The 222,893-nt window shown below is 37.2% G+C and overlaps 6 protein-coding genes across 15 annotated transcripts; 2 read left to right on the top strand and 4 right to left on the bottom strand.

The window, feature by feature from the left end:
* Window positions 1–10,416: 10,416 nt before the first annotated feature.
* On the bottom strand, window positions 10,417–32,308 carry colq (collagen like tail subunit of asymmetric acetylcholinesterase). The gene is made up of 17 exons (XM_088928428.1): window positions 32,159–32,308; window positions 29,889–29,998; window positions 28,943–29,041; window positions 27,210–27,254; window positions 26,343–26,369; window positions 25,386–25,457; window positions 24,415–24,477; window positions 23,218–23,244; window positions 22,776–22,820; window positions 21,674–21,709; window positions 21,358–21,438; window positions 17,591–17,687; window positions 16,397–16,536; window positions 15,433–15,552; window positions 15,129–15,255; window positions 13,508–13,610; window positions 10,417–12,621 (listed from the first exon to the last, which is right to left on the bottom strand). The coding sequence occupies exons 1-17, from the start codon at window positions 32,253–32,255 to the stop codon at window positions 12,552–12,554; spliced, it is 1,359 nt and encodes a 452-aa protein (XP_088784554.1). The 5' UTR covers window positions 32,256–32,308; the 3' UTR covers window positions 10,417–12,551.
* Window positions 32,309–46,990: 14,682 nt separating this feature from the next.
* hacl1 (2-hydroxyacyl-CoA lyase 1) lies at window positions 46,991–62,823 on the bottom strand. 3 transcript variants are annotated; one of them, XR_016093850.1, is made up of 18 exons: window positions 62,743–62,823; window positions 61,349–61,453; window positions 61,076–61,116; window positions 60,735–60,815; window positions 58,452–58,524; window positions 58,030–58,107; window positions 57,517–57,611; window positions 57,239–57,351; window positions 56,077–56,212; window positions 55,384–55,489; window positions 54,769–54,852; window positions 54,137–54,238; window positions 53,196–53,350; window positions 52,796–52,954; window positions 52,217–52,324; window positions 49,207–49,393; window positions 47,750–47,874; window positions 46,991–47,168 (listed from the first exon to the last, which is right to left on the bottom strand). XR_016093850.1 is itself a non-coding variant. In XM_088929305.1 (17 exons), exons 1-17 carry the CDS (start codon window positions 62,791–62,793, stop codon window positions 47,842–47,844), a joined length of 1,707 nt encoding a protein of 568 aa, XP_088785431.1. In that variant the 5' UTR covers window positions 62,794–62,823; the 3' UTR covers window positions 46,991–47,841. The 3 variants fall into 3 exon arrangements, 2 of the variants coding, with proteins under 2 accessions (XP_088785431.1, XP_088785433.1); XM_088929305.1 differs by having other exon boundaries at window positions 46,991–47,874; XM_088929307.1 differs by lacking the exon at window positions 61,076–61,116 and having other exon boundaries at window positions 46,991–47,874; window positions 62,743–62,785.
* A 154-nt stretch (window positions 62,824–62,977) lies between these two features.
* Window positions 62,978–72,977, top strand: btd (biotinidase). Of its 2 annotated transcripts, none has more exons than XM_088928884.1 (4): window positions 62,978–63,049; window positions 67,728–67,960; window positions 68,978–69,127; window positions 70,310–72,977. In XM_088928884.1, the coding sequence occupies exons 2-4, from the start codon at window positions 67,745–67,747 to the stop codon at window positions 71,480–71,482; spliced, it is 1,539 nt and encodes a 512-aa protein (XP_088785010.1). In that variant the 5' UTR covers window positions 62,978–63,049; window positions 67,728–67,744; the 3' UTR covers window positions 71,483–72,977. The 2 variants fall into 2 exon arrangements, with proteins under 2 accessions (XP_088785010.1, XP_088785011.1); XM_088928885.1 differs by lacking the exon at window positions 62,978–63,049 and adding an exon at window positions 63,955–64,016.
* A 3,558-nt stretch (window positions 72,978–76,535) lies between these two features.
* ankrd28b (ankyrin repeat domain 28b) lies at window positions 76,536–149,744 on the bottom strand. 7 transcript variants are annotated; one of them, XM_088928880.1, is made up of 28 exons: window positions 149,400–149,744; window positions 111,465–111,548; window positions 104,493–104,571; window positions 103,179–103,249; window positions 100,227–100,427; window positions 99,764–99,851; window positions 97,587–97,729; window positions 96,905–97,117; window positions 95,739–95,817; window positions 95,109–95,223; window positions 93,619–93,701; window positions 93,107–93,170; window positions 92,323–92,391; window positions 91,441–91,581; window positions 89,480–89,591; window positions 89,189–89,215; window positions 88,341–88,415; window positions 87,686–87,887; window positions 87,302–87,389; window positions 86,313–86,430; window positions 85,751–85,970; window positions 83,697–83,784; window positions 83,527–83,610; window positions 82,851–82,996; window positions 82,086–82,168; window positions 81,547–81,629; window positions 78,607–78,698; window positions 76,536–78,354 (listed from the first exon to the last, which is right to left on the bottom strand). In XM_088928880.1, the coding sequence occupies exons 1-28, from the start codon at window positions 149,424–149,426 to the stop codon at window positions 78,068–78,070; spliced, it is 3,162 nt and encodes a 1,053-aa protein (XP_088785006.1). In that variant the 5' UTR covers window positions 149,427–149,744; the 3' UTR covers window positions 76,536–78,067. The 7 variants fall into 7 exon arrangements, with proteins under 7 accessions (XP_088785006.1, XP_088785007.1, XP_088785004.1 ...); XM_088928881.1 differs by having other exon boundaries at window positions 111,471–111,548; window positions 149,400–149,569; XM_088928878.1 differs by lacking the exon at window positions 149,400–149,744 and adding an exon at window positions 112,404–112,616 and having other exon boundaries at window positions 111,471–111,548.
* A 41,393-nt stretch (window positions 149,745–191,137) lies between these two features.
* LOC148822725 (polypeptide N-acetylgalactosaminyltransferase 15-like) lies at window positions 191,138–213,028 on the top strand. Its single transcript, XM_088929534.1, has 10 exons — window positions 191,138–191,565; window positions 192,939–193,105; window positions 193,676–193,880; window positions 200,427–200,594; window positions 202,728–202,845; window positions 209,026–209,220; window positions 209,309–209,440; window positions 211,587–211,688; window positions 212,291–212,434; window positions 212,882–213,028. Exons 1-10 carry the CDS (start codon window positions 191,138–191,140, stop codon window positions 213,026–213,028), a joined length of 1,806 nt encoding a protein of 601 aa, XP_088785660.1.
* A 4,978-nt stretch (window positions 213,029–218,006) lies between these two features.
* LOC148822726 (vitelline membrane outer layer protein 1 homolog) lies at window positions 218,007–219,655 on the bottom strand. The gene is made up of 4 exons (XM_088929571.1): window positions 219,416–219,655; window positions 218,974–219,086; window positions 218,405–218,747; window positions 218,007–218,131 (listed from the first exon to the last, which is right to left on the bottom strand). The coding sequence occupies exons 1-3, from the start codon at window positions 219,653–219,655 to the stop codon at window positions 218,450–218,452; spliced, it is 651 nt and encodes a 216-aa protein (XP_088785697.1). The 3' UTR covers window positions 218,007–218,131; window positions 218,405–218,449.
* Between the last annotated feature and the right edge of the window lie 3,238 nt (window positions 219,656–222,893).

The following is a 222,893-nucleotide window of genomic DNA, read 5'->3' on the forward strand; positions in this document are numbered from 1 at the left end:
CATTTAAGACTCACCCCATCCTGAGCAAGGAGCCCCTGAATAGCCTCTGGTCCCTTTGCCTACTCCTAGATCTTTCTTTTCTACATTGTCTCCCTGTTACTGTTCATTCTACCCCTGTTCCTTCTTTTCAGCCCTATCTGTTTCTCCATTCATTGGAATCTCTCTTCTTATTGGTTAACTCTGGCTTTTTAAGGTGCTCCCAATTTACACTTTTCTACATCTTTTAAATCTACATTAAATGCTTATGGGATATCAATCTTCTATCTTGTGACACACTGACTTTTTGTCTTAAGAGAACTAAAACAAACCAGTACAACTCAAACACCTACTGTATATTTATTATTTTAAAATACAGTCATACTGTACCTTTGTCCTTATGAAACTCTCCTCGACTAATTCCAACTTTGCTTTTCCCATGGTCCCTTCTCTACCAGTCCTCTCTTTGTTAATGAGACAATAGTTGATTTCTTTTTCACCTACTGTATGTATAATTTTAACTTAAAATTTAACCTGGATTCCCCTCAGAACTATTTTCCCGCCTACGTACAGTACATGCTGGTCTTTCAAAACATATCATACATACATCTGAACAAACTCCAGTGTGCTGAAGCAAACTTTTCTACAGCTATTGTCGTAATTGTCCACTCACCACATTTATATCTTCCATCTTTATTTTTGCAATGGTGGTTTTGGGGTCAACATACTTTGCCTTTTGGGGTTCAAGCCTCTTCATCATATGGCCAGGAGGTGGTTACCCATTAACAAAGGGTTAAATGAAACCTTTCTCACCAAGCATTCCAAGCATTCACAAGCATTCAATCCTTGGATGTTGTTGTCTCTAGTGAAATATAGAAATAAAATAATTTGACATAATTTGAATGCTTCCATCTTTAATACTAACAGATCAGACATTTGTCTGATTTGTTTACTGTACCAACAGTAACTTTGCATTGTATGCTTACTGTACATCACCATCAGCATTGAGCTTTATGGACTGTAAAAAAATGTATCATTCTACTGTATTCTAGGGTGTCTTATTGACCACATGTAGTTTAAGGTTGTCTCACACATTTTTGTCACTCTTGCAGCGTTAAATCCATATTTCTCTGTCAATAATAGATGAATGGATACAAATGTTATGTTTCATCACATCTCACAGTTAAATACTAATACATGATGTGTTATTAAAGTGTTTACATAGAAAAGCAGAAGTGTTTCACGTACTAGAAGGACTCATCAAATATCCAGGGCCAAATGACATCTCACAATTTTCAGCAGTCACTCAAGGCAGGGATTGTTCCCATAGATAGGGGAGCAATTAATTATAGATAAATAAGTTTAACATCTAGTAAATGTAAGGTTATGGAAACAATTATTAGAACCAGGAAATCACCTATATAGAAATAACATCCTAGATTATAGTCAGCATGGATTTAGGAAAGGTAGGTCTTGCCAAACCAATTTATTTGAGTTGAACCGTAATGGACACACATATAGCGAATGATATGGTGATAAACTTCTCTATAAAATATTAATTCTAAAATTAGTCACTTGGCATTCAGGGACATTTGTATTGAGAACAGATTAATATATAGGAAATAAAGAGTAAATGTTACAATTTTGGTGATGTAAAATGATGTAGTGGAGTACCACAGGGATCTGTTCTATGATAACCAGTTTTCCTACTTTATGATCTTGATTCTGGTAGAGTTAGTAAACAAGTCAGGTTTGTAGATGATAACAAATTAGGAAAATTAGCTTACGCTGTAGATGCTGCAAATGACATTCATAAACATTTAGATACAATTCAAGATGGGGCAAACCCCTAGCTGATAACATTCAATGCAGATAAGTGCAGGATTTTCCATGAAGGTAGTAAAAACATAAACTATAATTATAAAAAGGGTAAACTCTGAGCTTGAAAAAGATACAAATGAAAAAGACTTGTTTTTAACTCTTTAAAAACAAAGATGGCACATCACGTACATTTTTAGTAAGCAATAATAAAGCCAAACAGAATGCTACACTGTATAGTCACGTTTAAATTGTACAATGCACTAACTTTTTAAAATATTTTGCATTATTTTGGTTACCATGCTATAACAATAATATGGCTGCTGTATAATCTGTCTTAAAGGACTTTTTCACATTTTAATGTGTTACAGCATGGAACCATAATTTATTTAACTGAGAATTTTTGCCACTCATCAACACAAATAATGTTAAAGTAAAAAAAAACTATACATTTTACTAAATTAATTAAAAATAAAAAACAGAAAATAATTGAATGCATAAGCATTCACCCCCTTGCTTTGACACGCCTAAATTACCTCTGAAATAACCAACTCTCTTCTCCAAGTCACATTATTACTTGACTGGAGTCCACATATAGTCCACATGTAGTTGAGGTGTTTCACATGATTTCAGAATAAATACACCTGTGTCTTGGAGCTTACCCATGTAGTAAGTGCATTTCTAAGGAAACACTACACCATGAAGACCACCGAACATTCCAAGCATTCCAATCCGAGACAAGGTTCTTGAAAAATACGTCAGGGAAAGGATATAAGAAAATTTCCAAGGCATTGAATATACCTCGATGCACAGTGAAGTCCATCATTACAAAGGTGAGAAAATATGGAACAAATGTGAATCTGCCCAGAATCGTCCATCCTCCAAAACTGAGTGTCGGGGCAGGAAGAGCCATAGTAAGGGATGCCACCAAGAGGCCTACGGCATGACAGTCCTCCATGACAGAGATGGGAGAAACTGTGCATGGAGACAACAATAGCACACACGCTTCATAAATCTGGCTTGTACAGAAGGGTGGCAAGAAGAAAGCCTTTGTTGAAAAAAACTTGGCTGGAGTTTGCCCAAAGGCATGTGAGAGACTCAACAATTTGGAGGAAGTTTCTATGGTCTGGTGAGACCAAAATTGAACTTTATGTTTGGTGCAAACCTAACACAGCACATCACACTGAGAACGCCATCCCTACAGTGAAGCATGATGGTGGCTCATAAAGATAGAAGGAAAAATGGATGGAGCTACGTAATCCTGGAGAAAAACGTGCTGCAATCCGCAAGAGCCGAAACATACAGCAAAAGCTACACTGGAGTGGCTTAAAACCAAAAAGGTCAATGTCCTGGAGTGGCCAAGTTAAAGCCCAGACCTGAATCCAATTGAGCACCTGTGGAATTACTTAAAAATTGCTGTTCACAAATGGTCCCCATCCAACTTGATGGAGCTTGAAAAATGTTGCCAAGCAGAAGGGACAAAAATTTTAGTCCTAAGATGTGCAACGTTGATAGAGACTTACCCAAAGAGACTCAGAGCTGTAATTGCTGACAAGGTGGTCTTACCAAGTATCAACTCTGGGGGTGGGGGTTAAAATCTTATATATTCAATTATTTTCTGTTTTTTATTTTTAAATGGATTTTTTTTTTACTTTGACATTATAGGGTACTTTTTGTTGATGAGTGGCAAAAATTCTCAAATATACAATGGTTCCATGTTGTAACACAATAAAATGTGAAAAAGTCAAGGGGTGTAGACTCTATAAGCACTGTACAAGGAGACTTGATACAAGTATTCAAAATCTTCAAAAAAAATGATGAAGTCAATGCAGTGGACTTCTTTAAAATGAACAGTGAAATGCAAATCAGAGGACACAAGTGCAAACTACAAGGAAGTGCATTTAAAATGGAGAATACAAGGCACTTCTTTTCAAATAGTGTTGTGGGAGTATAGAACACACTACTCAGCCACACAGCTGAAGCTGATGTTTTAGCTCCCTTCAAAAAATGGCTGAATGAGATCCTTGTATCAATAAGCTGCTAACTATCAAACAGGCCAGTTTGGCAGAACAGCCTGCCTCTTGTTTGTAACCTTAAGATTTTTTAAGAAATCAGGTGATTTTATAAATTTGCTTAACCCGAAATGTGGGGATGCAGTCAGCCATTGGTGCAATTCTTATTACAGGTACTTTTTAAATACATTTAAGTAAATTTAGGCTACTCAAACACAAATATGGAGCTGCAAAACAGAAATTACAGTGATGGAATAAAAGGCATATGTAAGCCTTTTACTTCTGCAATTTTGCCAGCAAATACCCTTAATGTAATTTCTGAGAAGAGTGATGCTGGCTAATGTACTTAGGAATGCGTGACCAGCTTTAAACACATAATTTCCATCTGCTACACTGGCAGGGCTCCATTCCTGACTGGTTCAGTAATTATATTTAAAAAATATACTACTCTGCAGTCTGGGTTGGAAAAAACAGAGCTGGACCAATACCCTATACAGTTACAAGTAACAAATAGTAAATGAAATAAAATATGTATTAAAATCTTTTTAAAAAAGGAGTTTGATTTCAGCATTCTATAATTATACTTACTTTGGATGGTTAAAGACTGCTGTAGGATTTGAGATTTATAATTTTCAGTTTTTAAAATATATTCCCTAAAGAAACATTCTGCTACTTCAATTTGCTGTTAGAGCTGGCGGTGTTTTGTTTTTATAGCTCACCTCAATTGGTTTATTCTCTATAATCTTTGTGGGCTGTCTGCTGAAGTTAAGTCAATATTCGTGTTAGCCTCTTCCATTAGACTAATGACATTGCCTCTGGAGACTACAGTGCACTCACCATCATAGTGCTGGGGCATTTGGAAGCTACAGTTATATGTGTATTTCCAGCTTTAAACCATAATTTTTAATATATACTAGGTAGGACAAAGTATCCTATACTGTAGATCAGACACCAAATCAGACACTTCAGGTTTTAAGGAAATTTGTTCTTGTTTTAATCTCTGCTCTCTCCCCACTTAGGCATCGTATGATCTTACTGAATAACAGATTTCTTTTACAGTTTATATCTTAACATCTTGGTTAACAATCTGACAGCTACATACAACCAGTACTTGTTATGCCATGGCTGGATGGCCTGCATTGATGCGGTCTCACTGACGGGTGGAGATTAAATGCAGTACTCAGGTTGATGCAGGCGGACTGACTGATAAGCCAGGCACATTGAGTCTGACTGAAGCCTGGAAAATAAAGGAGGACAGGTACACAGCTATGGTGAAGCTGACAGGACAGGGACTTTTCTAAATTCAGTGCAGATAGTCAAGAGTATCTGTAAGGATACTCTGAAGAGGAGATATGGATCCTGTGCAGACGCTGGAGTAGGTGGGAGGCACGGCAACAAACAATCCGAAACGAGGAACAAGTTCGTGGTCAGAGGGAGAAAGGAAGGTCGAAAACCAGATCAAACCCAGGTGGCAAACAATCCAAGTCGTGAGGCGATATCATGGTCGAAGGGAGGAATGTAGGTAGAAATCACTCAAGGACACAGGTGGCAAACGATCCGAGTAGCAAGGCAAAATCCGATGTCCGAAGGCAAAAAGGGTAGTCGATAATCCAGGAAGTCACAGGGTATAGAAATCGCTAGGTAGAGCTCTCAAGGAGTTTACTCAATACAGAGCAGCAATACATGGGTTGGAGAGGCTTAAATAGTGCAGCCTGCCACACTGTAGGGCGTCTGATGTAGAGTTAACAGGTGCGGGGGCATTTGTAATTATCGCCCTGCTGCTGGTACTGATTTGTTCTCTTGGGGGCTGGTCTGGGCAGGTTGGTGGTCGTGACGGTATAGGTGAGTCAGAAGGAAAGCAGTGGAATCGAGGAATTTGAGGAATTGGTGGATTTTGTAGTGTTGTATATAGTAGATATTCTGATCTACTCCTGCAACATTCAGGAACACATCAGACATGTCTTGTGACTCAGGGAGCACCATCTCTACACCAAACTAGAAAATTGAGAGTTCAACAAGCCTGAGTTGGCCTTCCTGGGCCAGATGGAGTGGTGTTCTCACTCATTGGGACAGGACCACACCCACTCTCACATCTGAAGGATCTAGGATCACACATTCTCCCTTCTCTTAACGACAGACTACTGTTCTTTTAAATTTTCTCCATTCATTGGAAGTTTCATTTCACACCTCTCTGCACCCATTCTGACTTCACACCTCTTGATTGGCCTCTCTTTCTGACCCCTGCTCCCGCCTCTCACTCCTCCTCCCTCCCAACCTTTGTTCTCCCGCTACTTTACCTTTGCCTACTGCCCTGTCTCTCTCACACCTGAAGAAGGCTCCACGGTCGAAACGTTGTGTTCTCTTTCTTCTTTTTTTCAGCATGGAATAAACCTATTACTTGTTTCTTTGCAGCCTACGCATGCTGACGCAGCTACCCACCTGAACTACTATCCTGAATGATGGATTGGGCTTTATTTTGACAGCGGATGGTGTGGATCTCATCGATTGATGGTAAATCACATCCTATAATCCTCTGTGCAGTTGCCACAGCACTTTGTAGAACATCTCTGTCATGCATGGTAGTATTGCTGTGCCACACAGCGATGCCACTAGTGACACTTTCTATGGTGCTGTGGTAAAAGTTCATGAGGAACTGCTTCCTCATGCTGCATTTCTTTAAGCACCGCAGAAAGTGCAAATGAGTTGTGCATTTTTCAGACTGGCTACAGTGTTGTGAGACCAAGCCAAGTCTGTGGAGATCTGCACGAACCTAAAGCAGTTGACAGTTTCCACTGTTGTGCCATTGATGCTGATTGGGGCGTGCCTCCCCCTGGGTCTCCTGAAATCCGCAATGAGTTCTTTTGTCTTGTTGACATTCAGGGCCAGATTGTTGTCAAGACACCATTTTGTAAGATGCTCCACCTCACTCCTGTATGCGGACTCATCGTTATTGTTGATCAGCCCTTTAATAGTGGTGTCATCTGCAATCTTAATGATGTAGTTGCTGCTGTAAGTGGCTGTACAGTCATAGGTGAACAAGGAGTATAGCCTAGGACTGAGACAGCAGCCTTGTGGAGCTCCAGTGTTTAGGATCACTGTAGAGGAGATATTGCTGCCAATTTTCACCACCTGAGGTCTGTCCATCAGGAAATCCAGTATCCAGTTGCAGATGGAGTTGCATAAGCCCAGATTCCTGAGTTTTGGGACCAGGACCATATCCAGAAGAGAGGTACTTTAGCAGAGGACATACTCCAGATTGTTGTGGTCTGTGAAGATGCAGACAAGATCTGTGTCTCACCTAAGAAGGTCCACCCATTCTTCCAGGGCCATCTTCACTGCTAGACGTTCATGGTGTACCACGTCATAATTGTGCTCAGTCAGGCACAACTTCCAGGAAAAGAAATAACAGGGGTGAAGTGCGAGTGGTGTTCTCACTCATTGGGACAGGACCACACCCATCCCACATCTGAAGCATCCCCCTTTGACTTCAAAGGGAGAAGTGGGACCTGGATGGAGGACTGGAACCAAAGTGACTTATGGCTTTAAATCCTTGAAGGCTCTCTGCGCTTTGGGGGTTGGGGATTTACTTCCATTGGCTAGGCTCCTTTTTAGTGAGACTAGTGATGGGAGCCACAACTGTACTGAAGTTTCTGATGAAGCAGTGGTTGAAATTGCAAACCCCAAGAAGCGCTGGATGTGCTTGAGGGTGGTGAAAGCAGGCCAGTGTCTACCTCCCGCAACTTTGCTGGGTTCTATCTATAGAACTCGAGGAGAGGATATGACCAGGAAGGCCAACTCAGGCTTGTTGAACTCTCAATTTTCTAGTTTGGTGTAGAGATGGTGCTCCCTGAGTCACAAGACATGTGTGATGTGTTCCTGAATGTTGCAGGAGTAGATCAGAATATTTACTATATACAGCACTACAAAATCCACCAGGAAGTCCTGAAAAAATGTCATTCACAAAGTTCTGGAAGACAGCCGCAGCATTGTAGAGCCAGAGCCAGAGATGAGGAGGGTCCAGAGGTTCTCCTCAATATATTCCTTCAGAGCTCTGGTCTCCAGCAATGAGAGGACGAACAGGAGGCCTCTGGATGGTGTGGTGCTAGGTAGAAGATATATAGGGCTGTCATATTTCCAGTACCGTGGGAGCATTTATAACTCTTTCTTGCTCAATATGTCCACTATGTTGTGATGGGCCTGAGGAAGGTTGTCAAGACTGAGATCCATGGCATCAGGCAGAAATTGCAATGGGAGACAGACACTCCAACAGGTAGAACCCCAGGCCAATCCAGGTGATGGTTAAGGGCCTGGAGCCACGGGAACCCAAGAATCAATGGGCAGCACATTGAAAGAACACACAGGAATTTGATAGTTTCACTGTGCAGTGTCCCTACAGTCAGGGTCAGGGTTGTGGTCTTTTTCAGACTCTGGCCTGAGCCTAGTGGGCTCTCGTTCAGATGCCGTGCTATCAGAACCTGTTCACAGGAAACCAGGGAAATGTTCAAATCCTGAATGGTCTTTAGGTTGATGAAATTCCTGCACTGGAGTTGACGAAGCTGTGGCTGGTCAACCCACAGGACAGTGTGGTGAAGAGAGTAAGTCTTTGCAGGAAGAGAGAAGTTGCTGCTCCACTCGATATGCTCTTCTTATTGCTTAACAAGCAGGGATGTCTTCTGGGGTGCTCCAGGCAGGTTATCTGTGTGTGCCAGTGTACGCTGCAGTAGCACAAAGACAATCTCTCAGTCTTGCCTTACGTTCTTTTCGGGTGATTTGTATGATGCCCACGTTTATGCTCTTCCTCTGTTTTCCCTGGTAAAATGATATCTGCAAGTCAGGAGGTCGCATGTGTGAGAGGCAGGAACCAAGGGGAATGTTGTGTGGTGCATACACAGGTCCTCTGATTTCTTTCTTGGTGGTGTTCCCTTGTGTTGATCTGGATAGCTTGCATGGTGAGGTCATTCATTGTTATCAGGAGGTCCCTGCCAGTTGTCTTATCCTTGAGCTCTTCAGAGCAGAGACCTTCTTCACCTCATCCACTCTTGATTGCCAGTATTCTGATTCTGATGGCTTAGGTGTGAACTGGGGTTGATCTCTCTTCCATCTTGTATCAAGAATTCCTTGCAGCCGTCAGGATCCTTGGAATACAGGAGTGGAGGGTGGATCTGGGATTCCTTGCAGGCACCAGTTATGAAGAGGAGGGGAGAACCTGAGGAGGGATGGTACCTGGGATATCAGGAGCCTGGAGAGATGTTGGATGAACAGTGGCAGCCTGCAGGGATGCTCTTATCTTGGTTGCAATGTCCTGTTGAAGCTGCAAAACCACCTCTGCAAGACCTGGTGCAGGTCTCCGAGCCCCACTAAATTCCAATCTATTGGCTCTGACATTCTCTGACAACGCCACAGTTGGACTGACAGGTGGAGCTTTGATGGTGGCTGGAAGCTTGGAGAATAAAGGCAGACAGTAGAGCCTGTTGGAGTGTGGATGTCAGAACAGGGATAATACTGAAAAATACAAGTATCTGGATGCCTACAGAAAAGTGGCATTTTGGAGAAATGATATTTCATGAGCACAGATTCCTTAAGCATCCAGGGATTTGCACTGTTCCTAGGTTCTCAATGGCAGAGCACAGAATTAGAGTTGTTTCAGGCTTAATTATGGTGATTAATTGGGGGGACGATTGGGTCTCTGATTGAAAGAGAGACATACAGACAGGTGACCCTTCATGGCCCTTCCTACCTGGCCTTCATGGGCTTACCTGTGGCAACCACAGACTGGGAGCCTCTAACAGTACTCTATTCCTTGTATCACAAAGTAAACTGATGCTATTTCTACTTTTACTATTACCAATAAAGAAATTATTTAAAGGATTCTTGAGGAGTATAACTATACATATTTGTACTGAGAGGCACTAAAAACACAGAATATACTATTGGTTTCACTTCTCTTTTGTTTCTAATGTCACTCATCATATGTTTATTTATTTCACATGGTTCTACATTATAAGTACATAAGATATAAAACACCTTATGCCCCCAGTTTAGTGTGAACTTAAAAGCATTTGTATCCTTCATTATGTAAGGGATTTGAAACTAAATATGCTATGTAAGTGGGTGTCACAGTGGCACAGAGCAGTGCCGGGGAATGGGTTAAATTCCCAGGCTCCTATTTGCATCGAGTATGTCTGTTCTCACCATGTTTTGCTTAGGTTTCTTCTGGGTGCTTCTTCCACAAAGTCCAAAGACATACTGGTAGGTTAATTGCCTTCTGTAAAACTTGAATATGGTGTGACTGTGTGCATGTCTGTGTGCGCTCTGCAATGGATTGGCATCATTTCCAGTGTGTAATCTGCCTTGTTACTGTTGCTTGCTAAAATAAACTCCAGCCCCCCCATGACCCTGTATTGGATAAAGCAGCTAGAAAACAGATGGATAGAAGGATGGATGAATTGATATAGGGTAATTTGCTCTTGCTCTGAATACAAAACAATAAAAGTTATTTATGATGTGGACTGGCAACTGAAAGACAGAAACAAAACACAACAAAGAGACACAGTATTTTGTTACAAAAGCAAAGTTTACACTACAAATGTAATTTATGTTAATGGTTTTTATTTGTCCACAACAAATGTCTGTAACAAACTCATTTGAGTTAGCCTGAAAGTATACTGTAGTTTATACAGTAGCTTTCATAAGTTTTCCATTCCAAAGTGCCTTAACAAACATTTGTTTTCACAAACGTGTTGTAAAATTGAAATATACATGCTCCCAGTGTTTATACTAACTAGTTTAGCCATTAATTCTACAGAGAAATTTTAAGAAAAATTCTCAAAAGCATATAGTTTATATATACCATACAGTATATAGAAAATCACAGTGATTCCTTGGCAATCTATTTTGTGAGACTGTATTATGAACGTGCAGTTATGCCTTAACACCACAGTTTAAAAAATATTAAAACAATGATTTGTACATCATATTTTACATTATCTTCAGTCATTTCTCAGTTTGACAGTACTAAATTATAAATAAAATCAAAAGAATCATTTGAAATACCATCCCTGATGCCTGTGTATGTCTGCACGTGCACTTAGTAAGCATTCCATTCTGGCTCTGGCATTCTAGGTGATCGGCAAGATAAGCATATACTCTTCTAAAAAAATATTTTATTGAGTGCAGATATTAAACGTATTGTAGACTATGTACTGCAAGTGTGCACATTTCTTTCTGGACTTCAAGGTCTTTCTAATAAAAAGTGCCAATGCAGTCAAAAATTCTGCTTAGTGTGCAAAGCTCCACTTCTAGAATGTGTGAGATTAAACACTTTATACTTACAAGTTGGCTTCTCACCAGATATGATATTTGACTAATAAGAGGTGCAATGATTGTAGCCAACAAAGGCAGTAAATTGAGAATGAGGTATATGTCAAGGCTGAGTTCTGTAAAGAAGGAAAAACAATTGCAAAATTAAGAAGTGATTAGGTGGTGTAATAAAGATTATATTAGTAATTAGTGTATCTGTACACTAATATTTGATACTAATAAATAATGTGTCTGGATTCCATTTTGTGAGCATGTACTATATATCATTTCTTCAAATATGTTGAGCATTTTAAGTTCAATAACAACAAAAGTTATCTACTAACAATTATCAGTTAAATAGTATGTTACAAACACATTTTAAAGAGGAAATGCCTAGACTTTTAATGTTATTACACAAGTAAACTCACAGGATATAACCGTTTAAAATACGGTAACACTTCATTAATAATACTTCAAACATATATTGATACTTTTAGGGCAGGCTTGGGGCAGGTAAAAGGGCTGTCATTGAGTCGACATTGTTTGGTCTATTCCTGAGTTACTATAGGAAATACAGCTCACAAATAAGAAGGCTTAATGCCAGGAAGAAACCTGAATGAAGACAGGTTCTGAAGAATGTCTTCAATCAAACACTATTGTCACCATCCCCCTAAGACTTCTGCTGTTTTTTTTATTTTAAAAATGTGTTTTAAAAACTTGCTCTTTTATGCAGAAGTTCACTGAGGTGGGCTGAAACAGCATTTCTGCCTTTTATGAATTACCAACATGGTATCCAAGAACTCCCTGATTGCAACAATAGAACGTCATGACACATAATACTGCACAGAAACAGAAAAATCTACCCTACTTTATATACATAGCTTATAGTGATGGGTACTTCTGATGCCTCTGTCAAATCGTCTTCATGCAAATGCAACATACATTAGTTCACATTAAATATTAAATTGTTTCTAACACAGCACCCAGAATACAGATGTTCTGAAGTCCCCCAAAAACCTGAATATTCTAAATAACAGCGCTAAGTTGAGGTAATGTTGTTCCATCTACACCAGGCTCCTGCAGTGATCTGGACAATCCGCACCTGCCACACCATTGCTTTCACGCAGGGCAGATTCCTCAGGCATTCCCAGCTAAGCTTTGGAAGTCTACCTAGTGAATCCTATTTAATCCTTTGCTGAATTATTAAGACAGATTGCAATGGTCCTATGTGTTTTTGGACATATATTTGGGTTACAGAAATCCCCTTTGGCTATATGGCTTTTCAGCAGCAACAGAACAGAAGGCTTTTATTTCTTTTTTCTTGGTTTTACTACTTTTCTTTTTCATCTCTTTGCGTTTTTATGTTGCTTTAGTCACGTTTTTTGGGTTATATAGCACCAGGCGTCCAAGACAGTGCGGGATATGGCCCGATGTCCCTTTTTTACTTCATGTGAAATACTTGCAGTTTGTAGAGTCAATGTAACAGTATGAGGTGCACCTTAGTTGTCCATAAGACCTGGAAAACAATAGAATAATTCTGATCAGTATGAACAAAGCTATGTCTTAAATATCATGCAGAAATAATTTATCATTCAAGACAATCTAAACATCATCTGAGATGTCTGGAACTACTGTTAATGAACAGTAATATTATTATTATTGTTATTATTATTGTTGTTATTATTATTCAGAATAATACAATTTAAAAAGAAATTCAAAGCACAGATGCATAATACAAATAACAGAAATAAAAAGGAAATCAAAGTACAATAAATTAAATTAAAGAGTAAAATTTAATTACACTTAAAAAAGTCCCCAATAATATATTTTGGGTTATTACTACTAATGCATGTCTTGGCTTCATTTACTTTTTCAAACTTCTCTCTGTCAGAGGTACTGTACACAGCACTAGAAGCGACATATTTCACCAGGGTACTCTGCAGGAACAACTAGACTGTGCACAGGTATTTCTGTAAAGCACTCAATACAACAAAGAAAAATTATCATCCATACTATGTCTCAATTTTTTGTTAATTTATTCACCACTATAAAAGACAGAATTACATCTAAAATCTTAAAATTGAATTAAACAAAATCTAAATCTCTTGCTTTATATCTTCAAAACTTTATCATAATAACAACAACCACAACAATAATAATGCATTTTTATGCATTAAAAAATGTAATGATAGTACAGAGCCTGGTCTGTGGAAGAATTAGGTCTTAATCAACAGTTCTCAAATTGATTGTTGTACTGTAATCATGCAGTAATTCCTTAACTAACCATAGCCAGACTCCTTCAGTGCCTTATACTGTATGTAAGTAGGTGACCCTTAAAGTCCACTGAATTTCTCAGGGATATACAGGATGTACATAAAATAATTGAAATAAGAATACCATACCCTGGAAGATAGGATTTGCATGTCTGATAACCAAAGTCCTTTCCATCACATTCTTCCACTCCTTCATATCGGTAACCATCTCCACAGTATGCATGTTTGCATTCTTCAATACAATAAATAAAAATGTTGACAAAGTATATGAAAATGATTAGCAATGTTTAGAATAAGAACCTCTGACGTTGCATAGTTCTAAATACTGAAGCTGTCATTTTGAAAATATGCACTAGAAGTCAGGTTATTACAAGAAATAGTATGTCTTATATTAATTAAATACAGTGCCATCATAAAGTAATTAGCCCCCATTGATTATTTCTTATTCTGCTGTGTTGCAAATTCAAATTAAAGCATATTTAAATGAGATTTTCCCCTCCTGTAGAAGTAATTCTCTATAATGTTAAAATGAAATAAAGTACTTTGATGTCTTCAGAATTATATTAAAAATACAAATCTGAAAATTACTTAATCAATAAGTATTCACCCCCTTTGTTTTAACAACCTAATTTGGGTGAGATATTCAATTATCTTGAGAGATCACACTAAATACGTTAACAAGGTACACCCTGTGTTCATTTCGAATCCACCTGTGTTCATTTGCTTGATTGCACAATAAATATCACTGACTTTGTGAGGTCTCACATCTAAAACAGTAGATCAGATTAGCTGCCTGTGGAATTTTGATAAGAAGTTGTTAGGAGGAAAAAGCTGGAGAAGGCTATAAAAAGATTGGTGAAGCTTTGAACCTTCCTAGGAACACCATGAAGTCCATTGTAACAAAATGGGAAAAACATGGCACAACCCAGACACTACTAAGATCAGGCCGTCCTACCAAATTGAGCAACCGGACAAGAAGAGCAATTCTTAAAGAAGTGACCAAGAGGCCAGGCACTGTACAGTGGGAAATGGAAAAACTGTCCAGACATCAACAATCTCTTCAGCACTTCACAGAGTTGGCCTCCTTGGGAGAGTGGCTAGAAGGAAGCCAGTTCTGAGAAAGGCCAACATTAAGTCGCTCCTGGAGTTTGCTAGAAGCCATGTGACAAAACCAGAAACCTTTTGGAAGAACGTTTTGTGGTCTGATGAGACTAAAGTTGAGCTCTTTGACCTGAAAGCAAAGCGCTATGTTTTTCGCGCAAACTAAATACAGCCCAACACCCAGACTTGAATCCAATTGAAAATTAAAAATTTGTGGTACGACCTGAAAATTGCTGTTCACTGACGCTCTCCATCTAATTTGGCAGAGTTGGAGCAAATTTGCATTGAAAAATGAGCAAATATTCCACAATCTAAATGTGCAAAGCTCATACAGACATACCCAAGAAGACTCATGGCTATAATTGCTGCTAAAGGACTAGGTACAAAGTATTGACTCAGCGGGGTGAATACTTTTGTAAATGAGAAATGTAAGTCTTTCATTCTGGAGAAACGAACGTTCTTGAATAAAAAATATTTTTTTGATTTTTTCGATTTAATTTCAGCCTTGGATGTGGAGTTGCCTTTGTCACTGTTGTCAAAGTGAAGACTTCACGGTGTTCTGAATTATGTTTATTACAAATTTTTAACTTTGTATTGATGTCTTTCACATACATAAAGGTACATATGATTCAATTTCATTGTAACTCACTAATGCAGCCATCTGTGACAATCTTGTTGCCATCATCACAGTCCTCTCCGTTATAAGCCTGAACTATCCCATCTCCACAGAAGCCATCAGGGTCTGGATGATATTCAATGGATTGGAAGGGTGTTAGCTGAAAATAGAGATAGTCTTTTAATTAAATAATTATTATATAGAAATTAAATTCTATATTTATATACAGTAAATGTTACAGCTTCTTTACTGCCAGTTTTTATCATTCACACCACTAAATAAAGACTATACAAAGTATGGTTATTGCAGAAAACAGTAATTAATGCACATACTGTACCTGAATTGGTAGCCATCCTTCAATGTCTTTGAAGTAAAGCGACTTTTGATCTTTTCGGAATGCCAGTGCATTGTCAGTATTAAGCCTCCCAAGTTCCTCTTCATTATTGACCACAAATATCTAAATACAGACAGCTCATTATTTGAATAAAGACGTGTTAATTAAAATATATTATATCTGTTCAATAACTGCCATTAGGAAAAATGCAAATGTGACTCAAGCCTGAGCTACCTGAGCTATAGGAGCAAACTAGTGTTTGTGTGTTGGTAAATTTACTTACTGTCTCATTGTTTCCACATTTGAATGGATTAGAGGTTAATATAACCCTCCATAAGATGAAAACTGTAATTGCCAGCTACCACTAACATGCCTTTTACTTACTCTGTGCCAGTTATTGAACGGGAGAGCATTCTATCAAAATTTTTAAGTTTCACTTATACAAATGGATCTATATATACAGTACACTTAATATACATAGTTAATATATAGTATACAGAAAAGCAAATACTATATACAGTTCACGAGAAATAAAGCCATCCAAGAATCAGATGCTTTGTGAATGTTTGAGTATTTAAGTATTGTAAATTTTTGGCTTAACCAGCTTGGTTAAGAGGTAAAGGAACAAGTAAAGGTTTATTCTATGCTGAAAAGAGAAGAAAAGAAACAACGTTTCAACTGTGAAGCTTTCTTCAGGTTTGAAACTTTGTGTTTCTTTTCTTCTCTTCTCAGCATAGGATAAATCTTTACTTGTTCCTTTGGTTAAGAAGTAGCCTGCTAGCCATAGGAAGAGGAGGCTCAACCTCCCCTTGAGAGAGACGACTTGACCAAGGGCTAGCTCCGAAGGTGGAGGTGGGGTGGATGAGAAGAGAAGAGTTGTGTGCAAGAGTTATATACAGTATGTAGCGAACATTGGTAGTAATTGAAATACAAAACAACTGGATGAGACTGGCGGTACAAGACACACCACTGGCACTCTGGGGTAGTTGACACCAAGTGAGGGCTCCTCATAGGGGGGATTATTCACAGTCACAGGTTGGTTGCAGTAGCACCGCCCTGGGAGACCAGGCACTCCTTTCTCTCCCTTTGGTCCCACCATGAAATGCCCTTTGATAGTAGCAATAAAATAAAAAAATCTTAATCATTAAAAAAAAAAGATCTGACAATGTTTGTTAATAATTGAAATCCTAAGAATGTTTCAGCTGTTCATGATGAAGTGTTCTTGAATTCATAAATTGGATTTCAAATAAGATTTCTATTTCAATCTATGTTATATTTCTACTAAGAGTTATCTTTCCATTCCCAAAGGCATTGTTTCATTAAAAGAAAACTTTCCACATGTTGCTATCCTGTTCCTTGATTTTCACTTAAATTGAAACTTCCAAAGCCCAACATTGCTTTCAATTAACTACAGACAATAATATTATCTATTGTAAATTCTGTCACAAATACTTCTAATTAAATTAGAATAAATCTTATTTAATTCTGGCCTAGACTAAGGGTCTGGAATGATATGTAAAAATTAATTTTAAGCTTTTGTTGAGGAATAAAATATACATGATGAGGTAATCCAAAAAGCAAATACTATCTATTCAGACAAATATGTCAGCCAAACATTATTGGCCAAAAAAATTATGTATATTTCTAATATTTTCTGTTAAAACAATCATTCATGATGAAGCTTGTAGTCCAATGAATTACACCATGGAATGTGAAGAGGACACAAGCTGTCATTTTAATTGTTTGATGACATACGGTAATATTTGCAAGCCTGTGAAGACTTTCTCCTTTCTATTAATCAGTTTAAAGGAGTTATGTCATTACATCAGCATCTCACAGGATCTATCATTTACCTGCTATTGAGTTTTCCAAGACCTAAAAAGACTCAGATACCAGTGCCACTTCCTGCAAAAGGCAACTTGTGCTAAATCTTTTACTCCAGCATATGCACTATATTTAGAAAGCATTGTAAAAATAATGTACTCTATTATGATAATATTGTTTAGATCTGTTTTAGTTGCAGGATCATAATCTGTTTTGCTGAAAGAGTTTTATAGAATTCTACAACTATTACTAACCTCCATAGAATATCTTCATAATACAGCTGCAATAACAACCACTGCCAATGTTCCTGATGGAATGTCAGTTAACGTATCCTTACCTGACCCAGGAAGACCAGGTGGGCCTGGATAGCCTGTAGGACCAGGAGGCCCTGCAGGCCCCATGGGTCCCAGAGCCCCAGTGTCTCCCTTTGCCCCCTGCAAGGAAGCATAATGCCATGTTATTAACAACACATTAAGGCATAAGAAAAGGTTGTGCTTATGAAAATAGTTTCCAGTCCAGTTCCAGTGTATAATTTTTCTAGGGGGTACATTTTTATAGATTTTCTACAAGCGTCCAAGGTTTGAGTCCAAGGTTTAAGTTCTGGAAACAAGCCACTTCCTCTTTGCTCATCACTCTTAATATGGGTGTTCCCTGTTCACATTTATACTCTTGGTAGTCAATGACTCTTATCTGAACCTATTGCAGCATCACAGACAGGTCTTAGCTGAATTGGCTACAGCTAAAATGCTGCTGGTGCTCTGTTGGTCCCCACATTTTCTCTCATCATTTTGTTAACATGGAACGTTCGACTGCTAGAATCCATAGTGCCATCAGGGGATGGGATAGCCTGGAGAGATGCTGCTGATACAGTCAAAGCCTTGATGCTTGAGACATCTATTGCAGATATTGGTCTACATGTTAGGTAAAAGCTTCAGAAGTAGAATTTTATTTTAGGTGTAAAAGTTTGAAGGGGAGTACCACTGACAGTGAAGGGGAGAAGTGTTAATGTGGTATGGAGAACAGTTATTTTTATGTTTTTATTGTGTTTAGAAATTAAACATTAAAATGAGTTGTTAAACAAGGGAGGTTCTGCAAAATATTTTAAATAACTTCAAGCCTTTTTAAGCTATACTTTCCATACATGCCACATAAGATATACTATCTGTATTTATTAAATTATTTTATTAATGAAACATTTAGTCAGAACTGCTTTCATAAACCTCAATTATTGTAGCTCTAGTGCTGGGCTCACTTACCAAATGTAATGGTAGTCCAAGGTTTGGGCTCTGTGAAACTATTGCTTAAAATATAGCAAGGGATGTTGTTTAAAACTAGAGTCCCCCAAGATTCATTCTTTATATTTTAAGTTGTGTGACTCAGAGTCAGTGAGATAACTAGTATAATGAGATTGACAATGAGGTAAGAAACTCCTTCACATTTTTGGAGCTTGTTAAAGATACGCTTTCTAGCTTTTTAATAATAGATCAGATTTAGAAAAAAACAAAGAAATCCTCAGTTCAAGGTCCACTTATTTTCATCACCATAACATATTTTATACTAATTATGCAGTTTGCCATATGTGACTCTTTGAATGTTGTTTCAATATTTAACATGACAGTATTCAGAAGCCCACAGAAGAGTGGAGCTAGTCCAGTAAACAAGAGTTTCCTCAATATCACTCTTCCCTCAATGGTCTGTGCCAACCTGTGAAACATGAACTGGCATTAAGCAGAGAGTCAGCCTCTGGAAAAGTCATTTTCGCATGTAACCATTTTAGTTTGTGAAAGATTCCATCATATCATCATGCAAATCACATATTATTTTATTTTGATTGTCACAAATTCTACATTGTACAGGGTCCTCCCACACACCCCATAAAAGATGGCTGGTTTAACTTAAAAGAAGAAAGTTAAATACAGAAGGCAATGGGTTAAAAAGGAGAGCTATAGAGGGATTAACAATTATCAGGCTTAGTCTTAAAATGGAAGAGGAACTGGAAGTGAAGTGTCCTTACTAAATTAGCTAAAGGTCTTGGTGCCATGCTTTACATGGCAGAACAGTATTACATGAGAGTATAAAACAGATGTGGGTACAGGAAATAGACTACTGTGAGAAGAGCTACTGTATGTACTCTCACAAAACTATTTCCTAGGCAGACACAAAAAATAAATAGGGTGGGAACTGCATGATACTCTTGCAAATGTCATAATTATTTTCATAAAGTATATATTTAAATAACTTTCTAATACACCATCATTAATACAAACTAGTTATATAAAACAGTGTAATTAATTCTGTATTTACAGACATAATTGTATTATCAGAAGCCCAACAACACAGTGGTATGCTTTCAATTCCAATAGATTAATGTAACTCCAAGTGTTGTACATCTACAAAATAAGGCTGTTAAGGTTTACTTAGTATGTACTAATGGTACATAATGGTTGTGTGTTATAATCCATCCTTCCATACATTTTCTGACTGCTATCTTAGCAAGCAACAGGTATAAGGCTGGATACACAGCTGACTGGATGCCAGTCCTTTGCAGGGCACACACAGACATGAATGCATTTACACTAGGGTCAATTTTTACAGAAGCCAATTAATTTATGAGTATGTCTTTGGACTGTGGGAGAAAACCAGAGCTCACAGTGGAAACCCACGCAAACACTGGGAAAGCATACAACCTCCATGCATATAGCAGCCTGGGAATTGAACATAGGGCCCAAGCACTGCAAGGCAGCAATGCTAGACACTGTGCCACTATACTGCCCAGCTGTGTTTTATAACCTGTTTCAGTATTTGTATAATATGTTATAATACTATACAGTAACTATTCGTTAAGAACTTGATAAAAATTAATTGGGATAAATTGGGATACATTTCAAGATTGTAAAATACATAGATTCTTTGCCATAAATGTTGACACTTACAATTTTGGAAGGGCAGTTTAAGATGATCAGTTTGCAAAGAATGGAATGTCTTTCCCCTTATTGGACATTTGCCCACCAAGGAACCTGGGCAGAAAACTCATCATTTACAAGTATCCAACGGATAGCTCAGAAGCCCTTGTGCAACTGTAAACAGGTATCATTTTCATGCTAAATATGTGGCAGTGCTGCAGCTGCTGAGCATGTGGTCATAGACTAAAAAAACACCACAGAAAATTAGAAGAATCAATTATAGTATCAACAGAAATCTATAAGCAAACTGTTTTAATAACAGCAGAGCTAAACCACTTTTCATTATTCATTCTAATACCATATTTCTGCAGGTTATAAAGAGTTAAAACATAGGAAAGCTCCACTGATGTCCTGTTGGTAACTGCAGCGCTACATAATTAACTTGAGTACTTTATGCAGCATTCAGTTATGCTGGCCAACACTCCATGACTATATATAAATACATCAACTATGAGATAGTGTTTCCATATTTTTAGTAGATAGAGATGTCATTTCTTTGATGAGGTAACTGTCTTGTTTAACTGGGAAACCACAGTCTATGCAAAGAAAACTCCCAGGAGCATTTGTTTCCATTCTGGCCCAAGAGCAAGATGGATTTTACATTAAGAAACAGGGTCGTCTGACGTTTTCTTTTCCAAAAAATAAGATATTAATTATCTGTTATTTTCAAGAATAAAAAAAAATATTTTGAAATAAACCTTGATAAACATTTTGTAAAAATGTGCTCTCTAGATCTTAAATGTATTGTAATGTTTAAATGTAATTACTGTTTCATTTCTGTTATAATTAGGATTTTTTATTAAACTACTTTTATTAAATTAAAAGATGGAAGGAAAACATACAGTATGCAAAAAAAAACATATGGAAAGCATGTGTATGCTTTCTGCCTGTTGGTTCCTTCCATATAATGTTTTTATTCTGAAGTTTCTTGTGTTGAAGAGATTAATACAATTACACCTGTTCCAATTACCACACTCTTCTGAATGAGTGAAAAGCTTTGTCTGCACAATTCCAAAACCCAGTTTTAAAATATCCTATCAAATTAAAATACCTCTAACAGAAGTGAATACTTTCTTTTTCACTGCTGACTATTTGAAACCCCAGGTCTTTTTTCTTGGTTTCAGGCTGTTTTCACTCTCACCTGCTTGCCCCTCTTGCCCGGCCGCCCGGTGGGTCCACGGTGCCCTGATACTCCAGGCTCCCCTTTTGGACCCATTTCTCCCTGAAACCCAAAGTAAACGTCAGTTGCACACTTCATCACACAGACAGGCAGGGTGCATACAAGAATGAGAACCACTAATGAGCCAAACTAAGACTGTAATGAATGGAAACATGTTTTCTTGTGGAATGCATTACGCATTCACCTCATGCCAACTACAGCCATGATGTAGAAATTCAGAACTTACTATTATGAATACTAATACATATTATCATTAGTAGTGCTACTATTTACTGACCTTTTGTCCCAACATTCCAGGGAGACCCATATTCCCCTAGAAAAACAGAAACGAATGAGGAGCCATCCATCTTTTTGTAATGTTTAAGCAGAATCTTTCACTTCAAGCAAAAATGCAACATCTTTTTTTTAACGTATATTCCATTGCTGACATTTTTTATTTCCACCTGGTCTGAAAGCTGTTAAAAATATTTTCATATAGAGTGATGAAATTTGATCAAATAAGTACACCGTACTCCAAGAGTTTTGTGATTTGCTCTGTTCTTAGCTCTAAGTGAGGTACAGTAAGTGACCCTAGGTCCGTTTTAAAGGTCTCCTCACAATGTAAGTGGAAGAAGCATTGGATGTGAGGCAGAAGAAACTCTCCTGAGAAGGTGAGCAATGTTTATATTAATTGACAAGAAATATTTCCTAAATCTATGTTTTTTGTGCCAGATTAAAATCTAAAACGTAAGAGCATCTTGTACGTTTCTGAAGGGGATGCCAGAATATAATTCAGTATTGTACATTAAACACTGCTTCATTGCAGTAATGAAGCAGTAATTTAGTAATACAGGGCGGACTACTAGAACAATGACCAGTGTTTGGGATAAATAATTGTTCACTGTAATTATCCATGTGGGTTTTCTAACAATTTAATTGTTTTCTTGTCGTAATCTGTAGGCGTTCAATTCTAATCCTTATCCATTACCATTAGCCTTTTAGTCCTGTGATTAATGTAAATGCACCTCTTGCAAGTCAAAGCTTTGTGTCCTTCAGAGAGCGTTTTCTTCTGAGCAACAAAAGGCAGTCATAGACTTCATCTACTTGATAATTCAACAAGGAGAAGTATAAGTAGTCTAAAAAAGTACCTTCCATTATACACATTTCTGAGAAAGATGAAGTGATGAGCAATAATCTGGTTAGCAAAACAGAAATAATTGGGGATACAAATAATACATTATTAAAACATACAGTGCAGGATAAAACCAAACCATTAGGACTGAAGTATTTCATACTGTATGCACAGTAAGTCTGAAGTATTTACTATACTGAGAAAACAAAAGAATTCCAAAGTGGAAGGGTTTCTGTAAAACAGACCTCCATTGTGAATTTTACACTACCTTTTCTCCTTTCAGTCCTTGTTCTCCCTTATCACCTCTGGAACCCTAAGAAGAACAGCAGATAATTTCAATATCAAATCAATATCAAAGAGATATTGATTTCTAGAATTTCTTATATTAATTTTTGGAATAAATAGCAAATAAATATGCATATCTGAGACCATATTATATGATGCAGGGTTACTGTATATGATCTGTTCACATTAGGAATCATGTTATTGAAGTTTGTATATATATGTTTGTATATATATGTATATATATCATAGAGATAACTGTAAATCTCTATAAAGAAGAAACGTGACATATAAAACCTTTCTGCAGGATGGATATATAAAGTCCATAAAGTCTATTTACAGAGGGAGATTTAAGCAAACAGTATAGTATAACATTTTAAGTGCCAAATATTATGTATGGAGGATTAAAAGTAAAAACAATTAATTACCTTTTCTCCTTTGTATCCAGGCATGCCCTTCAAAGCAACAGAAAGATGCAGTATTTATTGATAAAATCTCTTTTGTGGAGTCTACTGTAACTGTAACAATCTTTAATGCTGGTATTACCTGCTCACACACATGGGACCTTAAATCTAGAGATGCAAGGCAAATGCCATCATAAATTGTGATACTAAAGACTAAATTGTGTTTTGGCACACGTAAAATATATAAACAGAATACATATCTTTACTCCGGGTCATTTCACTACAGATTCTAAACACAAAGCAGCAAAAGGGGCGGTGTGGTGGATCTGTGCCTGTGGCTGGAAGGTTGCCAGTTCAAATCCTGCAGCTGGCAGAGGAATCCTACTCTGTTGGGCCCCTGAACAAGGCCCTTAACCCCAACTGCTCCAGGGATGCTGTATAAATAGCCAATCCTGCGCTCTGACCCCAAGCTTCTCTCCCTGTCTGTGTCTCATAGAGAGCAACTTGGGGTATGTAAAAAGATAAATTCCTAAGACAAGGTCACTTTATTATCAGTATACAATTTCTTGCATTAGGAATTTGTCTTTTTTTACATACCCCAACTTGCTCTCCATGTGACACACAGACAGAGAGAAGCTTGGGGTCAGAGCACAAGGTCAGCCATTGTACAGCACCCCGGAGCAGCTGGGGTTAAGGGCCTTGCTCAGGGGCCCAATGGAGGAGGATTTCTCTGCCAGCTGCAGGATTTGAACCAGCAACCTTCCAGCCACAGGCACAGATCCTTAGCCACAGAGCCACCACTCCGCCCTCTTTTTTTTTACATATGCAATAATAAATTGTATATGGCCAATAACGCGATCTCTTATCTTATAATAAATGTTGATTCCTGGTAGTGGTTGCACAAACCAGAGCCTGTCCTAGAAGAGAAGGGTGCAGACAGGACTACACCATGAATAAGATGTTACTCTTTTGCAGGACACAATATTGAGCTACTGTATGAATTATTCTAAAGAAGCTATTGGGCTATGTAGTACAACAGCAACCTACAATTAATACTTAATTAAATCTCTTTGACACTGCTGCAGAGCACAGAATCTACTGCTTGTGGTCAGCTCTGTGCAGGTATTATTTCAATGATGGAGAGGAAGATGGCAGACAGCTGCCCTTGCTTTGCTCTAATATGGAGGTGTGTGTTTAAAGCCAACAGCTGCACTGACAGACCTTGGGGCCCATTGGTCCTCTTGCACCTGGCAGTCCCATTAAACCAGGGTCTCCCTTCTCACCCTGTGATGTTGAAAATAAAGTCCTGACTTAGCATAGAGAAAACCCTGCAGATGTATACAGTACATAGATTTAATTGAGAAATTACTTTTGTCCTAAATAAGGGAAAAACAACAACAGTTTAACAAAATTTCATATTTAGCACATGATTTTATAAAACAATATTAGTCAAAGAGTAATACCACAGCCTGTATAATAAGAGGAAGTTTATAAAACTTAATCCACTAATTCCAATAGGATTTTGATATAAAGTAGTGGCATTGACAAAGTCAACCTAGTAGAATTCTTTAGAATCAACAGAGGACTCGGGTGAAAACTGGTGGATGTGCATTTAAATATGAGAAAACAACAGGAAATTGGATAGCTGCACATATTATTTTGTGATACAGAACTACGTCATTATCTTGTTCTTAAGACTACAGTCAAACTTCCTTTGGGTTCTAAATAGAAAAACAAAGGCAGTATACTATGGCCATTATATGTTTTGTAAATAAAAATGTGTAGGTATCTGTGAATCACTGAACAAAGAGCTTGTTCAATTATGGCAGGTGAAAAAAGAAGAATTTAAAATAAAATAACTTCTAAAAAGTCCAAATAAAATAACTTTTAAAAAGTTATATTTTCAACATGATTAATCTTTCTTAAGACTTTGATGAACCCAAAATATAAATGGATCTTAATTGGTACAATTTATCTGGCATAAAAGAGATTCGTATTGTTAATATTGCTATTGTCACATTGTTTTAAGATACAAAGGAACAAGTAATAGGTTTATTCCATGCTGAAAAAAAGAAGAAAGAGAACACAACGTTTCGGCCATGAAGCCTTCTTCAGGTGTCAAGATCTTCTTCAGGTTTTAAGATAGCCTTTCAGTTTAAAATTATCTGTATTAGAAAGAAGAACTTACTCACTTTGGGCCCATTTGGTCCTGGCCAACCAGCTGGCCCTTGTCGGCCTGGGAGACCAGGGGGACCTGGCCGACCCTGGAATGACAAAACAAAAAGGACCATGACAGAAGTGGTGTTTTTATATGTAATATTAGCTGTTGTAAACAGAAAGGAAATTAACCTTTCAATACCTAATAAAATGTTTTATTTAGCAATTTTAAAAACAAATTTACTGAGCTATCTTTCATGCCAAGATATTAAGGACAACAATCAAAGAGGATCACAAGTGAACAATTTTTCTAGAGATGTAAAAACATAAACATTTTTCTTTGTAGATGGCTTTAAATAATGGTAAATAGTTACATAAACACAACAAATGACCTTTAACAATTTCTACATGCAACTGTGAAGACTATAATGCAACAAAAGATACATTGATACAGTACCTTTGCTAAATATGTCTCAACAACATATCTAAAGAGCAGAACTATAGAGAAAAAAGATAAATGGGTCTTAATACGGTCAGTCTGCAATTTAAAAGGAGTGATGGTGTGTAAAAGCCACATGACCCAGTATTAGCTGTAGAAATACAATGATTTATGATATTTCATGTGCATTTGGCAAAATTAAACCGCATTGCTCTGAGTACAGTATTGAAGAAAAGACAAAATAGAATACATCTTTAGAATATAACTCAATTCTTTTCCAGATTTAATATGTAGTCCTGGCATTCTGGTATGGTACCCTCACTTTAGATGATAAAAGCTGATAGCACAGAAAGGGAGCTCTTTACGACTCAGTGTTCATCAGTGTTCAGTGCTCTGGATACAAACTCTAGTGCTATCTTCACAGTGAAGGCTGTACTTGCTTAAAATTTCACAATGCTGAGCAGTCTCAGATAGAACCCAAGAAGTGTTCTTGTGTTCAAAGCAATTTTTACTTACAGAAAAAGAAAATTGAATGAATTATGGTGGCTCTTACCTTTGCTCCAGGTCTACCAATTTCTCCCTTGCCACAGAAGGCAAAAAACAAAGCATTTATTTTCTTAGACAGTTTTAGTTTGTTTACTTAGATGCAAGAAACTGTTTTCTTAAACATTCTATAATTGAATAGAGAACATTGTTGGTTTATTATACTGTTACTTTTCTCCTCACTACAGCAATTTTTGTAGCATGAAAAATAGTCTACATCTACAGTATAAAATACAGAGAAAGTCCCATTAATAAATTCAAGGGATACTTGATGAACACATTGACAATACTGCTGTTTCAAGGATAAAACAATCACTGTTCCCCTTTTTTCTTTATCATGCAATATAGAGATATGTACCATTTTCCTTAACTTCCATCCCTGACATTTAATACACCCATAGGCATATTTAAGTTGTTTTTCCTTATCCTGTCAAAAATACAAGTAGCAGGATGCAATAATTTACTATAGATGAAAAGGGGATTTAATTACAGATTATATACCGTAATAGAACTACAAAGCATGAAAAATATATTAAGTCTTTTTAGGCTTTTTAAAACTTAACATACGATGGGATTCCTTAACCTGTATGAGGTGGGTCAAGGTATTGTGAATTTGTTGTTCACTGTTTGAAATGAAAGACATTACAGAAAATATCCTTCTCAACTGACATGTTAATACTGAACAAAGACATACAAGGAAACATTTAGATTCTATGATGTCTAAAAGGTAGGTTAATGTTCCTGGATTCTATTTAAATATTTTTACAAAACATTCAGATTTCATTAGATTAAAACTTCATAGATTTAAACAATGAAACTGTTAATGTGCCACTCAATAATTTGTACATGAAATATTTTAAAAAGAAAAGAAACTGACCTTTTCTCCCTTTGGTCCCATTAAACCTGGAATTCCATTTGGACCCTTAGAGAAAACCACATCTCATTTACATGTTCTTCAATCATGATCTACTTTCAATCATGTTCAATCATGATCTACAGATTACTGTTCAATAGATCAAGTTCCCCATTAAAGCAATTAAAATGGATTATTTTTCAAAATGTTCACACATTTTATTTATGTACAATACATACGAAGAAATACAGTATATGCATTTCTGTTTGTACATCAGTTTTGACCTTGTTTTCAGTTTAGCTTTCAGTATAATCAGAAGTACCAGTACCTTTTCCCATTTTACTAATCAGTTTAAATCCAGTCTAGACTCAAACCAAAATTCACATATTAGCATAGTAACAAATATCACCTACGAAATATTTGAACCCCATTCAACATTTTTCAATAATAAAATTATTGACATCTTGTATTTACCAGCCTGGGACCCTGAATTGGATATAGTATTTAGAAAATAGATTGATGTATTTACTGTATCAGAAAAAAATCCAAGGATGATTATACATTTTGGCTTTTGATTTCCTGAAACATTGCACTCCTAACTTAGAAATACATTTTATTAAAAGACACTTGAAGTATTTAAAATTTAGTAGAAGAGCTGTTCAGTTTATAAATTTGCCAGATTAAAAATAACTATACTGCACATGTTATATATATCCTATACAGTATATGCTTACTACATAACAAATTTAAAGATGGTTTGATTGGCTTTTTTCAAATAACATAAAAAACAAGCAATAAAAGACCTACAGGATTTTTTTTCAATTCAGATCATGTTCATCAGATCTTGATCTCTACATGTAACCAGCTATCATGTGTCAAGTAAGATGGATTCATTGATGATGAGTTCAAAACAAACTAAACAAAAAGACTTCCAGCAAACAGGTAAAAGTGACAGTATTTCTGAGAATAAGTTTCTAGTGCTGCACTAGACAGTGGAAAGAGGCTATTTATGTCTCTTCTAAATGTAGTATGTTAACAGGACTCCTACTGTATGATCCATAGTTCAAGAGACTAGCTAAACTAGTTCAGAGCTAATCAGACTGTCCATTTATAGCAAAAAGCAAGATAAAAGCTAACATATTATCCAGGAATAAATATAAATCTTCATAAAGCCATATACACGATTATTTTCTTGGACTTAGATGGTTGTAAAAAAATCACTTGCTAATTTATTAATTTATTAATCACTTGCTAATTTCCAGCATGACTGTTTTCTTTCTAATACTACTTAAACACTACTTGTATTTGTAGTAATGCTTTTGTATATTTGTAGTAATGTATTTGTATAATGCTTGTCAACCTAAAGGATTCCATAGCACTTCATGTTTAGGAGGGGACCTATTCCATACACTACTGAACTGCAGCACGCACCTGGGATGCAAGTGAGAGCACTTCAGAAGCTTCATTACATAGCAAATGAGGTGGAGAAATGAAAAATTACTTCAAACAGGGACTTTAGTTTGGCTACAAGGAGCAAGCATGAAGTGGAATTTATCCAAAACACCTGGGTGCTAACACCCCCACTTCAACAAACTGTGCAATGGGATCTTTAAACATCAAGTAGTCAGGACCTTGGTTTATTGTTACAGGGCTGGATTTAATCCATAGTGGGCCATATGAACTCCAGCTCCCTGACAGCTGTTCACTGACAGAAAGTTCCTAGTGGAACAAGGCCTGGGGAAAGACTCCTACTGTACCTGTGGTCCAGGAGGGCCAGAAGGGCCAGGAGGACCTGGCACACATGTGGGCAGAGTGGGCTTTTCCCCTCCATCTTCATTGTTATTTACTTTCTCGTTCTAAAAAAATATTGAGGTTTACAGTAAGAAAAGAGATACAAAAAGGGAACTGCTAATCCATGGCACAGAGTAATCCAGAAATAACTGATGAATATGTGATTAATATTTATGTTATATTTATTGGATATGTAAATTTATCAAATGGAAAAGTCTTAAAATATTGTTTTATTTTTTGTTTTCTGTATGGAACGACTCTTTCATCTATGCCTATAATCCAAATCACATGCATAGTATTTATGTTGGTACCATGTCCAAGATTACTATGATGACTGATATCCAAGTTATGGATGTTTGATCATATGGTCATATATGATTTTACATATATTTATATATTTACATATACATTTTACAACTCTGTATAATCTAATTGTGACTATTAAAAGTGTAATCCCTGAAGACACATTACTGTACATTGTATGATTTTCATATTTTGTAAAATTCTATAAAAGTTAGTACATTTCATTTTCTAAGTATATACTAACCAGGATAAAATAATTAAACACTTACAGTTTAATGCTATATGGGTCCTTAAAATATTTTAAGGACCTGGATTTTAAAGTCTGGCTCAGGAAAAGTCAATGCACATTACTTTAAAAAGTTCAGAAATGCTTAACTATCAATGTAGAATCTACAGTTCCCTCTGATAACTAGAAATTTGTATTAATCTTTACAATTAAAATGATACATCTCTTTAATTAGGATATCTGGCTGTAATAAGAACAATATTCTTGCCAGGGAATATCAAGAAACAATTATTCAGTGCAGATGAAATGATGTTCTTACAATATATGAAACAGAGTTAACTAGGGATCACATTGTTTTTGGAGAAATATCAAGTATTACTCACATGACTCTTGTGTTCTCTGAGCAGAGGGGGAGGGGGGAACAGCGGTGGAGGTGGTGGAGTTAAGAGACAGCATATATTGAGTTTCTTTTTGTGATCCAGAGATTTCAGGGCTAGATCAAGTGAACAAGTACACACAGACACACAGAGAGGGATATTCTAAGCCATTTCCTAGCACAAAAATTGGTTACCAGAAATAACTTGCCTGGAACTTGAAAAATGCTTAGGTTGATACAGTACAAGAGTATACTTGATCCTAAGTGTTCAAAGAAGCTATTTACTCTTCAGAAAATATTTTTAGATTATTTAATGCATTAATACTTAGAAGTAAGGTTGAGAACTACAAACTTTGTTGTTCATACAGTATGTGGCGCAGTATATCACAAACAAATTGTTTGTAACCTAAATGAAATCTGAGAGGATTGGTGACGGTGACAAAGATAAAATTGTTAAAAATAACAATAGTAAAGTGGTTCTTGTTTGTACCACTTGCATCTGGCAACAAGACTATCCATTATGTATTTTGTATATTTTATTGCGAAACGGTTACCAAGGCATATTGTACACAGGAACAAGTAATAGGTTTATTCCATGCTGAAAAAAAGAAGAAAGAGAACACAACGTTTCGGCCGTGGAGCCTTCTTCAGGTGTCACACCTGAAGAAGGCTCCACGGCCGAAACGTTGTGTTCTCTTTCTTCTTTTTTTCAGCATGGAATAAACCTATTACTTGTTCCTTTGCAGCCTACGCATGCTGACGCAGCTACCCACCATATTGTACACAGTACACAGAAGATAGATACATTAAAATGATCCCACTTCCAAATGAAAACAAATAAACACCAGTCAAGAAGAGTATAGCTATATACAGTATGTTTACAAACTTTTTAATATGTGTCTGTTCCTTAAATAAGACTTTATATTTGATATATACATTCAAATCTACATTTCCACACAGGTTACAACATCAGTTTTTCTGTGTCTACATTAAAAAAATGTATTCCAAACTATTGGAACAAAACCTTGTGAAGATGATGGTCCTTATTATATTTTGAGGTATTAAAAAAGATCAAATAATATTGGTTCCAACACTCCAATACAATACTTCCAATGTTATATTTTGAATGCTTCTTAGTGTGTATATAGGTACATAACCTGGACTCATCATTAATTTACAAAATGAGAAATTGCTGTTATTGTTTTAATGATGGTGTCAATGAAGCTAAACTAAGTTGGTCTTTTACTAGAAATATATTATTCAATGCCTCATGGTTTTGAACAAATTGTTAACATTTGCTTCCTACTGTAATATCTGTAACATTGTGAAGCCTTCATAAATAGCAGAATGGTAGAAATAAATAACGCACTCCAGTTTTTCATAAACAATAACAATCAATTGCTATTAAGCAATGTACTGTTTCAGCTACCTGGCAAATTAATGTTGATATGCTTTATTTTGCTTATTTAAATTTGTACCATTTATTTGAAAATTAATGAGGCCAACATGACATATATTGCAGGATCAATCTCAAATAAAAAAGATTTCACCATGCAATAGTTATTTTATTTTTAATGCATACTATGTGCAAGAGAAGGAAACTAGTTTATGAAACACGCACAAGTTTTAAGCAAATTGATACACATGATACATGATGGTGGCATCTAAAGAAGGGAAATATTTTTATGAATAAATTCAGGCAAAATTCTCAACTGTTCATATGGGTGTAAAGGTCGTGGAAAGACTACTAAGCCTGTGCAACTGTTAGCTCTGCAGTCAGCATTAGATATTAGAGGTTTTTCCATGCACAGGACCAATGAATGCTATAAAAGTCATCTGAGTATCTGCTAGTGACATATCTAAAGCCAGCTGATGTTTACTCTCCTAACATCCGAGTGGAGTCCTATAGCACTTTGGGGGTTGTGTTGTGGGTGACAGTGGAGGGGGTGGAAAGAGAGGTTATATATAGAAACATTTACATTTGGATCACTCTCTCTGCCCATCTTTATACTAGAACAGAAAGGAACATACAGAATGGCAAACAATTCACTTGTTGTGACAAGCTCAGTCTTTAAGAAGTTAATGAAAGCATGCAACACCTTCTGCTGCAAGTCTCAAAGGCAGGCTAATCTTAACTCTTGGAGTACAGTGCATGATAAGCCCTGTAAACATTATTGTGAATACCGGATATTGCTGTGCTGTTTAACATTAGCCTAGGCATTTTTTACATAGCTCAATAGCATGTAGAACAGAATGGAGGGAAAATGCAGTATTTACCTGCCGGAAAGGAAAGAATGTTGTCCATGAAGGAAGACTGAGATAGCACATAGCAGAAAAAAAGCTGGAACTGAAATCCAACTGCGATCAGGACCATGCTGCTTGGAGATACTCAGCAAATGAAACTCGTGGCTCTGGTGCTGGCTTTGGGATTTCTCTCTCCCTCCCTCTCTTCTCTCCCTTGCTTTTCGTTCTCTCTCACTCTCTCACTCTCAATATCCCCCTGCCTTTAGGAAAAAGGAATGCCAACCATTTCCCATTAAATCTTTGCCTTGCACCAGACAGAGCTATATTTAAACCAGGCAACAGATCAGATCCCCCAACGTGAATATCAGATACTGTCACTATAAAATAGAGGCTCTTTTGTAATATACAGTACATATAATCATACAAAGACTTTATAACAATGACCAGTGAAATTTACACTAAGCTTTATTTGGGCTTATTAAAAATACAAATTTTCTATATTAAAAATGTAATTTAGTTAAAAATCTCAATGTGAAAACCACAGTTTTGAATGTATATATATTCAGTAAACTGTTTTTTGTATTCCCAACCATTATTAAACCATTTTCCATTCTAAAAACACTTCAGATACAAAAGAACTTTAAAATTCATTTGGACACTGTTGATAAGATATGTTTAGAAATGAACCTGTTTCATTGCTTCTTTTTTCTTTTACTAAAATACATTTTAAAAGATAAATTATAAAACTACATACAGTAAAGTTTAACTGATAACAAATGTAAAATTTTAACAGCCTATACAGAATAAAATATTTCAAAAGCATTTTTAATATCACATTACATGACTTTAAAAAACACATTCAAAGGTCATTTGAAAAATTAGAAAGAACTCTTTTTTTCATACCTGTTAAAAAATAATGTCAGGTCCAAGAAACGATGTGCTTTGAATCCTAGTTAATGAAGACACTGAAGCAAAGGTATTACTGAAATCTGGTCTCACTAGATTCACAGCTACATCACAGCTCCACTGAGAAGAGCTATTGATCAGTTCTGGAATTTATTAACCTCTCCCTTTCACCCCATAATTAATCACAATGCAATTAAAGAGAGGGCCCACATGACTTTTGCTTATTGAGCCTGCATTGCTGGACACACTGAAGAACTGAGCAGTAAAATTAATCTCATAATTAATAATAATAATAAGCATGATCAGCACCAGCAATAATTATAAGGGAGGCGTAGAAACAGTGCATATTTTGTTTTGTTCTGGTAGTTTCTTTTTTAACAGTTAAATCTGAAGCCAGTAATGCAGCTGATATGAGATTGTATTGTGTTTTAAAAGAAAGAATTGTAATGAAAACAGATTGTCACAGGTACTGTATCTATATAGTGCACAGAATGGATTTTTTATGGTGAGGTAGCTCCCTTAAAAAATGCTAAACATGCTAAGCATTAATCTCCAAGAAGTAAATCCCCACTACAGCAAATACCACTTTATCAGCTGAATTGACGCATAATACATTTCATGAACAACCAAGGCTGCATCTGATTGGCTGCTGCAATCATTTTCCTTCCTGCAATAGATCATCAATTGCTTGGTAAAACACAGCCTCTTACCGGCTTAAACTACTCCTGTTCAATTAATGTAGCCCATTTAGCCAATTAATTCTAGTGACAATATAGACAATACAGATAAATGGCAAATTGGGGTCACAGCAAAAACTACAACTACTACTGATTGCTATTTTATTGGCAAAACTCAAACTGCCATTACCTTGAGAATCTTCTAAAATTGTTTGTCCAATGAACTCGAAAATTGGTAGGTAATATTCTAGGTGTCAGTTAGTTTATTTGTATTTCAAGTATGTTACTGTAAATGGGAAGTGCAATACTATTTTTATTCCAGCATTAGAAAGAATCACCATTGATGAGTGCATTTCAAACCACAAGAGAAGTAACCACAGGTACACACTAACTCGCAATACCTCCAATTTACATCACAAAATAGATTGAATTTCCAGGTACTGTACTGTATGTGCAGCGCCATAATGTGCAATTTAGAAAAAATCAACAAAACATCTGGTGACGTGAAATGATCCTATTACATTGTAAACAAGCAGGCTTGTGAATACAATATATGTTGGAGCATTTCTGTGGTAAAATGTCTGCTGCACAACCTGTCCTTATGCGCTCAGACTGTACATCACATTACATTTGTCATTGCAGTAACTATGGCACGTCAACAACACATCGCAATTCATGCAAACTCATGTGGCAAGACCAGTTAACTATTTTGTGCTTAATTCAAAATAAGTACATTTTTTTATATGCCATCCATTTACAGATGTGAGAAAACGTTTGTGAACCCTAAGGAATTATCTGGATTTCTGCATGAATGGCTCTTAAAATGTGATGTGATCTTCATCTCATAATAATAATAGTCTATAATATAATAATATAATATAATAATAAAGTCATAATAATAAATAAAGTCTTATTTAACAAACAACACACACAACATTTTACGTTGCCATATCTTTATTGAACAAATGGTTTAAACAATCAAGGTCATTGATGGAAAAAGTATGTGAACCCTTATATTTAGTAACTAGTGGAACCTCCTTTATTGGCAGTAGCCTCAACCAAACGCTTTCTGTAGCTGCTGATCAGACCTATGCACCGGTTAGGTGGTACTTTGGCCCATTCCTCTAAACAAAACTGATCAAGTTCATGTATATTTTTGGGATGTCTTGCTTGAACGGCCTGCTTCAGATGACGCCACAGCATTTCAATGGGATTGAGGTCAGGACTCTGACTTTCTAAAGTCAGGCCATTCTAAAATATGGAATTTCTTCTGTTTGAGCCACTCTGTTGTTGATTTACTCCTGTGTTTTGGATCACTGTCATGTTGCATGACCCAACTTCTTTTGAGTTTGAGATCACAGACAGACGCCCTGGCATTCTGCTGTAGAATTTCCTGTTACAACTTGGAATTCATTGGTCCCTCAATGATTGCAAGCCATCCAGGCCCTGAGGCAGCAAAGCAGCACCACACCATTATACTCACTCCACCAAGTATCACAGTTGGGATGAAGTTTTGGTGTTGGTATGCAGTGTTTTTTCTCCAAACATAATGCTGTGTACATTTAGCAAAAGGTTCAGCTTTGTCTCATCTGTCCACAGAACATTGTTCCAGTAGTGCTGTGGAACATCCGGGTGGTCTTTAGCAAACTAGAGACAGGCAGCAATGTCTTTTTTAGAGAGCAGTGGTTTCCTCCATGGTAACCTCCCATGATCACCACTGATCTTTGTAGGGCGCCCACTCCTAGGGAGAGTAGCAATGGTGCTGAATTTCTTCCATTTGTAAACTACTTTATCTCCCTGACTATGGACTGATGGAGGGCCGAATCTTTAGAAATCTTTTTGTAACCCTTTTGTCACTATTGTCATCCCTTCTCTAGGGGGCGCTTCATCCCTTTGTATTTTAGTTTCATTATTACGTTCACCTGCCCCTTGTTCCCCATGTATTATTTAAATCCTGTGCCTCTGAAGCTCTGCGCTCAGCATTGGAAGATAAACGCCTGGAAGCCCGGGTGTGTTTTCCCTGTTGTCCTTCTCCAGTCATTTCCGGATTATACCGTCCGCATAGGGTCCGAAACAATGCACTTTACTGGAGTCAGGACCAGCTCCCGTGACACCTTTCCAGTCTTTTGAGCTTCAAGAACTCTTCTTCTGAGGTCCTCTGAAATCTCTTTTGATCAGACAATATCGCACTTCAACAGAATTCTGTTGTGAAGAACAGGTAACCAAAATTGTGTGATTTTTTTATACTGCAGGCCAGGTCAAACCCACACCTGAATTGATTGGAACACCTGACTCATTGATTGGAATACTTGACTCTAATTACCCTCTTTTCAAGATGTCATTATCTTAAAGGTTCACATACTTTTCCAATCAATGATCTTGATTGTTTAAACCATTTGTTCAATAAAGATATGACAATGTAAAATGCTGTGTGTGTTGTTTGTTAAATAAGACTGTCTATTTATTATTATGATTTAGATGAAGATCAGATCACATTTTAGGAGTCATTCATGCAGAAATCCTGATAATTCCAAAGGGTTCCCAAACTTTTTCTCACAACTGTATTTTGTTATCAAGATTCAATAACCGGTCTTAGAAACTGGGATTACAGTTCCTCTTTAAGTAAATGTGCTTGGAAATCTTCAAAACTGCAAATTATTAGGCTGCAATTTGAATTGGCTTTATCCAAAGCAATTTACTTTGTACACTTTTATGTAGCTGCACATTGTATTCAAGCAAGTTGGATGAAGTACTGTACCTTACAACAGCAGAACTCCATCTGGGAATTGAAACTTCTACCACCATTACTTCAAATTTAATACAGCTTATTTTAGAAAATGTTATTTAGAATTTGTTTCCATTTACTAACCACTTAAAACAATGATTCATAAGAGATATAAAATTGTTTTATGACATGTATGCAGACACTGTGAGATGCTATTGTCAGCAAGAATGTAGTGTGTCATTTGCAGGATGAAGCAAAAGTGAGTCTGGAGTGCATAATGTACTAAACACATCTTCAAATGCTCTTATATATGTTGCAAAACCTAAAGAATATCCACCCATGTTCTAACTGCTTTATCCAATACAGGCTCACAGGGGAGTCAGAATCTATCCTGGCCAATAATGGGTGCAAGGCAGGATACACCATGGGTGGGATGCCAGTCCATGGCAGGGCGTACACTCACACCAGGACAAATTTTTTCCAGAATCCAATTAACCTACCAGAATGTCTTTGGACTGTGCCTTTGGAAACTGGAGCACCCAGAGGAAACCCACACGAACACGGGGAGAGAACATAAAGACTCAATGCAGATAGCACCTTGGGAATTGAACTCATAAATCAGGGGAAAGTTCTCTAAAAAGTATGATGTCATATAACGCAAGAATAATGTGGTATTGAAGTGTAATATTGTGTTTTGACTGAAGACCTGTCTGTTGGCACAGTGGAGTTGGTGGTCTGTACGGAGAGAGGTACTGTGCATAGTATGCTCTGAACCTGTGGGAGACCATGATCAAATCCAGGCAGATCTACAACTCTCACATTGGTCCTGTGACTCAGTACAACAACAATGAGATTCTTATTCCATTTTTCCCACATTGTTAAAGTGAAGAGAGATTAGCCAACATGCAAGAAGCTGCTCTATTGTTCTTCCAGATTCCCTGAGAAAGAGATTTTTTAATCATATTTACTTTCACCAACTCAACAGGGATTCTTGTGGACTGGTATGGAGTGTGACATAACATCAAATGAGAAGAACTGCCATCACTGTGTGTTTGATATTTGGTATTTGAACATCTGAACCAACAGAATTAGTCTGTATTGACTAGTAGTAGGACTAGTTCCCGTAGGACTATTATGTCATTATTATGCCAAGAAAACAGTTCACCTGCCACTGGAGAATCCTACATTCGAGCCTTCCTTTGGTGGATGGGGGATGACACTTCATAACATGCTCTGTGCCATTGAAATTTATTTAAAAACTCAGTATGCATCTTAAATAATATGGAATTTAATATAGTTCACCTTGACCAAACATAGCACACCGTATCACTGACTAGGGCTACTATTCCCATCACAAATCAAACTGAAACTTCATACCACTACTGCATTAACATATCTACTAATGGAATTCCAGCATACAGTAACAGACAACCACTTATTCTGTTTATTGAGCACCTCGGATTCTGTGCAGCATTGCTTGCTTGAATGAAAGTTTACTAAGTTCTTATTCAGCAGGAGAGGAAGCCTTTAATTACATTTCCTCTGCTAATAAGTACCATAGGATTCTAAAGTAAGCAGGAGAAGATTCCTAACATAGGCAGAAACCTACAGCTTCATTACCTTGGAAAAGTGCAAGCTTATCAACAGAGTTTCCAACCTGTGTACTTTTTGACATACACAACAGAAAACTGTTCAGTATCCTGCATGCAAAACTATTTTATCATGATGTTGAGAACCACAGCATGTCTCCCTCAATCAATATTTACTGAGATTACAAAGGAACAAGTAAAGGTTAATTTCATGCCAAGAAGAAAAGAGACACAACATTTCAGCTGTGGAGACTTCTTCAGCTGACACACATGGAATAAACCTTTACTTGTTTCTTTGCAGCCTATGCATTCTGACACAGCTACCTATTTGAACTTCTTTTACGAGGTTAGTATGGTGGTGCAGTGGTTAGCACTACTGCATAACAGTCCTAGGATCCTGGGTTCAACTTTAGGCCTAGGGTGTGATCTGTAAGTTTTCCACGTATTTGTGAGGGCTTTGTCTGGGTGTTTTGGTTTCCTCACACAGTCCAAAGACACACTAGTAGGTTAATTGGCTTCTGCGAAATTTGTCCCTGGTGTGTGTGCATGTTTGTATCAGTGTGTGCCCTGGTGTCCTGTCCATGGTGTTTCTTGCCTGGTGACCACTGCTTGTTGGGGTAGGCTTTGGCTCTCCCATGACCCTGAATTGGATAAATTGGTTAGAAAAAGGATGGATGGGCAATTATATAACTATATATAGCTTTAAAGAGAGATCTTCTTGGTTTTATCTAAGAAAAGCTTTGGAAAGGTAACCTTTTTCAAGAACAAGAAGGGAAATCAGTCTGTGCAAGAAAATAAATTGCTACAACAACTCTATTAATTGTGGGTATCAGATATTACACACTCAACTTCATATTTCTAGGACTAGATGAAAGAGTGGTTAACATTATCATTCTTACCATTCACATTAGCTCTTTTTCATTCTGTACTCCAGTATAGATGTGTAAAACACTCACTTTTTTATATTTCCTATCTTCCAGTGCTGCCTTTTATCTACTACATAGTTTCATTTTTCAAAACAATAACTAAAAGCACATAATGCCATATAAAAACAATAAAAGAAATCCATTACTTAACCTTTCATTTTTTAATTTCTCTTTTTGATTTTTTTCTGATATTTCTTCAAGTTTGTCTAAGGTATGGCTGTGCATGGATAGAGCTGTGGATACAAAGCCCTTTTAATCATTCTATTTAATTATTAAAAATATATTTAATTTTTAACTACAACTTTGAGCTCAATAACATCAGAAATAAGATTAATGTATTCATAATGACAATAAAGTCTGATTATTTTCAATATACAGTAGATGTAATTATCTAACAACTTTGTGGAACATCTGAAACAGCTTCCTAAATAATATCTTCATATTTCTTTGTAACATAAAAAGTTGCCTTGTCATAATTGCATTAACTAAATCTAGATTGTTCTCAGACATATAAATGCTTTATTAATGCATTAATGAGTGTTAATAGCTTACTTACACTGTATATTAATGAACTGTATAAAGTGTCAATTGGAACAACTAAAGAAACTAACTGATACCTGCTGCTAACACCTTCTCCTGCACTCTCCCTCTTATCATTTCATATTTGACAGTAATAGGAAGTGATAAAAAAGATAATAGATTTTAACAGATTTTAATAAATTTTGAAGCAGACATGAAAAACAAGTAGATACCCAACGTAAATGTACAGTGTTGTTCAGAACACTACAAAACTAAATAGGGCTGTTTTTTTTATCAAGAACAAAAGTCCTCTTTAAATTCAACCAGTGAACGTAAAAAACATAAAACATAGTAACATTACATGGGGGAGAGGCTGGTTACCACGGTGACAAAATGCAATGCAGTATTACATCTATGGAGGTTGCCTGCACTGAAGCAAAATCTGCTAGAACAGATGCAACTCATAGAGAAAAGGTCTAATGTCAAAACTTCTTAAGATATTTATTACGGACTAAGGATTAAAAATAAACTCATTATGACAATAAGAATAAAAAGCATCAAGGTGAAACTGATTCCAAATTTGAAGGTTTCCATTTTGTGGCATACATTTACTATATATTTATTTCCTTACAAATTCCTCCTGTTTCATAATGCCTTCACGATCATACTGTAGGTTTTTTGCATAAGGTATCCAAAAAAACAAAAACAAATTAACATAAAACTTCAGCATTACTAAATTTCTCCAACATTCTTCAGAGTCAGCCTTGGTCATGTAATACAGTACATTGACAATAATAATCATCTAACTAATTGAAGCCATCAGAGCAACTGTATTTACGTTCTTTGCCCTTAGTTCTAAATACGAAAAGACCTTTTATGTACTGGAAATCTTTTTGATCCTTTGTTATTTGAAACAAATGAGATTTACAAATTGTGCAGATAAATTCCATGGAACAAGAGATCCTTGCCCTTATGAAGCACTTTAAAAGACCACTACCAAAACATTATGATCAAAGGAAATAGGCAGGATAAGTAGGTTCAGATCAAAGACAGTTGCTAACTTTACATGAAGCTCCCATTTGTTTTCAAATCCCATTTCATTCCCCATGTCACTGTTTATGCAGTAAGTGCTCTACTCAAGGTTGTCGATTTCTTAGACACTGTCAATAAGAAGCACATACTGTATAGCAGTCAATTTTATTGCCAAACCAACCCTTGGTTGTTACAAATGTTTTATGCACACATTAAAATATTAGAGATACAAAACAACAAGATATGAAAGAGAGCATAAATAACATATACATATCTTATGCAAAAATACAATTCAATACTACATTATAGTAGTATTATAATATAATAATCCATTAATTTTAGTGCAATACTAACCACAAATATCTAGAATATCATAATATCCTTATACAAAGTTGCCCAATACATACTTTTATATCAGTGTTGAGCTGAAAAAGTCTGAACAGCCTCAAGATAGGTGCTCTTCCACAACCGCTCTGTTCTAGATTTGGACCAAGAGAAGAAGCTCAAACAAGGGAAAAGCTGGGAGTGGGAGTGGCCACTAAAAAGCTTTAAAAAATTCTGATTTAAACATTACTTTTAATACATCAAGTGTTTCATACATCATGGTAAGGTGACTCCTAAAAACAAGAATTATTCTTGCTTTGTGCATGACTATTTCACCTACTGTAGCCATTTTAATTGCTCATGAGTAATTGTCCTGTGCCCGTGTTAAGATTTTTCTGGCCTTTGATCAGGGCAGAAAAAGCACAGGATAGGGCATGAAACTGCATCAACACTGGGGTGTTACTGGCCCTTTAATGCCATTAGCATCCATACAACCCCTGTTGCCTTCTTCACCCATCTCCCACTCTGCGACACATACAGTATATGGAAGCAACAGTTGGTAAGTCACAATCAGTTATTTTAGAAGCTGTGGAACCACATTGTCCAGCTGTTTTCTATCTTCAGAGACTAGGATCCCAAACTTAGTCTTGCTCCCAACTGTTGCTCTGTAAAAAATATCTGTGACTTCCTAAGACACATTAAACTTTAAAAGCTGGCTGAGAAAATGGAGTCTCTGATGGGCTTTTTTCACTATATGGTGTAATTCGGCCTCCCATTTCCTCCCATTGCAAGGTAGAGGTGATTATTATACCAAAAACTTAAAGGTATCCTCTCCTCGGTCTGACACCAGAGGTTGTAATTTGTTTCTGTCCTTCTGAAATACGAAATTGCCTCTTTGGTTTTACTTATATTAAGCTGAAGATTATTTTGACTACCCCACTTCACCGAAGCAGTGACCTCCTTCTTGTACAGAGACTGACCATTTTTTGTCATTAACCCTACCAGGGTAGTATCATCTGCAAATTTAATTAATTTCACAGATTCAGCAGTAGATACACAGTCACAAGTATTCTAGGAGAACAGAATGGTGATAGACAGCAGCTTTGGGGGGCACCTATATTTGTAAACACTGGGTAGGAGTGCTTCTAGTATACTTTGATCATCAGCTTTGTGACCAATAAGGAATCTAAAATCCAGAAACACTACCCTTGACCCATCCCCTTACCCACACTCCTGTGGAAGACAATTGTATTAGAGACTGAACTGTAATCTACAAACAAAACCCATCTTGAGACCATGGACATGTACACATTCTCACAAACAAAAAATTAAAATATTTCTTCAAATTTACTCTAAAAATTATAACAAACAATAAGCATTCAAATTATTATACTGATATCACTCTTTATATTAATACAGTACCATATATTTGTCTTACTATCCTCCTTTTTTTCCCAACATCTCTCCTGGAGATAGCGCTTTTTCTGGATACTCCACTCAAAGCGCCTTACAGGTAATGAGGACTCCCCTCCACCACTAGCCATAGAGTGCACTGTATGGTCACCTCACATCAGCTATCAGTGGATTATAACAAAGTTGTAGTGTGCTCTCACGAGGCACCAGTTCTGTAGGGGTTTGGGCATTTACTGGGACAATTATTAATTGTAGCAGTAAATAACAAAATTGATTCTTTTAATGGCCTTAGAATCCAACCATGCGATATAACTCAAACAACGCACACACACAGGTACTAATACACGAGGATAAATTTATTAATACATAGAATATGCATGTAAACCTAACAGATCTTATCGTGAGGGATATCAGAATACAAAAGATATATATTCAGTCAGTTACGAAGAGTTACACATATCAAGAGGACATACGTTCGGTATATCATTCATTTAGACCATTTCGTAATTGAACTTGGTTACAACTTCTACATTAGATACTCAAAACAAGTACATAACTCTTAGGAATTAAATTGATATCAACTGGTTGGGATAACAATTGAATTCTCGAGCAGTAATGCAGTGAAGTTGAATACTCATCCAATCTCTGGGGATTCAGATCTCCTGCAGGCACAAAGAAGCAGTTGCAGGCTTGTTGCTGTCCAATCCGCATTCTCTGGCTCCGTGCCAGGCTGTGCTGTGCTGCTTGGTGGAGACTCCTGCGAAGTTTGTGCACAGGAGAAAAGATGACTGTGGGTCCCAGCAGGTCAGGAAGAGGACCGGTTCGTTCCTGATGAAGCGCTAGTTCTGAATAGTAATTCAGCTGTCCACAGTTCCGACCTGTTCACGAGGCTTGCTGCTGATGCTAACCTTGGGTGGATCCTCTGGTTACTCTCTGGCAACCTCCGCTCTAGACTCTTAGAACAGAGGAAAGTTCTGGCACTCGGACACACTGGCCGTTCCGTGGTTGTCCAGGCTGAGTCTCAGGATGGTCAGGAGGTGCGCTGCAAGAATGTCCTGCCCTTGGGAGCCTTTCTGCTCCTGGGCCGTCCTGCCCTGGAATTTTCTCGCACCCCTGGAATTCTCCTTTTGGAATTCTCTTTAGAATAGTCCTTTAGAATTTCTCCTCAGGCTCTCTGTGTTGCCTGTTTTTACCTGGGGGAACTTCAGCTCGTTCATTGGCTGAAAGTTTCATGGGCATCAGAGACCCATGTGGGTTACTCAGCCCTACCAGTCCCTGATTGGTTGATCAAGGTGAGATTTGAGTCACTTACTCCTGACACTTAGGAATGCAGTCCAGATGTCCATCTGGCACTCCCTAGACAGATAGGCGCCAATGGATGACTATTGATCATGATAGCCAGGCTTAGCTAAGTGCACCCCCATTTGGGAGCTGTCCCTTATCAAAAGAAAACATCTTTAAATCAGCCTGCATGAATAGTTTCTCTGTGGCTGCACCACAGAAATGAAGAGAGAGATGGGGCCTCATTTGGGAAAGCACAGCAACACTTAATTCTGTCTTATTAACAAGCATTGCCGCTACAAAGTGATGAAGCCAATTCATAGATGGGGATTATTAGGAGGCTATGATTGGTAAAGGTCAATAGGTAATTTGACTAGGACACCAGGGTAACACTCCTACTCTGTCATGATTGTAATTCCTCCCCCTTAAGGGCGCTCCGGCTCTTTCACATTTTATTTGATTTTGTGCACCTGCCTACTATCCAGCCCACCTTAAAAGCCAGACGCTTTTAGGGCTCTACATTGGAAGACAGAGGCCCGGGGGCCCACCTACCACCAAGTCACCCTACTCCCGTGGCTTGAGGGCATAGGCCTCCTATCGGTGTCCTGACCTAGCTGAGTCCGGGGTTCAGAGCGCCTGGCCTGTTCGTCTCCTCCCTCTGTTTGTTGCACTCCATTCCGGATTCTACTGTCTGCATAGGTATCTGAAAGATGAATCTTAACAACTCTTTTCAAGAAGCACCCTGGGATTTTTAATGACCATAGAGAGTTAGGACCTCGGTTTTACATCTCATCTGAAGGACAGCGCATTCTTACAGTGTAGTGTCCCCATCACTATACAGGGGCATTAGGACCTACACAGACCACAGGGTGAGTGCCCTCTACTGGCCCCACTAGACTCCAAGGCAGCCGTAATGTGATTGCTTGCACACAGTCTGGTCAGATTTCTGCTAGCAGAATTTTGAATATATTGGAGTTTGTTCAGTGTGGATTTGGATTACCCTGTGAGTAGGGAATTGCAGTAAACCATTCTAGAAAAGAAAATGGCATTGACCATTTCTGCTCAAAGCTTGGAAATAGTCTGGTGATATTTCTGAAATGGAAGAATGATGTTTTTACATTATTCTGGACAAAGGGGTTAAAAGGGGTTAAAAGTCAAGCTAGGATCAAATATCATCCCTAAACTCTTCAATTTTGTTTGAAATTCAAGCACAGTACCCTTCATAGATAGGGTATGTGATAGTGAAGCAGTAGGTCTTGTTTTGTATAAAAAACAAGTCTGGGTTAATCAACAGGCTCTTCACAGTCACTTGTAAGTCCAAAATACTTCCACCATCCAGTGGGATACACATATTACCCTGACTTGGTATAGCCTGAAGTAGCAGGGCTTTTGCAGATGAAAATTCGTTATTTAGCAGAGTGTCCCTGAGGAAATACATACAATGCATGGACAATACAAGGAGGCATTTAACGTTTTGTCACTTGGTACATCATCACATCCTTATATTGCAGGTATAATTCAGTCAATGTAACTCAACCCACTAATTTTTTAATGTTTTATGATTAACCCACTCCACTCAAATATTTTTCATGGATAATAAATCAAGTCTACTTTGTATTCATGCTTCTCTCCAGACTTCGAATCTTAAAGAAACTGACTACTTTGCAATATCTAATGAAAGCTACTGTTATGTCTTAATTATCTAGCTACATGTAAATAAAATAATTTGGCAAAGGTTACCAAATGAACACTGAATGAATGAACACTGAAATTACTGTTTTGAATAAATTGTATTTATTGGATATAAGCTAGTACAAACCTCAGACTCTTTCACTACGTAATTTGCTTTATAACAACTATATGAGAAATGTGGCCAATCTTATTTGATAAAATCCAAAATCAATGAATGTAAATGGTAAGGCAGGTTTATCATGACACTTGCATGGCATTTACTGTTTTGCTACACCTATTTGGTATGCTTACTATTTGCTTCACAATAGCTGTTTTTGTTCATTGGGAAAAGTAAAACAACACCAAAAAAATAACATATGATAAAGTAAGGCCGCTACGCAGAGAGCAGCCTGGCTCAGAACTCTACTGTTTGCTATGTGGTCTGAACCTGGCAGCCAAGCAGCAGGTGGGAGTGAGCCTGGCACAGCAGTCATGGCTGACACGTCCTCTGGGGGTGACTGCTCTGTCTGGCCAAAGATACTATATTAAGAACGATATATTTCATTTCCCCTTGAAGTGTAAATTAAGACTGATCGTACTCTCCACATCCCTTGCTGTGGGGACTGGTGACAAAATACTCTAAATCTTTATTACAGCTTTTACAGCGAAAGAAGACTAATTTACACCTCAGCACCACCCCACAATCAAAGGTAACTTACAGTATATACACTTTGTAAAATGCTAAAGTATGGGGTTTTTAATTATTTCACTAAATTCTGCAGTCATGGGTTGTATTCTAAACTCCATCTATTGTTAACTGTCATTTTTATGCTATTTGTCTGCACTTTTTACCTACATATTCTTACTGGAATGAAAAATATTAGTAATTTTAAAAAGGTATGTGATCAGAATGCAGGTTGAGCCCTTTAGTTCAGAAAACCCTACGTCAAACCTCTGTATATTATTAACAGAGATTCCACAACTGGAGGCACACCAACGATGAGCACCTTGGGGGTATAGAGTGCCTGGGGTTGCTTGAATATACTGTTGCTTGGCACTATGTAATTGCTAAGATGTGCTACAGTAGGTACCTCTGAATATTCAGTGACATCACTGAGAGACATGCAAATCATCCAGTAAGAATCAGCTCTCCTGTAGTGCACTGTTGAGCTCACAGCATGTTAAATGGTGAGCTCATCAACAGTGGGCCTGTCAGGAGAGTACAGTATGTTTACAGTCCTCATTCTTCTCATGCTGGTTCAACGGTTGTAACTGCGAGCTGAGTTGCTTAGAATATGGCAGTTCCTATTAGGAGGTACAAAATAAAATAATCACTGCTGATTAATAATTAAAACACAATGGAAGAGGAAAATCATCCTAGGAATCTGTGTGTGTTTTTCAAGACAGATGGGTTTCAAAATAAAATACTGCTGGAAGTGTCAGTTAGATTATTGACAGCTTCACTGGCAGTGATGGAATTCATATATTCAAGATTTCTAGTTAGTTAAGACAGAAAATAGATTTGCCTGAGGGCTGTAACCTTTATGGCCTTTCAGGACTTTGAAGTTCGAGAAGAAAATGAACTCTGAATTAGGACTTCTGGCCTGGCAGGAATGAAAAGTAATGTCAAAAGACATTAGACTGCAGAATCAAGGTGGACGCATGCCAGAGTTCATCTGCCAAATAGACAGATTCAATTGCGTGCCACTAAAAAACTAACTCTCAGCTATATTCAAGGTGCTCACCCTGCAAAAGAAGTGCTTTGTTTAATGGAAAAAGAACAGCTTGAGTCTCACCATACATTAAATGTTTTATTTATTTTTATTGGACATTGAATTAGTGTCATTATTTTTATCTGAATCATTATTCAACAAATGGATCTCACTCATCATCCTAGAAAAGTTGATAACATTTTATGTTATTTTATCCATCCATTTTCAGACTGCTTTATTCCGTACAGGGTTGCAGGGGGCCCAGAACCTATCACAGAAAGCAAGGGACACAAGGCAGGATACACCCTGAATGGGACACCAGTCCATAGCATTGGAAACCAGAGCAACCGGAGGAAACCCGCACAAACATAGGAAGATCATTCAGCGCAGATAGCACCTCTGGAATTGAGCCCAGAGCCCCAATGCTATGAGGCGGTATTGAACCACTGTGGTCAATACTGCCATCCCTTTATGCAATACATGTACATCTTGTATCAAAATCATACAGAGAACCTAAAACATCAGAACATTCAACATACTGTAGGTGCAGAGAGTCTCACCACCTGTAAATGTTGGATAAACTTTTTTTCTAATTCTGTTTAGTTTTCTACCAACTAAAGCTTTATAAAGTATAAAAGTATATAAACACTTGTTACTTTCTTTACACAAATAATTCAGGTAAAAAAAAGTATTTATAAAATATTATTTTAAACTATGTAACTTATGTGACCTTGAAATTACAGTTACTGTATGTGACCAGTGAAATTACAGAATAACCCTAACCCTTATGTGACCTTGAAATTACAGTTTAAAATAAGTTCTTATTTACAAATATATATATTTACTAACTTTAAAGGATTCTCCAGAATAGTGATCATCTCTTAGGATTTCACAAACAGGTCTGCCACATGATCACTTCTTACCCTCATTTCAATAAATGGTTAAAGATTAGAGCGAGTCAGCCAGGGAAAATCCTGAGGAAAGAACACAAAAACAATCATTTTACACAATAAATGTTTTTCAACAGAATGAGGTATTCTAATATTGGTTCAGGTCATCCATGTAAAGCATTAAAATTCACAAATTTTAAATATATTTAAAATGTATACCTAATCTTCCTTTGAATGCAAGCTTTCATTTTGGTAAGGACACCTTTAGAAGGAATAAAATGTCACTCTATTTTCTTGTTTTTCATTTTCTCCTAGGATACACAAGTCCTTAACCTTGATATAAGCAGTGGTGTACTGCAGATAATTGTTTTTGGCCCACTTCTCTATATCAATTATTTAGATTCTAGCATAGTTACGGTAGTAAATTAAATTTGCAGATTATATACTGTACAATTAAGGGCAAACATGGAAACAAGAAAAAGGGAATTACAAATAGGCTTCAACAAGATCATGGAAAGGGCAGACATTGGACAAATTAATTTTAATATTGACAAATGCAAAGTGTTTCATGCCGGAAGCTGGAATATAAGCAATATGAAAAGAAGTGTGTAATTTAAATAAATGAAAGTTCTGCTCAAGTTTTACAATGCTTGATTACTCAAGAATTAGAATATTGTGTTCTATTTAGGTCACCATACAACAAAAAGAATATTAAACCTTTAGAAAGTGCCCAAAGGAGAGCAACTAGAAAAATTCTTGATTTTAGGATGTCAAGACTGAATGTCCAGTTGGAGAAAGAAAACTTTCATTTTATTGAAAGGAATAAACAAAATGAAGGCCGCAAGCATCTGTTACTATAGTAACTGTTGGGTACCCTTGGTTACTATTTGTAACCATTGGTTGTAAACCAACAGTGTAACTGCAGGCGCCATCCTTCGGATGAGACATAAAACTGAGGTCCTGACTCTCTGTGGTCATTAAAAACCCCAGGGAGTTTCTCGAAAAGAGTAGGAGTGTTATCCTGGTGTACTGGCCAAATTTCCCATTGGCCTTTACCAATCATGGCCTCCTAATAATCCCCATCTATGAATTGGCTTCATCACTCTGTTCTCCTCTCCTCTGAGAGCTGATGTGTGGTGAGTGTACTGTGCACACTATGGCTGGTGGTGGAGGGGAGTCCCCATTACCTGTAAAGCGCTTTGAGTGGAGTGTCCAGAAGAGTGCTACTGTATATAAGCGTAAGAAATCAATTAACTAAAATTTCCTATATTAAAATTCATACTAAGGAATGCATGATTAAAGCATTTCATGAAAGGTAATTATGATTTGATGAATTATCTGATGTTTTAAGGACATATTAAATCATACAGTATGTCATTACTTCTACAAGTACTGCTGTTCAGGTACTGTACATACTTGTTGCTTCCTGTCTGAAGATGACTCGATCATGATGTTTATAAGACAGGGCTTCTCACAGTCTGCAAGACAGTCCTTTAGAGCTTGCTGTAACTCTCCTGGAGTCTGTACAAAGAAGCCTTTCCCACCAAAGGCTGTCATAACCTGTTCATAGCGAGCTTCTGGCAGAAGGGAAACAGGAGGTGCACTGCAACCCAGAGATACTGTACATTGGTGCTCACATTTAAATATTTGCTCCATCATTTTACCATAGAATTGATGTCTACAACAAAACATAGACTGGAAAAACACAAAGGAATGCTTCCAGTCAGGTGTGCTCACACAGAACATAATATATAGGATCATTACAAATTATATTCACTGCATCAATACTGACACTTATGTTCATTTTGTACCATCATGCAGGGGAGGGAGGATTTTTTTCATAACTTTTAACTAAATGTCAAGTTTATTTTTTAGTATGTTATTTGATGAAGCACCAGATGAGGCTTTACTTGTGTGCTCTCACATATGACATATGATGTACAGTGATGAGGAAAAGCTTGAGATCCCCGAACATAAATATGAAACTTTCAGTTTCTTACCATAATATGTTTGTTTAGTTGAAACCATTCTTTTTTTAAATAACCAAAAGGGTTTTTGACAGGGAAAGGGGTATGTTTTGTTTTTGACTAGTAAAGGTGTATGAAGTAGAAAAAAAAAAAGACTTAAGAGTCACTGTATGTGAAATAATAAGTGAACCCTTAGTTTACTTAGCACAATTAAGAGTGTAATTAGAACCAGGTGGTTAAATAATTGGGTAACAGTAAACAAGAAATAAGTTTGAGTAGACCTGTCATATACTGTAGTATATAAAGGTCAGAACCATTGTGAATTTGGTCTTGACCAAATTGGTGGTTGGTGAAAACATGTCATGCCAAAAAGATCAGAAAGGGATTTCACATTTCAGTAAAAACATAGTTGATGTTCATTAGTGTGGTTATAAAACCATTTATATAATTTATGTCTTCTTCCATTTACAGTCAGACATAGACAGACAGAGTCTATAAATAAAAAATATTAAAACCATAGAGACTCTTGGCACGACAAAAGGTCCAAAAGAAAAGCAATCTGGAAAGTCATCAAACTAAGTCACATAGAATACCAGAAAAACATTTAAGGAACAGCTGGCCTCTGCAGCTGGGGCTAATGTCAATGTTCAAGCCTCAACCATCAGGAAAAGACTGAACAGGATCATTCATCATTATCCTCCTTCTCATGAAAAGATAGCCAGGAAGAAAACAGTTCTCTCTAAAAAAAATACTGTTGCTCATCTCAAGTTTGCCTAGAACTGGACAATCTCTGGACAAGCAAATCAAAAGATGAAGTTTTTAGCCACAATAATAAACATTTTGAGTGACTAATAGAAGAACCATCGGACATGGTGGTGTCACACCCGACATTCCTCCCATAGAGGGCGCTCCACTACTCCTGTCATTAGTTTCGTGATTGTTGCTATTTTCCCCAGGTGTACCCTATTATGTCTACCATTATTTAAAGTCTAGCTCCTCCAGTCCTCGGGGCTCAACATCAGGGTATGGATGTCACGAGTCCCGCCTAGCACCAGGATACCCTACGTCTGTCTCCTGAGGGCATAGGCCTCATCCCCGGCACCTCCCGTTTCCTGAGCCTGGGGTCGTGAGGAACTCGCCCTGTCATCCTAGGACCTCCATGTTTTGCGTGTGTTCGTGTTTTCCCCCTTCTCGGGGATTTTAACCTCGTTGCGTCAGAGGATGGATTAATTGTTGATGGACTCATGGATTGTACCCTGACCTGCCTTTGGACCTGCTTGGATTTGGATGCCATTCTTTGTCTCCCCTGCTCACTGTCTCATGGACTGTCACTATTATTTTGTGCACTATTAAACCCCTGTGTGTTTTCCCATACCACACCTCTGTTTTCTGCAGCTCTTTCCACATCACATAGGGTCTACAACAAAACCCGACATGGACTACAGACCCTGTCCGTAACAGGTGGTGAGAGTACCATAGTTTGGGGATGCTTTGTGTCAGTAAATTCTGGAGGAGAATGTCAGGCCATCTGTTTGTAAACTGAATCTGAGCTGAATGTGGGTCAAGCAGCAAGACAATGACCCTAAACATACAGGCAGCTCTCCAACATAATGGCTGAAGAAGAAATGTAACATTCCGGATGGACAAAGTCAAAAACCCCATTTAAATGTTGTGGCAGAAGCTGAAGTGAGTTGTTCCTTCAAGGAACTGTACTTATCAAATAACACCAACATAAAGTACTTCTAGAAACAGAAAAATGTACTAAAATTCATAAAAGGCAGTGTAAGAGACTGATAAACAATTACAGGACTAGTTGAAGTTGTTGCTGCTCAAAGAGTTACCGAAACTAAGAGATCAATATTTATTCAAATTAAGAAATTTAATGTTGGAATATTTTGTTACTGTAATTAAATAATCCAAGTTTATGTTAAGTCTGTGTTATAGTTTTTTATGTATGTTATGTATGATGTAAGATCCAGCTATGTGTTTGGTCTAAAATACACAAGAATACAAACGAACCACAGGGGTTCACCAACTTTTTCTCAGCACTGTATCTACCTTTCTTTAATTTTATTCAACACTGGCAAAAACATTAATAAAAAATATATGTTAATGATGAGGAACATCTGAAAATGAGTCAGATTTTACTGCTAAACGGATTAGCAACTACGGCATATTAGTTGCATAGTTTACCTTGAGTTATGGTCAGTATTTTGAAGACTATAACCAGTATGAATAAACATCAGTATGAGACAGCAAATTACAGTTTTTTTTCCTGTCAAAGCTGTTACAATAGCAGAAGTACCAGTGAAGGCTTTAAGTAAACTGTTAATGCTCAAAATATACATACATAGCAAAGCCTGATTGGGTCTAAGATGTTTAAAATTTTGCACCACAGTGTACACATAGCTGCACATAATCAGCAATTTAATGCAAAATTTGGAGTCTGCAGTACTCACATCTTGGTTAGGTCTCCCATGTTTTTCATTGTGTTCCAAGTGTCTTTGTCTACTCCGCTGTATATTCCATTGTTATTGACAACAATGATTATTATTGGTAAATTGTACCTGTTATTCAAAAAAGATTAGTGAAATGATGCAAAAAAGTGCTAAGGATTCTGTGGATTTCAGAACCGTTTCTGATCTTTAAACCAATGTCAGGCAAAAATGAGCAACAAAACAAGTACTAATAATTAAACTATATGGCTTCACATAGAAAGCAAGTAAGATACTAACAAAACATTTCTCACAAGTGTGACATAAACAGTAGGAAAAAAACAGAAGCTTGTGACTTTATTATTATACTCAGACTTCTATAAAAAACAGTCTACCCATGTGTTTAAAATGTTATTTTCTTGAAATACAGTTCATATTTTAGCAAAGCTTAGAAATGCATGAACAGAAAAAATAATCCTAAAGTTTGCCAAATTGTTAAATACTACAGTCTTTACCCACTAGAGGTTACTGCTGTTTTTTGGATTTGATGAGCAAAGGAAAAGCTGTTCTGAAATCTGGATCCATTCTCTAAAGAAGAATTACCTGCATATTGTCTCTACCTCCATGCCTGAGAACCCAAAAGCACTATCCCCCTCAACACAGATGACTCGCTTATTGGGATTTTGCTCTCTGGTGACAACTGCAGCAGCAATGGCAAATCCCAGACCCACCCCCATTGTACCAAAGGTGCCAGCATCCAACCTGAGAAAACAAACAATACTAGTTTAATCAGCTATGGAAGCAAGTTACATTACATCTAGTGTATGCTTCTTTTGCTAAATAAAAATGATTTTTTGTTCTAGTATCTTAAAAGACTAATTTTAATATAGGGATGAAAATGTAGCTTTTAAAATTTTGGGGTATATTTTCATACATTTTGTTGATTGGTGCATTTTGTTTGGCTCTTAATTTATCCTACGCTTTAAGATTTAAATTAACTTGCCTGTGACGAGGTAAGTAGTTCTTAAGCATGGTCCGTCCAATGTCCATGGTGTTTGCTCCCTCACTGACTATGATGCAGTCGTTTGGTAACAGGTTTCGTATATGATGAAATACTGTATAGTAGTTCATAAGACCTGATGACTGCAAAGACAGCTCCTACAAAAATAAATTATATGTATGAACTATCAAACATATGATATATTTGAACATTTATTTTGGTGCAGAAGGCTCCACGGCCGAACACGGTTGTGTTTTCTTTCTTCTTTTTTTCAGCATGGAATAAACCTATTACTTGTTCCTTTGCAGCCTACACATGCTGACGCAGCTACCCACCTGAACTACTACATATTTAAATATTGTCTGACTACACAAGGCCTAATGAGTAAATGTCACCTTGCCTAGAAAGTCCTTTTCATAAAATGTTATTAAGGCAGTGGTTTAAAAAGCATATGAAGGAAACCAGTGTGGTAAAATTAACCATTAGCCCACATTTTCTCATATTATCAAAATACTGATTATATAGTTACTGTAAATAGCCTTTTCTTTAGAAAAACATAAAAACTTGTTAAAATAGAAAATCTCAGTCAAGATCTGGGCCAGGATTAAATCAAAACCACTGTCCAACTTACAACACAACACACATTACAAAGTCAGTGTCTGGCTTTTTACTAAGTAGAAGATTTAAGCCTTTATCAAATAAAATGCTACCATCAAGTGCTGATTTTGAAGTGTGCGTGTGGCAGAAGTCAAAGCTGTACATTTTTAACATCTAGAAATAAGGATTGTGCAGAAATGATAAATATGCAACATGATAACTAAAAATTGAATCCATTATAAAATTTCTCAGATGTGAAAGCATTGTTTTCATACGAAATATTCGCAATTGTATTGATAGTAGTTATTTTATACTCTATCATTAAGCAATTAAAGCCAGTTAAATACTTTGGTTGCCTGTTCATTGCTTCTGATCTTCTCTGTAAGCATCCCCCACCACTCCGTATTTTTGGGGTATTTCCAGATTTCTCTCCTGAAGGATGCTAAAAGCTAAAAGATGGATACATTTCTTTAACAGTTTTGCACACATCAGCTTATTACACATTTTATATACTCCATAACTAGCAGAAGTTCCAAGTAAAAAGTAAACATAAAGTGAAATACACAACGTACAATGTGTGGAGCTTTCTTTGGATGTGTAAAGAAGACCATTTTAGGGAAAAAATCAGGATTTCTTTCTCCCCTCTATAGGTCTATAGTCCACCATTTTACCTTCCCCAATCATGACTACACTGACTTATTTGCTTGTGTAATCTTTTACATTCACAAAAAAACTTTCACCAACTCTCAAAGATAATGCTTACTCTATAATAATATAGAGTAATATAATTGAAAGAAAGTATAATTTTAATAAATTGTACTTATCATAAGCACTGTAAAATGAAGCTTGTTTGATAAATTATGAATGAGTATGGAAATTATTTAGATATTCTTGTAACTCCAGATGGGCTCTTTGATCCAATTTTTTTGTTTTTTGGTTAACAAAATTTGAAGCAAATTAATACATTTTACTCCTCCACCTGTTCCACAACGTAATTGATGTCTCCAAGTATAGCCACGGTCTGCCTGACATTGTTACCCAGCTCTTCAGCATGCAGGTCAACCTGGACACAAAAAGCACAAATCAATAACGCTACTTAGGAGACACTTCACAAGCACAGTATAAGAAGTGCTAATGGGTACTGCTTAAAAGTATAACAAACACTGAGTCAGACCAATTTTCATTCCAGAAATGTATTATTACAACTTCGGTGGCTAATATACTAATCACCAAAATGGATTTCAAAATTAGAACTGAAAATAATTGTAGGACACTATTTGAAAAAAAATCTGCAATCAAAGCTTTCCCTGACAACTAGAATTATCTACTTACATAGGGTAAATAAAATGAAGATATACAGTATAGAAATATGTATACAATGATAAAGATTTTACAGTGCTTGTGCTCAAAATAAATAAGATACTGTATACTTTAATCAACTACTTTTTTATCTATACATAATACACTTAGATAAAAATAAAAATGAATATTTGAGTAATCAATGATGAAGGTGTGCAATTATTTTCCAGTAATTGCAATGTTATTCAATGATAGTTAGCCAATAATTGAAAGGTGGATATGGTAAATATCTAACCTGAATGAACTTCACATTGGGTTGAAACCGTGGAGGAAGTCCGAAGTGCAGTATCCAATTCAGTCTAGCACCAAGAAGCAAAATCACATCAGCCTGCTGCAAGGCCCTGTGTAGAAAGGAGTTTCAGGAATTTCATGCATCTGTCTTGCATAGCACAGCTGAGTTCCTAGCTCAGTATCTGAATCTGTCTGTATTTATCAATACAGATATTTGAAAACACCATTGTTTTGAAGAATAATACTTGTATAAAATAAACATAATCATAATCTGCATGACAAAAGCATTTCCATTATGTTAAACATAATATGGTTAATAAACATTGTTAGCAGTCAATTGTTTCATAGTAACGTTTTCATTTTCAGGACTGCAAACTACACTATGTAAATCATTATTGGACAAGCTATTCAAAAAAATCACCTATACATTTTTAAAACATTTATAAAGAAGAATAATTAATGCTTGTTAATAAAAACACTATTTTATTATATTAAAGGTAATAAAAACTTACAAATTGAATTTATGGACCCTGATCTAAAGTGGTATCTATTTCTATATTTCAGTAATTAGTGGTTCATATAACAATTCAGGACAAACAAAAAAATGACCAGATTTAGGCTTTCACTAATCCTGGAGTACAAACAGCTAAATCTGAATTAACAGAAGTCACTATGAATCAGCGTGTCTGGATCTGACCTAGATCGAGCAGCAGCCACACAGTTTGGGTGATTATCTGGTACCACTCCTTTTCCCATTGGGGTAGGCAAAAATGGAACTCCGCAAAGATTCACCAGATCCAGGATCTTAGTTTCAGCTCTGGCATAAGCTGCACCTAAAAGATATTTATGTTTAAATTCTTTTGTCAGGATTCTTGCAAACTCAACTTCATTTTACCCTTTCCATCCACTTCAACAAACTGTGAGGAGATGAATTACTTTAAATATCTTCAAGTTTTGTAGAGAAGACTTTGAACAACAATACATTTCATTTTCCACTGGGTAATTAAAAGCCCTTGAAGTACTGTGTTATGATTCATGTGGGGATGATTCATTCCAAACCTTTCCCCATTATAATTTTCAGTCTCAAGCAAAAACACATTTTTCTTCAATGTTCAACATTGGCTGTTTTTTTTTCAAATACATTTATTATTTTGGGAATATGGGAATAAAATGGGAATATGCAATCTGATAAATAACATTATTGTCTGATTTATTATCTGATTATCCAACCAACAGATTTTCAGCCTAGAATTTTTCAAGTCAAAGTGGTAAAACACATGAACACTAGCATGCATCTTTGAAGGGCAAATGTAAAAATTAAATGTCTTAGGTACTGTATATCATTCCCATGATGTCAATTAAGATTATATATTTTGTGCCCTTACTGTAAATGCTTTAATAAACTTTAAGTAAACAGGGTACTGTACTGCTGACAAAGAAAATTAGGTTAGGAAGATTTAAGTTACTTTGCTTGCTGCTGGTTGCTTTTCAGATGTCAAATAGTTTTGCTTGCATACCGTGTATGCAATCACAAATAAAACATTTTAGAAACAGCTAGAAACAGAACAGAAACAACAGAAAATCTGTCACCGAGAAACAAAATCACAGGACAGAAAGCAGAACAGGATTTTCATTAGTAAAGAAAGACAACCTGAGCTGACAACCTGCCCTTTTTCTTAAAATCTCATGCTAATATGATTTTTCTTCTGACAGCTGAGCAGCTTTAAACCAGAAGGCAAGTGGCTACAGTTTTTTCCACAAAATTTAATCGACTATAAAAACAGTACTGTTGTGACACAATGTTCATTTTTATGCTGCTGACCTGCCCTTTTGCAAATGCTCTCATTGTTAATGGGCACCTTTTCCAATGATGAGGAGAGGCCTCGTGGCTTTCTTCAGCACAGACACTGCTTGAGCGATGGCCTGAGGCTCTCCCATAGCCACCGGAGGAGGCAAGCAACAGGAGACCACCCTGGAAGCCAAACAATACAACAATACATGGAAATGAAATCCTTTGCATTTTTGAAGGACACTGGTATGATTGCATTTTTGGCATGGACATAAATACAGACATAGAACCACAGCAAAGACAATAAAAATCACAGTACACTGTATTTAAAGACAGTTGATGACTTACTTGACTTTTGCCCTTTCCACTCTGCCATTTACCATGTCCCCTGGAATGTCAACATAACAAGCCCCTGGGCGGCCATATATGCTGCTTCTAACAGCCTAGAAAGAAAGTTAAACAAGGAGTTTTAGCAAAGGGTAATTCAAACTAAAAAATAAGTTCAAAATGCATGCTTAGTATGTCAAATATTTTAGTTCTCCGAACTTTGAAAGGTATCAGTATCAGATGTTTCTAAATACTGCAAACTGGATATTCTTCCAAATCAGATGTTCCAAAGATTTAAAGGTTCCTAGTTTTGTATTCCAGAACATTTTCTATGTCTCTACTTTGTCAACAGCTGACTGCTCTGAAGAAAGGAGAGACAGGTTCAGGTAAACTTAACAGGATCAATTTAACCCATCTACCAGGTATATAACTTAATACAGTATATAACTTAAGAAGACACAGAAAAACGTCTGGATACTGGACTCCAAGGACTGGAGTCAGACAACTGTGTTCTATACATTACAGATTGGATACCTTCTCAATCACTGATGGAATGGCTTCAAGGCTGCTGAGTCTTGCAGAGAACTTGCTGTAAAGCCTACATGCCTCTACCTATGAGGTGATAAAAGACAAAAAAAAACAATAAGAGAAGTTTGCATTTTTAACTCTTAAATATAAAATTTTTGTTTCTCAAATATAATTTGGATTATGGTGGTTATACAGTATAAAGTAAGTTCCAATAGTGAGCAACTAATCTAATACATCTGTGACTCCTAATGTCCTCTGAAGATTTACATCCTGATGGAAGGTATAGCTGACAACACAGGTGCTGAAATTCTTAAGTAGGCAGAATGATTTGAACATCTCAGCCCTTTAATACTATTACTGAATTGTTTGAGCATTCACTTATTTAAGGAGAACTGACTGTAGCTGCTCTTTTCTGTTTACTATCGTACCTGTGGAAACTCTTGAAATGCCCCCATTGTGTCCTGGTTTTGGTCTGAAGAGCCCCCAACAACAATAACAGGCCTGCGAAACAAAAAGAGATTTTTCTTACATGGAATTCTTCAGAAAAGTAGCACATTTTTTGCATTTCTTTTCTTTGCCCACCACTGTATGTCTACATTCTTAATCAAACAACAGGATACAGAAAACTACCATAAAGTGACTTATTTTTCATATTCACATTAAATCATTATTAATCATTAATATTTTAATATGATATATACTAAGTAAATGTTTCAAAAACCTGCTATCCTCATTAATAAACCATTTTTAAATGCCAAATGTGCAGCCCATACTCTCTCAAACTGAGATTTTGTTTTTGTTTTTTCATCAGACTTTTTCCCCCAATATTTAGATAATGGAGTGTAAGATTTTCCAGGCCTGGATTTTAGGAGCTGAATTTATGTACCAGTTGTGAAATACTGGATTCTGTTTAACAACTGAGACAAACATCACCTTCCACCCTGCCAGATAACTCGGACTGAGAGTCATGGCTGATATCATGAAAAATTATGGCAAAGGGATGGGGTCAGAGATAATAGCAATGTTTAACCAGAAGGATAGTCAGCCATTATAGATTCTCTTTCATATGTCAATATTGTATCTAGTGCAAATATTCATTTGTGATGATTTATGATGTACTGTATACATCAGACAGCTTTCAAGCGATCACATACATTGTTGTTTGATGAGTTGAAAAAACATTACAGAGTTTGCTTGTTAAATGTTACTATCTTCTTTGTTAAAAAGTACCTGTTTGGATTCAGTTATTAGGTACTGTAGGTGGTTACATATTCGAGCCCCAGCAGCCCATTGGTCCTGAGCTTATCCTGGGTTCTGTGGCATTACGTTCACAGAGAGCAAATGATCACACCCCCATCAGAGAGCCTGCTCCCAGAAAGAGCTGGATGCCATTCTTACAACTTGGTGGACTGGAGCAATTGGGGTAATATGTCTAACTCAAGGAACAATAGCAATGTCTGCAGTGGGCATTTGAACCCACAACCCACCAATTACGTGCCTAGAGTATAACCAACTATGCTAAGTTGTCTCCAGCTAAAAAAAACATGGACAATATAATTAATTAATCTGAGCATATCCAAATGATTCATTATCTCTTAGAATGCACTTAATTTAAAATTCAAATAATACCATAATTGTTACACATCATTTATTAAATATATAACGCAGATTCTCAAAGATAGCTGGAAAGGTTACTGTTTTGTATTTTATGAATGTAACATTTCAAATTTGTAATGGCTCTTTCAATATAGCTTTCACTGTAAACCAAGAATAAATTATAAATATCAATTATAGAAATGCATGTTTTAAGTACTGTTTCCAGAGAAGAGTTAAAAGGGGATGTTTACTGTACATTAATTTCAAAGTTTTCTATATTGATCAACAATTCCTCTTCTACAGTAAATCATAGAGAAAGAGATGTTTGTTGCTATTGTAAGTATGTTTTCAATATATGCCTCACAACTGAAATGTTTTTTATTCTTTCAACTTTCAGCATGGAATTAACCTCTGCTTGCTCCCAGTTCTCATTAATCTTTTTAATGTGGGTTTGCACATTTAATAACATACAATATCTTGCATAATTCTATAGAAAGTTAAGTATTAAAAGCTGTGTTCTGCACAAGTATTTTAAAACAATGTAATCTAATTTTTTCATCTGTGCTATAGTTGCAAGAATTTTCTTTAATAAAGAATTCCACACAATTTGTTAAAAGATTTGTGACATTCCCTAAAGGATTTGTTTGATAAGCAAAAACCTGCATGACAACTAACCTAATTTCATGTTATTTTCCTAGATGCCAAAGACTGGAAAGGCAGGGTACACTGAACTTGGACCTAGATGAAATCTAAACTTCAGCTCAGATGCCAAAAGAAATTCACAATAGGTCACTTTTTTTTTTTTTACAATACGTCACTTAATGGAAGCTTTCTGTTCACCAGACGCTTCCTGTATCTACCCTGAGACAAACTGCCATCAGATTCTGAGCTTGCAGTTCTTTAACTCTTTACACATTTATCATTTTTAAAAATTTAAATCTGAGTAAAACAGACAGCTTCTTATAGTACTGTATCTATTCTTTATTCTGTTTTACAAAGCTTAACACATTTCTAGTTTAAAAAAAACACTAAAATATTATTTAATAAAAATAAATAAAAGGCATTTAGTAAAAAGCACATTAAACTACTGCCTTGGTAACAAAGCATGACTTTACCAGCAGTTCATGTTAGCATTTGCCATTCCTCCTAAGGCATGGATGAGTCCCGGACCAGACACAACTAGACAAACTCCTGGCCTACAAAAAAGAAAAAAAAGTGATCCACAGGACAAACCTCTTGTGGAAAGATATCCATAATATTATGAACTATTAAGAACATTTATGTATATCGCCTGTTATTAAACTAATTAACACCCCTCCCTCAAATGTAACTTTTTTATTTTCATTTAAAAGTGAACAAGCTACTTTACTTGAAAAAGACAATATCCACAAGTGTGTACATGAAAAATGGAGCACTATCCTGCTTTTCATTTCAGAATAACTGAACTCACTCCTACCTTCCTGTTAAATATCCCACAGCTGATGCAGCATAGCAAGCCTAAATAAAGAAATTAAATTACACAAATATTTAAGATTCATACTTCACAAAAATAAAGAATTCTGCAGGGTAACAGATAAATGAATGACAAGAGCATCATTGTTTCTTTACCACTTCAAATTCATGCACTGAAGGATAATTCTACATTGCTTTTCAAGTAGTGGAAAGTTCAAATAAATATAAAAGAATACTATGCAGTCTAAATCCATAAGGTTTAAAAATGGATGCTTACCGCCTGCTCATTTCTCATGCCTACATACTTTATGCCTGCAGCCTGAGCAGCCATTGCCACCTCTATTACAGGAACACCAACTATTCCAAACATGTACTCCAAGTTCTGAATAACGGGGGAGAAAAAAGATTACTTTCACACGTGGGCAGTGTAAAAAAGAGTGAGTTTATTTTAGTACAGCTAAATATCATTCATATAGCTAATCAAGCTAATATAATGTACTGCATAAATTAAAGGTCCTTTGTTTCTTAATCAGTTCTATCTACTGTATGGTATGAATCTGTTTAAACCCTTAAATGAAATTAAACATAACAAATTGGATATTTCATACATCAAAATATTAAATACACATGATAAAGAGAGTTCATACTACTGCATCCATATTGTAGCGCATTCGCCCTGGGCAGCGGCAGAAGAGCACCCGGCTGGGGTACGCGGTGAGGGGCAGGACAGGAGTGGAAGTGGTCAGGGCAGGGTTTAGGAGGGCCGCTGACCAGTGCAGCTGTCCCACAGTGAAACGAGTGTACAGTCTGGGGAGATTGCCCGTTTTCCATGTAAATAGTTCCCTGGTTCCGCACCCCTGGGTGTTACACTCTCTCTCGGGCTCGCTCGCGCTCTTGGCGGGTTTGTCTCTCTCTGGTGTGGGCGCGGGTGTACGGCTGGCAGGTGGTGACGGAGAAGAAATAAAGCGCAGTTTTTAACTCCACAAGTCTGAGTCTCTGTGTTCGTCCTCACCGAACCTGATTTGTTACATTGGTGTCAGCAGTGGGATGAGGACTGCACTTCACCGAGGACGGCAAATTAAGCGGGGGAGAGTGTAACGCATACGGCCTCCATTGCTTGTGAGAGCTGGCTTACCAGAGCGGTGACGTCACCGTACTTCCCTGTGAATAGCAGGGACCGCAGCCGCCGGGCTAAGGGGATATTTCCCTTTGGCTCAAGAGGCTGGGTCCCTGTTGAGTGACGCCAGAGGCCTGGGTTTGCGTCCCCGACGGTGGAGGGCCGACCTAATGCGGCAGCGGTGAGGGCGCCCATGTGAACCCCGATACTAACCACTGCTGTACAATCATTGCTTTAACAATACAATATTTTTGTTGACAGGATATATTAAGTTACCTTTATGTTGTGTATTATTCGAATTTCTGTTTTGGTCAATTAGTATACCTAGAAAATCAGCCTCTTTTTTCAGAATGTTATCATTCTTTGCTATGTGTGACAGCTGTTACAGTACAGTATATTTGCAAGGTCCTTGAAGTTGGACACCCCAGAATATATGTTTGATTTTATAAATGTATACATTTCTATTTTGTGTTTTTCAGTTTACAGAAGTCTGAATGACAGGAAAATGAAAGCTTCAAAATGTGTTCTCTAAAAATAAGGAGAAGAGATCATACTTGCGCTTTCAGTGCTTCAGCGATTATTTGAGCTCCAGTTATTTCCTCCATTGCTCTCGGTATCTTCGTCCCTGTCACATTGTATTTAGGTTCAAGGTTCAAAGTTAATAACACTAACCCTGAACAGCTCAACCTTTTTCAGCCAATAAGCAGTCACTCTGGTCGTGACAGGCACATAGATGAGCCAGTAGATTGCTGTGCGAGTGTTTGGGGAGGGGACCAGTGGGTAAATTTCATGCGTTTCGTGTACTGTACTTGTGCCTCAATGTTGAAATGCATCTCTGAGAAGAGAGAGGTTCAGTTCACAGTAAGTCATAATATCGTAAAGAAAAAATGTTTACATTGTCCTGGAAAACACCATATATATGTATGGAATTTAATTGTTCAGCGTTACATTCAGATAATTGGTTTAGTTCTCAATTTACTCGTTGAATACGATTGCCATCCTTTCGAATCAGTACACACTATGAATATATTTCTTGCGAAGGGTCTCAAAGCCCATCGGTTATATAGAAACTTTTAACACCAGTAGTGAAAACAAAAATGTTTTAGAAAAGTCGTTTAAGAAATAAAAGACACGGTGAGCAGTCTAGACAGTTTGCAGTACGGTAGTGCAATTCGTTCGTGAGAAGGCAGTACCGACTTTGTTTTGGCAGATTTTTAGCACGATTGCTGTAAAGCCTAAACCTGCTTATGATTTCAAATGTAAATTGCTCAGAACTGTGTTTTACTCCTTAAATATATGAAGACATCGTTTTTTTTCTAATATCACAGTGCTCAAGATATCTTGAGACCAATGTTCCCTCTAATTTCTAATGGCCTGTATGCGCAAAAAATTAAAGTTGTGTAATCGTATTCCCTCAGTGACAAAAACTTGTACGCACTAAATGGAGTGTATATAAAACTTTGTAAACCTGAAATTATTTTTTGTTAATAGTTCTCGCAACCGGACCATGTATCAAATTGTGACTTTTTGGAGTAGCAGTTTCTACCATTGCGTCAAGCCATTCCACTTTAAATGAACTTGCAGTTCTTTTGCGCTTAACGCCCTTCACCTATTTCGACAGTGAATCAATATTTTTATTGATAATTTTATTGATAATACAAATTTGAAAACAATTAGTCTACGTTTCTACGATATCAACGATGCACACTGTGCAACCCGGAAAAGGAAAAGGCTGTTTATTGTGAAGCATAGAGATCCAAAAGACCGAGACAGCGACTCAACGAGTCCAGTCATGGAGACGGAGTGTCCAGTGAGCATGAGCGGTGAGGTACGAGACTACAAGAGCATAGATATTGATGATCAAGTAGCAATAATAATGCACACAGCCAAGTCGCAGCCGGTCGCATGTGGTCAATTTTGCACTTTTCAGTTGACGACTGTATTTGTTTTATTATTATCATATTTTTTGGAATTTAATTTTTGTGCGCAGTTCAATTTCCTATGTGCGCTGTTTTCATAGCCTGTGTGCGCTTGAGACATACTGTACCACCTACAGTAGTTGTTCAATGTAATTTATTATGTAAAATGTGACATATTTATGACTATTTTCACAGAGTTGACAGGAACATGACCATTTCAATGTATAGACACTATTAATATCTTAAATATCAATTATGTCGTTGTTCTCCAGACTGTATTGGTATTTGTCGAAATTAGGACTGGCTCTGCTGTCCAGGTTTTCCAGCAGTTTGCTTTTTCTCCCCAAGGATCCGAGGTTCATACCTCTGCCATCGAAATAAGACTGAAGAATTCTGAAAAACTGCAAACAGGAATAGAAAAACTGTTATAAATATGTTGACATTTATTTAAATTATGCGAGGTATTGGATTTTTTTTCATTTGTCAAGCATATATTTTGTTTAGCTCTTCCTAATCTAAGTAAAGATCAATTTCTGGACAATACATAGTATATATATATATTTTGTACCATCTATTATTATCTGTTACTGAACTATTAAGTTCAGTAACAAAACATAAAATGATAGTTCATACAAATGATACAATAGCTGAAGTCTTGATAAGGTATTATTTAATTAGATAAAATAGTTTATTTTTACAGTTGACCAGTAAACGTTATATCTGTTTAACTTCTATAAATCAACGTAATATATACTGTATATATGTAATATTTAAAGCCACAAAAAGTCAACACAGATAAAGAAGTAGGTGAATTATAACTGATGACAAATTAGTACTAGGCTTCTGAAATCCTTTTAAAAAATTGTAGCATTTTGTTTACATGTAATTACTAAAGAACAATGAAAGTCAAAGCAAGGAAGATAAAATAAGAAAGATGAATACATTGCTTACCAGATTCCTGTTCTGTGGATTTCCAAGGGACTTCCATTCTCCTTCACGTACACCATGATCAGGTGTGACACAAGCAGCAAGCAGAGCTACCACAGCTGCTACAGCAAGCAGAGAATGTCTCATCCTGTTCCAAAATAAAAAAAAAATTAAAGCAAGGAAAAATGCATTTGATACATACATGATGAAGTTTTATACTTAACATAATGAATTTTTATTTGAAATAATATGGAATCCAGGAGTGAACAAACTTCTAATAATATTGTAAATATATAAACCCTTATGATAGTAATACAGGAATATGCTATCTGCAGTAGTTGAGAAATTGATTTAAAATCGGTGTGTTAGTGGGTTCTTTATTTGGCTCACACTCTTGTTTCTTCTGTGGATACAAATTAGAGGGTTATCAACATCAGGTGCTCTTCTTCTGTTTTTTTCCCATTCCCTTCGACTCCTGAATTTATACCTTGAATTATAATAGCCATCCCACTCCCCTAGCATTTTTGAATTGCAATGAGATGAACAAAGTAAATTAACCGACCTTCAGTCCTGCTATTGGCGAAGCAACTATTAAAGTGATTTAACTCTTTTTTTCTGTTACATGTACTGTATGTGCAACCCACATGTACTGTATATAGACTGTCAAAAATAATCTAAAGCAGATATGGTAAATAATCGCACAAATAAAGAATTGTGATGTTCTCGACGTTGTTTCATGTAGAATTTGTTTCTTTTGTATAAAAAGACACTTTTCAAATGTGTCTAACAGGTGCTGTTCACTCTAACAGATATTGATATTCCCTAATTTGTGGAATAAACCTTTTTGAAATATAAAGAAATAAAACATTAACTCTTTAACTGTAATATATAAAGGTTGATGTCAGAGAAACTAAAATGCCCTTAACAAAATTAATACACACTATGGAAAGAGAAAAGAGAACCTGAGAAGGTTCATACAGATATATAAAAATTTCACTTGTGTATAAATAATCTGTATTTTATTTAATTTCTTTTTCACAGAGTTTAATTACAAAGCACTTAGTCTTTGCATATTCAGAGAAGTAAAGCAATAAAAAAGAAACAAAAATTACAACAAACCAAGAACAATTAACCAAGAAATGAATTTTAAAACATAATTTATAGTAAATGTAAAATAACAAATGTACAGCCTTCAAGCTGTACATTCAGGACACAATTACATTCCAAACATTGATACATACTTCATAATTTTTTTGAATTATAGTGTGCAAATAAGAAATGAGTCCAAACAGAAGTCCAGATGTGTAGAGAAGTCCAAGCAGTTCACAATGAAACTGAAGTAAGATATAAGATGTGAAAAAGGGGTTAACTGATTTCTTTCTGCACAAACACTTCTTGTAACACAAGAAATTCCATGTTTAGGCACCTTTGAGTTATGGCGGGATGGGAGTTAATTGATATGAAATTCCAAGTGCAAGATAAAGACCCCCCCCAACTAAGGAAAGATAAAATCGACCATCAAAAGTGTTCAAGGTCTTGGCAATGTCTAAACATAGGGGGCCCCCCATTACTATGGTAACAATTTGCGTCAGAAGTGGGTAAAATTTGCTATATAAACTGGAAGTTTTGTACCTATATTTCGAACAATACTTAGGTCTTATTGTTCCTTGCATGGAATAAACTCAGTTACTCAAACTTCATCTCGGGTTCTAGTACTTATTTGTCTGTTACTACAAAACCTATCGGTAACAAATGTAGTGATTTCAATAAAATGTTACATGTTAAATAAAAATCTTTATTTTAGATTTCAACAAGGAGAGTGTGAGGCTCCTGTGACAGAAATTAGTTTATTGTTTTACACAAGGGCTTTGAAAGTTTTGAGGGATCCCTGTGGTGTTGCTTTCTAAAGCAGACATATGTCTGTTAGACATGATGCTAAGGAGTAACTTAAGATAAGATCAGATCACTTTATTGGCCATATACAATTTCTTGTATTAGGAATTTGTGTTTTCACATACCCCAACTTGCTCTCCATGAGACACACAGACAGGTAGAGAAGCTTGGGGTCAGAGTGCTGGGTCAGCCATTTATACAGCTCCCCTGGAGCAGTTGGGGTTAAGGGCCTTGCTCGGGAGCTCAACAGAGGAGGCTTCCTCTGCCAGCCACAGGATACGAACCTGCAACCTTCCAGCCACAGGCGTGGAACCTTAGCCACAGAGCCACTGCACCACCCCAACGTGGGAGTTAGGAGAAGTAATCTGTAAAGTTCTTGAAATACTATATGCTAATCTACATACAAATGGGGGCAGAGCGGTGGCACTGTGGCTAAGGATCTGCGCCTATGGCTGGAAGGTTGCTGGTTCAAATCCCACAGCCAGCTGAGGAGTCTCTTGTAATACGATATAAATATTACTCTTGATTTTAAGACGGCTTTGCTGACAAATACAGCTTACTTGTTAACTCTGTATGCAGTTCACATTGGAACATTTCTGGGTTGAAATGTCTGCTGTGCAAAAGTTTATTTAACATACTTTTCAGAATCAGTTTGTATTGCAACCCTGCATACTTCTCCAGGGTATTGGACTGTGTATCTCCTGAAAGTGTCTCATTAATGTTAAACTGGTTGCTTATTAGATTAATAAGTTTCCTTTGATTCCTGTTTCCTTCATCTGTTGCTCTATTCCTCTGTCTAGGTACCCATGGAAAAGACATGGATCTTACTATCTTAGTAAAGGTTGTTGTTCTCTGGCAGAGCCACATTGTCTCTTCTCAGACATATGGGACGTATTATACTGCCGCTGTTTATGAGCACAACGTTATACTAAACCCAAACCCCAGTGTTCCCTGCAGTCGCCAGGCTGCGCTGGAACACATGAAAAAGAACTTAGATGTTTATGAAGAGAAGGTGGCTACAGCAGCAAAAAAGGTAAGAATTTGGGCTTAGCCACCTGTAACATGACAACACTACACTCTACTTGCTATAGGTTATTTTGGATTAGACATTTTTATTTCACAATTAGAATTCTTTGTGTACAAGGTTGTAGTATATTTGATTAGGAACAAGTAATAAGTTTATTCCATGCTGAAAAGAGAAGAGAGAAAATACAATGTTTCGGCTGTGAAACCTTCTTCAGGTGTCGGTTAAAACAGTTATTTTTTATTTACATTTTACCGTTTTTGTTTTTTACATTATTGTGGTATATAAAAGGATCATTTTCACAGCATCACTTTTTAATTAAGCCTAATTCAGCAATGAAACACAACACACGAATGAAGAGCAGAATAACTGTAAAATATCCAAAAATGCATTAAACGTCAAGAAACAGTTGTGTACAATAAAACTGTTAACATTGTAAAGTGAGCATAAGCACTATGCCACAGAGTGATATAGATGCAAGCATTTCCCATGTCATTTAACAAACCACTTGATACCATATGGTGTCGTGGGAAGCCAGAGCCTACATAGCAAGCAACGAGCGCAAAGCAGGGTACACCCTGGACGGGGCACCAGTCCATTACAGGGCAAGTGCAAGCCAATGATACATAAGGACAATTTGGAGGCCACGGTAAAGGCAGAGGGGGGGAAATTTGACTCAGACACCAGGATAATTCCCTTCTCTTATCGAGAAATGCTCAGGATTCTTTAATGACCACCAAGAGTCAGAACCTCGATTTAATGTCTCATCCAGATGGCGCTCACTACAGTATAGTCACTATACTGGTGTATTAGCACCCACACAGACTGCAGTGTGACCCTGCTGGTCCCACTAACACCACTTCTAGCAGCAACCACAGCTTCCCAGGAGGTCTCCTATCCAGGTACTGACTGGGCTCAACCCTGCTTAGCTTCTGTGGGTAGTCAATTGAGAGCAGCAGGGTGATATGGCTTCTGGCCATTTCCCAGCTAATACAACTAATTATTTTTTCCTTCTTCCTTTGTTAGGGAGCACAAATAATTGTGTTTCCAGAAGATGGTATCCATGGTTTCAACTTCACCAGACAGTCAATTGTAGGATATCTGGAGTCTATTCCAGATCCACAGGTTGTAAGCTGGAGCCCCTGTTTACAGCCAGGAAGGTTTCCTCACACTGAGGTAGAAGTATTTTTTTCACTGTTCACAGTGTCTCTGGTTGGAAATTCATATCAGTATATTTGTTTTACTTTTGAATCAAGGCTTCCTCTTGTAAGTACTAAGAGCAAATGACATGAACTCCTGCAGATAACAGTCGTCGTTTGTAGCCGTTTTAATTATGAGGAGCAAGATGTGTGACAAATCTGTAGGCAGAATGAGTTAAATATTTTCCCAAAGACTTGAGAGGTTTTACAATAGGGGTACAACATATTTATCATTATTTTCATAAAATATTTATGACCAAAATCAATTTACATATTGTTCCCCATAATAATACTACACAGTGGTGTGGGACATTGAAACAATAATTTTTAGTATATTACTCTAGGAGTACCTGCACATAAATCAAATGTTTCCAGTTGTTTCTTTGCATCTCAGCTCACCGCAACTCCTCCTAAATAAGAATGGGTGGACATGTTTTTCTGACCATTCCACCCTTGAGAATTATTGATCTTTTGCTGAAAAGCACGATGTTGCAAGATCCACAGTGCTTAACAGATGAGAGTCATTTCTTGTTGATGTTATTGCACTGAAGAGTCCTGGGAGTTGCTGTTTTGCCGAGTGATTGCTGGTTGACTAAGTAGAATCAGCTAGTGACATAACCAAGATATGCACTAGCAATATTTAAGCCATATAGAACCAAACCTGTGTTCTTCAGTGAGATCCACCAGTTGAGTAACTTGGATGTCCCATCTTGTTTTAATTCTAGAATTTGAGGATGTTTTCTTTTTTTAAAAAATGTTTGAGATAAATATTATGTGGTGAAAATGTCTTATGTATAAGCTCTATGGTTAAGGATCTGTGCCTGTGGCTTGAAGGTTACCGGTTTGTATCCCATGGCCGACAGAGCAATCCTACTCCGTTGGGCCCCCGAGCAAGGCCCTTAATCCCAACTGCTCTAGGGGCGCCGTATAAGTGGCTGACCCTGTGCTCTGACCCCAAGCTTCTCTCCCTGTCTGTGTGTCTCATGGAGAGCAAGTTGGGGTTTGCAAAAAGACAAATTCCTAATACAAGAAAATGGCCAATAAAGTGATCTTATCTTATAACATTGTGTTTTATACATTATAGGTGACAAAGTATACAATAATTAATTTTTAAATTTAAGAATTAATCTATGTTCTCTTTTAATTTTATTGCTTGTAGGTTTTACACCGTCTAAGCTGTATGGCAAAAAACAATGCAGTGTATTTGGTTGCAAATATGCCTGATAGTCAAGACTGTGGAAGCAGCGATCCTCACTGTCCACCAGATGGCAGATACCAGTTCAACACTGATGTCATCTTCAATGACAACGGAACACTAATTGCCAAGTATCATAAGCAGAACCTGTATTTCGAGTCAGCATTTGATTCTCCACCAGAATGTGAGCATGTAATATTTGATACTACATTTGCTGGGAGGTTTGGTATTTTCACATGTTTTGACATCCTATTTTATGACCCTGGCATTACTCTTTTAGAAAAATACAAGGTAAAACAAGTTGTTTATCCAGCAGCCTGGATGAACCAGCTCCCACTTTTGTCTGCAATTCAGATCCAGCAGGCATTTGCCACAGCTTTTGAACTTAACTTTCTAGGAGTTAACATTCATAATACTCAACTCGGTATGACTGGAAGTGGTATATACACTCCCTCACATTCAGTCTACCATTATGACCTGGACACAAGTGAAGGTAAGCTGTTAGTGAGTAAGGTTCCTTTCCCTGTCTACAATAAAACACACAGTGGACTTTCTGCTAGTCACAAAACTTCACCACCTTCCTCAAAGACGCATCCAATTAATAATTTCTTCCTAAATGAGAACCTGGAGTGTGACAAATCCTTTGTGCCAAAACTAATGACAGGCTCAGTTCTTGCTGAAACATTCCATTCAGTTATGATGTATGATAATTACACATTTATTCCTGTAATGGGAACAGACGGAGATCTCACAGTTTGCGATGGACTTTTGTGCTGTCATTTATTGTACCACCGATCCCACATCCCCGATGAGCTGTATGCTCTGGGTGTCTTTAATGGCCTTCACGTCGTCCATGGCACTTACTATCTGGAGGTTTGTGCTCTGGTCAGGTGTGCTGGCTCCACATTTGACAGCTGTGGAGGAGAGATTGCTGAAGCCAGCACCCTCATGGACTTCTATATAGAAGGCAACTTTAGCACTCAATACATTTTCCCCAGCATACTGGCAAGTGGAATGCAGCTGGCTTTTCCAGACCTTGTGGGCTGGGAGCAGGAAAGCTACTTTATGAATAAGAAGAGCATGTCTTCTGGCCTTGTCACAGCTGTTCTTTATGGAAGGGTATATGAAAAAGATTGAAGTTCTGCTGAAATAAGAAATGTGGGGACCGTTTTGATCTTGGCAAAATGAGCTATAAAGATCATCATTGCCATGGAGGCTTACAGAACTTGAGCAATACCTCCCCATTTTGTGCCTATTAATGCAATACTTGGGTTGTGTTTTTGAAATGGTGACATTCTGCTAAACAAATTTCAACTGTGTTCATATGTATTTATGTGTGTTCCCATTATCCAATAACCTGCTAAGTCAGAGCTAGGCTAATTCTGAGCACAATCAAATGATCACTCTCTAACAAGACTGCAGTTTAACTGGCATGATTCACAGAAGTAAGGCATAAATGGAACGAAAAATTGTCAAATGATCAAGGAAAAAATATATATTTTTGTATTTTTTGAAGAATTAATTTTTTATCATTCAATTTTAAATACTATATCTGGATTATTGGTTGTGGGCACTACTTGGAATCCAGGCTATTCTTGTGTAAATCCAGAGTGTAACATCCTGAAGAAATGGATTTGTGTTCTGATGAAGGCTCATCTTAAAGTGCATATACAGTATTTGTTTACCACACAGTAATAAAAAAACATTTACATATTAAAATTAGTATGCTAAGTTTAACAAAATGATCTCCAAATAAGGTTACATTTGCTATTCAATAGTCAAATCAATCACCATGTTTTTTTATAATGATCTTTCTTGCAGATGAAATAAAATAGTTTTAACAAGTAAAAGGTTGCTAAAAAGAAACATAATCTAGTAATATCTATAAACTTCATCTACACTTCAACGTTCACTTTGTTCTGTAAAGAACAGAATGTGATAGCATCATGTAGTATCACTTTAGAACATTTTAGGTTGTTTTTATCCATTAAACCACTAGAGTACCTGAAATGCATATAGACATCTTCTGATCATCATTTGGATATGAATATTTATGTCCAAAATAATTGTGGAGTTTTATTCTATTGATCCTTTTTTGTTATGACCAAATGTGCCTCTTTTGTACAGAGGCTGTATCTTCTCTTTTATCATCTGAAAGGCTATTCCATGTTATTATGAATTCAATCTCCTTAATTGTATTTAATGGGCAAAGGAAGAGAGATTATGTGGTAGGATTTATTCTTGCAACTTTAAGAAAAAAAAAACCTCTGAGAACCTTAAGAAAAATGCCCCTCGTTTTTTTTCCCCCATAGTATTTTCTTTATGACTTAACTGGGCAATTTTGAAAGCATAGAGAAACTTAAATTGTCTACAGTAAATCTCTTGATCAAACAGGTAATTTATAGTCATTTGGAATAAAGTACTGAATTGTTTGTATATGTGTACAGCAATGTAAATATGCTATGTTTATCAAAATTTAATTTTATCACACCATGATGTTTTTGTCTCTTTGACCATCCCAGACCTTTTTGGTCTTTCCACATTATGCACATCAGTTATCTGTTTAACGAAGCTGTTGATAGCATTTCAACTAGAGTCCACCAAAATGGATAATAAAACTGGCCTTAGTTGAGTAATTTCTAGAACTGCTTTTTTATCTCAAACAAAAGGGCAACTCTGGCTTGTTACAACATATGGTCCTGTCCACAATGTCTCTTGCGTTGTGCCCTTGGCTTACCAGTAGAGGCTCTTATTCCCCCACGACCCTGCGTTGAATAAAGCTGTTGGAAAATGGATGGGTGGATGGGTGAATGAATGGTGGTAGTTGGATGGGTGGATTCCCCAAGCAGCCACAGAAAAGTGGCTGACTTATCTCCAGAAGTAGTCATGCTTCCGTTGGCCTGGGTGTCTTTGGCTTGTCGTATCTTGATTGGCACCCAGTGCACCACTGCAGACACCTTAGGACCTTCAATGTGAAGTGGGGTACATGGCTCAAACGTGACCAGTAGCACAAAACCATGAATGGTTCTTATCCCATCCGGGTTGGTGCAAGAGTAGCAGCACTCATGAACAATTGCAGATTCCAAAATGGATGGCAGTACAAATGAATTGGCAAAAAATACCAGTATTAAGGAACTTTTAATACGAACCTGACCTATTTAATAATTCATATAGTTGTTGTAAGGTCTAGTTTGGTTTACCTTTGAATTCTAAAAGTTTGAACAGTCTTTACTGATTGGAGGTTTTCACTTCTTTCAATTATGCCTTTTCTATTGCTTTAAGAATGAATACTTCTTCAAGTAATTTACCTTGACAGCCTTGACGAATACAAATTTAGAGGGCATTACACACTCAAAAGATACTGTAAATTAAAAATTTAGGGAAATTAGGCCGACGTTATAGAAGTGACAATTTCCTTTCTTTAGGTTAGACTGAATAGGTATGTTGAGACATTTTTACTTAAGAATCAGTACTTGTGTGTGAAGACTGTTAGACACATGTATTATTGACATGGATTATAAATGTACTGTAGGCGTAAAGGCCTGATGCTCAAATATTACGTTGAATGTTCTGCTAATCCTGGAAGGTTAGGCTCTGGCTCAACCACAACCCTCTAAGGATACAGTGATTGCTAAGAATAGATGCATTAGGGCTTTTCCAGTCATCAAAAACTACAGATCCATATAAAATGTTTGTTGATGTACAATGCTTTATTCTTCTTGGAAGTAAATGAGCTCACAAATTGGATTTGGTCCATGTCCACGTGCTTAGAATTTGTAATTTGTGGACATCTATCTGCATATAAGGGAAAAATTATCTATTGCATTTGTTCTTCAGCCAATCACACTTAACATTTGTTGACAGCTGTGAATTTTTCAGAATAAAATAATGCATGTAATCTGAAATGTGCTCTTATAAAAAATACAGGCTAGATTGTGGGAAGATTAAAATTAAAAAGGACAAACTACAAGCCTAAGTACATTATGTTTCACCTTAATCAACAATATCTTTGGGATCTAGCTTTGCTTTGGAAGACTTTCTAGGATTCATTTATAGTGTACAAAGAGCACCCAGACATTTGACAGGTGGAAAGTCACTCATGTCATAGGGAATCACATACGAGTGCCTTTATAGTGGAGACATGAATCTGGATAAAAAGCCAGTTACAGTGGGAATAAATCATTCAAACTACATATTTTCAATGCATTCTCCATTTCTAAATGCTGTTTACTGAACAATCATGCTTGTCTCAAACTTTTGTGGTCTCCATTCATTTTTCACTTTTCTTGTATAATTTTTTTTTAAATTTACAATAGCAATGATATATATTTCAATGTCTTCATACTTCACAAAACATATTCAACAAAAGTATAAAGTAAAAAAAAAGCTTTGAGAAATGTAATTCATTTCTGAACATCTTAAAGAAGATATAGGTTTCAGGACAGAAAATATGAATCCATTTCTGAAAACTGATCTGTTTACTGTTGGTAACTTTTGTATATGAAGTGTAGCGGCGAGGCTTAATAATAAGGCAGAATTAAGTGTTTCTGAGCTTCCCAAATGAGGCCCCATTTCTCTGTTCATCTCTGTGGTGCAGCCACAGAGAAACTATTCATGCAAGATGATTTAAGGTTTCCTAGGACAGCTCCCAAAGGGGGATGCACTTAGCTAAGTCTGGCTATCATGATCAATGGTCATCCACTGGCGCCTATCAGTCTAGGGAGTGCCGGATGGACATCTGGACTGCATTACTAAGTGTCAGGACTAAGTGACTCATATCTCACCTTGATCAACCAATCAGGGACTGGTAGGGCTGAGTAACCCACGTGGGACTCTGATGCCCATGGAACTTTCAGCCAATCAACGAGCTGAAGTTCCTCCAGGTAAAAACAGGCAACACAGAGAGCCTGAGAGATTCAACAAGATTCAGATTCAACAAGATTCAGATTTGGGAGATTCAGTAAGATTCTGGAGAGGATTCTGTGGACTGTTCTAAAGGGAATTCAAAGGAGAATTCCAGGGCAGGACGGCCCAGGAGCAGAAGGCTCCCAAGGGCAGGACATTCTCGCAGCGCGCCTCCTGACCATCCTGAGACTCAGCCCGGACAACCACGGAACGGCCAGTGTGTCCGAGTGCCAGAACTTTCCTTTGTTCTAAGAGTCTAGAGTGGAGGTTGCCAGAGAGTAACCAGCAGCAGGCCTCGTGGACAGGTCAGAACTGTGGACAGCTGAATCACTATTCAGAACTAGCTCTTCATCAGGAACGAACCGGTCCTCTTCCTGACTTGCTGGGATCCACAGTCATCTTTTCTCCTGTGCACAAACTTTGCTAGTTAAAGCCAACACTAACTAGCCGGTCAGTGAGCATCAGCAGCGCACCGTCGCAAGCCGCACAGCACAGCCTGGCACGGAGCCAGAGAGCGCGGATTGGACAGCAACAAGCCTGCAGCTGATTGTTTGTGCCCGCAGGAGATCTGAATTCCCAAGAAATTGGATGAGTATTCAACTTCAATGCATTACAGCTCGAGAATTCAATTGTTATCCCAACCAGTTGATATCAATTTAATTCCTAAGAGTTATGTACTTGTTTTGAGTATCTAATGTAGAAGTTATAACCAAGTTCATTTACGAAACGGTCTTAATGAATGATATACTGAACGTATGTCCTCTTGATGTGTAACACTTCGTAACTGATTGAATATATACCTTTTGTATTCTGATAACCCTCTCGATAAGATCTGTTAGGTTTATATGCATATTCTATGTATTAATAAATGTATCCTCGTGTATTAGTACCTGTGTGTGTGCGTTGTTTGAGTTATGTCGCATGGTTGGATTCTAAAGCCATCAAAAGAATCAACTTTGTGATTTACTGCTACAATTGATAATTGTCTCAGTAAATGCCCAAACCCTACAGAACTGGTGCCTTCAGAGAGCCACTATGATTACATATTTGGCGTCCCTGAACGGCTATGAAACACTACAGAAGGATTTCCAGAAAATGTTGTCAACCATCAATCTTCCTATTACAAATAATACCTGTACATCAAGTAGATTTGCTTAGGTTTATAGTAACCTGAAATCAAACTAAGATTTAATAAACATCCCCTTTACCAAACATTAATTAGGCTCTGACATTAGAGAGCTAATGTGAAACATTAACCTAAAATTACGATGAAACAAATAAACTGTTAAATTACATATAACCCACATCTGGATTTTATTAACCATAAAATATACAGGAATCTCAGAGATGTATTTAAAGAGTGCAGGTAGGTATAATATTCAAGCAGTCACTACTTTCTATTTACATGCTAGAATGTAATTTAAAAAACAAAAAATAATTGTAATAAATCAAATTGTTCTGTTCCACACTTCCTTTTCAGAAAACCAGCTGATATACTTTACAGAATTCCAGTTTATATGCATTTAGATTAAAATTCTTATCAAAAAAATATTCTTTAACAGCAACAAACAAGATTAAGAAGGTCTTGTATGTAAAAACCAAAGCAAGCAAATTCTGTAAAAATGGCATTGATGTTAAGAGAAAAAAATTGGTTAAAGAAAGTCCAATGCAATCCTGTCATTGGTATATACAGTATTCTTCAATACAAAGCAAATAATGCTTGCAGCTTCTGGCTTTAATACAGTATAATCGTTTTACATAAAACTGGGAGTCAAATTTAAAATTGTGTTGGGGTCTTTTAAAAACATTGAGACAGCCATATTGAGAAAATGTCTTTCACAAACCTAATAACCCTAGTTGTAATAACCATGAAGGCATGTGAAAAAACAAAAAGAAATGTACAGATATTCAGACAAATTAAAAATAAACATTTATTATTGAAAGAACAGTGTGACTAGGGCTGCAATACTGGAAAGGTGAGTTTTATTTTGCTGTTGCCATCAACTCACCTTGAATGGATGTTCCTCATACATTTTTCAAAATCTTAAGTCCTAATCATAAAAATACAGTAAATCAATGTTCAAAGTGTTTTTCAAAAATGTTTTTCTGTTTATTTGTAGTGTAAAATGTATAACCCTGACTGTACCACTTCAGCTGGTCTCAAACTTTTATTAGAAATTGCACGACAAGGCCATTTTTAGAAATTTTGTCCCAAAAATAAGTTCCTGTTTTCCCACATATATTTTATATGTTGTAAATATCGGAGGCATGAACTTTCAAAACCCTCTATGCCACTGTATAAGTACTTCCTCTTTTCCCCCTTTATAATAAATTAATCCTGGCTTACAAGTCTTTTAATTAATTTGAATTGACTCTTGTTCTTCCTTTCCATAATTAATATTGAAACTTTTGGTCCCTTTGGCAACTCATTCTTCAAGTGCTAGCGTCTCAGACTGCATTATTGCCTTAGAGAAATTGATAGTTTTATTCATATAGTCCCCAATTTTACTTGAAAATGTTTTCATTTCACTTTATTCTAGCATACACTGTTGAAATGACTTCTGGCACAGCAAATTAAATAGGTAAAGAAAAATAATTTGCTTTTCTTGTTTTCTCTGACAGCCTTCACATATGTCTTGAAGCTCAGCATCCTTCTATGTCAGACTCTTAAGGCCCCAATGAGAAAAGTTTTTCATAAACATCAGCAGCTTGTCAAATCTGCTTTCAGCTTTTCAAGTCAGACAGATGAAGTTTTCTCTTCAGTGGGCTGTTGGTCATTAAGACAGGGATGTGTATTAGAACCTCTCTATATCCTGATCAATAGGTTTCGGAATCAGAGTCATTGAGTTCATCCTCTTCATTAAAAGAGTATCCATCCTCCCTGCCAATGTTGTTGAAGCTGCAGTAAGAGGTGTGTTCACTTCTCAAAATGGGCAATGTGTCAAAAGTCACAGTCTTCGAAGGGTTGGTGTAGTGATTAATGGCATTAAAACTCAGGCTGGGCATAGTAGTGCTTGGAGACACAGGCATCATGGTGGCCAAAATTAGAGCTAGGCAGTCTGCGACATCTTTGTTTGGGGCACACGCCAAGGCAGGTGTATAACCTGCAAAGAACAACAAAACAAAAACTTTACTTTAAATACATGACTGTTGTTATTTAAAATAAAAAAGAATGGACTTCTTTGTTTAGCTACACTGCACTCTGCTGGTAAGAAACATTCAATGTAATTTCATGCAATTGAAAGTCAAGAGTCTTCAATCTGTTACTAATAAGTGAAAGTGAATAATTTTACATTTACACAGTTATTGTTTAATAGACGAACACCTAAACATTATAAAACCTCACAAATACTCACCATTTTCATCTACAGCAAGTACACTGGCCCCCTTTCCTAACAGTTCTTGCACCACTACAGTAAGACCATTGCGGGCAGCAACGTGCAAGGGTCTAGGAAAGGAAATAAAATGTATTAAAAGCAGTTTTAGACAATTGAAGTGTAGCCTTCAAATGGGTCCATTTAACCAAATGAGAATAAACACTCATACCAGTAAATTTGCAAATATTACTCATTGATATTGTAATACAAAGGACAAGTACTAAACAAAATACCTTTAGAAAACAAACTACCAAAAAATCATCATCATTACTCATTGAAGAGCTTGCAATTATTCCTTTTTTTTTCCATACACATTTGTGGAAAACAAATTAAGCATGGTTTGGTACAGAAATTAGGAGTATAGAGCATAGAGCAGTGTTATCTCCACCTGAAATCTGAACCTGCAACTACCATACACTACTTTTGAGTAACATCTTTCATCTTTTACTAATTCCTTGAAATTAAGGTACCCCAAACAAATGATAAAAAACACTAAAAACTAACAAAACATCCATGTTTTCCAATATATTGCAAACTACAAGTTTGAAAACTATTGTAATTTATTGTGTAATGTAACCAACATTAGATTCAATAACATTTAGTCATTTTATTCTGACCAACAGAAGCTTATTACTTATAACTCCAAAAGATTCACAGGCATAACACGAGCAAATTCATTATTCTGATTAACATTTGTCATCAACAAGATTGATCAACCGGAGATCTAAATACCCCCTTTTGATCAACAGTACCAAGTGTAGCCAGTACAGGTAGCAATACAAGATTTACTTCTGTATATGTTTTGCATCAGGTTGCACAAGCTGTCTACAGGACTCTCTCCAATTTCCATTAAAGAACATAGACAAGCACGTCTTTATTCATTGATATCTAAACTCTAGATATCATGCATAATTCCAGTTTATTCCACAAGTGCTCAATGGAGCTCAAGTCTGGTAAAGAGTGTCCATGGCATACGGCAGCTTTAATACAATAAGCATGAATGTAATAGCATTCCATATTTCAGATCTTCAACCAAAACCTAATGTAAGATAGGAGGGACCCTAAGTGAACAAATAAGACAAAGTTTTGATACTTATTTCATTTAATAAAGAAAGTTATGCAACACACAATGCCATATTTAAGAAAAGTAATTGCCCCCCCCTTGAAATCAATAACTGGTTATGCCATCTTTAACAGTAATTGCAACCAGACGTTTCCTGTAGTTATTGAGCAGTCTCTTACAGTGCTGTGAAGGGATTTTGGCCCATTCTTCCCTGCAGAACTGCTTTAACTCAGTGAGATTTGTGGGTTTTCGAGCAAGAACATTTCAGGTCCTACCAAAACATCTCAATGGGGTTTAGGTCTGGACTTTGAGTAGGCCATTCCAAAATTCTAAATTTCTTGTTCTTCAATCATTCTGTTGTAGACTTGCTTGAGTGTTTAGGACCACTGTCTTGCTGCATGACTCAGCTGCGCTTCAGATCCAGCTCATGAATGGACTAACATTATCCCGTAGAATTATCTTGATATACTGCAGAATTCATGGTTCCTTCAATGATGGAAAGTTGTCCAGGCCCTGCTACATGAAGCATCTCCAAACTGTGACACTACCACCACCATGCTTGACCTATGGTATGAGGTGCATACTGTGGAATGGTGTGTGGTTTTCACCAGACATAATAGGACCCATGTTGGCCAAAAAGTTCAACTTTTGACTCATCTCTCCATAGAACATTGTTCCAGAACACTTGAGGAGAAAGATGCATTTTGGCAAAGTTGAGACATGCACTCATGGTGAGCAGTGGTTTTCGCCTTGCCTCCTCATGAATCCCATTTTTGCCCAAGTGTGTTTCTGATGGTGGAGTCATGAACACCGACCTTAGCCGAGGCAGATCCCTGCAGTTGTTCTGGGGTTCTTTGTGACTTCCTGGACAATTTTACACATTGCTCTTGGAGAGATTTCCCAGGAGTGGCTGTCCTGTCAAAGATTAACTACCATCCCAAACGTTCTTTATTTAGGGCCCTGACTGTGATTCGGCGGATCCCCAGAGCCTTAGAAATGGCTTTGCAACGTTTCCAGACTGACAAACGTGAAAAACGTTTTCAGGAATTTAATTTGATCGTGGCACAATGCGTCTGTAGATCTTGTGTGCTGACAATTTCTCTCTGACCGTAAGGACCAAAGTCAGGTTTATATTGGGCAGGGCTGACCTAAATCAGGCTTAAGTAGTTTAAGTAGGTAGCTGCGTCAGCATGTGTAGGCTACAAAGAAACAAGTAAAGGTTTATTCCATGCTAAAAAGAGAAGAAAATAAACAAATTCAGCTGTGAAGCCTTCTTCCTTTACTTGTTCCTCTAAATCCATCTTGATTGTTAACCAAAGTATCCAATCAGCTGACCTTAATCATCCCTTTACTTGGGTTAAGTGAAAGATGTATAAATATGCAAATCACACAGGTATCAAAAACATTTTCACAGCACTGTATGCCTAAATAATAATACATTTACTCTTGATTGTCAAAATAATAAAATCAGGTTAATTTCAAAAACACAAAACATTTTTGATGCAACATATCAAAGAGGACAGTTACAGAACCTATAGGTTTGCAGAGAGGCTTTTTGTACAAATACTATGTTTTGTATTATTGAACTCACATTCAATAAAAATAATATCAAAGGTCTTTGAGATGTACTAGCAGTTTGGTTTAAAAAGGCATGTAAAAAAGTTAAATGATAAATTCTACTATTATACTACCGTTTGCATGTTGTTAGTTGCTTTGGATTAAAGTGTCTGCCAAACAAATAAATGTGATGTAAATGTAATTCACTATTTAAACCTGAGTAGTACTCACAGGTGTTCTCCTGTCAAAAACAGCATTAGTATATAAGAATTTCACAAAACAGTCTCTGTAGCACATACGTTTGTAAAGCTGCATTTGTTGAGTTGATGAGGTTCCGATCGGTTATCTTCTCCAATATTAACAAGGCACTAGTTTCATGGCCCTGAAAAAAAAAAAACAACAACCTGAACCTAAAAGCAATTAATATTAATACTAAATGCCAAATTTTTAACTAAATGTCTAAAGCTTGACTAAAATGTGGTTTATTTTTGTATATAACTGGAATAAATGCTTATATCCACTCTAATCAGAATCGTTAATAAACTTTTTTGTGAGCAAAATACACAGAATTTCTAAATGAAAATCAATCCTTTTAAGAATGTATTTATTTTTTAGCTACCCTTTTAAGACTATGCCAGCTTTAATTCTCATGATCAATTCTTTCAATCTCAGGATTCTTATAGAAACAAAAAATGTCATGTTTATTTTAACATACAAGGCCAGAAAAAGACTAAGCAATTAAAACAACTTTGTGAATGACTGACAGATGTTTTTGGATATGATATGAATCTCTTAGTGCAATTTCATTTCTATACATAGATGTTGCCAAGTCACGCACCTTGCTGCAAGCCAGGTGAAGAGCTGTATTTTTGTTGGAATCCTGTAAAGTGAGGTCTGCTTTTGCACTGCTTACCAACACTTCTGTGCAAATACAAATTTGAAAGAGAGCTGTTAAGTAAGAGAAAAAATGTCAATCTGAACACCTACAAAGGTTTCTCAGTAATTGTAGGGTTTCACTTGATGTAATCTTAAGAAAAATACAGACACAAATACCTTTTCAAATAAAGTACACACATGAAGATTTGATATGTTGCTGCTAGCAAGAGTATAAACAGACTGGGAAGATGGTTAGTTAGAATTGTGTAGTTATTCCAACATCATGCACATGTGGAATTTTTTATTTATTCACATAGATATGTTAACAAAATGTATGTTAATAAGCATTATTAAATTATTTTTACTTGAAACATATTAGTAACAATGTATAGTGATCACACATGCAATAATACATAACGAGAATTTATAATGTATACTGTTGTTACTAATCTCACAATACTGGAAATATTAAGGTTTAAGGGCTACTGTCTGTTGATTAAGCAAAAAGTCATATTTTTGGGGTCTGGATAAAAATCAGGAATATCAGAGACCGTCCATTAAATGTGAAATCTATTATATTGAGATCCATTAATTCAATGTTAGTTGTACAAAGACTTAGATGAATATTAGTGCATAGTTCCAGATTATTGATCTTAAACTACTGGTAACAGAGAAGCATATTAGAAACCAACATTCCATACACATGCATTTAAAAAGTCATTTATACCAACGGCATTGGTTTGTCCATTTTCAGCTGCCATCATCAATGGTGTTTTTCCCGAGGAATCAACTGTGTTGACTTGCGCATTGTGACTGAGCAGCAACTGCAAACATTCCACATGGTCTGTGAAGGCTGCTGCATGCAGAGGGGTTCTAGTATAGAGGACAGAAGACTGGTGTTTACAAAGAATTACAGATTACAGCCATTCAAGTTGTGCCTTGAAAGCAGTTTTAGCACCACTGCAGAGGAATTCTCAGAACAGTCACCTTCACTTTCCTATTCCCAATGCAATAGGACTTAAATCAGTCATATACCAGTGGAGTTCAGTTGATGCTGCAAGACTTTTTTAAGATTCTCGTGTACTTTAACCAATCATTCTACACTGTCCTCACAACAATTTCAATTTAATCATAGGTCTCTTATAAAAGAAAGTATTCATGTGTGAGGATTTTTTTAACCTAACACTCAGCAAAAATGTATAATTTATTAATGCCGCTGTTCTTTTATCAGACAGGATATAACAGTCTTTTTAAGCATTTTAAGAGTAAGGTCTAAAAAACATCAGGGAAAAATAATGGGAAATTCCTTTAAAGGGTCACTAACAGCAGCAATGCAAATATACGATGAATATTAATCAACTTCTCCTATAATGCAGCTATACTTGCTTGGGAAGCTCTTTTACCTTGCTTTTGAGTCTGTGGCATTTACAATAGCAGCACCCAGTGTGTCTATTAACATTTCAGCAGCTCCTTCATTGTCATTTATCCTGCCAAATCAGATGACAAAAAGTCATTTTTTTCCTTTATTCAACACATTCAGAAAACTGGTGGCTGTATGCTTATAGTAACTTACACTGCACAGTGCAAAGGGCTGAAAGGATTCCCTTCCATCTTCTGGAAAATTTCTTGCTCCAGTAGGAGCTCTACACAGGTGTCATGACCTGGAAAACAAGGAGACAATAGACACCTACCCTGTAAATACAATGGCAAACTAAAAAAAAGCAGAGGACAAATATTTTGTTTACTGCCCTACAGACCAATGTACTCTGTGGCAGAACATTCCAAAAATCAATAATACATGAATGAATGCACAATTAAGATGGGGTGGGAGGAGTACTTAACTTTTTCAGCAACAAAAGGAATCAAATAAGAAATAAGACTGAATACAAATTCAAATGATGGGAAGCCACTCTAAATATCTAAAACATTAGGCCATCTGGGATATATTTACCTTATATTTACTGCTTAGTTCTTTTCAAAATGTTACTAAAATATATTATAGAATTAGGAAGAGTACAGAGAAGGACCACTGGAATAAGTGTGGAGGGTATGTAATGTGCTAATACATTGCAGTAAAATGTCTTTTTAATTTGAAACAAAAAAGGATTTGAGGAGACAATGTTTTAAAATTTACTTTAAGTCAGACCTAAACCGTTTTGTTAAAGAGGGACAAAATGCAAATTAAGTGCTACTTAATCTTGACAACAGGAATGGCTGCACAGGAACCAACAAGCTACAGTATACTGTGAATGAGTGGAAGGAAAAAGATCTGAACAATTAGATGAAAAAGTTGGCTTAACGTGTCCTTTCACCTTTAAAATCCTGTATATTCTGAACTTAAGGTACTTAAATATCTTTCAACAACCACAAACATTATGCACTATCCAATTCAAGGGTAGGTGTTTTGGATTTGAACAAATACACCATATTACTGCAAATATTAATATAATACTGCAAAGACTTGGGTAATAAATGTACATTGATTTTTTTATAATTATATATCCTGCACTTCACAAATGTACATAAAAGCATTGTAATTTATAAATAAAGTTTACATCTACTACATCAAGCAACTATAAGTAGTTTCTGTTAGCAGGAAAATGCACCTTCATCATATGTTTATAATTGGAACATTCGGTCAGTATAGGCAAGCTGGTGCTCTGCTTCTATATGCGGATTTGTGTGCTGTCCACTCACTGTAATGCACTCAAAGACTATTACACTCCACATCTGCTTTTGGAAAAATAAAACAGATGTGGAGGCGTGGAGGTGATTTTTTTCCTTGGGACTTGCATATTTCTCAGGTACAATTTTCATGTAATTCTCAACAGACGTCTCTGATGTTTCCTGTTTTATTCCCACAGCTGATGTGACTCTGGACACTGATACACCTCACTGTTCTCTTCCCCACATATATGTGGAGGTGATTGGGGGTGTGTGTCTGAGTGTGAATGGAGAGTGGAACATCACAAAGTAGTGAGGAGAGGCAAGAAAGGGAGGCATTGTTGTATTCATGAAGCAGAATACTTTTGTATCAGGTTGTTTATTACATTTTTTTTGGAATACAACTTCCTAAAATCATGTGATCTTTAGTTTGTATCAATTTAATCACACCCATTGAAAGACTACAAATGAATTATTCCAGGACATTCTTCTCATTTCCAAGTGTTTTCCAGGCCTAAAATATGCATCTTTGATTTCCAGGTTTTCCAGGACATGTCAAAACCCTGACAAGAGGCTCAAATGTGCATCCGTCGAGGGAGTTGTCCTAACCACTTCCTTATTTTTATCTGTGTGGGGTCGTGACTATTCACACACTTGGTGATTCTAACTGGGTATATTGGATAGGACATTCAGGATAAAGGTCTATAGACCTGAAGCCTATCTTGAATTTACTGCATTTCTTGAAAATGTTTTGGCAAACCACTAGGTGGCACCATAGTCTAATGGTACAACAAGAAATCTGTTTTAGAGCTTTCTACATATACTAAAGAGTGAACATCAAACTAATTTTGAAAACAGTTAATGAAAAAATGCTGCTCAGTCCAAATGAACATTTTGAACATTGATAATGGAGTCTACACATTAACAAAAGATACATTTTAACTAGTAATGACAGGAACGTACCATTGTAGCAAGCCCAGTGCAGCGGTGTGTAGCCCCGATTGTCTGTAATGACTGGAACGGTATCCATGGATTGCACAGCCTGCAGCAGCCCTCCCAGCACACCGATGTGACCACATGCAGCTGCTAAATGCACTGCTGTCCGTCCCTTGCAGTCTCGAATAAGGAAGTTGGCATTGTGCTGGAGCAGTGCCTCCACACATTCTTCATGCCCAGTTACTGCCTACATGACAAATTATATAGTTAAGCATACTTGCATATATTTGATCACAGGGGCCTACACATAAGAACACAGTGTGTCGAGAAAAAAAGAGAGGAGATAAAACAAGTAAATAATAGGACAGCAACATTGTAAAGGACATAGACCAACAAGTGTACACATTTTCTTCCAGCTATCTGTAGAAAAGTGCTATGTTCTTTAGTTTACCTGTGCATGGGAGGACACAGAAAACACAACTGTAGCCATATGATAAGAGGAGATTATAGCTGCCTGCACCATCCCTTAACCACTTTAAAGTGATATAATTAAATTTTCATTTAAAGGCTGACACTAAATATCGCTTACCCCTCTGTGCAAAGCTGTTCTTCCCCACTTGTCTTTGGCATTCACATTTGCTCCCTTGTTCAGCAGTGAGTACACACAGTCCGTGTGTCCACTTAAAACAGACAGCATCAAGGGTGTCCTAGCCAGGGCAAGAAAAATTAACAGTTGTTTCTGTGAAAAAACAAAACTAACAATTTTAATTCTAATACAGTAGGGACTCAACATGTGCAAGGGTTTGGTGCAGAGAATCATTACCTATTTCCCAATTTGCATATATCCAAGTCCACCCCATACCGTTACAAAATGTACTACATTACATAGTATCCAAGGTTAAAATACATAAATAACCCTTACCTATATGATAATTAAAGTACTAGTGCACTGGCTTTCAGTTAATTAAAATAGCACTGATCAACTAAGACAACAGTCATCACAAACTTACAGTAATCAGCCTAAATACACAACATTAATCCTCCCTCTACGTCCAACAGACACTTGTACTTTTTCTCTCTGCCTTCCCAGCTATTTCCCTGCTCCATAACTATCATTCCCCACTGTAAGGAAAAGGGCAATAAAACTGTCAGTGAGCCTATAAACTTATTTCCAGCTTGCCCCTATGCCGCTTACAAGGAACCGTTACATCTTCGTTACAATTCAAAAACAAGACCATGTTGGGATGCGGACACTAGGTAGTGGGTATATAGGTGTGGACAGGGCTCACTCACTAGTTAGACTTAGACTCACAATCCTTGCCTGTTGCAGGACCAGTTTGAAAGTTCCTCTTAACATTCAGCTCAGTTTCATCCCACTTCGCTCTTCTTCCATTCAAGACCCCCCTCAGCCAGACTGAACCGAAAACAAGCGAACTTGTGAATGCAGAATTTGCACATGTCCAGACTCTACTGTACTGCATCAAGTGATAAGGTTTTCATTATAACACAAGAAGTATATGAGGCAACAGAACATTAAGAGTAAAAAAATATGTAAACTAGATTTATTCCTTAACTTACTGTCCGTTTCCATCTTGAATGTCTACAGCAGTCTGAAGGTCTGCATTGCCAATTAGCAGCCGCAAACACTCTGAATGTCCATTAGTGGCTAAAGGAAAGAAAATCTTACATAAGCAAACACTGTTAAGGTAAAATATTTTTATAGATATAATTAGGTTTTAAATATAGATTTAACCTAAAATTGATTAGGTCATTACACAATGAGCTAATTTGCAGGAGTATAACCAAAAATATTTAACTTAAGAATTACACGGAAGATAGTGTCTTTCATCACAACACAGCAAGATACTACTGCTACTTCATGCTCTGTTTACCACTATAATCTAATGGACTTCTTAAAACAGACTGGCATATAACAGGAATTTTGCCAAAAAGACAAAGTACCTGCTGCATGGATGGGCGTCCTCTTCAAGGTATAATCTTTGACAAGTATTGATGCGCCTTGATTAATTAGCACATCCACACACTCTACGTGGCCCTTGAAAGCTGCCAAGTCCAGTGGTGTCCGACCATTACTGTTTCTGACGTCAAGATCAAGCAAGGACTGAACAAGCACCTCCAAGGCCTGGTGATGACCATGGTAAGCCTACAATGAAGATAAAAAAAAATGCTATATCTCTTTTAAATCTCTGAAACATCATAGATACCACATAACTTTGACTCTAAGTTGCACTTCATTAAATTCAATCAAAGCTATGATGTAAACTGGACAGAGTGGTGTCTGCATTTAATTCCTGGAGGGTTCTGTTTGAACTGAGTTTGCATGAGTTTAGACAGCAATGTAGCTGGCTGCCTCAGGAATGAAATCCAAGTTTAACAGTTGATTGCTGTAGGTTAAGATATTTCATGGGTAAGCGCTACACTTCAAAAGTAACTTTCCTAACTTACATTCTAAAACAATTACAAAGGATTTAAGAAACAATATCCAACGAAACATAGAAACATTCACAAACAAGTCATACTTAATACACTGTAAAATGTAAGAGACTGTAAATCTCATCAAAACTACATGTTAAAATGAACAAAGTATTTCACTCACCGCTAAGTGCAATGGACTAATAGGTGCTCTTGCATCAGAGTCATTTAATATGTCCGCCCCAGAAGTCTCCATTAACTGGGCATAAAAACATTAAAAACAGTAGAATTGGCTTTTTTTTTGCCCTTTTCCATCTAACCATTAACTGTTAGACATACCGTATAACGATGTCAAATTAAATATATCTGCCACTAAATTCAGTTAAAAACATTTCATACTGATTAAGAAATATCAAGGCACTTCATTCAGAAATAAAAGATTCTGAAATGGTTTACCAATACCACTGATCTTACAACCGAATACCAGAAGTAACTGATTAGTAACTTAACTGATAAATCTGTTGAAATATTGAGCTTCTCAGAAGGAGATAGCCATTATTGAAATAAGTGATTATTTATAATAAAGTTCATTTCCAGATATAAACATTTCCTTACATGATGTTAAATTACATGATATATTTTGATCTACGTTAAGTGTGTAAGCAGTTATGCTAACATACAACTAATTCTCTGTGCTTTTCCTATTAGTGATAGATCAGTCATTCTGACTGTACAATCTTAACCTACCATCATCTAAATGTAACAGCAATAAGAAACAAGATACAGTAAATCCAAACCAACTATAGTTAATTTCCAAAATAAAACTTGTGAAAATCAGTGTAATCAGGCTGTAAATTTACCAAAATATTTAATTCCATCATCTACCAACAAATCATAGTACATAACTGGATAAAGTTTTCTAAGATCTAAAAATGTCATTGATTTTTATATACATTTTACTCTATACTGTATTTAGAATGCAAATACATTTGCAACAACTAATACCAACATCTATTACCAGTCAATACTTACCACATCTAGAGGTGTTTCGCTTGCAATCTGAAATAGAATAAAAGCTCTTCAGAAACCATGATCTCCAGTGACCTACATAATCACACTTGGAGATTATGAAGGCTCATGTAAAAAACATCCATATAAAAAGTGGTACTTTCTGGAATATTAAGCTTTTCTGATGTATTCTTCAGTCTCAGCTTTACATCAGGAATACTACTACACAAATATTTGACTGAAACTACCAGGTATGACAAACTCTGGGACTAGTCTTCACTGGCAACATTGATTACAATACAGGACATGACTTACCAACTCAAGACATAAGCGATGGCCATAAGCAGCCGCGTAATGCACAGCATTATATCCATGCTTATCTCGAATCCCTGGATTTGCATCATTCCGGAGTAAATACTCCAGGCACCTATGGAAGATTTAATAACATCAGAATCACAGAAGCAGACCTATATAGAATGGCCCTATTGCACCCCATCATTAAAATACAGTCAACAAAAAGATTTAAACTGAGAATTAAAGGTATTTTACATGTAAATCATAAAACTAAGTTTACAGAGAGAAAATTGGTGAAAAATAAATTGTTGGGAAACAAAACTAAACTTGAGTACTTCTTAACTGAAAACCATTTGAGAACATATGACAATATAAGAGAATTAGTAAGTTTCTTCAGTTTTGTAGGGATCTGTAAACTTTACATGTTCTTAACTTACTGTAAGTACAACAGAATTTCAGAACACTGACTCCCCACAAGCCAATATGGCCAAAATCTCCCTGGTTTGAGATAAAAACGCTGATAGAGTAATACGTATTGAGAGAGTACTTGCTTTTGCTTTAATCACATTATTTTGTAATGAAGGAACATACCAATTGTTTATGAATGATTTAGTACCTTTGCTCTTTTAAACACATAATTCCCAAGTGAAAATCTGCTCACTGTGGTAAATATATTTTCTAGCTATAGGCTTGCAAATATCCACCCAGGAAGTCTTTCTTCTTGCCTGATCAATGGTGTTACACCCTGCTGACTGTGCACGGCTTTCTTTGTCATTTATTAGTCCTTTTTTTAGAATATAGTTCTGTTGACAGACAAGACAGATAAGGAGTATCCATCCATTTTCTCAGAGCTTTATCATGAGGGAACTGAAGCCTGTCTCAGCAAGCAATGGCCGCAAGGCTAGAGACACCCTGGACAGGACACCAGTCCATCGCAGGGCACACAGACACACACATCAGGGTCAGTTTTTCCAGAAACCAATTAACCTACTAGTAGGTTTTTGGACTGGGGTAGGAAACCAGAGCGCCCAGCAAAAACCCACATGAACACAGGAAAAATATACAAACTCCACACAGATAGCACCCCAGGAATTTAACCCAGGGCACCAGTGCTGCTAGACAACAATGCTAACCACCGTGCCACCATGCTACCTACATTAATATCTTTCATATAAAAATTAAAATTAATAAGGAACAAGTAATAGGTTTATTACATGCTGAAAAGAGAAGAAAGTAAATAAAGTTTCAGCTGTGGAGCGTTCTTCGGGTGTAAGAAAGACAGGGCAGTCAGCAAAGATAATATAACATTGGGAAACAGAAGCCAGGAGAGAGGAGGAGGCAGGAGCAGGGGAGAGGCACAGTGGCCAATCAAGTGGTTTGAGGTCAGGAGAGGTGAGGAGAGGTGTGAAACCTGAAGGCTTCACGGCCGAAACGTTGTGTTTTCTTTCTTCTCTTTTCAGCATGGAATAAACCTATTACTTGTTCCTTTGCAGCCTACGCATGCTGACACAGCTACCCACCTGAACTAAAATTAATAATGCTAACCAAAGATAATTACAGCAATAAGCCTAAATATTAGTATTACATACAGTAAGCCTTTTACTATTTAAAAAAAAAGACACACTATTAGAAGAATGAAGGACATTGCAAGGGTTTTTAAGAAAAGTGGACAGTTGACATCAATAAATTCTGTTGCTTGTCAGTATTCTGCATTCAAAACTCAATGCATCAACCATTTATTCTTGTAAAACAGTGCTCATGTCAAGCACAAAAAAAATAGATAACCCTCCTTTGTGTGTTAATCCCTTATTTTTCTCATGCTGCATTACTATAATTAACAACAGCATTCTGTTGATCCTTTCTCAAAGGAAATGGCAATGCTTGCTGCCTCAGCAACTCTGGTCTTGGGATAGAATTCAAAGTGACTGGTACATCAGCTCTGTGTCAATCAGCTTGAATTTCCAAGGCTGTGAATCACTCACTTTCCATCTGTGTCTGATGCAGCTGCATAGTGCAGTGGTGTGCAACCTCTTTCATCAAGGTCATTCACACTGGCTCCAGATCCTACAAGGGCAAACAGGCACTGGTAGTTGCAGTTGGCAGCAGCATAATGCAGAGGGGTCCTGCAGGAAGAATAAAACAATGTATTAATAAGTTTTAATGATTCTTTGAGAGGAACATTTTTTAAATTGGCCTTTGCTAATCTGTTTCACATTGCTTTTCCCATAGGCTGCTATTGTGTTTTACTGAAGTTGATTGATTTATACAGAATAGAGAGGTCAATTACCTAACTCCCCAGCAAAGCACAAAGGAACAGTCAAGTGTAATGATTCAACTGTGCTTTCTTATTGTTGATACACTTTGCATACGTAAATCATAACAGGGTCGCCCATCAGTTTTAACAACATTACAACACTTTGTTGGATCATGGACTACTTGTAAAAGACCAAAAATGGAAGAAAATCAACCTGCATTATTTTAAATCTCACCAGTTCAGTGTAAAAGGAAATTTTAAATATGTTATAAAATGCCCAAAAGCAATGGTCTCAAATCAATATTTTGTTTTTCATTTTCTTTTTAAGGTGCAAAAAAAGGAACCGGGCAGAATTCAAGACACAAACTCTTTAATACACATTTGCACCTCAGTCTTATCAAGGCATGATCCTTGGTGTTACAAGTAAAACTGACAATAAATGGGTAGCAAGTTTTTTTATTCTAAGGTGAAGATGCTTCATTACCATTTGGTTATAATGAATAACAAATTACAGATTAAAAACCCTTTTAAATTCAAATTCTCAGTAACAGCAAAAATTAATTTTTAATAGATGTCTAATCTATAAACACTTTGCAAAGAAGCAATTTACCTTCCAAATTTGTCTTTTTTGTTGAAATCTGCTCCAGTGTTAAGCAAAAGGTTTAAACACTCCAAGTTCCTATTTTAAGAAAAAAAATAGAATCAAAACAAATGCAAAGTTATCACTTAAAAATACTAAATTTGTGTTAAATTACAAAATGGTTTATAGGTAATGTAATGTGGTCTGGATGACCACAAGAACATCCTTCATCTTTGAACAGTTATGCTGTGCACTACATATAGAAATTTCCTAACTTCCAAAAAGGAAACTAGGTATTGCAGTTCAGTTATTGCAGATAATATATTGAGCTACAAGAATTTAACCTCCACCAAGCCAATATGCACTCATTATACTTCTGCTTAAATAAAATTAACATATTTTGTGCAACACAATGCCTAACAAATACATGCTGTCACAAACTAATGCTATGAAATTTATTCAGAGATTAATTCTGTAATTACAGTGTAATTCTGCACTGTAAAGTTTTTTTGTTTTGATCATGTTATTCCTAAAAACAAATGTCATAATTTAAAAAAAACACAGTACTAAAATTAAAATCAAAGGGAGTTGTTTACAGTTCATCCTAGCAGATTCTATATTTGAATTAACCCCTAGCTTCAAGTAAAAGTTGTGATGACAGCACAGAATGCACCATTCATAAAGAATGATGTTTTAGGGAAAGCAATCAAGACACTAATTAATGCCTGTTACTTAACTTACAGCTCAGGAAGTGCTGTTTCTCTCTAACTCTACCTCTCAAACTCATCCTTACTCAGCTGAAATAAAACCTTACCCCCCAGCTGCCGCAGCATGTAAACAGGTTCTCCCAAAATTATCTGGAGTATCAATGTCAAAGCCTGCAAAACAAATATAGGATGATACACTGAAATCAGGATTACTGTCAAAATATTCAAAATCAATATTGTATGGGTAGTGCTTTGCAGGGCTGTTAGGCATGCTCACCATCTGTGGAGCAAATGAAGAGAGATCATCTAACAGAGAGCATGAAAGTTTACAAATAACAGGAGGCCATTCAGCCCATCAAGTCTGTTTTGGTTCAGAAGGAAAGCAAAGCAGTTTCCTTCAAAAAAGATATTCAGATAAATCAGAGCAGAGAAACTACACAACCTGTACATATGTGCAATTCCAGTCTAATCAGGAAAAGTGAGAAGCCAACCTGCAATGAAAGAGGTTCAAACATACAAATCCACACTCTCAAAATATATTCTAATTAGATGACAACTACGCTAACACATACAATTAAGTTGTGTGGTTTTTGAAAATCTTCTGGGATAAGACACTTACCCGATGAAAGCAGCTTCCTGCAGCAGTCAGAAAAGCCACTAAGGGCTGCTAGATGCAGTGGAAACATTCCATGGATGCCCCTCCTACAACAAGATGGAGTGAACTAACTGACTCACATTGTCCACATTAATCACTCTGCAATTCTGTGTTCTTTTTAAGATGTTCTGACATAGAGAACAGTTCAGTTATCTTCACACAGGTACTGCTATTGAATGAATAGTTCTGTCAAAACACAGGACACATGCCAGGAGGCTGCTCAAATCACTGGAGAACTACGGTAACCTTTTTGGTAGTTAAGAAACTGAACATCCAGTAAAAGGTTTGCACAGTGGAACAAGACACGCACAATACAGCAACTAAAAATATAAAGAGTTATGTACAAAAAAAACAACAGAACCATCATTAAGCCTATCACTCTGCAATTCACAACTGGCAACCCACTAAAGCTAAGCAGGTGTGAGCCTGGTCAGTACTTGGATGGGAGACCCCCTGGGAAAAACTAAGGTTGCTGCTGGAAGAGGTGTTAGTGGGGCCAGCAGGGGGCGCTCACCCTGCGGTCCATGTGGGTCCTAATGCCCCAGTATAGTGGCGGTGACACTATATTGTAAACATGCGCCATCCTTCGGATAAGACGTAAGACATTAAAAATCCCAGGACGTTTCTCGAAAAGAAGGGGTGTAACCATGGCGTCCTGGCCAAATTTCCCATTGGCCCTTACCAATCATGGCCTCCTAATATAATCCCCATTTAGGAATTGGCTTCATTACTCTGCTCTCCTCCCTACTGATAGCTGATGTGTGGTGAGCGTTCTGGCGCACTATGGCTGCCGTCGCATCATACAGGTGGATGCTGCATATTGGTGGTGGTGGAGAGGGGTCCCCATTACCTGTAAAACGCTTTGAGGGGTGTGTCCAGAAAAAGCGCTATGTAAGTGTAAGCAATTATTATTAACTTCTCTATATGTTTTTGAAATACAATTTTTTTACATATAAAAGGTAAAGAACACAAAGTAACTGTTCATTATTTTTTACACAAGTTTGAAGGTTTACAAACTAATTCTATTGAAAAACATAAGGAGCACTTTTAACCCAAAATATTGAGAAAGTACTCATTTTATCACAAAAGTTTTTAATTTGTAAGAAACCTCAGTTATAAAAAAGTCCCCATGTCCCCAAGTTTTGAAGCTGTCATGAAAATTATTTATGGATTCAAAACGGTTTATTACAGGAAAGAAATGTCTCCATGTGTGCATTGTCAGAAATATTTAAATATAACATAAAGACATCTCTTAATTGGGGTGTGTGTGAAGGAAGGAAGAAAAAATGTCATATACCTAACAAATAAAATACTAATGAAATGCCACGGCATTCTAAGTTACTGATGATTGTTAAAAACAAAGCTGCAGCTTTGCTTTTGCTAAGACATGAATCATTAAGTGAATGCATTCCCTTTTGCCATCACCTCTGTCAGGATCAATACACTCCACTCACTTTGCAGTGTCAGCTCCGTTGGTGATTAAAGTGTTTATAAGCAGCTCATGGCCGTAGCGCGCTGCTATGTGCAAAGGAGTATTGCCATTCTTATCTTCACAGTCTATTTCAGCACCTGAGAGAACAGAGAAGTACTTTGTTGAACTAACAAGCCAATTACAAAAACAAGTCTGAAATATTCTATATACGAACTTGCAAAAGGAAACTACTTTTTTCTATCAAACTCAATGTTATTTAAAATAAAGTCTGACCCAATTTGGTTGTTTTTATTTGCATTTGGGTCAATCCTTTTACCCCACCTAAATAAAAAACAGAAGTCAATAGAAGGTAGAAGAACAGAAATGCAACCCTCTCCGTGTAGCAGCTATGAGGTCATGCAATTACATAGGCTTAATATCAGATTCCAATATGGGAACCTGTACATTGGCAAGACTATAACCCACACTAAAATATCAGAAAGTTAGTTCCTGAAATAAACTGTAAACAGATAACAAGGTTATTTTATAGAAATATTGCTCACTATCAGAATCTTTGTTTTGCTCTGTGATAATATATTAATTCCACCATTAGCTTTATAAAAACTGCATATTATTCTTAATATATTTTACCCAACTGGAATGGTTCTCTCACCGCTTTGAATGACCGCCTGTGACCGAGAGAATCTGCCATGAATGGCTGTCATGTGCAAAGGCGTTTTCCCATCTTTACTCTAGAAAAGAAAGAAAAGAGTGAGATAAAAAATCCTTTTTACAGTTGCAACTGTGTGTAAAACAAACAACATGCATGAAAACAATCTGTCATTTCATTTCAAGACCAGGGCCTCTGGCAAGTACCATACTTATAACAAGATGCAAATGTACTCATTTCCAGTGGGTCAAACAGGTTACTTATGACCTGATACTGTGGAAGTGGAAATGGCAAGTGCATATTAAGTATCTCACAACACAGAATACAACTGTCTCTAGTTAAAACAGTTTACGTAACCATATATCATTGTACATTAGGGAAACCTCAGGTTGCACATTTAGGAAAGTAGGTCAGCCTAAACACTGGAATAAATTAACGTTCTAGCACTCAGAGATACTAGCTGCAGGTAATTATGCCATCACCTTCCCAGTGAGAGAGACAGTAAGATGACAAAGTATGAGCAACACAGGAACCATGGTAGGTTTTTAAGGGTTTGTCCAGCATCTGATCCTAATCCAACTACATTGTGCAGTATATTAGTTACACTTTTGAAGGTTGCTGAATAAAGTTTACAACTTAATGTCAGTCTTTCAATTTAGTTTTTATAGGTATACACAGTTCTACTGTTACATATACTGTGGACTAAATACCTGAGGAGTTTATCGTTTTTTGTTTTGGGGTAAATGTTGTAAAACAACATTGCTTGCATTTATCTGGCAACTGTCAATTGAACTTTAAATAATATATTTCACCAAGAAGGCTTTTAGAAATGTCAACTCCTCAATGAACAAACTGATTTTCATGAATAAATCATGCACTTTTGAATGTTTTAAATTTGTATTAATATTGGTTAAAATGTGCAAAAAAATAACATGCTAATATTTATGTGATCAAAAGTGTTGACGGACTCAAGTTCAATTATTTAAAAATCTACTTCTCCAAATGTTTTCTAGTAATCCACATACCCTATCTAAAGGGCTCTGCACGATCATAGGTGTTAAATAAGAGCATCAGTGTTGGTAATGGAAAGGGTTTCTTAACTAGCTTAGTTGCAGAAGTCATAAAACAATAATTCAGGCTCAGAAGATTACAGCATAAATCTTTCTCACCTTGATATTGACATCTGCACCATTGCCAACGAGAAGCTCTAAACACAGTGCTCCATGTCGAGATGCAGCAGTAAAGTGCAAAGGAGCAAAGCCTTTTTCATTCACTTGATTGACATTAGCACCACAGTCAATGAGTTCATTCACAACAACGTCCTGGCCATTGTAGCAGGCCACATGAAGTGGTGTGTTTCCATATGCATTTGGTTCATTGATCTGTAAAGGGTCACCCAAAATTATAAAAACAATACATTAAGTTAACACAAGGACAAATCATTGTAACCAGACATTCTTCCAGTATCAGAATCAACCTGCACATATGCTTGCTCCACAGATGAAGGCAAAAGTCTAAAAGCAGTTTACATACCATACATAACTGAATACTGGTTTTCATCTAATTGCAATAGTGTCTAAGAATGCTGGGAAAAATTATATTATTTCTTAATTATATTATTTCTTAATTATAATATTAATTATATTATTATATTATTTCCTGAGAAAAGAACGTACTGAATATGTAGCAAGAGCTATAAAATACAACTTTTCTATTTTAGTTCAATGAGTATTCTCACATATTACCAATGACGGGTGATTTCTTATTTTATTTAATGTTATTAAGTAAACAACACCTATTAGGACGTAGAACAAGAGTGGAAAGGAAATGAACTTCAAATTAAGAACTCACATCAACCCCAAGGTCCAGAAGGTATTTCACCACACTGATCATTCCACTAGAGGCTGAAGCATGAAGGGGTGTGTAGGCTTTCTTGTCTTTGCAGGTCACTTCAGCTCCATGGGACACTAGAAGCTTTACAACCTCAATATGGCCTGAAAATACAATTATTGACCATTTACCACCTCTGTATTATTTGTATTTTTTATTAGATGGAAATGAAACAAAATGGGACAGAACAAAAAAACGTTTTAATTAAAATTATAAATCAACAGGTGAGCGCCAAGAAAAGTCAGTTACAGTCAATGTTTTAGTGCCAGTACATTTTGAAGTAGCAAATACTTGTTACATACATAATCTACCCAACACATCTAAAGCAAAAAACAAAGTAAATATATAATATGAAGAAAAATAGAAAAATCATGATTACATAAATATTCAAACCAATTGTTGTGGCAAACCTAAATTTAGGTGCACAACATTGACTTAACAAGCCACTTAATTAGTTGAGTGGCCTCTGTCTACATACAATAACAGTGGTTCCCATTATTTCAGAATAAATCATCATCTCTGAGGTTCTTTGGTAAGGTAGTGAATTTCAAGCAAAGACTGAGGAGATTTCAAATCACATGGGGGATAAAGTAATTGAAAAGCACAGATCAAAGGGTAAATAAATATCTAAATATCTCTGTTAGCACACTCTACTGAATCATCAAGAAACTGAATGTACATTGCTCCACCCTGACACTGTCTAGATAAGGTCATCTTTCTGAACTGAACAACTAGGCAAGTTGGAATATGGTAAGTAATGCCACTGTGAGTTGATCTCAGCTAAGATGAAACACAAAATGCCCCATGAGTTAACAATATCCCAGCCACTCCACAAAGCTGACCTCTATGGCAGAGTTGCAAACCACCTCAGATGCAATATATAGTTGCAGCAAAGCATTTAAGTGATATTGCAAACATGTAGCCAAAATTTGGGACATTCCTGTGTAATCGCAAAGCTTTAATTCTAGTGCAAAACCAACAGTGGACAACCCAGTCAACACTGCCCTTCTGTCAAGCATGGTGATGGCAGCATTATTCTATGGGGATGCTCAGCAGGGACTGGAAAGGACTGAAAACATGGGCAGAGCAAAGTATAGGTAAATAATAGAAAACCTGTTTCAGAGAGATGAAAACTTTAAACTGAGGTGAACATTCACCTCTCAGCAGAACAATAATCCAAATCACCAAGCAGAAGCCACACTGGAGCCCTGAGAGGCCCAGTCAAACTCATGCGGAAAGACTTGAAAACTGTTGTCCATAAACCACCCCCAAGCAACATGTGAATCGAACCAAATCTGCCAAGAAAACAAATTGCACCAAGTTGAAATGTAAAGTTGATATGTAAAGCTGGTAGAGGCTGGTAGAGTTGATACGCTGCAGTCTTATTTGGGTAAATGCTGCCAAAGGTGCTTCTACCAACTACGGGGTTTATGTATCTGAATACTTATACAATCCACATATTTAACTTTTTTTCTCTTTAGTCTTTGCTGACTATGAGTGTCATTTACCTTACCCTTAGAAGTATTCAGTTTCTGCATTCATGTTATGAATAAAACTAAGTTTAAAAAATAGATATGCATCATTTTCAATTTTCAAAACACCATTGGGAAGATCTGAATACCTCTGCAAAGTACTGCAAATACATTTAAATGTTTCTCACAAGATACCACCTCTAAGTTAGCCACATTCCTCATACAAATAAAAAATCCAGAATGTATTCAAAGCATAAAATAAGGGGCACAGGCAGGAAATCAGATATAACAGGTTAATGCACATTTGCACTTACTTTAGCTACTTTCCCACTGAAAGTCCAGTCTAATGTATGCATATCCAGCAAAAAACCAAACCTGAAATTTGGCCAAACTGACTCCTTGAAATGAATGATTAACATACTGTGAACAATAGAAGTAATACCCATATACAGATAACTTACTCTTCGATACATAACTTAAAAATACATTCACAAGTACATCTGTCAATCCAGCTACAACTAAATGCAAATCTAAAAATAGTTTCATAGGCAGCATGAGAATACAAAAAATCTGTGTAGGTTTAGAGTAGAGAAAGATGTTCTGTCACTGCGTGGGACTACAATGAATTAGTATATCAAGCCATATCAGTAATGCTGAAATTTTTACCCATATAGGCCGCCCAATGAATAGCACGTCGGTCTTTCTTGTCAAAGGCATTAATATTGGCACCTCTAGACAACAGCAACTTTACCATCTGCAGATAAAAGAAAAATATAATTTGTATGACACTGCATGCATGAATGATTTTATTAACTGTATGAAGTTTTAATTCACTGATATAATGTTCTTGCTTCCAGATTTTCAAGCCTGGCTACATGTCCAAGGACAACTATTGTATAATGGTCTCAAACATACGTCCTTAAAATGGGATTGAGGTAAACAACTCAAAATAAGGCCTTGCACAAAAAATAAATAAAACTAGAATAAATTCTAAAATGAATGGGAACACAATGCACACAATGGGACGCCTAGAGTGTGTTTTTTTCTTTGGAAGCACACTCATGTAAAACTTAATTTGTTCATTAAGTAAAAAACACTCTGAAGTTTTTAAAGGCAATGCCATGGTTACCTCCACATGACCACTGAAGGCAGCATGGTGTAATGCAGTTCTCCCTGCCCGGTCAGAGACATTGACATTGCTGAGGAGAGGTACCAAGGCCTCTGCACATTTCACAGCTTTGTTTGCAGCAGCTATGTGCAAAGGTGTCTGCCAATTCTTATCACGAGCGTTGACATCAGCAGAGTGCTTCAACAACACCTGAACAGCTTCCTAGAAAGCAAAACAACAAAAAAAAAAAAAAGGCCCCTAACAGACTGCACCCAGACAATACCAAAACAAAGAGACATCCAGTTCTGCATCAGGTCATCTGTTTACTATGGCCCTAAACCAGAACCTACAGAAAGTCTACACACTCTTACATTTAGTGGCTTAACAGCATCAATTCAAGAAACATGAAATCAGAATTTATTTTTGCCTTTATTTCCACATTATAACACACAACCTTCAAGTGAAAAACAAAAGCTCAAACTGAAAAGTAATTACAAATGAAAATCTAGAAAAATAAAATGTTTGTATTTTCATACAAAAAAAACATTTTTATTTTAATGTTTATCAATTTCATGCAAAATGCAAAGATGCCATTAGTGGTCAAAAGTGTGGAAAATGCAGGAGTCATGCCAATAGATTCATCTAAACTGCTGTTATTTTTGGTCCTACTCCAAGTGAGCTTTTTAAATGCTTTGTTATGTCTCATGAATATTGTTTATTTAGGTTTTTAGGTTTAGGTTTAATTGTTCTATTTGTTAAATGTAAAGGTTCGTTATCATTTTTTCCTTTTTAAAAATTACTTTAATGAAGTTTTGCTTACAATTACTTTGCACTGAAGTTTATTTCAATAATTTTTCATGAAGTATCTTATATTTATGTTTTTTTCCCATTAATTTTCTAACCTTGAGAGTTCCTTGTTCCAGATCACCCAGGAAGACCAGATTGAAGCTAAGTAATTGAACCTGGTTAAGAGAGCTTGCTACTCTGTATTTCTTTTTCAACTCTGAATTCCTGTGTAAAGAATCCCTCAGTTCCTGGTTCGTGAGTACATTTTAGAATAGAGAAATAGGTCCCCATTCATTCGGTGGCATCCAGGTTTAGAGAGAGATTTAACTGCAGCTTGTATTCTGGTTAGTGTAGAAGGCAGCTAATCTCTTCATTTTGCCTCTGTAAGCATTATTAAAGAGTTGAATACGTGGTAACAGTCTGGGGTTTTCTGGGTTGTTAGGACGCTGGCCCTCAGGGATGCCTTATTGTAAATTTGTACATAGTGTAACTTGTGTGTTGTATGTTTATGTTGTGTGTAGTGTGTATTGTCATCTTTAATAAATATTTGTTTAACCAAGTGTGCCTGAATTATTACTCTTCTCACTAAAGCTATGTCAGAGAACAAATAATTCATGTACCTCTAACTAAACCAACCTCTTGGGAACATTCTTGCCAAAATCATTTACAATTTAGGAGTTATGAATAGTTAATTTACTTATTAAACATAACCCCCCACTTGTAACAACATTAACATGGTACAACTACGACATAGGAATTTTTTAGATTTATTTATGACGTGTTAAATGAAAGGAGATGAACAGTGGCTGAAACACTGAGACAAATATTGCCCAGCTAGCTGTACATTACCTACATGGTTCTATTTATACATGCAAACCACTGGTACACACAGCATATATTAACTTGAACATCCAATCAATTTTAAGTCAATTAAGTATATATTCTTAATGTATGTTAAATGTAAAATGCACAAATTAAGAGCATGTAAATACAGAACTATGTGTACTTCATTATTAATAATCAACATAACTCTGATCAGATCTTCTAATCATAGAATATTATAGTGGAAGTGACAGCTTGTAACAAGATTCCCCTCAGCTAGAACAATTTGAGAATAGACTGCATTTATGGGTAATAAAACTGAACCTCCTTTATCACAAAGTTTCAGTGGTAAGTAAAATAATGATTTTATTGATCGGTTTGTGGACTGAAGCTATAATAAAACAACAGCTGAAAAGTTGCTTACTAAACTAATCCTCCAGATATTTTATGTTGTTCAGCAACGTTATCCAGCCCATGAAGCTTAAAATCTAATATGTGTAATATTAGATTGATTAACCAGACTGGTTAACCAATTTGTTTAGGAACTTCAACTTTAAGACTCTTGATAATTAAACTGTAAATTCCTTTCTTTTATCATAATTTTTCTGAAGATTAGCTTCTGTTTCTGTAAAAATGATCGGGTACAGATTCTTTATATAAGGATGGGTAGATTTTTTTTTAATTACATTTTCTGACACCATTTAGAAATATTAAATAAAAAAAAAATACTGTTTTCAATGCCTGGTGGAGTAAGTTATTTTTATATACTCATTTGATCTTCAGGCAACATGACTACTTGATACTGACAATATAAAATGTCTACATTGTAAACAATGTGGGAGGCTGCTGCATCATTTAGAGGTTTGATAATATAAGCCGAAATCATTGTACTGCAATACTTTATAAAACTAGAGTTAGCAAATCTATAATTTCACAGGTGTGTCAAAAAACAAGAAAAATATATTAAAATAATGTCCGACAAAAATTTAATACACTGACCTTATATTTATTGTTCTCCTATGTACCATACTAAATCATATTAAATAGCAGTCAAAATCATATAGTATGCTATTTAGTACTGAATGCTATTTAGACTCCTACATTTCTCAGTGACTGCTACTTAACATCTTACAATTCAGAAGTGCATGTACTGCCTTGTCCTTTTAAAACTGTCAGCAGACCAGCAATGCTCATTTAACATAGGTATGTGTGGAAACGGTGGAGAAGTTGTGACATTTGCAATACAGCTGGCTTGAGCCACCCAGAGTTTAAAGGTTTCATATCATATTTCTAAACCCACCCTAAATTACATGTACGCAGTTTCCTCACTTTAATCTCTCTGTTACAGAAATAGCACTCACATACCTCACTGCAAGAAGCAACAGCCCTATGAAGGGGAGTCAACCACTTGTTGTCTTTGGCATTTACTCTAGCCCCTGAAATAAAGACCCAATGTTAAAAATCACAATTGAAATTAAAAATAAATCTGTTTAACATGTGTTTGATATAATAAAAGTGACCATATTCACGGCTTGCTTCATTATATATGATATACTTCCCTGAACAGTAAATAAAAATAAAAACAAATTAAATGTTATTCCATAACATGTGGTGTCACTCTGCTCAATGTCTTTGTGAATAATTAAGAAATTCTCAAACCAGGTTTGAATTTAAGATTCTCTGACATTAAATGAAAATAAAATGTGAATTAGAATATACTGTAGCCCCATGATGGACCCCACTGTTTATGGTCTTGTAAGGAAAGAAGAGGGACATAAATAGCATGGGAGTCTTCTGTAATCACATCTGCTCTTGTTCAAAATAAGCAGCATGCATCTGTTGTTACTGTCCATCGTAAACTGACTGCAAATGATCTTTTGCTTTCCAGTAAAGATGTTGTGAAAACACTGCTATTCCAGGAAAAAAGCCAGTACACCATGGATGTACAGTATCATCTGCATATTAGTGCAGAAAAAGAGCAGTAAGACCTGGCATTACCCAAAAACCCACTGCGTGCACACAACTACCCCATTGAAGATCTGTTCTTTTTGTTGATAGACCTTGAAGACATTCTGTGTTAGTCAATGCAAGGTTGTAGCATATAACAGCACACAAAACTGTGGATACTACAATTTCCAATGTAATAACCTTTCATCAAGTAAACTTGAAATAAAAGCATAATATATTTTGAAGGTATAAAGTATATACAAAAACATACAGTAATATTTTTTCTCCACTTAGAACTGTTTAAAGATTTTACAGTGCCCACTTTATCAAAATTCAAAACCTATTGTTTTGAAACAATTTGTTCTCCAGTGGTAAATGGATACAATCATGGATTCCCAACTACAGCAACTTATTCAGGTAGGCTTTAAAAACAGGCTAGACACCACTCTTCTTATAATACACAAATCACTTGCGCAATAGCCACAAAATCGTGTCTACTATGGTGTACATAGAAAAATCTCTAAAACACACAGTTTGAACAAGGCCTATCATCTTCCAAAATAGAAGAGAAGGCTATGTCAAGGAAGTTAATGAATTCTGTGATGGTTTTGTGACCTGCAAAAGGCAGACAATTACCACATGGACTAAGCTGACGAGCAAATAAGAGGTATGATGAGCAAATACAGTGTGAGCAATTTTGTATTAAAAAAACATTTAGAATATGTATCCTACCTGATAAAATAAGTAGTTCAATAATTTCTGCATCTCCAAGGTAGGCTGCAGCATGCAATGGGGTCCTCTTTTCATTGTCCTGTAGGACAAACCAAAACATATTAATGCACGTCGCACACAAAAATATTTGGAGGATGAAGTCCAGACACACCAATAACTTTCATACTTTATGAGGATCTTTATTTGACAATACCTTCAAATGCTTTATAACAACAATTTTCTGGTTATTTTTTATTAAGTTTTAATGATAAGAAAAAGAGACATGCAACTTACAACATTTACACTGAGATCCTGCTGAATGTAGCATTTTAGCTGAAGGTCGTAAGAAATTAGGAAATCAACAGGATTGCTAAGCCTACAACTCAGTTAAAGCCACGAGACAACAGATCTTAAATTCAACATCTGCTTTGAAAGGATTCAAGCAGAAAGTCAGACTTACATTTAACAGCCTGCTGCAGATAAAGTAGAGGACAGTTTGTTATGTAATGTGCTACAGCAGCTATTCAGTGCCCAGAGGAAATACTCTGAATGAATCATCACCTTTAAAATATTTTTGAGACAAAACGTTTTGGCCATCTCCTTGTGACAAAACAGAAGTGTCTCAAGTGGAATCTTGAGCTAACACATAGATTTCATCACACCTTTTTCAATAATTAAAAAAAAAATATTCCAGTTACATTTGGGAGTTCAGTAAAATCACACAGAAAAGGTCTGTTTCAGATACCAGTTTCCCTCCAAAATTGGCTCCAAACATCTTAGGGTTAAAATCGAGCACTTAAAATGCTTTACTTAGTCATACAGGATATGCTGAGTCATTGGCTTACTTTCTCTCTGAAACATGGGGTAAAGGACTTAAAAAAACAGCTCAATTTGATTATAAAATTGACCAGGTGATTAAATTAAAAGCTAAATGATCAGTCTCCTGCTTACACAATGGGACCCCTTGATCAGTCCTTTGCTTACACAATAGGACCCTTTCTCTTAAATACAAAAGGATCACTTTATTAAAGAGCTACACAATTAGAATGCAAGGATACACTTCAAAATATAGAAGGAAGGCAAATCTTGTGAATTGCAAAAAAATGCTTTTTCCTAATTCCTAAGACAAGTTCCAGATTCTCAGGAATTGGACTCTAGTCAAAGAAGTAGTTATCAAGAAGCTGGAACATTTTACATGTTTGGAGTTGCTTGCTGAAATGTCAACACACTAGCTTTTTGGATCCATATAATCTGGGCTTACAGTCAAATCTAACAATTTTTTTTCCTCAAACATGTCAAAATTCCTCAAACTACCACTAGTTCTCAGTTAATGAGCTGAGAATAACATTACCCTGCAACATACACACAGTTTCCATGCAAACATTAACTTCAAATGTATTAAATTAGTTAAAGTGCTTTAAATCAAAGAAAATAACTTTCTCTTGATTTCTCTGGAAAACAAACTGAAGAAAATAAAACCATTTACTACATTCTCCTCATGTTTTGAAATTATTTCATATTTTTGAATATTAAATCTTTACAAGTTTTTGACTGCCAATATGTATTTCATCAGATAAATTATTTTTAAATAAACATTGTTTATTTAAATATCTTCTTATATTCAAATTGTAGTCTTCAACTGTAAGTTCCTCATAAAATACTGCTCCCTTCTGTGGTAAGTACCAGAACAAACTACTGAAATGGCAACCTGAAATTTAGGTTTTGATGTTTTTAGCAACTCTAGAATGACCCAATCTCATTCACTTTCTTTTATTTTTGTTACTATTTTAATGTCAGTTCATATTTTCTGACTATTTGATGCAGACTATATATACAGTAGATGTATATAATACATTTACATGGTTAGAACTTAAAAGGTTAAAAATTACTTTCCAAATTACTTTCAAAGACCTCCCCTGCCTCTCTCAAAAGGGAATGCGTCAATGTTGAGTCTCTAATTCACCACAAACAGAACATTAGCAAAACTGAAGAGATAAGTGCCAGATTTAAACTAAGGAAAAATACTCCATGATTCGTATTTTAAGAATGTAAATTCATATACTTAGCGGTACACCAAATGCTATCAAAAAAAAATGCAATTCAAGCCATTCATCTGTGTTAGACCAATTGCACTTTAAAAAAACAGGATGAGACTAGCGACGATGCAATGTTAAAAGTGTCTCTATAAGACCAGATATGGCTCCACACTTCAATTACTCAGAGATAAACTGGAAAAAAGTCCATTAGCCAATAGGTATGGAAAGAACAATAGTAGACTTCTACACTAGAAATGACTGGCTAACACATTAATCCTACATTTTTCAAAATATTTTTTTGAGGGGGCAGTAGAGTGGTGCAGTGGTTAACATTGCTACCTTGCAACACTGGGAGCCTGGACTCAATTCCAGACCTGGGGTGCTGTCTGCATGGAGTTTGTATGTTCTTCCCAAGTTTGTGTGAGGTTCTTCCAGGTGCTCAGGTTTTGTCTCAGTCCACTGACATACATGTCAGGTTAATTGACTTCTGGGAGTGAATGTGTGCCTGTTTGTATCTGTGTGTACCCTGCAATGGACTGGCACCTGTCCAGGGTATATCCTGCCTTGCATCTGTTGAATCTATCCCTGTTGCCTGGGATAGAGGCTCTCCCACAACCCTGAACTGGATGAAGTGAATAGAAAATGGAAAGATAGGTAGAATTTCTATATCCAATTCAGAAGTAGTTTGAGGGGCTAAAAAGGTGTTAATGTTTTTGCATTAACAAGCTACAAAGGACAAAAACATCCCTGCAAAAAATGAAACTGTAGCCTTAATCCAATAAAAAATAACATCTATGTACCCAAATAAAAACACAGATCAATAAGATCAGAAATCCACTACGTTTGAGTGTAACATCAGAACAAAACAGGGGTAAGTAGCTTTCAGCAGCCAAGGCATCTAATCAATAACACCTGCCAGATTAATGTATTAATTATTCCAAACAAAATACAAGAAAAAAATGTGGGAAATGACATAATTTCTAATGATATGCACAATGCTTAATACTATAATGGAAGCAGACATTTGTAAGAAAATTGCAGAACTTTTTTAAAAATATTTTCACACTTTAGTGAATATATAACTTATTGCATTGAGTAATGCAGTATAATGATGCCAGTATTCATTAAACAATAAAAAAATATGGTAAATATTAAACCAAATGCTATCATAAAAAATCAAGTATTTGCTACACGGCAAACTCATCACTTCAGTTAAGAAATAGCATGAGGCATCAAATGCTGAAAAGAAGAAAGAAAACAATGTTTTGGCCGTGGAGCCTTCTTCAGGTGTAAGGCTCCACAGCCGAAACCTTGCATTTTCTCTTCTCTTTTCAGCATGGAATAAACCTATTACTTCTTCCTTTGCAGCCTACGCACGCTGACGCAGCTGCCCACCTGAGGCATCAAGTGTCGTGCTAAAATGTAGCAGATTTTAAATCTTTATCTAAATTCCAAGCAGTTAAGAGAAACTTTTTATAAATAAGTGTTCCTTGCAAAACAAAAGCTGGATTAATCGCACTGTAGCTATGGTTTTATTTAACTGATTATTAATTTAAAAATATATCTCTGTAATTGTATAGCTGGCTTCCCTCCTAACTTTTAATATAAATTTGTCTGCTGAAAAGGAGTTTGCAAGTTTAAAAAATACAGAGGATGAAAACTGCAACAAATGGGTACTAATGCCAATTAAGAGCAGTTGTTGAATTTCTAACTTCTCTTTGAACCACCGCCCTTGAAATAATGTCTACAGCAGAAGAGCAATACTTTTGCTGCTACAGTGAAAGGTACGGTCAGTGACAATCTTGACTTCTTTGAATAGGCTTCTGTAGTAACAATACCAGTGAGTTACATCTGAGAACCAAATAAACTTCAAAAGAAAAAATATTTTACAGTTTAAAGCAATCCGATTTACAAAAGCCCTATCCAATTAAATCAAAGAGTACATTTCTGCATTCTGTGGAAACAGGATGAGAGTTTAGAATTAGAGCACTTAGAAGATGCTCCACTAAAAACTATACTGTATGAGGAAAGCCTTAATGTTCCCTTCTTATCGATCAGATAAATATCTCAACACCTCAAGGACAATACTGCTCTGCACACCAAACACAAATCCAGCAGGGACGAGTTTTGGTGACTAACCTAGTCATTTTCCAAATAAGACTTTTTTTCTTCTTTCTACATCATAAGTATTGCATAGTTTTGCAAACCATATCTAATAATATAATTTGTATTTGGTGTGTATACTTTCACTTTTAACAATGGGTATGTTGAAATGACGGTTTCAATAACAAACATTCTAGAATCTGTACTAATTAGCACTTGCTGTGCGGACGTTAGCCAAGGCTAATGTTAATTAAGAAAACAGCCATGAGTTTCAACTTCTATCTGCAGCTGTGTTAGCACTGTACTCTAGCATTTCACACAGGACTAATATGTATTAATATAGAAATAAAAGCTTAACATATAGCTTGTAAAACAGATTTTTTACACTGAACACAAAATCTGAATGATGTAATTTCAAGTCTCACCTACAGTAATGTATTTTAAGAAACATCAAAATCCCCGTCATACAAAGAAAACTACACTTTGGACGGGAATAAATGAGTCTAGCTGCCAGACAAGGAATGAATAAGGCTAGGCTAGTTGCCAGATTAAATATTAAAGTGACTCTTGAGACATTAAAAGGTACATGGGTTTCCTTACTTATTTTTTCTCTTACAAATCTGATACAAAATGCAAAATACTGCTGCTAACTTTGATTGAATGGTTTGACTCTTGACTACACCAGTGGACTGTTATTGCCCTGTTTACATAGACACTAACTCCACTTCAAATTCCCTTTTTGTGAAGTGTCATTAGACTGAGCACTCCTCTTTAATCAGATTCAGTGGCTCTGCTAATCCCTTATCAACTCACTCAGTGCTTTGCTCAGTTTCGTTCTTTTACTCAATTTATCAAAGACTGGATGGCAAGAAAGTTGCTGCGTCTCAGTGTTACTAACCACTTTGAGGTCTACAGTGAACTGCCTACCATTTTAATTTCAGACATGAAATGATAATTAGGATAACTTCCTTCGCAAGGAAAAGAAAAGTACCTTGAAACACATAATGACTGTATATTGGTACTTTCATTGCACACATGACTGATTACCCCTTTGTCAAGATTTGAGGGGTAAAAAACTTCAATGTTGGCTGGAGATGCTGGAGAGTCAGAAAACCAGTGACTGTTGACTTGAACGATTCTGTAAAGCAACTAAAGTGTAACACGTTGGAAAAGACTAAGGTTTTAAATACGGTATTATCTGGCTAAGGGTATTGTCAACAAGACACCCCTATTGCTCATCCCCAATAAAAAAAAAATGCAAAGTTCAAACAAGGAAAACATTTCAATAGATAAAAATATTCACATTTTCACTCAATGTCATATATACCAATAATACATTTTAAATTTACATTTTACAACTTTAAAGTGTCATAACACGCAAGCATTAGTGTGAATTTGTTAAAGAACTGGAAATGTTTAATTATTTGAAAACCAATTTACTAAATATAGTATACTAGAATGCATCTCTCCCCAGGTTAGGCAATACTCAACTTATGAAAACTCGACTACATAAATCCTCCCATGGGCCCCACATTAACATTTTCAAGACAATGAGGTTTTATGTTGGATAAGTAAAGCGCAAACAGTACAGTAAGTTCCTTCCATGGATGAATAGAGCAGAGTAAGCATAATGCAGTCACCACCAGCTTCCACCAGGGCCTCTTTTCACACTTCAGCCTCGCTTTGCTTTCATGCATGTGCGATAACGTTCGCATATCATCTCGCACTTTCACTGAACATTGTCAGTAAGCTGTATTGCAATCTTGTCAGGGAAGCATCCAAATGATTTGATTTACTATGCATTTTACTTTGTGTATAACTGAACACAAACCTGAACCATTCGGTGTGGATTTATGAAATGTACAGTATTTATAATTCATTCAGAGTTATACTGTATATTTTTATGTGTATGCTATATTTGGTGTTTAATTATTCTAATTAAAGGGCTTTTAAATGTTTCTCGTTTGTAATTATTTAAGTTCTCCTCCTCTTGTTTAAAAGGATAATTTTCCTTCCACATGAACTGCTAGCTATGATCTCTCTTGTTCCCTACTTCCCCTCCATTAGAGCACACACCTGTTACTCATTAAAGGATAATAAACCCAGGTGAACCTGCAATTCTGTGCTGCTGTATAGCTGTTTGTTTCTTCTTATAGATTTCTACTGAAGCTCTCCTTATCATAAAACACAGAGTAGCCAAAATGCATTTACACCAGCAGAAGCCTCAGAAATCTCACAATGTGCTATGATTTAAAGCAGCAAAGCGTCTAGATGCAAAACATATTCAAAACACCACCAGTCCAGTGAATGCACTTGGAGTAAAAGGGCGTAAAATGAAAGCACCCATAAAACAAGTCAGATGATTCTGTCTGCAGCCAGAAATCTTAGGAGTGGTATTTACAGATCACTGGAGCAGTTTTACATGTCTGGGGTCTGAAGCAGTTGAAGAACAAATCCTAACTGTCTTCCAACACTCATTTTTTCATCAAATGAAAATTATGGAGTAGGTTTGTAAAAAAAGACAATGTTTAATTAAAAAACTGAATTCTGAATTCATATTTAAGTGCACCGATCAAGTTTGACATTGTTCTGCTTATTCAATAATACCATGTCATATGAAAAACATTTTTAAATGCATATTCACACAAGATTCAAGTCAAAATGATCCTAATACTACTACTTATAATGCCCAAAAATATTCATTAAGATGGCATTTGTGAGCAATGCCAAAGATAAAGCTTAATGTATTATTTGGAAACACTTAACCAAGCAAACTACTTTTTAATTTGAAGTTATTTTGCAGCTGATATTTCACATTACAGAAAATCATCTTCTGTTACACAAGACATGTTACCTGTACATTTACATCTTCCTTCTTAAATATGAGGGAGCGAACTTCATCTGGATCCACATTAAATATAGCTTTCAGCAGTGGTGGCTGAAACAGAGGAGAGAGGAATAAATATATTAATATCCTGTTGACAGGATTACATGTTAGGATTACCATGTGCCATGGGATCGCTTACGCATCAGTTTGTTGTAGCTGGCATCAAATACTCTATTCAGTATAAAAGCAGGAGTTAATCATTTCCAGGAAAATGGACTCCTCCCAGTATAAAATGAGCAGTTTAAAAATTGGACAATGCCAACGCCATTTGTTTCAAATGTCTGTTTTTCAATAGGAATTGTCCAAATTTCCAACAGATCTTCTGTAGAAAATTACCAGAATTATTTTTTTTCATAGTTTGTCTGAAATGCACAAATTATCAACTTCAATTTGGGTTTACAACAGGAAGTGGTGTTTTGTGCGTGAGCTGCAAAGGAAAAAGTAGAAGTTAATTCCACACTAGAAAGTAAAAAAAGACCTAAAAATGTTCCACGTCTGAAACGTTGCATTTTGTCTTAACTCTTTTTGATCTTTTCGAGGGAAAATTATCTCTGCATATCATTGTATTTTTTTGCATGTAATAAAAAACAAGGATTTGCCCTGCACGCATCCCTGAAAAAAGCTGACCAATGTAACCTTTTTTAATCAAAATATTTTTGAGTTCTATAACTAAGACAGTGTTACAGCCACATTACTAGACGCGGCAGAGTAACACATTAAACGCCGTAAATATTTGAATGTAATTGTCTTATTTACAAGACTAAGACAAAAACACAATCTCTCCAGCCTTTGAGAAAGTGCCACAAAGGCACTGTAACTGCTGAACTGTTTCTTTCCAAAAAATCTTTTTTTTTTTTTAAAGAGCTAGTAAGACAGAAGACATTTTATAAAAGTTACATCTCTCACCTTTCTATCTTGAGCATTTGAGTCAGATGCAGGCAGGGGATAATGTTCCTGAGAAACTTTCGAAACAAAAGTGGAGGGATCATCTTCCTCCTCCTCTAAAACAACAATGCACACTCGGCTCATCCGATCTGCTTTCATGCACTTCTATAATATTCCAAAGTTTCCAATGCACTGCTCCCGCAACAAAGTAAGGTACACAGAGCTGCCCAACAAACGCTGTTTTAAGACAGAGAACAGGGAAGCACAGAAGTCCACACTACAAGTTTCATAATGAAAGCACGCTTCAACCAGATGCTCAGTACATTAATCAAGAAGGAGAAACAAATTCCCATTATACATTTGAAACCCAAAGGAGCAGAACCTGCACATAGAAGGTTGTAGTTATGGATCATGTACTTTGATTATTTTAAGCCAATATTCAAAGCCACTGAACTCCCCAATCATTCAGAGGGCTACTGAAAGTAGCAATATGACTCACATCTGCATCCAGCAACTGCGCTGACAATACTCTTCCTGTTTACAAGCTAGTCAGGCACATTAAAACAATGCTAAGCTCATCTGATCCTTTGCATACATGAGAATATTCTTTAACTCTGAGTGCAACCAGTCGTACAAGAGCAGGGATAGTGACGCTGCTGATCAGGCTGCCTTCACCCGACTGGTTGTTCATCTGCACAGAGTGATCATTGTTGTGGGTGACAGGACGGCAGTCTGTAAACAGCTGGGAAAGCAGCAAGCCATGTTACCAAGACAGAAAGAGAGATCTGAAGCAGCAAAAATCGCACAGAAAGCCAAACAAAAAAAGTCAGGCTGTAGACAAGGTCAGTGCCATTTTCCCATTGTAGTCCTCAGGTCAGATTGTTCCAAGCTGCTCACAGAGGCTTACAAGTCTCACTTGATTATCCGTACAGATTACCCCGCACCTTCCTGCTTGTGCATGCTTCCCTCTTTCAGTTAGCTGACACAAAACAAGATGCTTATGTGCTGTTTCGCCGCTGAGCGCGGTAGGTGTACAGCAGCTCTGCTACTGGGTAACTGAAATATATTTCCATAAAGTCCAATGAGTCAGACCATGTGCTCCAGTGGGAATCCATCTACAGTGCGAGGAAGCACATAATTAAACAGCAAACACAGGATATTCTCATAGGCACTGAGATTTCTGTGCTTATGCCCAAGTGTCCCCTTAGTCCTGAAGATGCAGAATTCACTGCAATTTCCTGTCGAAAAAGAGGGGGAGGCGCAGTGCTAGTTTAGTATGCTCCACTTGCAGTAGTGAATGAACTGTTGTGTGTGAAAGCTGGAATAATTACCACTGAGCACTTCCAGCAGAAGCCCTTTATCACTTCAACGCCTGCTTTGATGCGAAGCAATAAAAAGGGGAGGTTATTATCTTCTGCTTCACTTCTTAAGAAATCCAGTAAAATGTTACAGCCTAGTCCAGTTCCTCAAGCATTTGTTTTAATATTCTTTAGCACTGTTCAAAAACACTACTTTTGAAAGAAGCCGTCCTTCTTTAGTATACAATCCTCCACTTTCAGAAGCTCGGAGCCTTTAAAATGTGAATTTAACAGTGGAAAAAAAAAACAGCAGCTCTGCAGAAGAGAAATCACCATCTTCAGCAATACAGCACAACCAAAGAGCACACTCTCTTTTCTCCTTGATGAACCACCTAATAACGCCACAGTGCTATAATTCCATCCAGACCAGGATCAAAAGATCTTTCAGTAGCTTCTCACTGCCTTTCTCTTTAGAGCTATGTTGCCTTGTAGGCGGATTTCCCAGACGCACAGTCTGCTAGAGGAGTGACTAATCAGCTCGTCCAATAGGACTGTGCAAATGAAAAATGGCTAGGCTTCAATACATATTTTTTCCAGTGGAAACTGGAAACAATCAGGCATCGATGGCAAGTGGTTCTCTAGTCTCCCTCTTTATAGGAGAGTGACTCTCTCCAGCAGGCAGTTTTAACTGCTTTCATATGAACCAGCATGTTAAAACATTTCAGCCTTACCGCACAGTCTTAACTCTTTATAATCTGCCAAAGTAGAGTAGAGCTTATTGTTTTAAAATTTCTCACTACAGCCCCTTCTGCGTTTATTTACAATGAAAACTGTTTTAAAGCCTCCATGTCATTACATTGAGCACTAGTAAATCAAATGTAATCAATTCTTAATTGTTTAATCCAATACAACATTGAACATTGCTTTAAAAATGTTTATCACCTTCCTTTCAGTGCATACTCAAACAACTGTAAGGAATCATTTTTTTATTTTAAATGACAGGGTGAAGATACATATTATTAGCTGTAAAATAAGTCCTTCACTTTTACAGTACTACTGTTCTCAGAGCAGCAAAGTTTAAATGCCAGCAAAACAGACTGAAAGCATTTTTGAGCAATCTGTATAATGAAAATACAATACAAACAATATAAATCTGAGATAAATAACAATACCAAATAATGTAATAAAGCACAAACCACAAACCACGTTGTACATGGGGCCGATATTTATAATTTTGAATAATTAAACACCTTAAAATACACTAGAAAACATGGCAATTTCCCTTATCCTATGAAAATATTTTAAATTAACAAAGGAAAATCTTACAATGGTGAATACATTCCAACAAAAGAAAAAAAGTTTAGATTCCCCATTTAATGTTTGAGTCACCTTACCTCCTTTAAGCAACAAAACAGGCAACATGATTCACAAAGTATTTGCAAAATGAAATAATTCTGAAAATAAAATGTATAAAATGCCGAAAGTTAATCTATAAAACATTAAAGTGGAATGCAGAAATCCTAAATAAAAAACTGCAAAGGCAATTAGATCACTTTAAAAATAGCAACAACCCAAAGTAATGCAACCTGTCATGCTTATTACGAAAGACTAGAGCCCATGGCTCTGAGATGAGACCTTTGAAGGACAGTAGGTGCAGTAAACACGCACAGAAGCTAAACTATGGCTTGTTACTTGACACCTCCAAGAATGTCCGATGTTAGGTACTAAAAGTCAAATATGACCTTTCGGCACTATTTATCTTACATCCAAAATGCAATTACATTTAATGAATGTTAAATCATTTCTACCACAGGTTAACAATACACCTTTGATCACAGTGCCTTGCTTTTTTTGTTTTCTTCGCTGACTTATCTTCTCCGTATTGAGGTATTTCATTTCAAGCGTCACATTGTCTGTATTGTTAACATTAAACAGGTTTTTACCGGACAAATAGAAATGTGGTGCTGGTTAAGAACGGAAAAGGGCAGATATATTCAGTGAATTGTTTTGCAAAAACTATATGAAGCCACATACTATTTGTATAATCAAAAAAGCTGCCGAGACTCTCACCAGTAACAATAATCAAGCTCCCATATTTTGTGGAAAAATAAAAAAATAATTATTTCAATGAAAAGTATAATTTTCAGAAAGAAATCCCAAAGGGCTTTCAAATGGGTCATTTTGCACTGTAGTCAAAATACAACAGAACAACTACAAAATAAACTGTACAATCAAGAAATTCAAAAAATAAATTATGTATATGACAATTAATAATGAACAACACAAAGCAGTTCAAGCTTTTACAGGAAGACTTTGGCATGTTCACATAGTCACTAAGAGTCATGAGGAGGCAAAGGAATTTCAGTGTGTCTCATTCAGAGCTGGCAACAATGCAGATTCCATATTATTGAAACAACAAGGCACCACCCTCCGTCTTTCCTTTACTGGTTACAAGTGTCCTGTTTTAGACATGCATGGCAGTTCTGTAGTATGGTATAATTTCTCCAAACAAAGTGATCACTATGTCAGTGGAGCTGGTCTGCAACACTGGTACTATTGCAGTCCATTGAACGCTTTAATATTTGAACTTAAGAAGGCAAAAACAGTTTCTAAAAAAGACACCCCAAGTCATACACAATGCACAAAAGTGCTAAAATATTGCATTTGTGGAATAAAAGAGGCTAAAACGTTACTTTATAGAAATAAGCAATAATTGTTTATAAAATCTTTAATATGTAAATACCATTACATGATAAGGCTTGTAAGATAAAGGTTAAAACTGATTTTTCTTTTTTGAAGTTTGGCAAAGGTCTTGATACAATTCAAAATAGGGCTGCCATCTACCTACAAAATAAGAACTTCACTCCAATCAAACAAGCTAAACACAGACCTCCTCTCAACTGTAAATTGAATGCAAACAAATCAGAAAACACTCAGGTTCAGGGACAGTTGCAAATGCACAGAATTATTAGATTTGTGAGTAAGCGATATAGAAGACATAGAAATGTGCAACTCTCTGATACTAAATGTTGCAGATGGCCACTGTTTCTATTTTTAGATTTAGACCACAATTACAAATTCTTGTGTACTAAAGACCCATTTATATTGGGCAAACTAAAGCAATCCGAATGCAGTACCCTGCTCGACAGTACAATAGCAGTGCGCCATACATGTAAGGAATATGAACTTGCATCTCGTCAGTCCAGATACCAAAGCCCTAACCACTACTTTACTACTGCTGCCTAAAGAATGACAGAAATCAGGAAGAATCCAGATCACTTCAATGTATAAATAAAAAGGCAGAAGAAGACAAAGCCAAAGACTTCATTATGAATACAACTAAAATACTGCCTAATGCTACAATTGAAGTAATGACATATATACTAAATTAAAACTTTCTTTTTAACACAAAGTTCTGGAATACATTTTCTGGAAATCATTCAATTTAGTGTAAACTAAACTACAGCCTTAACATAAAATCATATCAAAGAGCAGATACAGGTTCAAGTTCTATATACTAATAAATAATAATGCTATTTATGGTGACAAATACCAATTTGTAGCACATACACAATGTTAAAAAAAGATACAGTGATCTCAGGTTGGTTACTCCAACTGAACACATGCAAATCAACATCCATAAAAAAATAAGAAAAACAAAATACATAAGTGGCTCACAGGAACAAATATCAGCCACTAACTGTTCATTTTCAAACAGCCAGTAAAAAATTACTTTACTATAATAGCACTCATTGTGCTTAATCACCCTCCTCCTTGCTAGACCCCAGAATTTGTGACCAAGTATTTCCAAAGTAAATTCCTTCAAATTACTTATACACTCTTCAGATGAAATAAGCACTTTTATATAGAATGGGCACATTTCACAGTGGGAAGCACCATTCAACATTAGGGTTGGGTACCGCCTGTGGAAAATGTACCACGGTATACTGCTAACTATTTTGCATGTTTATATATGGAGACTTTCTCATAGTTTGATTTCATGATTAGTTAAGCATATTGAGTTGTATACAAAATAAGGTAATGAAAATGATGTTGTTTTGTTGTTTTATTGGAATGAAAGAACTAGAAATAACACTGACCAGCGTAACAGAACAATTTAGCAAAATGCAGATTTTTGTCAATCATTAAATGATTAAATCTCTATAAAGATTACCTTCCTCAATTCCTGAATCCGATTTACATTTGTTAAGCCCAAGATCTTCCCAAACATCAGATTTGGCCCTTGTGTAATTGACTATCTCATACTCCGCAATTTTGTTTGATTGGGAATGTCCATATCGATGAAAGTCAAGGTCGTTCTGAACCAATCAGCTGCGATTATTTCCGCGTGATTTCCAAAATCACGTCATATTTCTAAACTTCATAGCCAATGATATGCAGGAAATTCCTTTAGTATGACTTTTTTACTCACCTTTTTAAAAAGTTAACGACATTATCTCAGTCATTTTGTTTTTATAATCAAATTTGATTTTATGAATATAAACAGTAGAAAATCTTTGTTAAAATTGAAAAAATAAAACCACTGATGGAAATTGCCGGAAATTACAGAGCGTACTGGTACAGTCTAAAACCGGAATGCAGGTTTTACCGGGCACCTCTATTCACCACTGAATACACATGAAGTTCTACTGGAGAGGCCTACTGTTCAAATTTAAAAAGGCCTCCCACAAAGAACATCTGGCTTAAAGGCAAATGCCACTGGAAAACTGAGTCATATTTGACATAAATATATATTTTTAAATAAAACTTCAGACTTCTAGGGTGGAGTCTTCGAAGGCATTTTTTTTATTTTAAAAAAAGGTTGGTGACTCACATAGCCTTGGGCTTTTCCAACCACAAGAACATATGACTAAGTATGGATTCCAGCTCATTAACTGCTAGAGCATATTTTATTCTTTTCAAACTTTAACTGTTACATGAAACATTTTTCTTCACTTTGGTTTCCTTTAAACACAAATAAAACTTTAAATCTGTAAAACCACTTTTAAAACACTGCTCAATGTTCAGTAAAGAATGAACCTTGGAAAGGTGTGGATGAACACATTACAAAAGCTTTCAGTGAGGGTAAAAAAAGGAAAAATACAGTACAGTATAATGGCAGGGCACTTTACACTATCTTAAACTTTCACTACTGAGGTAACGCTTAGCTCACCACTAAGCACAGGAACTCTGACAACTTAAAGTGGATCTGCAATGCTATTTTTATATTTCAGAGTCAGAAATAATCGGCACTGATGAGGGCATTTCAAACAACAATGAAAGTAAAACGTTCACAGTAACATTTACAACCTCCAATTCACATCACAAAATAGACAAAATTTACAAACATAAACAGCCTTATTCTGCGATTCAGAATGAGGGAGTCCGGTGAGGTGAAGTGGCCCTATTACATTATAAAAAAGAAGGCTTGTGAATACATCTCTTTTAATCCAATAGCAATGTTGGTCTCAACTTCGAGACGGGTTTGCCAACAAATACAACTTACTTTTGTTAACTCTCCATGTAGGTCACGTAGCAACATTTTTGTGGTGAAAAGCCAAGAAGACAACATGAAAGACCCTTATGTTTTTTTTAACTCCTTTCCCAAAAGTTAGAAACATACTTTAGTGACGCAAAGAACTCAAGAACCCAAACTGCTGTATCCATAACAACTGCAAAAGCTGCAATCAATACCATAATTTTAGGAAGCAGCCCAGATTAGCAAGTAAAACGTAGTAGAAACGTTTTAAAGAATTTCCCTTGGAATTTCCCAGTTACATGTAAGCACATATTGCAGTTCACCTATAATACTAAATAATACAATTTCAGAGTCTGACATGCCATCCCTATTATTTGTATACAACTCATATTTACAATTCAGACATTAACAAATCTCAGAAACCCTGTGTCATACAACTACATCACACTTTTCTTATAACCTATCGACTTGTAACAATAATTTGAATAAAAGTATAGACTTAAGTGTATGAAGCCATGGGGAATTTGCATATGTGGAAATATCTATTTGAAAAAGTTATGAAGCCAGCTTCCTGTCCATGGCCATACCTTCTCCCTGCCCCCTCTCTCACGCTTCTCTAAACAAAGAGCAACAGGCTCTGTCCTTTAAAGGGGAAGTTTGTCTTTCATGTATTTTCAATACATTTTTAAATCTGCATGCTGAAAAACTAACAGAAATACGAACCATGTTTTATTTTTAGAAATTACAAAAATGAGGCTGTCTCACTTTAGAAGAAGATTGCTGTTGTTAAAATCCACTTACAGATCCAGTTAGGTAGGAATTCAGGACTAAAGATCAACACAAATTCTACCAATTATTTGAGATGAGACGTGCTGCAAATAATTCACCAAAAAGAAAATACCAGATGTTAAAGGAGTTTTGCTGCAGTTGGTGCAGATATAGAGAATAACATTTTAGAAATATTATTTAAAATAAATATGATCTGGGTAGCACAGTGGTTTGCACTGCTGTCTTGCAGAACTGGGATCCTGGATTTAATTCCTGAGGTGCTATATTCAAGGAGCTTACATGTGTTTTCTTTAGGTGCTCTGGTTTCCTCCCACAATCCAAAGGCATGCTAGTAAGTTCATTGTTTTCTATAAAATTGGCCCTGGTGAGAGTGTGCAACCATGTTTGTTTCTGTGTGTACCCTACAATAGTCTGGCACCCTGTCCAAGGTATGTCCCGCCTTGTGTCCAAAGCTTCCCAGTATAGGCTCCAACTCCCCTGCATCCCTGAATTGGACAAGCAGTAATTGAAAGTGATATGATGGAAATATGGTCTTCAAATCGCCATCAATCTTTCTTGATGGGCTGAATGTTTCTCTTCACAAATTCTTGTGTAAACCTTACAGCTCTTATCCTTACAATTGCTTGGTTTAAATTGGCTCTCAGCAGCTTAGATAGGTTATAAAGAAACAGTGTTCTGAGTGCGTTTAACAGCAGGCAGACATTGCTATGGATTATGGGATACAGGACCATTTCACAATATCAAGAAGAGACTCAATTCTGCTTCACATATAGTACAGCAAGGCAAACAACGAAAGATAGCTACTGCACCTTCCTTAGGGCTCATCAGTGTGGTAGAATCATACCTTGACCATTCAAAAGAGCTTATGTCGTTGTAAGGAACACTGAAATATGTAGAATATATAGAATATGGAGGCAAATATTTCTTGTACTTTGAAGTTGTAACGTGAGTGAGTTTTCTGAAGCAACTCTATATTCACATATAGAGTGTATATACTTTCATACACACTGTTCAAACTATACCATAACATATTTTCAGCACTCAGATAAAAGTACACTCTTAACATTTATTTGTACTTAACAACTGATTGCATTTAAGGCAGCATTGTGGTGCAGTCGTTAGGTCTCCTGACTGGAAGATAAGGAGAGAAGTTGCTGTTGTTGGATGCCGAGTCAATCTCAGTATTCAAATAGAGACTGAAAACCAAGTTCTTCAACCTAGCCTACTCACACTTACATCATAGCCAGCTCAACCATGGCTGCTTGTGCTGCTGTACATGCCATTGTGTGCCTCTGTGTTGGCCCACCAGGTAGATATATACTTAAATAAATGTCTGTCAACATAAATGAGACCCCCAAGTTATCACTGCAAATAATTTATCAATTGACATTAATGCTAAAATAAAATGAATATTAAAAAGTCTATAAACATTTTAAAATGTTTAGAAAACAAGTTCTTATAGGCAAATAAGAAGAGATTCACAATATTTTTTAAAAATCTGCTGAATTTTCTGAAAGACTTACCTGAGAGGCTACTAATTAAGCAGTCATAATATATATAACAGTGGTGTGAAAAAGTGTTTGCCCCCTTCCTGATTTCTTATTTTTTTGCATGTTTGTCACACTGAAATGTTTCAGATCATCAAACAAATTGAAATATTAGACAAAGATAACACAAGTAAACACAAAATGCAGTTTTTAAATGAAGGTTTTTATTATTAAGGGAAAAAAAAATCCAAACCTACAAGGCCCTGTGCGAAAAAGTGATTGCACCCCCTGTTAAAACATAAATCAACTGCGGTTTATCACATCTTTGGAAAGCTGAGTTAAATTTCTCTAGCCATACCCAGGCCTGATTACTGCCACACCTGTTCTCAATCAAAAATTCACTTAAATAGGACCTGCCTAACAAAGTGAAGTGGACCAAAAGATCCTCAAAAGCTAGACATTATGTTGCGATCCAAAGAAATTCAGGAACAAATGAGAAACGGAGTAATTGAGATTTATCAGTCTGGAAAAGGTTATAAAGCCATTTCTAAAGCTTTGGGACTCCAGCGAACCACAGTGAGAGCCATTATCCACAAATGGCAAAAATATGGAACAGTGGTGAACATTCCCAGGAGTGGCCGGCCGACCAAAATTACCCCAAGAGCGCAGCGACGACTCATCCAAGAGGTCACAAAAAACCCCACAACAACATCCAAAGAACTGCAGGCTTCACTTGCCTCAGTTAAGGTCAGTGTTCATGACTCCACCATAAGAAAGAGACTGGGCAAAAATGGCCTGCATGGCAGAGTTCCAAGACGAAAACCACTGCTGAGCAAAAAGAACATAAAGGCTCGTCTCAGTTTTGCCAGAAAACATCTTGATGATCCCCAAGACTTTTGGGAAAATACTCTGTGGACTGACGAGACAAAAGTTGAATTTTTTGGAAGGTGTGTGTCCCATTACATCTGGCGTAAAAGTAACACAGCATTTCAGAAAAGGAACATCATACCAACAGTAAAATATGGTGGTGGTAGTGTGATGGTCTGGGGCTGTTTTGCTGCTTCAGGACCTGGAAGACTTGCTGTGGTAAATGGAACCATGAATTCTGCTATCTACCAAAAAAACCTGAAGGAGAATGTCCGCCTATCTGTTCGTGACCTCAAGCTGAAGCGCACTTGGGTTCTGCAGCAGGACAATGATCCAAAACACACCAGCAAGTCCACCTCTGAATGGCTTAAGGAAAAACAAAATGAAGACTTTGGAGTGGACCTAGTCAAAGTCCTGACCTGAATCCGATTGAGATGTTGTGGCATGACCTTAAAAAAGCAGTTAAGGCTCGAAAACCCTCCAATGTGGCTGAATTACAACAATTCTGCAAAGATGAGTGGGCCAAAATTCCTCCACAGCGCTGTACAAGACTCATTGCCAGTTGTCGCAAACGCTTGATTGCAGTTGTTGCTGCTAAGGGTGGCCCAACCAGTTATTAGGTTTAGGGGGCAATCACTTTTTCACACAGGGCCATGTAGGTTTGGATTTTTTTTTTCCCTTAATAATAAAAACCTTCATTTAAAAACTGCATTTTGTGTTTACTTGTGTTATCTTTGTCTGATATTTCAATTTGTTTGATGATCTGAAACATTTCAGTATGACAAACATGCAAAAAAATAAGAAATCAGGAAGGGGGCAAACACTTTTTCACACCACTGTATATGTTTGAATAGACTGGTTAAGTTTCCAGCACCAGGGGCCTGTATTGGTAGAAATGTTGTTACAAAATGCTTTCTATTAAATTAATTCACTGAGATTGTCAGTGATGTTAAATAAAAATAAAAAACTCATGTTGAAGGAAATTACATTGCGTAATTGCTACATTTAGCCTTAAGATGCCCTCTAGTGGTTGAAAACCAAGGTGTTCAAAGTGTATCACGGCATAGCTAAATTCAATACTAGTCTGCCTTCTGCCTATCATCTGTCTGCCTGTGTTAAGTTTGCATGTTTTCTCTGTGCTCAGATGGTGGCAGGACTGCACAATGTTTAACATTGCTGCCTCGCAGCACTGGGATCAGTTCTAGACCTGTGGTGCAATCTGTGTGAAGTTTGCATGTTCTCCCCGTGTTCAGAAGGATTTCCTCCAGGTGCTCCCGTTTCCACCCACAGTCTAAAAACATACTGGTAGGTTAATTGGCCCTGGTGTGAGTGTGCGCTTTTTGGGTCTGTGCTGTGATGTCCTGTGATGAACTGTCATCCCTTCCAAGGGTGTATCACGCCTTGCACCCATTACATACTGGGACAGGCTCTAGATCCCCCATAGCTCAGTGTTGGATAAAGCAGTTAAAAAATGGATGGATATACACATAAGTATGTGTGTGTGCCCTACAGTGGACCAAATGCCTATCCAGGCTATAGTCCCTATGCACTTTGCTTCCTGTGCCTGTTTAGGCACTGGTTCACTGCTAGGATAAAGCAGTTACTCAAAATGGATAGAGATGAAGCAGTTAGAAAATGAAAGGATGGATATTGATAGGGGAACACAGTGTTGTTCTCTAAACACCGAGTACATCAGTCGTGCATACTGTAGACTAACTTCATGTCTAGGAATTGTTTTTTTTTTTTCATTTCAGCATTAAAATGAGCAGAGCAGTTTTTCCTATGCATTACTGATGTTTTCAAGTCTCATACTACCCTTCAGATTCCCCATGTTCCAGCAGTTCTGCACAGTGCCCAGTTCGTGGGACAGAGTCCAGGTTGTTCTCATTTCCCTCCTCCTACATGGCGAACTAAAGTCTTGATGGCAAATACTATCACCATGGATACTAGAATTCTGCTGCATGCATGATATTTATCACAAAAGACTGCAACTTGGAACACCTACAGCAAGATTTGCACCAGTTAGCACTAAACGTTAATTAAAAGAAGGATGTTTAATTTTCATATACACTTTCCAGTGCTTTTCAAAGTAGAGTCTTTCTATTTTAGTCACAGGAGCTTTGTGTGTCTTTTAATTGTAACCAAACAATGGTTTAGAGACAGCCATGTCATCATAGCCCTTCTTGCTGCCAAAAGGTTTTAAACAGCCTTGAATCCTATTCCCTGTACAGAGTATTAAACTGTGGCTTGTATCTGGACAAAAATCAGTATTGTGTTTTTTTTAAAAAAAGAATGCATACATATCACAACTAAATTTTTCAAACTTGAATTTACATAACAGATATTGCTCATAGTAGTACATTGTAATAGTAAGCTGGAAGAGTTTAATTCCACAAAAGTTATATTATTTTTTCCCTAGGTTCTAATGATGATAGCAGTAAACTCATGTTACTCAGTCATCCTGATAGAACACATCTGATAACACTATCCAACTTCCACTAAAGAATCAAGAAGGGCAAGTATGTTCCTCACATTTAGTACTTAGTATTTAATGATGCTTCCTTCTGCTGAATACTGCAGTTTATATATCAGAAAGAGGGGCATTAATTCACCATTTAAGTGTTGCATCTACCCGAGTGATGCACAGCAGGCAAAATGCTCCAGCAGCCCCACTACATTGCAATTTGGGTAGAATTGTGTAAAGTGTGAACACTAATGTAAAGCGTGAAATTAATTTGCCAATTGACTTAGGGGCAGAAACTCAAGGAGACCTTATCCTGAATTTCCTGAAAAGAAATTTATCCAGACCTTCCAGGGTTAACATACTTACTCATTTGAATTGTTTAATTATCCCATTTAGTGATTTATCCAAAGGACAGCACCATACTCGCTCATTAGTTTCAAAACCAGAAGGAAAAGAAACATTAACTGGTCCACTATAAATTTCACAAGGTCCACTTGAACTTCACACAGGGAAAAAGGAAATACTTTCAACACTAAAGAAAACTGTATCTGCTTTTTAAAAAATTTGTTCGGCAGGGTTATCAAGGTCTTAAAAACATGCTTTTCAAGTGGTAGTAGGAATATACAGTATGTAACCAGATTTTTAAATATGATTAGAATATGAGGCCACAATGACCTAAGACAAAAAGACTTATACTGAAATAAATGTAATGGTCAGTGCTACATTTGTGTTATTGAAGGATGGAAGAAGCACAGGTGTACGGGTATGTTACGTTTACTTTCAATTTTTGCAGATTTCTAGCTGTTATCTTAACACAAATGTCATCTGAGAGAGGAGTTTAATAGCCATACATACATTGGGATTCTTATTTGCAGTGTTCTCTAGAGTCATGCACAGTACAATAGACAACACCACAAAATGTGAACAGTACATTAAAAAACAGTAAATAATAGTTTCTGAGATTAAAAGAAAACTCCATGCATTTGCATACAGGGCAGGATTCTTTTCATCCATCACCGAAGTGCAGTATCCATTTGCATGACATGCAGCACACCTTATGTACAAACATAGGGCTGGGCGATATGGCCAAAGACATTATCACGATAAAAATTTTCATATCAGTCTATATCGATAATTATCATGATAAATGTCAAATCATTATTTCTTTCAAGTTTAAAGGCAGATTTTTTCTCCTGAGTGAAAGTTGAAGAAACCAGACAGTTAATTGGTAAATTAAACAACTCTTTATTTTAAGAACACAACAAACACTTGCCAAACAGCAGAAAAATAAACAAATCTGAGGTAGAGAGTATTCAAGTCTTTTTTATGTCAAAATATGCATGAGTAAAATTTACAAAATAAATATCTTAATAGAAAAATTAAATACGGCAGTGTGATAAAACACACATAAGAAGATGGCTCAGACAGACTGCAAAGTTTAAAGTGCTCTGTTTTACGTCTGATCGTAAAAAGCCAAAATATCTCCAAATTACCGAAGTTGAATGACCTTTTCTGTCGACGATGTCATTGTCCTTCGAGCTGGTCGTTGGCAGCACTACATTTGCTTCAGTGTCGCTCATTTCTCCACTCTAACTACAATCCTGTCAGCCACCACCGTGTGGGTAAACAACACCACGTTAGCTGCCCGGTCTGCAACACGCACGCGCACTCGTGCAGTATTTTGTGCGCATGCGCATATTATGCGCAAAGCATAAACATATACATCGAACATTTATCGAACTTTTGTTAAAATTATATCAAGGAAAATTATATCGCGATAATTATCGTTATCAAATTATCGCCCAGCACTATATAAACATGCTGCTTAGGTTGAGAAGTTTCATTTAAACTGGGTTTAAAGGAAAGGTTTAGGTAGGCCAAACTAGAGATGTCCTACTAATACCCCTACTAATTTTTTTTTAAGATCGTTAATTACAAAGATTAAAGACCTTTCAACACTGGGACATCTAAAGCACAGTGGGATCACCATTCTTTAGGTACTGGGTTTGTACATTCTCAACAACAGGGAACAGCACCACCTACTGATCTCTCAATACCTCTTCAGAAGCAACCTCATTTGTCTTGGAGGTCTCCCATCCTAATACTGACCAAGCCTTGCATACACTATCATTTAATAATTTTTTAAAACTTCTGTGTACTTCCCAGACTATATTTTGGTTCCAAATTATTAAATGCAGTGCTAGAAAAGTATTTTCTCATATATTTTTATCCAAAAATCTGTTTTACTCAACCTTATGCGGGCCACCACAGAATAATAATCACTCCTTACACTTAAATACCACTTTTCTGGACACTCCACTCAAAGCGCTTTACAGGTAATGGGGACTCCCCTCCACCACCACCACCACCAATATGCAGCACCCACCCAGATGACGATAGTGCTGACAGTACGCCAGTACTCTCACCACACACCAGCATTCAGTGGGGAGGAGAACAGAGTGATGAAGCCAATTCATAGATGGGGATTATTAGGAGGCCATTACTGGTAAAGGCCAATGGGAAATTTGGCCAGGATGTTGGGGTAACATCCCTACTCTTTTCGAGAAACTCCCTGGAATTTTTAATGACCACAGAGACTCAGGACCTCGGTTTTACGTCTTATCCGAAGGATGGTGCCTTTTTACAGTATAGTGTCCCCATCACTATTCAGGGGCATTATGACCCACACAGGCTGCAGCGTGAGCGCCCCCTGCTGGAAGCGCCCCCTTCCAGCAGCAACCTTAGCTTTCCCAGGGGTCTCCCATCCAGGTACTGACCAGGCTCACACCTACCTAGCTTCAGTGGGTTGTCAGTTCTAAATTGCAGGGTGATATGGCTGCATGCCACAGAATGCATGTAATTTCAGTGAAAAGGTACCTTTAATTTAATAAGACAAAGCATACTGAGAGCTACAATAAATATGACTGATATACTAATATGCTAAAAAAAATAACTGCACTGAAAGATTTCGCTGCTACATGTAAAAGCAATTCATGTGGCAGAGAACGTTTAGAGGTAAATGCAGTGATCTGAAACACTGTCATTTCAAACCTTTAGTCATAATGAGCTATCTGAAAATAACAAGATCTGAAATTATTAATTTTCTGATGCAAATTAAGTATCACTATAGGTAGCTCAAGTGAACGGAATGCTCTTTGAAGACGTCTTCCCTTAGAACCACAACCAAGATTAATAATGTCAATGTCTACCAATCCTTTGACAAGACAGCTTTCCTCCGCTAAAAGATTAGATTAAACGGATACAGAGAATGTGATCACAGATCTTCATGTGCATTATGGGATCTACCTCTCATTTGCTTTAAAAGCTACACTTACACAAGAGTTCAAACAGAAAGTACACAAGGATTAGAAAAGTTGTTCTAAAAAAGAAGCAAGTCCACCTTCCCAAGCCATGCAGTTACTCATATTGTGTGACAGTGATTATTGCTCCCTGGGCCTTATCCAATTTTTCCACTGCTGAAATAAGAAATAATTTTTCTAGGGATGAAGTTTAATCTCCAGTTGCAAGACTGCTGATATCCATCAACATCCATCTATTTTCTAACCGCTTCATCCAATTCAGGGTCATGGGGGAGGTAGAACCTAACCTAGCAAGCAACAGGCACAAGGCGGGATACACCCTGGATGGGTCACCAGTCCATCGGAGGGCACACAGTGGACACACACACCCACATCAGGCCCAATTTGCCCAGAAGCTAATTACTTTACCAGTATGTCTTTGGACTGTGGGAGGAAACTGGCAAAAACTCATGAGAACATGGGGAGAGCATACAAAAGCCAAACAGATAGCACCCCAGGTTTGAAACTGAACCCAGGGACCCGGTGCTGGAAGGCAGCAATGCTAACCACTATTTTACTGTGCCACCCCACAATCTACAGATATGTAGAAAAAGACAACTTCTCTAGTATATAACTAGAAATATAAATATAACTTCCTGCATTCTTTCAGAAACATGGACTTCAAAACTTGTGCATTTTCATTTATGGTCTTTTTTTTATAACAACTATGTCTGCAGGCTAATTAAGAACATGCTCCCAATCCCCCCAATACATAATGCAGATGGTTCTGCAGGTGTAAAGATTCAGATTTACAAATAACAGCTCTATTTGTATAAACATGCAAATCAGCATAAATCAGTCATGACATAATGGAAAGTAAAGTGAATATGACAGCATTACGAATTTAGGGTGCCAATTTAAGTACAGCTACATGTATTTATGGACAAAACCATTACAGAGTCCAGCAAATTTCGTCAAATATTTTAATTAACTGTCCAACTAATTATTCAATGTTCATAGAAAAATGCAGTGTTTTTAATCTAGTACATGTAGGAAGACGATTTCCTCAACAGAACAGGGTACTATGACACGCCACACTGGCCAGGAAAATCGCTTAGCAGGCGAAAGAGGATAATCCCGTAACCAGAAAATTAAAGTTTCCTTCCTCTTGTGGCTCTCAGTAAAAAGTAAGAAAGTCTAAAACCTACACTAAAGGGATGACCAGTCCTGGTCCTGGAGAGTCACAGTCCAGCATGTCTTCTAAGCCACCAATCATAAACTTGAGAAGACCTGAATCATGTGACTTCTAATTAGTTTAGCAAATCAACTGAAAGTCGGGAATTATCAACTTTTCTTGAGGGCTACAGGGTGCTTGCATTCTCTTATGAAATGAACCCGAAACTACTTGTACAGAAAACCTCCTTAGGTGATCACAACAAATGTACTTCAAGTGTTTAGAAACTGGAGATGTAATGGTGGCCCACAGGAGCTACACATTTCTTCAGGAGGTGGACAAAATAATGGAATCACCAAGCAATATATGAATTTTAACTAATAATGGAGTTGGGTTGCCCTTTGCCTTCAGAACACCTTTAATCCCTCTTGGAATACTGTATATAAAGTTTTGAACTGTATCTAGTGGGATACTTTACTATTCTACAAGAAGGAAAGCCTCCTGTATTTGATAGATGAAGGAGGTAGAAATCTACTCTGTAATCTACATTCCAAAACTTCCCTGTAAAGGTTCAATTATGTTTACATCTAGTGAGTAAAGAGATGTCTGACCACACCAGGTGTCTGGTGGCCTAAAATGGCTTTGTATTGCTTGCCCATAATAACTGGACCCAATGACACCAACAACATGGCTGCCCATACCATAACTGATTCATCATCATATTTAACAGCTGGAATCTGGCAGGGGGGCTGGGAACTGGGTTGAAGGCTTTCTTTTGCTTCTCCATACATAAACCATCCAGTTGTAGGAAATGAAAGTGTGTGTAATGTGATCTGTTGAGTTGTCTTTTACTCTCTCAAATTCCACGTTTTGTGTTCATTATACCAGGTTATGTGTTGCAGCTCACTGGCCCTGGTTACAAGCAGTTTCCAAATGGCAGCCTTAAATATCAGATTTGTGAAGTTCACAATGTATAGCTTTTGTTAAGATTGGGTCACAGAGGTGTAGATTCAGTTCTGTGGTATTTTGTGAGGCTGTTGTTTTGTGATTTTTAGCAACTATCATGTTCCATCTATCGCTGTTGGTGAGCTTCGACTTTCGACCACTGTTCCTGTTTCCTGATGCTGTTTTTCCTTGTTTGGTGCATACTGTCATGATTTAGTTACTTCAAAATACAAAGCCCGTTTTTGTTACGTTTCCATTATTGTGTCCACCCCCTGTTGTTTTGCACTCTAAGATTAGGGTTGGATGCCCCTGATATTGCTGTTTTGAAATTGGATGCATACACTGGATCTGAACAGAAGCATTTTGTGATGCATCATAACAATACCAAAATGCAATGTAAACTGCACCAATCACCCCCAGTAAACAACCAGTTAGAGTTTGAGTATCATATATAGGTCAAGATCAATCCTTAAGACTTAATGTCTTTTTCACCTCCACTGAAAATGTCAAGTCTCAAATAAACATGACATTTAATCAGAACCCGTAATTTGATATCGTAATTAAAGATCCCTACATGAACTGTAAAGACAATTATAATAGAGAGGGGACTAGAAGACGGCTGACTTAAGAACTGCTTAACTGGCTTGACCTGAGCCCTCTAAGGAAATTAAGGAGGGAATGGTCATCTTTACCAACCTGTTTAACAATGGTAGGCCAAGTAAAGATCACCATTAAAAAAGTGTTTTAATGCACTGCATGAAGTAGGATGGATAAAATTAGGCACCTGGCAAAGTACTGCCAGTGGATTTTAGGGTAGTTTTTAATCAACCTGTTCTCGGACTATCGTTTCCCATTTTCTGAAAGACAAAACGCTAAAACCTAATGTGATATTCACGAGACTTTTAAACAGATGAAAAATAAACCATTTATTAGCTGCACTGCAAGTTAAAATTGACAAGCTTCTGTACAAACCAACGGAAAATACAAAGAAGTTCACTCCCTGTGAACTGTGTGATGAAGCTGAACCATAAGAATTCTTTGGTTTTGGTCATTACAATGTCTGACGTAGCAGCAGTACTTCTTATTTTTTCCAGCAGAAGCACACAGACAATGGCTAACAGGCCAGAGGTTGCTAAGAAAAGCAACTTTCCTTATAAACAAAGAACAATAACAAAAAAAAGGTCTGAGTGGTTGTAACACGACTGCCGTCTTAATACTAACTAGCAAGAGCTTAATATGAATTAAATTATATTATTTATCCCTCCCCCAGTAGACGTTTCACAACTCCTGCATATTCAAACTTACAAAGCAGAGAAACTAAATAAGCACACAATACTGTTTACTTGACATTTAAATTTATTGTTTGCCATTACTCCTAGGAAATATCTCAGAAAACATGCATTATGGCTTGATATTTCATCCAGTCTGAAAACTGGGATTCAGAGCTAAGCTTGAGGAACCTGCATACCAAAGGAAAAATTGAAGCCCCACTGCCCTTCTTAGTATCTCTCTCCTCCTTAGTATAAAAATTAAGAGCCCTGCCGGTAGAAGATCCCCAAAAAGTTTCTGGGGTCTTGAAATATTACTACAATAATTATTATACTGCTTTGTAGGGATAACTGCTTAAAAAAGGCAACAAGTTAGCACATAAAAGAATCAATATGAATATCATGTTAATAAGACAAGAAACTCTTTTACTTTCAGATAAAGCCAAGCTTTGATTACAGCAACTGAGTAAAACTAACATGTGCAGTATTATGTTCAACATATAAAAGGTTCCTGTTGGGCACACAGGCAGACTAACCACAAAGCCAACTCCAGCTTTATTTCAAGGAAAATTAGTCTCAACTAAGACCTTCAGATAAGTTAAGGTAAAAAGACCTCCTGTTCAGCCATGCAAATTGCCACTTTGTTCCATTACCTGTACGTGTTGTGCTCAATTTGAATCTCACAGAAAGATGATGAAGACAGACTCGGGAGGGATTCTCAATGAACTGTGCCAATATATGAAGCTTCCTCTTTAAAGAAAATCTCTGTTGATTTTTTACAGTAGTGAAGTGCATCTTTTTACCTTGTGTAATGATTGTGTGGAATTCTGAATCATGCCCAAACCATTTTTTTTTATTTATTGGAACTCCAGCAACTGATTCTAATATATTATTTATTTTTTATCATTCACAAGCTTAAACCACACAAAATATTGGCGTGCACTTGCTGCTCCAAAAATGAATACATGACAAAATGGCTTCACACGTGCTTTACTCCATCAGGAAAGTTTTTCACAAGTCTAAAAAAGGCAGAGATTTTTCAGCGAATTGGGAAGATGTGATTCTGAATTTCTAGCTGGATACAACAAGAGAATAAAAGAATAGCTATAAACATACTATTACCTCTCATTTACTCAGTTATCAATTAAGCCTTTGTATTTTGTGAAAGAAATTACATAGAATATTGCATTATTTTATCTGTCAGTAATATTATCATTTATTTAGAGCACTGAAACTATCAGCTGGTCCTAGGGAGCCAGAGGATATTCTCTCCATTTATTTATCCATCTTAATTATTTATTTCAGTATCAAGAACCAGGACTGACTTTGGTGATTAAAAGTACTTGCCGATCTGCCACAGCTGATAGTCCAAGAACATAAATGTCACAGGTTTAAAACCAGGCAGTGTCTCAGAGCAATTGAGATCCAAAGTCCACATGCAAATTAGTTGCATCTAAAACCACAAGATCCACTCATTTTATTTAATCTCTGATCCAAGTTGCCTGACTGAACTAATTTTGCTAATGCAAAAGCAAAACTGCCAGTGCAGCTATAAGGATTTTTACTGGAGATTAGGTTAAGATAGTGTAGGGATTTTATGAATTGCCAGCACACTTATGAATAGCAACACAATGGCATGCAAAGACAGATCAATGCAACTTTCCAGCTCACACTGGGATGCTACTGTTTGCAGTTCAGAGTGTGTGTGCAGAATTAGTGGACCTGGACACATATTTCAAAGCATCAATCCCCCTGCGCAAGACTGCAGTGTCAAGTCAGGCAGTGGTTTCTTCCTGAGGTTTTCCAACGTGGTAATTCCAAACGTTCATTAATTAATTTACAGATTGAATAAGTAACAATTTAAGCATCACCACCTATTTCCAAAGCAGGATGTGTTATTAACAAGCTTTCTCACACAAGATTTCAAAAACTAAACTGACAAGGGTTAAAAAAAAATAAGATTCATAAGAAAATCATTTAAAACCCCAATTGCTATTTTTGTGTTTGGTGTCTCCGTGTTCAAATAATGTATATTTCAATAAAAATGTAAATATTCATATGATTTAAAATGCTAAAAATCAAAATGAATTAAAACCAACACAAAATGTATGAGAAGTGCTTTTCAGTAAAATGGATTAAGCACTTATATTTATATGCACTGAAGAATTTAACATACATATCAATTGAATTGATATTGGCAATATTTTTGAAAGAGAAAATATTAAGGGCATGTAACAGCACTTATGTTAAGAGAGTAATATTTCCACAGACTTTATAGACATTAACCCAAAAAAAGACTGCACATTTCAGACATTCAGCAGCACTTACAGTGCCGTGAAAAAGTATTTCCTGATTTCCTCTATTATTGCATATTTGCCACTGGATGTTTTCAGATCTTTAGACAAAATCTTAGATAAAGGGAACCTGAGTGAACAAATAACACTTTTTTTATTAGTTCATTTATTTAATAAACAAAGTTATCCAACACCCATATCTCCTGTGTGAAAAAGTAATTGCTCCTTTACACTTAACACTTGCACCACCTTTAGCTGCAATGACTGCAACCAAACACTTCCTATAACTCAAAATCAGTCTTTCACATCGCTGTGGAGGAATTTTAGCCCACTCTTCATCGCAGAAGTGCTTTAATTCAGAAACACTGGTAGGTTTTCAAGCATGAACTGCTCATTACAGGTCCTGCTATAGCATCTCTACTGGGTACAGGGCTGGACTTTGACTAGGCCACTCCAAAACTTTAATTTTGCTTCTTCTCAGCCATTCTGATGTGGACTTGCCTTTGTGTTTTGGATTATTGTCTTCCTGCATGACCCAACTACGCTTCAGCTTCAGCTCACGGATGGACGACCAGACATTATCCTTTTTTCAGAGTTTTCAGATACAGAGCAGAATTGATTGTTCCTTCAATTATGGCAAGTCGTCCAGGTCCTGAGGCAGCAAAGTATCCCCACACCTTGACAGTACCACCACTATGTTTGACTGCTGGTATGATGTTCTTACTGTGGAATGCTGTTTGCTTTACGCCAGACATAATGGGACCCATGTTGTCCAAAAAGTTCCACTTTTGACTCATCTGTCCATAGAACATTCTCCCTAAAGGCTTGGGGATCATCCAGGTGCTTCTTGGCAAATGAGAGACGAGCATTTATGTTCTTCTTATTTAGCAGTGGTTGCTACTTGCTACTCTCCCAAGAAGCCCATTTTTGCCCAGTCTTTTTCTGATTGTGGAGTCATGAACACTGACCTTAGCTGAGGCAAGAGAAGGCTGCAGTTCTTTGGATGTTTTTTTAGGATCCTTTGTGGCTTCCTGGATGATTTTACGCTGCGGCCGGCCACTCCCTTGAAGATTCACTACTGTTCCAAGTGCTCTCCATTTGGGGATTATAGCTCTCACTGTGGTTCGGTGGAGTTCCTGAGCCTTAGAAATGGCTTTATACCCCTTTCCAGACTGATAGACATCGATGTTTTTTCTGATCTCTTCAGGAATTTCCTTTGATCGTGGCATAATGTGCTCGTTGAATCTTTGTGCTGGCAACTTGACTCTGATGGTCAGGGTCAAAATACAGTAAGTGAGGTTTATATTGAGCAGGGCTGGCTGTAATCAAGCCTGGCTGTGTTCAATCAGCTGACTCTAATTATCCCTTTAATTGGGGGCAATTACTTTTTCATAATTTTATTCATTAATGAAATAAGTAAAAAAACTCAGGTTCCCTTTATCTAATATTAGATTTTGGTTGAAGACCTGAAAACATTCAGCGTCAAAAATGTGCAATAACAGAGGAAATCAGGATTACTTTCTCACAGTATAGATATACAGATTTTCTATTTCAGTTGATTCAGTTTCCTGAAGATCAATATTTTCCAAAGACCACCAACAACCTGCAGCAACCTGCTGTATCTTAAACTCAAGTATGGACTCATCTACAGATCCAGCCATTTAAAATGACCAAGGCACGCTGTGTTAAAACGCGGTGGACGTACCGCAACATAGAGCAACATACCGCATGTTTTTGAAATAGGATAATAGTATCCGGATGCACCTTGTAAAACCACCAGATGGAGCTAATAAAGCTTAATGTCTCATGTACAGCATTTGAGCTGTCATCAGAACATGCCCAGTTTCAAAACACGGTCACTACTGAGTGACAGATCTTTTTCCAATTAAGAATTTAAGTTGTATACTGTTTAGACTTTGAATAATTTAGAACTGTGTATTACAGCATGTTAACCATTACAAAGTCGGTATATTTTATAAAAGCAAAATTGCTCAGTTGTACAAAAGCACATAACCTTCCACAATCATAAATAATTTAATTATGCATAAATATTTTATGCATCAAAGTCTTTAACTTGGTAACTTACAGTGAGTTCTGGTTTTAACGTGCCTGTTCTAACATTAAGCTTATATTCCACACTTCATAAAAAGTAATAACGTTTTATCCTTTTCTAAGAATATGTAGTAAGAAAACTACTTGCTGTTATTTTAAAAAGATAAATGTTGTAATGATTTAACGTCACTTGATAGTTATATTCATATGAAATCGTGTAACTAAGCAGCTAAAATATCACAAGTTTTGGAAACATTTTGACATTGGTTTCTATTTTTAAAAAAATATATATTTTGTCCTTGTAGTGGTAATGAGCACAGTAATACAGCGAGCTGCACCCAGGTGGCTCAAAGCACAATCAGAGCATTACTTTCGGTTTGTTTCTCATTGAGCCGAATGCATAAAAATAGTCCACTATTATAGCTTATTGTGAACATGACGTCTTTCAGGTTTACATCCGAATTGAGAAAATCTATATTTTGTCTTAATCCAAATGTCAGCAGCCAGTAATCAGCCAACAATTTAACTTGGAATTTAAAAAAAAGTTTAAACTGTACTATATAGTATGACTGGAACTGAACCCGGTCCATCAGTGTCATTCAACAGGGAACCAGCTGGATGAATTATTATACGTGATGGTTTTGTGTTTAAGGATTTCGTCACGGAAATCTTTAAATTAAGTAAGGGAGGGGGAAAGGGTTATTTTTTACAATTGTCAGTAATCGGGGAACAGCTTATCAATGGGAAAACCTTTTTTTTTATTTTTAAAAACAAAATAAAAAATAAGATACAGTGACCCAATCAGAGGCTGTGAAAATGGCACACCGCCCACTCTGCTCTGTCAGAGAGGGGGGGTGGGGGCACCAAGAGAGGGAAGAGGAGCAGCACAACATGAGCTTTCTTTAGCGCGGAGTGCTAATGGCTACAATTGCGACTGCATCACTTAGTTTTTAAAATTAAACAACTTAAATCGTTATCTTTGTCTTCAAAGTCCTTTAATTAACCTTCAGCATAGCTTCCTCACCATTTAGATTTATTTTTCATACCATCATTAAACAAACCAGGAGTTTATTGTACTTCCTAATGGCATCACAGATGGAAACATTAGATTGCAATCATTTTTATTTTTTAATACATTTTAGCAAAGTGTCATCTATACAAATGCCACAAAACTTTTCTGGATTATATTTCTATATATATATATTATATAATATTTATATAATATATTATATTTGATATATTTATTATATCAATAATATTAAAACATTAATAAATTGTTGCACTTTTTCCGCGTACTAATTTGTTCAAATGTATGTTAAATCAGATAATAAGTAAAATACAAAATTAATAAAGAAAAAATAGGGTAAAATATAATTTTAAATTTTTTGCTAACAATTACTAACAACCTTTATATTTTATAAATATAAACAATTTTTATGTTTATTAAAATTAAATATATTAATTACGGAAGCAGACGGCACAGTGGTTAACATGCCTTTTGTATGTTTTTTTCATAAATACAACAGTAGCACCAGATGTCTCAGAGGCTTTCAAAATTAAATTATGCATGGAAATCTTTAAACTAGAAAGATGATTAAGATATCCATCCATTTTTAATTGTGGCGCAGTGATTAGCTTTGCTATCTTGCCGTGCTAAGGCCCTAGGTTCAATTCCTGAGGTATTGTATGTGTGGAGTTTGCATGTTCTCTCCGAGTTCGTTTGGGTTTTCTCCAGGTAATCTAATTTCCTCCTGCAGTCCAAAACATACTGGTAGGTTAATTGGCTTATGGGAATACTGACCCTGGTTTAAGTGTGGGTTTGTGTCTGTTTGTCTGCCCTGTGATGGACTGACACTATGTCCAGGGTGTATTCTGCCTTGCATCCGTTTCTTGCTGGGACAGACTCCAGCTACTCTGTAAAGGATAAGAGTTTAGAAAATGGATGGAACTAAAGGCACTGTGTAACTACTGTATACACAGTGATAGAAACTCACTATGAGATGCCAGGATCTCATTGAGGATAAATTATTTTATAGTGCTGGTTGAAGGAGTTAGCTTTTCCACTTCTCTGGATATGATCAATCTAACTACCCATTTTCTGTGGTTTCCCTATCCTGCTTGATTTATAATTATTCTGAAAATCTCCTGCTTGAAATGGGAAATTTATAATTACCTGTTTTCACTGTTAACATCTTGCACCAACTCTGTGACAAAATATACACTGTGCTCAACCTAACAGCTGCTGAGTCCTTAGTTCAAACTGCTACCAGGATTGAATAAAAAATCTTTAGATTTCTATATATATTTACAAATGCTTTCCCCTGGCAATCTACCTGAATGCCCAGCTGTTTGAGAAGCCTTCCATGAAACCATGTTTGCTATTACTTCATATAAGGGCTCTCTTACTAAACTGCTCTGTTTTTCGTGTGCTAATTTTCTGACTCTCTATCCTATCAAACCTTCATAATCTCCCTTCCGTAAATGCACATGATTATTCAAGCCCCTAACTCTCTGCCAAATCTGCTTCAGGTTCACGTGTTCTTTTGTAACACACACCTTTCTGTGATTTTTTTGTATATCTAAGCTTTTGCAAGTGTTCCTGCATCCCTCTTCTGCACTTTCTGGTCATGGCTTTTTTCTGTTTGGTTATTTCAAGGTGACACCTGATCCAATTCTAAACCTTTTTGCTTATGTGCATTTTTTTTCCACATTTATTTACATTTCTAACACTTTAATGTCCCACTTTTTCATTTGCCTTACTTTTTTTAAACTGAATTTTAGTTTCAGCCTTAAAAAAGCTTAAGTTTCTCTTTTGTTTCTTGTCCAACAGAGCCCTTTAATTGTGAAGTTCCCAGCATTTTTACAGTGCTCTATTAAATGGTCAGGTTACTTGGACATAAAGTTTTCATTGTATTTGGCATACTGCACTACTTGGACATAATGTATTGGACGTACTGTACACCCTGGACACCATATAGCAGTTCTATTTATATTGAGTTAATTTAATTCATGTTTTATTGTGCTATTGTTATGTAACTTATTTTGTAACTTTTCATTTTGTGATCCCGCCCGCCGATTTCATTATCAGCAATTACTGCTGCTCGCTGTATTGTTGTGCATTTGAAGAATAAATTTTGATTTGATTTTTAAGCTGTTATTACTGATCACTGAATTACTGCACTTGACATTGCTTAATTCACATGACAATGAGAACTAGTGCTCTAGTCTCTGGTGCGATCTTATTACAGCTGAAATTTCACTGTTTAAACGAATAAGAAATTTCTTTGTTCATAAACCTAATCGCTTTTTATAAATAAACACAAAGTAATTGCTCTCTGAAAATGCTCTTTTTCTTGTTCGTTTTGGGTGAAAACGGCAGTTTAATTCAAAGAAGGAAATCCATGAAGCGAAACACACGAGGATTAAAGCAGAGAGAATAAACTGGGTGAAAACTCCAGCTGAATCATCCATTAGGAATATTATGCCTTTCACTGAAAGACTATTTGGAAAACAGCAAAACCGAGCACAAAGCAGGAACACTTTTGCAAGGCACTCTATATATGCAGATTTGATTTGCGTGTGTGGAACAGCGGGAGGCGAGACTCCGCAGGGGGGTGGGGGGAGGGTAATATGAATGAGGCATATTGTTCAGATTTCAGAATTCTAAAAAATAAACTTTTGTTGAGTTTACACGAGACAAAAGGTACCTTTTGAGAGGTCGTGTACAGCTGACAAAGCAGCTGATTTTGACAAACAGCAAATTATTACTTGAAGAATTTAAAATCTGTACTGTAGCTTTATTTAATTGAACAGAAAGTCACTTTATACCTCGCTTACTCTGTTAAGCAGAGTTTGTGAAGCACAGATCACACCCTTTTGTCTGTTGGGGAGCGGGAGCCTATTCCAGAGACATTGTCGATAACTATGCAGGGAGAGCATGTAGATTCCAAAACACTCTACGGCAGCAGAAGTGAGCAATTAGCTGATCGAAAACTAATTCGCAAAGCATATACTGTACAATTATCGTAACATTTGCAAACATTCCCGATACATAACCATGTTACGTACTCTACGTTGTTCTATTTTGTACCATGACAGGAGAATGCACACTGTATTAATTATTGTTGCTGCTGGGCTTCAAGCTTTGAACCGCTTACTTCTTTGACTAGCTTGCAGAGAAAGTCATTACCCTGCTTTTTGTCTATCACTTAAATAAAGTGATAAAAGATCAATGTAGAACACATTATTTATTACTGTGTGTTTATTTTGGGGCTTTATATTTATGTTTATAATGGAGAGTCATTTTCATACTATTTTTATTCATTTTTGATTAAAATCGCAAACGTGTGTTTAATTAAATGCTTTTATTGATTCACAATCTGATAGTGCAAGACAGAACAAAAGCATTCGCAAAACATTGTTCTGTCAGCTCTTCCTCCCAGGAAACATTTGGAAACATGTTGACATGTTCCTTTTAACTACATTGCTGTCGATACTGTTGCAATAGAAAATGAAACATTAAACTTTGATGCTAGACAAATAAATGTATTTCCCACACTAGACTGTAGTGGCTTTAAAACTATACAACATCACGCTATATGCATGTGGCAGGTCTTTGTTCAAGTTTTAAAACTACAGTAGTGAAAAACGAGTGTTAAGAAAAAACAGGACATTGGATTCCTGGTTGTCTTATGTTAAAGAGCAACAATGACAACAGAATATGCTACTGAAAATTCATTCCCATCCCCCAGCAGAACTGTCTATTCTACATAAACGCAGCGGGGTGTAACACCTAACCTAGCCTTTGTGCGAAGTACGGAGCTGTGTTACATAAAGTGGCAGCAATGGAATATACTGTAGTAGGTAAAAGTTAATTCCACGCTGAAAAGAAAAGACTCAATGTGTCTCCTCTAAAAAATGACCATAAATTTATTTAGTTTTTATGGTCCATATTTACTATTTTAGTTTTTCAAAGAAATGTTTTTTTGTTAAAGGAAAACTCATGCAAGGAGCTGGGTTCGAACCCCCGACCTCCCGCATGTAAGTCACACGCTAAAGCCATTACACCAACGCGCCACTTGACTATTTAAGCTAAAGCTGAAAAGGGCAGGCAAAATGTGAACTGAGTGAATGAGTCAAATTAATGTAGATGTGTAAAAAAAAAAGAGTGGACTACGGTAGTACTTTGAGTTATATGAAAATAAATAAATCCTTAAATATCACTAATAATTTTTTTATACGTGATTCCATATTATATTCTCTATTAATCAAATTATAAAAAGAATGCTTTTTTACTATGATAACGAGCACAAGTATTCATAGAAAAGGTTAAAACATTATAACTTTTTATAAAGTATATAAACTTAATATAGTCAGAAGGAGAAAGTAAAAATCTTTCTAAAATAACAGTAAGTAACCAAATGTAAGACTTTGATGCTTAAAATGTTTATGAAGAAAGTGGAATACTGTTGTGTATTTTTTATTTAAACTACCACTATCAGCCAGACATTCAGAGACATTATGCTCCTCTTATTTTTATGCTCAGCTACCAAAATTTCCCTTTAGCTGTAAAGTTCCATATAAATATCCAATATTAAGCAGATTTAAACATGCACAGTAAAGAGATTAAATGAAGCAATCGTTTCACTAACAACCAATGCACCACGAGTGCCGCCTGTCGATCATTTTGGCCAGCCAATCACATACTGCGCTATTCCACCCTGTTCTGCAGATAATTTCGCGCAGTAAGGGGTTTTACAAACTACATTTATATGAAAGGTCTTGCTCAAGAGCACAATATTACTGCAAAATCCAGAATTTGAGCATGCAACCTTCAGTTACCAGTTTCTAACCACTAACCACTACTGCACACCACTGCCTGCAAAATGTGGAATTGCTGACCTGTACAGGAGTCCAACCCACGACTTTACATTGTCAGGACTACGTTTCTAACCAACTGAGGTAACCAGTTGTATTGATAAGCATGCTGAGACTTGGGCCTGACAACAATGAAGGAAATACAGAGCCGGAAACCTTGAACACTGAAATCATACTGAACTTGACATTACAAACTAGCCCACCATATAGGAATTGCAAGGACTCTTAAGTATGGTGAATTAAATTCATGCAATCCTGTCCTTTTTTGGCCTTTAGATTTTGAATTGCTACACTAGTTGAGTATTTTGTTTAGTGCCACTGATAGAAGAAGCTTTGATATATCTATTTTGAGTCTGTGAAATTGTTATATTTGTAGCTGCTTTCTTCAGGACACTTTGCTTTTGTAAGCACGCTACTTAAACATAATAAGAACCAATACATAAAATACTCCCAGTTCTCTTTATTGTGTCCAAAGGTCCAAAAACCAGATACCCACAAGTCAGACTTGATAAATGCACAGTAGCACAGTCACAGTTGGAAATTGTAAATTATTTTAGAGCTTATTTCAATTTTTATGTTTGTGACAATTAAGTAAACTTCATGTGAACTGCAAAAAAGGATTTTAAATTACTCAAAGAAATGCTTGAAGTCTTTAATTTAAATCTGAGTGACCCCAGTGTCTGCTGGTGTTTTACGTAAATGGATTTCTAATTGCTTAATTCAACACTTAATTGAACAAAATCTGATTCTTACCTTACCTTCGTTTTTCTTTCCTGACATTAAAGGATGCAGTTGTTAAATAAAATGTGGAGCTCAATTAGGTTACACAATTAACAACTCAACTGTAACAAAAACAGCAGACACTGAAGTCATGAGGACTGCAGTGGGAAGACCTGATTTATAAAGAAATAGCAGTAGTTGTCAAACTTGTAGTTTTGTGAGTATGAGTGTTAACAGAACCTAATAAGTAATGCAGTAATAAATTACACATGGTAAAATAGATACACAGTAGGGTCTCAAGATCTGTGAATTTGGTCTGGGTGACAGGGTCAAGACCTGGATGGAAGAAGAGCAGAGCAGGATGAAACAGAGCTGAAGGTTAGCAAGTGCAACTTTCAAATTTCAAAAAAGCACTGGGGCTCTGGTTCATTTCCAGACCTGAAGTGCCATCTGTGTTGAATCTGTATGTTCTCCCCATCTACGCGTAGGTTTCCTCCCACAGCCCAAAGACATACTGGTAAGTTAATCGACTGCTGAGAGAATTGGCCCTGTGTGAGTGTGTGCCCTGTGATGGACTGGTGTCCCATCCAGAGTGCATCCTGCCACTGGTTGTTGGGATAGACTCTGGCTCCCATGCGACCCTGAATGGCATTAAGCAGTAAGAAAAGGGATGGAGGTCTCTCAGTTGTGTGTCGCTAGCATGTGGACTGACAGGCTCAAAATTACTTCAAAAGCTCACTGATAGGTATATTGCTCTTTTTAATACAGTGCTAATCAGCAAAGCAGAAAGTGAAAGTGCAAGCATCCACTGTATGCAGAGGAGGGTTTAATGTTTCATGTACTTTCATGTACTAAAAGTTTGTGATGTTTAAGTTGATCTGTGTTATTTTCATTAACTTAAAGCCAATGCATTACAACTTTTATTACCACATAAGAGGGGTTACTTACGTTTAACTTTTAACCTTACAGTACATACTATATACTACAGTACATCATGCGACAGCATTTGGCAATTGGCAAATTGTTCTCTGCACCAAACCCTTGTAAATGTCAAGACCATACTGTATTCTAAACAACAGAACAAAAAACCAAGGCAATATACATGCCACATACTGTATGTGGAGACAATGTGGAGTTTAATCACATATAATTGACAAAGCAAGGAGACAGTTTTAATTTTTTTTCTATTTTTCCCTAATTAAGACAAGATCAGATTTATAAACATACCAAATATGAGATACGTTGATGACTGCATTGATGCCACCACAAGTTCTAATGACCAACTAGACCATTTCTTGCATCACTTTACCAACTTTCACCCATTCCTTAAGTTTACATTTAACATATCTTCCACCACTCATCCGTTTCTGGGCATAAACCTCTCCATTAACCATTCACGACTCTAAACGTCTATTACAAACCCAATGACTCAGACCGCTTTCTTCCATACAGCTCCTTCCACCCACACATACTAAAACCTCTCTCCCTTTTTAACAGTCCCTCAAACTCTGATGACTATGCAGTGACAACATGAACTTCCATAAAGAAGCCCTCAAAATGCACTCTTTTTTCATTGATAGAGAATACCCAACATGTTATAGACAGGGCACTCACCTATTCCAAAAATAGCCATCAGAACATCAACTCTTACAAAACCCTTCCACTGGGACCCCATTTCCTGACTGCCCCATCACCTCATATCACCGACCACTTAATCTGCTCAACCTTCTTGTTCACAGCTTCCTTAACAGCCCAAAGCAACCATCCACAACACCAGGCAATTTCCCCGTCAACAGAATCTACATCACCTACAATATATAGATAAAACGCAGTTCACATTCAAGGCTCCTCTGGACAATTCGGTATAGTCCAGAAGAAATAAATGTATTTCCAGAAACCTAATTTACTACATCTCATGCAGAAAATAACAAGCCATTCACATTGGCGAGACAAGAAGAAGACTGGCAGACTGTATCAGGAAGCATGTCAGAGCTGTCAGGAACAAAGATCTCTCCAAACTGATTCCAAATTCAACATTTCACAATAGTTAAACATTTTGCCTCTGTGACAATCTTTCAGATCTCTCCATCAGTGCCCTCACACAAGGTTTTCAGAACTCCTATTACAGAAAGACACCCAAACCAAAATTATCCTAAAACTTGGATATTACTTTTCTCAACAACAGACTCATCTGCTTCTAAATCCTCTCTATTCATTTGCAGATTTTGGCTGTCCACACCTTTCCTCTTGTTCTCCCCGAGTTTGGACATGCATTCACACCTGGTTTAGGCCCATTTCCCCACTGTTCCCCACCACCTCTTAGGTACTATTTGTTTTCCTATGCCTTACTTATTTGCTATTTTCCCTCCAACTCACACACCTGAAGAAGTCTCAATTGCCGAAATGCTGTGTTTATTTTCTTTACCACTCAGCATGGAATTAACCTTTACCTGTTCCTTTGTAGACTACGCATGCTGATGTAGCTCCCTTCTCAAACATCTTCAAATAATTACTGTACAAAATTTTACACCAAACTGCCATTTTAAGGGTCTCTAGGATGGCACGGGATTGCGGGTATGCCGCACAATTTTAGTTATTATCGCAAATCCAGCATTTAAAATGCAGGATTTTCCCACACGCATTTATTGGCAAGCTATCCCCACCAAGTAGAATTAGCCTAAATTAATCCACATGTATTCTCTATCAGATTGAGTTTTCCCAGCCTGTTGCACAGCATTACTGCATGATTCGGTGACATTATACTATTTGAGTGGTTGCGTTGCAAATCTCGCATTCGTTATAGGTGGACGAATACGAATAGAAAACAGGTTGATTTTAATTCGGAATCGGTTATCGTTAGTTCAACGGGAAAGCTTCAAAATCTAGTTAGTAAATTTGATTAAAAAATAGAGCATTCACTGTAAAAGTCTACTTCAGCAATAGACGAGTTCTTAAGAAAAATTTCCCTGAACTAGGGCTGGGCGATATGGCCAAAATCATTACCACGATAAAAATTTTCATATCAGTCGATATCGATAATTATCACGATAAATGTCAAATCATTATTTCTTTTCAAGTTTAAAGGCAGATTTTTTCTCTTGAGTGAAAGTTGAAGAAACCAGACAGTTAATTGGTAAATTAAACAACTTTTTATTTTAAGAACACAACAAACACTTGCCAAACAGCAGAAACATTAAACAAATCTGTTAGCAGTATTTTGTGCGCATACGCATATCATGCGCAAAGCATAAACACATATATCGAAGATTTATCGAACTTTTGTTAAAATTATATCGAGGAAAATTATATCGCGATAATTATCGTTATCGAATTATCGCCCAGCTCTACCCTGGACCTGAAAAATGCAATGACAGTGATGAAGAAATTGACAAAAGAAAAGGAACTGACAATTTTCAATTATCGGATGAAACAAAAAATCCATACTTAAATTAATTGAGCTATTTAAAGCCAAAAACAGAAAGTGATTAAACCTGATTCTTACTTATGCTGTTTGGAATAATTGCTTCTTCAAGGCTGCAAATTTCACACAGCACAGAAACATCCTATGTGAAATAACTTTCTTCCTACCAAGCCTTTTTCCAAGTGTCTTCTAATATATCCCTGTTGACCTCAATGAGCCAAGCATTCTTCTTTACCAAGTTAGGAAAAAAAATGTCCAAATAAGGGTAGTTATTAAGAAGCCTTATGTCTTCAGTCCTTATACTTTACGTTTAATGGCGTAGTATCTCAAGAGGTTTCTTTTTATCAATGCCGTGTCAATGGTGTTAGCACCAAGAATTATTGTGATCCAGGTGGCTCCATAATACAATTCTATGTATAATAGTGGTCCATTCCTTTGTAACATACCCTCACGATGAGCTATAGCATTCACAGGCCTGAAGACAGATAATTGCAAAATGCAAAAGTTTACATACAGAACACCACAGGTTTATACTTATTGTACGTAACCAGAAATTAAGGTTTCAAAGCAGCTGTTCTGTGACAGATGTCTGACAAGCCTGCCATTTTTAAAAATAATTATTCTTGACTGGACTTATTAACATCAGTTTTTCAGAGTATTTAAAACAGAGTTTGTGCGATTGTTTCCATAGTCTTTCAATTCAAATTTTATTAGATCTGACTGTTAATTAAATCTAAAGATATTAACACTGTGGGCCCCATTTAGCAAAGTCTGCATAGCCCCAATGTAACTGTAAACCACTTTGGCAGACGATAACCACAGTTAGCATTAGTGCTGGGCTAGGGCCAACCTCTGGGATAGCGTTCAATCAATCAATTTTATTCTTATACAGCACTTTTTAAACCAGAACATTCTCAAGGCACTTTACATACATTAGACATAAAAGTGCAACAAACAAAAAAATACAATGAAAGCATATGAATGTGAAATTAAAGAAATAGGTCATTAGTACACTTTGAAGTAAGATTTAAAAATGTCAACAGAGGCTGCATTTTTAATATGGTGAGTATTTCAAAGACAAGAGACTACTGCTGAAAAGGCTCGGTCCCTCAATGTACAATGTGAAGTCCTTAAAACCAGTGGACATGTGGAGATAGTAACTCTTGAAGGTACACAGGAGATTGCCCATGCAACCTGTTAGGTCAATAACAGAATCATAAAGTCTGTCCTATAAGAGAGTAGTAGCAATGTAAGTCTTTCAGTCATGTTCAGATTCAGCAAACCATAACCAGGTGACAGAATTTGCTTTTAAATTGATGTGAAAACCAGGTCTAAACTGTGTGGAATTACAATGCCAACTATAAATATACCTGAAATTACCAGAAAGAGCATTAAAGAAAAGACAGTGAGAAAAACAGACAAATGGAGGAGCTAATTTTCAGATGAAATGTCAAACTCAGCTAATGATTACTTGATCCTTAAAGATTCCACTATGGACTTCACCCATTTCACCTAGTGAAGTAATTTCTGGTTTGTCAGCCAGGTGGGTGTTGCACATCTGTTCTGGATTTAAATGGGTCCCCTCATATATGTAAAGAGCCCTGGAATCATTTGGATTGAAAAGCTGTATTCAAGTACAATTATTCCCAACTTTGAAATTCTGTCAGTATCACTGACTTACAGGTGCTGTAAAAGGGAAGGTAAAATCTCTCAGTTCATTCTGATTTGTTGTGCTTGGGGGGTCTCTATGGATTTTAGCAGTAAAAGTATTTTAGCATATTTGTGTTACTGAGGACTTTTTTATATTATATATAATATATACCAAGCGAGTTTTTATTAAAAATGTCAAATTTCCTCAAAAGGAAAATAGTAAATTTGTGTAAAATGGGGTTTTGAAAAGAAATAAATGGTTAGTTCGCTTTATTATCAGTTTTACTTACACTTACGAAAAGATCCATTAAGAAATTCATATTAGGCCTTTCCATTAACAATTAATTAAACAGAATGCATGATGTCTGTTACATCAAAATACACTGTTTCAAAGATAACTACACAAACCTCTTATTTAGGAGACAACTGTTCCTCAAAAGTAAAACTTTAACATCGAATCAAATGGAAGGTTCAGAGAAACAAATCTAGCTACAGAAATACTACTACGGTACTGTTCCCTTTTGTAATGTATCGTTTTCGCAAAGCATATGGATTCTAATAGTGGAAAAGGACAATTAAATGTAGTTGCGGTAAACGTCTTTGGCTAATTATGATGCAGTACATATAGCACTGGTCTAAATCATAACCACTTCTGCTGCTCCACATGCGTGCAGTAACTACGTTTTGAACACTGTCCAATCCCTGGAACAATGGCTCTGGATTAGCCGTACACAGAACACGATATCCTACAGTTCTGCCTTTAACCAGCCTACGGGTCTCGTCTGTTCCAAAGCTTTCTTTTGAGGTCCATCGTCAAGTTCTCTCTGATGCCAACTGCTAATCAGTAACACGCACAGTTAGTGCACTTATGAGTCCTTTTCTTGTTTTTTTTGCGTCATTTAAGAAATGACACTCAAAAACTCGTAAGGAGCACTTTACAGGAACCGTAAAAACGCTGACATAGGTCGTGTGAACCACGCAATTGTGTCAAGAACGACTCTTCAGATCTGTCGAACAACAAATGTGGGTTACTGCTTGCACAGGTGTATTCAGAAACAAAAGCAACCCATAATTTGTTCTTGCTTTGTCAAAACCGACGCTCGAATTCCAACAACACAACCGCACACTGACATCTCAACAGAATTCTCATGCCAACCACGTTGACAAAGAAAAAAGCACATAACATTATACTTCATGACAGGTCGCCATGAAGAACACCAGGGGCTTTAGCAAAAATCCTAGAAATAAGTGAAGACGTCAAAGCCGTGAACTTGTTATATTTATTTTATGTTTTTCTTGTGAAGAACTACGTGGACAGAAGTGGAACTCTGCAAGTGCTGATATCGAACCTCATTTCGCAGCCTATAAAGCGCACATTAAATGCTAAAAACTTTAGAATCCATAATGTTCTCGAAACAACCGCCATGTGAAAGAACACGCAAACCTTTTTTCCTTCGCAGTGGATATTATTATTAACCGAAAACAGTCGTTCAATCGCCGTTATCTGACGCTTATTCCCATCTATCAGCTGCGTGCATAGTTTGGTCAGCTTAATCAAAATCTGTTTAATGTGACTAAACAAGAACACCGTGTCCACTTTCCAACGCAAAAACTCTCGAACACGGATCAGTCGTTTTGCATCATTCAGTGTTTTCCCTTCATATCTGGGCGCGGGGTGGCCAATACTGTACTAGATGACAACACGCAGCGCACAAGGCCCAAGAGGAGCACCAGCCTCTCAAACTCTCCATCTCACTTCATGGTGACTATAAATAAATAAAACAGGTGATCGAGTGCGCATCGGGTTTAAAAATAACTATGATCACTTGCAACAGGGATATCCTTACGACTTTTCGTCATCGAGCTCCTTGTTGTGCCCCAATCTCACTGAAGTCTGAACACAAAAGAGAAAGAAAAACAGTGAAACACATACCTGGTCCCGGATTTTAAGAACCACCATGTTTCAAGAGCAGTGCCCCCTTTCATACAGAGATAATTCCTCGTTTACAGGTACGTTTCGGGACCCCAGACTCCCGCGGGTTAATTTTTCCTCCCTTTCTTATTTCGGCTTGCGTTCGGCCTGGGCTTCCGCCTTCCTTCCTGAAATAGACAAACACAGGAGGCACAAACTCCACAACATTACCGCCACCTTCACCCAGTAATTACAAGGAGGCCGGTTGGACAAAAAAGGGGGATGGCGAAAAAGTAAGGGAAACTGCGGTTGGCTGAAGGCCGCTGATAGACATCAGGAAGGGAGAGTGAAACACCGCTGAAAGGCACGGTAACTGTAGCAAAAGCCAGGAGGATTAGGGGAGCGGTGAGGGGAAAGGAAGTAGCTTTCGAGTTTATGAGCTATCTCTTTACTCCCAGGACACACGATGAAATTAAGCGGGGCTGTGACAGTACTATTTGGCTGATGGTTGTCTAAATTTAGGACTCCATTTTGTAAACCTACTGTACAAAAGTTTATTTTTGGGCTGAAAATTAGTGATTTCAAAAAGCTTTATTTCACATATATATCCTCAAAAATCTACGGATGCCTCTAACTAGGTAATGAGATAAAATAGAAAGAGTGATAAATCTGCCAAACTAATTACAAATGTAGGTGAATATTATATTAATATAATTATGAAATTCCATCCGTGACCATACTGCCACTATTAACAGGTAAATTTTGTAAAAGGAATAAATACTGGGATGCATGAACACGCAAAAAAATAATATTGGATTCAATAGCATTGTTGTGTTTTTAATGCCTCTCATTCTTTGTGTACTTGTCTGGGTGCTGAGCTAGAGGGCAACTGAAAGAAAAACAAAGTAAATTAACTTGAATTATTGTAAACGTTTAATGTAAACGTTTTGTATTGAAAATATTCAAATAAACTTTAATATCATGTAATAATTTGACAAATAAGTGCATTTAAAATTCATTTAGGAAACAAGCCTTTAACAGTTTGTGTTAAAATGTATTATTAACCTAAATTCTTCAGAATTCTTTGGTTAAATAGCTAACATTGCTGATGGGAAGAAAGAATTCTTTGAGTCCTTTGCACACACAATCATTTGCTTGTTCTCAAGTATTTCTGAGATTAGAGTGAGATGTTATGTGTCCAGCACTGAAAATGCATTAATAAGTCTGAAATATGATATGACCAGAGTTAAACTATGTTCCTGCTTTCATATTGTAACGCATACGGCCGACGTTACAGGTTCTGCGAGCCAGCTTACCAGCGCAGTGACGTCACCGCGCTTCCCTGTGAATAGCCTGGACCTCAGCCGCCGGACGGAGGGGAGATTTCTCTTTAGCTCAACTGGCTGGGTCCCTGTTGAGTGACGCCAGAGGCCTGGGTTCAAGTCCCCAGTGGTGGGGGGCCGACCTGAGGCGGCAGTGGCGAGGGCGCATACCCACGTGAACCTGAGAGCGCTATATTGGTTTTAGAAGCGGGATGGGATAGCCCTTCGCCAAGGACAGCGAATTAAGCTGGGGAGAGTGTAACGCATACAGCTGACATTACAGGTTGTTCGAGCCAGCTTACCAGCATGGTGACGTCACCGCCCTTCCCTGTGAATAGCAGGGACCTCAGCCGCCGGGCTGAGGGGAGATTTCCCTTTAGCTCTACTGGCTGGGTCCCTGTTGAGTGTCGCCGGAGGCCAGGAGTTCAAGTCCCCAGCGGTGGGGGGCCGACCTGAGGCGGCAGCGGTGAGGGCGCATACCCACGTGAACCTAAGAGCACTACAATATCAACAGAGTACATAAGAAACAACTGAAGTTTCAAAGATTCCTCAGACAGCTCAGAAGGATTCCACAGATGAAACGCTGATTTGCTTGTATCGGTGAAGAGACAAAAAAATTATTTTGTTTAGGACACAGTTTGTGGTCATTTTAAATGATAGGTTCCATTTGAGAATTCAAATGCCTACAATTACATTTCAGAAAAGTGTGATTGTGACAAAGTGTATATGACAAATATGACATTTTTTACATTTAAATTAGCACTTTACAGTGTTTGGTCATCTCCTTTGGAAATGTGTAGTGCAAGAATCAATTGGTATGAATTTATTAATGAACTTTACTACGAGTAACGTCTGTGTTACTTACAGTACACATTATGTTTCCATTATTAATTTTGTGAAATATATTACAAAATGCAAAAAACAAATTACTCAATTATCAAACAAAGGGTTGAAAGAAGATGTCCATTCATCTTGCACCACAAGTGCACTTGCCTCTGATAAATTGTAATAAAGTCTGCAAAAGATAAAAGAGTTCTCAGCTCATATGTGCATATTTGATCACCAGTATCAAAAGAGGATAAAGAATAGCATAATATGAATAGATAAATGCATTAGATCCATGCTGAAACAGTCAATAAGGGAGTATCCAAATGTGGTTTTCAGCACTTTGGGATAGAAATGGTATCTTCTGAATATTGCCTCATCAAGTCCATATGAAATACTATTATAATTGGTTTATCACAGCAACATTTCCTTAAAACAATGTCATCGTTGGCCACTGTCCTGAGGAGAAAATTTCACTAGCATTTATCAACAGGGAGGAAAAATAATCATTGTCAGGTTTGTTCTGCAGGTTTGGGGGAAGATTTCTTTGTGGAAGAAGGTGAGTTTCAGCTCATCTGCTTGTCTCTTCTTATACTGTCAATTTGTGGTGGGTCCAAAATTCTATCCTTATTTTCTGCTCAGATTATTCCTCCCATGTCTGAGTGCGCACCAGTCTAATCTAATCTTTTCCCCACTTATTCACATAGAAGCATCATTTATGAATTGTTACAGTTTCAATTGTTATTCTTAGCATGTGCATACATGCATAATTAGGCTTTACTTTTTAGACATGCACTAGATGTGTCATATCAGTATGATATGACATATGATATGATATGACTTTTTTCAGCACTACCTCAATTATTGACTGATATTAATTTTATTCTATAAGATGTTCAGGACATTTTTGGATACTCTATTCTGCCAGATTAAAATTGGCATTCTTAGAGTTTGTAAATCTAGCTGCAATATGACACCAGCCACAAAGCAGAGCAGATACAAGTATTATACATCTGTCTCTCATTTCTTGGTCTTGTGCGTCTTTCATGATTTAAAGAAGAATGGCAATCAGAAATATGTTTCATACAACAGTCTCAGAAGTATTGTTTAACTTTCATATCAGTTAATTTTCTTATTTGGAAAAAGAGAAATTTATATGTTCTCAATAATGCTCACAGTTTTTTTAAAGTTTATAGTGCTCTGAATATGCATCAACATGAATCTTACATCAGTTTCGCAGTTACATCCCTGTCTTTAAGCAAATCCATCTTCTGTGTCCCTTCTGTGTCCCTCATTAGATGTGATGTCATTAGTCATGATAATTTGTCAGTGATATTTGGACATCTTAGATTAATGTGGTATCTTTATGGTTCTAAGACAGTGGTAAAAATACCACAAATTACATTCTCTCATTTGTATTTGAACAATTTTAACTTTCAACAGAAGATTTTGAAGAAAGAACATTTTGAAGTTGCAGATTTCACATGATAAAATAATGTGCTTACCAGCATGCTGTTGTATTACAGAAACATTCAAACTTTAATATAAAGTTATTCTTTCTCTTAAATATATGGCTAATATTTTCATTAAGTAAATATTTTAATTTTAATTTCAGTTGTGTGGCACAGTGCTAACATTGCTGCCTTGCAAGCACTGTGGCCCTGGGTTCCAATCCAGACCTGGGCTGCTGTCTGCATGGAGATTGTATGAACATCTTCCCACGTTTGTGTGGGTTTCCTTTGTGCTCTCTCGTTTCCACTCACAGTCCAAAGACATACTGGTGGCTTCCCGTTTAAGGTGTAACCTGCTTTGCATCCATTGTTTGCCAAGACAGACTCCAGCTCCCCTTCGACCCTGAATTGGAAGAAAAGGTTAGAACGTGATAGATGGATTTCCCTCTTCTTGACTCGGCATCCCTCCGTAAACTAGTTACACACATTAAACCCACCACATCTATTTTAGATCCCATTCCCACCACTTTATTTCAGTCCTGTTTCTGTCACATTTCAGTTACATAACCACCTCATGGCAAATAACCTTTTCGAACCCTTCCAATCTGGCTTCTGTTAACTTCACAGCACAGAAACTGCCCTGGTCAAAGTCACCAACGATCTTCTAATAGCTTCTGATTCTGATTCTCTTTCTATACTCATCCTTCTTGATCTCAGTGCTGCTTTTGACACTGTTGACCATGACATATTTTTATTAATATGAACAATGAACAGAAAACAACTATCAAACAATGATTTTAATGATTCAAAGAATGGGCAACAGCAGTATTACAATGGGAATAATATAGGACTAAAAGCAGAAAGCAAAAGTGACTGATAAATATTTTGCTTATAACCTACAAATAAAAACATAATAAATAGTAATAATTCCTTACACATATAAAATGCTTTTCTGGACACTCCACTCAAAGCACTTTACAGGTAATGGGGACAGTATGCTCACCACACATCAGCTTTCAGAAGACAGAGTTGAAGCCCACTCATAGATGGGGATAAATAGGAGGCCATGATTGGTAAAGGCCAATGGGAAATTTGGCCAGGATGCCGGAATAGGCTCCAGGTCTGGAAGACCAAGCAAACAATGTGGAAAAATTAAGAAAAACATTTGTTTAAGCTAGCTGGCTAAATCTTCAGACTGAAGCATAGAATTCAGAATTGTGTCCCTACAATGTCTTAATGAGATGGGTGCTTAAAAAATGAAAATCAAGATAAAATCTTTAAGTGTTTGCTATTTTTTCATTGTATATTTGGAGAACGACGATGATTTTACTCGAAACTTAGTCGGAGAATCCCAGAAGTAACCCAGAAAAGAATGCAAGGAAGCAACAACAGGTTTAATGAAAGGATTTAAAAGGTACTTCAAGGCCAGTGTTAAACACAGTAATAGCAGAGTGATGGTACAGGTTTGATTTTCTCCCTCAGGCACTGCACCCTCGTACCATGAAAGTTAAGATTATGCTGTGGGTTAGCCATTTCAGTCATCAGGATTGAATCCCAATGGCATGTTTTGGATTGATACAAAGGCTGCTGTTGCAAAGAGGAAACCAAACCTGACTGCAGTACTGTACATGTTGATGGATAGACAGAAACATCTGGAAAGATGCCAGGAACAAAATAGACTACTGACTGTAAAGAAGGTGGAGGGTGGACACACAAAATATTACAGTATTTTTGCCAAAATATTTTGTGCAAACTTGTCCTCAATTTAAGTATTGTACTGCAATATTTCTTGGTTATGACATTACTGATAACATGAAAATGGACTACAGAGAAACATGTTTACTATGGCAAAGTTTTACTTTTAATTTCTAGTGCCTGAAATTCCTTTTCTACTCATTCATTTTTTTTTTTTATCTGGAGTTTGACTTCCAGACTCAAAGTTCTTGTCTCGGTTCTCTACCGTCTAAGTGACTGTTCAACTGACCCAGAAAAGTTAGCTCCAGAATGCATTTGACAAGTTACTGTATGTCATTTTGTTTTCAGATTTTTTGAAAACATATTTGAAATTATGAGAGACTTGGAAAGGCTGTACTCAAGAGTGTTTAGTTTTACTTTTATTTTCTCCCCATTTCCTATTAGTGGTTATCAGAACCCAACAGACATGCTAATGTGTGTGCTATCTCTAAAAACTTTTGTTTACCTTCCTATTGCCCTTCACACAATCTTTTAGTTTATCCTATCTTAAAACCCAAATTTAAACATTTTCTATTCACGTTTTAATATATAAGACATTAGAAAGTTGCAAAATATTTGACACAGCTAACAAGGAGCAAAACAAATGTTACAGCACCACCTGCCATGCCATTGATATTATTAGCTACACAAAGAACATGACCTTTAGAAAGTAATTTCCTTCCCTTTGTGGACATTTTTTAATCATATACTGTACGTGTCACCCATAAAAGCAGTGAAGCTCACAAATACTGATAAGCTGACAAATACTGTGCCACTGATTTGCTACCCAAGAAAAACCAAAAACATGAACGTGCAAACATGCAAATGCAGTTGTTAATTAGTAGGAGCTGCAATACTAGAGACAGCTTTTGGAAGAGATTATTCCTCTATTTAATATGGCTTGGAAATGTAAACAAACAAAAACTAAAAACACACAAAACAAAAGGCAACAGCAACAAATGAAAAAAAGCACACACTTGCATAGGACATTACAATTTTCTTCAGAAACTGGTTGAATGTATAATGTATTAAGGTTAAATTGATAGTATTCTTGACTCGCCTTAACAAATTACTCAATGTCCAAAGTGAACAAATATTGTGGAATATGCTGGTTACTGAGTTTGAGTTAGTTGTTGTACATACTTGTCTACCACACAGAAAAACCTTGCTCAGTGAATTGGATTTTATCATTTATTGAATGACCTCCATTTGCATAAGGGTTCAAAGTCATCCCACATTTCAAACATGAATCACCTTATATTCTGTCTTATGCTTGTTTAAGGCTTTTGCATTCCATGGTTCTGTTAAAACTTTATGCAATTTCATATTCTTTTGTTTAGCATTTTAAATCTCACAAAACATTACATCTTGGCAATTGTTTCACAGACAAAATAGAAATACTTCTGCTCTCCCCTTGTAACCTATAAAGCTGTCTTGTGCCATCGCTTTACACTTCTAAATAATGGAGCACAACAGGTTTATTTTATTCCTTAATACCCTTTTTTATTTTTTCTAACACCACTTCCGGTGAAGAGTATGTAGTTATTGTGTTATTATTTTCATTAACCTGTGAATATCATCTCATCAGTACATACTGTACAACAGACAGTTGAAATACAGAAAATAAGGTAATTGACTTAAGGAAAATTATCAGGTAATTTACAATCATTTGAGATGAGTCAGAAAGTGAAAAAAAAATTAATGGAGAGAATAATAGAGATAATGAGAAAGATATCTGGACAATTTTCTTAGTTTTAAACACTTTAACATAGTATTTCAAGTCACCCAGGGTATTTTGCTAACAGTGACATTTTTTACCTATTAGAAAAATACAGCACTTTGAGTGTTTTTTTAAGTTTCTGGTTGCAGGTATTGTACCAGAAACTGATTGATGTTGATTGTTAATTTCTCTAACAAAGGCCAGAGCAATGTTTCCTTTTGTCTTCTTCTCTTATGCTTCCCTCACTGCTGGGGAGTGCAATTTGACAGACCACCCCTCTTAGGCCTCTCCATTGATTTTCTTATCTCAGATCCTGTTTCCCCTTTGCTAGAAAGTCTGAATTCTTCAATGTCAAATGTATTATCATCTCTGTGATAAAAAAAGCAAAAAACTGAGACTAGTTGCATATGATATATTAAGTCAAAATGTTTAATACATTTACATAACTGTTCAGGTTCAAACACCTGCATGCTTTTCTAAAACAATAATTTGGTTTTGGGAGCATCCAATGTTTGACTGACGGATTTGTAATATTCTCCAACAGTGTGGTCCAAACTGTGGACCACACAATGCTAAAACTCAGCAAGTAAAAAAAGAAAAAGAGTGAAAAGGCATGCATCCTTCCTGTTTCAACATATCACATCTACAGTACATGTTCCTGATAGCAAGTTATGTTTAATGAGACTGAATAATCCCTGTATCCCTGTATTATTTTTTGATTGCTCATTGCAAACATTTTCTATAATTTCACAACATTCCTACTGTATATACTGTACATATTTTAATGTTTAATTGTGAAGTGTGCTAGAGTCAATTCAATTGCTGGAGTCAACCAGTCCTGATCACTTGCTTATGTCTTTTTAACACAAAGGCAGAAATTGAATACTTTAAATAATGCAATACTCAAAAATTATTCATTGGTTTTAGCAAATGAATCATGTAAATATTGTAGCATGGCCTTGTCAAACACCGCGTTAAGCAAGGCTAGACCTTGATGTTTATACTGGGATAGCAGAGACCCCCCGCAAAAAAAAAATCAGGTTGTGCCTATAAATCATGTTAGTGGACTGATGGGTAGTGCTCTTCCATATGGATTTCCAAACTAGTCTCCTAGGTCATGACTATGGTGACAAGACACACTGTAGGAGGTACTATCAATTTGATAAAAATGTTAAACAAGTCTTGACTACTTCATCATTAATATTCCTATGGCAGTGATCATAAATGTATGGATGTGTGCTCGTAAAAGTCCACTCTAGTTTTTCCCACAATCTGGCCATTCTAGTTCCACTTTAATCAACTGGTGAAGTGCCTGAATTGCTTTGCAATGTATTTGTTGGTGTGTAAATGTTACAAGCACAGCCGGCACAATTTTCATTCCACACCTTTTCCCCACAGCTATTTAAACTCTCCGCTCAGTGCTACTGGCACTTGGTATTAGGATTTCATCTGCCTCCTGAGCTTGCCTTGCCCTCCTTTCCTGAAACCCTCTCTACCTGGTGTAGATCCCCTCAACTACGACTCTTTGGCTTTCTCTTGGATTTGTTTGCCTTAATATGTTCTCATTACTTGGATTTTTCCTTGCCTGGAAAAACCGACCATTCTTGTTCGTCACCCATCTTGGATACTTTAGCTTTTGGACTGAAAGAGTCGAATATTGTGACGACAATTTTCACGTGTAAAGTGAAAGAGCAGAAGGCAGTGGGTTTCAGAAATGCTATATGCTGGCTGTGAATTTACGGACCTATTATAACATTATATCAGACTTGCTGGAACAACAGCAAGGGACAGACACTTGAATTGTGAGGTAATGGATTGGATGCATCATATCTAGTCTTCAATAAAAGTACAAACTAGTTCGTCGTGGAATGGAAGGTGGAAGCCAGAAATGAATTACAGCATGGCTTAGAAAACGCAAAAGAGGAGATGGAACCACTGGAGATTTAATTACAAAGTACTCAAATGTTTCATCCTTCCTGTTGAAATACACTGTATGAGTGATACAATATTTGTGGCTCAGAGTCTGGTTTTGTAAACTGCTTACAACCTGTGCAGTGACTGAAAAGATGATAGACATTTTATTTTGGCAGTTTAATTTAGTTAGTTTTAAGTTGTTTCTGAATGCATCTGTAAAATGCCCTTTTAAGTGCATTTATGCAAACAAAGTAATACTGTTAGCGACGAGTTATTTACAAACCCTGTGCAAGTCTTGAGACAGGGTCCAAAAGCTAAAGTATCCAAGACGGGTGACGAAGAAGAGTGGTCGGTTTCCAGTCAAGGAAAATCCAGGTAGTGAGAACGTACAATAGTAAAGCAAACAAACCCGAGAGGGGTGAGACATTTTTGCATTGGATGAAAGTGTGTAATGTTAGAGGTTCGCGATGATGACATCACCAACTACCCAACTACCAAAATCTCTTAAAGTGACAGAACAGCCATCAAGAAAGTTCTCCAGCATGGCTGTAGAACCAACATAGCATACCTGAACAATGCAACACAAATAAAACTATTTACAGAGTGAGTCAGGATTTGGTGAAGGTTCTTTTTATTTAACTTGGTCACATTCACCCCTTCTGAACATCCCCTTCATCCTGATGACAAATTAAGGTTCCACAACTTTTAAAACAGAAAAATCCCATACAATCTAGCACAAATGAAGACCTGGGCTTTATCAACAACTTAACAGTTATCTTGCATAAGGGTCTGGAGAAGATAAACTAAACCGCTCTCAAAATCCCCCTTGGTTAATGTTACACCTTGTATGCCACACAACATTTGGCTCCAGTACAATCTGCTTACACACAATTTCCACTAGAAAATGTATATACAAAAACTTAAACTCGTAACAATGGTGAAGAAAACCTAAGAACGTCCAGAACGACCTAAGAATGGTCGTTCAGGAGAACGACCCCTCCTGAAAGGCTTTTGAACAATAGCTTTGATAAGCTTGTTCACAGACTTGACCAATCTACCATCACGTGTTCTAATTGAACCGTCTGTCTGTCTAGTTACAGATGGAGCTAAATCAGTATAAGCTGAACTGTCAGCTGGTGATGTGTTGGGGTTAGGGCTGGGTGATATACTGAAAATTTATCAATACCGACGTTAAGAATCTCTCACCGACCTAATTTGCTTGTGTCGGTATGTACGGTAAAAACTTTCCCCACTGTGCGCTTTCATGAGCAGTCCCCTTAAAAAACTACAACACCCAGTCATATCCTGTCACATGCTTCTGCCTCGTCCAACCTTTGTTCTTCATTCAAAACACAAAGAAGCGTGCCGGTGCATGAGACAACATGACCGCTCATGCTGAACCCCAGTCAGTCAGTCAGGCAGGCAGGGATGACTCAAGTACAAATGAAGACAAGCTGGTATCTAAAAAAAAATGCAGTGTCGATTTTTTGGTCATATTTTGGCTTCAGCAAACTGATGGTATTCTGTACAGGGTAACAGCATACTGAACAAATAGAAGTCAGATGTAAACTGTTTTAAAAGCGTTTCTGCGGGTTTGTAATACAATGTAACACAAGCAACTTGTTTCATCACTTGAAACACAACCATGAATACAAAGAGTTCATGGCCAAAAAAAGAGAAAGACTGACAAGCGCACTCATGGCCAAAGTGATTCCCCCAAACAGTTGTCTCCAACACAAGTATTTACTAATGCCACTCAATATGCAAAAGATTCACACAGATGTAAGGAAATAACTAACGCCATTACATACTACATAGCGAAGGACATGGTCATCATTGCTACAGTGGAACACAGTGGTTTCAAAAGACTTGTACAAACCCTTAACAAGAGATATATTGTACCCTCGAGAAAATATTTTTCTCAAATTGTGATGCCTGACGTTTACAAAGCTTTAATGGTAGTAATAGTTTCACATACAGTATTTAAAACATGATCTTTCAGCATATCATGTAGTCATATAATTTCAACGGTATCAAAAAAAATATTGTTAATTTATCATTATTGAGGTCAATGTGGGAAATTATCATATTGATTTGAGGTCATATCGCCCAGCCCTAGTTGGGGTGTTGTGCAGTGACAGGTGTGATGATTGAAGTGGGCAAGGGAGCAGTAGTAGTAAGAGTTTCTGAGCAATTTCTATGGCATTCTGTAGATCAGACAGCAGAGTATTAGCATACGAATCATAGTCAGTCACATTAAGATCATTCAGTACTTGTTTGAACATAACATCTACTGGCAGCCTAGGGACACGCCCAAACATAAGGAAGAAAGGTGCTTAACCTGTAGTCTCATGGACTGTGGCATTGTAAGCAAACGTGAGGGTTTGGATCTGTTGTGGCCATTGGTACTTCGCTTTAAGTGGAAGGGTGCAGAACATGTTACCCAAGGTGTGATTGAACCTTTCTGTGCCTCCATTGCCCATGGGATGATAGGCTGTCATGTGGGATTTTGCAACATCAGACAGACGACGGAGTTCTGCTATTAATTTGCTTTCAAAATTTGTGCCTTGATCTAAATGAATTCTCTCTGGAAACCCATAAACACAGAAGATGTTATTCCATAGTTTCTTAGCCTGTTTCGCCGTCTGATTAGCACAAGGAAACGCATGAGCCAATTTGGTGAAGTGATCAGTGACAACAAGGACATCCACAGACTGCTTTTTTCTGTCTTCCGCTGTCCAAAAATCGATACCTACTAATTCCATTGGTCTTGAAGTTTTAATGCTCTCCAATGGTGCATGAGCAGCAGGTCCTGGGGATTTTCCAAAAACACACCTTGGGCAACATCTTACGTAATCCCTAATGTCTCTCAAAAACGCTGCCTAACAGGGACCACAGTCTGGTCCTGACCTGCTGGACACCAGGCAAGGCTTTATCCTCAAGGCCTGTGGTAACACATATTGGACTCTCTTTTGCTTGGTAACAGGAACAGGTACAGAATACCATCACGAATCTCAACTTGTCCCACTGTCTCAGCAACCTCTGTGCTTTCAAATTGGCGATGTGCTTGTCTCTCCTTGATGGCTGTCTTCCTGCATTCATAAAAGTCAACACTTTAGAAATGTGCATGTCTTGCTGTTGGCCTAGTTATAGTTCATTAGGGTACAGGTAAAGAATCCTGACCACCTGCTAACTGCTTAACTTTAGGCAGATGGCCCTAAACTCTGCAGCTCTAGCCCAATCACAATGAACCTGGCAAAGAGCTCTAATCTCTGCTGTTTCATAAGCAACCTTTGACAATGGATTCTGGATTGTACTGGACAGACTGTGCACCTGAGACTGACAGCTGATCCTAAAAACATCCTGCACCAAATCTTCCTTTACTCTCTTGGCTTCATGAACAAGAGTTCCATATGGCTCTTTGAAAAGTTGCTGATTAATGGGCTTAGCAAATGGATCACAATTTAGTGTCTGCAATAACATTTCGACTTCCAGGAATTTCTTTCAGGTCAAAAGAATAGGATGCAAGCTTAACCACCCAGTGGAGCTTGCATGCATCAAGTTTTGGTTTTATCAGCAGGTAAGTGGGTTATTATATGTCCAAACTGTAAAGTTATGTCCCTTAAGCCAGTGGCTGAATTTCTCACACACACTCCACTTAAAAGCCAAAAACCCGAGCCTGCAGGCTGAAAATTTACGCTGTGCTGTACTGAGGGTTTTACTTGCAAAGGCAATAGGTCATGCCTTGGTTTCCCCATAGGGCACTTGGGGATAGTGCAGTGCCAAGTCCAATCTAAGGATGCATCAACAGACAAGATGAAGGGCTCATCAAAGTGTTAAAAGCATCCTCACACTCCGTTGTCCAGTCTGCAGGAGTGAGCTTCCAGAACACACCCTGACCCTTCCTGTCCTTAGCCCCCTTTCCCCTTCTCTTCTGCCCTGCAGCCAGTGCGAATAACGGCTTGGCAATAGAAGAACAGTTGGAAATGAAATGTTGGTAATAGAATACCATCCACAAGAAAGACTTAATTCTCTGGACACAGTGTGTATACACATCACCATCCATAAGATCTTCTACCTTCATGTTGTTGATAATTTCCACCTTAGCAGGATCAGCAGACACACCAGAACTATCAATGACATGTCCCAGGAATTTGACCAGTCTTCGCATCAAATGAAACTTCTTAGGGGCCAGCTTCAAGTTGCTCTCTCGCATCCTCTGAAACACTATGTGAAGTCTTCACAAGGCCTCATCCTCTGAAGGTGCAAATATCAGGAGGTCATATAGCACAAGAGATTGGAAAAATTCAAATCCCCAAAAATGCCAATCATCATTCTCATGAAGGACGCTGGGCTGTTGCACAATCCCTGAGGCATGCGATTGTACTCATGCAATCCTAGAGGGGTAGTGAAAGCTGTGTATTGTTTGAATAGGCCAAGTCACTGAAGTTCTGCTTTAATATATCAAAAATCACAAACGGCTTCTTAGTATAATCTATGGATAGATTGTTGCACAGCTTTATCTTTACAATATCGCCTGCCTTGCCCATAAGTCTATCCAGTATTTCTTGTGCCTGCTCTTGTACTGAAATGACCCTCTTTCTCAAATACAGAGTCATGAGATCTTCCCATTCGTGAACCGTATACTTGTCTGAGTTGTTGTCCCTAAACACAGGAGGTTCTTTTGCATCTGACTGCATGACAAGCCTGACATTCACTGTGCTCCTCAAGTAAAACAATATATAAAATGGTTCACAATTTCACAAAAGAAGGAAAAGAACTGAATTACTACTTGTATACTGTATAGAAGTAATTGACCAAAACAAATACTAGACGGTTGCCTGCAACTTCCCACGACGAAAGAACTTGCATTGATCTTCACATCCAGGTCATGGCACCATTGTAACGAACATCTTCTGTGTGCAGTTAACTGCATGTTAGTTTTCTGTGTTGTGTTCTTATTCGGACATCCGTTAGACCCACGTGAAAAATGAACTACCGGATGACAATCTGGATCTGGCAGTTCCTTAACAAAGCCGTCTCTACAGTTCACAAGGTATGTACTCCTCAGTTTGTGATAAAATGACCTAATATTGACAAGGTACTTAACAATACTTATTGAACAGTATTATTAGAAGCAAGGAACATAAAAACATAAAAAATAAATAACATTTTACAACCAAAACAAATTTCCACTCAATACTCTGCACTGACTCTACATAAAACACGCGAAATACAATCAGGAAATACAACATACCTGTATAATAACAAAAATAAACATGTAGACATGTAGAAAGCTGCTTCTTAAATACATGTCGTCAGTCCCCTGTAGTAAAAAGATCACACATGGAAAGACCCATAGGAAGCTCACAACTCACACAAAACTCACAAAGATGGTATTTCCTTACAATTTTAGTTTAAACTAAAATTATCCTGCAGCTAGGATCACACCTTCCCCCTTCTCTTAACGACAGACTACTTTTCTTCTAAATTCTCTCTATTCATTGTAGGTTTCATTTCACACCTCTCTTCACCTATCCCGACTTCACACCTCCTGATTGGCCTCTCTTTCTGTCCCCTGCTCCCACCCCTCACTCCTCCTCTATTCCAGCTTTTGTTCTCCTGCTACATTACCTTTGCGTCTTTCTCACACCTGAAGAAGGCTCCACGGCTGAAATGTTGTGTTTTCTTTCTTCTCTTTTCAGCATGGAACAAACCTATTACTTGTTCCTTTGCAACCTACGCATGCTGACGCAGCTACCTACATGAACTACTTTCCTTACAATATACCAGTGTAACGGAGTCACTTAATGCTTACAATACTCAACTGAACATATACAACTGCACAGTAGAATGTTGATTAGATTCTATTGGTTATAAATTCAGCAATTAACACAGAGGATTTAAAAATTTGCCTCAAAGACTCAGCACATAACCTAGGCATCATATTAGACACAAGGCTCTCATTTAACTCTCATGTTAAAACAGTATTGAAAACATGCTTCCTACAGTTAAGAAATATTGCAAAACTAAGGCAGTTTCTCTCCACTCAAGACACAGAGAAATTAATACAGGCTCTTGTATACAGGAGGTTAGACTACTACAATGCCCTACTATCAGGGAGCACCCATCACTCTTTCAACACCTTACAGCAAATTCAGAATGCAGCAGTTAGAATTGTTACAAGGAGCAGAAAGTATGACCGTAAAACCCCCATACTTAGCTCTCTTCATTGGCTTCCTGTCAGGTATGGGGCAGACTTCAAAATCCTTCTACTTACTTATAAGGCTCTCAGAGATCAGGCACCTGTCTAGCTAATGGAACTTATTAATGTACACAATCCAAGTTGCATGCTTAGATCACAGAATGGAGGTGTTCTTCATATTCCACGAATTAATAAAAAAACAGTTGGTGGTAAAGCTTTTAGTTACAGGGCCCCTAGCTTATGGAACAGTCTCCCACCCCATATTTGGGATGCTGAGTCCAATCTCAGTATTCAAATCCAGACTGAAAACCTGTTACTTCAGCCTAGCCTACTCACACATTATATCATATCCTGCTGCAACCATGGCTCTGTTTTGGCCCACTAGGTAGATACATCTGTTCTGACCAAACTATCCTATTCTCCTCCCCACATGTCCGGATGGGGCCAGGGCTGGGTACCATCTGAGTTGGATGCTGCATCACTGCCACGGATCCAAGAGGGACATCGTGGATATAGCTATCGTTTTGGAGGATTTTGCTGGTCTACAGAGATCTGCATGGAGTACTGACATACAGAAGACCTGATGGATGGATTAAAACCTTTATTAATTTTTTCCTTTTTTTAAAATTGTATAATGTTAGCATGCCCAAAGGGGTTGGGCAGCCAATTGACCTTGGACCCCTAGAGGTTTCGTTTCTCCTTACTAAGAAGTTTTTGGTTTCTCTCTCCGTTGTCCTCTGGTCTTTTCTGTTCTGTATTCACATGTATGGTCACTTGCTTTGTTAAGCACCTTGGGGCAACCTTGTTGTCCTATATAAAAATAAATTGAATTGAATAAATATTATTTTTTTCACAGCAATTAAAATACCGCTTACTTCTACAGTTCACAAGGTATGCACTGAGAAATTCGCGAAGATGACATCACCAACTACCGAAGTCTCTTTAAGTGACAGAACAGCCATCAACAAAGTTCTCCAGCGTGGCTGTAGAATCAACATAACATACATGAATAATGCAACACAAATAAAACTATTTACACAGAGTGAGTCAGGATTTGGTGAAGGTTCATATTTTTTTAACATGGTTACAGTTGTAATAAAGAAAAGGATGTAAAAATATGCCAGATTTAACAATTTGGTAAATGACCATAAGTTTGGCTCAATTAGGAGCAGTTTACTTGATTAGATTTGTATGGGGTGCTTATTGAGAATTATAAAGTTAATTGAAATCCTGTTAAAATGCCAATGTCATTTGAGATGCTGTATCTATAAATCTGCTTTATACTAAATCATGGATTAGGAAATTGCACTAAAGTTGAATTGTGCAAAAACAAGATTTTCTTCCTATGTTTCAGGATAACAAAAAGATATGGTCAGTCATAGGTGTTTTATTAGGGGAATATGAAGTGCAGAAGAATGTTAACCATCCTGCCTTGCTCTACTAGCTTGCCCATGGTGTTCTTGGTGCAGTACTGTCCTTACCGAAAGGAAACGGAACTAGGATGTTGGTTTCCAGAGGACAGATGTGATGAAGATGTAACCTGTTGTCATGTCTTCTGGGACTGCAAGGAGGCAAATGCTTTCTGGGCTCTGGCAGGATCTTTTGTATATTGTTTTCAGAAGAAACATTGTTTACAACTAGCCTTGTGATATATGGGTTGAAACCAGCTGGTCTATAAGTGGAAAAGTAGTTGCTAATATGGAGTGTAATCTCAGTATATAAAGCAGCATTATGGAAAACCCATTTAAAATTCATATGAAAGTGTCTTGCTTTGGATAACATGACTGTGTTTTTTAAATTTTTAAATTAAAAAAAATACTATGTACATCAAAATACATGAAGACTAAGATGTATTTCAATAAGGAGAAGATGGAGGACTTCTGGTTGCATATCTCTCTCAAACAGATCAACAACTAACAGTAGAAGAAGCAACTTGTCAAGAACAATTCTCTTCTTTAACAGACACCTGCCAGCAACAGTGGAATTGCCACATCTTCTGAGGGGCACTCAATACAGAGTTCTACTGCTCCCTTTTCACTGGTCTGCAAACCATTGTCTGTATCACCTGTGGCTTTCCCTCTCATTCCTCCCTTCAATGTTCACATTTTAGTCCCTTGCTCTTCCACATCATCAGTTTTCTTGCCATCCTCAAGATCAAGAGATGCTATGGCATTTTTGCAAACAAATTGTCCTACAACTTGAACTCAATCTGATGCAGAACCTACAGCTACCACTTTATCTTTCAGTTTTTCTCCAGGACTTGTCACCCTCCCCAATTCATTTCCTGCTTGCAGCAACCTCCTTTCAGCACTTTCTGACTCCCATCACTGAAGGTTCTCTTCAACTCAAGGAATTGAAGCAGAGATTCATAATTGGGCTATTCTCCATTTCCCCACCCCTTTAGCCATGATCAAATCACTCCTCTTGGCATAGCCATCAGAAGATTCTCTAGGAAAAAGCTCCTCATTGTTGACTTCTCAGCACCACACAATTCCACCACCATCAGCATTAAATGCTTATTAAACTGCAATTTGTTTTTTGTTCAGAAAAACATTTTTCTTTAAACCATCCTCTGTATCCTTTTATAGTTCTCTCATGGGATCCTGTTCTTCAAAGTATTGCACACCACATGCTCTTCTACTATTGGTATGCATTGAAGAATTTCCAAATATTTCCACAGGAACTTTAATATTCACTTTCCCACATTTAACTCTCAAACAATATCCTTTCATTCACCCACAGTAGCAATACGAGAACCTTCATTAACGTACTCTTATTCGGATTGCAAGTCTTTTTTAAAATACTAACAGAAAACTCTGTACTACTTTATCCCATCCACAGATCAGTCTGTTACTAAAAAAAACTTGTTGATCTGACTCTGGAAGTATTATTTTTTCTCACTTTCTTTAGTTTTCTATGATGCTCAGAATATACCACCCCTACAAGTACTTTTCAGTGTCACCTACATTGATGCCTCTCAGAACTTTTCATTTGGTCTCATGATTAAATCACTTACCACTAAAAAGAAACAAGACCATTCAGCCAGGTAAAGGTGCTTTTGTTCCTTATTTCAAGCTTGACTCCATCATTAACCCTTATGCATTAACTCTCTCTATGCATACTACTTGCTAGTTAATTCCAATCAGAGGTATTGTCTGATCCTTTCTTCAGTGATGACAATGAGCAAGTTATGCGACACTGGCTCCTATAGCTCCTCCCCAGATTACAGCTTCAATGCTGCTCACGTCTCAGACCACTCTTTCAAGATTGGTGCTGTTTTCTCTGCCGCCCACTACAGAATACCAGTCACAACTGTCAAACCTCTAGGTTGATGATCTTTTGAAGTGTATATCAGAAATTATCTTGATAGTCTGGACAGCCTAAATCTCAAGCTATTAAACTTAGTATTCAAAGATCCCGCATCTGTGTTCTTGGGGAGTTTGGACAGCCACACTATCAGGGCTAGGCTGCCATTCCCTCAGCCAGAACGACTTCTGCCAAATACACTCTATGTATTTCATCCCTCTATTAAATTCATTTGGATCTACTTAAAGGGTTGTGATGTACAGTTTAGCAAGGTGGAAGTTTTTTTAGTTGCAATAATTATAGTGGTTTAGAATATCTTGTTTTTTATGTACAGCTTAATTATATTGCAGGGATGCTTGTTTTATTTTGTACATTTTAATTAATTTAGTGTTGAAAAGATTATGGTTTTATAAAATAAAATAAAAAATTAATGACAGAGCCACAATATTGGTTACTCTAAACACAGGTTAAGGTTTTGCTAATCTAAATGGAGAACGTAAAATGCACTGACCGTTATTATGTCCAATCTGTCTGCAGACCTAAATGTCAACCAGAGGCCAAACAGGATCTGCTGCTGACTTAACATATCACAACAACAAAAGTCTTTGCCAAGACATATCAAAGGTGGCTCAAAGAAACCCACAAAGTCCCTTGCATTAAGAAAGGCACCTCGCAACACTTCAACAGTTACTGTGTTCTAGTGTCAGAAGATTAAGTTTAGTATCGACCCTGCGCCGAACAGTATCTGCCAGTGGTTTAAGAAAAGATTAATTTAAAGGTTTAAAAAGCCAAGTGCAATAGTAAAGGTATGGGACCATACTCATGTGAGTAGGGTAAAACATTGAGCTGGTCCAACCTAAGCTCAATAAGCCCTTATACTAGAGAAAATGTGTTATATTCACGTAGATCCTCCAAAACCACAGTACCTGACAGGAGGATCAGCTAAAGTATGTACAATATGATTTAGGCTAAACGGTGTTTTAAAATGTATAGATACACGGAATGATATACATCTATTGTATCATTACATGTGAAGGTGGGATAACAACTTCAAAAACCCAGTGCAGCACTAAAAATACACCATTCCTCTGAAATGGCAGCAGGAAAACATGGCAATTAGCAGTAATGCTTTATAACTTTTGAGTCCTTTTGAGTTTGATTAAAAAGTAGGGCGCCTTCAGTATGGAGTCTGCATTTTCTTCACACTGTTTGTGTTTAGGTCAGTTTTTGCAAGGTGCACACATTTACTCCCACTTTCCATGCACATGCTGGCTAAGTTAACTGGTGTCTTTACATTATCACTGTGTGCTTGTCTTTTCTCTTAATTTTAATGCTGGATATAGGAAAACATCCAACAAGTTAGAATCAATTAGTGATTTAAGGAGGATCTGTATATTTTAATATTCTGATATTTTTTCACACATACCCACTTGGCTAATTGTGTTTAGCCCGGTAGTGAAACCAAGATGTCACTGGAAGGGAAGTGAAAAAACTGGTTATAACAAAGAATTAAAATACAGCTACTGTAACTTTACCTGAATTTGTGTTACAGTATATCTGGCTGGATAGTTGGGTTTATTACATACTGAACATGTAGCAAAATGGCCCTGCCAAAATCAGCTCTCCAAGATCCCCCATTAGTGTCTGGTGTACTTGGAACCCGTCCTGGAATGAGTTTTGGGAATGATTGATGGAAGATCTCACCCTGAACAATGTGATAAGTGTCTCCTGCTCTGGAGATCTTTACAATGCCACTGCTGTATTTCAGTGTATATTTTGAATTGACACAATAATGGTTTCAAAATAGTAAATTATGTGATAATATTATTGGCTGTCTCATGACCTCCATCAAAATGTCTAGTAAAATATATAAATTTAAAATGTATTAGGGATAAATGGTAAAGAAACATCTTTGTGACTCCTGTAGTCAATAACAGGCTGTACTTATTTCACTCTTGGCTACTTTCTAAAGTCCTTGAACTCCCTTAGTGTTACAAAAGCAAAAGGAAATCCACTCCACATCTGGACAGTAAAATTGTCTGGAGGTACTCCAAGGATGTAATGTAACCAAAAAAAGTTTAAAAGAGACATGGAAAGGTAAACTTTTTTTTCTCCATTGCTCTGTCCTTTCAATCTCCCTTGTCCCCCTGCCAAAGCTATTCAGGTTTTTTTAGCACTTGAGGCATTGAAATTTACAGCATTCTTCAAGCAAATCAGCCTTGCTTTGTTTTTTATGCTTCTTCCAATCATTTCACTGCAATACAATATATGGAACAATATACGGTAACGCATACAGTCAAATGACACAATAACCGTCATCAAATGGAGACTGTCATGGATCTGTGTAGTTTGTGCTGTAGGTGTGCTTTAGCTGTTTAGGCAGTACTGATGTTCCTTTCCAGAAATATTTTTTTGCTGGGGAAAGCATTTTTTTTAGTTATGATGTCAGTTATGGTAGGGAAAATGGGTGGCATTGTGGCACAGTTGTTAGCATTGCTGCTTTACAGCTTTGAAGCCTTGGATTCAGCTCCTGGGGTAGTAACTGCATGGAGTTTGTATTTTCTACCCATGTTTGCTTAGGTTTCCTCCAGGTGCTCTGGTTTCCTATGACAATCCAAGGATGAACTGGTAGGCTTCTGGAAAAATCAGCCCTAGTGTGTGTTTTATGTCTCAGTCTGCAATGGAGTGGTGTCTTGGCCAGGGTGTATTCTGTCTTGTGCCCATTGCTTGATGGGATAGGCTTTGTATTGGATAAAATGGTTAAAAAATGGATGGATGGATAGATGATGGCTAAAATGCGCTCTACTGAAATAAAAATAAAAAAGTGTATCACATTTTATTTGAAAACCCAGAAACCTGTGTGATCTTTAAAGTTTATATTCTTAAAGTACACCTTTGACCTTGTCAGGGAAAGATATTGGATTAGATCCTGTGCTGCAATTCGATACCAACACCTTAGCCAATGTAAAAAGCATATTTTCAAAGCGTGGTTTACTCTAAAAAATCCCCAGGGGGCAGCACTAGACAGCACAGGATCACGAAGCTGCAGATCAAGAAAGTACAGTACTTGCGTATTTAACTTAACTTCTGTTAATTTGCCTTTTTGCATATCTCTTTTTGCTCTCCATGAGACAAATGGAAACTTAAATTAGGCAGTGGGAATAAATTTAGTAATAAGTCACATGTTTAATTTCCCACAATAGAGCACTTGTGACTCCCAGAACAGTTATTTAAATTTGTAATGATGTGTGTTTAAGACATTGTAAAAGGAAAGAATAACCACATCTTATTTGTATCCAGAAACCAGAGCAAATAGGTTTCCAGACCCTTCCACATGAAAAATAGAAATGTCTTTCTTAAGGAAAAATATTTAGGATTATTATTTCTTTGACCTTCAAAAAACTGTACATGTAGATTCAACACACAGGTTGTTCCTATTTCTTGGTGAGTTTGTTACAGCACAGATCTTGAACAATGGGTGGGCACCATTGTTCCTAAACACAAGATGATGAGGTGAAAAAAAATATATATAGATGGGGAAAAACTGAAATAAAATTTACATTTATATGTGATAAGAACACATCTTTGTCATTTTTTTACATTCCTTTTCAGATTCTGAAATAATGGCCTAATTCATTGCTCATATTAACCCATGAGAAACATCATATTGTTCTAACAGCATAACCTGAAAACTGTTATGACGCAGCTTGCTGACAGCCTGCGAATCCAAGTGCTAGAGCCCAGTGGAGCTCAGTGTGGAGGCTGGCAGAGACAGCCAAACTTTGGTGAAAGTAGGACTATGCCAGACAGAGATTACAGAAGTAAAATTGTAGCTGGGATCTGGACACTGGTCCAGTGCAGGGCAGGGAACTCGTTGCTGAAAGGCATAACAGGTTGGACTGAGATTCTTTCATGTGGATTCTGGCAGAGTGTCTTTCAGTGACGCAGATCATACTACCCAGGTTTCAATGGCATTGCAGGATTGAGTAGTGTGGTTGTGATGACTGATGTGCCTGTTAATATGGCCAGCAGCCGAATCACCCTGTAAGCTGTATCGGCTCACAACTGGCAACCCACTGAAGCTAAGCAGGGGTGAGCCTGGTCAATACCTGGATGGAAGACCTTCTGGGATTAACTAAGGTTGCCACTGGAAGCTGTGTTAGTGGGGCCAGCAGGGGGCATTCACTCTGTGTTCTGTGTGGGTCCTAATGCCACAGTATAGTGACGGGGACACTATACACTATGTAAAACTGAGGTCCTGACTCTCTGTGGTCTTTAAAAATTCCAGGGTGTTTCTCAGGTGAAACTTGTGGTGAAATATTTGCCTGTTACCAAGGTTAGAAGGAAGCAAAAACTGAATCCATTAACCATTGGTTATATACAGTAATTATCCCACTAAGTGGGTTATAATTTCCATTCATTTGGCCTGTAATCTCTTGCTTTAAGTGAAGGATTTTTTGTAGTGACAATCATATACAATATTTATCTGTTGTTTAATTTAGCTTTTAGTGCATGACAGCACAAATTCCTATTTTTTTAAATGTGAGAAGTACCCCACTGTGAAGCACTACTGTATTCTTACAGTATATTATCTAAAATATATTGTTACTGTATAATATATACAGTATGTAAGATTATATATTATTGTAACACAGTTGCCAAGTTTCTGAGGTGGAAAGAGGGCAGAGCCACCAGAGGGAGGGGATGAAATATTCCATATGCTTCATTAGCATAAGGAAATTAAGGAATTCCTAAGCCATTCCTATAAAATCCATACAGAAAGGCAGGAGCGTGTCTAATCAGACCCTGATGATTCGTTTGGAGCATGAGACACAAATATCTCAAGGTGAGATCTCCTGAAACCAAGAAAGCAGGTTAAAATAACTAACAATATGCAATCTTAGTAACATCCTCGGTCTAGCATGTCAGCAGTTGGTAAAGAGAAGACAGTATTTGGAGGTCTGGCGAAACAGGTTCAGCCAAGTGTGGACTTTCTCTATTTCTACCAGGTTAAAACAGTGACCTTAGAGAGCTTTCTTTGGGATTTACATTAGCGAGGGGAAGCTACTGTACATTAATGTGTTTGATTTACTGTCTAGGCTCCTCTATATTAGGAACAGTTTATGTGTGAATTTCCCTACCACGCTACCAATCAAGGGGGGATCTGTTACACTTATACAGTATTTAAGATATATAAAGCACTGAATCAACAAATATTACACAATATAGCACAGAGTCAACAATATTGCATTATTCATTCAGTTCAGCACAGTTTATCTCATGTAATTATGAGTACATCTGCATACAGTATATCTGTGAAATGTGTACTGTACAGTAAAGTAAAACTTAAACAGCACAAGTGTAGTTAAAAAAGTTAAGGTTAAAGTGCTGTAAATGTGCCAATCACATTCAAGTGACTTCCCTTAAAAACTGCCAGTTGCTCCCCTAATTGAAATAGCTTTTGTAGTGGTATAGTACATGTACAGTAACTCTTTCAGCCAATTACTGCAATCAAATTTAAAAACTTTCCAGCACTTTTCAAGGCTGCGCAAGAAACTCCAGATGTAATCAAAGTGAATGTTTTCACGCATTGTCAGGGAAATTTGATTTTGATTCTTAGTTGAAATTTGATTTCTCAGCTTGTTTTAAGGATTTACCCTTTAAGACCTCTGCTCCTTTTTGTGGACAATCCATTTACTGTACATGTGACGTTTCTATTGTAGTTGTTGGTAGGAGTTGAAGGTGCAGTGCAACAATAACTGATACGCAGGATAATATGCCTCTTCAGAACAAGCACAAGGATGCAAAACCAACAATTTTCAATGAAATAAGTATCTTCCAATGACTTTCCACCCATATGTAAATGCTGTAAAAAACTACTGACAATGTCTGGAAGCACTCACGTGTGAAGGTTGATTTGCCGCAATGACCAACTTCAAGTCAAAATTACCAAACTGCCTGGCTGACAGACATATAGAAATCTCAATGAGAGCAGCTGTAACATGGTACCAGTTGCAGATTTAAAAATCTGCTACTTTAATTCACAGCCAAAAATCATGTTTCAAAACATAAATAGAATTATTTAGAATTAGTTGTTTCAATGATTTCATGATAATGATTATAATCATATACAGTTTGTACATTTTTTACAGACACAGTGGTACAACTGTAGCACAGATGTTTTACATGACAAAAGTCAGATGTACAATTTGTTTGAGAACATACACTTAGAGTAATGCTGGCCATTCAACGTTAATCATAATTTAAATAATAAACGTAATAATATCAATCATTCAAGAACTCCAGCAAATTCATTTTTTAAAACCAAAATATCATTAGCATAAATTTCATGTTTTTGTTTTGTTGACTAGCATGTTCTCCAAACTTCAGGGGGAGTCTTAAAACACACTCCATAGTTTATAGTGGGGTTTACTGAATTAAGCTGAGATAGATAAGCAGTGCAGCACTTGGCCTCAAGAAAAGTTTTAAGTGGCTCATGGCTTAAACAACGTTGGACAGCACTGACCAGATTTCAACTAGGGATCTAGGGATTCATGATACAGAAAACTTGAGTTTCTTAAAAACAACAGAATGACAAGTTCTCCTAACAAGATTAAAAAACAGTACTTACCTGCTGCTGGAATGGCAGAAAAAAACAACATTTTGTGCCGTCTACATGTTAGGTTTATAATTATCACTCATATTTAGCTAAACAAATATTTTTTCAGGTATTTAATGCAAAAAATAAAAGTTTATCATGTAGAAAGTGTGTTTTCAAACTTTTGATTTTTGACCATTTTTGATTGAGAGGCACATAGTATGGCAAAAACTGCAAAATTGGGGCAAATTTCTTTTTTGAGTAATCAACAAAACAACACTTTTCCTGCATTTCAAATACTGTACATCCTATACACAGCAAATACCTAGGTTTTGTTCAAACCCTAACCCTAAGTCTAGCTTGGGCACTTCTGGAACATATATCTTCTTCTTCATATTCCACGAATTAATAAAATAACAGTTGGCGGTAAAGCCTTTAGTTACAGGGCCCCTAGTTTATGGAACAGTCTCCCACCCCATAATCGGGATGCTGAGTCAATATCAGTATTCAAATCCAGAGTGAAGACCTATTCTTCAGCAGACCTATGGCTGCTGGTGCTGCTGTACATGCCATTGTGTGTCTCTATGTTGGCTACACCAGGTAGATACATCTGTTCTAACCAAACTATCCTATTCTCCTCTCCACATGCCCGGATGGTGCCCGGGCTGGGTACCATCTGAATTGGATGCTGCATCACTGCCATGGATCCAAGAGAGACATCGTGGATATAGCTATTGTTTAGGAGGAATTTACTGGTCTACAGAGATCTGCACACAGAAGACATGATGGCTAGATGGATTAATACCCTCATCGTTTCCTTTTTTAAATTATATAATGTTAGCATGCCCTAAGGGGTTGGGCAACCAGTTGACCTTAGACCCCTAGAGGTTTTTTCTCTCCTTACTAAGGAGTTTTTGGTTCCTCTCCTCCGTTGTCTTCTGGTCTTTTCTGTTCTGTATTGACAAAATGTATCGTCAATTGTATTGTTAAGTGCCTTGGGGCAACATTGTTGTGAAAGGTGCTATATAAAAATAAATTGAATTGAATTGAATATATCAAAAACCTTGCATTAAAATGCTGAGTTCAAAAAGATACCCCAAAAACTAGTCCAAAACTTTGAAAGTAGCAGTTTTCCAGCATTTGAAATGTATCTGCTGTGAATCTGCTTTAATTTTGCAATATTTCTTTTTCACATTATCCTGAATCTCATCTTAAAGGCTGACTGTAACAATGACCTTCCCCTTTTCACTATCTCTTCTGTCTTCCCTATCTTGCTTTATCCCATTACCTACCCTCTCTCTACATCTACCTGTTGTATCCTCTGTTGCTCAGCTGTTGATGACCCTTAATCATTTACCCAGTACTTAATTAACCAAAGTAAAACTGACCATTCCTTTCATCAGTGCGTTTTAGAACCAAGTAAACACTTCAGTTCCTTTCTTACTTTGAAGCTCCTTAGATCTACACATGTTGACACCAGCCAGGTGTTAATTATTGTCTTTTTATTTGCCACTTCCAATAACTGTAACAGTATAAAGTTTACCAGATTAGAAGCAATATTACAATATTTCTGATTTGATCATAGGATATGATTTCGGTGGTGCAGAGGGTCATTAATTTTCTTCTGTTATTTTATTAATTAATTCCTCTGTTCTCAGACATTAGAGACAGTGCACTGTTTAAACTGGTCATTATCTGGACAGTTCATTAAGTTCCTGATGTTCAAATGAGCCCCATTTACTGATTTTGTATGAGGCTATAATTCATACATAATCATACATCATATATGGGCTTTGGAACTTATAATATTAATAACAATAAATATTAATAATCTAGAAACCTCATACTGCCCATGATGAACACTATTTGCATTATAGCTTGCAGGAAATACCAGTAGTCAATAACCAGCTTATTGATTTGTCATTGTTTAATTGTGTAGTAATTATATTTGAGTGTGCAGAGCAAAGACATGTAATGTATTGGGTGGTGATCCTATCCTGAGGTTACTGGCCACTCTGAGGAACAGGGAGGGACCCTTTCATCACCGTCTGCAAGTCTGGAATAGGTGTTTCCACATTGGTACAAACTGTATGGTGAGGCTACAGAGCTAATACTGGTCCTTATACAATTACAAAGCAATACACTTGATCTCCTTATTTTTCTCAACTTACACAGGCACTTTTCTATTTTAATTTGCCAATGAAGATGAAGAGAATCTTTCTGAAAATGTAGAGAAATCTATGTACCTAAGACCAGAAACCATAATTCTTTAGTTTAGAATAAAATCATTTTTTATAAATTGATAATTATACTTTTATGAAGATAACATTGTCAACCACTGCTCTTGCCTTTTGAGCTCACATGTGTTCTCTCTTATTGTGCAATAAAATCATAATGACAGCTATTATTGAAGTCAGCTACCTGACTTCAAAGTGGAATTACCATCACTCACACATATTGAGAAAGGATGGAATAGATTTATGAGGAACAATGAACTTTACATGGTCACTGACTAACTACCTAGAAACAAATCCATACATTTACTAACCACTTATTCCAATTCAGGTTCATGTAGGAGCCAGAACCCGGCAAGCAATAGGCTCAAGGCAGGGTACACACTGGACGGATTGTCAGTCCATCACAGGTCATCACAGTCAGACACAAACACAGAAATGCACACACTCATAGTGGGGCCAATTTTTCCAGAAACCAATTTACCAACTAGCATGTTTTTTAACTGTGGGAGGAAACTGGATCACCCACACAAACTCCATACAGATAGTGAGAATGGAAGAGAACATACAAACTCCATGCAGATAGTGCCCAAGGTCCAAAATTGAACACAGGGCCCCAGCTCTGCAAGGCACTAATGCTAACCACTGGGCCGCTGAAGCAAATACTAATCAAAATTGATTAATTAACAAATTCTATTAAATGTAGTCGAAATCACTTATTCACTCAAGATAGTGAGGATTTGGTTACTTACAACTGTGGTAAATTACCAATACATTAACAACCTGCTTGCAAGCTTTTGATGAGTTCCTAGCACTAAAGAGTAAGTTGCTTGTTGTTTTAAATAAATAAAATAAATTCCTTACACTTATATAGCATTTTTCTGGACACTCCTTTCAAAGCAATTTACAGTTAATGGAGACTCCCCTCCACCAATGTGTGGCACCCACCTGGATGATGCAATGGCAGCCATAGTGCACCAGTATGCTCACCAAACATCAACTATCAGTGGGGTGGAGAACAAAGATGAAGATGATGATAATTAGGAAGCCAAGATTGGTAAAGACCAATGGGAAATTTGGCAAGGATGCCAGGATAACACTCCCTACACTTTTCACCTGAGAAACACCCTGGGATTTTTAATGACCACAGAGACAGGACCTCAGTTCTATGTCTCAGCTGAAGGATGGCGTCTTTTTACAGTAGTGTCCCCGCCACTATACTGGGGCATTCAGACCCACATAGAATGCAGAGTGAGTGCCCCCTGCTGGCCCCACTAACACCTCTTCCAGCAGCAACCTTAGTTTTTCCCAGGAGGCCCCCCTTCTAGGTATTGACCAAGCTCACACCTGCTTAGCTTCAGTGGGTTGTCCGTTGTGAGCTGCAGGGTGATATGGCTGCTGGCACTGTTTTGTTTGTTTGCAGATAGTGCACCTACAGTATATACAGGCACACATGCCATAGGCCTTTCTCAGCTGCTGTGTCTCCAGACCTTCATAAGACTGGAGATACTACAGCTGTTCAAAGAAAAAAATCCACCCATCCTACCTGGTTAAACTAGAACCATGCCTGTCCTCCCCACACATTTCAGCTATTTGTATGCCACTGAATTAAGGGATCTTAACAGAAATCAGATGAATAAGTAGAAAACATTTAATAAAACTTTCATGATTCTGAGCAAAATGATGATAAACTTTATCTCAATATCTCAAAAACAATATCAGGAGTAAAGGATGAACTTAAGGCATTACATTTGTAATGCATTTTAAACAACACAGTATTTCATGCTCAAGCTCTGCATATCCTGAAATTACAATCAGATGAAGGCACATGCATCTTTCTTTTTCTTTTTCACAAAACAGGTACATAAGAGCAGTAATGTAGAACATTCCCGTGTTATGAATTGACAGTATTAGAGTTTAAAAATACTGCTAGGGATGAATTTCTGTTTTATCTTAGCTCTTCATTCAAGCTTACTGTGAACTTCACTGGTGTGGTTAATAACTGTAAACACAGGTGCAGCTTGTAAGGGTAGAAGGCCAATTGAGTTTTTCTGAGAATTTACCAGCACAATCACCTTATCAGTCATAGATTTAAAATAATCCACCCCTACCACAAGACTATCTAGGTCATTACAAATACACCATTAGTATTTAAGAGCTTGGTAATTCCCCAAAATATGGGTTTACTTTTAATTAGTGACGATATTACTATACTGTACTTAATGTAATATTTGTTTAGTCTCTATGATAGGGGAAAATACAATAATTCTATACCGGAAGCTATAAAGTTTGCTGAAGACTGGACAGTACCCAAAATTGAAATGCTTGATGCCTACTTTCATTCTTGTGGGTTATGAACAAAGAGAACGTATCTGGTTGCTCTTCTCTGGACAAATTGCAGAACAGATACAGTATATCTTCTGTAATATTCACAATGCACAATATTCTAAATGAGGTCTTATTAGTGTAACATAACATCTTAACATATCCCTTGATTCAAGATTTATATTTTTAACTGTACAGTACATCCTTACATTTTATTTGCATTTTAATTGCTTACTCATATTCACTGTAAGTGATATATCAACATAAACACATTTGTCATTAGTAGCCTCTTCTAGCTCATACTAAGAGGTTTAGTATTAAAGATTTAATACTGTATGTTCACTATTTACAACAATATCAGTTCATGCAGTCTTAATTACATTTAATGTAGGGCATTAATTTGAAGTCAGTCTGATATTTTGCTCATTGCTAAAGTTAGTTTATGTTCTACTAGCTGTTTAGATTTTGCATGTACAAAACAATCTGTGCCATCAGCATACACCTGTATCTATAGTGGTGTGAAAAAGTGTTTGCCCCCTTCCTGATTTCTTATTTTTTTGCATGTTTGTCACACTGAAATGTTTCAGATCATCAAACAAATTGAAATATTAGACAAAGATAACACAAGTAAACACAAAATGCAGTTTTTAAATGAAGGTTTTTATTATTAAGGGAAAAAAAAATCCAAACCTACATGGCCCTGTGTGAAAAAGTGACTACCCCCTAAACCTAATAACTGGTTGGGCCACCCTTAGCAGCAACAACTGCAATCAAGCATTTGTGATAACTGGCAATGAGTCTTGTACAGCGCTGTGGAGGAATTTTGGCCCACTCATCTTTGCAGAATTGTTGTAATTCAGCCACATTGGAGGGTTTTCGAGCGTTAACCGCTTTTTTAAGGTCATGCCACAACATCTCAATCGGATTCAGGTCAGGACTTTGACTAGGCCACTCCAAAGTCTTCATTTTGTTTTTCTTAAGCCATTCAGAGGTGGACTTGCTGGTGTGTTTTGGATCATTGTTCTGCTGCAGAACCCAAGTGCGCTTCAGCTTGAGGTCACGAACAGATGGCCGGACATTCTCCTTCAGGATTTTTTGGTAGACAGCAGAATTCATGGTTCCATTTACCACAGCAAGTCTTCCAGGTCCTGAAGCAGCAAAACAGCCCCAGACCATCACACTACCACCACCATATTTTACTGTTGGTATGATGTTCCTTTTCTGAAATGCTGTGTTACTTTTACGCCAGATGTAATGGGACACACACCTTCCAAAAAGTTCAACTTTTGTCTCGTCATTCCACAGAGTATTTTCCCAAAAGTCTTGGGGATCATCAAGATGTTTTCTGGCAAAACTGAGACGAGCCTTTATGTTCTTTTTGCTCAGCAGTGGTTTTCGTCTTGGAACTCTGCCATGCAGGCCATTTTTGCCCAGTCTCTTTCTTATGGTGGAGTCATGAACACTGACCTTAACTGAGGCAAGTGAAGCCTGCAGTTCTTTGGATGTTGTTGTGGGGTTTTTTCTGACCTCTTGGATGAGTCGTCGCTGCGCTCTTGGGGTAATTTTGGTCGGCCGGCCACTCCTGGGAAGGTTCACCACTGTTCCATGTTTTCGCCATTTGTGAATAATGGCTCTCACTGTGGTTCGCTGGAGTTCCAAAGCTTTAGAAATGGCTTTATAACCTTTTCCAGACTGATAAATCTCAATTACTCCGTTTCTCATTTGTTCCTGAATTTCTTTGGATCACGGCATGATGTCTAGCTTTTGAGGATCTTTTGGTCTACTTCACTTTGTCAGGCAGGTCCTATTTAAGTGATTTCTTGATTGAGAACAGGTGTGGCAGTAATCAGGCCTGGGTGTGGCTAGAGAAATTGAACTCAGCTTTCCAAAGATGTGATAAACCACAGTTGATTTATGTTTTAACGGGGGGCAATCACTTTTTCACACAGGGCCATGTAGGTTTGGATTTTTTTTTTCCCTTAATAATAAAAACCTTCATTTAAAAACTGCATTTTGTGTTTACTTGTGTTATCTTTGTCTAATATTTCAATTTGTTTGATGATCTGAAACATTTCAGTGTGACAAACATGCAAAAAAATAAGAAATCAGGAAGGGGGCAAACACTTTTTCACACCACTGTATATGACACTGTTGCTTTTTCAAGAACAGTAACAGTTGATTAGGTGTGACCTCACTTTTCTAAACCCATGTTAGCTGATGATCTAGTTTAGTTACCATAACTGTATATGTAATAGAAGTCAGACTTATTGATATAACGGTAGTAGTTCAGGTGGGTAGCTGCGTCAGCATGCGTAGGCTGCAAAGGAACAAGTAATAGGTTTATTCCATGCTGAAAAAAAGAAGAAAGAGAACAGAACGTTTCGGCCGTGGAGCCTTCTTCAGGTGTGAGAGAGACAGGGCAGTAGGCAAAGGTAAAGTAGCGGGAGAACAAAGGTTGGGAGGGAGGAGGAGTGAGAGGCGGGAGCAGGGGACAGAAAGAGAGGCCAATCAAGAGGTGTGAAGTCAGAATGGGTGCAGAGAGGTGTGAAATGAAACTTCCAATGAATGGAGAAAATTTAAAAGAACAGTAGTCTGTCGTTAAGGGAAGGGAGAAGGTGTGATCCTAGCTGCAGAATAATTTTAGTTTCGGTGGTCTTTCTGATGTATGAGTTTGGAAAACCGTCTTTGAGAACACAGACGGAGAGATTAGAGTGGTCGTGGCCGTCAGAGGTGAAATGAGAAACAATGGGCTTGGAGAGATCTTTAATCTTTACAGCCCTGACGTGTTCTCTGAAACGGTCTCCGAGTCTCCTTCCTGTTTCTCCAATGTAGATGGCTGGGCATTTACTGCAAGAGATACAGTAAATAAGGTTGCTGGAGGTACAAGATGCTGTCTGGGTGATCCGGAATTGTCCTGAGGGGCCTTGAATGAGTGTGGTGGTGGCTGTGTATTTGCAGGTGATACAGCGAGCTCTGTTGCAAGGGAAAGTGCCTGGTGTGGATGGTTGTTGAGGGCGGTCAAGGGAGCTGTGAACAAGGAGGTTACGCAGATTAGGTGGTCGGCGATATGAGATGATAGGGCGATCAGAAAAGAGGGCCCCAATGGAGGGATCATCCTGTAGGATGGAAAAGTTGTGGTTAATGGTCCTGGGGATAGGAAGTGTGTTAGGGTGGTAAGGAAGCACCAGAGGAATGCGGTTGTTACGGCGGGAGTTCCTGATCGGGTTGATGGTCCGGGGGGTGTTTTTGGCTCGGGCAAGGGCCCTGTCAATCACACTGCTGGGGTATCCTCTGTTGATGAAAAATGAGTACATTTCGAGGGCTTGGTTCTCGAAGTCGATGTCGTCGCTGCATAATCGTCGTAACCTAAGGAACTGTGAAAAAGGAAGAGAGTTTTTAGTGTGGTTGGGGTGAAATGAGCTGTACAGGAGGTAGCTGTGTGAATCCGTGGGTTTGTAATAAACTGAAGTGGACAGTCGGGGGTAGTTGATAGACAAGTGGATGTCTAGAAACGGAAGAGTAGTGGAAGATATGTTAATCGTATATTTGAGGGACGGGTGGAAGTTGGTGAAATGGTGCAGGAAGAACTCAAGCTGATCGTTGGAGCATGTGGCGGCACCGACGCAGTCATCAATATATCGTTTGTAGAGGTCAGGGACATAGCCAGTGTAGGAAGCGAAGAAGCGTTCTTCTACCCACCTGAACTACTACCGCCTACAGCTGCTGCGACCCACTATGTCTTCCTCCAAATCTCTTTCTAGATCTCTTCGGAATCTTTACAGCCCTGACGTGTTCTCTTAAACGGTCTCCGAGTCTCCTTCCTGTTTATTTACCAATTCTGCAAGGCGTACCAGGGTGTGGGTGGGTGGATCAAGCACTGTGCGTTTGTCCAGCATGTGCTTGAGTGCTGTAAGGCCGTCATTATGGGGAATGACGGTGTACAGAGATGTGATGTCCATGGTAAAAATGTAGCATTCGGTACCCTGAAATTGGAAATCATTAAAAAGTTGGAGCGCGTGGTTGGTGTCTTTGATGTATGAGGGAAGATCTTCAACCAGCGGTCTCATGAGGCTGTCGAGAAAGGCTGAGATGTAAGTAGTTGGACAGTTACATGCTGATACGATGGGGCGTCCAGGGGTGTCCGGTTTGTGGATTTTGGGGAGGAGGTAAAATTGAGATACCTGTGGATGTTCCATGATGAGCCGGTTTGCCTCCTGGGGGAGCTCATTACTGCTGATAAGAAGAGAAATGGTGGATACCACTTCCTTTTGGTAGTCAGTGGTAGGGTCCTGTTGGAGAGGGAGGTAGGCAGAAGTGTCAGTTAGTTGTCTAGAGGCTTCAGAGATGTATAGATCCTTACGCCACACCACAACAGCGCCTCCTTTGTCCGCTGGTTTGATGACGATATCATCCCTGTTGCGGAGAGACTGGAGCGCCTGATTTTCTCCTTGGGTGAGGTTAGACCTATGTTTACTGGGTATAGAGAGTGCCTTGGGAGCTTGATTAGTGCATTGGTTGATGAAATAATCAACTGGTGGAAAACGGCCAGAGGAGGGAGTCCAACAGCTCTGTTTGGGATTAATGTTGTTAATGACATCAATAACCAGGTTGTTATCAGCTGCCTGTGAAGAGGAATTGTCGGCAAAATGTGCTCTGAGACGGATCCTGCGGTAAAAGCGGTTAAGGTCGACATTGGTCTGGGGGATGTCCAGCTTCCTGGGAACTGGTACAAAACTGAGCCCTTTGCTGAGGAGGGATCGCTCATCCTGTGAAAGGGAAAGGTCAGAAGGTATGGTGACAACAAGGTTAGGGTTGGTGAGGGTGTTCGGGGTGTTGATGGTTTTCTTCTGTAGAAGATGACTGAGTTTTTTGTCCTTCTCTGTAGTGAGAAACTGGTAGAGTTTAGAGTTGAGAGATCTAATGAGGTTAGTTATGAAGGGAAGATGATGTGGAGCTGTAAGCCGTAGAAATTCCTTAGCCTCTTTGATGTTGTTGTCGGAAAGGATAATCTGTTTTTTGAGGGAGAAAATGGTAGAGAGCATTAGTTTCCTAGAAAATTGTTTTAGAAGTCTCTGAGTGTTACTCTGGGTGGTATCAGAGTCAAAAGAAAAGGTATTAAATTTAAGGCGAAATCCTTTAGGGATGATATTATGTTGACGACATCTGTAAAGGAATAGAAGGTGGTTAGAAAGCCTGGTCTTGGAACAGATAGCTGTGAAGAGACGGAATGCTGGTTTAGTGAGAGAAGCGGGCAAGTGGCCCAGGGAGGAAGAGAAGGTATGACGAAGAGATCTAGAAAGAGATTTGGAGGAAGGCATAGTGGGTCGCAGCAGCTGTAGGCGGTAGTAGTTCAGGTGGGTAGAAGAACGCTTCTTCGCTTCCTACACTGGCTATGTCCCTGACCTCTACAAACGATATATTGATGACTGCGTCGGTGCCGCCACATGCTCCAACGATCAGCTTGAGTTCTTCCTGCACCATTTCACCAACTTCCACCCGTCCCTCAAATATACGATTAACATATCTTCCACTACTCTTCCGTTTCTAGACATCCACTTGTCTATCAACTACCCCCGACTGTCCACTTCAGTTTATTACAAACCCACGGATTCACACAGCTACCTCCTGTACAGCTCATTTCACCCCAACCACACTAAAAACTCTCTTCCTTTTTCACAGTTCCTTAGGTTACGACGATTATGCAGCGACGACATCGACTTCGAGAACCAAGCCCTCGAAATGTACTCATTTTTCATCAACAGAGGATACCCCAGCAGTGTGATTGACAGGGCCCTTGCCCGAGCCAAAAACACCCCCCGGACCATCAACCCGATCAGGAACTCCCGCCGTAACAACCGCATTCCTCTGGTGCTTCCTTACCACCCTAACACACTTCCTATCCCCAGGACCATTAACCACAACTTTTCCATCCTACAGGATGATCCCTCCATTGGGGCCCTCTTTTCTGATCGCCCTATCATCTCATATCGCCGACCACCTAATCTGCGTAACCTCCTTGTTCACAGCTCCCTTGACCGCCCTCAACAACCATCCACACCAGGCACTTTCCCTTGCAACAGAGCTCGCTGTATCACCTGCAAATACACAGCCACCACCACACTCATTCAAGGCCCCTCAGGACAATTCCGGATCACCCAGACAGCATCTTGTACCTCCAGCAACCTTATTTACTGTATCTCTTGCAGTAAATGCCCAGCCATCTACATTGGAGAAACAGGAAGGAGACTCGGAGACCGTTTCAGAGAACACGTCAGGGCTGTAAAGATTAAAGATCTCTCCAAGCCCATTGTTTCTCATTTCACCTCTGACGGCCACGACCACTCTAATCTCTCCGTCTGTGTTCTCAAAGACGGTTTTCCAAACTCATACATCAGAAAGACCACCGAAACTAAAATTATTCTGCAGCTAGGATCACACCTTCTCCCTTCCCTTAACGACAGACTACTGTTCTTTTAAATTTTCTCCATTCATTGGAAGTTTCATTTCACACCTCTCTGCACCCATTCTGACTTCACACCTCTTGATTGGCCTCTCTTTCTGTCCCCTGCTCCCGCCTCTCACTCCTCCTCCCTCCCAACCTTTGTTCTCCCGCTACTTTACCTTTGCCTACTGCCCTGTCTCTCTCACACCTGAAGAAGGCTCCACGGCCGAAACGTTCTGTTCTCTTTCTTCTTTTTTTCAGCATGGAATAAACCTATTACTTGTTCCTTATTGATATAACTTTGAGTCAAGAAGGCCACCTGATTGATCGACCAATCAATCAATTATTCATTTGCTGTATCACATTTTGCAATACTTTTTCTTAGAATGCTTAGAACAGCAGCTGAGTGGTGTCATGGAGGAGAGGAAAACAAATACTGATACTCGAAAGCTGCAGCAGAATTAGATACTGCTGGCCTACTGGGTCTTTAGCACTCAAGAGTGTGTGGAATTCATGAGGGTGAAGAGCTGTTAGCCGAGAAATTACCTGCTCCCATGAAGGCAGTTCAGGAGGTCTATAAGATAAGTTGTGAAGAAAGGGATTTGATTCAGTCTGTCTCTAGAGCTCCAGCCAAGAAGAAGGAAGGAATTATTACCCATCCATAAAAAGGATGAAAAATAAGCCCATTTGGCCCGAGTTTTGAGCCAAGATGGTAGCTTCCTCACAAAGCCACTTCATCACACCCCTTTATTGACTTATTCAATTGCTTTCTACCTGGGATCTACTGTACAGTATGTCTATATCTTGTTTTAGTGCAAGTACACATTTTCTGTACACAACTGATAATTAAAGCAAATTAAATAAAAAATTAAATCACATTAAATCATTAATAATTTACAACCCATCTAATAAATGTTTCAATATGCAAAATTTAAGATACAATATATCGTCAAAATATTTTTGTCAAAATAATTATTTTAAAGAAAAATGAGAATTCTTGGATGCTCGATTTTATGCTTCAACATTACATTATTTTTTCACTGTAAACTCTACTGCAACAACCATATAATCAATATTATTGGTTAAATCAGATGGATTTGTTCAGAACAGAAATAAAACTCACTGCCTAGTGAAACAGAGTACTCACTGCAAGCTAACACATGCCTAAAAAACAGCTAAGTCATGCATACCCTATTTGACTTCTGCTATCAAAACGCTGGTGGTATTCTGGAAATTATACACTGCTTGAGGACTATCCAGATACAGTACATACTAATAATAATAACATCAGTAACTTTTGTTTGATAAAGCTGCTTTCATTATACATCCTCTCAAGCAACTTTACAATAAGTAATCAAGTGAGCTCCAGTTTTTTTTTTAAATTGTGTTCTGAAATCCACCAAGCTAAACATGTGAAACTGAATTGTACAGAATCATACATTTTCATTTTCACTTAGATCTTAGTTACAAATATGTTTGGATATACCAGGAAGTGCATTACAATAATCAATCCTGGAAACGACGAGAGTATACATTGTTTTTTTTGCAGTAGATCAGAAAAGTTACTGTATGCAAGGATACATATATTTTTACAGTTATGAAAAAAAAATCAGGTGTGCATGAGTTTCAGATGCAAAGCGTCTGATTCTAGGATCATCAATAGTCAAGTCTGATATGTGCAGATTTGGTAAGCCAACATAACTTTACAACATAACTTTAGGTTTGTTATTGTTCAGATGTAAATTTTTATGTATCATTTTTTAACATCTAAACACTATCCAACAAGGAAGTATTGCACCTAGAAGAGAGCCTTGTAGGAAGACAGATGTGACTAACATTGTAGATGAGGAACAAAAAAGTATTTGAACAAATTGTATTCTTACAATAAGATTTTCAACCACAAAGTGGCAGTTACTAAAACCCTCTCTAAACTATTTAACATGATGCAATGATTAGTAGTATGAAATCTAGAATAAAGACATAACCAGGATAACAAACCTCTTTATATGACAATTCAATCCCAAAATGACTTCTTGTACAGAAATTTGCCATCAAAATTCAACACTGTCATTCTCTTAAATAAAATGTAATATTTGTAATGGAAGATGGAAACAAACATATTACAAAATGAGATAAGAAATGTGTTCTTAAAGTCTTTTTCCGTCTCTCAACAGTGACTTTTTAGTTCTGATACTGTACATTTTGAAAGTTCCTACTTTTGACTGTGTGTGAGAGATTTGCTGGCTGCCGTGGAAATGAGATGGTCTTAGTAACCAGACACTGCTCTCTTTCCTGCTAAGATTCCATCAGCTGCTTCCCATGATCACCAGGTGCAGGCAGCCGCCAGCTTGTAATCAGACTGCTCTGAATGCCATTATTAAATGCTTCCCTGGAAAACTGCCTCAATTTGTAATCTTTCATCTTCTCCATAACCTGTTCATAATGGGGTTTTTTCCATGCCCCAGGGCTTCTAACAGAAAGAGACGACAAACATGAAAAAAACAATGACAGCTAAATTGCTTAATGGCATGTAGGAATAAGACAGATTCTCAGCTTTTGTTTATCTTTGTAATGTGCAAGTCTTACTACGTAGCCACTGGCAAACATGGACATTTTGTATTACAACTGCATATGCAGGAACTCACTACATCAAGTACTGTAAACCAAAATAAAATCTATTCAACGCAAGTACTGTATACTGTACTTTAAAGCACCTAGGCTAAGTGCTGTAGCCATATTGTAGTTTGCAACACTGTTGCAAGATGCTTATAAAACAAAGCACAGTAACACTTTTCACAAATTTTGATACTAATGATCTAGAATTTATCAAAAATATCAACCTTTAATACTTTGGAGTGGAAGTGGCTTTTAAATAGGTCAATTTTGATCCCTGTAGTACTCAATAAGACAGAGCAAGAGAATGACTAAGCATGACCCTGTTATAAAAGATAGTAAGGCATACCAAAGTGTGGTGAATAATATAGAAATATAAAAGGATATATATGATATGCAAATTCCTTCTTTATTTAAGTGAGAACAGTAAGAGGCCATTTGAGTAAAGCTTATAGCTAAAGTGAAGGCTGCAACATCTACAGTATGTCGAAAAAGTTATTAAAAGCTTAGCAACACTGTAAGCTGTCTACAGTATATACAGGTACTAACACTTCAGTGATTACTATTACAAGACAGTGACTGCTATTGAAAAGGCATTACATAAAAATTAAAAGCCAGGCAATACTGAAATAAAGATGCGTAAGTCACATAGTTTTAATTAATTAATATTGCATATTTTTAAAATTCTGTAAGAAGCATAAGATAAAGTATACTGTACTTGCAATAGTGAAAACAGAACTAAGCAAATCAAAGTCATTGCTTTAGAGACGCTATGGATTGTGAATTCCTACCCTGAGCCGCTTCTGGATAATATAATTTGAGAATGTGTGGTTAAGCACATAGACAAACATATGGTTTACAAGTGTGCCATCTCTGGAAAACAATATATCCTCGCCTTCAAGATAAAAAGATTTACCAAATGATCAAGAAATCCTGCAGAGTGGATTTTGCTGAGTGAGCCAGGAAGGACAGAGGTCAGTTGGGCAATTACTGGGTACCTGTTCAGTAAGGATCAATGCACAGCTGTGAGATCAGTCTACCAGTTCACTTTCCTCACTTAAGGTGCAGGCAATTCAAGACCCATATGACACTTCCCACTGGTCTACTGCAAAAATAATAATAAAATCTTATTTAGTTGTTATTCATAAAAGTAGTTTCTAAGTTAAAATGTAGTCAGCCCATTCTGGGGTCTTCATGAGCTCCCCAAAGACATTCTGAAGATATAATGCACTGCTTATTTTCAATACATTCCCTTCAAATACTTGTATCCTCATAATAATTTAATGGTATTTTGTATTTTCAGGGTTTATTCCTCATCATGTGACCCCCCTTTAAATTTACAGTTATCAAATTCGGATTCTCAGATAAAAGCTCTAAAACCCTGCAGAGTTTACAGGTGATCCTGATTGTAAATTCTAATGGCTGCATTTTAGTCATACAGTGTACTAAGTGTTGTATTTATAGTTATATAATTATTGTCATCAATTAATGAGTGTAATGTATGACAGTGTACTTTTTAGTAGAACAGACATAATAACCTCAATGATGTACACAATAATTGCAGATACGATATTTCAAATATTTTAGCTTGGTGTGGAATAGTGATGAGGGTTCTGTACCTGGGATATGGTGGGTTCAGATCCTGAATGGATAGTACTTTTGAGAAAAGCACATGACTTCCATTTTAGCAGTAAAATGTCCAGCTGAATGAAGGGGTCCAAATATAGTTGGTTTGGATAAACCTTGTTAATTAATTTTCTGTTTGTTTTTATGTTAAATAGTCATGATTATATTTATACATGCTGTAAATCGATTTTTAAAATTATTCAGATATTATGGAAACATCAACTTACTGTAACTGTTCTCATACTTTGAGTCTGTTCCCTACATAGCTTTTAACACTCTTGATAAATACATAGATTCCAAGCAAAAAAAAAGTTTTCTGAATGCCTGCATTAGTTCCTAGCATTAAATCCATCAATTTTTACAGCCACTAATGTGAAATAAATTCTGCTTTTAACAATGCACATGTGGTATACTTGTTGATCTTACAGTAGATGCTATACTAGCTCTAAGCATGAAGACTTATTCCCACTTATGAAGTGTCATCACTCCAATTCATTCACATCATTAATTATCAGATTCTGTTAATTCAGAACCTATATACCCTGGATGAACAGATGAAATAGCACTTGTTGTCTTTTTTCAGTAACTCAAACCAACTTAGATTTACCAAGAATGAGGAGGAGATACTGTACATGCATCCCGCTCAGCCAGAAAATTCAGCATTTTTAGGCAAAGTCATAAAATTGTTAATAACTTTCCATGACTTTCACAAACGGGTTTTCGACACAAAACTGTAGCCCAGGTAAAACTCCTAGAATGATACTCGGTATGAGGATTAGCATACAGGTAGGTACATTCAATAGTATTCAACAATTCCGCAGTTACTTAAATTCACTAGCGCTAGGACCACGAGGTACACCCAATGCTGTGATTTTTTCTAGCAAAGTGTATATTCCCTGAATAGAGGAAGAGCAAACCAGAGAGTTTTCATCTGTTAGTCAGATTAAATTTCATTTTTTGATGACGGGATTAGAAAATCTGGTATCTAAAGACATAACAAAATTTGCTCTTTCATGGAATGCAATTTAAGAACAGTAGTAGCCTAAGAATATAAAAAGCTACTTCACGTGGAAAAAATAAGATTAGCTATGAAAACTTTGAAGAGGAAACTAAGATAAATTCTTCAGAATACTGAAATGCAGTTACATTTTTAAGAAGGTTTTTTACATTCAATTTTATTCTAACTTTGCGGGAAAAAAAATAGCTGTTCAGTTTGTTTTTCCACACTTCTCAGGCGCGGGAGTTAGATTGTTTTGCCTTTTTTAAAATTTAAGCAGCCCCTTTATAATCAGTGAGATGCAATCATAAAACCAATAAATCATAGATGAGTGGTATCGCCTAATATGATTTTTTCTCCATTGCTTGCAAAATGAGATTTTTGTGCAGATACAAATTATGTAGGTTGCAGTTTGTCTTCCTTTGGATAATTCTGGGGTTCTTCGTGATGATTGTAACATTTCTCGACCCTTTTTTCGATGAATTTTCTAAAAAGACGCTAATTTCTCCTCACCAAAAAGTAAAGGATAATTCCGATTTGGATGAAATAATAGATTCTCGAGACCAGATGGAACTTGGTGGATTTTCTTCTCTAAATTTGTTGAAAGAAGATCAGCTTATAATTGTTCCCTCGAAAGTTAAAAGAAAACAAAATCCTCCGAAAAAAGCTAATTATAAGATGTTGAGGTCTGGAGGTAAAAAGGATGCAAGGCTTTTAGTATCCACTCACAGTAATCTTGGAAAACCTGTGCATCTTATCCTGAACCAATTTGAAAAGGACATTGAAGAGTCGGGACTAAAGAAACACGGTTTTAATGAGTTAGCGAGTGAGCGAATCTCACTTCATAGAAGGCTGCCGGAGGTGCGACATCCTTTGTAAGTATTCCTGAACACCTCTGAACTTTTTTTTGCCAATAAATAATTAGGAATTCATTCTTTTTAAGTTACAGCGCAACGAAGTAAAGTACATCCAAACGATATTTCCGGATCATGCGACCAGTAGTATAGATTTCTATATCTTAGTTGCTGTTTTAAAACGTTTTAATTTTTTTTAGAACTCAAGTTGTCTTCAGTATCATCATTAACATACCAAATCCCCGTCATTGTTGTTACTTGGCTGATGATATTATATACAATAATATGAATGTTTGTAGTAAAATCTGATTTCGAGAAAGCATATTTATTTTCAGTTAAGTAATAAGTCTGATGTATTTCACTGAAAGCACTAACAATTTTTTATTTGTATCTAAATATACAGTAGGATACAAGTGTGCAGTACTAGTACGCTATCACTTCAATGCTTTACGCATCATTTTCCCTTAAGCATCCATAATTTATATACTGTTAATCGTTTACAGTTTAAGAAGAAATAAGCACAATTTTACAAATAAGTTCAGTTTTGGACAAAAGGGTTCAGTAATCATTGTTTTCCATGCAAACCAGTGGGATCTCGAATTGCCCTACGTTCAAGACTAATCAGGCTGACCTGCATGTCTTAATGTTAGAACTTAACGAACTTAAGTTACGACCTTTAACTCGTTTGGTTTCTGGTAGCTGACTGATCTAAGGATCTCAAGCAGCTGTTTTCGTAATATCAGGTTATTAGCTTCCACAACCTGTATGATAAACTTGCTCTGTATAACCAAAACCCTTATATAAAAGTATATCCTGTTCTCATTCCTAGATGCACTTCCCTGTGCTACCTGTCTGCACTCTGTGGTTCACAGAGAATCCCTTCTAACCTCTAATTGATATCCCCACACTCAAGCCTAGCCAAACTTCAATACCTCCATAACTGGAGGGGGTTTTGTCTACTTTTGCATTATTTTCGATGCAGTTTGGATAATAAAATATTTTACATTTATGTGACTTTTATTTAGAATTACCTCATCATAAAAGCTAGGCCTAAATTCATAATCCATGTTCCTAAGGATGTTTTTGTTAATTAATTCAGTCAAAATGAATGTGGACTCTGCCTTGCCACCCAATTCAAAGTGTTGTATATAATGATACAAATTAAATCATGCGTATCTCATGTTTCCTATGAACAATCTACTGTACATCTTAGAACTACTGTAGAACCATCTTAAAAAATAATCTATCACCTCAAAATAATTTCTTAATGTGCTATGTCAAAAAAGTATTGGTATAATTAAAAAAGAAGCTTATAAATAATTTTAGCATTAAAATCAGTAATTAAAAAGTGTTAAATGTGCTCTCATTTCATGTTTGTGTGTTTGTGGTGACAGGTGTCTCACACAGCAGTACAGTGTGCAGCTGCCTACTGCCAGTGTTATCATCTGCTTTCATAATGAGGCTTGGTCTACACTGCTGAGAACAGTACACAGTGTCCTAGACACTGTGCCTAAAACACTTCTGAAAGATGTCATTTTAGTGGATGATCTTAGTAGACAAGGTACAGTACTATATGTATGTCTTCATCGCACAAGGCAACATTCTGCACTTTAATTTAAAGCATACTCTGTATTTAGTAAGTAAGTTTGCTGAAACATTTGAATTCACCCTAAGTAAATATAAAACTATACAGCAGACTTTTTAAAAATAGAATCATTTTTAAAAATATCTCAAAAACACTTTGAATTTTGAGTGCAATCATATTTGTGAGGCTATTTAAATTTGGACTTATGGGCCAGAGCATTGTGACACTTATTTGCTACGGTATCAGAACTGTTTAGAGTTACTGGGCTGAGAGTCATTGTGTGTTGTTTTATGTACAGCAGCATACAGTAACCTGCTAGTAGCATACCTATTAAGCTAACATTTAACTTAAGTAAAATTATTCTTTCAGCTGACAGAAATTACTTTTGTATTTTTAAAGTTTGCAAATCAAATGAAAAAATAAAGCAAGGGTATTAAAGGATTGGAAAATTATATGAGTATAGAATTATCTTGCCAATCCTGATTGTCCTGCCACTGTAAAGATTCATTTCTCTTCTTTCTGTCTTTGGTTGGGATGTTTTTGCAGGCCACCTGAAGTCATCTCTCAGTGAGTACATTGCTAAGCTGGATGGAGTAAAGCTGATAAGGAGCAATAAGCGCCTGGGGGTTACTGGAGGCCGAATGCTTGGGGCAGCAAGGGCTTCTGGAGATGTGCTTGTCTTTATGGACTCGCACTGTGAGTGTCACAAGGGCTGGCTTGAGCCACTGCTGGACAGAATAGCAGGGGACAGGTACAAGCAACCAGTCTTCTCCTTGTCATGAAAACCTTCTCTTTTCAGTAGATCTGTAATCTGTAGGAGTCTATAGAATTATGTTAAGTTTTTTTATGTTTCAAATATGAAATGTGTACTGTACAGAATTGATCCTTTAATCAGCAACGCAGGACCTGTCAGTCCCTTGGGAAGAGAGGTTACCCAGGACTCTGTGCTCTTTTGGCTTGTGATAGCTGTGGGGGTTGTGTACGTGTACAGTATGTGCTTGTGTGTGTGGAGGGGGATCAAGAGGATGAAGAACCGTAGCACTGTAGCAAAGTTTGCTAGTCCCACAAGCATTGACTTCAAGAGTAGCATGTAGTTTAAAACAATTGTTGATTTATTGATGACATTATTGCATAATTATAAAACCAATTTTCCACATAGTTAAAATATGAATAATAAACTAATTAAACACCCGCTGGGAAAGTCTGCCTGAGCATGTTCTAGCAGTGCCGGGAGGAGTGGTGTCCCACATGTGGATTATGGACCGATCACTGGCACTCACTCAGGTGTGACACAAGGAGCTTGTAATGATAGAAATCAGAAGATGTCACATAAGGCCAAAGACATGGACACACATGAGCTTATTTTCTTAGTAACTGTAATGCAAAGCTGTTGATCTAAGTCAGGGTTTTTACATAGTTTAAGTTTATTTTCATAAATCATGATGTCACTTATGTTGATGTTCCCCAAACCAAAAGGAATGAGTGGGAAACAGGGAAAAAGTACAAAACAGTACAGAAACAGTACAAAAAAAGTATGCTTTTTTTAACAAGAGACTTCAGACATTTTATGCAAAACTAGCATGTTTCTGAGTTACATCAGACAACAGTTTACTATTGTATTGTATTGTACGCTTGTGATTTCCTGTCCATTTGCTCTACGTAGTGTAGTGAGAGCCAGCACCATATACTAACTTCACTTTCAGTACAGTACCACTGCTTTTACCCCAAACACCTTTAATGGAAGTTAAATTTCACAGTGCAGGTTGTTTAATTGAGAGGTTTCAAAATTAATTTTCCTCAGTGTGTTTGCTTTGCTTTTCAGCTGCATCCCTCTGTGATAAAATAGGAACTTTTTTTCCAGAGCAAATTATTGATTTGGTGGCAGCTTTAAGATTGAGTAAAAATGCCTATTACAAAAAATGAATTCTTGCAATATGTATGAAACAGATGTTCTGAACAGTAGAGCAGGTCTAATGGTTTGAATCTAGAATAAATGTCTTTAATTGCAGTGGCTGCAAAACCTTCGTTTTAGTGATTAGTGATTTATTAAGCCACCATACTGCATAATATTTCTACACATAAATAAATGTTTAAAAGGTTATTGTTAATTTGAATGAAAAAAGAAAACAACACATTATGTTCTACTAATAGGTCTCACTCACAAATTTACTGCTGCCCAAAGGAAGTTTAACTCAGGTACTAAAATCTAAGTGCCATGTACATCTAAGTAAAATAAAGAAATGCATATTTTATTTTAATTTTAATAAAGGGATCTTGTGTACTAGACTAAACATGTTCCTTCCTCAAGGATAAAGCCAGCCAAAATCATTTGAATTATTCAATTCAATCAATTATTAAAACACCGCCATTTAGAGTGCAGGTGGATCCCTAAAGTCCAGGAAAACAGCAGATTGAAATCTGGGATATTTTTAGCCGACCTGTGATTGGAAGCTCTCAGGGGATACATCTGGTTAAGTGCTTGTGGGGTCAGGTGAGCTAGACGTTGGCCAGGGTTATTGCGGCTCACTGTGTGACAGCATACTCTGTGGCTGTTTGGGTGCCTGCCAGCTTGCAGGGAGCTACATTAATTCTTAGGTCTGAAGTTTTACCTCTTTGGGAAAAAGAACTGCTTTACTCAACCAAGGAGTTAGAGGAAGACAAAATAAAGGTGTACTGAAACTAAAACAGGGAGTGAGTCTTTCTTGTCTCAGACTAACCTGCAAAAAGAGATTATTGATAAACAGGGAACTCAATATAACAGACATAAGTCTTTTCAGCTCAAAACGTGTATAGCTAAGGAATGAGCACTTGTGCTTCCATCTAGGAAAGTAGTTGTGAAATTATTATTCACAGCCTGCAGATGTGGAATACTATTACAGCTTGGCTCCAGATGTATTTATACCCTTGAGACATTTTAACTGAAAGTTGATTTTTGCAAAGGAAAATAGATCATTTATTCCATAAATAAATGAATAAATGAATTATTGCTATTGTCAGTATTGGATATATACATTTTTAAAATACACTATGTTTAAATATTGTAACGCTTACGGCCGTCAGGTACTGTGTAAGAGCCGGCGTACCAGAGCAGGTGACGTCACCGCCCTTCCCTATGATAGCAGGACTACAGCTACTGGGCTGGAAAGAGATCTCTCTTTAGCTCACGGTGCTGGGTCGCTGCAGAGAGACGCGGAAGTCCCGGGTTCGAGCCACCTATACTTTGGGCCGACTAGATGCGGCAAGGGCGCCCGCCTGAGCCCCCGTTGCGTTACATTGGTGTCAGAAGCGGGGTGGGATAGCCCTTCGCCGGGGACGGCGATTTAAGCGGGGGAGAGTGTAACGCTTACGGCCGTCAGGTACTGTGTAAGAGCCGGCGTACCAGAGCAGGTGACGTCACCGCCCTTCCCTATGATAGCAGGACTACAGCTACTGGGCTGGAAAGAGATCTCTCTTTAGCTCACGGTGCTGGGTCGCTGCAGAGAGACGCGGAAGTCCCGGGTTCGAGCCACCTATACTTTGGGCCGACCAGATGCGGCAAGGGCGCCCGCCTGAGCCCCCGTTGCGTTACAATATATTACTTGGAAATATGTATAATACAAATGGTATAAATGCAATACTGACTGGGTATCTAGTAATTTTTCAAACTTCTGGAAGATTCCAAAAGATTATGGGTATAAAAGGACCCTGCCCACAGAAGCAACCACAGTCAGCATTTTTCAATCAAAATGAATCTGGAGCCAGTTGTAAGCATATTTATGCAAATATTAAGGGCATACATTATTTAAAAGATTTGGTTCTTATACTGATTGTCCACTGTTTTTTTTTCTGAAAGGTTCTGCAACTTCTAAGTCCATCTTGATAAGGTGAAGAGTTGAAACCATCTTAATAGCATTTTATCTTAATAGATTTGGCACAGGAGATTATTATGCACTTAGGGTAAATTTAATCAGCAGCATTGCTCATTTGCTTGTTTGTATATTTTTCGTCAAGATTTTATCTTTCATATATTTTAAACAATAGTGTGCTATAAAATATAGAATAAAGCAGTTGGCATTAAAATGATGGGAAAGTGCAATGTCTTTATTATAAACATACCTGTATTAAGCACATACTATTGCCTAGCCATTTTAATGTAGTGCAATTTGGCTACTTGTACTTGTTAATATTTTATGTCTGGTACAAGGTGTTTTAGCATGTAATAGAACCAGTAGGGTTGCATTCATCAAAGTAAAAAAATACATTAACTATGTTCAATGTAGCCACTTGCTGTGAATTATGATGCTAATTCTCTGACGTTGTCTAATTCCTGAGGGCATGGCATTTAAAGCTTCTCAGTAGGTTCCTGAAAATGCGCCACAGTCAATTAAACTGTCCAAGAACTCTAATGAGCAGATCTGCCCTGCTTTGAACTGTAAACATTACACACAGGATGCAGGTTACTTACACACCACTGTTCTTCAGAAATGCCATAATCAAGGAAGGGTCCTGCTCTGTGTGTTTGATCAAATCATCTTCTGTCCGCCTGGATCACTCTCAGTTGGGTGCATCGCTACCCTTCTGGTATGGCCTCCTATTGAAATTTAACTTGAAATGCAATTGAAAATAAAAAAAATCATGTTAGAACATGAGAATCTTTTGATCTTGTGTTTTTACATACATCTAAATCCATTTACATGTATGTACCACATTTTCTGGAAAGTTTATAGTTCAATGTCTCTGGCATAATGTACTGTATTTTACCAAACAACCTCAAGGTTGTCTCTTCTAGGACGTTTTTTGACTTTCAGTACCACTCTGAGCCACCAGATATGCATGCATTACATACAAAATCTTGCCACCATAAAACTTTGATTACATGCAATTTAATAGTGTGCACAAAGAAAACAACCAATGAGATTTATTTTCAACTCAAACCAACTAAATTATTTTGGTCATTTATGTTATTGTATATGTGCTGATCAAATTGTGCTTCCACATTCAACTTGTTTGGAAAGAAATAAAACTTAAATGTGGCATTAGCAGTGTATCTGTTTTTTGGCTACTGTACTATTACTGAAAGGATACTGTGCTTACAAGAACTTGTTACAACACAGGCGACCACAGCTCTCAATTGAGGTTAAATGACAGGCTGAGTCCAAATGAAAGGGCTGAAGGTGGAGGGGGTGTAAGTCTCTAGAGAAAGCTGAGGTGATGCTTGGAGTGAGGAGCATAAAAGCTGGCCTGGAGATAAGCAGATGGAACTGCAGTCTTAAGCAGGCAGAAGCACAGGGATGTGCCTCAGTCTCAGATGCAAACTTCTCAGTTTCAGGGGGTTTTAGGTTTCTTGGCTTTTTGGGTCACCAGGGTTTTGCTAGCACTTCCTATGGAGCAGTGTTGAACACAGCACCACCACAGGTATCACAATGTCAGAGCACCTTTCCAGTGGCGATTTTGGATTATATAGGAGAAATAAAGTGGGTGATTAATTAGACAGTTGAGTGCCTGATTGAAAGGGGGATGTGTTTATTGACAGGCAGCCTGAGTGTGTTCTGAGGACTCCACGATAAATGTGATTGCTCACGGGCATGCTGTAGTTTCCCCAAGGAAACCATGAGCTGTGACCTGGCACTGGCCTGGGCAGGACTGTCAGGGAACCGATAGGTAAAATAGGAGGATCCTTATGCATAACCATGAATTCCACAGAACATGGAGTAGTACAGGGACAATCCAAAACACCAGGGGCTTGGTCGATTGGAGAAGCAATGAGTCCAGTAACCACGGAAATCCAAGAAAGACAATCCAAAAAACAAAATCCAAAGAGTGCGGTCAAAAAGGCAGGAGCAAAGATCAGGAACCAGGAGATCAATCAAAAAGAGTAGAAACACACAAAAGAATACTTCAGGAGGCTTCTCAATAGTGAACATAGGCTGGTGCGTGAGGGAACTTTAAATACTGAAGGGAAAGGGACGTGATTGGATAATTGGTCCGGGAGTGAGAATTTGTTGAATCTGGTGCATGTGGGAATGTGATGGGTTCAATTAGGAATGAGATTGTGAAACAGTGGGTTTGGGAATGTAAAGGCATTTGCGAGTCAGAGTGTGGGGCGTGACAAGGACAGAACTATATTTAAAATATTATTACTGTGCTTGCTCTCCTTGAAAATATCACTGTTGTCTATCAGAACCTAATTATATCAGAGATGTATAGATATGTACAGCTTCTCAGAGGATTGATATACTGTATGTTGAACAGTTTTAGAAAGTCTTACTAGTTTTATAAGCTAATTATTTATATTTCAGTTGATGAATGTTTAAGAACCAGAAAAAAACTACACAGCTGCAGAAAAGCTACATTAAATCATGAAAGGACTTACATTATAATTAGGAATTGCAGGATTGAAATTAATAATAATTTAGTAAACAAATGTTAGAATTGGCAACGATCAAAAGCAGCATGGAGCTTTTGGGTTATTATTCTGTTCTGAAGTTAGCTACATTACAGTTACCAGAGTAACACGTATTAATAGAAAATCCAGTGCTATTTTTTTTTGGCCTTTGTTGTTACAGGCCCTCCTTGTGTGAGAAGCTTAAATTTTATCTATTATTCAGACTGCTTTTGTTTTCCAAGACTCTTAACATCTGTGTCAAATAGTTGTCAAAAAAGGAGTTACTATAGCAACTGCAGTCATATAGGGCTATTTGTGCAAACATTTGTTGTTTAAAACCTTAAAAACATTCACTTTTTAGTTATTTAACTGTAGATAGAAGAAGGTTTAGGAAGAAGAAGGGGAAATAATTCCATTTTGTCTTGAGAATAGTCATGTTCACTACTATTCATTATTTGATTCAATAAAACAAAAAGGAATTGGTAAAAACAAGTGTATACTGTTGTGTCTTTAAATAATTACATTTTCTGTCATCCTTCATAGACTGACTTTACCATTAGCACAACCTCATATGCATACTACTGTATATGTTTTCTTTTCTTTTTGGAGTAAAGAAGGAAAATAGAAAAGTGAAGTGAAATTTATTTGACTACCTAAGTAACAATAGCGTCCAGTCCTAGTCCTAGATAGTCCAAATCCAACCTTGTCATCCATTCTTAAGAACATTTATTATTGATCAACTTATTTTTCTTATAAGGTCATCAGTGGTGTATCAGTACCTGTTTGGACTGTTACTGATCTTGTAAACCTTGTCTCCAATTCTGATTTACAGTATCCTGGACTAATTTAATAAGTTTTAAATCTACAGGAGTGGGTTACACTGACTGGGCTAGAGAAAGCTCCTCTCATGCTCTGACACACTTTCTTCAACAGAAACCTTGTTGTGTCACCTGTGATGGATATAATCGATTGGAAGACTTTTCAATACTACCCCTCAGTTGATCTGCAGAGAGGAGTGTTTGACTGGAAACTGGATTTTCATTGGGAACCATTGCCAAGGAATATGTTAAAGAAGCAAAAATCCCCTGTTCACCCTGTCAGGTAAACTTAGCACAGTCAAATGTAAAGCCAGGTTGAAGAGAAGTTCTTACACATCTAAATTTCTAATGCCATCTTACTGTAGCAGCACAAGACTTTTTAAATCACTGATAGTTTAGAAATTGAGATCAAGGGATTAATTGTTAACATTTACCTGCCTGACATGCACAAACCTAGACATGAAAGCCCTCTACAGGAAGGGGATGTACCTCTGATCCTAGAGAGACAGAGTCTCTCCAGGAACTTGTACCAGATGACCTTATTTAATTGAACATGACAATGGCTTAATCAGTTAGAAAGCTTTCTAAATTATCCATCCTTTTCCAGCTCATTTACCTATGAGACATGCTGGACTTGACACCAATTGTGTGTTTGATATTGTAGGTTAATACTTAAAAATACAGATGATTTAGATATGTTTCAGAGTCCATTCAGCTTTACAATGTAGTCACCTGTCCTATGTATGGGTACAAGGGTTTTTAAAAATGATAGTAATAAGTCATCCGATTACATTGATATTTAAAATGTTTATAAAATTTGCTGCTCACTTAATATAATCTCTGCTGATCTACTTATCACTCTCTCTTATAAAATAGCTAATATCCAAGCAGACTACAGGTATTCTTTCAAAAGTGGTAATATGTCCTACCCTAACTGCTACAGACCTACAGTATACTGTACCAATACTGTCCCGTGTTTCCTAAAACATAGCAAAATGTTAACAAGCAGTTAAACTCTCTTTCTTGTTTTCATTTTGAGTATGGATTTATTACCCGAGCCTTAATAATTAGCAATGACATTATAATGGCACTTAACAAAAATAACACATGCAGATATCTGTACAGTTTTTGCTAAGGCTTTTGACACTGTGAATCACTCAGTTTTTCAATTCAAAATGATGCATGGCATTGGATGAGCTCCCAGGCATGTTTTTAAATTACTTACAGAACTATATACATTCTGTAAAAAGTGACAGATTTATGTCACTACCCCTATTAGTTACTAAATGAGTCTCATAGATAGATTCTTGTCCCTACTTTTTACTCCACCTGTATTAACAATATTGCTCAAGCAATAGGCATCTTTCATATCCACCTCTACATCAATAATACTATTGAATACTCATCTGGCCCCATATAACCCTGAGTAATGACCAAATTCACTGTACTTGCAATTATATTCATCAGACGTTCATCAGCTCTGAGATACAAATAAGTGTATAAATATATGCTGTTCTAAAAATAATTCATACTTCCTTAATCACTTGTTTTTTTTTTCCAAACATATAATTATTTGAAGTAAGGCATTAATGCAAAGTCATGAATTATCTAGGCATCTGCTTGGATAGTACTTTAAATTTCAAAATTAATATTAATACATAACATATATTTATAAAATATTAATATAAAATAGGAATATTCTTTATTGGATAAATAAATCAATGAAAAACAGCAATACTTATAACATAAAATAAGTCTATAACACCCAAACTAACCTGCAAAATCTATGTTGTCCCACTCAAATCTCTGTTCAAGCTTTTTGAAATGAGCATAACATTTTGTTTTTGCATACAAACAGTATTTACAGATAATTTAATTAACAATTAATTAATGTGCGTTGATCCCCATTACCCTTTTATCATCCTAAATTGACATTAACATATTCAGTGTTCATGAGCAGTCCTTTCTTGTGATATCCATTTCAATTTATATAGTGAATTATGTGTAAACCAGTATTTCAGTTCAGTTTTTTCTTTTAATTTACTGGTTTCACTGTGTTGCAAACAATGCAGTCCCACTTCTATCTACATTAACAATAGCTTAAAATGCTATCCAACACTTAGTGAAAGTAAAAGGAAGAATCTTTTACTTGCATTGCGTGTACACTAATATTATGTGAAGTATTTACAGTATACTTTAATATGTTAAACATACAGTTGTATATTATGGATGTTGTGTATTATAGTTAAAATAATCAGAAGTTGTGTCTTATAAAAGAAAAAACAAATAAAGTTACAAAGATATTGCACACAGAAGATTTCACACTTTTTTGTGACTCCAGAATCATGTCATATGACATTTCTGTGAGTACAGCAACAGTTTTATGCCGTGTATAAAATATTTTGCTCTTGTACAGGAGTCCTGCTTTAGCCGGTGGAGTTTTGGCCATTGAACGTCACTTCTTCCAGAGGATTGGAGCATATGATCCTGGGATGACCTTACAGGGGGCAGAAAATGTGGAGCTGTCAATTAGGGTAAATGGTTTACAAATATCTTTCCTATACTATATGAAGACCTTTATCCTGTTTTGAGTATTATTGAAGGTTTTTATATCAAACATATACCTCCTGGGAAAACTAAGATGGCTGCTGGACAAGGTGTTAGTGGGGCCAGCAGGGGGCGCTCACCCTGAGGTCTGTGTGGGTCCTAATGCCCCAGTATAGTGATGGGGACACTATACTGTAAAAAGGTGCCATCCTTCAGATGAGTTGTAAAACCGAGGTCCTGACTCTCTGCAGTCATTAAAAATCCCAGAGTGTTTCTCGAAAAGAGTAGGGGTGTTACCCTGACACCCTCACCAAATTTCCCATTGGCCTTTACCAATCATGGCCTCCTAATAATCCCCATCTGTGAATTGGCTTTGTCACTCTGTTCTCCTCCCCACTGATATCTGATGTGTGGTGAGTGTACTGGCGCACCATGGCTGCTGTCGCATCATCCAGGTGAAGCAAATTGGTGGTGGAGGGGAGAATTTGAGCAAGTGGTTTAGTCAATAAGTGAAATAATTAATTATTATAAGTTATGAATTATTCATAACCCCTAACTTGTAAGTGATTTCTACAAATATACCCGAGTGGCTGGTGTAATTCTTTGTTCTGTGGCTCATCTTTGGCGAGATAAGATAAGATAATTATTAGCCATATACAATTTCTTGCATTAGGAATTTGTCTTTTCATATACCCCAGCTTGCTTTCTATGAGACACACAGACAGGGAGAGAGAAGCTTGGGGTCAGAGCACAGGGTCAGCCATTGTACAGCACCCCTGAAGCAGTTGGAGTTAAGGGCCCCACCCAGGAGCCCAATGGAGTAGGATTCCTCTGTCAGCTGTGGGATTTGAACCAGCAACCTTCCAGCAACAGGCACATATCCTTAGCCACAGAGCCACTGCTCCACCGCTCCACCCCTCTCCCGAGAGGAGCAATAATCCAGGCACACATGGTTAACAAATATTTATTACAATGACACAAGTCACAATGTACACTACACACAACACAAAATACAACACACAAGTTACTCTATGTACAGTATTTACAAACAAGGAGTTTCAGAGGCCTAACATTCTGCTCTCGCCTGACGCAAGTTTAAAGTCCCAGCACCTTCGGACTCCTCTCTCTTCTCTGCTTGCCTTCTTCTTCTTGTTTCTCCCTTTCTCTTCTTAATGTGATCTTATATTGTGTGTTTCTGTACTGCTCCTTGACCATCATTAACCCACAACTTATGTAGGTTTACTAAGTTAAACTTGACCATTTCTGCTCAAGGGACACCAGACCTCAACAAACAAGAGTTTACTCTTACAAGTGTCACAAACCTTATCTAAAATCCAAGAGACACTTCTCAGTCACCTAAAGCTGTAACAATATATTGGATGTTTTTATATTGGATAACCCCTAATCTCTGGTTCAATCAGTTCACTTATACTGTAAATCTCACAATTACTCATATGGCGGACATTTTTAAATGAGAGCCCTGTTCTCTTACTCCAAAACAGGCTATTTCTTTAAATTCATTTTTCAAACTCCCAGTTCTCTCCAGAATTGTTGCTTTTAACAGCCCCTTCCAGGGTATTTTAGTATTGCATAACCCAATTGTAAGTATGAGTTATGGGAAGTAGAAATGCACTTTTCTGTCTTCTTGCTTCTGGCAGAAGATTTAGGAATATAAAAGTCTGGACTTCTGGGCTAAAAGAAAGCTTCTACCCCACAACCATAAGACTCCTAAACTCCACCTCTTAAATTCTCATACCCCCACTTACACCCTTCTGTTTTACACTGAACTGAAAATACCGCCACTGCTAGATTTGGCATACAGCTTATATATCTAAATACTGGTTAAAATTATTGATGCTGCCCTGTTTCTGTCACCAAGAATTGTGTTGTAATTTATTATGCCATTTTCTATGTAAATGCTATGTTATTTTTATTAATTCTGTTTTGTCATTTGTCATGTGAGGAAAACATGCAAGTACTCTGGTACATATGACAATAAACTTGATCTTGAACTATAAATGATAAATGCACAACCCGCTTCCCTCCAGAATTGTTGTTTTAAATCCTTCCTTTGTGGGGCACATTCACATTTAACAATCACATAAAAAGATGCAGCTTGCGGCCCCTCATACTCTAGCATTTACCACAGCAGCAATCCTTCTGATATAAAAGCACCTGCTGCCCTCAGACAGCATAACTGTTTCACTCACAGTACAGAACCTGCTGCTCACCCACAAACACAGACATGTCTGCATTTCCTCTGCTTCAGCTTGGCCACTTTCACTACCATGCTTCATCTTGTTAAGAGGATATGGAAAACACACATGCCATGCTCACTGTGCTCGGCCAGTTCTTCTGCATTTCCCATGTGCTGGATGAATTACTGCACATATAGATTACATACACTACATAAGATGGGAGCTATGGTCTTGCCCCTTCACCAGTCTGAGTGTAGGTCAGACTGACTCCCGAGTTGTCTTCTGTTCTTCTTGGGAAGTATGAAATTGGAAATTATAGGACGATCCAAAGCTGCTGCTTGTTAGCTTTCAAAGATTTTACAGCTGTACTAGCTTAGCAACGCCTCTCTAATGAGAGCTCTACCTTACTGACAAACACTCCCTGTTGAGGGAAATTCTTCATCAGAGGAGCAGGACACAGTCTTGAGCAGATTCAGTTTTATTGAGCCTCGATAAGTACAGCAATGCGCGCTGGTCCTGCCCTGCAGAACAGACAAGCTGCAAGAGTTTCCCAGTTCTTATATACAGTACAGACTGAGAGACAACGTTACTACAGTACTTCACACTTTAACACATGACAGGAGTTGGCTTTACTCTTTTAGTGTTTTCCCTTGTTTATGGTGTGTTTTCCTTGTTTATGGCTTCCTTTGTTTATTTTCCTCCTTTAACACTTGCAGCAGGGCATTCGTTGTTGCAGCTGTTTGGTACAAGTCACCTTTGTTTGCTCTAACAAATATTTTGAGATGGCCTAAGTTTACAAATCTCAGCAACCACTCTAATAACTTCTATAATATAGTTCAGTACTAATATTGTAGTGCTGGATATGTACAGTATATACAGTATATAGGTCCTACTTCACTCCCCATATTGTATCATTCTATATTCTTAATAAGCAAAACTTATAAAGAGACTACAAATAATTAGTTTGTAATTTTATAGTTTCTTTACCAAGAATAAGAATAAGAATAAACCAAACATTTTTGTCTTTAAAATCTCTTTCTCATACAAATAAAAGAAAATACAGAAACCTTAACAAAAAAGACAAATATCTTGATCCCTTTTTAATTCCTCCGTACATCTGTGGATATTCGTCTGTCATCTGAATGTCTTAGCGTAACCTATAGTGCTATTTAAAATAATTTCATAGCGAATTTATTTTAAATTAATTTTATTTATTTTAATTTAATTTTAACTCATGATGTACAGTGCCTTGCAAAATTTTTCAGATACTTTTAAGTGTTTTCACATTTTTGCTTTAAAGCTTAGTCATGACATTTTAAAGTAACATATAATATTTGTTACAGTGTATACTATACAAAACCTGCTCCACATAGTCCAAGAAAAAAACGCTTAGTCCAAGACAACCTGCTTCAGACCAAAAACAGTGACAAAACTTGACCTTTCAGCAGAAATTATCTAAAGCAGCTGTGGCTTAAGAATAAGAATATGAACGTCCATGAGTGGCCTAATCAGAGTTCTGACCTGAATTCTATTGAGAATTTGTGGTAAGCCTTGAAGACCACAAGTGCTGTCATTAAGTGATCCTCATGCAACTCAAGCTTGTGCAAAAATAAAAAAGTTGGTAGAGACTTACCTAAAAAGACTTGCCGATGTACTGTAAATGCTGCCAAAGGTGCTTTCAGCAAATATTTAATACTGAATACTTATGAAATCAACATATTTTATTTTTTTCTATTTAGCTGATATTTACTAACATCTTAATTTTATGTCTTCAGTTTCAGTCTTCATTTTAATAAAATATAAAGTTTAAAAAATGTATGCATCATTTTATGATTCTACAAAATAGAACACTTTTCAAAGGCACTATGTATTAGGGCTGTTTTTTGTGTACGTGTGGATGTGTGTGTGCCTTCCATAATATCCTGTGCATCAAGCTGAAAAATCTCAGTAGTCTATAAATTGTGAAGCCCTGTGAACTATTCTTCAACACATCTATGCCCTCCAAGAGAAACCAGTCACCCTCTTGAAATACTGATTAGAGAGTAGAAGTTCATAGTTATGATAAAACCCCTGGTGAGTTTAAAGCAACCTTTGGCATGCAACAGTGTTGCATTGAGGCCATCATACCCTTCAGCTTGTATTTTGACATCACTATTCATACCACTTTGGAGGAGCACAGGAGGTAGGGATGAGGAGCCACTATGATGTACCACCTGGACACAGAGTGTGTGAAATAAGGAAAAGGTCGATACAGAGTAATATAGAGTTTAATGATGATATGAACGAACTCTGGGAATGATCTGAAAGTAAAGGTTTGAGTTTGATAAGCACTGCAAAAGCTATGGGGCACACTGACAGCTCTAAGAAAACAAAGATAATGGCAGTGTTACTTACACAGCATCCTGACACCATCACCTGATCAAAGCCCCAAGCTGTTTAACTTGCAAGGAGCAAATCAAGGTAGAGGACTTTTTGTAGTTTTATGGCTAATGACTTTGCAAGTGGAAGTAGGTAGCAAGTTGTCTAGAGCATTTCTATATACAACTCCATCCTGTAGTATCGGTATGGAATCAAGATAAAGATCAAGCCATATAGTACATATTGTATGTAATGATTTTACCAGCCTTTACACATGCAATAGAAAATGTAGCTCTGTGACTAAACCAAATAAATGGAAAGAAAGGGTTTTAGCTTCGACAACACGGCTGGGTAAATTGTTCCATATTCCTAAACACATTTGTGTGTACATACATATAACGATTTTCAAGACACTGGGTGGGAAATAAAATAATCTGAAAATAAATGTAACTCGCATAATGGCCTACAATTCAGATTATATAATTTTATTGTATCAAACCCAGAAGAACGACAATTATGAGCTGTGGAATTTCCATACTAGACGTTTACACAAAGAATGTCTAAGAATGAGCTACAATGATATTTTACAATTACTGTACGGTATATTCTTTTGAAGGAAAAAGAATCCCACTAAACAAATCAATATTATGTGCATTTGATTCACTTTCTCTTACCAACAGAAATAAAGATTGACAAACATTAAATGGAATGTTTTTGGAATATTAAATGTAATTTGAAAGGAGAAATTTGATACCTGTTTGTATCTTGAAAAGGATTCAACTAATGTGTATTAAGATTGATTTGAAACGTGGACTCCTAAAATAAAAATGATACACAACTACAGCCCAAAGAAGCATGTATTAAAGTATATATTGTCTTCTGTGACTGAAATGATAATGGGCCTGACATAGCAAGACAAAGGGATCATTTTTGGACTAAAGAAAAAATTAAGTGTTTTCCAGCAGACCAAAAATAACAAAAAAAGATTTCAACAAGCGGTAAAGGGTCACATGCTGGAAGCCTTCCTTCAAAGAATAGATTAAGATATTCTAGAACATTGAAATGCAACTTTTAATATACATGTTAGTACAAATAGGACTTAATGATAAGATAATATCACTTTATTTGCCATATACAATTTCTTGTATTAGGAATATGTCTTTTCACATACCCCAACTTGATCTCCATGAGACACATAGACAAGGAGAGAAGCTTGGGGTCAGAACGCAGGGTCAGCCATTTATACAGCACCCCTGGAGCAGTTGGGGTTAAGGGCCTTTCACAGGAGCCAACAGAGTAGGATTACTCTGTTGGCTGCAGGATTTGAACCGGTAACCTTCCGGGCACAGGCACAGATCCTTAGCCACAGAGCCAAACCTTGTCAAGAACGTTTAATATTTCATTGAGAAAATTACAAAACGCATAGAGGAAAAACATTTCACTGTACAGTAATTCAAATGAAGATACTGTATAGAGGGAGACACAGGGGGATTTTTACAGTTCCAGTACAGTGTTTTATCATGTCTGCTACTTTCAGAATTACATACTGTATGCCTTCCTTAGACAGGTGGCTTTACAAAGGTCAATATAATACTCTACCCTCCCCCACAGGTGTGGTTGTGTGGGGGTTCCATGGAGATCCTTCCCTGTTCCCGAATTGGACATTTGGACCGCGGCCACATTCCATACTCACTTTCTGATGAGCATGCTGTTGAGAGCAACAAAATTCGGGTGGCTGAGACCTGGATGGACGCTTATAAAAAGATCTTTTATAAGCGGGATGTTGTTGCATATTTTATAAAAAAGGTGAGAAGCAAAATCACACAAAACCTGTGTGAATGGAATATTTATCAATTGTTACAAAGATAAAGTATGTTTTTATGTTTGTCACTAGGCAGAGAATGTTAATTGTACAGAAAGACTGCAGCTACGCAAAAGACTTGGGTGCAAGAATTTTCACTCGTTTCTGTCGGATGTCCATCCCGAGCTGTACCTACCAGAAGACAGACCAGGATATTCAGGAGAGGCAAGACATGGTTCTCCATTGGGGTTCAAATGTTTGATGCGTTGTGTACTGTAGATCTTGATTTTTAAAACTTAGCAACAGCAGGAAAAGGTGCTTTTTTCACACGTAGGCTGAGCTACTGATCCACATTATATTACGCTTGCATTGACATCAGTGAGGGACATTGTCTAATAAATATAAAAACTCCTGTCACTGCAGTGATTTTCTGATGTCAAAAGATGAATTTCTCAATTGAAGGGTGAGATGGAGAAACCCATTTCCACTTCCTCATTCACCCTGTATAGCCATAGGAGAAGCCACTGAGTCAAGGTGTAAAGACACAATTAGCAAACTGGAAGGGTATGTAGTAACAATAAAAAAACAACACAACAATTTTTTCTCTAGAACATACAGTATATTTCACAGTCTGCATAGAAACTGAATGAATCTTACCATAAAAGATTAATCCAGTTTCTATGAATCTGTTTCAAGCTCATTGCATTGCTAATTAAGGTATTATTCCTATGCCTTTTATTGCCTTATATAATAATAATACCTTATTATTAAGGCATTAAAACAAAATACAGTACAAAAAAGGGAAACCACTTTTCAGAATCTATGGAGCTTGGTTTACTGAATGACTGCCCTTCACCAAGTTGGTTAAACCAAACCTTATTATCCATAATAGTGAATAAACTTTCACAGAGCGTCTGATTCTTAGATGTTGTTATTTGTGAAATTGTGGTAATCTGCACACACCAATGCACATACTGTAAATGGAAATCACCATTTATGATTACACTCCCTGCCAAATACTTTATTTGCTAATTCAATGCATGGAACAGGATTATCAAGACAATACTTCATTGCATTAGAAATGACCACTGCTGACTCATACAGTAGTAGATGAAAGACATACCACATGATAGTGACAAGGATGAAAATACTGTTCAGGGGAAAGGCCTGAATTAGATAACCAAAGATTTAGCGCGTGTGAAAAGATTCGCTTAATATTGTTTGAAATTTATAATCTAGAATTTTTTGTATTTATGTTGTTATTTTATGTACTCTTCAAAGTGGGAACCTTTAAGAACCTGTTTCTTTCACTTTGTTTATGTCAACTTTAAATGTTGTTATAACGTCTCTTTTTAATCCTGACTGTTAACTAAAGGAAGGACTTATATAATCATATTGCACTTTTGGAAGATTTCAAACACAATGAGCATGCACTATAAAACAAGTAAAGAACAACAATATGATGTTGGAACCTTTAAAAAATTAACAAATTAAGACATAATGCAGTTATGAACACCATTTCATGTTTTCATACCAAGTTCTTTCTCTCCCTCCCTCCTATGCCTATACGAGGCATACCAATACTATGAATATAGAGTTTTTTATAGTTGGATTAGGTTGCGTGCGGCACGGTAAAGCAGTGGTTAGCCTTGCTGCTTTGCAGTGCATAGCTAACCTGGGGCTCCAGGTTTAGTTCCTAGGGGTGTTATCTGCATGATTTTGCGTGGTCTCCCTGTGTTTGCATGGCTTTCCACTGAGCGTTCCTGTTTCCTCCCACTGTCCAAAGACATGCCGATAGTTTAATTGCCTTCTGGGAAAATCTGAGCTGGTGGGAGTGTGTGCATGTTTGTGTCTGTATGTACCTTGTGATGGACTGGCATCCTGTCCTGCCAGGACTGGATCCTGTGTATCCTGCTTTGGGATAGCCTCCAGCTCCCTCACAACTCTGTATTAGATAAAGTGGTTAGAAACTAAATGGACGGATTGGATTAGATCTCCTGATGCAGTTGTTTCTCTTGTTTGACCTCTAGCATTCAGGATTTTTTTCTGATCTGCTTAACACCACACTTTACACAAGACTACATATATACACAAATTGCATGCAGAATAGTCAGTGGCCAAATCCATATATCTGTGTGAAAAGAGTAATGTTAATAGGAAATCATAAGTGATGAACGGTCTTAAATGGTTTGTATAGGAATAAAACATTTCCTTAAACTAATTAGTAAATCAGGCCTAGTCTGTTCATATGATACTGTATATAGTGGTGTGATTAGTTACTGTAGTAGCCCTAAAACAATGTTTGATATGAAAACAAAGTAATGTTTTGACTGCAGTATTAATATTTTTTTATAAACCTGTATATTTTAAGCTGTACAATGTTGGCACTGGCTATTGTGCAGATTACAAGAACAAGTTGGGTGCCATAGGAAAGCCTGTGATGGTCTCGCCCTGCAGTGGTAATGGCAAACAGGTACAGTAAATCACACTCAGTAAACTACACGACCACTCTCACTTAACCTGCCACCATTTATTTTACTAATATCCTCTGAAAAAACACATTGATGTGGAAAACAGAGAGAGAATGATTCAATAGATTCATAATGGATCGGTTTTCTGGTTAATGTTTGGTCCCAATTTTGACACATGATTTAAGATTTTTGGCAGGACATTGTTATTGTTCTTACTTAATCAAGTGTTAAACAGCTGTCGAGAGTCTGTGTTCTTCTTGAAAAAATGTGAGATTTGTTAGAATGTTTCTCATTTAATACCAGACAAAACACAGCCCTTACTCACTTTTTACATAACCAAATGCTCACTTTGTATGCCAAAATAAAAAGTAATGTAATACCCCATCTAAGCAATCGATCTGATTTATATTCTCTAGGACTAAAACACATTTTTTAATTAAATATTTTTGAAGCTTAATTTCCTTACATGAACAGTCCATTGTGTGTGTTGGTCTTTGCAGAAGTAAATTCTGTAGCACATTTGAGGCACTATGACAATTGAAAACAACCCCCAGATATGGAATTGAATATTAGAGAGGTCAGAACTGCCTCTTTCTCCCTGCAGCACTGTGAGTACAACACTCAGAGAGAAGTCCGCTGTGGCTCAGCAGGACAGCTGTGTTTTGATGTCAGAAAGGAGCAGGTTGTCCTGTCTGACTGCTCTTTAAAAGAAGACATCCACTCTAGGCAGCTGTGGAACATAATAGAGGTAAGCAGATAAAAAATAGGAATATAAAACAATATATTTCATGCCAAATTAGATTTGAATTATACATTTGTTGTATATAACGTTTTCTGTTTCAGGACACCATTAAATCTATGCATTTTCCTTCAAGAGTACTATAATCAAAATTAGTGTTCTGAGGCTAGTACAGTACATTAAATTTGGTTTGCCCTAAACTCTACTGCCACCTTGTGGCTAATCTGTTCTTAATCTGATATTTCAACAAATTAGATCTGCCCATAGTTTGCTGGCAAATGACTTTAAAATAAACCATTTAACTTCTTTTTGTTAATATTTAGGAACATTGTTAAGATGTTTTTTTTAATTATTTTTAGCTTCTCCAGACAAAAGGTATTTAAAAATTCCTTCAGCGAGACAGCTTGAACAATGTAGCTTTAGTTGTGTAACATTCAGGCTATTTTGTCTTCACAGCATAGTGGGGAAATTGTGCATGTTCTGTCTGAGAAATGCATAGAGGCAGTGGAGGGCGAAGATGTCAAGGGGTTGTTTCTCCGGACATGCATCAGAGCCCCCAGACAGCAGTGGCACTTCGAACAGCTGATTGTCCTGAATAAATGAAGTGACACCCGTGACTGCTGAGCCATGAACTTTTACTGGGATTCGGAGAAGAATTTTGAGAGCTTCCCTCAAAGAAACAAAGTAACACTTATATCTCTGCACAGTTAATTCTTTTTTCAATTAGTAAGTCTCTATAATCAAATTAGTGAAATAGAAACAAAAGATTTCATGTACAGTATATATTGACAAATTTCACATTCTAAGATAAAATCCTGTTCATTGAACACATAATAAATATTTTAAAAAATTACTGATAAATTCTAAACCATTCCTTTAAAACCCAGGATTGGATGCAGCTGCATCATCTGAAATATCTTAGGAGGGTAAGAATACAGGATGACATGGTGGCTCAGTGGTTAGTATTTCTGCTTTGCACTGCTGGGATCCTGAGTTAATTTCCTTGGATGAACTTATGATTGTACATGGATGCTAGCAGTATAATTTTATAACATGATTTTATTTATAACACAAACACATGATTATAGATCACATCAAAAATAGCCTAGCACTCTGTTTGACTTTGTTATTTTGGCCTCCCTTTATGCAGAACACTTATTTTCAACCCTGGTCCCAGACTACCCCTGCGTCTGCTGGATGCAGGGGTACTTTATGCAGTCTCTCCTTGTTAATTAAGACCTCCTGGGAAAAACTAAGGTTGCTGCTGGAAGAGGTGTTAGTGGGGCCAGCAGGGGGCGCTCACCCTGCAGTCCATGTGGGTCCTAATGCCCCAGTATAGTTACGGGGAAACTATACTGTAAAAAGGTGCCGTCCTTCAGATGAGATGTAAAACCGCGGTCCTAACTCTCTGTGGTCATTAAAAATCCCAGGGCATTTCTCGAAAAGAGTAGGGGTGTAACCCCAGCGTCCTGGCCAAATTTCCCATTGGCCCTTACCAATCATGGCTTCCTAATAATCCCCATCTATGAATTGTCTTCATTACTCTGCTCTCCTCCCCACTGATAGCTGATGTGTGGTGAGTGTTCTGGCACACTATGGCTGCCGTCACATCATCCAGGTGGATACTGAACATTGTTGGTGGTGGAGGGGATCCCCATTATCTGTAAAGCGCTTTGAGTGGAGAGTCCAGAAAAGCGCTATATAAGTATAAGCAATTATTATTATTAATGATTAATTTCACTCCCTTATCTCTGACTAAACAGCTCTTAACTTAATAGGCATTCAGTGGATGATGAACAGAGACAGGTGGGAATGCCACTGTATCTAACAGCTGCCACAATGCGGCAGTGGTTTTTCATCCATCCATTTTCTAACCACTTTATCCAATACAGGGTTCCCGGGGAGCTGGAGTCTGTCTTGCAAGCAAGAGTAACAAGGCAGGATACATCCTGGAAGGGACGCCAGTCCATCACAGGGTATACACAGACATGCACACAACAGGGCCAATTTTCACAGAAGCCAAATAACCTACCAGTATGTCTTTGGACTGTTGGAGGAAACCAGAGCATGGGAGGAAACCCATGTGAACACAGGAGATCACACAAACTCCATGCAGATTGCACCCCAGGAACTTAACCCAGAACCCCAGTGCTGTGAGCACTGTACAACCAGTGAGATCGGGCCACCCCCAGTGTTGTTTAGTCGACTTAAAACCAGCTACCTGAAAGAGGGTTGTGTTGAAACTCACAAATTAACATAGGGTTCATACCTATTTACAAATCCCATTCAGCTTTTAAAAAATAAAAAGACACATGTGTTACCCAGTACCAGATGTGACAGTGCAGTACAGAAGGCAGCACGATGAGTATCGGTAAAAAGACAACACGCCAGGTGTCACATCCTCTACAGCTAGAGGGCCCTCCTACTCTCTCCTGTCCCTAATTTCCTGTGCTTTGCTGTCCTTCCAGTGTCTCTCTGTCTGGGGCTATATATTTCTGGGTTATGCTTTCTTTCCAGGTCACCTTAGCATTGAAGTTCGGATGTCCTGAGACCCGCCTAGCACCAGGTTGCACCCCGTTCGTGGCCTGAGGGCATAGGTTTCTACACGGCATTTTCTGAACAGCTGAGTCCGGGCTAACCCCCATCCCGCCGCTACGCATAGGGTCTTTTTTTGCTCTCTTGCCATTCCACGGGTCATCCCTTCTGACATCCCTGACGCCGGGAGAAGGGACGGAAGCACTGGTGTGAGGTTAGCAGGGACCATAAATAAAACAAAAAGAGGTGAAAAATAATCAAAAGGCAAAAAGAAAGTATACCGCTGTGCCTCGTAAAGTCCAGGCTGGACTATTTAACATGGTCCAGCCTGGAAAAAAAAGAACCGCTAGCACAGCGGTGACCAGACTGTACTTACCCTACTTAGAGGGGTCCAGTCTGGTAGAGCAGGCGTAAGGCAAAAACAAAAATAAATTTTGTGGAAGAAGATCAGCCTGCCCTGGTGGAACTGCACAGCGGGTCAGGTGAAAAAAGGAAAAGGAAAGAAAAAATAACACCTTATGTGGGTGCAATTCCCTCTGGGACTGTCGGTGTAAAACTCCTCTTTCTGGGTCCGTGTAATGCCACACAGAGATAGACGGGATAGAGACATTGTTTACTGTTTATTTGTGAAACCAAGGACCTAAAAACCTAAACCAGCAAGTTGATCAATTACTGACAGCAGTTAACACAGGTGATTAGGGGCCCATATGAAAAAATAACAGCAGATACAGGGGCACTCAAGGACCTGGACTGAGAACCACTGGTCTAAACCCGAAAATTATCTAAATATTACCTGTTTTTTGGTAACCTCTATTGTGGTATCATCTATAAAGATGAGTAGCTTAGCAAGAATGCCAAGATCTAAGGTAGGCCAATACTATAAATCAGGAAAAGCAGTGGTCCTCGTGCAGTACCCTTTGATATGCCCCTAGTAATGTCACAATTATAGTCCCTCCTCCTTAAGGGTGCTCCGGCCCTTTCACTTCAGACTTGATTATGTGCACCTGACCCCTGTTCCCAGTGCACCTTAAAAGCCAGGCGCTGACGTTCATCCGGGCTCTGCATCTGATTTCCGTATCGTGCGAGTCCGGGACCTGGAAGCCCTTTCCGCCGGTTCCGACCCGGTTCATGTTTTTAATTCCTTGTTGGATGGATCACCTGTCTATGGACTGATTCTTGTGTTTTTGGATTCCCTCTCTGGATTATTTGCCTCGGCCACACCTCCCCCGTGCACCAGCGCACTTTGGACACGCCCCCCTGTTTTCATCGCTGTATTCCTGCATGATCTTTTTCCTAATGTTTCCTCACAATTCTGGATTGTGTCGTCCGCATAGGGTCCGGAAAGAACTGATCGTTACAAGTAACTTCACCCCAATTGGATCATTCACCTCTTTTCTGTACTCTTTGTTTTCAATCCATTGACTATTTTGTAGTACAGTTACGTACATGCATTTCTTTGAAAGCTTTCTGCTTGGAATGTGAGAATTAATTATTTTTGAGAAACTATCAAAAGTATGTTATCATAAGCTTTGTTTTTTCCCATTCTGCTGTATGTTAAAAAAAATAACTTAAATAGATATAGACTGTATCATGATTACAGAGATTAGAAAAATAAAAAAGGAAAAACTAAATCCTAAATCCAATTTTGCAAGAACAATACATCTTGAAAGGTTTAATATTTGGTACATTAATGCTTAAATTAAGAAACATCAAAAGATGAAAATAATAGAATCTGTTCAATTACCTGAGTCCTTTTAAACTCCTCACCTTTTCATTTGAACAATTCATAGTCATTCAATGTTTACTGGTGAGTTCAGCATGGCAACAATGTTTGTTACAGCCAGCATGCTGCTTTTTTACAGTGCCTCAAAAATCAGCGTATAAAGAAAGGATAAGATTTGAGAGGAAGTAGACTGTATTATCAATGTTGTTAGTAATATTATTTGGTTTATTTAAACATTAGTATGCAAAGGAAATTGTGTGATTCCTGGATTAAAAATAACAAGAAAGAAATTAGTGTTCAGTTTCTTCCAAAACACATTTCTTCATCATCATAATTTATCCTTATTATTATAGAAGAAGTGAAAAAAGTGCTTGAGATATATCACTCACCTCCCTTATTATTATTGCCCCCTGTTTACTTATTTTCCTGTGTCTCAGAGGTAATTTCAGAAAGACCTTCTCTGGTGCTTTGCTGTCAACACTTTGTGGCAATAGGATCGCATGTTTCCTTACCAATAAAATATTCATCATTAAAGTGAGGTGTGCAAGCTTTAATGGGGTTATTCAAAAGCAGAGACATTACTGTATGATTGAAGCAAAATAGAAACTTATATTATTATTATAGTACTCATTAATATACTGAGTAATATTTCAGTTCCCATTGAAATGTGCCAGGGTGATCTTTGTCATTCACTAACATCTGTTCTTTATCATTTGCTGCTCATAATTTTGTTCATAAAGCCTTGCTGAGATGAGTGATAAATACAGAGAATAATCACATTATACTTTCTTATAGGTTAAGCAGGTGAATTTATTTACTTTAAAAAGCATGAAAATGTGAATGACTGATAAATTGTAAGTTGTAAGTTGAGATTTTGTGGTATTTTATTGTTTTGTCTGATAACTCATAAAAAATGTTGAAAAAAGCTCATAAAAAAGAATGCACCTGGCAAAGATTTGCAAAGAATGTATGCTGATAGTAAGAGACAAAGTATTATTTTAGGAGTGGAAAGGTATTTTATGTGAGAGATTTAATCTAAGAAGATGTCTGTTTAGACGTAAAAGGTATCACCCAAGCTCAAGTGTATATCTAAAAAACAGGGATAGATTTGATTTTCCTCATTATTTTTCCTGAGAGCACTGATAGCTGTTTAGAATAAGAATAAAATGGATATTCCAAAAATTACTGTGTTTTATGCTACAGTGAAAACAATACTTTCTATTTGGAAGCATATATACTGTGTACTGTATGTTGCTTTGTTTTAGAGTTTTAGAAGAGTTTTAGAAGAAACTGACTGGGTTAGGAAACACACTACATTTTTTATTTCTTGCAATTTATTCAAGTTTTAGACTAGACATAAACATGCTCAAGACTTCAGGGAGCATATCTTACAATATTGAATCCATCTATTTTCAGGTACAATGATAAAAAGCATTCATGGTCCTCACCTAAATTAATAAGGAAAGAGGTGTTAATTAGTTATATAGAACAATTATTTAAGGTTAATCATAACTAATTTATAAAGTCTTTTCATATAGTTTTGTTTTTACTTCAGTTATTCAGTGATTTGACTTCACCTTCATAAACAACAGATATTTTTAAACAATTTGCATTTTGTGCTAACCAATTACAATGGTCAATAACACACAGCTTTAACCACAAAACATACATGATGCAGAGCTGATTCTTACTCAACTATCCAAAACTGAGAAAACCCTCACCATTAGTTTGCTTGAATTTAGGTCCCCAGGTTTCATGGAATAATGCTAAGCGCAACAAAAGAAGCGGACATCATTCAGGGATGTGTCATCCAATCCTACTTGGTAGGGCTCCTGCTTAGTTTCAATACCACAGATGCCTCCTCCTTTGCATTCTTCACTCCAGTTGCCATATTCACCCCAAGTCCAACCCATCCCCTCGACGACTGGGTTGCTGGAGCAACGGAACCTGATGTTGTTGGCCGAAGTGTCATCACCAAACAGACCTTGAGGGGCTTCTACTCTCAACTGGAATGACTTCAGCGTGCCAGAGGGGCACCACAGAGTCTGTGTCCACTCTCCAAACCTCCAGAAACAGGAGAAATTAGAAACCCTCAAAGCTTGGCTACTAATATACAAGATAATTTATTTAAATTTTGAAAAGGGTAAAATAAGTAGTAGTAGTCACTTAAAAAGCAAAACAAACCCACAATGTTCACATTTAAGTGAGGAATGAGGTAGCACATTTACAGCACATGGCTGTGTTTTTCTCTCAGCTAAAGAAATAAAAAGACAAGAGGTAAATAACTCACAACCCAGTATGAGATTCCACTGTGTAAAGAATGCTTCTGTCTGTAGGCCTGGAACAGAACAGGCGAATACCATTGAGTGCAGTATCATCCATGCCTACCTGCTTCTCTTCTACCTATAAACAGAAAAAAAACAGTATAAAGATTACAACATATATCCATGTAAGCTAGTATCCTTGAATTCACTGACTAGGTGAATCTGAATTCATGTGAAACCTGACGTTTAGTGGAGTTATCTGTTCTCATCTTCTACTATGCTATATATTATCAAAAACAATTCCTGATATGGGAATTAATTATATTTCCTCATTAAGTCATTTGATTTTAATTTAAACATTTGGTCATTTTCTTTAGTTTTACTTGTCGTACAGTTTCCACATTCTTACTCCAAATCAATTTTTTATTTAACACCTTACAGGTTTTGCTTCATGAGTGATTGTCTTACCCTCAGACTGAATCCTATTGCATAAAAACCTTCTGGACACATTTCAGGCCAAGTCCATGATCCAAAATCTCCTCCGTTGCTAACTACCAGAGTGGAATTGTATTGCCGTCCAGCAAAGATTGTACCCGCTCTCTGCACAAAGCTGGTTTCCTCTTGCTTACACCATACTGGGAAGAATACAAAGAAGACAGACAGGGTACTGAAGAGCAGTAGAGATGCCATCCCAGGAACAAGAGACATGCACCTCAGTTAAGAAGACTTGGGCACTTAGATCTTCACTGTATTTATACCCAAGATCATGGACAAAAAGTACCAATCATTTATTGATATCTTGAACAAATATGTCAAGGTTCACCTTATCAACATTAATTATTCACAAGCCTGAGAAATGTTTAAAGAAGACACATCTGCTGCACTGAAGTATTAAAAAGACTTTACTTCTATTGTATACAGATTGAACAGAAGCAAACTGTCAGACTGTTCAAAAATGTAGCCGACCTCAGGGTTTCATGAAGAGCAATTGTAATTTTAAACAAAAATGTCTGATAACTAATGTGTTTTTAAGATAATTTAATATACTCTCTCTAAAGATAATACTAGCAGATGTGTCACAATCTTTACGTTATTCTCCCAATGAGTGTGTTCCATAACTCCTCTGAACTATGTTATCAATACTTCGTTAGAATTATTTCAGTAGCATGGAAAAACATAATTATTTATAAAATGCAGATATTGTAGTGGTGTTTTTCCCTTACGTGTGTCAGTGAGGGGAGAAGGAGGCAGCTGGACAGCAGGTTGCAAGCTCATAGGGGTTTATTGCCTTTAATCTTTAACAGGTGTGTGCTAATCACTGGGAGAGAGTGAGTGCAACATTCACTAGCACATAATGTGGTAAAAGATGTGGTAAAAGAAGGCCTCTTGCCTCTCTATAGGGGGAGAATGGGGAAGAAAGTGAAGATGTGTGGTGGAAAGGGGGCAAGGTTAAAATAATAGTCTTGGCAGTCCATCACTGGGGTTTAGAACACTACACTGATAACCCTCACCTCCCTCACACCTGAGTGGTGAGAGTGAGTGCCTGCCTCTGCTCCACATCCCAGACTTTGAATGGTTTCCCCTTTGCCTTGAGGTCATGGTTCCATCAGTACTTATGTCTTGCAGTTCTTGCCTGACTGGCAGCATAGGCGTGAGCCATTTCTATGTGTTCCCTAAGCTGTCTGGCGTATTCAAGGCCATCTCCACTGGTGTACTGTGTTCCCGCACAAGATGAGGAGACGTATCATTTCAAACCATACAATCAATGTACTAAATCTATTTATCTAATAATAAAAATATTGGTAATAACACAAGAAGCTACTCTACACTAAAAAAATCTTAGTCCATCTACTTTGAAATGTTTTTTATCACACTGCTCTAATAATATTAGCAATGCAAGAGTCTGGTGGTGTTTGGTGAAGTATAGAGCCACTCATTTGGGAAAGTGAGCATTTTCAGCTAAAGCACCTGGCTTCTGGAATGCAATTCCATAACCTTAGACAATCATCTCATTTCATAACACTTAGAACTAAACAGAATTCAAGGCTAAAAGCAAATCAATCATTAATCTCCTGAAGTCTCTTTTGATGACAAACACCGTCATTCATCATTCACTTTGTATTAATAATCTTAGTTATCATTATGTATACCCTATTCTATTTAGAACCATTTCATTAATTACACTATATTTTATGTTTAATTTAATTTATTCATTTTGACAAGTATGTAGCTCCACAGATCTTGATAAATGATTGATTTCTAATACAACGTTTGCTATCTTTGACATACTGTATTAATTTAACATGCCATTATCTTTGTCTTTTTTATTGTGCAGTTTACTATCTACAATATCTATCATATGATGTTTTTTTTCATATTTATATCTTCTATTTTGTTGATTGTGTTTTGCCCAGGGATTACATATTGTAGCGTTTTCAAGTTCTCACAGGACAAAGGACAAATAGAGACAAGATAGCAAAACAAGCAATTTCGATTTTTTAAGAATATTTTCTTTTCACAAATAAATATAGGGAATCACAAAATAGAAAGCTTTACATTAATATACAGTACATACTTAAAACAGTATATATGATCACATCTCATTAAGTTTTGACATGGTAACAGTTACATTTCAATTTCTCTTGTTCCGCTGCAAATCCCATTCTTTAACATGATTATGTTTTTCACAGCTTTTTGTCCTATGCCCTCTATTTCCCACAGATTTTCTGCTTCCTCCCTCCCTTCTCTCCACAGATCTCTGAGGTAATAGTTCTCTCGGGTGATGAACAGGGCCAGGCTACCTGCTGCCTTGACTGGGACCTTGATGCCTTTGAACACCCCCATGTTCTTCACTCTCCACAGGGCGTCTTTCCCATTGTTCACCACGGCCTAGATCCTGTCAAACACGTCAGAAGGAAGTTTGACAGGAGAGATGCTGTATATAACGAAAGCAGCGGTCAGGGAAAAGTGGGGTGAGATGGCTTGCAACCAGTCTTCAAACTGGGCCCGGAAGGCCTTAGCAAAAAAGTAGGACCACAGGAGATGGGTCACAGTCTCCTCCTCACCGCAGCCCACCCTAACAAAGCGAGGACTGGGGGTGAGGCCCCTGCAGTACAAGAAAGTTTGCACCGGTAAGCACTGGTGGATGACACTCCAGACTAAATCTCTGTGAACGTTGCACAGAAACTTAGAGAATGTGTGTTTCCACACCTTCCTTGTTTGGGCTGATGTTAAAATGCCCACAGGGGTCTGTCTATTGTTCTGAGGTGCAACGAAGTCTTCCAGTTTTTGCACACTGACATCTCGGAGGGGAATATGGCCAATTGGGTGAGATCTTAGAAAACTTTTAACTGTCCCATAAATTGCAGAGCATGTGTTAGAGAGTGGGATATACAGCTTGGGTCTGATACCTCACACTCTGAACTCCTCCCTACCTACCCAAAGCCTGGCAAAATAAGTCCAGAGACTCACTTCAGGTGCTGTTGCAAAGCCTCTCAGGAAAATGCACAGCAGCTACGTAGCAATATCTGGGACAGACTTCCCCCCTGAGGATAGTGGCCTGTACATTATTTCCCACCTGAGTCTTTCCTGCTTCCCACCCCATAGAAATTGAAACAGCAATCTCTTCAGCACCGCTACAACACAGTGTGGGACTGGGAAGATAGAAACCAGAAAATTCAACACAGGCAAGAGCTCGGCTTTGATGACCAGCACCTTCCCTGTCATGGTGAGGTCTCCATCCATTGCATAAGTTTTTTATTTAAGATTGGCAATATGTTCTGCTAATTCACTGTTTCCATCTCTTCTCCAAAATACACCCCCAGGACCTTAATTCTCTTCTCTTGCAGCCTGAGATCATGTCCTTCTTTTGGCTCCCTCCAGTTCTGATAAAAAAATCTCAGAGGAAGCCAAAGAGAACCGATCACAGCACTGCAAAGCTCTGCTA

This window comes from Atractosteus spatula, chromosome 12 (genome assembly GCF_055471065.1).
Source record: "Atractosteus spatula isolate fAtrSpa1 chromosome 12, fAtrSpa1.hap1, whole genome shotgun sequence".
NCBI classification, from domain to species: domain Eukaryota; kingdom Metazoa; phylum Chordata; class Actinopteri; order Semionotiformes; family Lepisosteidae; genus Atractosteus; species Atractosteus spatula.

Coding starts and splice junctions, on each gene's coding strand:
- btd (XM_088928884.1), top strand. CDS start 67,745: ATGGATCTTACTATCTTAGTAAAGGTTGTTGTTCTCTGGCAGAGCCAC. Junction 67,961..68,977: donor TGGCTACAGCAGCAAAAAAG/GTAAGAATTTGG, acceptor TTCCTTTGTTAG/GGAGCACAAATAATTGTGTT. Junction 69,128..70,309: donor GAAGGTTTCCTCACACTGAG/GTAGAAGTATTT, acceptor TATTGCTTGTAG/GTTTTACACCGTCTAAGCTG.
- LOC148822726 (XM_088929571.1), bottom strand. CDS start 219,655: ATGTCTCTTGTTCCTGGGATGGCATCTCTACTGCTCTTCAGTACCCTG. Junction 219,087..219,415: donor CAATAGGATTCAGTCTGAGG/GTAAGACAATCA, acceptor TTCTGTTTATAG/GTAGAAGAGAAGCAGGTAGG. Junction 218,748..218,973: donor GTGGAATCTCATACTGGGTT/GTGAGTTATTTA, acceptor CTGTTTCTGGAG/GTTTGGAGAGTGGACACAGA.
- ankrd28b (XM_088928877.1), bottom strand. CDS start 112,541: ATGAAAGCAGATCGGATGAGCCGAGTGTGCATTGTTGTTTTAGAGGAG. Junction 100,428..103,178: donor CTGTTGCTTCTTGCAGTGAG/GTATGTGAGTGC, acceptor TTTGCTTTCTAG/GAAGCTGTTCAGGTGTTGTT. Junction 92,392..93,106: donor CATGCTGCGGCAGCTGGGGG/GTAAGGTTTTAT, acceptor TTCTTAAAATAG/GAACTTGGAGTGTTTAAACC.
- colq (XM_088928428.1), bottom strand. CDS start 32,255: ATGGTCCTGATCGCAGTTGGATTTCAGTTCCAGCTTTTTTTCTGCTAT. Junction 29,042..29,888: donor TCAGAGAACACAAGAGTCAT/GTGAGTAATACT, acceptor ATATTTTTTTAG/AACGAGAAAGTAAATAACAA. Junction 17,688..21,357: donor CGGGCAAGAGGGGCAAGCAG/GTGAGAGTGAAA, acceptor GCTTCCTTGCAG/GGGGCAAAGGGAGACACTGG.
- hacl1 (XM_088929305.1), bottom strand. CDS start 62,793: ATGGAGGAAATAACTGGAGCTCAAATAATCGCTGAAGCACTGAAAGCG. Junction 52,955..53,195: donor AACTACTTACCTCGTCACAG/GCAAGTTAATTT, acceptor TTGTTTTCTCAG/GTTGGATGCTGGCACCTTTG. Junction 49,394..52,216: donor ATGGGAGACCTAACCAAGAT/GTGAGTACTGCA, acceptor TCTGGGTTGCAG/TGCACCTCCTGTTTCCCTTC.
- LOC148822725 (XM_088929534.1), top strand. CDS start 191,138: ATGATTGTAACATTTCTCGACCCTTTTTTCGATGAATTTTCTAAAAAG. Junction 211,689..212,290: donor GCAGTGGTAATGGCAAACAG/GTACAGTAAATC, acceptor TTCTCCCTGCAG/CACTGTGAGTACAACACTCA. Junction 212,435..212,881: donor AGCTGTGGAACATAATAGAG/GTAAGCAGATAA, acceptor TTGTCTTCACAG/CATAGTGGGGAAATTGTGCA.